The following is a 236,619-nucleotide window of genomic DNA, read 5'->3' as shown; positions in this document are numbered from 1 at the left end:
AGAAATCATTTGATTTCTTTGATGAAACTGTGTGATCTCCTCTCCTTTAATATAGCGACACTTCGCAGGATTGATAGTGGGTTTTAGTTTTTGTATAGTGAGCCAAGGCATAGATCATGGACTTGGGGAAGAAGATAGTTCATTGTTTTACTGAATGAAGAAGGTCACAGGTTAGTTTATATTAAACATGTTACATTCAATAGTCACGTGGGGATGTCCCACAGACACTGGGTGTAGCGCTTAATTGATTTGGCCATTAGTGTTAATAGTATTCACTATTTTAGTTTATTCATAGCTAGTAAAGTAAGTACTTTAGTGTAGTTGAATCGTCTTTACATTGCCGTTTTGACACCTGGTGCGATGTCACACATGCGTAGTGACTGGGCGTGGAGTGATATAACTTGTATATACTACCTCCTATTCTCATTAATGCATTCCAAGCATTCTCAGAAATCATTTGATTTCTTTGATGAAACTGTGTGATCTCCTCTCTCCTTTAATATAGTGACACTTCACAGGATCGATAGTGGGTTTTAGTTTTTGTATAGTGAGCCAAGGCATAGATCATGGACTTGGGGAAGAAGATAGCTCATTGTTTTACTGAATGAAGAAGGTCACAGGTTAGTTTATATTAAACATGTTACATTCAATAGTCACGTGGGGATGTCCCACAGACACTGGGTGTAGCGCTTAATTGATTTGGCCATTAGTGTTAATAGTATTCACTACTTTAGTTTATTCATGGCTAGTAAAGTAAGTACTTTAGTGTAGTTGAATCGTCTTTACATTGCCGTTTTGACACCTGGTGCGATGTCACACACGCGTAGTGACTGGGCGTGGCGCTTAATTGGCTAGGCCATTATAGCGCTGTAAACTTATTCACTGCTTTAGTTTATTCATGGCTAGTATAGTAAGTACTTTGTAGTGCACTTAAGGGTGCTCGCGGCTATTTGAAGCCATACAACATGCAATTGTTGCTTATACTCACATAATGTATAAAATGAATCCATATGCTACTTACGTTGGAAGTGCTTCTCTTTCTCTTCAACACAAACCAAACAGAATTCTTCTAGCCTATACCATTTTATAACTATGCGTAGTTCTTTATGAAGCGCTTAAATCGAAACTAGTTCTCCATTTTTCACAGTAGCGCACTGGAAACCACGTTGAACAAACTTCAGCTTATAACTCACAACTCTATGTTTAGTATTAGTACACAGTGTACATAGAACTTAAGTTAGTACTAAAAGTGTGCTACACCATTCAAAACCTCATGTTCTCAGTGCCGTAACTCATGAAGCCATAACGCTACGGACAAAATCTAAACATAGACCTCTGGAGAATTTATCAGCGAATCTCCCTACAAAATTTGAAGCCTTCACGGCTATCACTCAAAAACTAGTTTTATTTTTAGTAAACATGTGCAAAGATTGCGTGCGCCCAACATTATTGATACAATAACCACACAAATTCCTATTGACCGCAATCACCAATTTTTCAAAATAACATGTCATAAACGCTGTTCTAAACACAAAAAGCTCTGTTTTCTCTTCTTCACACGCAGGAACAGCTTCTTGCTCCGCCTGGAATCTCCAAGTCGCTCTTGCCTTGTGATTCCAGCTGGTAACATTGTCCCCTACATAAGCAGCTTACAATTACAATACTAACTACCAGCATACCCTGTCACTCGAGAAAACAAGGCATGAACGCATGTTGCCTACAAGTGAAAAGTGCGTTCACACTTGTTGCCTTAAATAACACTTACTTTTAGATTAATTCATGTAAGTGTAACTGTTGATCCATCAGACAATCATTTGCTAACACTTCAGTGACGATTCTGAAGCGAAAAAACATGCTATTCTTCCTTCGTGTTCTCTGGCGCAAAACATGTCCGCTTAACATGGATACTACAAGTATGCCAATTATGATGCAATAGCAGCATGTGGTTTCTGAGCTGGCACTTAAACGGCTTCAAATATCAGCGAGCACCCTTAAGCTTCATTATGAGCTGTTCAGCTCGTATTTGGGCTTCCTGTGTTTAATTGCGTACCCACAATCGAAGCGATCTGCATGCTCGTGACGATACACTTACGTTCGGCCTCTCAGCAGTGCCTTGTCGTTGCTCTTACGACGTTGCCCACAATCGAAAGTCACATGGTCCCATATAAATACACTCGCAAAGCATTCCAGCAGTTTCCATGTACACTTGCAGGTGATTCACCCAAGTGGAATATATTAGTTGTAACATGGGCACTTGTGATTTGCCTGAAATATACACACTCGCACTTGGGCTGCGCCCTCGTGCTCGTGTGTATATTTCAGGCAAATCACTCGTGCCCATGTTACAACTACTACATATCATTCACTTCTACTAGTTGCACCGAGCTGATGACAAACTCATCGGTGTGAAAATCACACCTCCATTTATCAGGGTAAAGACAACTGAAACTGAAGTAATGTGCAACCACAATCCTCACATTTGCAATACTAGCATGGTAACATCTTCAAGAATGTGATGTGGTACTGACATATAAAGTTAAGTGCAAAAAGCTTACATACTTTATGGAAATTTATGGACACTTTTGATGTTAAGATTACAATGTCACCTACGAATTTTGCAGCACGTTATGGACTACTTTTCATGCATTACAGTTGATTGCATGTGCGTTTGAACATTGTGTAACTATGGCAAAAATTGTTCCGTTTCGTGCACAGGTGTAACAGAAATGTTATGGAACACTTGCTATTTTTTCTGTTATGAATTTGAACTTGTTTAGTGCTGTTTGCATGACTACGTAGATATTGACTGTAACCAGTTGTAGCCCTTTGGGAGTGGTCACCATTCAGGTCTGCAACTCTGAAAAATCCTGTATGGGATTTCAAATCTGCGATATGGCAAGATTTCAAGTAATTTATGCCAAGATTTCGAAGCATTTAAACTCTATCCGGAATAGTAGCACCACGTGATACGTAGTATACGGAAGTGCTTGCAATGAGCCTTATCCACAATGACGATTTATGACATCATGAGAATAAAGATGGCTGTGATAGTTGGGGGACTGTTATACAGGCGCCTATGGAGAAAATTTTTTTAATTGTTCATATGTCAGCCAGAAAAGAAGATATCGAGCTCTAAACAACAGGTACAGTTGGTTTTACATTACGATAAACAAGTTTTGTCACGTTTCAAAATTTTTTTCTAAATTGCATATGTTTACAATAGCTTTTGTTACTTCATAACCATACCTGTCGTTAATGCCTAACTGAAATATGAGTGATCGAAAATTTATCTCCATAGGCGCCTGTATAACAGTCCCCCAACTATCGCGGCCATTTTTATTCTCGTGATGTCATAAAACATCATTGTGGATAAGGCTCATACTTTCTCGAGTTCATGGTGTTGCTGGACGTGTGGCATACGTGACGCTGCAAACACGGAGCTATACAGGAAACATACGGAACTTTACAACAATTTTCAGAGGGACCCTCGGTCACCATACGCAACTTTTTAGGGTTACCCTTTCCCTCCCCACACAAAGAAAACGGTCTGGACACAAGACTACCTTTGAGGTGAAACGGCCCCCACCCGGGTACCATTCCGCAATATACACCATCCCGCCTTTAATAGACACGTATAAAATATGACAAGGTTCATTTGGTACCTTCCGTGATAACGAGAAGTAGAATCTTCCAAGAGAGAAAGGCTCTGATCATCTTCACAATTCTCAGTCAAGAAGATCCTCGAAGACCCTAATCGTAAGTCTCACGTGATTAAATTAGACTATCCTTAATATTTTTGTCAAAAGACATGGCTTACAGACTGCAAACGTGCTCCCCACACACACATAAATACAACATACACACAGGACAAGTAACCATGCAGTTGCAAAATACAAAACAGAGGCCCAGTTTTGGGAAGTTTCCAAAATTGTGAGTGACAAATAGTAACACAAATATAAAGCTAACTCGCCATCATCTGTACATTTTAAACGTTTGGAGAAGCTTCATTCTGGCTTCATGGAAAAATGGACGATCTTTATTATGACCACATGGCGAGATCATTCTGAAGGTTGCTGGAGTTACTGTGTTGTATATACAAACATGGAAGGAGGTTGGTAGGAGACCATGCTAGATTGCAAAGGGTCCAAGTTACTGAGTCACAGTTTACCGATGATCTTGCACTGTATGCTGCATCCCGGTCTGCCTTTGAATCTGCTGGTGAGAACTTTGTTGCAGGAGCAAGTCACTTTGGGTTGACTATTTAGTCTTCCCAAAACTAATGGTATGGCTATGGGGGTTGGTGTTGGTGAAGATGATGTTACTCCACTGCATGTGAAATAGAGATGGTGACTGAATTTGGGTTTATGTCTGTGTAACGATGGAGAGGTTACATGTAGAATTGTGAAAGCCTCTAAGGAATTTGGTAGCTTGCATGATGCTATTTTTATGAATAGGATTTTTTCTGTGTCTACCAAAAGGAATGTACATAAAGCAGTTGTGTTGTCTATTTTACTTTATGGTGCAGAAACTTGGATGATAAAGGCTTCTGATATACGATGACTTACCACCTTTCATAACCATTGTGTTGGGCTATCTTGGGTGTGTCTCGTTATCAGCAGTGGAGAGAACATATTACAACTAACAATTTGTTAGAAGCATTTGGTATACACTGATTTTATTATGCCTCCGTTGGCTTGGTCACCTTGGTTGTATGGCTGATGATAGACTGCTCAAGCAGCTACTGTTTGGAGAATTACAGAGTAAGTGGCCTTTTCATGGGACCAAGAAACGATGGCATGATGGGGTGGTGTCTGATCTGAAAGCCATCACTATTGATGATTGCTGGTATACTCTATGCCAAGATAGGACTCAGTGGACTAAATTATGTAATGCTCAAGTATGTAAAGTGGCACAGTCAAGGAGGCAGAACACCTGTGCTGTAAACTTGTTCCCACAAGACAATGGTTGACAGTTCCACCGTCAGGGTGATTTGTTGCGACATGTGGTCTGTGTGAAGACAACAGCTTGTCACTGGTCCTTACCTAGGGCCCCACTATTGCTGAGCAATTTCAGTGGGCAGCATCAAGATGTCAAGAGAGATGTAGTAAAATTAATTATTGTATGTATGTATGTATGTATGTTAAGGGCACTGCCAAAAAAGTTTATACTGAAGCAGTCTTCTTTTAAACAAACAAACAAACAAAGTTATCTATCTTTGAGGAACAGACGGATAGACTTTGTAATAGGTGTCAGCTACACCAATATCCTTGACACATTTGTAGCTAGATTCTGTAGTCACGGTACATATACTAGCAGCTGTATGCATTGTTATTCCTATTGTTATACAGATTGCTTTAGCTCTGAATGCTCTTAAGTAATCATGATTGTTCTATAAGAGTAGTAAGCAGTAGGATTGTAATGACTGCTCTGCCTATTAGAATATGATTTTATAATGGTCACATCAAACATGTCCTCAGATAAATGATGTAATTTCAGACAGTTTAATATCCCAAGTTAAAAGTGTTTAGCTAGCTACACAATTTTAATGCCCTCTACCCCACACATCTATTTTGGCTGCCACATCAATATTTATTATGGATTTTATAATTTGAAATGTATTGTAATTATATTAATAGGGGCTGTGAGCATAATGTTGGATAAAGATCAAGATACTTTAATAGAACAGTGAGCCAATATGCAGTCATTCCAACTTCACTGCATGCTACTAACAGAATAATCATGATTATTTATGAGCATTCAGAATTATAATAATGTGTATATAATATGGTACAGCTAGCTATGTACCATGACTATAGAATCTAGCTAAGGATTTTGGTGTAGCTAACACCCATTAAAAAGCCTATGTTTCTGTTCCCCAAAGACAGATAGCTTTATATTTACTGTGAACAGTGTAACTATAATAATATAGCAAACTCCTACTGTGAACAATATCTCTTGCAACTATACCATCTATACTATTTTGACATTTTATACAAATGTTTGTACAATAATCGATAATTAAACAGTAATATTGACCTCCTACCCTCACCAGTTCAGAGGTATTTAGGGGACAGGAAACAAGGTATTGGCCTAAGCTTAAGCTTGTTTTCAAAACACCACACTCTTTTTGACTGAACCTTGCTATGCGGTCTATAGTTCACAAAATATTTCTCCATACTAATGGAGTACTCAAAACCACATGCACCTGCTGGACCTCTGTCAGCATTAGGCAAGTTAGGATATTAACCTAATATTTGGGTCATTCTATGTCAAATTAAAATGTTGATTTGCTCTATTCAAATTTCTTCAAAGTTGGCACAAGGACAATGTGTGTATCATAAGACAAAATCATCATACACCAATTAAGTTTCATATTCTTTTGCTTTAATGTAGGAATTTTACTGCATTTGTGATATTTTGCTATTCAACAAGACAGTGAAACATGTTTAAGCAGATCACTTGCACTGTATAATAAGGTCACCTGACTATACTGACTGCATTATTTATGCACAAAATAATTCTGTTTAATGCAGTCTCCTCCTTAATAAGGTCAGGAAATTTTTACCCAAAAGTGTAATTATTTTAGACCAAACCTTTAACTTTTAGTTTATAGCCCTGAATGATGCAGTCGCTGTGCCATGCATCCTTTTCACAGCTTGACTATTATGGATACAGTGTATATTCTAGGATTTCTTCTTTAATGGGGGTAGGCCTGAGCCTATTATGTTTTGAAATTGCCTATTATGCTTTTAAGCAATGCTCCAAAATTTCCCCTATATATTCTCAAATTATACCCAGTTGTGTCCCATTATGCTCCAAATATGCTCATATAAAAAATTGTGTCTTGACTGCTCTATTAGAGTATCTAATACATCTGTGAATGTTCTATTAGGATATTTCAACATGCGGTGACTGTTCTATTAGAGTAGCTATATCAATCTTTAACTAATCTGTTCTTCACGTCAACATAGCTTTAAATCTTATTTTTACCAGTTTGCACACTATCCCATTCTGCATTATGCATAGGGCTGAGGTAATTATGCTCATGATCCTTTGAATTATTCTATTCAGAATCTCCTGGAAAAAACTTGCATTATGCTCCAAAATTTATGCATTAGCTATCCAATAAATTGAAATAGAAATGTAGAATTGACGGTTTATTTAAAGTTCTATGGTTAATTATTGCACATAAACAAGATATTTCATTGATCTAAGAGAGTAATATAGGATTGATCGATTTATTAGAGTATATATAGGTGAATGTTCTATTAGAGTATCTCGATGAGTGTTCAATTAGAATATCTCAATCTGGTGACTGTTCTGTTAGAGTATATCGATTGTCCATTCTTTCAAAATGCAATATATAACATAATGATTTCTGGCATTATGCTGAAAATTATTCAGGCATAATTACCGCACCCCTAATTATGCAAAATAGGCAGATTTTTAGCTTCTCTTATAACCAATGCACAAAAATTGTGCCTATTATGATGGCGTTATATACATGCTCAATGCTTTTGAGGGTGAGGGGGTCAGGAATTTGGGGGTGAAGTTTCAAAGTTCATTATAATAGTTGATAAATTTGTTACTCAAGGCTGTCTCACAAGTGTTGATTTTTGTTATTAGCATTTGTCAAGATTAAATCATGGAGTATATATATGTGGATTGTGCATGTTATAAGTAAACTGCACAGCTTAAGCAGTCTGAGTTTGAATTTAAGGACAATTTTGAGGATTGAGTGTATTTTGAAAACAAGCTGGGTATATACTTGGGCTCTCAGATATTGAATAGCCTTTAATTCTCCTGTCCTTTGTGTGTTGTCCATTCATTGTCCAATTGTCCAATTGTCCACTGTTGCTGTTGTACATGTGCACTTGTGAACCTAAAAGTTAACATAAATGAACAATTCTGGACCACTTACATAATTGTTTGCTTGTTTTTACTACATTATAATTCACAGATATAATTAGTAAAGTTCTTGCAAAAAAAAATCCAGACGTGAGTAGATGGTTCTAGGGACCCGCCGATTATGCTGGCATAATTTTGAGCATAATAGGTACCTAAAAGCATTGAGCATAATGCCAGCATAATAGGTTAAATATTTATACGATAGTATAAATTCTTGCTGGAAAAATGACAATTGCAAAATAAGATCGATATACTCTAATAGAGCAGTCAGTAACTCTAATAGAACAATCATCAAACTGGCTGTTCTATTAGAGTATATTGATCTTTTCTCTTACATGCAGCAAGAATTTATTATTTGTATTCCAGCCACTCATTTTTTTCTTTCTATACAGTGTTAAACTAGTAGCAAAGCATATGAACTAAGGCATGAACATTGAGCATAATCGAGCATAATAGGTAAATATTCACTGTGAAAAAAGGGGGATATAAGATGGTATTTCCAGTGGCTTATTGAATACAAAAAAGCTTGGTATAACCTGTATAATACTAACAATCCCACGTAAGGCTTTAGTTAATGTGTTAAACATACTGAAACCATATATGTGATGGTATAGTGTGGACATTTTATCAGATATAAGCTATTTCAAGTATTGTGGTAAATAAACTGAAACTATACATGCAATAGTATAGTATGCATTATACTAAAGTATAAGATGAGTATAATACAGGATTTATATTAAGGCTTATTTGTATTCAATAAGCCACTGGAAATACCATATTATATCCCACCTTTTTCACAGTGATTGAGCATTAATTTAAGCATAATAGGTGAATTTTTGAGCAGTGCAGCATAGCATTATAGGTAAAATTATGAGCATAATCGGCGGGTCCCTAGTTCCAAATCTTATCACAAAAGGGAAAAAAAGAAAGAAATACAAGTCAGTGTTAGTCAGTAAGAAATGGCTGTGATGGTAACGTAGTGACAAAAATTTTAATAACGACAATTCAGATAAATTTTGTGTCAAATCCTTGACATCAAGACACACGGTAGTGTGTCGTGCGGCCCAAGAAGCCGGCGCGCCACACCGTGAGTATATTGACAGGAAGAACGAAAACGTCATTTTCACACTTTTGTATCTCGGTGATCACTTATCTGATTGGAACCAAATTTGCTACACAGTTGCCAGCCAGCCAAGGGAGTCTACATTCCAAATTTGAAGGAAATCGCTCCAGCCATTTCCGAGATACGAGCTGCCAAAGTTTCGTGTTTTTTTCTTCGTTTTTTTTTTTTCTTCTTCTTCTTCTTCGTCTTTTCGCACACTTGCAAAAAATTGCTATAACAAGCAAACGCGTACTCCGATCGCCTTGAAATTTGGCACACAGAAAGGGAGTCCAAAGGCGAATCCTAGCATCAACTTTGGTACAAATCCGATGAATGGTTCAGGAGTTATGACCGATTATTCGCGTAAAACAAGATCGATTTGTTGTCACGCCTACAGGGTAAACCGCTTCATGGAATGAGTTGAAAATTGCTATGTAGATGGAGTAAACATCGTAGTAGTGCCTTTTGGTGGTTTGAAAGGAATCGAGATAAAGACCACGGAGATATGACACAAAACCCAACCTGTGTCACAATTACGCGATCGATTTTTATGAATAAAAAAGTATTAGTTTTCAAGCCTACTAGGCAAACCGCTTAGAGCAATGAGCTGAAAATCGGTGTATAGCTGGAATAATCTTCATAGAAAGTCCTTGCAGTAGTACAGAAGAATCGGATTACAAACCACTGAGTTATGATTCGAAAGCCAACTCCGTGTAGCAAATGCGAGATCGAGATACTCTAATAGAACAGTCACCCTAATAGAGCATTCGGCTAATTTATTTACTCCATTATAGAATTTTATTACATCACAAGTTATTCTGTAGGGAGTTCAGCTGCAAACAGTTAATCTTATAGACAGTTCAGCAAGAAGACAGTCACAATGTGGAGAGTTAAACAAATATACCACTATAGAGATTCAGAACATTACAAGTCACACTGAAGAAAGTTCAGCTATAAACAAGTCATGCACTGTGTAGAGAATTCAGCTACAATTAAGTCACTCTCTAGAGAATTCAGTTACACAGAATTCTGCTACACACAAGTCACTGTGGAGAGAGTTCAGCTACAAACAAATTACCCTTTAGAGTGATCAGCTACAAACAAAACACTTTGCAGGGTGTTCAACTGCAACAAATCAATTACCTTTAGAGCGATCAGCAATGAACAAATCAACACAAATCTACCTGTAGAGAGATCAGCTAGAAACAAATCACCCTGAAGAGAGTTCAGCTACAAAAAATCACCCTGTAGAGACATCAGCTAGAAACTAGACACAATGTAAGGAGTTCAGCTACAAGCAATCACCCTGTAGAGAGTTCAGCTAAAACAAATCAACCTGCAGAGAGATCAGCCACAAACAAATCACCTTATAGAGAGTTCAGCTACAAACAGATCACCTGTAGAGAGATCGGCTACAAACAAATCAACCTGCAGAGAGATCATCTATATACACACAAATCAACTTGTAGAGAGATCAGCTACAAACAAATCACTCTGTAGAGAGATCAGCTAGAAACTACACACAATGTAAGGAGTTCAGCTACAAACAAATCACCCTGTAGAGAGATCAGCTACAAACTAGACACAAAGTAAGGAGTTCAGCTACAAGCAAATTACCCTGTAGAGAGTTCATCTACAAACAAATCAACCTGTAGAGCAATCAGCTAGAAACAAATCACCCTGAAGAGAGGTCAGCTACAAAAAATCACCCTGTAGAGAGATCAGCTAGAAACAAATCACCCTGAAGAGAGGTCAGCTACAAAAAAATCACTCTGTAGAGAGATCAGCTACAAACAAATTGCCCTGTAGAGAGATCGGCTACAAACAAATCAACCTGCAGAGAGATCAGCTACACACAAATCAACTTTTAGAGAGTTCAGCTACAAACAAATTATCCTGTAGAGAGATCGGCTACAAACAAATCAGCCTGTAGAGAGTTCAGCTAAAACAAATCAACCTGCAGAGAGATCAACTACAAACAAATCACCTTATAGAGAATTCAGCTACAAACAAATCTCCCTGTAGAGAGATCAGCTAGAAGAAGTTACCTTGTAGAGAGTTCAGCTTCAAACAAATCACCCTGTAGAAAGATCAGCTAGAAGAGGTCACCTTGTAGAGAGTTCAGTTACAAAAAAAACCACCATGTAGAGAGCTCAGCTACAAACTAGTGACCTTGTAGAGACATCAGCTAGAAGAAGTTACCTTGTAGAGAGTTCAGCTACAAAGAAACCATTCTTTAAAGAGCTCAGCTGCAAACAAACCACCTGTACAGAATTCAGCTACAAATAAATCACCCTGTAGAAAGATGAGCTAGAAAAAGTTACCTTGTAGAGAGTTCAGTTACAAAGAAACCACCATGTAGAGAATTCAGCTACAAACTAGTGACCCTGTAAAGACATCAGCTAGAAGAAGTTACCTTGAGAGAGTTCAACTACAAAGAAACCATCATGTAGAGAGTTCAGCTACAAACAAATCTACCTGTAGAGAGATCAGCTAGAAGAAGTTACCTTGTAGAGAGTTCAGCTTCAAACAAATCACCCTGTAGAAAGATCAGCTAGAAGAGGTCACCTTGTAGAGAGTTCAGTTACAAAAAAAACCACCATGTAGAGAGCTCAACTACAAACTAGTGACATTGTAGAGACATCAGCTAGAAGAAGTTACCTTGTAGAGAGTTCAGCTACAAAGAAACCATTCTTTAAAGAGCTCAGCTGCAAACAAACCACCTGTACAGAATTCAGCTACAAATAAATCACCCTGTAGAAAGATGAGCTAGAAAAAGTTACCTTGTAGAGAGTTCAGTTACAAAGAAACCACCATGTAGAGAATTCAGCTACAAACTAGTGACCCTGTAAAGACATCAGCTAGAAGAAGTTACCTTGAGAGAGTTCAGCTACAAAGAAACCATTATTTAAAGAGCTCAGCTGCAAACAAATCACCTATACAGAATTCAGCTACAAACAAATCACCATGTAGAGAGATCAGCTAGAAGAAGTTAACTTGTAGAGAGTTCAGCTACAAAGAAACCATCATTTAGAGAGTTCAGCTTCAAACAAATCACCTGTAGAGAGTTCAGCTACAAAAAAATCTCCCTGTAGAGAGATCAGCTAGAAGAAGTTACCTTGTAGATCGTTCAGCTACAAACAAATCACCCTGTAGAGAGATCAGCTAGAAGAAGTTACCTTGTAGAGAGTTCAGCAACAAAGAAACCACCATGTAGAGAGTTCAGCTGCAAAGAAATCACCCTGTATAAAATTCTGCCACGAACAAATTGCCCTGTAGAAAGATCAGTTAGAAGAAGTTACCTTGTAGATAGTTCAGCTACAAACAAATCACCATGTAGAGAGATCAGCTAGAAGAAGTTAACTTGTAGAGAGTTCAGCTACAAAGAAACGATCATTTAGAAACCATCATTTAGAGAGTTCAGCTTCAAACAAATCACCTGTAGAGAGTTCAGCTACAAACAAATCTCCCTGTAGAGAGATCAGCTAGAAGAAGTTACCTTGTAGATCGTTCAGCTACGAACAAGTCACCCTATAGAGAGATCAGCTAGAAGAAGTTACCTTGTAGAGAGTTCAGCTACAAAGAAAACACCATGTAGAGAGTTCAGCTGCAAAGAAATCACCCTGTAGAAAATTCTGCCAGAAACAAATTGCCCCGTAGAAAGATCAGTTAGAAGAAGTTACCTTGTAGAGAGTTCAGCTACAAAGAAACCATTCTGTAAAGAGCTCAGCTGCAAACAAATCACCTGTACAGAATTCAGCTACAAACAAATCACCCTGCAGAGAGATCAGCTAGAAGAAGTTAACTTGTAGAGTGTTCAGCTACAAAGAAACCATCATTTACAAAGTTCAGTTACAAACAAATCTCCCTGTAGAGAGATCAGCTAGAAGAAGTTACCTTGTAGAGAGTGAAGCTACAAACAAATCACCCTATTGAAAGATCAGCTAGAAGAAGTCACCTTGTAGAAAGTTCTGTTACAAAGAAACCACCATGTAGAGAGTTCAGCTACAAACTAGCTACCTTGTAGAGACATCAGCTAGAAAAGTTACCTTGTAGAGAGTTCAGCTACAAAGAAACCATTCTGTAAAGAGCTCAGCTGCAAACAAATCACCTGTACAGAATTCAGCTACGAACAAATCATCCTGTAGAGAGATCAGCTAGAAGAAGTTACCTTGTAGATAGTTCAGCTACAAACAAATCACCCTGTAGAGAGATCAGTTAGAAGAAATTACCTTGTAGAGTGTTCAGCTACAAAGAAACCATCATGTAGAGAGTTCAGCTGCAAAGAAATCACCCTGTAGAAAATTCTGCAAGAAACAAATTGCCCTGTAGAAAGATCAGTTAGAAGAAGTTACCTTTTAGAGAGTTCAGCTACAAAGAAACCACCTGTACAGAATTCAGCTACAAACAAATCACCTGTAGAGAGTTCAGCTACAAACAAATCTCCCTGTAGAGAGATCAGCTAGAAGAAGTTACTTTGTAGATAGTTCAGCTACAAACAAATCACCCTGTAGAAAGATCAGTTAGAAGAAGTTACTTTGTAGAGAGTTCAGCTACAAAGAAACCATTCTGTAAAGAGCTCAGCTGCAAACAAATCACCTGTAAAGAATTCAGCTACAAACAAATCACCCTGTAGAGAGATCAGCTAGAAGAAGTTACCTTGTAGATAGTTCAGCTACAAAAAATCTCCCTGTAGAGAGATCAGCTAGAAGAAATTACCTTGTAGAGAGTTCAGCTACAAAGAAACTATCATGTAGAGAGTTCAGCTGCAAAGAAATCACCACTGTCCAAATTTCAAGGCAATAGCTCTTTCCAATCTGAAGTTATCAATTGTCAAAGTTGGCAAATTGGATGTGTGTGGAAGACCCCTTTTCGCAAATCCGATCACATATGTATTATATATATAATTTGTACATTTACTGATAAAATATTTAAAGTACATCTACTTCATGTTTTCGTCTTCCTGTAGTAAAGAAAAAAAACATAGGTTAAAAAAGTCCCAAAGCTGGCCATAGGCCGGCTTTGGGGTATACAAATACAAAAAGAAATGAAATCTAATCCAAAACAGCCAAGCTGTAAAAAAAGTGTGCGGCCCTCAGAAAGGCTATGGTGAAAAAAGATGTGAAATCCAAGGTGGCGGCCAAGAAATGGCTGTGATGGTAGGTTAATGGTAAAAATTTTAATAACGACAATTCAGGTGAATTTTTGTGCTGCTTCACAAAATTTACCTGAATTGTCATTATTAAAATTTTTACCATTAACCTACCATCACAGCCATTTCTTGGCCGCCACCTTGGATTTCACATCTTTTTTCACCATAGCCTTTCTGAGGGCCGCACACTTTTTTTACAGCTTGGCTGTTTTGGATTAGATATAATACAAATCAAAGTTCAGATACATTACAAGTCTCTTTGTAGAAAATTCAGCAACGAAGGAATATATAAGGGACCCCAAACTCTTATTTATACCAAAGAGTTTACAAGTATGTTATTGATAAATTGTATCACACACTTCTTTCTTGCAAACACACCCTTATCTATAAAGTAAAATTCCTATAATATGCCTATGAAAAAAAACTAGTTCTAAAAATCCTAAAGATATTTACTAAAGTTAAATTTGATTGTCAAAGTTGGAATATGTGTCCAGACGGTCCATGGTCTCCTTGAGGGTTTTGTGGATGAACTCATACTGAGCCTAAAAATTAAAGAATAAAATGCAGCATATGATATACACATGGTGAGGTCTTACAGTGTTCTCCACCATTCCTGGACGTTGGGTACGCATGGTCTTAATGGCATAGAACACATCAGCCATGTGTTCAGTCTTGAACCGATCATGACACAACATAAGAGCACAGAAACTTCCAGTACGTCCCAAGCCATCACTAACAACAAAAGATTCAAATTTCAGGATGTGTATTACTCTCTTGTTATTAAGCAGTCAAAGTTACTGACAGTATGACCCATTTAAAATGTCTTTAAATTTTTTTTATTTGAAGGTGCTAGATTTAATCCTATACACACATTCTCAGTAATAGGAATCTCACATTTGCCCTCAGGGTTTTCTATATCACAGCTATATACAATAGGTTGTAGTTAGTGGTGTGTTCATATGTACCTGCAGTGGACAGTGATTGGCCCATTTTTACTTCTGCGTTGCACAGTCTCAACCATCTCAACCATATCCATGATGGAGGAGGCCTCTGATGGACAGGAGTGATCTGGCCAGCACAAGTACTGGAAGTGGTTAATGGTCCGAGGAGTTGACTCCTAAGAATTACAAAGGTGTAATGTAATGCTACACAACTGTGATGTCATTAATTAATTACACTACAAAATAGATTATGGTACTCACTTTGGCATGTGTAACTTGCATAATGCGTCGCACAAAGTACTTATCAGCTTTAGACTCAGTGGTTGTTTCAATAACAAAATGTCCAATTTTCATTGTTTCTCCTTTATCAGGCCAGTACTTGGCAGAAACCTCCTATAGTCAATGTGCAAATGCAGTGATAAAGTGTTATGGTATTAATACTTTTCCATTCTCCTCCAGCAAGTTCAACATGACAATTGCATGAGATCTCCTCTCCCACACCATTGTCCAAAAATCAATCATGGTTGAATTCATTGGTCCTTCAGCAGCCAAAAATGCCTTATGATGACGATATCCCTAATGTATTAATGGTATGTTAGTGCAGCTACTAGTTGTGTACTCACATCAATGTAGCTAGCACAGATATAATCAGAATTGTATCCAGAAGTGTTGATAAATACTCGTGAATTGTCAGCTATCAAGATATTAATTTTGTCACTAATATTTAGACACAATAACTTACGTGGTAAACGTTTCATAGATCGATTCTTATGTCTATTCTCAGGAAGATTAGCACTGATGTATTGGAAGTCTGACTCATTAGGACTGGATGCTTGTAGTTTCTAATACACATGTAACACTGACAAATACCTGACTGTTCTATTAGAGTAAACCAGTTACCCTGAATTGAGACTCGTATCCTGATAGCTTGGTAGCAGGGTTCACCTTAGCCAATTCCTCTAGCCTCAACTTTGCACTCTTAGCAGGAGCTGCAATAGAGTTATCTCCACACATGATGGATTCCATCAGAGCATCAAATATAAAAACATATTGAGCCTGTGAGAGCAATGTGTGATATTATCAGAATGACATGTTAATTTGTGTATTGGCTGTTACCAGTGTCTGAACTGTGAAGTTCCTCCTAAACCTCAGCTTGTGTACAGTGTTGTACACATCCACAATTCCCTCATGTTTGATACGTTGCAACTCCGTATCAATAGTAATGAATGTCCCAGTCCGTCCTACCCCAGCACTACACAAAACAGGCATGTCATAAAACATACAAGATGACCACTTGTAGTACCTGCAGTGAACAACAAGGGGGCTACCACGTTTACGTTTGTGGTGTTTATTAACTCTCTTCTGAAACGAGAGAAGTGCTGTGGGATACTTGGGCACACCATGATCTGGCCAGACTGTAAAGTGGAAATGTTGAACTTCAAGGTTGACAGATTTTGCCTCAGAACTAGCCTCAATCTAAAAAAATAGAAAAATTTTTTACATTGGCTATACTATGACAATGTTCTCCATACCATTTTCACAGCCAGTGTCCTGATGGAGTATTCAGCTAGTACTTCCTCCTGCTGCAAAGTCACTGAGATGTTGCCATAAGAACATGAGCCATTCACAGCATCTGGCCAGTACTGCTGACATTTTGGCTGTAGTATTACAGTAACACAATCACTCCATAACACGTACATGTTATAATACAATATTCATGTACTCATTAGACAGTTGGATGGTGTACTATAAGGGGTGAAATCATGCAAAAACACTTTATTTGTAAACTATAACCATACTTCATAAATTACTGCCATATCCATTAAAATGGTCATACATAGAGAAGCTGCTTTAGTCTTGCCCAGGTATGTATAGGTAGTGTTATAACAACTTTACCTTGATGTTACACAAACTGTACTTACTTTCCCTTCTTCAACAATGTTAGTAACCATGACAATGGCTGTCACATTCTGTTCCCAGATCATCCTCCAAAACTCAGCCATAGTGGAGGCCATGGGACCTTGACATGCTATGTAAGCCTTCCTCTCATTGTAACCCTGTGGAAAATGCAATATATTCTAGCTGTATATGATGTGTTTCTACTGACATCAATGAAAGAAGCATTGATGTAGTCTGTTCCAGCAAGCTTGTCTTGTAAGTTCAATACCACTCTGGAGTGATCATCTGGGGACCAAAACATTAAGTATACATCACCACTCAACTTTTACACATACATGGCAGAATGTTCTTGTAGCGGTTCTTCATCATATTGACTACCAACTTGCATGTATGAAACGAGAAGTCATTTTCCATCACAAGAGAACTGTAATCAGTAGTAAATTGTTGGTTCATTGATGAGTGTAACATGGCAATATGCTCAGCAAAGTTCTCCACTTTAATTGGCTTGTACGTATTAGCTACAGGAAGATAACTCACGCACTAACACATTAAATACAACACATCACATTACACAATACACACAACACAACACATTACATAATACATTACACTACACTACACAACACATTACTCCCAACATACCAGTGACTTACAAGGCACATGTTGTGGATTAAGAACCAACAGTTTAATGGCTTCACTGGTTGACCCCTCATCACCAGTGGCAGTTACAGTGTAGGTTCCCTGGTCACTGTGAGTGGTACTGTGTATGTATAGTGAACCATTCTGTAGTAGTAGTGAGTCATTGACTGGTAATCCATTCTTAGTCCAACTGATCTCTGGTGGAGGATTACCATGTGCCTCAATGTATAGTGTGGTTGGTTGTCCAACTGATGTCTTCACTTCTTGTTCCTTGATATTAACAACTGGTACTGGGGATAAATGTGGCATAACATATCTATATTAATGTGTATGTCTGTGTTCATGTGTATTACAAGTATAGACACCACCTATAATGCTAGTGCATAACAGATATAGTGCTAGTGCAATAGGTAGAATTACTTATATCCTATCTGTAAAAATGCATGTCAGAATGATGGCTGATGTTTTCTATTATTAAAATAGTCAATCTGTAACTCTATAATAGAGCAGTCAGGTAGCCATCATAGTTTGCTTTGTTTTTCTTAACACTAGCTATATACAATTTCATGAATTTCCAAGAATACAAAGAATATTTTATGATTTGTTATTATGACTAGTTGAGTATTCTTTATTCAATGGGTATGCCAGAAATGTGTGAAAACAAAGTCCCAAAGTCAGAAGCACTGATTTGGCAAGGACCCAAGAGCAGAACTCAGATTTATGATACTTATGTACTCCATAATTTTATATAGTTGAGCGGCATAGCACCAAAAATGGGCATTTTGTGCACTTTGTGATAAAATTATGAAACTTTCTACGCAAATTGTGCTCCTCGTGATATATGTTTTTTGATATAGAGCCATCACAGATTTGACCTTTGGTGACCTTTAGAGCCATGTTTTCACTGAAAATTAATCATTTTGTCTTTATCTCCCTGAGGCATTATTTTACACTATTAAAACATGGTATCAAATTAAAGGTGTTGATCTAAGAACCATATTGACTTTTGTTTGAAGTTTGCATCACATTCCACTACAAAGTTATGATCATTCTTGTAAGTCATGAAATTCTTTGCCCTTGGGGTATAAATTACTAATGGGTAGTAATTCATAGAATTTCATGGTTAATATAAATGAACATAACTTTGGAATGCAATCACATATTTACTTCAAATAATAGCCGAGTAGTTTGTTTTAGCAGTACCTTTAATTTGAAACTGTGCAAAATGATGCCTCAGGGAGATAAAGACAAAAACAAAGAATTTTCAATACAAAAATGGCTGTAAAGGTCACCAAAGGTCAAATATGCAATTGCTCTATATCCAAAAAATTATGTCACAAGGAGTAAAACTTATATGGAAAGTTACATAATTGTAACAAAAATTGCACAACTATTGCACTATGCCACTCTACTAATACAATCTTTATCTTAATTGTACTATTGTAGCTAACTCTACAGGTCATGATCACATGGGTATATACTGTATACCACAAAATGATTTATCATTTGGAGATTATTTATAGTGTCTGCTTTGAAAGCTATACACTATAACAGCCTTAATAACTATTCCAGCATCTTCACTGAAGTGCACAGGATCCTTTGACAAGTTAAGTGGCTGCAAGCAATGACTTGTTGATATTCACTAACACCATCCATGTAGTTGGAGTTGTGAATAACAAGTAACCTTTGTGGACCAGCTGCCAGTACAATTAGCTAAGACCCTTTTGTGTAGTACATTGATAGCCACTGTGACAGAGAAAAGTGGTTTATCCATGCGATTATGATCTGTGGAGTTATAGTAAAGAATGTAAAGAACAAAATATCATTTAAAATTAATTTTTAAGAAAAAGTTGGGTCTCCAATCCCTGGTCTCTAGGTACACTGTTACACCTACCATTGATTTGTTGGTTACCTAAACACAGACACTGGTCCAGGAGCATAATATTGAACATAATCATATGAGCAAATGGTTGAAACTTTTAGCATTGCAGCATGGCTAAAATTATTTATGTAAATTAATTCACAACAGATTAATACATAGTGTGGTATGTTGTATGGAGTTTAACTAGTTAAACTAGGTTAATGTTGCAGTCGAGCATGCATGAGTGTATTATGATAGTGACTAACCCAAAGCTCCACCATGACTGGAGGGAAGATTGAGAAGGCACACACGTGAGAAGGGTTGGCAATAATTGGACAATAACATTGCGCATGCGTTACAAGAAAAAGGCGCGTGGAGAGGTATTAGAACACATGGTGCTATATGGCATAGTGAATCTTGTCATTTCGTTAACATACCGCCTTTACGGCAAAAATGTAACAGTCTTGGAACTATACCGGAAGTTCAATGCGGCCAACTCAATGAGACATTCATCGTTTCGTCGATATGCCGCCAGAAGGACACACAGGAGGGGCATCACAGAAGAGTCATAGAACTAGACTGGGCGTTACTACCAGTACATTCGTCGATATTCCGCCTAAAAGATGCCGAGAAGAGATGCAGTAAGGCATTACAGCCGGAGATAACGGAAAAGTCAGGGAACTTAATGGAAGCTACTGCTAATACAGGGACCAACGGAGGCTATTAAATGGCTCCCCTAACATGGAATAACTTCCCCACAATCATCCAGGAGATTACGAGATTGCTCCGTACTTAACAGCTAAACCTATGTATCAATGATGCCAAGCAAGTTCTAATTAGCTACAATACATTTGTCTTCATAGGCGACTCCCCTTCCATAGATGCCATTGAGATCTTACTATTAGGGACATTCCTTGGTCTCAGGGTCCGCAGTGCCCCGGCATGGACCACTGGGTGAATGTGTGTGCCTCTGTACTGCCTTACCACATGCCTCCTTAGCATACAAACTGCAATCCAGTAATTTGGCAAAGGGTAATTTGCAACAAGCAATCAGTGTTGACTGGTAACAAAGAGCGTTCACCTGGGCAGATTAAGGTACTACCCCCACACCCTCCCCTAAAAGAATAGAACACTGATACATACTAATATGGGTGTGTGTGTGTATGTATATATATATATATATAGTGTATGTTAGATGTTAGTATTTTCATTTTATTTACAACTAATAAGTGTGTTTAAGGTAATAGTACAGACAATATGCGACCCCCTCCTCTCCTCCATAGATGCCGTTGGGACCTTAATATAATGAACACTCCTTGGTCTCAGGGTCCGCAGTGCCCCAGCGCGGACCGCTGGGTGAATGTGCGCGCCTCCATAGTGCCTCCTTATATGTGACCCTATTTTAGAAAACCATACATCTGGGCACATGCAAAATTTGTGGGAATTCTCAATTGAAAATTTCAGTGATTTTTTAAAATTAATTTTTTTTGCATATTCTGATAAAGCAACTATTAAGCCTTCTTGCTGTGAAATTTCACACCCATAGCTTCTTTTATCCAGGAGATATACTGAATTATATCAGACCATGTAGTAGTTTCACAATGCGTGGGACAACAATTAACTTACAAATTGGGTGATTTTTTCATTCCCAAAACCAAACATTTTCTTGTCTTTACACAATATTACAAGTGATTTAATTGAGAAAAAGCACAAAGAACACATGATTAAACTCTCAAGAATCTCTTTTCATTAATTTTAGATTGTAAGAATGGTGATCTTTGTCAACAAAGTGATTTGTCATCAATTTGTCACATCTGATCACTATTCAGTTCTATAAGGGTCATTCCATGTCAAATCAACAAGGAATTTAGGGTCACCTCTTGGATTGTGACGAAACTTGGTGTGTTTGTAGTACCTGTGGTGCTTATCACTCATGCAAATTTTAGCTCCATACATTCCATAATTTCTGATTTATGACCACAAATATTTTGAATATCTCATGAAAATTTGGTCCATCTCTAGTTACAAAATCAACTACACCTTTGTACTGTGTAAATATTTTTAAACACAATTTTCACTGATGGAAGACTGTTGATTTACCTTTCCAGTGATCCCTAAATTATGGGATATCTACTTAATTATGGTTCAAAAGCACTTCATTGAAAACTTTAATCCTTTATATTTTGAAAAATGCTGCTTGAAATTTTTCAAATTCTTTTGTGAATAATGATTGGGTCATAGGCTATGTTTGACAAAATTTTTGTGGTGGGACCACAATGGGCTCAAGAGATATAATGAATTATGTTGTGGTATACGGTGGAATTTGCAGGCTATTATTGCTGTATTGGAGTGTACACCTCCAATAATCACTCACAACAAGGCCATGCCAAGTTTGTCTTACAGAGCGAAGGTGTCTAGGTACATTACAACCTGTATTAGTAACCACCTGTATCGAAAGGCCATCTATGTGCTGCAGTTACTTTATACTTCTTTAATTGGATATTAATGTATAGCACCAAAGCATCAATCTTTTCTAGCCCAGGGAAAAGAAGAGTTACACTATATGTGACTGGATTTTGGAAAACGATCCAAATCGCACATTAGAAGTTTCCAGATAAACGGTTTTAAAGAATTGAAGCCAGCATAACTCTCCAAGGATAGGAAGCACGCGTATGAAATTTACACAAAAGATGCATCAATCTGTTACCTTTCAAGCCACTTCCAGTACTTGTAGTTGCTTGTACAGTTTCCCGCCAAATAAGATAGAAAATCTGAGCAGTTGGACGGCGAAGTAGTATCACGAGTGCTCACAAAGGGGTGGAGGCTGGGGGGTGGCGGGGAGGGCAAAAGATAGGTCTCAAAATGGAGGCAGACCACAATTGGAGTCCAGACACGAGATTACAGGGCTGTGCTGGCTCCTTAGTGGCTGATGTGTAGCAAAATCTACAGAGAACACGTCTGGCCAACATTATAAGGCTGTCCACCAGTAAACCACTGATTCTTGCCAAGCCAGGTCCTTCACAAGGCCTGAAACCGCCATTTGGGCACTCCACACCACCCAGAAAAGACGTCTATTAAAACCAGCCTCGTGTAGTTTGAGTAGTGCTGAGGGTCAAAACTTGTAGTACGATAGTGTAGCTATCCACTGGTGGTGTTAGTTTGATTTTGCCTGATGTGCGATTTGGTTCGGTTCTGTAAAATCTGGTCACATATACAGTTATTACAGTAGATGCATTACTTGTACCAAGAGTTTTTATATTATTAACACTTGCTTGCACCTCAATGTGTGATTTATAGTACTGTAATTACTAAAATTAATGGTTTTTGAAAGTATTTTGTGTTCACGTTTTGAAGATCAGTACAGGTAAAAGATTAAATAAGTGGTTAACATGTTTACTTCCTACGTGAATATGTGTATGAATTTATGACTTGATCTTCAAAGTGGTCGTGAATGTAAAGTAATGTAGTAATTAATTTCACATATTGAGGTACAAGTAATGCATGTATATGGTAAAACCCCTCCATTGCTAGGACCATAATAAAGTGCTCATATTACAGAAGCCACAGAAGTATCTTGGTCTAAATGTATGTGCACCACTAGAGTGGGAGTACAGTGTATAAACAGGTGTCCTGGTTATCAAGGTATCCAGGTATCCCTTCTGAGGAGTTCTGTTGTATGTACCTATGCAGCCACATACGGAACTTAAATATGGCTAAGTCCACTACAGTGGGATCAACTTATAAAGAAGGTACTTGTGAAGAGATGGTACAACATTTACATGATGTTTAGGGACACATGGTGGTCAGATCTATAATTTATAGTCAACCTGTCTAATAAGGACCATTTTTGGATTTGCTAGAAAGGGTTGATGCTTTGGTGCTATACATTAAAGAACATAGACTATGACCCAATCATTATTCACAAAATGATTTGAAAAATTTCAAGAAGCATTTTTCAAAATACAAAGGATCAAAGTTTTCAATGAAGTGCTATTGAACCATAATTAAATAGATATTCCATAATTTAGGGATCACTGGAAAGGTCATCAACAGTCATTCATCACTGAAAATTGTGTTTAAAAATATTTACACAGTGCAAAGTTACGGTCAATTTTGTAACTAGAGATGGACCAAATTTTCATGAAATATTCAAAATATTTGTGGTCATAAATCAGAAACTATGGAATGTATGGAGCTAAAAATTTGCATGAGTGATAAGCACCACAGGTACTACAAACACACCAAGTTTCATCAAAATCTGAGAGGTGACCCTAAATTCCTTGTTGATTTGACATGGAATGACCCATAAACTGATAATGAAAAGTTAGTTTGTAATGTATTAGACAGTAAATTGGCCATATCTTTGGAATGCTTCAATGTATCGTCACAAATTTTTCACACAAGGTAGATAACCACTCAGTGCTTCATTGTAGCTATAAAAAATAAAATTGGTCAATGTGCCCAGATGTATGGTTTTCCAAAATAGGGTCACATATTAGCATACAAACTGCAATAATTGGCAGAGGGTAACTTGCAACAGTGATGATTGAGTTTAAGTGGCAATCAGTGTTGACTGGTGACAGAGTTTTCATTTGTGCAGAAAAGGTCTCAGGGTCTGCAGTGCCCCAGCACGGACCGCTGGGTGAATGTGTGCGCCTCTGTAATGCCTCCTTATTAGCATACAAACTGCAATAATTGGCATAGGGTAACTTGCAACAGTGATAATTGAGTTTAAATGGTTGACTGGTGACAGAGTTTTCATTTGTGCAAAAAGGTATTGCCCCCACACCCCCTCCCCTAAAGGGATAGAACACCGTTTATATATGTGTGTGTGTATATATATATGTATCATGAAACCACATAACTTCAAAGCCAAATTCCAGGGTACATATCTTATAAACCCTGGCTGGCCATGGTACATTTAAGTTAAACCATGGCTGGCTATGGTACATTTAAAATAAACCATGGCTGGCCATGATACATTTAAATGTACCATGGCCTTGATATATCTGATGAGGTAACATTGTTTGTTTTTATAAGAATCCTGGCAGTATTCGATTGTGGGAGTTTATTATTACTCACGTGATGAAAACCATGAACCCGATTTTGCATTCTACAGCACTCATACGAAGGCGATTCGACACCCTTACCACCCTATGAGTTGACAAATGGAAGTTTAAGGTGAGAACTAGTGTCATGGTTAATTTACAATCGCGTGTCCGCGTGTTTGATTACGTACCATGCCCACTTTTCGTATATCACGAGGTAACCACTCTACAGCGAAGCTTACCCCTCTGGATGTTTAGAAAACATTGTAAACAGTGGTTAAACGATGTAGCAATCACGTGCCCTCGTGATTTGCCTGATATGTACACCCATGCTCTCGGGCACCCATGCTCTCGGGCCTAACAGACCTCGAGCTTGGATGTACATATCAGGCAAATCACTCGGGTACATGATACAACTATTACATATGGGTATAATGTACATGTATATATATATATCTAATCAAAAACAGCCAAGCTGTAAAAAAAGGTGCGGCCCCCAAAAAGGCCATGGTGAAAAAAGATGTGAAATCCAAGGTGACATCCAAGAAATGGCTGTGATGGTAGGTTAATGGTAAAAATTTTAATAACGACAATTCAGGTGAATTTGATGCCAAGACCAAGTGGCACAAAATTCACCTGAATTGTCGTTATTAAAATTTTTACCATTAACCTACCATCACAGCCATTTCTTGGCCGCCACCTTGGATTTCACATCTTTTTTCACCATGGCCTTTTTGGGGGCCGCACCTTTTTTTACAGCTTGGCTGTTTTTGATTAGATATCACTTCTTTTTGTATTTGCATACTGCAAAGCCGGCCTATGGCTGGCTTTGGGGCTTTTTTACCCATGTGTTTTTTTATTTATCACAGGAAGAAGAAAAGAACTTATAGAAGATTTTTAATACTTCAATTATTTTTGATTTTATTAGTAATTATATACATATATTTATTACATGCCCATTATTCCCCACAGGATATTTTTTAGCAGCTGATCTCTCTACTAGGTGACTTAAAATATAGCTGAACTATATACAGGATGGTTTCTTTGTAGCTGAACTCTCTACAAGATAAATTCTTCTAGCTGATTTCTCTACAGGGTGATTTGTTTCTAGCTGAACTCTCTACAGGTTATTTGTTTGCAGCTAAACTTTCTAGATCCATGGTGGTTTCTTTGTAGCTGAACTCTCTACATGATGGTTTCTTTGTAGCTGAACTCTCTACAAGGTAACTTCTTCTAGCTGATCCCTCTACAGGGCGACTTGTTTGTTGTTGAATTCTCTACACGGTAATTTGTTTGAGGCTGAACTCTCTACATGGCAGTTTCTTTGTAGCTGAACTCTCTACAAGGTGACTTTTTCTAGCTGAACTCTATACAGAGTGATTTGATTGCAGCTGAACTCTCTACATGATGGTTTCTTTGTAGCTGAACTCTCTACAAGGTGACTTCTTCTAGCTAAACTCTCTACAGGGTGATTTTTTTGTAGCTGAACTCTTTAGGTGGTGATTTCTTTGTAGCTGAACTCTCTCCAAGGTGACCTCTTCTAGCTGATCTCTCTACAGGGTGATTTGTTTCTAGCTGAACTCTCTACAGGTGATTTGTTTGCAGCTAAACTCTCTACATGATGGTTTCTTTGTAGCTGAACTCTCTACAAGGTAACTTCTTCTAGCTGATCCCTCTACAGGGCGATTTGTTTGTTGTTGAATTATCTACACGGTAATTTGTTTGAGGCTGAACTCTCTACATGGCAGTTTCTTTGTAGCTGAACTCTCTACAAGGTGACTTTTTCTAGCTGAACTCTATACAGAGTGATTTGTTTGCAGCTGAACTCTCTACATGATGGTTTCTTTGTAGCTGAACTCTCTATAAGATGACCTCTTCTATAGCTGAACTCTTTACATGGTGTCTAGTTTCTAGCTGATCTCTCTACAGTGTGATTTGTTTGCAGCTGAAATCTCTACAGGGTGATTTGTGTGTAGCTGATCTCTCTGCAGGTTGATTTGTTTGTAACTGATCTCTCTACAGGGCAATTTGTTTGTAGCTGAATTGTCTATAAGGTGATTTGATCTCTCTGCAGGCTGATTTGCTTGTAGCTGAACTCCTTACATTGTGTCTAGTTTCTAGCTGATCTCCACAGTGTGATTTGTTTGTAGCTGATCTCTCTACAAGTTGATTTGTGTGTAGCTGATCTCTCTGCAGGTTGATTTGTTTGTAACTGATCTCTCTACAGGGCAATTTGTTTGTAGCTGAACTGTCTATAAGGTGATTTGATCTCTCTGCAGGCTGATTTGCTTGTAGCTGAACTCCTTACATTGTGTCTAGTCTCTAGCTGATCTCTCTGCAGGTTAATTTATTTGTAGCTGAAGTCTCTACAGGGTGATTTGTTTCTAGCTGATCTCTCTACAGGGTGATTTTTTGTAGCTGATCTCTCTGCAAGTTGATTTGTTTGTAGTCGATCTCTCTACAGGGTAATCTGTTTGTAGCTGAACTGTTTATAAGGTGATTTGTTTGTAGCTGATCTCTCTGCAGGTTGATTTGTTTTAGCTGAACTCTCTACAGGGCGATTTGTTTGTAGCTGATCTCTCTGCAGGTTGATTTGTTTGTAGCTGAAGTCTCTACAGGGTGATTTGTTTCGAGCTGATCTCTCTACAGGGTGATTTTTTGTAGCTGACCTCTCTTCAGGGTGATTTGTTTCTAGCCGATCGCTCTACAGGTGGATTTGTTTGTAGCTTAAATCTCAACAGGGTGTATTGCTTGTAGCTGAACTCCTTACATTGTGTCTAGTTCCTAGATGATCTCTCTACAGGGTGATTTGTTTGTAGTTGATCTCTCTGCACATTGATTTGTTTGTAGCTGATCATGAACTCTCTACAGGGTGATTTGTTTCTAGCTGATCTCTCTACAAGTTGATTTGTGTGTAGCTGATCTCTCTGCAAGTTGATTTGTTTGTAGTCGATCTCTCTACAGGTTAATTTGTTTGTAGCTGAACTGTCTATAAGGTGATATGTTTATAGCTGATCTCTCTGCAAGTTGATTTGTTTTAGCTGAACTCTCTACAGGGTGATTTGTTTCTAGCTGATCTCTCTACAAGTTGATTTGTGTGTAGCTGATCTCTCTGCAAGTTGATTTGTTTGTAGTCGATCTCTCTACGGGGTAATTTGTTTGTAGCTGAACTGTCTATAAGGTGATATGTTTGTAGCTGATCTCTCTGCAGGTTGATTTGTTTTAGCTGAACTCTCTACAGGGTGATTTGTTTCTAGCTTATCTCTCTACAGGTTGATTTGTGTGTAACTGATCTCTTTACAAGCTGATTGTTTGTAGCTGATCTCTCTGCAGGTTGATTTGTTTCTAGCTGATCTCTCTACAAGTTGATTTGTTTGTTGCTGATCACTCTAAAGATTGATTTGTTTGTAGCTGAACTCTCTGCAAAGTGTTTTGTTTGTAGCTGATCTCTCTACAGGATAATTTGTTTGTAGCTGAACTCTCTGCACAGTGATTTGTGTGTAGCTGAATTCTCTAGAGAGTGATTTAATTGTAGGTGAACTCTCTACAGGGTGCATGACTTGTTTATAGCTGAACTCTCTTCAGTGTGACTTGTAATGTTCTGAATCTCTACAGTGATATAATTGTAGCTTAATTCTCCACAGGGTGACTTGCTTCTTGCTGAATTGTCTATACGATTAACTGTTTGCAGCTGAAGTCCCTACAGAATAACTTGTAATGTAATAGAATTCTATAATGGAGTAAATAAATTTGCTGAATGCTCTATTAGGGTGACTGTTCTATTAGAATATCTCGATCTCGCATTTGCTACACAGAGTTGGCTTTCGAATCATAACTCAGTGGTTTGTAATCCAATATTGTTCTATACTACTGCAAGGACTTTCTATGAAGATTATTCCAGCTATACACTGATTTTCAGTTCATTGCTCTTAGCGGTTTGCCTAGTAGGCTTAAAAACTAATACTTTTTTATTACTAAAAATCGATCGCGTGATTGTGACACAGGTTGGGTTTTGTATCATATCTCCGTGGTCTTAATCTCGATTCCTTTCAAACCACCAAAAGACACTCCTACGATGGTTACTCCATCTACATAGCAATTTTCAGCTCATGCCATGAAGCGGTTTACCCTGTAGGCGTGACAACAAATCGATCTTGTTTTACGCGAATAATCGGTCATAACGCCTGAACCATTCATCGGATTTGCACCAAATATGATGCTAGGATGCGCCTTTGGACTCCCTTTTTGTGTGCCAAATTTCAAGGCGATCGGAGCACGCGTTTGCGTTTTATAGCAATTTTTGCAAGCGTGCGAAAAGACGAAGAAGAAAAAAAACGAAGAAAAAAAAAACGAAACTTTGGCCGCTCATATCTCGGAAATGGCTTGAGTGATTTCCTTCAAATTTGGAATGTAGACTCCCCTAGCTGGCGGGCAACTCTGCAGCAAATTTGGTTTCAATCAGATAAGCTATCACCGAGATACAAAAGTGTGAAAATGACGTTTCTTTCTTCCTGTCAATATACTCACGGTGTGGCGCGCCGGCTTCTTGGGCCGCACGACACACTATCGTGTGTCTTGATATATATATATATGCATGTAGGGGGTATATGTTTGTGTGTGTATCTGTACATGTACCACTCTGCGTGGGCAGTTCAAAGGCACCACCAGTGCCATAATTTGTATATTGCACTGCTGCAGACCGCAGCGAGTGCATTATAACTTATAACGCACTGTAGACCACAACGATTGCATTATAAGTTATAATGCACCGACCGCAGTGCAATATACAGATATTGCACTGGCTGTGGTTTTGTGCAACATAGCACAAGTGCCGGTGGCGAAGACCACTACGACACCTCACCTAATAGGTGGAAAGACACTTCACAGATCACTCGAATTCTTTTATAACCTGACATGTAAAGGTCGATTGTGGGCCATAACGTCACCAATACGTATAATGTTTACAAGCAGCCAATGGCGATCGCAAAAGCCAACGTGGGTGGCCACAACTCTAGTCTACATATATATAAACGTACTTATACACCTTACTAGCTGGTGCCATCTTAGCCCAGATTAAACTGTAGTCCACTTCGACAATGACTCAATAAAACAAATATATTCTAAATAATACTAACCTTTACGTTCGATTGTGGTAACCAGTTTTGTCATGCCACCAGATTCGAGTTTAGCCAGTGTGAATAGTAAGAATTATATTAGTATCGTTTAGTAGTTAGGTTTTGTTTACTTAAACCGTCTATTTAGCTGCTTATTTTCGCTCGAGAGAATCACTATGGAGATTAGTCTGGTGCTTAGTCTATATGGGACACTGAGCACTACATGATGAGAGTCGAACAGCGAATGCAGGTTAGTGATATAACCCATAGCGTACTATCTTTCAATATCTCAGGTGGCTGCAGTACTGCAAGGGGAACGTCATCGCAACATCCAGCTTGGTTACCCACAATCGATGTTAGAAACCTGGCCTTTATAAGTGTTACAGCTGTCTTGTGAGACTCTCCCCACCTATTAGGTGAGTGGTACATAACAGTTATACAACGTGCACTCGTACTCTGCCTGTATAAACGCACTTGCCTTCGGGCCTAACGGCCCTCAGGCTCGTGCGTTTATATCAGGCAGAGCACTCGTGGCCGTTGTATAACTATATAATATACCACTTTCACACCTCACTTCAAAGGGAAGAGAAGGTGTATAAGTGGTATAATAGCACTGCTAGCAGTGCTCAGGAATGCAGTAACGAGAATAGGAGGTAGTATATACAAGTTATATCCCTCCTAGGAGTGATATAACTTGTATATACTACCTCCTATTCTTATTAATGCATTCCAAGCATTTTCAGAAATCATTTGATTTCTTTGATGAAACTGTGTGATCTCCTCTCCTTTAATATAGCGACACTTCACAGGATCAATAGTGGGTTTTAGTTTTTGTAAAGTGAGCCAAAGCATAGATCATGGACTTGGGGAAGAAGATAGTTCATTGTTTTACTGAATGAAGAAGGTCACAGGTTAGTTTATATTAAACATGTTACATTCAATAGTCACGTGGGGATGTCCCACAGACACTGGGTGTAGCGCTTAATTGATTTGGCCATTAGTGTTAATAGTATTCACTACTTTAGTTTATTCATGGCTAGTAAAGTAAGTACTTTAGTGTAGTTGAATCGTCTTTACATTGCCGTTTTGACACCTGGTGCGATGTCACACACGCGTAGTGACTGGGCGTGGCGCTTAATTGGCTAGGCCATTATAGTGCTGTAAACATATTCACTGCTTTAGTTTATTCATGGCTAGTATAGTAAGTACTTTATAGTGCACTTAAGCTTCATTATGAGCTGTTCAGCTCGTATTTGGGCTTCCTGTGTTTAATTGCGTACCCACAATCGAAGCGATCTGCTTGCTCGTGACGATACACTTACGCTCGGCCTCTCAGCAGTGCCTTGTTGTTGCTCTTACGACGTTACCCACAATCAAAAGTCACATGGTTCCATATAAATACACTCGCAAAGCATTCCAGCAATTTCCATGTACACTTGCAGGTGATTCACCCAAGTGGAATATATAAGTTGTAACATGGGCACTTGTGATTTGCCTGAAATATACACACTTGCACTCGGGCTGCGCTCTCGTGCTCGTGTGTATATTTCAGGCAAATCACTTGTGCCCATGTTACAACTACTACATATATATCTAATCCAAAACAGCCAAGCTGTAAAAAAAGTGTGCGGCCCTCAAAAAGGCTATGGTGAAAAAAAGATGTGAAATCCAAGGTGGCGGCCAAGAAATGGCTGTGATGGTAGGTTAATGGTAAAATTTTTAATAACAACAATTCAGATGAATTTTGGTGCTGCTTGGTCTTGGCATAAAATTCACCTGAATGGTCATTATTAAAATTTTTACCATTAACCTACCATCACAGCCATTTCTTGGCCGCCACCTTGGATTTCACATGTTTCTTCACCATAGCCTTATTGAGGGCCGCACACTTTTTTTACAGCTTGGCTGTTTTGAATTAGATTTCATTTCTTTTTGTATTTGTATACCCCAAAGCCAGCCTATGGCCGGCTTTGGGACTTTTTAAACCTATTTTTCTTTACCACAGGAAGAAGAAAAGATGAAGTAGATGTACTTTAAATATTTTATCAGTAAATGTACAAATTATATATATATATATATAATACATATATTGATTACAGAAATCTCCATGGTGGTTTCTATGTAATTGAACACTCTACAAGGTGACTTCTAATTGCTCTCTCTACAGGGTGAATTGTTTGTAGCTGAACGATCTACAAGGTAACTTCTTCTAGCTGATCTCTCTATAGGGTGATTTGTTTGTAGCTGAATTCTGTACAGGTGATTTGTTTGCAGCTGAGCTCTTTACAGAATGGTTTCTTTGTAGATGAACTCTCTACAAGGTAACTTCTTCTAACTGATCTTTCTATAGGGCAATTTGTTTGTGGCAGAATTTTATGCAGGGTGATTTCTCTGCAGCTGAATTCTCTACATGGTGGTTTCTTTGTAGCTGAACTCCCTACGAGGTAACTTCTTCTAGCTGATCTCCCTACAGGGTGATTTGTTTGTAGCTAAACGATCTACAAGGTAACTTCTTCTAGCTGATCTCTCTACAGGGTGATTTGTTTGTAGCTGAATTCTGTACAGGTGATTTGTTTGCAGCTGAGCTCTTTACAGAATGGTTTCTTTGTAGCTGAACTCTCTAAAAGGTAACTTCTTCTAGCTAAGCTCTCTACAGGGAGATTTGTTTGTAGCTGAGCTCTCTACATGGTTGTTTCTTTGTAACTGAACTCTCTACAAGGTAGCTGATCTTTCTACAGGGTGATTTGTTTGAAGCTGAAATCTCTACAAGGTAACTTCTTCAAGCTGATCTCTCTACAGGGAGATTTGTTTGTAGCTGAACTATCTACATTATGGTTTCTTTGTAGCTGAACTCTCTACAAGGTAACTTCTTCTAGCTAAGCTCTCTACAGGGAGATTTGTTTGTAGCTGAACTCTCTACATGATGGTTTCTTTGTAGCTGAACTCTCTGCAAGGTGATTTCTTCTAGTTGAACTATCTCTTGCATGAACTCCCTACAAGGTAACTTCTTCTAGCTGATCTCTCTACAGGGTGACTTGTGTGTAGCTGAAATCTCTACATGGTGGTTTCTTTGTAGCTGAACTCTACAAGGTGATTTCTTCTAGTTGAACTATCTCTTGCATGAATTCCCTACAAGGTAACTTCTTCTAGCTGATCTCTCTACAGGGTGACTTGTGTGTAGCTGATCTCTATACAGGTTTCTTGTTTCTAGCTGATCTCTTGAATTCTCTTCAGGGTGACTGCTCTATTAGGATGACTGCTCTATTAGAGTATCTCGATCTCGCACTTGCTGCACCAAGTTGGATTTCGTGTTATAACTCCGTGGCTTTAAGTCTGATTCTTCTACACTATTGATGAGCCTTTCTAAGATGATTACTCCATCTGTACAACGATTTTCAAAGCATTACCCCAAGCGGTTTATCTGGTAGGCGTGGTAAGCAGTCGTTTTTTTATTAGCTAATCTCGATTGCGTAATTGTTACACAGTGTTGGTTTTTTCGTTGTATCTTCCTGGTTTTTAGCTCGATTTCTTTCAAACCACAAAAGGTTTGAGGTTCAATAGTTAACTTATCCACCCACCGATTGTCAGCTTCTTCCCATACGCGGTTTAACCTGTAGGCGTGACAACATATTGGTGTTATTTTTCCTGAATACTCGCTCATAACTCTTTGCCTGTTTATCGTATTCCAGCCAAAGTTGGTACCGAGATGCGCCTTTATACCACCCTTCTGTGTGCCAAATTTCAAGGCAATCGGATATGGCGTTCGCGTTTTATAGCAGTTTTTGTAAGTGTGCGGCGACAAGAGGAATAAAAATAAGAAAAAAAAAACGAAGAAACTAAGCCAATTTTTGAAGTCGCATATCTCGGGAACGCGTATGCGATTTCGCTCAAATTTGGAATGTGGAGTGCTGAAGTTGGAGGGAGTGTTCACAGCAAAAATCGTCTTGTTTCATCAAGGCAGCACAGAGCTATGAGGTGCGAAAATTGTGTTTTCTTTCTTCCTGTTAATATACTCACGGGTGTTGCACGCCGGCTTCTTGGGCCACACGACACACTACCATGTGTCTTGATATATATTATATGTGTGTATGTATATGTATAAGCAGCGTGTATATATATGCATGCATGTGTGCAGATATAATTGCACGTGTTGGTAGTTTCATATGCAGTGGAGATAGTCATTCTTGTACATGTAGACATTCATAGTAACATAATGTATTTGTGTGTTACTAAGGTGACAATACAGACAATATGTTTTGCGATTTGTTACACTTAAATAATTTAAGGAAATAAATGTTTTTAAATGGCATGGCACGGGTTGCCCAATCACATGATGATATTTGGTTAAGAAAAGCTTATGTGAGGTACCTAATTATCAATTCTCTAACCTGTCGGCCATGTCAAGGATCCCGACCCTATAGATATTGTTCATACCAAAGATACAACGGAGACTATGACCAGTGCCAGCCAAGCTAATTAAGAGGATATAAGAGGAAAAATTGACAAAGACAAAACCGAGCATGTTGCACCTGGCCAGCAAGCTTATAGCCATTCCAAGCAACAGCCAGTGAGTTTGATCACTCAAATGACCCCGATGTTTTACCATCTATCTTGCAACTTGTAAACAAGCTCAACCAAAAAAAATAAAATAAAATTCAGCCTTCTGGGTATGAACTATCTGGTCTTGGAAACACACTATATCGATAAATTGTTTATGACTGTTGCTTCCACTAGATTGCTGCTTTTTTCCCACACACCACCTCGACCCATTAAAGATATAGTTTAACTTGGCTATGGTACTTTGCTGACATTTTTGAATTTACAATATATATATATCACCTCATATCAAATATTTTTAGGTATATGCTTGTCATGCCCCCAATTTTCAATATTCTATCAAACTTCTTGCCTTGGACTGTCTAGAGCAGCTCTAATGGGCAGCACAACTTGTATACAGTTATTCTAATCTGCAACTATTAAGGCATTCCAGGGGCATCGAATTGTACTTATATACTATGGCTAGGATGTAGGACAGATTATGTGGGAAAGCAAGCCATGGAGGTTGTTGGTTGTGCCAAATTATTCATGTTCTGCATGTATGCACAGCAGCCAACATTAAATATGCTTCTGAATGATAAAGTTTCATTCTGATTTGTGCTGGTGGCAAACCTGAGTTGTTGTGTGTTTTGGCAGGCAAAACAAACAAAAAAAGAAAAGAAAAAAAGAAAGGCATCTACTACCACATGGGGTCAAATATAACATCATAGTAATTTTAAAAAGAAAAATCCAATTGTTTGGGCTTTGTGGAAGAAGTCAGGTACAATTTCAGTTTGACCATTCCAGAGTTGTCACTGCTGTGAATAGACACTATAAAGCTGCCATGTACTTGTAATGCAGCCTGTGGTTCTTTGTTTTTACTAATTCCGAGATTGATCTAGCCTGTAGACACTTAGCAGTGGTACAATAATAACACAGCTGACCACATCTCCCATGGTAACCTGCATTCGTTCTTTTGTTTATGTCCACCAGCCACCTGGCTGCCAGCTCCACTACCTCATCCGTGACTATAGATTCCGAGGGATAAATGGGATGGACACACACACACACACACACATTCCAGGCAGCTGTGCAGTACTCTACATGAATGGTTTAGTGTCTCCTACTCGATAGATGCTATAATGCTGAGCAGCACTGATGTTTACTATTCCTCACACAGACTATATAACCCAACACCAGTCTCCATTTTTAATCACAATGGCGCAATGCTTCAAGTCCACTTATTCTCCAATGGCAACCTATAGCTTCATTCATCCTGCAGTCAGTGTAATGGATAGTACAAGCCTCCTTACACCACACTTTGAGCAGATTCTTTGAAGCATTTATAGAGCTAGCCAGTACGCACAGACAATGAATCCACCTTCCAGGTATACCTATAGTTGATCCAATATCAGTTATGTATTAATTGTGTTCAACTACTCCCTGCTGAGGCATAGCTATAGTGTAGGCAGGTGAGGCAGCTGCCTCATCAGGTATTTGTATCTGAACTCACTGAACTGGGAGTTATGTTGGACCTTTAGATGCATTAAAAGCATGTATTAACAGGGTTTGTATGCTGTTTAGTTCAACTTATAGTGTACATAGTAAGAGTCCATCCAGGTTCAGCTCTAAGTGGATAGCTACTGAGGTTTACTTTTCAGAAACTGGTCAAGCAAGATCGATATACTTTAGTGGAGCAGTCACCCTAACATAGAACACTCACTCTGATACAACATGCAGTCAAGCAAATTTTTAATACAATACTTTGATAGAATTTAACAACTTAAATTGCTCTCACAACCAATCTCAGATGGTCTAAGTTTACCAGGGGAGCATAACCTGACCCCTGTTGACCCCCTGTTATCAGTGCTTATAATTATACTACTTGGGTCAAAGAGTGAGCAACATGCACAGGAGAACTCATGCTCGCCTCATTTTATCATTACAGTCACCATATGCATTTTAGCTGTATTTTTTTTCACATCTTATTCTGTTTATTAGAACTAAGTTGAATTGCAAGGTCAGAACTGTTTATATTGGGTATGTAGAACTAGATCGAACCATCCCTAGCAGGTCCACTCCAGAGCGGTTCAACATGGTTCAGTTTGATACAAGCAGTTCAACATGGTTCAGTTCAATATGGCAAACATTCACACCAACCTGGAAATCGTTTTGATTTGAGGACATTCTTTGTGGTGGGTGTGCAGGGAATATCCCAGAGGTTTTACGGTTCCTATGGCTTGGAGGGAAAGGCAGTTGCCTTTCTTTGGCATGCGGAAATTCTTGTGGCTTCAGAGAATGTTAGAATCGCCAAGCATTCCTACCTCCAAGCCTTTGTAGTAAAACATGCTGTATACATCATGTAAAATTGTTGAAAAGGGGCCTATTTGAAAATTAATAGGAGAATCCATGGAACCCTGCACACCTACCAAAACAACCACCATCTGTTGATGGTGGCAACCTGTTCACAACAGGGTAAGTCCTGCTGACCGGGTTAAATTGACAAGCAACATTAAATGGAGTTTAACTAGTTAAACTAAGTTAATGTTGCAGTCGAGCATGCATGAGTGTATTATGATAGTGACTAACACAAAGCTCCACCATGACTGGAGGGAAGATTGGGAAGGCACACACATGAGAAGGGTTGGCAATAATTGGACAATAACATTGCACATGCGTTACAAGAAAAAGGCGCGTGGAGAGGTGTTAGAACACATGGTGCTATATGGCATAGTGAATCTTGTCCCTCCCATACCACTCCCCTCTACCAACTATCTCATATTAGTATTTTAGAAGACGATAATCACAAAGGGATTGTTGGGTGGGGTTTAATGTAATGTATTGCCCCAAAAAATAAATAAAATTAATAACGGGGGTGTGGGGAGGTGAAGCATGCACCACAGACAGTCCCAGCAGGGAGCTTAGTAAATCCCCCATTTTTTCCCTTATCTTTTCCATCTTGAGGCTAGCTCAGGGTGTGATAGTGCAGGGTTTCTATTAGGAAAGTTGTGGCATGCAGAAAGTCTTGTGGCTTCAGAGAATGTTAGAATCCCCAAGCATTTCTACCTCCAAGCCTTTGTAGTAAAACATGCTGTATACATCATGTAAAATTGTTGAAAAGGGGCCTATTTGAGAATTAATAGGAGAATCCATGGAACCCTGCACACCTACCAAAACAACCACCATCTGTTGACGGTGGCAACCTGTTCACAACAGGGTAAGTCCTGCTGACCGGGTTAAACTGACAAGCAACATTAAACAACATTAAATGGTATTTCTTACATGATTTAGTTTCTGTTGGGCCCAACATAACAGAACTCTTCTCCTTTAGTGGAATATGTTCTTTAGTAATAGGATTTGTGACTGCAGCTAGAGCTGGGTCTTTCTTGTTATATTTCTTCCTATACCACCTGTTAGTAGTCATCACCACGGTAACATCATACAGGTGATCACTTACAGCAGTGCAATGATGACAATGATGATGGCTATCATGATGATGATCAGGACAACAACAACTCCTATTATAGCAGCTCCTCCTCCTGAACTACCTCCACCACCAGAAGATGAGACAGGAAGTGCTACATGTGATAAACAATAGCAACATACAGATTGTAATGTTGCGTATATATACACTTCATTATAGAAGGGTGGCTCTGCATACTTGTAAACTGTCAGTTGTTAATAGATCAGGAACTAATCAATGCCATTTAGTACACCCATAATATTTTAAGTATACACTAGTACAACAAACATTTACGTATATATACAAAAAATGCGACCAGATTTTGGAAAATCAGCATGCATAAAACAATAGCAATGTTACAAATCACTGTGTTGCCATTAAGACAATTACGCACTTATTGGATAATTTCACTAAATTTTAATACTTTGAGGTAGTGACTAAAATGTTTTGATAACATGAAATGCCTTGTTTTATAAACATTGCCAAAATCTGGTCACAAATATAAACTAACTCAAAGTATTCATTTCTCCCAATTTAACTAACCAATTGGCTGTGAGTAGCCACTAGATGCATATCTTGGATTCTGTAATGTTCACAATTAAATTCCATTTCAGTCAATTGCTACACTTACTGAATCATTGTGATCATAAGCATATGCTCTGACAAATGTGAAGTAAGTCTTTTCTCTATCAAGTGGAGCATTATGGTAACTTGAACCATCAACTGACATAGTAACATTTCCAGCCCCCAGTACTATCATCTTCTCCCACTGGTCTCCACTCATATTATGTAAAACCATTGCAATATACATTGTATCCCTTAATGGGTCATTGAAATCAACAAGATCACTGTCTGGTATTTGAGATGGTTCAGTGCTATTGTCTGTTGTCACAACAACAAACAGGTGTCTGCGGAGAATGGAATATAAATTCTGTACATAGTATATGTGACCAAGCATGCAAAACCAAACACATAGGGACACCTACACCTGATGACTTACAGGTTGTATGTGTATACCCAAATTGGATATTTGTAATCTAATAATATACCAGCCAATGAACTTGAAGACATGAAAAAGCATTGCTGAATATTACATAGTATAGCACCAAAATGCAAGAAGCTATGAATCCTGAAACTTTTAAAAGTAGGTACACGTATTTGGTTTTCAATTGCCTAGTCACATGCTAATGTACCCGATTGGTCCATAGGAATCACGTAATGTATCCAGTGAGGGGAGCTCAACATTGGAAGTGAATAATGATCCATTAATACTGTTCCTTTTGTCACTTAAAACTGATGAATCCTTGAAGGTTTTAGAAACTATATTAACAACAATAAAATTTATTGAAGTCAACCTGCTGGCTTACTTTCTACAATTACTGTAGTGTTTGTAAATTCAGAGTCAGTTATTTCATTATTATATGCTCCACAAGAATAGTTTCCATTATGCTTTCTAGGATCCAAGTACTCTATGAATAGTCTGTGGTCTGGCATACTAATTTGTAACTCCATACTACTAGCACTATCAATTAATTTATCATCTTTGAACCAAACAAATGTTATGTCATTTGGAGAATCATTATCATTAGTGGCTGAACATTCTAGCATAAATTGCTGTCCAATTATATGATAATATGCTGAATGAAATGGATCAGATATTTTTGGTGGACCTGCAGAACAACACAACAGTCATCTGTCAACTGCTGTTAACTAGTATCATACATACATGTAACACTTACCTATAATCAATGTGTAACTTTCTACAGTTATTTTTAAAATATTTACATATTGGCTATTAGTCTACCAATTCCACTTGATACATAAGAATGATAAATTACTGGATAGCGGGAAAGTTTAGTGGGGATAAAGTTTGGCAAATTTGGTGAATGACCAGCTATTCGCCAAACTAAAACCATCCAAACTTTGCCACTTGTCCACTTTTAATATCATGTGAATTGGAATAAACACGCATCTTGGGAATCTTGAAGTATGAGTTGTTAAGAACTAGGGGAAACTGAGCAGTCAGTCAACTCCATCAAGAGAATTTAACCTACTGGATTATTATTATTCAAGTCTACCAGTTGGGCACTGGAAGGTTTGCACAGAAGGCAGGCAGCCTATACGACAGATGCTTCAGATCCCAATGGACCATTATGTAAGGTGATAGCTACCGTCGCCCACCATTGCTGCAGTAAATGAAAAACTTGATGAAAAGGTCAGCACTGCAAGCGTCTGCTGTAATTCTCCATGGAGGGCTTTCACTACAGCTACTGCTAGCGGGTCATGTCCATTTCCATGCAGTTTCTAGCTCTCTCAGTGCCAACTCTTTACCAAGAATGATCATCTTGTATAATATTAAATCCACGGATCACATCATCTGTACAACAAAGCTATGTCTGCTCATGCATCTTCACGACGTACTAGTCCACACTGAGGTCCACACAGTGGCGTCACCATGATGAAGAATGCTGGTATGCGGCTCAAGAAATGAAAAATAAAATTAATTAGTGAAGTGGCGCCGATTCTCATCAATTCGCCAAACTTTTTTCGCCATTTACTTTTGATGGAGAGATTCGCCAAACTTTATTCCCACCAAACATTCCCACTATACGGTATTAAGTGTATAAATGTGTATACAAAATACATGCAAACTCATACCAAACACAACCACTGCTGCTCTCTCTGACTCAGCTACATGACTTGTCCCATTCACATATACACCATAACTAGCAGTACAGTAATACTCATCCTCATCATCTTGTGTAACTGATGGTATAGTTAGTGCAGGTGTGTAGACTCCTATGGCTTTACTACTAATCATTCTTCTACTACTTCTCCCCCATTGATATGTGATGGGACCACTAGCTGTGGCATTACAGGATAAAGTGATGTCATCATTCTCATATACATCAGTGAAGTTATCAGGATGCTCTGTGATTGAGGCAATTACTACAATAAAACAATACAATGACAAATAAACCTTGCATGATAAGTGTTTATATCTGAGCCAATCATATTATTTTGCAAAGAAGCTAAAGTGTGTATACATTGTTCTTACCAGTAGAATCTATAATAATTCCTTCAGCAGAACTATTATCACCTACTTCAATATGAAGTTTAAGGAAAGGTGGTAGGGATAGGACAATATCAAACATTTCATTGTATTCAACCATGTCATCTCTATACACTGGTATTTTAAATGATGTAGCATTATCTCCAGCACTAAACGTTGCATTGAAAACTATAGAGTTGTAATCAGAGAGACCTAGTGTGTATATGAAATATACCATAAACAGTAATAACACTAATACGCATACTACTTGCAGACATTGGTGGCTGTGCTAACGGAGTAACAGTGACATTAAATGGTCTACTGGATGTTCCTCCAACTAGTTCCAATGTTACTAGTACAAATCCTGTATCTTCTGAACCAGTGTATTGTGTTTGTGTGAACCTTACTATTATATCTGTGATTAATATGACAGTTAATATGTGGCATATCATTATATGAAGCTCCTTACCACTAGAGTCTAGTATTATTCCAGTTGCAGTAGTAACAGAGCCAGCTATTATTTTAGGACTTAGGTTTTTTGATACAGTTAAGTTCATACTAAATATCTCATCTCCCTCAACAATATTATCACTCATCACTGGTACTCTCACTGTAGTGGTAGTGGCTCCAGCAGGAATTGTAGCAGTGAGACGAGATAAGTCAACATCACTTTCTATAAAGGAGCATATGTTTACATTGTGGAGGCTATGCAACTTGATAGCTGACCTTGTGCAGTCACTCCACTTAAATATATTTGTATCTTGATTCTTCGTTTTATTGTTCCTCCTCTTATAACAAGACCAACAAGCACATGTTTAGAAGTTTCTGATCCATTGAAAGTTAGTCTTGAGAATTCAACTTTTAAAACTGGATAAAATAAAATACAGATCAAATAATACAGAGATTGCATTCTTTTGTTAACTCATACCTATACACAAGCATGAGGCTTTTGTCAAACAGAAAATAATGCATAGTTAACAGGGGTAAATCTGCATTTACAAAACTTTCAAGATATAAATTGATAAATTATACTATGGACAGAGGGAAACTTTGGCTGGGTGGAGCTTCAGCAATGATCAAAACATAAAAAAAAAATTTTTTTTCTTGATATTTGTGACCAGATTTTACAGAACCGATCCAAATCGCACATCAGGCAAAATCAAACTAACACCACCAGTGGATAGCTACACTATCGTACTACAAGTTTTGACCCTCAGCACTACTCAAACTACACGAGGCTGGTTTTTACACACGTCTTTTCTGGGTGGTGTGGAGTGCTCAAATGGCGGTTTCAGGCCTTGTGAAGGACCTGGCTTGGCAAGAGTCAGTGGTTTACTGGTGGACAGCCTTATAATGTTGGCCAGATGTGTTCTCTGCTGATTTTGCTACATATCAGCCACTAAGGAGCCAGCACAGCCCTGTAATCTCGTGTCTGGACTCCAATCGTGGTCTGCCTCCATTTTGAGGTCTAACTTTTGCCCTCCCCGCCACCCCCCAGCCTCCACCCCTTTGTGAGCACTCGTGATACTACTTCGCTCGTCCAACTGCTCAGATTTTCTATCTTATTTGGCAGGAAACTGTACAAGCAGCTACAAGTACTGGAAGTGGCTTGAAAGGTAACAGATTGATGCATCTTTTGTGTAAATTTCATACGCGTGCTTGCTATCCTTGGAGAGTTATGCTGGCTTCAATTCTTTAAAACCATTTATCTCGGAACTTCTAATGTGCGATTTGGATCGTTTTTCCAAAATCCAGTCACATTTAATGCTTAGCAGGTTCAATTGAGTAATTCAACACATCAACTTGTGTTCATAACTATGTATGTGCAGTTTTCAATTAGACTTGAAAATCAGTCTAGTACAGTGAGACCCCCAGAAGAAGGAGCTTGCTGCACTGCTGAGTATGCCTGGCTTACAAAGTAGTAACTGTTTGTGTATGAAGAGCTACATCAGGTACTTCAAGCATTGCTAGTAATATTAACTCAACCTAGAAAGACACTTAAAGAAGCTGGGGTTCTCTATATGGTATGTGCACTTGTTGATTGCATGTAGTTTTAGATTTGATCAATACATTTTGGTAGCACATACACCAACAAGTGTTGGTAAGTTGATCTAAAGCACAACATTCAGTGCATTGCCAACAGCACAAAAAACATTATCTTACTTGTGTTTTCTTATTTTACAATATTTATCTAATCTAAAACAGCCAAGCTGTAAAAAAACGATGTGGTCCCCAAAAAGTAATGATGAAAAAGATGTAAATCCAAGTTGGCAGCCATGAAGTGGCTATGATTAATGGCAAAAAAAAAACTACGACAATCCAGGTGAATTTGTGTTACCTTCTCCGAGTTTCACTAGGAATTCAGTACCAAATTCATCAGAAGTTTTGTAATTAAAAATTTTGCCATTAACCTACCATCACAGCCACTTCTTGGCCACCACCTTGGATTCACATTTTTTTCACCATGGCTTTTTGGGGGCCGCACCCTTTTCTACAGCTTGGCTGTTTTGTATTAGATATCACTTGTTTTTGTAACTACATCATTTGGAGCTGATGCTACCTGTGTTTTTTCTTTACTTCCTAAAAAGGAAGATACCTAGAACAAACATACCATTTGTGGATAATGCTTTTTGCTATTTCTGCTGTGTTAAATTAATGCCTGAACTTTCATTCACAGGTTCACTTGCTTTTGGCAGCTGCATTCTCTACCAAGTGATTCATTGCAGCTGAATTTTCTGCAGGGTGACAAGAAGCTGAATTCTCCACTGTTTGTAGCTGCAAGGTGACTTGTTTGTAGCTGAATTCTCTACCAGGTAACTAACATGTAGCTGTACACTCCACAGAGTGACTTGTTTGTAGCTGAACTCTCTAATGTGTGGCTTATTTGTTGAACTTTTTAAAGGCTGACTTGTTTGTAGGTAAGCACTCTACCTGGTGGCCTTTTTGTAGCTGAGCTCTCTACAGATGAGTTTTTGTGCAGTTGAATTCTATATCAGGTGGTTTGTAGCTGAACTCTCTACTGGGTGTTGGATTTTTTACAGGGTAACTTGTTTGTAGCTGTATTCTCTAAAGGGTCAGTTGCTAGTGACTGAATTCTCTACCGGGTTACCTGTTTGTAGCTGAGCTATCTATGTATAGTGTGACTTTTTTGTGGTTGAACTCTCTCGGGTGACTTGTTTGTGTAACTGAATTCTCTACTGGGTGACTTGCTTTTAACTAGAGCTGGGCAATAGTAAAATATATCGTGATATTAACTTTCATATCGTATCATGATATTTAGCCTTTACACTATTGTTTTGGATGTAACACTTCTAAATGACTATTAAGTAGTTCTATTCATAATTTTTTTCTTTTCACAAGAAAGGAGCAATTATTAGGTGTAAGCAATATATAAATCAGCAAGTTTGTTCACAAAATTCTCATTTGTACAAGCAGCTAACTATTGATCTGTCATTTAGATACTATCATGATACATAGCCTTATCATGATATTTTCATTACTATCAATCGTCGTGAAATTTTACTATCGCCCACCACTACTTGTAACTGAACTTTCCACAGGATGAATTGTGTAGTTGAGCTCTTTACAGAGTGACTTGTTTGTAGCAGCACTCTCTACAGGATGACTTGTTTTGTAGCTAAACGGTGACTTGTTTGCAGATGAACTCTCTATTAGGTGGTTTTTTTTGCTGCTGAACTCTTTGCCAGGTGACTTGTTTCTAGCTGAAGTTTCCACTGTGTGATTAGTGTGTAGCTAAACTCTCTACAGTGTGACTTTATTTGTAGCTGAACTCTCCACTAGGGTGACTAATATGTAGTTGAATTCTTTACAAGGTGACTAAATTCTCCACAGGGTAATTTATTTGAGCTGAACTCTCTACTGGGTAACTCTTTAGTGGCTGAACTCTCTACTGGCTGATTTGTTTGTAGCTGAACTCTCTACTGAGTAACTTGTTTGTAGCTGAATTCACTAAAGGCTTACTTTTTTGTAGCTAAACTCTCTACACGGTGATTTGTTTTTGTAGCTTAATCCTCTACTGCATGACTTGTTTGTAAGTGAACTCTCTACAAGGTGATTTTTTATAACTGAACTATTTACTGGATGACCTGTTTGTAGTGAACTCTCTACAGGGAAATTTTTCGTGGCTGAACTCTCTACTGGATGACATGTTTGCAGCTGAACTATCTACAGGATGATTTTTTTTGTAGCTGAACTCTGTACAGATGATTGGTTTGCAGCAAAATTTTCCACTGGGTGACTTGTTTGTGTGTCTTAACTCTCTACAGGGTGATTTGTAGCTGAATTTTCTACAGGTGTTGCTGAATTCTCTACCATATGGCTTGTTCATTGCTAAACCTTCTACAGGGTGATTTGTTTGTAGCTGAACTTTCTACAACATGACTGTTTTGTAGCTGAATTCTCTACTGGGTGATTTATATGTGGTTGAGCTCTTTACACAGTGACCTTTTTTGTAGCTGAACTCTCCGCAGGATAATTATTTGTAGCTGAACTCTCTACTGGGTGACACTTTTGTGGCTGAACTGTCTACTGGCTGATTTGTTTGTAGCTGAACTCTCTATTGAATAACTTGTGTAGCTGAACCAGGGGTGGTGGAGCAGGCCAAAGAGTGAGGAGGCCAGGCCAACTGTAAGCTGAATACAAAAATGGTAACTACCTGCTGAGGATAGCTGCCTTCCACCAACTATACTCCTTACTTATAACTACACAAATGTAGCTTGCTACACTGTTCTCTGAATGCTGTGCTGCTCTATTAGAGTATCTAGATGTTTTCTTACACACATTGTCCCATAAAAGTGTGTGTGTGGGGGGCATGCCCCCCCCCCCCCCCCCATCTCCACTGCCTATGAGGTGAACTCACTAAAGGGTGACTTGTTTGTAGCTGAACTCTCTACAAATGACTTGCTTGTTGCTGAATTCTCTACTGGGTGACTTGTTTGTAGCTGGACTCTCCACTAGTGTTGTGAACCTGCAGAGTTTACTAAAACCGGTTATTGGAAGGTGAATAATTGGATATTGACCAGTTATTGTCTGATTGTAAATTTGCAGACATTATGCTACTAAACATGCCTGTTGGAAGCCTTAGGGTGGTACCAAAGTGACCATCAACATCCTGCCTTACAATAACAGCTATTACAATCACATGTTTACACATTCTTTGGGGTTATGTTATGATGTTAACACTTGTCAGCAGGGGTAATTTATGGTTTACCAAGTGGGTGGGCAAAACCAGTTTAAAGGCTTCTTAGCCAATAATTGGCTTGACCTAGACAATACCGGTTAATAACCGGTTTTTTTCCATACCAGTTCGCAACGCTACTCTCCACAGGATGATTTATTTGTAGCTGAACTCTACACTATATAGGTAATTGGTTTGTAGCTGAACTCTTCATTCTTTGTAGCTAAACTGATTAAAGGGTTATTCGTTTGTAGCTGAACTATCCATAGGGGGATCTGCTTGTAGCTGAGCTCTCTACAGAGTGACTTTTTGTAGTTTAACTCTCTACTGGGTGACTTTTTCACAACTGAACTCTCTTCTGGGTGACTTTTTGTAGCTGAACTCTCTAATGGATGATCTTTTTGTAGCTGAACTCTCTACAGGTGACTTGTTTGTAACTGAATTCTCTATTATACTAGGTGGATAGGTGAACTTTTTTACACTTCATAGTCTTTAGCTAACTACAAACAAAATCATCTTATGGAGAGTTCAGCTACAAACAAGCCACCACTGGTGACTTGTTTGTAGCTGAACTCTCTACAGATTGACTTATTTGTAGCTGAACTGCCTACAGGCTGACTTGAACTGCCTACAGGCTGACTTGAAATGCTTACAGGGTGATTTGTTTGCAACTGATTTCTTCTCTACAGGGTGACCTGTTAGTACCTGAACTCTCCACAGGGTGATTTTGCTTGTAGCTGAACTCTTTATAGGGTGACAGTTTTGTGATGAATTCTCCACCAAGTGACTTTTTCATTGCTAAACTCTCTATAGGGTGACTTATTGCAAAGCAGGGCTCTCTACACAGTGACTTGCTACATAGCTGAATGCTCTAATAGAGTAAATAATTACTATGCAATAGTGCTAAATGCTCTAATAGGGTGACTGTACTGACATATTTTTCTATGATGATTAATCCATCTATACACCAATTCTCAGCTCATTTCCTTAAGTGATTTACCTGGTAGGAATAAAACTTATGCTTTTTCAATTGTGCATTTGTTAAACACCTTTAGTTTTGCTTTATATCTCCATGGTCTTTTTCTCGGTGCATTTCAAACCACTAAAAGGCACTCCTGTAGTACTTAATCTACCTTCAAACCAATTTTAGTTCATTCCATTAAGCAGTTTATCCTATAGGCATGACAACAATTTTCTGCGAATAATTGGTCATAATTCTTAAAGTTTTCACTGGATTCATACCAAACTAGATGCTAACATTTGCTTTTGGACCCCCTTTAGGGGTGCCAATTTCATTGCGATTGGATAATGTGTTTATGTTTTATAACAGTCTTTGAAAAGTGTGCAAAAAGACAAAGAAGAATAAGAAGAAAAAACGAAACTTTGGCCACTTGTATCTCTGAGGTAATTTTTCTTTCAATATTGGTATGTGATGTTCCCTACCAGAAAGGTGTCTCTACTGTAAAGTTTGTTGCAATCGGATAAGAGATCACGGAGCTAGATACGTGTGAAAATCGTGTTTACTTTCTTACTGTCTATATACTCATGGTTTGGTGTGCTGGCTTCTTGGGTCGCACAACACACTACTGTGTGTCTTGATTTCTTTGCAAAAACAGTTTGGCTGAAATATAAGAGTGCACTCATGAATGTAAGAGTAATGAGCAACTGAAAGAGCTAATGTATAGATGAATGTTAAAAAGGATTCAAAATTACCAGCTAATTAAATTAATATGGAATGCAGCAAAGGTGAATATAGAACATAAGTGAATGATAAAGAAACCTTGGTGAAGGTATCAACATTCATTTGGTTGCTTCAGATACCAGCTCTTTCAGTTGCCTGTTACTTTTACTTTCATGTTGTTGCACCCTGTTTACAGCTTTGCTAATGCTATTTTTACATTGACCATATCAGAATCAAATGCAATGCTCTTTGCCTGCAGTAAACGATGTTTTCTTGGATCCTAAAGATTCAGATTTTCATATCTCAGTTAATGTTGTTACGGACAGTTCTGACTCACACTGTAACAGTTTCAGAGGGCTAAGAAAGAAAGGAAAACTGCTTAGAGTTGCTTGATGAGGTCATTGCCACTGTGCTGTGGAGCAGAGGGTGGGACAAGATCAGCACCCTTGGTGATCTCTTTGTTACTGAAAAATGGCTTTAGAGTCTAGTGGAACATCATTTAAAATATTCAAGTGCATATTTTGTACTTTCTGGTAATCAAGTTCATCATCACCCAATGAAATCCCTAAATTAACATATATATCAGCGCGGGTATTGCCAGCCACTATAAACTTTCAGACATGATATCTCCTAGAAGAGCAATAAGACTCAATCATTTATGGCACTATTATGAAGACCTATGATTATAACCAAATATGAAAGGATTTGGTTATATCAAGTGACTGCAGTGACCACTGATAGCTGCTGTCCAAACATGTTGATATTCAGACAATGTCATGTGCATTTGGATGCCAACTTCTGTATTCTTTCCGTGCAACTTATAAACTATTGTGTGGTAGTGATTTATAGAACAAACCTTGAGTTATCCAAGGATATAAACAGATTAGATCATTATCAGCCGGTAAAGTATATAGCCATTTTCAACAATGTGATCAAACACTGGATGCCAAAAGCGATTTTATGTGCAGATCTATCTTGATTATTTTGTAAGTTTTAATAAGGTACTAGCATAAACATGTTTAAAGCAGCAATTACTGGTATAAGGTGTTTTTCTTCAATTGGACGTAATAGCAGGAGTGGCCAGCTTATACTTGCAATGTAGTATTCCTAAAACTAGCTGTGTAAAGCTACTCCTCATAATAATTTAATGTTGTTGATCCTGCAAAGGTAGGGTAGCAATGATGTGCAAAACCTTGCTACAGATTAGTTGTCTGACTGTTCTGTTGGAGTAGTCAATGTCAATGCATTTGCATGTTAACTTTGTACAGCTTTTAGTACAGAATACTGGTATGGAATGTACAAATGTCACAAATATTCGTAGATGATCATACGGTGATTATATAACTATTGTTTTAAACTATAAACCTGTACAAAAAAATGTAGCTAGATTAGTTAGTTGCTCATTACACATAGCAATAATCAACAAAGCTTTTAACTATGTCTTTCTAGAATCTGTCCTCTAACATTTCATATATGTTGGGTATTTACTGTATCTAGCCACTGCCTCTTGAAAAAGCTAACATGCAAATAAATTCAATGTATACTATGCTATCAGACAGCTAAGCAGTAGTAAGTTTTTGCACCCTGCTGCAGTTTATTGTATCTCATATTATTAAGAGGATTGTAATTTAATTATTTTTATTTATCAGGATAGTGTGTCGTGCAGCCAAGAAAAGCCAATGCATCCAGGTGTGCAACAGAGAAGTGTTAATTTTGCAGGAACCAACCCCCCTGATTTTCATGCATCTGTACCTCAGTAAGAGCTGAACAGAAATAGCCAATTTTTCTGTGCAACATCCCTCAGAGCGGGACATCTTCCATACCAAATTTGAGCTAAATCAATCCTGAGATATGCTTTTTGAAAGTTTCTCTTATTTTATATCTATTTTTCTTCATCTTCCTCTATTTTGCTGTAAATAAATCATGAGTGCATTGTTCTGCTACAAAATCTTTTATTTTTCATTTAGTTATTGTTTAACAAGTACAACACTACTAATGTAGTTAGTTATATAGACTTACTACAATGTAGCTGTAATGTAGCTACCTACTTCCACATAGAATTGATGAAAAGGTTAGCTCTATAAATCAATACCACACAATAGCTCGTAAGTTGCATGGGATGGGTACAGAAGGGGGCATCTAAATGTACACAACATTGTCCAAGTATTGATGTTTTTGGACAGTGGTTTTCTAAGGTCACTGCAGCTACATGATATAAACAAATTGTTTTATATTTTACACATGGAAGTTTTAGTCATAGGTCTTCATAAATAGTGTACTGAATGATTGAGCCTCACTGCACTTCTAGGAGATGTTGCATCTGATCTTTATGGTGGCCAACAATACATGAGCTAATCTAGCAGAGTGACTTGGCAAAAAGTCATTTAAAACATTTACTTGATCCATATTAGAATGGTTAATAAATATTAACCAATAAAACCACAGAAAATATGTGGAAGCCAGTACTCAGTGGTGTATAAGCTCAAACTTTACACCTTTAGTAAAAACAAAAGATGATCATATCCAGAAGGTGATTAAGGAAAGTGCATTTCCATACAGATCAGCAGGTTGTAACCTCAAAAAGTACAGACAACTGTGCTGGTAAAGCCATAGATGTGAAACAAAGCTATTTCTATCAAATTGACCCTTTACACCGAAATATTGACACCAAACAGTTTATTTCACTAAACTTTAAAAGATTTTCTGAATGGTTGGAATAAATTTACACCAGCACAGTAAAACTATATATGTACTTGCATGACCAATTAAAATTGGTCTAATTGTTCATTTAAAAGTTCTAATTTTTATGTGGCACTGTATTCCCGAAATAATATTTAGTACACATTACACAAATTTCACAAAAAAATGGTGCTTTTATCACAAAGTAAGAAATTCTGTAAAAATTGATGCAATTGTCGCTTAGCTGCTTTACTAATAACAAGAGTGAATAAGAATGACAGTTGTTTTGTTGAGATTTCCCAATTAACCAAATGCCACCTGTACAATTCCTGAACTATATCACCACTGCTGGAATGGTTCCATTTAATAAATAAAAAAAACTACGCTTCCATGCAGTAACTATCAGTAATCACACCTCCCTGTCCCTTACCACCATGTATTCACCCTTCCACAACACACCCATTGTCAAACTCCCCATTTGACTGTAGCTAACTAGATTAATGCTTTAGAGAATCAATAATAGATATAAGTTGATGGGATCAGCTTAGATTATCAAACATATCACACAATAAGAATCAGCATGTGTAACTTCAATGGTGCATTTTCTACTGGTGCATATTTATGTACAGTCCCACTCAAATGCAATGTCACGCTTGCACTATTTTCTCAAGTTATGAGTACACTCAAGAAATTGATGAGTGAAGCAGTGCTCGCATCTCACAAAATTGCAAGTAGATTTTGCTTGTGAGAATTCTACTCATGAGTTATGTGCAAGGGATGAGCAAGTATGTGGTAAAGTTCTCTAGTTATTGTACATATACACTGTTTCTAATTAGCCCATGTATGCCTGTATATTTTACCTAAAGTCTCAGCTGGCTAGTTGAGTTCATTGCAGTGGCAACCTTGATCACAACAAAACAGACTTTCACCAATGATTTCATTTCCATGTAGTTAATATTCTCAATCCTGGTTTTAGACAGTTGATATGAAACCTACCTTGTGACCACATCCATGCCATTATACTTAGGAATCCAATGTCAAATCAACTACTGTTTAATAATATGACATTCTGAGGCTATACATAAACTAGTGATTATAAACCAGTATGACCAAATGTCCACTATTCACACTTCACAGCGTGGTAGATCATGTGTTCCTTCAATAGATGATATGGATACTAATTATTCCAAAGAACAATGATAAATTACGCTTGCACAGCGCCATGTGTCAATGGTGACTGATCCATACAAAATATGGGCAGTGAAATGTGGCTCAGACAATAACTTACCACTAGAGCTACGGGTTCAGATTCTTAATTGTAACACATTACCTTCGAGTTAGAGAAATTTGTTGCTGTTGAAGAATTATCTATAGCTGGTTACCTGTAGGCACAATGAAACAATTCGCACTTTTTCTCATAGACCACAATACATCCAGTCACTGTTGTGATGTGGTAAAGAATCACATGTTTATTAGAAAATTTACGGTATGCATATCGTTTATTACTCCAAAGAGCGATTCATCATCACACACGGAGGTTAGCCCACTATATCTGAACAATCATTTATAAACACATGTAGAGTATCTGGTTATTCTATGGACACCATCGTTACATCACCCACACCAAGTTACTAGCTGAGAATGAAACTGCATTACATTGAAGTGCTTATACTGCTTGTTCTTGCAATAGAATTGTAGGAGCATAGCAGAACAACTATGGATTGGAGAGCTGCACTTTTTGAGGACTTTTGGACCATCAATTAATGTTGCAGTGATACATATACTAGACAGGAAAGATATTGCTTTGACATTGCAAAGAAGCATTACTGCTTACTATTTAGCTGCAAGTCAATCCATGCCTATCACGCTACATAGTCAGCTCCTAACTGTGGCTGGCAAGCAGTAATCAACCTTCCCCCCTTCATTCATAGAATTCTGCCATGGTGACAATTAGCTAACCCTCAATATACAAACTATATACCTTGGCCACCAATGCACAAATTCTAGTGTATTGCTTTAGAAAACAGCTTACTTATGGCATTTCAAGTCAGCTTTAGCAATAACATATTATAATAAGATGGATCTCACACAACATAATATTATGTAGCTAGCTGTTATATTGCAGTGAAAATTTGTGGCCGTTTGGTCAGTGCTAGACTGGCATAACTAACTAAACATTTTACATGGAACTAACTTAAGTAAAGCTGACTCTAGATAGAGCTATATATGAAACACTGCAGCCCCTTTACACACTGAAATTCTTACATGAGTTATGCTTGTCAACATCATAATTATCATGCTTCAACATGTGTGATTATTCAGCTAGACAATCGGTCATCACCTCCTGTGACCATACCACTCCCACTGCAAATAAATATGAGCACAGCTATGGTGCATGCATAGTTAGTGTCCAGAATTAGATGTAGTCCATTGTTGTGTGGCATTTGAATTTGAAAAATACTCTAAATCTATGTGTGAGTATGTATGCATGGAGGCATCGGCAACAGCAGCAGCAGCAGCAGCAATATTCATGCAGGAGCACCCTCAGTGCAATGGCAGCAGCAATAGCAATATTTATGCAGCAGCACCCTCAGTGCAATAGCAGCAGCAATAGCAATATTCATGCAGCAGCAGCAGCAGCAGCAGCAGCAGCAGCAGCAGCAGCAGCGGCGGCAGCAGCAGCAGCGGCGGCAGCAGCAGCAGCGGCGGCAGCAGCAGCAGCAATATTCATGCAGGAGCACCCTCAGTGAACCACCATCAGTGCAATAGCAGCAGCAATAGCAATATTCATGCAGCAGCACCCTCAGTGCAATGGCAGCAGCAATAGCAATATTTATGCAGCAGCACCCTCAGTGCAATAGCAGCAGCAATAGCAATATTCATGCAGCAGCAGCAGCAGCAGCAGCAGCAGCAGCAGCGGCGGCAGCAGCAGCAGCGGCGGCAGCAGCAGCAGCGGCGGCAGCAGCAGCAGCAGCAGCAGCAGCGGCGGCAGCAGCAGCAGCGGCGGCAGCAGCAGCAGCGGCGGCAGCAGCAGCAGCGGCGGCAGCAGCAATATTCATGCAGGAGCACCCTCAGTGAACCACCATCAGTGCAATAGCAGCAGCAATAGCAATATTCATGCAGCAGCACCCTCAGTGCAATAGCAGCAGCAGCAGCAGCAGCAGCAGCAGCAGCAGCAGCAGCAGCAGCAGCAGCAGCAGCAGCAGCAGCAGCAGCAGCAGCAGCAGCAGCAGCAGCAGCAGCAGCAGCAGCAGCAGCAGCAGCAGCAGCAGCAGCAGCAGCAGCAGCAGCAGCAGCAGCAGCAGCAGCAGCAGCAGCAGCAGCAGCAGCAGCAGCAGCAGCAGCAGCAGCAGCAGCAGCAGCAGCAGCAGCAGCAGCAGCAGCAGCAGCAGCAGCAGCAGCAGCAGCAGCAGCAGCAGCAGCAGCAGCAGCAGCAGCAGCAGCAGCAGCAGCAGCAGCAGCAGCAGCAGCAGCAGCAGCAGCAGCAGCAGCAGCAGCAGCAGCAGCAGCAGCAGCAATATTCATGCAGGAGCACCCTCAGTGCACCACCATCAGTGCAATAGCAGCAGCAATAGCAATATTCATGCAGCAGCACCCTCAGTGCAATAGCAGCAGCAGCAGCAGCAGCAGCAGCAGCAGCAGCAGCAGCAGCAGCAGCAATATTCATGCAGGAGCACCCTCTCTTAGTGCATCATGCAGCAGTATTCTCAGTACATCACACAACAGCCATCATGCAGCAGCTGTCATGCAATAGTGATGTTAGTGTGCCACCGACAAGGCAACAATAGTAGCAATTACCTTGATGTAATAGTATTAGGCAATAGCAACATACTTTGCATAACGTAAAAACATAATAGCCTGATAGACTTGCAACAACTGTTAATGAAATCCATGCACATAAGCACGAGTAAGCAGCCATCATGCAAGATCAAGCATGCAAAGCTGTTAGCAATATGTAGAACATGTTACCGGAGAAAGCTTGTCTAGTAAATACTTGCCTATTGGCTGTGGTCCCATCCTCATCCCTCAGCTACCACCAAACTATATGGAACAGTGCACAAATGCAGTGTAAATAAAATGTGTATGGGTTACTTAGTATGGGAGGGAATGTTTTTACCAGAGATAATATCACACTTTAATGGCGTGTTGGTAAACGAGACACACTATAGCACATGAGCTTCCAGAACTTGTATTATTGCCTCAACTTTTATTATTGAAATTTTTGCTGCATGCTACATTAATGCAGCAGCACTCTCAGCCAATCATGCAACAGCAGCATATCATGCAACAGCACTCTCAGCCAATCATGCCATGGCAGCATATCATGCAGCAGCATTCTCAGTGCAATAGTGTTAAGCCCTTATGAGTTTTTGATTTTGCTTTTACTAGCAGTATATGTATCTGATAACACCATCTGTGACCCTTAGCCTGCACCTAGCCAGTGTCTGTATGTATCAGACATAAGTAGTGCCTAGTGTGAGTGACCTAACAGAAACTGAATAGTAGGAGCATTTACAAATGGCAAATTGTTGACATAACACATTGTTATTAGAACACAATGTACACATTGTTATTCATGCAGCATCATCATGCAGCAGTACCTTATGCAATAGCAGCATGCAGCACAAACACTTAACTAAGGCATGAGCAACAGTAGTGAAATACATAGCATATAGAATAAACACAGCAAGAGCTCATGCAAGATCAAGGCATGTGTTAGCTGTGCATATAAACATGCTAATGGCAAAAGCTTATTACACCCTGATTAGGGATCCACCAATTATACTCATTATTTTACCTATTATGCTATGCTGCACTGCTCAAAATTTTGCCTATTATGCTTAAATTAATGCTCAGTATTTGTGACTGAATTTGACAAAACAAGGCTTTGACGCACAAAGCTTTGTTAGGAGATGTGGCGATTTTAAGGAATCATTGTGTAATAACTTCCCAGTGCCTACAGCTGTGCAAACAAAATTTGCACCAATTATTCATCTGTTTACTAGCTATCACTGAGTGGGTGTATACATTTCTGATACCCAAAATTTGCCCTGTTATGGGCAGCTTTTTTCGAGCGGGTAATAATATCACAGCTGGTAGTAATAGGGTGGGAGGGTGGGGGTGGATGGTGGTCTTAATATAGGGGTATAAAATGAAGCAAGAAGACGACTGGAATCCAGCGGCCAAGCTGCTACAGAAACCAGACTTGCCAGTGCTGAAGGAAGTACAGTGTGAAATATGATAGTGTATTAGACCAGCAATCCATTTCTGGTAAAATCGTAAGTTTGATTTTGTGTGTGTGGAAGCCTTGTTATATGAAATCCGGTCACATTTTACCCAGTATGCTGAAATTTTGCTCAGTATTTATACCTCAGTTCCCTTGTTTTTCTAGTAAAATTGCACTTTATGGGAAAACAGTAAGTTGCTGAAGCACAAACTCCAAATCCTTGCTTGTCAAAATACATGCAACAGAAAAGATCAATATACTCTAATAGAGCAGTCAGCTGTCCTATTATTCTCTGATTGTTCTATTAGAGTATATCGATCTTTTTTCTGATGCATATTTTGATAAGCAAGAATTTATGGTAATGCACAAGTGTTCTGCCTATTATGCTAGAATTATGCTCAATGCTTTCAGGCACCTATTATACTCATTATTATGCCAGCATAATCGGCAGGTCCCTAACCCTGATACAATTAAACAACTCAAACAAACAAGTGTAACAGCTGACAACTCTTGAATAGACAAGCCCAGAGGTTTATGAACAGACAAGCCCATAGGTTTATGACAAAATTGATGCCAATATTATTGTTCATGACATAGCTTTGTCTGTCATTTTGGTTGCTAGTGATCAATTGCTGCAATTTGATCTGTCTTAGCAGTTTGCTATCATCACTTGCAAATGCTATGTTCATTCATCTACCCTATTTATGGAAGAGCTTACTACCCGCCCTATGATTTCCTCAGTTGCCTTTTAATCATCCAAACTCATTCTCTCTATATCATATATTATATGATCTATATATTATCATGTCATGCATGATCTCATGTACATTATAGTCTCATTTGCTATTATGGTGTTATTGTATTCTTGTTGCATGATTGTTGAACTTGTGTATTGTCACGTACACTATTGGCTTTGTGGAAAAATGTTATGTGACTAGCATTAGGAAAAAGAGTAGGCAATGTAGAGCTTGGTGCGGTGGAAGGGTGGATAGCTAGGTAAATAAATGTATGTATATATGAGCACATATGTGTAATTTAATCCTCAAAAAAATGTGGCAGTTGTCACTATTCCCAGGGGTGGGCCCCAGCAACCAGCACTTGTGCTGTAAAGCATTAATAAATAAACTAGTTTCCATTTGGTTCTACTTGGGGTACTTAGAGATAATGAGTTACTCTCTAGAATTCCTGTGGATATAATTACTTGAAAATAACAAGGAGAAAACATCCTGACCACCTGGTAGACTCCTGTAAGCATTTGAGTGTAAATCGGATGGCTGCAGGTTCGAGGCTACCTAGGTCCAGTCATGGATTTTTTTTCTCCTTTCTCCAACTTTTCAAACACACCTTCTGTAGCTAAAGTCTTTGAGCAGGCTGTAGGACCAGGTGTCCTACAGACCTTCAGCACTTGTGCTGTAAAGCATTAATAAATAAAAAAAAAATAAAAAAACATGTTAACTGGGTGGCCTGCAGATCAATTCATGATGGGTTGACCTTTTTCAGCCCTTCTAGGTATTTGTCCCATTTCACTTTAGGATACTTTACTCAAAGATTTTTGCTTAGGTTCCTAGGCTAGTGGCAAACACCTCGTACAGGCTCTGCCTTCTGTGTTTGCCCTCCAGTGCCTAAGTGGTAAAATAATAAGTAAATAAATAAATATATAAATCAAAACGGAAAATGGTGCCATTTATGCCATATAAGTGACTGAAACCTGGCTTTGGTGAACAAAGCTTCATTCAGAGCTGTAACTAGAGAGTCGTTCAGACAAACCCTTTTTTTGGAATGGAGTGAAACGTAGGTCAGCAGTAAGTTTGATTTTGCTGAAGCTGGGTTATCATGCAGTAAAGTAGTACTGTATATTAGAGATGCAGCAATTCACAAAAAAAATATCTACCAGAAATCAGCTTCACAACAGCTTCATGGCACCTTGGCAGTGATGGTTAGGTAGAGTCAAGCTCAATAGTGTTTCCAGGATGGCAAAAACACTACAGATAGGTTGCTACAGAATTAATTTTTTTTATTCAGTGGAATTTTCTGCTGACTGAGTGACTAATGTCTTCAGACAAGCGTAACTTGATAACAACTAAGGCTCCAGGTTTGATTTTTTCACTGTTTGACATTTACAGCTTGACAGGTGCCTTTTGGCATACCGCAGTACATACAGTGCATCAATTATGGACTTACCGTTGTCATGCTTTGTGTTCCATTCATTTTGTTGACAGCCCAAGGTCTCGATTCGAGGTAGCTCAATGGTTTTCCTACATTTGTAAATGGGAATCATCCGTATTTCTGTGGTGACTGGATTGATTGCAGAGGCGTTTCGCCTACTGTAATTCGTTAGTATTGCTGTGTAACAGGCTGAACATAGCTGAAAGTGAAGCATAATGACCACTTTACTTTTGAGTCAGTAATTTGTAAGAGTCAATTCTTGTCATTGGTATCATAAATCTTTTATTGTGTCCTCTGGTGTGGTAGATGTCAGGATTAGGAATAAGGAGATTGTCAGCATTTATATCAACCTGGCAGTTTATGATCTTATATAACATTATAGCCTTTTGTTCATTTCTACAACTGGTTAACATGGGCCCGCTCAGGTTGGATAACACTTCCATGATGTATCCCATCAGTGTCCAGTAAGAATGTTTCTATTTGATATATTTAGAATAGCTTTACACATTAAACTCATCTATATTTTGTTTATAGACCACGCTTTAAACGGCATACCTTTTGTATTGCACTCATGGCAAAAATAAAGTATGTGTACTGGGTATTGCTAAAACTGTACCATACGCACCTTCATCATCAATGATAGTCACATTACTAGTATTATACTTCATGGATGTTGGTAAACAAGTTGATATTAGTCTAATGGTAATGAAGAACATCTTATTTCCATCTTGTATTGTGTTATTAATAATATCCACATCAAATGATGATGATGTCATTCCACTACTAATAGTCACATTAAACACTAGTGGAGCTCCTGATCTATCATAGTCAATACCAGCTGTAGTAGAATATCTCTCAACTTTACATCAACAATTAATAACTACTACCTTTGGCTGATCCATCATTCACACTAACTTCTACTATAACATCTTCAGAGGTTGTCCTGTTTAGTATTAGACTAACTGATAATGGAGTCACGTTCTCTTCAATAGAATATTGTGATTGGTTAAATGATAACATTACACCTGTTGGTCAGTAATAACACAACATAATCACTAACACTTCTCCTACCATCATCATCTATAATCATCACTTCACTAGTATTAACACTTCCACTAACAACTCCGCAAGGTGATGATGAAACAGTAAGTGTTAGTGTAAATGTTTCATCACATTCTGAGATATTGTTATTAAAGATGTCTATAGTGAATGATGTTGACGTGTAATTAGCCAATATACTAACAGTGATAGTTCTTGGACTGCTGTAATCATTTCCACCTAAATGGATAGAGGATTACAGTCCAGAAATTCAATATGCAATACACAATAATACTCACTTTGGGTATTTCCATCCATTAAACTGATTGTCACTTCAAATGGATTGGACGATAATTGATTTAGTACTATCATTATCATCACTTCATTACTGTTTTCCCTTACTTCATATGATGACTTGTCAAAGTTCACCTCAACTGTATGATATTATCACCTATATACGCTACTTTATTACTGACCTGTACTATCTGTGATCCTTACTGTAGATGTTTGTCTGTTTTTTCTTAGAGTCACTTGAGGATTGTTATTTGGTAGCAATAATGCAATATCAAACCTTTCCTCTCCTTCCACCTCCTCATCACAACTCACTGATATGTTAATTCTTTTACTCACTTCTCCAACACCAAATATTATAGTAATTGGATTAGAGTCAAAGTCTACACCTGATCCTATCACAGTACAGTAATCACTAGTTCATATATTGTGTTGCTTGTTAATGTATCCCTCACCTCTTGCTGACACTGGTGATTGTTCAGAAGGAGTTACCACTACTTCAATAGGTATGATAGATGATCCTCCTGATATTATCACTACAACTTCTACATGTCCTGATGACTCTGAATCAACAAATCTTCTAGATCCAAACTCCACTTTCAACACTACACAACACATTACTCATATTCTAATAACACTTATACACTCACTGGTAGTATCAATGATAACTCCTATTGCTGTATCTCTACCAGCTGCTGTTATTGCTGGACTAAGTGATGATGGTACACTTAACATCAAATCAAATGTTTCATTCCTTCCTTCTGCTAACATATCATCTACTACTGGCACACTAACACTACTCATTCTCATCTCACTACCAAATGTAGCAGTTTGTGGAGTATTGTTAAAGTCATCACCACCTGTGAGTCCAATTAACACATTATCATACAGTGGAACTTCAGTTATCCGGACCCCACTTATCTGGATTCTCGGTTAACCGAACCACGAAAATGACTGCTCTATTAGAGTAGTGACTGTTCTATTAGAGTAGTTGAAAATACAGATATTTAAAAAAATTTTCTTCGTGCTATTTTAAAGTTATTTATACATAGTTTCAGAGATACAGACTTTTCAGACTTATGGACCACCCCTGGTCCCAGGGGGTTTGGATAACTGAGGTTCCACTGTAGATAGCAACAGACCAAAATGAAGGTTTTGTGTGAACAAGTTGACCAAACAGCCAAGTACAATATGCTGTTAACCAAAGTGGCTTCAGTAAGCACTATGAATTTTACTTCGTGGTAAATCTTGTACTGACCAACTGACCTATGTACATGTACTACTTGAGTGACAGACTGACTTATATTTTCAAACAAGTGTCAGTGAAGTTTGCTAGCACTACTAATCATTGGTTAATTGTGATCAAGTCATGCACTAAAAACCATAGTATTCTTCTTTGTGCCTACTTTTTGTCTTGGCTAAAGGTTTTGATTGGCTAGTTGTATAGGTTTTGATTGGCTAGTTGTATGTCAACTACCTCATCACTGTTTCATGCTATTGCCATGTAACTGCATGCATATCAGATTTATAACCAAACATCTAACACTGAATCTACATATATTTAGTTGTGCCAATATGTGTGGTTTAACAGTGGGGTTAAAGCTTATATATAATCAGCTGCATGCTAGCTAGGTTTCCTGAACTTGGTTTGAAATCTTGTGTTTCTGTATCCAGTTGACCATACAGTAACACCAATGTTGTATTGATACTTGGAATAAGTACATTGATGTATGCTGTATTAAGGTTTTAGCAACATAGCTTCGTAAAGGCTTTTTATGCATGAAGCCTATCCCTTGTAGCTAACTCCACTTGATCTACCACTGCATGTATACACACTACAAGGTATACTACCTTTAACAGACACTGGTGACCGTTGTAATGGAGTAACAATGACATCAAATGGTATACTGGATGTTCCTCCAACTAGTTCCAATGTAACCTCCACAAATCCTGTATCTTCTGAACCAGTGTATTGTTTCTGTGCAAATCTCACTCTAATTTCTATAATAACATTAATTCACTTTAAATTATTAGTGCACATGTGTACCACTTTCACACCTCAGACAAAGGAACCAGTCCATAATCACATATTGCACTGTTTCAGGAAGGTTATCAAAATTATACACACTGTAAACAGTGTGTATTCACTGTAAACAGTGTGTATTTGTAATAGTTATCTAATCAAAAACAGCCAAGCTGTAAAAAAAGGAGTGCGGCCCTTGAAAAGGCTATGGTGAAAAAAGATGTGAAATCCAAGGTGGCGGCCAAGAAATGGCTGTGATGGTAGGTTAATGGTAAAAATTTTAATAACGACAATTCAGGTGAATTTTGTGCCAATTGACCAAGCGGCACCAAATTCACCTGAATTGTCGTTATTAAAATTTTTACCATTAACCTACCATCACAGCCATTTCTTGGCTGCCACCTTGGATTTCACATCTTTTTTCACCATAGCCTTTTCAAGGGCCACACTCCTTTTTTTACAGCTTGGCTGTTTTTGATTAGATTTCACTTCTTTTTGTATTTGTATACCCCAAAACCGGCCTATGGCCAGCTTTGGGGCTTTTTAACCTATATATTTTTCTTTACCACAGGAAAAAGAAAAAGATGAAGCAGATTTTATAAATACTTTAACTCATTCTGATTTTATCAGTAAATGTACACATTATATATATAATGCATATATCAAGAGTTCATTATATTATGAACTCTTGCATATATTTATTACATGTCAATTAATCCTCACAGGATAATTTGCAGCTGATCTCTCTACTGGGTGACTTGAAATGTAGCTGAACTCTCTACAGGGTGATCTGCTTGTAAGTAGATGAACTCTTTACAGGATTCTCTCTACAGGGTGATTTGACTCTAGCTGAACTCTCTGCAGGGTTATCTGTTTGTAGTTGAATTCTCTACAGGGTGATTTGTTTGCAGCTGATGAACTCTCTACAAGGTAACTTCTTCTAGCTGATCTGTCTACAGGGTGACTTGTTTCTAGCTGGTCTCTCTACAGGGCGATTTGTTTGTAGCTGAATTCTCTACAGGGTGATGTGTTTGCAGCTGAACTCTCTACATGGTGGTTGCTTTGTAGCTGAACTCTCTAAAAAGTGACTTCTTCTAGCTGAACTCTCTACAGGGTGATCTTTTCATAGCTGAACTCTCTACAGGATGATTTGTTTGCAGCTGAACTCTCTACATGATGACTTCTTTGTAGCTGAACTCTCTACAGGGTGATTTGTTTGTAGCTGAAATCCCTACAAGGTAACTTCTTCTAGCTGATCTTTCTACAGGGCGATTTGTTTGTAGCTGAGTTCTCTACAGGATGTTTGTTTGCAGCTGAATTCTCTACGTGGTGGTTTCTTTATAGCTGAACTCTCTACAAGGTGACTTCTTCTAGCTGATCTCTCTACAGGGTGATTTGTTTGTAGCTGAACTCTCTACAGGTGATTTGTTTGTAGCTGAACTCTCTACAAGGTGATACTTCTAGGTGATCTCTTTACAGGATGACTTCTTTCTAACTGAACTCTCAACAGGGTGATCTGTTCATAGCTGAACTTTCTACTGGGTGATTTGTTTGCAGCTGAACTCTCTACATGGTGGTTTCTTTGTAGCTGAACTCTCTACAATGTGACTTCTTCTAGCTGATCTCTCTACAGGGTGACTTGTTTCTAGCTGAACTCTCTACAGGTGATTTGTTTGTAGCTGAACTCTCTACAAGGTGATACTTCTAGCTGAACTCTCTACAGGGTGACTTGTTTCTAGCTGATCTCTCTGCAGGGTGATCTGTTCATAGCTGAACTTTCTACAGGGTTATTTGTTTGCAGCTGAACTCTCTACATGGTAGTGTCTTTGTAGCTGAATTCTCTACAATGTGACTTCTTCTAGCTGATCTCTCTACAGGGTGACTTGTTTCTAGCTGAACTCTCTACAGGTAATTTGTTTGTAGCTGAACTCTCTACATGATGGTTTTTTTGTAGCTGAACTCTCTGCAAGGTAACTTCTTCTAGCTGATCTTTTTACAGGGCATATTTGTTTGTAGCTGAGTTCTCTACAGGGTGATTTGTTTGCAGCTGAACTCTCTACATGGGAGTTTCATTGTAACTGAATTCTCTACAATGTGACTTCTTCTAGCTGAACTCTCTACAGGTGATTTGTTTGTAGCTGAACTCTCTACATGGTGGTTTCTTTGTAGCTGAACTCTCTACAAGGTAACTTCTTCTAGCAGATCTTTCTACAGGGTGATTTTTTTGTAGCTGAATTCTCTACAGGGTGATTTATTTGCAGCTGAACTCTCTACAAGGTGACTTCTTCTAGCTGAACTCTCTACAGAGTGATTGATTTTTTTTGCAGCTGAACTCTCTACATGGTGGTAGCTTTGTAGCTGAACTCTCTAAAAGGTGACTTATTCTAGCTGAACTCTCTACAGGGTGATCGTTTCATAGCTGAACTCTCTACAGGATGATTTGTTTGCAGCTGAACTCTCTACATGATGATTTCATTGTAGCTGAACTCTCTATTAGGTACCTTCTTCTAGCTGATCTGACTACAGGGTGACTTGTTTGTAACTGAATTCCCTACAGAATAATTTGCAATGCAATATAATTGAGTAAATTATAAATGCAGCTGAATGCTTTATTAGGGTGACTGTTCTATTAGAGTATCTCGATCTCGCATTTGCTACACGTAGTTGCCTTTCGAATCATAACTCAGTGGTTTGTAATCCGATTCTTCTGTACTACTGCAAGGACTTTCTATGATGATTATTCCAGCTACATACTGACTTTCAGCTCATTGCTCTAAGCGGTTTGCCTGATAGACACGAAAACTAATTGTTTTTTATTCGTAAAAATCGATCGCGTAATTTTGACACAGGTCGGGTTTTGTGTCATATCTCCGTGGTCTTTATCTCGATTCCTTTCAAACCACAAAAAGGCACTCCTACGATGGTTGCTCCATCTACATAGCAATTTTCAACTGATTCCTCAAAGGAGTTTACCCTGTAGGCGTGACAGACCTTCGACCTTATTTTACGAAAATCATCGGTCATAACTCCGTGAATGTTCATCGGATTCCTACCAAAGTTGGTACACAGATCCGCCTTAATGAGCCCTTTAAGTGTGCCAAATTTCAGCCCGATCCGAGCATGCATTCGTGTTTTATGGCGGATTTTGCGAAGTGTGCGAAATGAAGAAGTAGAAGAAGAAAAAAACGAAGAAATTAAAACGAAATTTAGTTCGCTCGTATCTCGGAAATGGCTGGAGCGATTTTCTTCAAATTTGGTGTGTAGACTCCCCTTACTGGCCAGCACCTCTCTAGCTAATTTGGTTCCAATCGGATAAGGGATCACAGAGCTACATAGGTGTGAAAATTGTGTTTTCTTTCTTCCTGTTAATATACTCACGGGTGGCACGCCGGCTTCTTGGGCCGCATGACACACTACCGTGTGTCTTGATACCACATCTGTGAGGGATTTCGCTGATATATACACCCAAAGCCCGAGGGCTGCAGGTGTATGTATCAACAAAATCTCAAGCACCCACCTGATAGGTGAAAGAACTACAAATCACTCACCCTATTTGTTTATACTCTAGCATCTGATGATCGATTGTGGCTTTAATTGAATGGGCAAATAGCTATCAGAACGTCATTACATTTCAACACATGCCAGGAACTTTTGATTGTGGGATTGAGTTTTGGGGTGTAAAGTTTTAATGTAGGTTAGAGACCTAGCACAAAGATCCAAGGACATGGTCTCTAACCGACATAGAAAATATATCCATTTTATATATGGGCACATAAGTAGAGTCATTGTGGGATTGGGATATATATCATACTGAAATTGTCACACAATGTTAAAATAATCATGGAAGACTGAATGTGCTTTTGTCGAAGTGTTGAAAAAAATCGAAGCTTGCACTACTTCCTTTCACAAGCTAGATTTGGATCTGGCACAGCTGGGTGAAACGGCAGTGATCGATAATGTTTAGCCAGGTTAGTGGTAGCCAGTGCCTATGGCGTCACAGCAGTGTAAAGAACACGTGTGTTGAAGAAGCAGCTTGTGTAGATATATATGATGGGAACAAGTTGTCACAAGTTGTGCCTTCAGTAGCATGAAAACAGGCTTGGTTTCGAATATGGACCACACCCACATTACACGTAGTGCAAAATAATGTTTCTACAAGGAAGCTTACCTATTTAGGCCTTAGTAAAGTCCATCCATAGTTTAATTAGAAATCTTTGATTTCACGGACACCAAGGGCAACCACACCACAATGGTCTCGGCCAACCAAATAGTCAATGTAACAGAAGATGAAAGCAGACTTAAAAATACTCTAGAAACAGATGGGCACTAAACACCTGATATTTCTGGGCTTCTCCGTTCATCATAATAAACGTATGTATAACATTAGCTTTCATAATTGAACTCTTTTAGGTATGCCTATAAAATGAATAGATTGGTTAACAACATGTTGGCCTGGGTGACTGGTCACCCACTGCAGGCTATCAACCTGAATATGCTTGGAGGGAGCATTGTAGATAAATGTTTGAAAGTGAGATCTGTGATGTTTGAGGTGGTCTTTCTGTTAGCAGGTTTCTAACCATTTTAAGAACCTGCTAGCAGGTCTCTCAGTGGATTTTAAAGACCTCATTATCCTCCAAAGATCAAAGCACATTATGCATACCATTTTCTAAATACTATATTAAACCTTTGCTATTATGTCAGTAAGTATGTTAATACTTAGACTCTATTTACGCTGTTTTGGGTGGGTAATAAATCTCATATACTCCACCTTGTTTTCTAATATACTCCACGCCTTCACGCACAATATAACATATGCTCAAAATCCGGTTTGTCCAATCGCTATGCGTTGTTCACGTGTAGTGATTTAACGAGCGCAATTATTTTGTCACGTGAGGACGTATAGTTGCCATGGCGCTAGTATTATCGTAAGAAAACCAGCCGCTTTTGCCAAGCCTACAGCAGAAACAGCCGTGGATGAGGTAAGTAATCTGAGTGTAATGTGAAATAGAGTCTAAAGCAGTTATACGGGCACAATGTGGAGTCTATGAAATTTATAAACCCTCAGGCCCTTAGTAGCGCCCTCGCTTCGCTCGTGCGCTACAGCCCGGGCCTTCGGGTTTATAAATTTCATAGACTCCACATTGTGCCCGTATAACTATTATATAAGTTAAGTACTTAGGACTATAAGCTACTCACCTAGTTGTCATGTTCTTCTTGTTTTGGAATCTGTTTAATGGCTGACACGCCCCTTTGCAGTGGGTAAAAATATGCATCCACGCACCTCCTGAGCAATCATTTTAATGATCATTCATCTTAGAATATAGTTTAGTTAGTGTCAAATAATCTAAACTTAGCAACTACACTGAGCCTAGCCTAACTTGTAAACCCAAACCCATAATTAAACACTCTATGTTGTTCAATATAACGAGTCAAAGCACATTGTATCTTTGAACTGGTTGGGCATCTAAGCCATGAGCAAACCGTGTTCCCATGATTTGTGACCAGATCTGCCAGAACCCCATATGTAAGCATAGTTTTTGAGTTTTATTTTATTACATTTTCTTTATCTAGATAGCCAAAGGGATGTTCAACTGAAGTTTCATCTTTAAAAGCCAAGCATTTTCAAAGTTACAGAGATACAAAGTGGCAACAACAGAAAAATTGATTTGTATAGTGACAATATGGAAAATAAACAACAGGTGCATAATTAAACCATCACAACTTATGAACGCAGTCCTCTACCAAGTCGCAACTTACACCATTGGGTTCTCCATGAACAGGCAAATCTATTGCTGGGTAAGTTAGGGTGAAGGCAAAAATGTGAGAAAAATAAACAATAGTGAACCGTTTATTCAGTGCGAGGCAGACTAACGCACAAATTGTCCATCTCCTTAGAAGTACTGACATGAAACAAAGATTTTCGAACTCCACTTGTTTGGGAATCACGATGCTACCAAGGTTTATGCCTTTATTGCCTTCTTTCACTGTGAAAAAAGTGCTTAGAAATTTACAGATTTTCTTATGATTTCGTAAATACTCCACCCATTGCGTTTATTGCATTTCACTGTAAAATTAGGCTTGTGTGAACAAATGGGATTCTTGCAGATTTGGTCACATATTATTTCCCGGGTAATATTTAGGTATTGTTTGGTGAATATGCCAGTTAAACCTTGAGCAGCACTTTTGAATGCCCACGCTAAAGTGGTATATAATTATCTTGCAACTTAATCTAATCCAAAACAGCCAAGCTGTAAAAGAGTGCGGCCCTCAAAAAGGCTATGGTGAAAAAAGATGTGAAATCCAAGGTGGTGGCCAAGAAATGGCTATGATGGTAGCTTAATGGTAAAAATTTTACTAATGACAATTCAGGTGATTTTGTGCCAAGACCAAGTGGCACCAAATTCACCCGAATTGTCGTTATAACATTTTTACCATTAACCTACTATCAAAGCCATTTCTTGGCCACCACCTTGGATTTCACATCTTTTTTACAATAGGGCCGCACTCTTTTTTTTACAGCTTGGCTGTTTTGGATTAGATTTCAGTTCTTTTTGTATTTGTATACCCCAAAGCCAGCCTATGGCCAGGATTGGGGCTTTTTAAGCCTATATTTTTTCTTTACCACAGGAAGAAGAAAAAGATGAAGCAGATATTAAATACTTTAATTATTTCTGATTTTATCAGTAAATATACAAATTATATATGTATATATATTTAATAGTTATACCATAGCTGTGAGGGATTTTGCTGACATATACACCCGCAGCCCTCAGGCCACTACACCCAAAACCCGAGGGCCGCAGGCCCGAGGGTTTCGGGTGTATATGTCAGCAAAATCCCAAGCAGCCGTGGTATAAGTGATATATATCACTTTAGGTGCACTCACCTAATAGGTGAAAGAACTAATGAGAACTCATCCCGTTTGTTTTATACAGTAGCATCTGAAGATGGATCATGGTTTTAAAAGCATGGGCTAATAGCCATCAAAATGTTGTCCATATGTTAAAACGTCATTAATATGTTATTATGCTTCAACACGCTATGTTAGAAAACTTGCGACTGTGGGATTGAGTTTATATTGTTATCATTTTTGTACTAATTTAAGCCAACTAACTTCGCTATTGGGACAGTAAGTAAGTTATTATATTAAGTTAAGTACTTAGGACTGTAAGTTACTAACCTATTTCAGCGTAGCAGTAGTAGTTTTTCTATTCTGTGGTCTGTTCAAAGGTTGATACGCAGTGGGTAGAAATAGGCATCCACAATTGCCCAAACAATTATTTTGTGCCTTCATTATCCTTTACTAACAACCAACTAGTTCATCTTAGAGAATATACTCAGTTTAGCAGCCACTACAAAATCGAGTCCCACAATGCAAAGCTCTATGTCGCTCAATATAATGAGTCGAAGCGTACCGTTTCTGTGAACTGGCTGGGCATCAAAGTCATTGGCAAACCGCTTTCCCATGATATTGCCCGGGCAATATGCGAGTTAAATACCAAGCAGCGCCTTTGAATGCCCACACTAAAGTGGTATATATATATATATATATATATATAATGCATATATTTATTACATGCCAATTATTCCCTACAGATAACTTGTTTGTAACTGAACTCTCTACAGGGTGATTTATTTCTAGCTGATCTCTCTTCAGGGTGACTTGTTTCTGGTTGATCTCTCCTTTTCTTCTAGCTGATCTCTCTACAGGGTAACTTGTTTACAAAGCAGCTGAACTCTCTACAGGGTGGTTTCTTTGTAGCTGAACTCTCCACAGGGTGATTTGTTTCTATCTGAACTCTCTACAGGGTTACTTTGTCTGGCTTATCACTCTCTAAAGGGTGATTTGTTTTTGTAGCTGAACTCTCTACAGGTCGCTGGTTACTAGCTGATCTCTCTATAGGGTGACTTGTTTGTAGTTGAACTATCTGCAGGGTGATTTGCTCCTAGCTGAACTCTCTACAGGGTGATCCTTCTAGCTGATCTCTCTACAGAATGACTTGTTTGTAGCTGAACTATCTGTAGGGTGTTTTTTTTTTGTCGCTGAACTCTCTACAAGGTGATCCTTCTAGCCGATCTCTCTACAGGATGACTTGTTCCTAGCTGAACTCTCTACAGGATGATTTGTTTTGTAGTTGAACTCCCTACAAGGTGGTTTGTTTCTAGCTGATCTTTCCTTTTTTCTAGCCGATCTCTCTACAGGATAACTTGTTTACACAGTAGCTGAACTCTCTACAGGGTGATCAAGACACACAGTGTTGTGCGGCCCAAGAAGCTGGCGCCACACTGTGAGTATGTTAACAGGTAGAAGAGAACTCGATTTTCACACTTTTGTAGCTCCGTGATCCCTTATCCGATTGAAACTAAATTTGCTACAGAACTGCCGGCTAGGTAGGGTAGTCCACATTACAAATTTGAAGAAAATCGCTCTAGCCATTTCTGAGATACAACCGGCCAAATTTTTTTTTTCTTTTTTTTTCTTCTACTTCTTTTTGCACACTTTACAAAATTTGCCATAAAATGACAATGTGTACACCAATCAAGCAAAAATTTGGTATATTTAAAGGGCTCATTACGGCAAATCTCAGTGCCAAGTTTGGTAGGAATCCGATGAACATTCATGGAGTTATGATCAATTATTTGCGTAAAATAAGGTTGAAGGTCTGTCACGCCTATAGGGTAAACCCCTTGAAGGAATGAGCTGAAAATTGCTATGTAGATGGAGTAACCATCATAGGAGTGTCTTTTTGTGGTTTGAAAGGAATCCAGATAAAGGTCATAGAGATAATGACACAAAATTCAACCTGTGTCACAATTACGTGATCAATTTTTATGAATAGAAAAAACTATTGGTTTTCACGCCTACCAGGCAAACCACTCATAGCAATGAGCTGAAAATCAGTGTGTAGCTGGAATAATTATCATAGAAAGTCCTTGCAAGTAGTACAGAAGAATCGGATTACAAACCACTGAGTTATGATCCGAAAGCCAACTACGTGTAGCAAATGCGAGATCAAGATACTCTAATAGAACAGTCACCCTCTGGATTGGATATAACTTACTCCAATATTACATTGCAAGTTATTCTGTAGGAAGTTCAGCTACAAACGGTTAATCTTATAGACAATTCAGCTACAAGCAAGTCACCCTGTAGAGAGTTCAGCTACAAAACTAATATTATTGCTGTAGAGATTCAGAACATTACAAGTCACACTAAAGAGAGTTCAGCTACAACATTACAAGTCACTGTGTATAGAATTCAGCTACAAAGAAACTACCCAGTAGAGATTTCATCTATATAAACAAGTTAGCTATCCAATAGAGATCAGCTACACACCAGTCACTCTATACAATGTTCAGCTACAAGTAAGTCACTCTGTAGAGAGTTTAGCTACAAACAAGTCACTCTGTAGTACAAACAAATCACCACGTAGAGAGTTCAACAACCAATCAAAATCCACCCTGTAAAGAGTTCAGCTACCGTAAGCATAGAAATTTTCGTGGTGTATAAATTTTCATGGATTTTGTGGTTTGCAGCTGATCCACAAAAATTAGTCCACATAAAGCTGATTCACGAAAAAATTAATCCACGAAAATAATCTATTTAGAAACTCATGTCTCAGCTCAAGCAGAGCTATTAACCGTTGCCACCAATAATATATTAATTCTATGTAGCTAACATTGGCGGATCCAGGATGGGCATTTGGGGAAAATCCCCCCCATCTTGTGGAGGAGCCATACTTCTGACTAAAATACTAAACTTTATGTCAGGCCAAGATCAGCTTATATAACTCACTAAAACACATTTTATTACAAATATTCCTGAAACCAAAGCAAACCAAAGTCAGTGGGGTCTATTCTACGGAACGGAACGAAATGGAATGATGGACTAAACCATGGAACGGAACGCTTTCTCAAATTGAAGCTTGCAACTCATTATTGCTGAAACTGCCATCAGTAGCACCTACGGCTGTGATAGTATAGTGGTAAGTACTTTGCGTTATGATAGATAGGTAAATTTTCTCGGAGACTCAGTAAATACTCCTCCCTCCAAACCTTCCAAACAAATCCAGATACTTCTGGCCTTTCTTCCAAGTCGTAAACAATTGTGTTGCAGTATCTCTCTTAGGTTGATAATCCTCATCTGTATGATAACTATCTTCTGTGGATGGAAGACCCAGTTTCCTGTTTGTAACCAAAAAATGTGACGGTGTCAATGTAAAGCCCGCCTGAAAGTCTTCATACACATATGTTAGTGGCCTCGAATTAAGTACTGCCTCGATCTCTGTCAGCAAGGTAGCTAGTTGATCCAAAGTAAAATGTTTTCTTCCCAAAGCTTTCCGTAAACATCGCTTAACCATCCCAACTAACCGTTCATAAAGGCCACCCTGCCAAGGGGCCAAAGTTGTAGTAAAGCTCCATCTGATACCCTCACTAGAAACATAACTTAACAAATCCTTGTCTGTAAAAACTCTCCTCCACTGTTGATTTATCACCGTATTTGTAAGCTTGAATTGAGGAGCATTATCTGAAATAATGGAATCAGGCTTTCCTCATCGTGAAATGAATCTCCTCAAACAATTTAGAAACTGCTCATCCGTCAAACCCAATACCCACTCCAAATGTACAGCTCTAACAGTTAGGCATGTGAATAAACACACCCAAACCTTATGTAACTGACTTCCCTCCTTAACATACACTGGCCCCAAGTAATCAAGTCCAGTAAATTGAAAAAGATCAGATCTAGCCACTCTCTCACGGGGCCAAGGGGACATCAGTGGCAATGGAAAAGGGGCACCTTCGTGTCTACGACTGATCATACAACATGATAAAACACTTCTTACTGCTACTCGACCCTGAGGTATCCAATACTCCTCACGGATTTGTGAAAGCGTATGTGCAACTCCAGCACGAATCAAGCGTTCATGCACTTCTTTAATCAATAACCGTGTAAGTATTTCATGCCGTGGTAGCAACTTTGGACATTTGGAACTGTCAGTAGTTTCAGCATTTAGAAATCGTCCATAACATCGTAACACTCCATAGACATCTAACTTCAAACCAAGCTGGTGTATCAAACAGTGTTTTATATCTTTCTCAATAGCAGTCAGTACATCAGCAAACCTTCGTTTCTGAACAACAGACACCCACAACAATGTTGCTACCTGTAAATCACTTGCACAAACTGACTGTCCATCAGACAATGAACTCAACACAAAGTACAGTAACTTACACCTCCTTTCAATTGATTCTCTAATCGACTGTGTCAAAGTAAGCCAGATTCTTCTCCTAATAAACTTTAAACAATAAACAGTAACTCTCAAAAGTCTTCTCAAGGAGGAAAACTTCTTTTCATCAATTCCACAAATTGAGTTTACATTGTCAACATCATGACTAATGACTGAAGTCATTTCATACAAAGCTCTTGGAACCCCACATTCCAATCCTTGTAAAATCTCGGGTGTCAATTGAGGTATACACCATTCTGGCCAGATGTTCTCTGCATCTTTAAGCCACGTAGGCCCATTCCACCATAATTTGGCTTCCTTAACTTCAGACACTAGCAATCCTCTAGTAGGAAAATCAGCAGGGTTCTGGTCAGATGGTACATATCGAAAAATAACATCAGATTCCTTTAACACTTCTTTCACTCTATTCTCAACAAAGGTGGGCAACGGCTTGTTGGTTTTTAACCAATGTAAAACACATGTTGAATCTGTCCACAAAATCCATCTCAATGATGGTAATTTCAACTCCCTAGCAACAAAATTTGTTGCTTGTATTCCAATGTTAACAGCAAATAACTTCAGTCTAGGAAGTGTAATATTTCCTTTCATCTTATGGGTACCCTTTGAAACCAATCTCATCTTTGAAAAGACAAGGTTTACCTTGACAGAACCCTGTTTCTCTACACGAAGATACACTGCAGCTGCATAAGATTTCATTGATGCATCACAAAACACAAGCAGCTTATACCGTTCAGTAGTGTCCACATTGGCAACACATCTCTTTATCTTAAGAGTAGACAACAGTCTCAATTCAGTAAATATTTCATTCCATCTCTTACATAACTCTTCTGACAAAGGCTCATTCCATGACACACTCTCCATCCACAGTACTTGAAGAAACACCTTCCCATAAAATGTCACCGGAGTAACAAGACCCAATGGATCAAAAACCTTAGCCACTACTTTCAATACCTCCCTTTTTGTAGGGATGACATCCGAATTACTAAAATTAACTCCTCCAACTTGTAGATTATCTTCTTTGTAATTCCATGGCATGCCAAAGGTCTTAACAACACTTCCTTTGACAACTTCAGTCTCCGGTAACAAACCAAGGAATTCAGATGAATTGGAGATCCACTCCCTTAGATTCATAGATGCCTTTCTAAAAATGTTCTTTGACTCGAAATAAATCTTGTGAGCTTCTTTCACAGTACCAGCTCCAAGTAGGACATTATCAACATAGATGTTCTCACTAATCTGTGAAGCAACAGGTGTGCCAATCTTTTTCAAATGATACTTGATTGTTCCTCTCAACAAAAAGGGACTACAAATAATTCCAAATGGAACTCGACAAAATCGGTAAACATCCAGATTTTCTTCAACCACTTCTAAGCTTTGTAAGTTCTTAAACCAGAGGAACCTTGTTACATCTCTGTCCATCTCCTGGATACCAACCTGCAAAAAGGCTTTCTCGATGTCAGCAAGCATGACAATTGGCTGGATCCTAAAACGAAGCAGGATACCACACAAGTCTGGTAATAACACAGGGCCTCTGTGAAGACACTCATTTAAACTCTTCTCTCCCCTCTTTGCTTTGGCTGAAGCATCATACACAATACGCAGTTTGGTTGTACTCTTAGCTGGTGTCATCACTGGACGATGAGGAAGATAATGGCATTGTTGACTTGTCCTTGTATCAGTAGTGACCTTCTCCACTATTCCTTGCTTAACTTGACTAGAAATAACTTTGTCATATTTCTCAAGTAGATTTCTATCCTTCTGAAAACGTCTTGCCAAAGATCTAAGTCTACCAACTGCAATATCCAAGTTTTCAGGAATATCCAAGTTCTCATATTTCCATGGCCACTGTATCTGATACCTACCATCCTCAAAACAAATTGAGGAATTAAATCTTTCAAGAGCTTTATCATCATCAGTTATGTCCAATGGATCACTGATTCCAATTGTTTCCAACCTCCAAAATTCTTCAATACAAGTAACTGAATCATCAGAACATGAAACCATAGTAACATCTTATTAACCTCTGTCATCACAAGACAACCTGAAACATGTCATTGACAACTTCTGATACTGTACTTTCCTGTAAGAATATATCCTATCTTTGAGGATATCAAAAACAATCCTGATGGAAGTGTCAACTTCTCAGTACCCAAGATGGTCCAAAAATAATCAGATCCTATTAAGAGGTCGACATTCACTGGCTCTACATCCTTGGGAACAGTGTCAGCCATTTTCTCTGGAGAAATTGATAGCAAAAACTCTAGATCTGATGGCTGTATTGGGCCCCTTTGTATTGGGCCTGTAATCTTATTTATCACATTAGCATGAAGCAGTAAACAAGAATTGTTTTTAGTTATCACATTAAAGTGGACAACAAAGGTGTTTACCTGCTGAGGTGTCCTTGCAGCAAAGGTCGATACAGACAGTAACTCCTCACAATCACAAGTTAACTTCAACTTCCTAGCCAGCTGGTCAGTTATGAAGGTACGATGACTTGCACTATCTAACAAAACTTTTGCCATAATAGTTGCTGATCCATCTGCTGTCCGAATAGGAACAACTGCTGTCTGTAACAAGACCTTTTCTCCAGAAGCAATTAAAGCTTGATCAGTGCCTACACTTGCATTAAGAGTTTCAGTAGGTTTATCTTGACTCCCCTCTGTTACTACATTACCAACATCATGTTCAGGAACAACATTCTTTCTCACTTCACCATCACCAAATCTTTGTGGGCATATAGTTCGATTATGGTGTTGTTTTTTCCCACAATAATAACAACCATATCTCTGAGGTGATGAACAATCAGTAAATGTGTGTCCAACCTTAAAACAAAGAAAACAATGACCCTGAGTTATCAGTCTCCGCTTACGTTCAGCAAGTGTTTTAACTCTGTCACATTCATCATTAAAGTGGTCACCTCTGCAGAACACACAACTAGGACTTCTACCTCTTCTCTGTACATTAGTAGTAAAAGTGTCAACAGATGCCTGATTCAATAACTGCTTACCACCTCCGGACAAGGATTGACTCTCCTTTTGTCCTCCTTCATGTCTTACAGGTCGATAATCATAATTCCTTCCTTTGGCATTAGCCACTCTTCGATAAGCATTCTCTTGAACAATCACATATCGACTCAATAACTTTCTCAATAATTCCATTGTCCATTCTTCATCACATTGTTTTGTGCTTTCCAACTTTAAAATGACTTCCAAAGGGAACTTGCTCAAAATCTGGTAAACCAGCATCCTCTGATTGTCAACTGTCTCACCTTGTGACTCCAACTGTCTCAATATTCTCTCAATATTATTGTGAGTGTACTGAATGTCACTGAACTTGCACGAAGAGGTTGGAAGATTCTGTAATTTGGCATAAAGCACTTCAACTATTGATTCCTTTTTTCCAAATCTCTCCTTTAAAAGTTTGAGTGCTATGTCATAGTTCTCCTCAGTTACAGAGATGCCTGAAATTGCAACAGAGGCAACACCTTGGAGAGTTCCTTTGAGATAACTGAACTTTGACACATTTGGTATCTTCTGCTTATGAATGGATGAATGAAAAATATCCCAAAATTCTGGCCACTTTAACAAATTTCCATCAAATATCGGTAAATGCAACTTTGGAAGATGTACTGATAATTGTGGATTGTTTACTGTAAAGGTATCACCTGATGAAGAAGAGGTCAAGGTCGCAGCTTGTACTTCCCGTGTAGCTTGTACAGTTGCATGGTCAATTATAGGTTGAAGGTTAGTTTGTGTTGAGGTGAGCATTTTCTGGTAGTTGGCTGGTTCTCTCTTCCTTGAGATTAATGTTACTCTTGCTTTCAATCTGCATATCACTTCATTGGTGGCAAACATGAGTTCAATAAATCCAGTTTCGCTATCTGTCGCTCGAGAATACTCTTTCTCTTCAGTAGCCTTCGCGTCACCTTTCGCTTCCTTAAGAACGTTCGACCAGTCTTTGTTGCATTTTTCTAGCAACGAAACGTTAGTCGTGAGCCTGTTCAGAAAATCTTCCACTTCACTCTCGTATTCGTCCAGTTCCTGTTCCTTGGGTTTATTCTCCAACAAACCGTTCGCTGACTCAATGTACTGCTGTAGACAGGCCTTAGTGGGTCCTATTATCTTCCTTATTGGTCCGGACATCGCCCAGCATCCTGGTCACAGCACCAACTGTTACGAAGACAGAAGGATGCCAAGGCTCAATCGTTTCGGAGGGATAACTCACTTCGTTTTAGCTCACATAAGACTGGTAATAATTTAAACAGAGTGTACACTTTTATACATTATATCACGTGCACATAATGATGACATCATAATAATAGCACACATTACAAGTGTTCAAGTCCTGCTTGCAATATAATTTAGACAATCACTCTCAGTCTCGACAACCTACAGTGGGTGATTACACATAAGATAAAAAGAATTAAAGGATCAATTGTGGGTTCTTGTTGGTTGTCATTAGTAACGAAGTATTAATTGTGGGATGAGCTGTATCAGTGATGTTCATCCATGGTTCATCTACGGATATATGAAGAAGCGCACTTGTTCTTACCAACGTTAATAGTATGTGAGCTGTTTTGTTGCTTATTTTGACTTTAGAAAACAGTCCCGGTTGGCTTTTTCAAGTCATAAGTCAGTGTACAAATAAAGCAAGCAGGAAGACACTGGTAACAGGAAAGAGCCAGCTGAATTAAAATTGACAAATTTTTTGCAGTATGTGAGGAGCAAATATTTTGGCACACCACGAGGAGGCTATATTCTGCAAACATCATTGAAGTGTATGTATGGAGTTATTAAACAGCCAGTGCAGTGGACTAATGCCAGATGTATTCAATAGTGAGCTAATTTTTTTCTGTTGCACAAACTCAAGGATGAATCTGACTGCTAGCCTTGAATCAGGCTAAATGCCAACACTCCGATCAACCAGATCTCAATTATAAACATTCTATGCATGTGAAACCATGTCCATAACCACCAGACAAACGTGATCGGGCCAAGATGTGTGTACAATTTCAATTTATCTAGTCAGACCTGCTCACATTAATTACATACCACCTAAGAATCCTTCAGTGTAATATTTCACATACTTCACTTCAAACAAAACAGGTTAAATTTGTTTGTCTATTTTCAAGTGATTTCCATTCCAGCTGGTCAATGAATTACAGTGGGATCACATGTATTTGTTACAATGTGGGCTGCTCTGTGTTGGATCTACTCTAGAGTTGAGATTTCAAGGTAGACTGGCAATGTACCGACACTGCTGTAGCATATTTAAGTGGAGGACAAATGAATACAGTAATACTATGCATACAAATTTTTCATAATGAAATTGATATCTCATTTTGATTTGTACGTACCTCCACTTTGCAACATATTCAAGAACAAGAAATTACCACCCTTTAAATCTCCAACCAATGTTTTCAATTAACCAAAATCTCACCAGTCTTTGTTTTTTCCATCTATAATTTTGCTTTGGAACAATAATTATCTAAAGGTTGTAATTCATATCAAGTATTTAAATCTATAATTTACCTTATTGTAGTTGTACTAATTTTATTGATTTGTCTGTATTTTTCTTCATTTACTTTTGGAGTTGTACAGTATAGGTACACAAAAATAAGTTTTCTCTCCCATGTTATTGATTTCTATTGACTAAGAAAAATTTAGCTATTTGTATACAGGCTCAAAATTGAGAAAAGATAAAGAAAGTGAATTAACATTATACAGTCAATTTGCTTTTGGATATTTAATGTCTCCAACCGTAACAAAAATTCAATGAATCCATGCATCTCATCGCTAGTCGTCTGAAAGTGGAAAGTGATACGTCACTTAATCAACCATACATTCTATTTACTAGACTGAATCAAGCCATGATCAACTAGCCTTTTCCTGTCACCAGTAACTTTCTAGTTAATTTCTCTGTGGATACTGTGCTCTGAAACTGAAGAAATTGAGTGGTCTTCTAAACTATTTATCTTGTCAGATCAGCAGAAACAACCGACATCCACTGAATCAGCTACTGTATTGTAGTATCAAAACTTGTCTTGGTCATGCAATAAATGAATTGGAGAGACATGCTTGATAGATCAGGTAATAGAACAATGGCTGAATGAGACAGCTATTAATATTTTATTATTACATTTTCCTGAGGCTCCACTGATAAAATGCAATTTCAGCAATGATAGCAGCTAGCCAAGCTGCAAGTTTTGATTCAGAAAGCATTCCATTCTGTAGAATAGACCCCATCCTGGATTCAACTCACTACTCAGGCTGAGATATCTGGCATTACTCCACTACACTGTTAATGAATCATTGATGTTCACACAATATAGCCTCCTTGAGGTATCTGAATGGTTGCTCCTCACACACTGCACAAAATTCTTTTAGATTCTGCTAAGTAGACTGAGTTGATTCAGCTTGTCACCATACTTGTTTCCTTTGTAGTGTAGCTAGCTGCATACTGATTTATGCCAAGAAATCCCCAGATTGTACATTCTAAAGTCAAAGTAAGCAAAAACAACTCACATACTAGTAAAAACAAGTCATGCATTAAGTTCTCTACTTGATACATCCGAAGATGAATACACTGAGTCGGGTATTCCCACAATTAGTACTTCGTTACTAATGACAACTAACAAGAACCTGCAATCGATCCTTAAATAGGTTTTATCTTTTTTGGGGTACGTTTGATTGCCTGCTGGAGGTGCCACCAATAACTTGTACAGCAATGGTAAGCTGCAAGCTCCAATTTGAGAAAGCATTCCGTTCCATAGTTTAGTCCATCATTCCATTCTGTCCTTTTCTGTAGAATTAGACCCCACCACCAAAGTCAAACTAGCTATAAAATTGTCACTTTGCACCTCCGTGCGTACTAAGCACCTCTAAAAATAATTATTGTTTGCTGTTGTTTAAGGTATTCAGAGCCTTTAAACAGCTTTTAAGACTTCGCAACCATCTGCAAAGGCCAAAATGGTAAAAATCAACAATGAGATACTACTAAAAAGTGTATTATTTGCTGCTTCAAAAATGCAGCAACTAGCTAACAGGAGAATCTGCAGCTGGCTCTCTGGCCTCTCCCCAACCACCTATACAACTTGTCCTGTTTGTGCCCCTCCCCTTGCCAGGTCCTGGATCCGTCCCTGGCTAATGCGCTACATACGACCTGACGACGACATGTGATACTGATGGTATTGTTCAAGACCCATTTCCTCTGATTCCAGCATGCAAGATTCTTTTGTGGTGAGTAAACCCCACAAAATAGTTTGCTTAGCTACTTAGGGTCCCAGATAAGTACGCCAGCGTAAATGGAGTAGCCAACCAAAGCTGTTAGCTAAGCTGTAGCTAAACCTTAAACGCAACCTTTAAATCACGAATTTTGCTCCATGCTGCTCCTCGAGAAAATAAACTGGCTCAAGATTAAACCACGAAAATTATACCCACGAAGTTTAGTACACTTGCAAATCTGTCTTTTTGGCAAACCACGAAAATTTCATCCACAAAATTTAATATGCTTACGGTATACAAACAGGTTATAACTCCATAGAGAGATCAGCTAGAAACAAGAGAGAGTTCAGCTACTAACTTAACAGATCACACTGTAGAGAGTTTGGCTAGAAAAAAGTAAACCTGTAGAGAGATCAGCTAGAAACAATTCATGCAGTAGAGAGATCAGCTAGAAGACATCACCTTGTAGAGAGTTCAGCTCAAACAAATCACCCTGTACAGAGACCAGCTAGAAGAAGTCACATTGTATGTAGAGAGTCCAGCTACAAAAAACCACCCTGTAGAGAGTTCAGCTGCAAACAAACCACCCTGTAGAGAGTTCAGCTGCAAACAAATCACCCTGTAGAGAGATCAGCTAGAAGAAGTCAACTTGTAGAGAGTTAAGCTAAAAAGAAACCATCATGTAGAGAGTTCAGCTGCAAACAAATCACCTGTAGATAGTTCAGCTAGAAACAAGTCACCCTGTAGAGAGATCAACTAGAGGAAGTTACCTTGTAGAGAGTTCAGCTACAAAGAAACCATCATGTAGACTGCAAACTTAACCCTGTAGAAAGTTCAGCTACAGACAGATCACCCTGTATAGTCCGGTAGAATAAGTGGCTTTTATGGCTGAACCTTACAATATGGTCTATAGTTCATTTTATGCAACAAAATATTTCTCCTTACAATGGACTACTCAAAACCACCTGCTGGACCTCCGCCAGTATTGGGAAAATTGGGATATTAACTCAGGAAATTCTAGTATTTTGGTCATTCCATGCTAAATTATCAAAGAAATTAAAATGTTAACCACTCTTTCAAATTTCTTCAAAATTGGCACAAAGACAGTGCAGCATGCGTCACAGTCATACACCAAGTTTTATTTGATTCCTTTGATCCCATTCCGTGTTATGCCTGTTTCCTTTAGTGGTATTTTACTGCATTTGTGATTGTGCAATACTTCTAATATTCAACTATACAATGAAACCTGTCCAACTGGATCACTCTATAATAAAGTCAACTAATTTAAACTGACCATTGTAACAGTCTCTTAATTGTGTCATTTGTGTACACAGTGACTTTAATATGTTTATGGCAACCACCTCCTTAATAAGGCAGGTCTGGCAGAGGTGACCGTAATGAACAAGTTGATGCACTATTACTTTTATGCTGAGCGATTAAGTAAATTAATTATACTAGTTAAATTAATGTAATCTCATTAACTAAATGGTTTTAGATATAAGCAAATTGTTTAAGCTCTGTTTTCAACATCAGCTTGACTTCCTGCCTTGAATAGAGCACATGTAAAGTAGTAAATGATGGGATCCATGCCAAAATAGCCAAGCTGCAGACAGAATAGCCGAACGGTGAAGTAAATCACCAAAAAATTGCTCCAATTATTAAAATTTCAGCTAGACCAATACTTTTTACTTTTAGTTTGTAGTTAATTCTGAATGATGCAGTTGTAGTACCACTACACCCTTTGCACAGCTTGACTGTAATGGATTTGTTGTAACCGAGCACTGTCCCTGTCTACCACTGCATTTCATAGAACACTAGCTGTATATGTAGATACATGTGTGCATTCAGCATGATTATTATGAATTATTTGTAAAACCAAATTTGTATCGCATATGTATGCCACACACATACATGTGGCAGGTTGTTGCTAACACCACTATATGCTGTTGATAAATGCCAATTGAGGAAATCATTAGTGGAGCAAATAGGTGGCAGCATGAAAGACTTTTAAGTCTAATTTTGTTTGTGCAATATAATGCAATGGACGCTCTTAAGGGCAGGATTTGTGTCTTCCACATGTAATTGCCAATTGTATGAATAACTTTGTTTCTGAAAATTTTCTTCCTCCAATGCTCTATGTTATGGCTTACAGCTGACAAAATTTCAATCAATAACTTATTTCAAATCTAAATTAAGTTATGAATCCTTAAAGTGGTAAAAGTTGGTGTGTGGAAGACCTTTCTTGCAAATTTGGTCACAAAATGACTAGTACATTGAGCACTTTTATATCATTGAAAGTTCTCTCTTGCATGCCAAATTGTAAGGTTACCGAAATTCTCATGCAAGAGGAGCAGCATGCAAGTGAAAGAGAATAGCACACATTAAAGAATTTGATTTGATGGCCATTTCAGTGAAAATAGCAAAAGGTAGACAGAAGTGACTGAGAACAGAAATATCAATGTGCTATAGCTTTGAAAATTTAAGCAGGTATTAAGCAATACAAGTAGCAAAATGTAAATATTTTACTCCATTACTGAGATACGTACTGTTGTGTGACAGGGTGTAGTTGTGCCCTCAGGGCCTATGACAGTTATTGAGACATACGTAACTACGGTATGCATAACGATGCCTTCAGGGGTTTATGGGACTATTTAATTATTCAGTTTTTTTTCTGAAATTAACTGTAATACCTCCGATTTGTTAAATGTTCAGGTTATCAAACAATTTTGGGTAAAAAGGAAACCCACAGAAGCTATTTTGTGAAATTTGTATGGTTGCTATGCAGCTAATTAATCTTTGGTTACTATGGCGAAATGCTCAAGGCTGACATCTGTCCAGCAGGTGGAATATTGTTTTAGGTATACAGGACTATCCAAAAGTGCATTAAAATAAACTATAGACCATTTTGCAAACTTCACTCTGCTGTCTGCCAGACTAGTACAGAGTTCAGCTAGAAACAAGTCAACCTGTAGAAAGATCAGCTAGAAGGATTACCTTGTAGATAGTTCAGCTACAAATAAATCACTCTGCAAATAGTTCAGCTACAAACAAGTCACCCCGTAGAGAGATCAGCTAGAAGAAGTTACCTAATGGCTTGTAGAGAGTTCAACTACAAAGAAACCATCATGTAGAGAGTTCAGCTACAAACAATTCACCCTGTAGAGAAAGCAGCTAGAAGAAATTACCTTGTAGAGAGTTCAGCTACAAAGAAACCAACATGTAGAGAGTTCAACTGCAAACAAATCACCCTGCAGAGAGTTCAGCTGCAAACAAATCATCCTGAGAAGAGTTCAGCTACAAACAATGAGAGTTTCAGCTATAGTTCGGTGATGTAAGAAGTCACTTTATCAACTACAGTATGTGATAATCATTCAGTGTTAAATATACAGATAATTAATCAGACAAAAGCTATACACACAATTACTTCCTTTGTTGCACAATTTCTGCAGTAAAGAAAAAAAACAATTTAAAAGGAAGCACCAAAGTCAGTTTATGGTCGGCTTTGTGGCTTGCAATACAAAAAGAAGTGATATCTAAACCAAAATAGCCAAGCTGTAAAAAAAGAGTGTGGCCCTTAAAAAGGCCAAGGTGAATAAAGATGTGAAATCCAAGGTGGCGGCCAAGAAATGGCTGTGATGGTAGGTTAATGGCAAAAATTTTAATTACGACAATTCTGGTGAATTTGGTGCCAAATTCTAGTGCAGGAGGCAACGCAAATTCATTTGAATTGTCACAATTAAAATTTTTGCCATTAACCTACCATCACAGCCATTTCTTGGCCACCACCTTGGATTTCACATTTCATCCTGGCCTTTTTGGGGACCGCACTCTTTTTTACAGCTTGGCTGTTTTGGTTTAGATTTGTTCTATCTGATCTCTCTACAGGGTTACTTTGTCTGGCTTATCTCAATAAAGGGTGATTTGTTTTTGTAGCTGAACTCTCTACAGGTCACTGGTTACTAGTTGATCTCTCTACAGTGTGACTTGTTTGTAGCTGAACTATCTACAGGGTGATTTGTTCGTAGCTGAACTCTCTACACGGTGACCGTTCTAGCTGATCTCTCTACAGGATGACTTGTTTGTAGCTGAACTATCTGCAGGGTGATTTGTTTGTAGCTGAGCTCTCTACAAGGTGATCCTTTTAGCTGATCTCTCTACAGGATGACTTGTTTCCAGTTGAACTCTCTACAGGGTGATTTGTTTGTAACTGAACTCTCTACAGAGTGATTTGCTTGTAGCTGAACTCTACATGGTGGTTTCTTTGTAGCTGAACTCTCTACAAGGTGACTTCTTCTAACTGAACTCTCTACAGGGTGATCTTTTTGTAGCTGAACTCTCTACAGGGTGATTTGCTTGCAGCTAAACTCTCTACATGATGGTTTCTTTGTAGCTGAACTCTCTACAAGGTAACTTCTTCTAGCTGATCTTTCTACAGGGTTACTTGTCTGTAGCCGAATGCTCTACATTATGACTTGTTTCTAGCTGAACTCTCTACAGGGTGATTTGTTTGTAGCTGAACTCTGTACAGGGTGATCTGTTTGTAGCTGAATTCTCTACAGGGTGATTTGTTTGCAACTGAGCTCTCTACATGATGCTTTCTTTGTAGCTGAACTCTCTACAAGGTGACTTCTTCTATAGCTGATCTCTCTACAGAGTGGTTTGTTTGTAGCTGAAGTCTCTACAGGATGACTTGTTTCTACAGGCAGGCAGTTAGTCAGTAGAAAATTCCATTGAATAATTTTTTTAAAATTTTAAACTTATTTATTGGAAGCTTTTAGGATCATACTGAAGGCACTTTTGGGCTTGGTTATACCTAACCAATACTGCCAAGGTGCTAAGATGGAGTTTTAAAGCTGGTTTTTGGGTGAAATTTTTGGCTAGGAAAATCCAAATCTCCATGATCCCTAATATACAGTACCGCCGTACTGTATGATACAGTAAGTAGTAGTGTTTCACTTGCATGGACTATTTGAAAGCTGTTTTGATAAAGTCATGAAATAGATGTTTGAAACCTAGCTATTATTACAATGCGAAGAGGTGGTCTTTGTAAAGAGGGTGGTCTCTATAAAGAGGGTGGTCTCTATAAAAGGTGTGGTATTATATAGCCATCTTTGAATTTAATTACAGTGTGGTCTTTGTATGAAAGTGGGGTCTTTATAAGAAGGTGGTCTTAAAGAGGTGGCCACTAAACAAGGGTTTTACTGTAGGGTACATTTACATGATATGACTATTTCCGTTTTCCATTTCCACTTTCCATTTCCGGTTTCCATTTACACTGTTTCCAATTGCCCACCCTGTAGAAGAAGTCACAGGGTGACTTATTTCTAGCTGATGTCTCTACATCTACAGAGCGATTTATTTCTAGCTGAATGCTCTACAGGGTGACTTGAAAAGTAATTGAACTCTCCATGTGGTGACTAGTCTTTAGCTTATCATTCTACAGGGTGATAGCTGATCTCCCTAAAAGGTGATTTGTTTCTAGCTGATCTCTGTACAGAGTCATTCATTTCTAACTGAACTCTTTATAGGGTGAATTGAAATGTAGTTTAACTTTCTACAGGGTGACTTGGTTTTAGCTGATCTCTCTACATGGTGACTTGTTTTCAGCTGAACTATCTATAGGTTGATTTTTTCTAGCTGATCTCTCTATATACAGGGCAGCATTGAAACCGGGTCACTACTGCTGACCCAGGTGACCCACTGACCCGGATAGTAATCCGGATCAGACCTGGATTTGACCCAGATATGACTCAGATTAATTAAAGTTGAGGTGTACGCTAAGAGCTGTGTTTTGGGTAGTCTTGAGTGAGTGAGGCTATGTTTTGAGCATTTGATTAATGTGTTGAGTAAACGAGTAGTTATGCGATAACTAAGCCAGTAAATTTATAGTTTACAATCAGTAAGTGGGTTTGGTTCCATGTAGTCACTGTGAGTTAACAGACAGCAATTGGGTGTGGCTTTGTGCATACCTAGTATTAGACTTTGTCAATATATTTAAAGTGGGTATGGCTCACAAAAGTACCTATCCTGCTGCAAGACTAGACTATATACAACTCGTACAACAACAATAATTGATTAGTGGGCGTGGCTCCACGTAAGCTTGCAGACAGCAATAGACATGCTTTTGTGCTACAGACTGCACCTACTAATAGATTGGCGTGGCTGAGCATATGTTTGTTATGCGATAAGTGGGCGTGTCTCATGAAAGAGTTACGTGATTAAGTTTCCACGTCGTCAAACTAACAATATTGTTTCTTGCGTGATCCAATTCAGGTCAGACCCAGATAATCTGTAAACTAAGTCAGACCCGGATGACCCAGACAAAATGTGATCTGGTTGACCCAGCCCAGTTTCAACGCTGATACAGGGTAATTTGATTCTAGTTGATCTTTCTACAGGGTGACTTGTAGGGTAACTACAGGGTGATCTTTCTACAGGGTGACTCTATAGGGTGACTTGACCCTAGCTGGTCTCTATACAGAGTGACTTGTTTCTAGCTGAATTCTCTATGCTGTGACTTGAAAATGTAGTTGAACTCTCTGCAGGATGACTTGTTTCTAGCTGATCTCCTGATGGCCCTGTGTTGTGGTGCCTTCGCTTCGCTCAGGCACTGTTATGGGCCTGAGGGTTACTAGATTACCTAGACCCCTGTGGTCTGAAGTCCAACTTATTTAGACCCTTTATGTAGTTGTTGTACCTTAACACTGTTGACAGCTGCTTGTAACAGAGAAATGCACTGTTACTTATACAAGTTTGAGGGAAAATTATGAATTTTATGTTCGATTAGGGATCATAGAAAAAACAGTAAGGAAACAAGGGAGGTCGCCTACACCTGCAGATATACTAGTGAACATTTAATCCCTAATTCAGTCTATACCCCAAGACCAAGACTGAATTAGGGATTAAATGTTCACTAGTATATCTGCAAGTGTGGGTGACCTCCCTTGTTTCCCTTTTTATTCTATGATTCCTAATCGAACTTAAAATTCCTAATTTTTCCTTAAACTTGTTTGTTTACTTTTTTTGCATTATTATGACTGGTGAACCCACGCATACCACATCAAAAGAAAGGATGGTGCCAGAATTAATGTTTTCGTCTGAACATGTGCCCCAGCTATCAAATACTGCTTCAAAAGTGCAGTGGCCATTACATTTCGCTTTCAACTATGTTCAGCCCCTTACATAGTGCTACAGATGAAAAACAGTAGAAGAAGTGCTTTTGCAACAATCCAGTTATCACAAAAATAATAATTATGATGATTTGCGTGCCCCTCACTATCAAAAGAACTATCAATTACTGCCTCGAAAGTGCAGTGGCCATTATGCTTCGCTTTCAGCTATGTTCAGCCCGTTACACAGTGTTACAAATGAAGAACAGTGTTAAAATCGTCTCTGCAATCAATCCAGTAAAAAATGAAAATATGGATGATTTCCATTTATAGTGTAGAGAAACCATTGTGCTAACGTGTACCATTGTGCTAACGTGAATCAACACCTTGGACTGTCAGCAAAAAGAAATGGGACACAAAGAGGACAAAGGTAAGTCCATGATGCATGCATTGTACATGCTGCGGTATGCCAAAAGGCACTACTCGGGACGAAGTGACATTGAACATTGAAAAAATCGAGCCCATAGCCTTAGCCGTTATTGAGTTATGCTTGCCTGAAGGCATCAGGCAGGCAGGCTGGCAGGCAGACAGTTAGTCAGTACACCCAGTTATCAACCCAGACATCCCCATAGGCTAAGTGAACAGTAGCATCAAAGCCTGAGTCACTTGGAACTACTTACTGTACCCTGAATTGATTGCCGCCACTGCCCCAGCATTGTTGCAATGACACACAACCCTGTTGCCCCTTCACTTACAGCCCCAAAATGGAGCAAGCCAGTACCACTGGTAGCAATTCCTTAAAGGTGATACTCTCACCGGAATGAGGGACCCCCTATGGCTGTAGCTGCTTCTGACCATGGTATCTAGCCATTCCAAGGTGTCCCTGCATACCACCTCACAACCCCAAGAACCAGAGGAATCAGATCAAATCTAAAAAACCTCCTCCCCATACCAGGGATTATTGAAATGTCATTCCAAGACAAAATGAATGAGCTCCACCAGAGGAGGTCTGCCCGAGCTTCAACATTCAAATGAATAAGGTTCCAGGGCTTGCAGTGATGCCAACTGGCCAGAAGCTCAAACAAGCTTCTCATAAAAGTTTTTCCTGGTTGAATCACCTGGCTGGCGTGAGCTAATCTCCCAACGAGAGACTCAAAGTCTTTCTTGGTGCATGACCTATCACTAGGCAAGAGCGTATTGACTCTGTCTACCTCCTGCTTCAGTTCTATCAGCTTCGAAGAATTAAGGTGCACTGCCATTGCTACCAAGTCCACTTCAAAGCAAGGAAGGTAAGGCATGTGGAAGGGCCTTCCAATTTATCTAAAGCAATGGGAAACCCCAGCCTGTCAAATGATTGCAGTAGACATTGCAAGCTGGCAGAGCATTCAGTGATTCCTGGCCTGTCAACCAGTAAGAAATCATCCAGGTAGTGAATCAAGAATAGAATGCCCTGTTGCTTCACCATCCACTCCGCAGCATCTGTAAGAGCTGTGAAAATCTTAGGCACCAAGCTAAGAGTGAAGGGGAGCACCGTATCAACATATACGGCTCATCTCCACTTCATTTCCAACAACCACCTACCATCCGGGTGGATTGACACATTCCTATGGCCACTTTCTCCATGAGTGAGCCATGCCTGAATCTTCGTATTGCCTGAGCAGCATCCTGCATGCTGACGTATGACAGTGAGCACCAGGCCTCAAGAATTCCGTCATTCACACTCTCACCATGAGTGGAAGAGAGATCCACAATTAGATGCCAATTCCCGGATCTGCCTTTGGAGATGACGCCATATGGGCTAATTTGGACCTGAGGGAAATCATGTGGATTAAAAGGGCCAAGTACTCTACACTTAGCTTTCAGGTATTCATCGATCACTACCGGGTGGTCCCCTGCTGATCTCAGGTTTTATGATGAGGGCTGAAGCCAATTCGGAAGCCATAGAGAACACTGCTCACAACGTAGTTCCAGACCCGCCTGTCCAGGTGACCTGCTAGCCATAAATCCCACACTTGCCACTGAAGAGGAGAGACAATATACCTCAACTGAATTGGTAGAAATACTGGCGATGGAGCCAGGTCCCGCATGTAACAGTAACCTATAAGTAGGGAGAACGGAAGCCATGGTCAGAACACAATGTAGTACAAACCAGTCTTTCCTCTGGGAATAGTCCCCTACAGCACGCCTGCTAACAATGTTACCACCGGATGGACAACAACGCCCACCCCAGATGTAGTACCGTTTAACTGCCGTAAGGCTGTGACCTCCGACTATACAGATATGCTATTGGGAATCCATACGAGGGCCACTGCATGACCCAATGGCACCAAGTGAGGTACTGCCCCCGCCAAGCCACCATGGTTTACAGTCATTCTTGTATATCATTGCATCATACTAACAGTGTGGTCCCTAAAGAAATTAAACAAAAGAAAAATATACAAATGCAACAGATAGCTGAGGTTTAAGTCAAAGTCCAACAGAGACTACTTGCTATCTAGTACAAGCGGGCCTAGAATTCCTTCCCTTGATTTCCAGGTGGCCTATTCTGACCTGGCTGGCCTCCCTTTCTGGGGCAGACAATAGCTGGGTGCTTTCCTCTGCAAAGTTCACACAGGTGAGTGTGACAGCAACTGTGGAATCTACACATCCCACTGTTCCACAGCCTGCAGATCTCCCCCAATGGTTGAATCACTGGAGGTGGGTGACGGCTTGATGCAGAAGTCCCATTCAAAAGTGACAGCATCACTGACTCCACTGCTCTGAGCTGGTCAGGTAACCCAGGATCCAGATCTCCCTGTTGGGCACACTCCTGGTCCGAGTGGGATGTCACGAAATACAGCTTGCAACAGGAAGTTTCAGTCCTTTCAGCTCTTGTGAAGCATGTAGTGTACAAAGTTGGATTTACCACTGACCATTTGTTGATCCCAGTTGCTGCTGCCTGCTGATGGTACACCACACCATAGCAAACTCAGGCCAACCCAGCATAGTCCTGACTGACTCGCACAATATTGGCCATGTAGCCATCAGTTCAAGTATTCTCCATGGTTGTTGGAGTGCCAGCACACTGACATAAGTCGTAAAGCACTGGATCCAAGTGAAGATGTCAGTCACCTTCCTGGATCTCCATGGTTTAGCCTCCTGTTTTGGATCTTCCTCACGGGGGGCGACCAAAACTCCATCAACAGCTCTCCCATGTCAGTGAACTCCCCTTGCCGTATTTTTGCTGCCAATTTCATTGACACTGGAGGAGTAACCTCCCAAACATACACCCTTTCAGCAGAGTGAGCTATTGATGATGTCCAATTATGAGATGGTAGAGCTGATTGCTGGGTTGAAAGTGGGTTGAATACAATCGGGAGGTTACTCCTGGTCTCCAACTGAGGCATTGTTCCAATGGGATTGCCCCTGACTGACACCAAACCTGCGTAAGGACACAAGTAGACGAAACGTAATGCCCGGCATATTGGTTACCCCACCTATCCAAGAGATGACCTAAAAGCTACTCAACCCCCCAAAAGACCTTAGCCCTACCCTATGCATGACCAAACAGCCTTCCTGGGGCAACAACCATGAGTAGCCAAGCTGACTACTTCCATTATTAGTTGCCAATGCACCTCCACTTAACCTAATTACCAAAGACCAACCCCAGACTATGAATTATCTGAAGGGAACCACCATAGTACCAGCATGAAGAAAGGACACCGCTGATCACTCTCCCACCGTGCCGGTTCAACACAGTATGCTGGTAGGGCGGCCATGACTACTGGCAAGCCCCCACTCATCCTGGTCCCTGAAAGAACAGGGGACACACCAGACGAATTAGTACAATTCCCAGCCGCCCTTGTGCCCCAAATCACTGTGGCCTGGTGAAAGGCGGCCTGCAGCACCACCAGAGAGAGTTGGGAAGCTTACGGCTGTACCAGGCTGTACCACTGCAGAACAAGTCAGGCTACTGGTAGGAGTGGAGCCGGTAGAGATTACGGTGTCACCAAGATTGCTTGCGTCATCAGCCATAATGAAGCACCACCAACACAACGCACATAAACGAATAATCTTCTATCAGCACACACATGCGCCAAGCCATTGTGTGCTTCCGCCATGCCTTACTCTATATCCCACTCATGTGGATTCTGGAAGCTTCAATTAACCTACGTAAATTACTGCATAATTAACCTTCACAAATTCACATAGCCCAATATAAACACACTCGTGAAGCATACCAACAGCTTCCCACATGTGTACGTGATTAAACAACATAACATTAGCAATACCACAGGCACTCGTACTTGCCTGGTATATACACACATGCCCTCGTGCAGCCCTTGGGCAAGTGCATAACACCAGGCAAAGCACAAGTGCCTGTGGTATAACTGCTACACATATATGAAACTATTAGCTGCAACCTCAGCAAAGAAATTGTAATAGTGTTTGACTAAAGTCGGCCTGGAAAGGTATTCTCTACCAATTTCAAATCCACACATTACTTTTATTTAGGCTTTATAAAGAGCACAGAAAGCAAATGGTATAACAACAAGTGAAGATTAAGTAATAATGAATGGTGCGCAAGTGTAACTAACAAGTGGATGAGTGTTAGCTAGTGTAGTGAGTTTCTAATATAAAACACATATTGCTTACTAGAAGTGTCCACAATTATTCCAGTTGTTCTATTAATAGCACCAGCTACTATTCCAGGACCAAGTGATGATGGTACATTTAAGCTCATACTAAACACCTCATCTCCCTCAACAATATTATCACTCATCACTGGTACTCTCACTGTAGTGTTAGTGGCTCCAACAGGAATCACAGCAGTAAGGGGGGTTGGCATAAAGTCATAAAATGCTACACAATCATTACTCTATCCTACAAAGCACTAGAAACACTATAGTAGCTAACCTGTTGCAGTAATACTATTAAATGTAAAAGTAATTGTAACATTATCACTTTCAGGAACTCCTCCTAATATTACGACATTCATGTTAACAGTCAATGATGATTCTTTCCCAAGGAATGTTTTTGATGAAAACTGCACTCTTAAAACTAAAACGGAAAACAAGCAACTAATTAATTTGTTTATTAAATGATTACAATATAAATACACTGTACACCAAGATGTAGATAAGTTATATCCACACAAAAACAGCCAAGCTGTGAAAAAAGGGTGCTACCCTCAAAAGCCTAGATGACAAGTTGTGAAATTAATGGTGGTGGCCAAGGAATAGCTGCAATGATGTTAATGCTGATAAATGTTAACAAGTATGAGGAACCCATGACTAAATTAGGGTAGACCTACCTTGTTTCCCTACATTTTTCTATGATCCCTAATTGAACTTACAGGTTTTTGTAATTAAATTCATCACCTTTGCAATTGACTTTGCCCCATTTGCAGTAGAGTTCATTGCTTTTGCAGCATAAGTTGTCCTGTTTGCAATTTCGCTTTTGCATTAGAATTCATTGCATTTGCACAAGAATTCATCATAATTATATTGACCACAATAAACCAGCTGCTCATCACAAGGTGGATCATTTTTGCCATGGAGAACACTACTTGAGACACTACAGGAACGGGGCTCATATTGAGCTGGTTATATGCAAAGCCATTTGAGTTAATTAACTTGTTCGTGAGTGGCCATACCCATTGCCAATGGTGAAGCACAATTGCGAATGCTGTTGAAGAAGCTGTAGCAGAAGAATTATTACATTTTAAAGAGTTGTTTACAAAAGGTGGACTTCAACAAGATCACGAAGCAGCTGCCACATCTTGCTTTTGTGTTTACTGCAGCTGCCAATCTTGTTACAGACAAATTCTTGTGCAAATGGGATAAATTCTAATGCAAAAGTGACAAATTCAATTGCAAACAGGATGAATTCTACTGCAAAAGCGACTAACTCTACTGCAAACGTGACAAAGTAAATTGCAAAGGTGACAAATTCAATTGCAAAAACCTGTAAAATTCCCAAATTTTTCCTTATACTTGTTCGTTTACTTTTTGTAGCACAGAAAATACAGTGCTACTGTACTGCATGATAATGTAACCCAGTTTTTAATGCTGCACCCTTCTTCAAAGATTGGCTGTGTTTGTGTGGATTTTAGTTCCTTTATGGCCCCAAGGCTGGTATTTTACTCACATTTCTTATTTACAGACACAGTGATGATTACTGAAGGCAAAATTAATGTTAATTGTGTTGTATTGCAGATTTATTTTAATGATTGTTGTTATAATTGGGGAAAGCCTTAGCAAGTCCCACCATATGAGAATAGCTGCAATGGATTTATGTTGCTTGATTGCTAATACATTTATCTTCCTTGTAAGGGATAAAGGCAATCAACATGTAGACTAAACATTTCAACCAACAACCCACATAAGTGCAGTAGTTATTTGGCTATATCTGTCATATGGGTCATAGGAATTTAGGGTCACCTCTTGGATTTTTACGAAACTTGGTGTGTTTGTAGTACTTGTGGTGCTTACAATTCATGCAAACTTTTAGCTCCATAGCGTAACTCATTGGTTATCGACCACTACCTATTATCAAACAGGATACCACACCTATTATCGACCAGTCAGTATACGAATAAATATGCAATTATATGGGAAGGTTATCTATAGACCAACTTCAAGACCTTTGTTGCTGTCTAGTCTGGCGTAATCCAATGCCTAAGTGTAAGCGAACATCTACTGCTAAGAAAGAATGGAAGTCAAGAAATAAAATATCCGAAGTACAGTATCTTGGTGCTGTTAAACGCCGCAAACTGTGGGACCCTGAATCTATGGCTAAAGCAATGAATGTGGTTATTTCAAAGGAGATGGGGGTGAATAAAGCTGCAGAACAATTTGACGTGCCACGAACTACACTAAAGGACAGAATTTCTGGACGAGTGAAGCATGGAGCGAAGCCTGGTCCACCAGGCTGGACCAGGCTTCCTAACACCAGAGGAAGACCAAGAATTGGTCGATTCCTAGTAGAGTGCTGCAAAATGGGGAATGGAAAAACAAAGAGGGAAGTAATAGGGTGACTCACCTTCAAGTGTGGGAAACTATAGAAATGCTTCATGAGTGCATTATATGGGACCAGATGAATTCTATTGTGGATAGCATACATAAGAATGACAAGGCCAAATTGACATGACCATGCAGATAGCACAATTAAATACAGAAAGCCATAATGTGAGCTCATTATGTTTTAAATACTTACTTTACCAGCTATGAATAAATTAAAGTATTGAATATGTTTACAGTGTTAATGGCCAAATCAATTAAGCACCACACCAAGAGTTAATCATAGTGGAGGGAGAGTGTATAACACTGCATAGGCCTGTAAAAAATGATCCTGAGAAATTCAAAGGAATTCTTTCTGTAAAACTCTGTAATTTGTAGTATTCTCCATAGGTGAAGATCGTTTCAATCATCATATTTCTTTATTCTCTCAGTGTGCAATCATCACATTTCCATGTTCTGCCTGAGTAAACATTTTACACATCTGAAGGAATCCCTTTGAATTTCTCAGGATCATTTTTTACAAGCCCATGCAGTATTAGACACTCTCCCTCCACTATTATTAACCCTTGACCACACCCAGTGCTATAATGCATAAGTGACATCATGCCAAGTGTCTATAAAACAACAACGAATATAAAATGAGTATATACTCTGAAGTACTTACTTTATTAGTCATGAATATACTGAAGTGGTACTCTAATGGAATACTACATCATTATGACAATAGCCATTGTTAAAATTTATTAGCATTAACATCATTGCAGCCATTTCTTGGCCACCACCTTTGATTTCACAACTTTTTTTTCACCCAGGCTTTTAAGGTCACACTGTTTTTTCATAGCTTGCCTGTTTTTTTTGTTTGTGTGGATTTCACTTCTTTTTGTACTTTATAAGGCCCCAAAAATCAGCCAATGGCTGACTTTGTGGCTTGTTTTTATTCACATTTCTTCTTTTATATACAGACACAATGATGATTATTGAAGACAGACTTATACATGCATTGTATTCATCAATATTAATTTTGGTATATTATTGTAATACTTTATTATAGTGCTTATAACTAATAGAACATACATAGAATGATTTAGAACAATCTAGTACTTCTATTGGTAGATTTATGAAATTACAAACGTTTATTAATAAGCAGATTTAAAATAGAATTTTCATCTATAACGATAAGTGAGGTGATCAGCCAAGATAGCAGTGGTTCATTGGTTAAGGATGCAGGTGTTAGGTATGGAGGTCCCTGGTTTGAATACTGGTAAGTTTTTTCTGATATTTTTTGTGCACCTTTTTACCCCATGGTGACTGCTCTATTAGAGTGTCCTGATCACACAATTTTACACTTGTTTGGTTTTTGCTTTATAACTTTGTAGCTGTAACTCTATTGCTAATCAAACTATCAAAAGGCACTGTTACGATGATTAGTCTATAATTATGTACACACAAATTTTCAAGTAATTCTTATACTCCGTTTACCTTGTATCCATGACAGAAGTTTGATCTTTTTTACATGAATAAATAAATGCTCAAAACTCCTTGCATATTCATCACATTTGGTATGTGAATTTGCCTTTATATGCTCTTCATTTGTGCAAAACATCAAGGTAATCAAATTACATGCTTACATTTTATAACAATTGTGACCAGATCTGCCAGAACCTGACACAATTGTGCAAGCTAAATACTTGCATATTGGTAAAACAATTCTGTAATTTTTCTGAACACTTTGTTTTTAGTGAACAAAGGCTCTAACAATAAAAACCTGGTATCATCTTATTTGTTTACTCCAGAGAAGCTTGAAAAATTTGTTTCGTTGCAGTGGACCTAAGGATACGCAAGGTATGGGCATTCGTTTATGTCACATTAAAACGATATTGTAGTATGCGATCGATTTTTCTTCAGTGACTTCGCCTTTGTATGTAGTGAAGAAAGGTGCTACAAGAAAAACTTAACCAGTCACTGATTCCCTTATTCATGGTGAACACAATGTCACTTCCGTACAGCATTCTGTTTGCACAGTTACTGTCATTTTAGTAAGTGCCTGTAATTTATTTTCCCTATACTTGCTGTACTAATTGACCGTTATGTTGTTGCCACTTTGTAGGACTATAACTCTCAAAGTAATTGGCACATGAGGCTGAAACGTTGTCAGAACATACATTTGGTAAGTAAATTATAAATATTTAATAAACAAGAATTTGAAAAATGTGTGATTGTGTTGGGTTTTTCTGGTCACAATTTTTGCAGAGTGTGTGAAAAGAAATTGAAGCTCCTGTAGAAAAAAACAAAAAGTAAATCAGAGCTTTGAATGCCCTATTTCGCAAAAGTTGTTGCAAAATCAAATTTGCTGTGTGGCTTACCCTAACTGGTGGACAGCAAAAAGGGTGTGCTTTGGAGAAGGGACCATGGAGCTATGCACACATGAAAACGCTGTTTCTTTCTTCCTGTCAAAATACTCATGGTGTGGCTCTTGGCCGCATGACACACTACTGTATGTCTTGATATGTACTTGGATGCAAAGGCATATAACCAGGAATTACTACTTTTTGTGGGGTAGTCTAACTTTTATGGTAGTTCAACAAACAAGCATTGGTTTGTTGCAGATTTTATCAGATCGTTTGGGCTATGACATAAAAATAGATTAGCTTGCAAGTTACATATACTATTTAGTAAAGTGCTAAACAAACTGCCCATAAGGTTTTCTACTAGGTAGATGGGACCCCCACACACTTACCTCAACCATTGATAATGGTGGGTAATAAGGCACTACATACAGTGCTGAAGACAGAATGCTATGGTGTGCTACTATTTGTACAAGTCAGTGAGTACATTGATTGTGTTTACCTTCATCATCAATGATAGTCACACTGATAGTATCAGACCTGATGGTTATTGGTAAACAAGTTGATATTAGTCTAATAGTGATGAAGAAATTCTTATTTCCATCTTTATCAAAATTATCAATGATATTCACATCAAATGATGATGTCATTCCACTACTAATAGTCACATTAAACACTAGTGGAGCTCCTGGTCTATCATAGTCAATACCAGCTGTAGTAGAATATCTCTCAATTTTTACATCAACAATAATAACTAATACCTTTGGCTGATCCATTATTCACACTAACTTCTACTATAACATCTTCAGAGGTTGTCCTGTTTAGTATTAGACCAACTGATAATGGAGTTGTGTTCTCTTCAATAGAATATTGCGATCGGTCAAATAACAACATTACACCTGTTGGTCAGTAATAACACAACATAATCACTAACACTTCTCCTACCATCATCATCTCTTATCATCACTTCACTAGTATCAACACTTCCACTAATAACTCCACAAGGTGAGGATGGAACACTAAGTGTTAGTGTAAATGTTTCATCACATTCTCCAATGTTGTCATCAGTGATGTTTATAGTGAATGATGTTGACATCTCATTAGCTGGTACATTAACAGTGATAGTTCTTGAGATGTTGTAATCCCTTTCTCCTACATGGAAAGACAATTACAGTCCAGAAATTCAATATACATTACACAATAACACTTACTTTCAGTAGTCTCATCCATTACACTAATCATCACATCAAATGGTTTGGATGATGGTCGATTCAGCACTAACATTATCGTAACTTCATCATTGTTTTCCCTTACTTCATATGACGACTTGCTAAAGTTCACTTCAACTGTATAATATTATCACCTACACTAACTATAGTATAGCAGTTTCATTACTGACCGGTACTATCTATGATCCTTCCTATAGAACTGCCTCTCCCTGTATTCACTAAAGAATTATTATTACTTTTTAGTGATAATGTAATATCAAATTCTTCATCATTTTCCAATAAGCTATCACAAGTAACTGATACATTAACTCTTTTTGTACTCATGTCTCTAACACCAAACAATACATTGACCGGTTTTGTGTTAAAGTCATCATGTGATCCAGATCCTATTACAGACACTAGGTCATACATTGTGTTAAATGTTAACATATCCTTCACCTTTTGCTGACATTTTTCTAAGCATTGGATTAACGTTTAGTTCTATTGGTGTGATAGATGATCCTCCTGATATTATTACTACAACTTCTACATGTCTTGATGACTCTGAACCAACAAACTCCTCTGATCCAAACTCCACTACCAACACTACACAACACATTACTCATATTCTAATAACACTTTATACACTCACTGGTAGTATCAATGATAACTCCTATTGCTCTATCTCTACCACCTGCTGTTATTGCTGGACCAAGTGGTGATGATACACTTAACATCAAATCAAATGTTTCATTTCTTCCTTCTGCTAACATATCATCCACTACTGGTACACTAACATTACTAGTTGTCATCCCACTACCAAATGTAGCAGTTAGTGGAGTATTGTTAAAGTCAACACCACCTGTTAGTCAAACACTCTTCAATCAACACATTATCATACACACTATTACCTTCAGCTGACACTGGTGACTGTTCTAATGGAGTAACAGTGACATTAAATGGTCTGCTGGATGTTCCTCCAACTAATTCCAATTTTACCAGTGTAAATCCTGAACCCTCTGAAGCAGTGAATTCTTCTTGTAAGAACATCACTTTTATACCTGCAAAATAATCTGTATAATATTATTTGTGAATGATTGAAATGTCACAAACCAGTAGTAGAGTCTATTATTATTCCAGTTGCATTAGTAACAGAACCAGCTACTATTCCAGGACCAAGTGATGATGGTACATTTAAGCTCATACTAAATATCTCATCTCCCTCAACAATGTTATCACTCATCACTGGTACTCTCACTGTAGTGGTAGTGGCTCCAGCAGGAATTGTAGCAATGAGAGGAGTAGAGGTGAAATCATTATCCTCTAAAAGGCATGGTAATTAAGTGTTTATATAATATAAGGTTTACCTGTTCCATTTATTCCATTCAAATTGATATTTATGGTTATTTTTGTATCAGCTATTCCTCCTGACATAATGATTGTAGCTAACACTTCTTCAGATAATTCTGATCCATTAAAATTGGTAGATGAAAACTGTACTACCAGCACTGCAACAAAACATTATAGTGACAACGTAGTTGATCATGATAATTGGCTATTATTTGCAATAGCTATTAAAAAATTAACAACAGTGGTAGATCCAGAGGGAGCACAGGGGCATGTTTCCCTCACCCCCACACACAAAATTAATTATACGAAAGATCAAGATGCTTTAATAGAGTAATCAGTCAAATACTCTAATAGAACAGACACCACGTGTAACCATTAAGAATGATCCTCCACAGTTATTGCTGACTATGATAACTTGCGTCTGCAGCACTAACCCTTGGGTGTACTTAGCTATATGGCCTGCTAGGACTTTTTACTGATTAAATGTACTTGGTCATTTGTATGCCATTTTATATGACAATTTATTTTACAATCATGCATAACTAAACACTGATCCTTACATGCAGCTCTTCATCAATGCAGACTACTAGAAAATAGTAGATTATAAAGAAAGTAGATTTATTACTATAATTATTTTTGCATAAAGCTACTCCACATCAACAATTTCATATAAATACCTTTAGTTTCTGCACTTTTTTGCTGACAGCCCAAGCTGTTGATTCGCAGTAGTACAATGGTTTCCCTATGTTTTTAAAAGGAAATTGTATGTACTTTCTGTTGTGACTGGATTTATTGCAGAGGCACTTCACCCACTGTTCTTCATTTGTAACACTGCTGAACATAGCTGAAAGTGAAGCATAATGGCCACTTCTGTTTTTAGTCAGTAACTGATAGTTGGGAAGTGTATTCACTTGAAAATATTGCCATCTTATCTTTGACGTGGCATGCACAGGTTCACCAGTCACAATAATGTTACAAAAAAGGTAAATAAACAAGTGTAAGAAAATAAGGATATAAATTTGATTAGAAATCATAGAAAAAAGTAGGGAAACAAGGGAGGTAACCTACACCAGCAGACATGTATACTACCATAGAGTCTGGTGGTTAGATGCATGCGCCTACTAAAAGTTCGCAAAAAAAATATTGTGATTAACATACAATTGTTAAGCGCATGCACCTAATAAATAAACCTCATTGTGATTACTATGCTCTTGGGGTGGTGTGAATGGTGGTCATTACATGTACCAATATTTTGAGTCCAGTATTTGTGCACTGAATCCTTCATGTGGAGCATACTACAGAAGACTGCTTTGTTTGGTAAGTATAGTAAAGGCACGTATTTTGGCTTTGCACTTCATGAAATTTCGTGCTATACACTATTTGCAAATCTCTAGCATTTTTCTCTTGTATAACGTTGTCTCATGTTGGAGTTTCACGTTTGTCCACATGCGCTTATCAACAATGACTAAGTATGAGAAACAGTTATGTGTTTAATAGGTAATATGCGCTTAAATATATATATATGTGCGCTTACTGAATGGATTAAATATCCACTAGTATATCTGCAGGTGTAGGTGACCTCCCTTGTTTCCATACTTTTTTCTATGATCCTTATTTGAAATTAACATTCTTATATTAAATATTTTAATAAAGTTTGTAGCAACTTATTGGAAGCATTTAGGGCCGTACCAAAGACACCTTTGGGTTTGGTTGTACCTAACCATACTATCAAGGCAATATAAAGGTATTATGAGGCTGGTTTCTGGCCAATTTCTTTTGTGAGAAAGTGCAAACATTCATGATCCCTTATAATAATACAGTTACTACCATACTGTATGGTAAGTGTTTGCAGAAGGCAGGGCCTATACAAGATACAGTAATAAGACAACCCTAGGAGTTTAAAAAAAAACACCTCAATAAAGCATCATCATGGTTGGCTTTACTTCCAAATTATCCAGAAGCATGAGTAATGACTGGTGGACTATTTACAGAACTATTTTCAACTTATTCTCATAAGCAGTTTGCCCTGCAGGCATGACAGCCAGTTTAGGCAACTGTCCAGCCAATTTTAATTTGCCAGGAGGACAACAAAAATTCTAATCATAGTATCCATTGCCACTGTACCTATCAATACTTTAGCCACCCAAAAATGTTAAACAGGAAGGAATTCACTAAAGCTTTCAAGCTAGTTGTGTACCTGTATATGTTTGAGTGTTATGTTAGGGTATTTTGGCTGCTATAAATAGAATCTTCTACTGACTAACTGACCTATTTTCTTACTTATTAAATTAAATAAATGCTTTCAGACAAACATAACTCAATAATGGCTAAGACTATGGGTTTTCCACCTTTTGATGTTGCTTTAGCCTGACAGGCATACCACAGTATGTACAATGCACCACGGACTTACCTGTGCCCTCCTTTATATCCCATTTATCTTTGCTGACAGCACAAGGTGTTGATTCATGGTAGTTAGCATGTGATGGGTTCCCCATATTTGGACTAGTAATAGAAATAGTCCATATTTTCTATAGTGACTAGATTTATTGCAAAGGCGGTTCTTAAAGTGTTCTACATTTGTAAAATGATATGTAATGTCCTCACATGATAACAGTAATTTTGCCACAATTCTTTCGTCTGAGATGGTATTCATGGGTTTACTAGTCGTAGTTAATGTTAAATTAAACAAACAAATACAAGGAACTACTAGAATTTAAATTTTGATTAAGGATCGTAGTGAAAAAGTAGGAAAGCAAGAAAGGTTGCCTACACCTGCAGGTATACTAACGGACATTTAATCACTAATTTAGTCGTGGTAATAGATGAATTAGGGATTCAATATCCACCTGCAGGTGTAAGCAACCTCCTTTTTTTCACTACCTTTTTGCTATGATCTCTAATCAAACTTAAAATCCTAATTTCTCCTTATTCGTATGGATAAATCAAAAAAACACTTCACAACTTTCCCTGGTCTGACAACCCTACATGGCATATCTGGATTGGTTGTGGAGTTAAAATGGGCTGTATTTCCAGACATTTGTTTTGTCTTACGTCACTTTCTTATAGGATTTTAGGTTGTGTTAAACTATAGGTATACAACTATACACAATTCTTAATAGGGATTGGAAACAGGGTCGCATGCCCAATACACTATCTGTACAATTGATGTCACTACTTAGATGAGGTGCATCTTAATTGTGACTGCTTTGAAGAGCATGAAAAGGCTAAAATTTCTTTGTACTGTAGACTATTACTGTAGGTGTTATATAATATGAAAGTTCTCTAATGTCAAGCGATGCAAGCTGCTTACTACGGTTAGCTGACCAGCTTACTTAATTTCTACCTTACCAATGAAAATTCTAGTTTATCTTTCATATACCTAACAATGGAAAATCTTGATTGTACACTATGTGTGTGTTCTATTAAAAGTCCTCAAAAATGTGCACTCTATTAGAGCATTTTAACAAATAATCAAATAAAGTCTGCAGTGCAATACTATTGTAACTTATGCCTTCCATAACCATCATCGTTATCTGTAAATAAGAAGAAATTGCAGGTTCAAGTCAGTTTATGACTGGTTATGGGGCATTTAAAATGAGAAAGTCATGCAAAACAGCCAAGCTTTAAAAAGGATGTGGATTTCAAAAGCCTGGATGAAAACAGTTGTTAAGTAAAGTTGTGAAATCAAAGGTGACAGTCAAGCAATTGCTGCAAAGATGTTAATGTCAATACATTTCAATAATACACACAGCCATTATTAGCATTAACATCATTGCAGCCATTTCTTGGTTGGTACCGTTGCTTTCACAACTTTGGCTTTTGAAAGCCGCACCCATTTTATGGCTTGGACTATATAGATTATACATACTGTCATTATCCACTATGGTGACTTCAGTTTGATATTTCTGTTTACCAACAGTAACCCGTCTGGGTAGGGAATCATTTATAATTAATAAGAACTTTTCATTTCCTTCTAGTATACTGTCGCCATTGATTGTAACATTAAATGGAACCCTTCTTTCTCCAGTAGGAAACATGATGGTGTATGGTCCAGAATCATAATCAATACCTCCTGCAAAACAGTGATACACATGTGATAAGTATAACATAATAACTCACTAGTAGCATCATGGTTGTCCTTATCACTAACTTGTACAGTAATATCAGTTGATGATGGGTTACTGAGAATTAGTACAGGTTGTACTAATCCATCATCTTCATTAACACTGTATTTTGACAGAATGAAGGTGACAGTGATATCTAAATACAATTAGTACTTAAACAAACCAGTGCATCAATATGACCCACCATCATTATCTGTAATGGTTACTATGGTATTACTGTAATCAGTAACAATGACACGATCAGGTAGTGAGTTAGAAATAATACTAAGTTGAAATTTTTCATTACTCTCCATTATTTTATCATCCATTATAGGAACAGCAAATGATGCTTTCTTCTTTCCAGCTGGAAATGACACATTATACGGCCCAGCCTCATAATCCAAAGTTTCTATAGTACATAATATAGTTGCTACATATATTATAGTCTTTAAAGTATGAAATTCTTACCAAATGCAGTTATATTATTGTTTTGAACTAGTATGGTAATATTGTCTGATGATGAGCTACTGAGGAGAAGATCTACAGAGATCTCGTTTTGTCTACTTTTCTCTCTGATTTCAAACATTGGCTTTCTAAACCAAACTCTTATAACTGTTAAATGTGAACAAAATACATACAAACAGATATTATTAGTAATGTGAACAAACAAACGTACGAAAATTCATTTATTCATTCAAGAGTATTCAAATTCAAAATCAAAACCTTCAAAAGTTGTTGGCAGGCACCCAATGTCTATAATCAGGTCACAGAGTATGACACGTGTCAGGTGTAAAGTTGTTTACAGGGATAAACCTGTACTTCACTATTATTTACAATTACTTTATACCCTTATGTCTATAGTCAGGCATATGTAAGCCAGAAGAGCTACATGTGCCAGGTGTAAATTTGTTGATAATAATATTATCCTTTACTATCTGTAATGAGCAGTATTTCAACAGTAAGTGCTTATGATTCCCAAAAGATAGCTAAGTGTTTACTTATTACAATAAAGTAAAAACTTTGGTTGTGAGTTTAATTATTTGAAACATTCGCATTGTTTTGGGTTTTTCATTTCAATATTTGGATCCTCAATTTTAGCATTCATTTATATATTAATTAATCACATAGTAATTTAGTTTACCATATATACATTTGCACCAATAAAAGGAGTGCAATTAATCCCAAATCACATGGTTTATTTTTGTAATTGCACTGTAAAACAGCTCAGCATCACAGAAGCCTTTTAAGTACAATAATAAAGTGATATTATAAATTGCCAATCAATTAAACTGACAATACTAGGCAACAAAAAATAATACCATAAGTATCTAATCAGATCAAGGAGCCTTTTTAAGTGCCAACAGAATAACACAACAACCAGTAAGAGGTTAATGGCCACACAGAACTGAATAGATGTTCACAACAAAGCATGGAGGGTCATCAATATGTGTTAGAAGGCACATTTGAGGGAATAATTGTACGAGTAACAGTCAAAATTGCACGAGGCAAACCTATACAGTACCAATTGTTTTGTTCACCTCACTCACCATCCTGGTCCAGTATAGTTACAGTAACATTATTACTACTAGTAACACCATTGGGTAGTGATGATGGATCAATAATAAGATTAAATGTTTCTGACATTTCACGAATATTATCATTAGTTATTGTAACACTAAATGTAAAGTCCCTCATAGCAGCCCCAGCAAGAATTGTAACAGTGTTTGGTCCAGGATTGTAGTCATTACCTACATAATTGTACAATAACTGATAGAAGTAGTTAGTTACTTACTATCAGCAGTAACACTATTACTATTCACAATTAATGTAATGTTAATTGATGATGGATTACTGTGATGTAGTGTAATGTCAATGTTTCCATCACTTTCATTAACACTGTATGCTGACTGAGTGAAAGTCACAGTAGAAGCTGGGAACAAAAATCATAAAATAATAAATAATTTAGTTATGGAACGGTTACAGTGACTTACTAGTGGTGTCTATTATAGTTACATTAGCCTGATCATGACCACCATGTTTAACAGTTACTCCTTTCGGTAATAAACTGTTTGTAATAGTTATTGTGAATGATTCATTTCCTTCTAATAAAGTATCATTAGTTATTGGAATATCGAATGGAACACTGATCACTCCAACAGGAAATGTGACAGCATATGGTCCAGCTTCATAATCAGTGCCTACTTATCAACAATCAGTTATACATTTTCATTAAATAATTAAATACTCAAATACTCACCATTAGCTGATCCATTAGTGGTGGACACTTGTACAGTAATATTAGTTGATGATGGGTTACTGAGAACTAGTACAGGTTGTGCTGGTCCATCACCTTCATTAACACTGTATATTGACTGATTGAAGGTGATAGTGATAGCTTGAAAAGAAAACATTTACTTGTAAACAACTTTATCTTTATACAACATTTACTTGTAAACAACTTTATACATTTTCACATGTTACACATCAGGTGTGCACTTGCAATGCAGCAGCCCTGCAATGCAGCAGCTATGGGTATCCCGAAATAAAGAAATTTACTGTAAGCATAAAATTTGTTACTTCATTAACTAAGTGTGAATACAATCACTGTTTAATGTCTCAAATATCTCCTCTAGTTTCTGTATACCAAAAGATGTATGTCTGCGATCATTCATTTCCCATTGGTCTTTGTATAATTATTGACAAGGTAACCATGCATAGAGTACACTACATTTATCCAAAACATACTGATGGTTGTTGGCAGTATATATCAAGACACACGGTAGTGTGTGTGTGGCCCAAGAAGCCGGCGCACCACACCGTGAGTATATTAACAGAAAAAAAGAAAATGCGATTTTCACACCATTTTAGCTCCGTGATCCCTTATCCGATTGAAACCAAATTTGCTACAGAAGTGCCAGCTAGGTAAGGGAGTCCACATTCCAACTTTGAAGAAAATTGCTTCAGCCATTTCCGAAATACGAGCGGCCAAAGTTTGGGTTGTTTTTCTTTGTTTTTTTTTCTTCTACTTCTTTTCATACACTTTACAAAATCTGCCATAAAATGCAAACTCATATTCTGATCAAGCTGAAATTCGGTATACTTAAAGGGCTCATTAAGGCGAATCTCAGTACCAAGTTTGGGTATTATCAGCCCCATCAAAATGTGTGCCTTTGAGTTTTCTGCCTCCAATAAACTTACCAAGCCTTTGCAATCAATTCTATTATCTCAGACTGGTACCTCCTCCAATGACATTTGAGGTGAACAATTTTTCGTCAAAAAAGAAACTTATCGCTTGAAATTCTCTGCAACGTCTTCCAACAAAGCAAGTTTATTATATGGAGCCAGTTCTAGGTTGAAGAAATCTATTGAATTGGCATCTGAAAAAGGAGCTTCGAACTGGCTAACTGTTCTGCCATTGCAGGAACACAAGTTCAGCCTACACAAAACCGGATGCAGTTGCTCTCAGATATGGCTGGGATTCAGGCTCTCTCAACATTGTGCCTGTGGCACAAAGTTTTCTGTTGAACATTCTTTTACATGCCCCAAGGGTGGCTTTCCATCAATTCGCCATAATGAAATTTGGGATTTGACAGCTAGTTTACTTACAGAGGTCTGTCATGAGGTTGAAGTGGAGCCCAACCAGTCACTGATAAGCAGTTTATTTTAGCTTCTTCAGACACCGAAGATGGAGCTTGTCTTGACATTTCAGCAAACGGTTTTTGGGGTGGTTGCTGTGAGAAAATCTACATTGACGTAAAAGTTTTCAATCCTCACGTTCCAAGTAATCAAACCACCAATGCCAAGAGCATTTACAGAAAACATGAATTGAGTAAGAAACGTCTGTATGAAGCTCGTATCTGTGAAGTTGAACACAGTTCCTTTACTCCTTTAATTTTCTCAGCCACAGGAGGAATGGCTGCTGAAGCAACAGCTTTTTACAAGCACCTTGCATCCCTGCTATCTGACAAGTGGGACACAAATTATGCAGCTTAATGGGATGGGTGCGGTGCTGCTTGTCCTTCTCACTTCTTAGGTCTGCAATCAGATGTTTAAGGGGATCTAGGTCCTCAAAGGGCCGCTTTGGTCATTCGTTAGGAGAAACAACACCAATTGATCTTATCCAGGTTGAGACTAAATTGCCAGCTTTCTAAATGGTGACTGTCATATAGTGTTTGTTCTTGTTTTTCACTTTGTATTTATTCATTAGTCATTCAAAAAAAAGTACTAAGTTTGGTAGGAATCCAATGAACATTCACGGAGTTATGACCGATTATTAGTGTAAAATAAGGTCGAAGGTCTGTCACGCCAACAGGGTAAACCCCTTGAAGGAACGAGCTGAAAATTAAATTTTTTTTCCTCTGGCCCTAATGGCACTCCCTTCCACCTACACGTCTCTATGGAAAACAAACTAGAAGAAAAACATAAAAAGGAAAAGAAATAATTTACCTACAGAAAAGACACCTAAAAGAACCTACAGAAGCCCAGGGAATGTTAGTGAACTGGTAGATGCCACTCTGCAACGATGAGATCTATAGCCAGGGGCACACCAGGATGCTTAGAGCGTGATTGAGAACCACGTATGCACATGATGGAGGAGCGAAGCAAGGAGAACCCCAAACTGCAATGGATCCAGCCCATCACCACTGAATATGGGGTCTCACTGAGTAATTGAGCCAGATGCTTATAGGTGGTAGTGGCTGCTTTCCCCATTCCACCGGAGGAGGAAAAACTAATGGGGTAAAGCTGCCATGCTCCATCATGGCACACTTCTGTCATCAAATTAGCAGTCAAATCTCGTACTTCATTATGCCGGATAATTGGAAAGGCACCATGTGGGCAGCTAAGGGCTGAGACAAGGTAAAATCCTTACCACACACACAGTGCAATGATAACAATGATGGTGTAAAGCCATAACGTAAACAGACAGCATCAATGAATTCACCTTTATGAAGGGTGAAACCATACTGCTCCAATGGAAGTGCAGACAGCCAGGAAGAGGCCCCCCTCTCCATGCAGCACTCAATAGCCCAGCGCAAAGGTGGTATTATCATCAAGCACAGCTGAACAGTGATGGATAACCTCACCAGACAGGGCATGTAAGTGAGGCTCCATCTGGAGGGGGACAATTAGAGATGGTTGATTGCAGCTGGGCAGACAAAGACTGTTCTCTAAGGATAGAAAGATGGCGAAAGAGGTCATTCTGATGATGGATCACATCTGGACACAAGGCTGATTTTTGGGATAAGACTAAATCAACAAAGCCCTGTAAAAGTGCTCTGGAAAAACCATACTGTTCCTCAGAAGTTGACACAGGGTTACAGATCCCAAGTACACCAAAGCGCACAGGAAAGGAAAACAACTCTCGTTCTATGTCACTAACAGCATGGGGAACCAACTTTGAAAGTAGATGATTATGCACAGCTGATTCAAGTGGAGAAAGCAAGGCTGAGATACCTGAATTGGTGCGAAAATAGTAGTTCCACTTAGAAACGTATCCATGAGTGAATTCAGAATATGAGGCATGAGGCTGGGTGTTAGCAAAATATGACAAACGTGATACCCCAGCAATCCATTCACTGACACGTTGTTGACTATAGTCATTGATAAAGGAGATGGAACCTAAAGCTGCTCCCAAATAAGGATGACCTACTGAAGTGATCTGAACACCAGTCCCTGCAAAAACAATCCAAGCTGACTGCAAAGATCCTTCCTTAACAACCAGCCAGCTCGTTGTTGCATTAACATTGTAACCAAAGGGACAGTAAACAGAGCAAAGCTTATCCCACCAGTTCTTAAGCTGACAAAGATGACACTCTGCAGCAGCATTGTCTGCATACCACACCTGCTTGGCAATACCCCTCAAGTGCTGAATTACTGGAATTAAATTTATGGCATACAATGGCATTGCCAGGGGATTGCCCTGGGTGCTCCCTTCATGTGACAACAAGGAAGTTCCATCAATAAATAAGTTGGATGCCATACGATATAATTATATTGGTCAAAATGGTAGCAAAAGATGGACACAACTCAAACATGTTAAGAAGGGCAGAGCGACGATTCAGCAAATTGAATGTATTAGATGCATCGACTAGAAAGGCCCCTTCAGACTCAGCATCATCAAATAATTCTTTCATAGCATGAACGGCAACCTCACAGCCACCACGCTGGCCAGCACACAGCCAGAAGTGTTCAGAATGACCTGTCTCAACACAGCAAGAATGGCATTAGCTATTAAGCATCTAGAAGTCTCCCCAGTACCAATAGGCCTTACCCCTGGATTTTTGTCAAGAGCATTCAGACGACTATTCAGGAGAGGTTGAAGAGCAATGGGATCAATAGAAGAGGTGGAAATACGTAAGCCAGAGAACGGCATAGGTCTGTAGATGCTGCTCGGAAAGAAGTACATAAATGGCACCAACCCAAAGCATCCACTCCAGATGGTCCAGCGGCACCATCCAGGTGAAGTGCGGTTCGGCGTACGACATGCTCATTAAGTTGTTCAAAGATGACAGGATGACAACTACTGTAGTTGGTGGCATCAGTGACTATCAAGCTGGCAGGAGTGGCAGGTAATGGACAGGGATGTTTCTTGACAAGTTCTTCCAAAACAGTAGAATCCCTAAACAGACACAGATATCGATAGAAAAGAGCCACGGGACTGGTCAGATAGAAAGCGTAGAGCTGCCTTCACTTTTCCTTGAAACATGAGTCTGGCAAAAACCCGAGCAGTATCCTCAGAACTAGATGAATTACTCCCTTCACGCGAAAGTAAATGTTGCTGTATGATGTTACCCTACTTTAACAAAGTTAGTATATTACCATCATTCCACAAAGGAAGACGACGTTCCAAGCAAGCAAGATGGTCATGTGATTTAGAATGACGATAAGGGTGCTGGAGCAACAAGACAGGCATCACCAAGCAGCTTTCAGAGCAATGCACTCCAGAGCAGAAGCATTTCCACGAGCTGAAAATTGCTATGTAGATGGAGTAACTATCATAGGAGTGCCTTTTTGTGGTTTGAAAGGAATCCAGATAAAGGTCATCGAGATACGACACAAAACCCAACCTGTGTCACAATTAAGCGATCGATTTTTATGAATAAAAAAAACTAATTAGTTTTCACGCCTACCAGGCAAACCGCTTAGAGCAAAGAGCTGAAAATCGGTGTGTAGCTGGAATAAGTATCATACAAAGTCCTTGTAGTAGTACAGAAGAATCGGATTACAAACCACTGAGGTATGATTCGAAAGCCAACTATGTGTAGCAAATGCGAGATCGAGATACTCTAATAGAACAGTCACCCTAATAAATTGGGTTCCACGACATTTTCAAATTAATTTGCTAACTGTTGTTACGTGTTGAACTAGCTCTCACTTGAATACAGCTGCAGTGGCGGTAAATTCTATTGCCTCCTTGGGGTGTAAATCGATCAAAATGTCTGCAAATCACGAGATTACGAGCTGTAACTCCCGGAAACGATGATCTTTTATCGCAATACTGCACTTCAACCTTCCTCTGTGAGCAAACCTTCACCAAAAAGTATTGGTGGTTTGATTGGTGAAGTACGATTGCCGTAGCTGCATCATTTAGATAGGATTTTAAATTTTTTTTCCCGGGCTTGATGGACTGCCCTTGCCTACCACCCCCAGCACATAAATGGCCTGTGCTGGACAAACCGGGACTTTCTTAGTCCACGGCAAACTGAGACTCTGCCCGAATCAGCTCCACAATTGGGGGAGTCTTAACATAGTGACCGATGGATGAGCGGGCTCCGTGGATGCATTGGATGTAGGACCGCAAGAGAGAGAAAGATAGACAGCACCTTAACCACCCCATGACAACAGAGTAATCATTGCCCCACTTATTTGAAAGTTGACGAGCCAAGCGTTGATAAAAAACAGAAGCCTCATGAGCCAGACCACCAGAGGCAGACATTACCAGGGGAGTAAAAGAGGCATGCTCCTCCTCACGAATTCTCTGAGCATACGCGCGTTTCTTAATGTTCTCGTGCCTCCAATAACAGGAGGCCAGTGATGAGGACGCATTAGAAGCAGCCAGAGGGTTAAACATCCGTACATCCACAAAACATCTTTCACTTCTTCCACCCCAAAAACCATTCATGGCGATGTCAAGACGGGCACCATCTTGGATATTGGCAGAAGCAGGGTAGTCCTGCTGTGAAACCGGCTGGAGCTCTGGTTCAACAGCTACCTGAGAGCATACTTCAGTCAACAGGGTAGCAGTTAGATCTCTGATCTCATTGTGTCGGATAGAAGGCAAGCCACCCTTGGGACAGGATAAAGCATGCTCCACTGAAAAGGAAGTCCCACATGCACAGTGAGCAGGAGTCCGCTGAGGAGACCACCCATAACGTAGTGCCACGGCATCATGAAACGCGGAATTATGCAGTGCAAAGCCATGTTCCTGTAGGGGCCGGGTGGCAAGCCAGTTGGAGGCCCCTTTGGCTGAGGCTAGATCTAAAGCGCATTGAGAGGAGGGATCCAAGTGGGTACGCAAACTGGAAGATCTATCCGAATAGTTAGAAGATATGGAATTGCGGATTGCGGACTTGCGAGATAGCTGCTCTGTTTTAACAATAGCCGAATTGGTACCCCGGTCCAGAATGAATTGTGAAAGAGGCTCAGTAATGTGACACGAGGCTGAGTACGCCTCAGCTGCAATAAGAGTTGGGTTTATGATACCCAAACCACCATATCGAGGTGGAAGGGCAAATAATTTATGGATTGTATCATTTGGTGGAGAGCATCCCGTCAAAGAAGGGATAAGTACCAGCCAGATGTTGTCTTCAAGGGGTTGTAAAACCTCTGATATGTTTGGAGTAGTGCGACAAAGGTAGAGCCAATGGCTTGACAAGCCATGAGTGAGAGCGGAATAAGCAGCATGCGGCTGAACTTGTGGGAACTTGGCAAGTCGTGTAATCTCTGCTGACCAACCAACAACCTTGTCCCTCACAAATTCCTGGACATAAGCGTTTGAACCAATGGCAGCCCCAAGGTAGGAATGGACCGCGGAAGTAATTTGAACATCAGTGTCTGAGAACAGAGTAGTAGCAATTGAATGGAACCTTTCCTTAGAAACTAACCAAGTTTTACGAGCATTCACAAAATAGCCAAAAGCAGGTCCCTTAATACAGAGCTGGTTCCACCAGATGAGCAAGTCCTGTATACTGCCACAAGCACAAGCATCATCAGCATACCAGACCTGGTCCACTGTCCCATGAAGTTGATTGATTAAAGGCACTGTAGCAAGGGCATACATAGGCATAGCTAGTGGGTCTCCCTGTGTAGTACCCTCCTCTGATAAAATAACTTCCCCAGAAACAAGCAAAGAGGCTGGAGACCTATAAATATTGATCAGAATAGTGGAAAGTGGCGGGCACAGTTGTCTGATGTTGTGTAGAGCCACCAAACGGTTCAGCGAGTTAAAGGCATTGGAGGCGTCCACCAGCAACACAGCCTCAGTGCTTCCTTCCTCAAAAACCTTTCGGACAGCATGAACCGCAGCCTCCGCCCCAGAAAGTTGCCCCGCACAAAGTTGGTGTGAACCAGCTGCCTCCTGAATGTCATCCCGCAGGATGACCAGCACAGCCTTAGCAACAATACGTCTCATAACCTCGCACACACCAATAGGCCGCACCCCAGGACTTTTATCCAAAGCAATGAGTCGACACACCAAAAAAGGCGAAAGCAAATCTGGGGAGAGGAAAACAGTACATAAATGACGAGCAAATGAAGACATTGCAACACACAATTCACCTGAAGCAGAGTGAAATGAGGTACAAAGTCGACGCCAACCACGAGCGTCGATCCCAGAGGGTCCAGCCGCACCAGATGTTCGCAAAGCAGCAGACCTGATAACAGCAGCATTAAGAGAAGAGAATATAACAGGGTGTACGGATGGTGGGTCAGCCCAATGCTGTAGAAGACACTTAGGATCCAAAGGCTGAGCTGGAGGATGTTTAGCCCGCAGAACATTGCGAACACAATGCCCAGGAGAAGCAGAATCAGCTATCTCATCCAAGATAGGATTTTGGGGTCCAAAATTAGGTTTCCGTCCACAAAGACCAAACGAATGATTGCCAAAACATCTTCACACCGCGCCTTTATACCCCCTTCTGTGTGCCAAATTTTAAGGCAATCGGATATGGCGTTCGCGCTTTATAGCAGTTTTTGTAAGTGTGCGACAAGAGGAAGAAAAATAAGGAAAAACAAACTAAGAAACTATGCCTATTATTGAAGTCGCATATCTTGGGAACGCGCGAAGCGATCTCGCTCAACTTTGGAATGTGGAGTACTGAAGTTGGAGGGAGTGTCCACAGCAAAAATCGTCTTGTTTCGTCAAGGAAGCACAGAGCTACGGAGGTGCGAAAATTGCGTTTTCTTTCTTCCTGTCAATATACTCACGGGTGTTGCGCGCCGGCTTCTTGGGCCGCATGACACACTACCGTGTGTCTTGATCCTAGAGATATCTTACGAGGCAAAAATCACCTTTACGGAATAGTACTAGTCCATATAATACATAAAACAGCATTAAATACAACAAAACACTTACAGGTGGCCAGATACAGAATTTTAAAAATCGCCAAAACTTAGAATTTTAGACTGACTGCCTGACTGCCTGACTGATCACAGTCCCAAGCCTAGAGGCCAAACGAAGCTGTGCACGGCCACCATTTTACGCAACAATAACAAACTCACCAGTGGGATGTGCCTTTTGGGGTTCCGACGATTGTGTGCCCTCTGCGCCTTGTCTTTTCTTTTATCTTCAATCAGGCTGCTTGTCTTCCTCTTCAACCATATCGAGGCGTTAATTTTCCGTATCAACACTTTCTTTAAGCAGCATAATAGACGCCACAAGATTATTTAAGGCGCTAAGACTACGCTACTGTACAGAGGAATAAATTATATTCCTTACTGATATCAAGACACACGATAGTGTGTCGTGCGGCCCAAGAAGTCGGCGCGCCACACCGTGAGTATATTAACAGGAAGAAAGAAAACGCAATTTTCACACCTATGTAGCTCTGTGATCCCTTATCCGATTGGAACCAAATTTGCTGGAAACGTGCCGCCCAGTTAGGGGAGTCTACATACCAAATTTAAAGACAATCGCTCCAGCCATTTCCGAGATACGAGCGAACAAAATTTCGTTTTAATTTCTTCGTTTTTTTCTTCTTCTTCATCTTCTTCATTTCGCACACTTCGCAAAATTCGCCATAAAACACGAATGCGTGCTCGGATTGGGCTGAAATTTGGCACACTTAAAGGGCTCATTAAGACGGATCTCCGTACCAACTTTGGAAGGAATCCGATGAACATTCACGGAGTTATGACCGATTATTTGCGTAAAATAAGGTCGAAGGTCTGTCACGCTTACAGGGTAAACCCCTTGGAGGAATCAGTTGAAAATTGATATGTAGATGGAGCAACAACCGTAGGAGTGCCTTTTTGTGGTTTGAAAGGAATCGGGATAACGACCATGGAGATATGACACGAAACCCAACCTGTGTCAAAATTACGCAATCGATTTTTATGAATAAAAATACTATTAGTTTTCGTATCTACCAGGCAAACCGCTTAGAGCAACGAGCTGAAAATCAGTATGTAGCTGGCATAATCATCATAGAAAGTCCTTGCAATAGTACAGAAGAATCGGATTACAAATCACTGAGTTATGATTCGAAAGACAACTACGTGCAGCAAATGCGAGATCGAGATACTCTAATAGAACAGTCACCCTAATAAAGCATTCAGCTACATTTATAATTTACTCAGTTATATTACATTTTAAGTTATTCTGTAGGGAATTCAGCTACAAACAAGTCACCCTGTAGTCAGATCAGCTAGAAGAAGGTACCTAATAGAGAGTTCAGCTACAAAGAAGCCATCATGTAGAGAGTTCAGCTCAAATAAATCACCCTGTAGAGAATTCAGCTACAAATTGCCCTGTAGAGAGATCAGCTATAGAAGAAGTTACCTTGTAGAGAGTTCAGCTACAAAGAAACAATCATGCAAAGAGTTTAGCTGCAAAAAAATCACCCAGTAAAAAGTTCCGCTATGACCAGATCACACTGTAGAGAGATCAGTTAGAAACAAGTCATCCTGTAGAGAGATCAGCTAGAAGAAGTCACTTTGTAGAGAGTTCAACTACAAAGAAACCACCATGTAAAATAGTTCAGCTGCAAACAAATCACCTGTAGAGAATTCAGCTACAAACAAATCACCCTGTATGAAAGATCAGCTAGAAGAAGTTACCTTGTAGAGAGTTCAGCTACAAACAAATCACCCTGTAGAGAGTTCAAATACAAACAAGTCACCATGTAGAGAGTTCAGCTAGAAGTTACATTGTAGAGAGTTCAGCTACAAAGAAACTACCATATAGAGAGTTCAGCTGCAAACAAATCGCCCTGTAGAGAATTCAGCTACAAACAAATTAACCTGTGGAAAGATTAGCTAGAAGAAGTTACCTTGTAGAGAGTTCAGCTACAAACAAATCACCCTGTAAAGAGATCAGCTAGAAACAAGTCATCCTGTAGAGAGTTCAGCTAGAAGAAGTTACATTGTAAAGAGTTCAGCTACAAAGAAACTACCATGTAGAGAGTTCAGTTGCAAACAAATTGCCCTGTAGAGAATTCAGCTACAAACAAATTACCCTGTAGAAAGATCAGCTAGAAGAAGTTACCTTGTAGAGAGTTCAGCTACAAACAAATCACCCTGTAGAGAGTTCAGCTACAAATAAGTCACCATGTAGAGAGTTCACTTAGAGAGTTCAGCTACAAAGAAACTACTATGTAGAGAGTTCAGCTGCAAACAAATCGCCCTGTAGAGAATTCAGCTACAAACAAATTACCCTATAGAAAGATTAGCTAGAAGAAGTTACCTTGTAGAGAGTTCAGCTACAAACAAATCACCCTGTAGAGAGTTCAGCTAGAAACAAGTCACCCTGTAGAGAGATCAGCTAGAAACAAGCCACCCGTAGAGAGTTCAGCTAGAAGAAGTTACACTGTAGAAAGTTTGGCTACAAAGAAACTACCATGTAGAGAGTTCAGCAAAAAAAATCGCTCTGTAGAGAATTCAGCTACAAACAAATCACCCTGCCGAAAGATCAACTAGAAGAAGGTACCTTGTAGAGAGTTCAGCTACAAACAAGTCATCCTGTAGAGAGTTCAGCTAGAAGAAGTTACATTGTAGAGAGTTCAGCTACAAAGAAACTACTATGTAGAGAGTTCAGCTGCAAATAAATCGCCTTGTAGAGAATTCAGATACAAACAAATTACCCTGTAGAAAGATCAGCTAGAAGAAGTTACCTTGTAGAGAGTTCAGCTACAAACAAATCATCCTGTAGAGAATTGAACTACAAACAAATCACCCTGTAGAAAGATCAGCTAGAAGAAGTTACCTTGTAGAGAGTTCAGCTACAAACAAATCACCCTGTAGAGAGTTCAGCTACAAACAAGTCACCATGTAGAGAGATCAGCTAGAAACAAGTCATCCTGTAGAGAGTTCAGCTAGAAGAAGTTACATTGTAGAGAGTTCAGCTACAAAGAAACTACCATGCATGTAGAGAGTTCAGCTGCAAATAAATTGCCCTGTAGAGAATTCAGCTACAAACAAATTACCCTGTAGAAAGATCAACTAGAATAAGTTACCTTGTAGAGAGTTCCGCTACAAACAAATCACCCTGTAGAGAGTTCAACTACAAACAAGTCACCCTGTAGAGAGATCAGTTAGAAACAAGCCACCCTTAGAGAGTTAAGTTAGAAGAAGTTACATTATAGAGAGTTCAGCAGTTTAGCTGCAAACAAATCGCCCTGTAGAGAATTCAGCTACAAACAAATCACCCTGTAGAGAGTTCAGCTAAAAACAAGTCACCCTGTAGAGAGATCAGCTAGAAACAAGTCACCCGTAGAGAATTCAGCTAGAAGAAGTTACATTGGAGAGAGTTCAGCAGTTTAGCTGCAAACAAATCGCCCTGTAGCGAATTCAGCTACAAACAAATCACCCTGTGGAAAGATCAGCTAGAAGAAGTTACCTTGTAGAGAATTCAGCTACAAATAAATCACCCTGTAGAAAGTTCAGCTACAAACAAATCATCCGGTAGAGAGATCAGCTAGAAGGATCACCTTGCAGAGAGGTCAGCTACAAAGAAATCACCCTGCTTCATCTTTTCTTCTTCCTGTAGTAAAGAAAAAAATGACAGGTTAAAAAGCCCTAAAGCCGACCATAGGCCGGCTTTGGGGTATACAAATACAAAAAGAAGTGAAATCTAATCCAAAACAGCCAAGCTGTAAAAAAAGAGTGCGGCCCTGAGAAAGGCTATGGTGAAAAAAGATGTGAAATCCAAGGTGGCGGCCAAGAAATGGCTGTGATGGTAGGTTAATGGTAAAAATTTTAATAACAACAATTCAGTGAATTTGGTGCCGCTTGGTCTTGGCACAAAATTCACCTGAGTTGTCGTTATTAAAATTTTTACCATTAACCTACCATCACAGCCATTTCTTGGCCGCCACCTTGGATTTCACATCTTTTTTCACCATAGCCTTTCTCAGGGCCGCACTCTTTTTTTACAGCTTGGCTGTTTTGGATTAGATTAGCTATACATGTAAACTGCAATTTGATATCATTGCACAGATTGAAGCCAACTGCAGGATATACACATACATCATAGATTAAAAATCCCACAAACATATCAATAGGCACTGGTATAAATGGTACACATAGGCTGTTGCAATGAAGTCAGTCTATTTAGCAAAACAGTATAAGTGTGACCAGATCTGCGAAAGGGTCTTATTGCCTTTCCAATTGTGTGTACTTGGCAACCCATAACTTGAATTGGGAATACGGTACCACCCTAAAATTTGATCACGTTACACTCCTAACATAGCACTAGTTTGTAGTGTAATATGAAAGTGATAGGATAAAAACTCAAGGAGTTATGAGTAGTCAAACTTAGGAATTTGGAAAGGCTATAAGACCCCTTTTTGCATATATATCCAGTCACATATAGTGCAAATTACCTGATCTATATACTATTATATTGACATTAAGCAGTTAATTAATATGATGCTGTTCTACATGTTGTGCAGACATAATAACAACCACTCTAAACAAGTAGCTGTAGTGTCTCATGATCAGGTCCCCACCGGGGAAAGTAAGGTGGTTAATTCCACGCGAGGTCCTAAAATGGCAATCGATCAACCGAGCAATCATGAGCATATCATGATGTCTTTCTCAAGTTGCGTAGCTTTACTAAAGTCTTACTTAAGCTAGCTACTGCTGAACTGTTAAATGATCTATTGTGGCTTTCATCTCAAGGTTGGCAGCCATGCCATGCATGCATACAATTCAGTATTAAGAATATATAAAATGAGTGGGCGGAACAAATTACAAAACCTGCTTTAACCCAAGCAGGGGTAAATAATTTCAACAACTGTGTTGTGTTAGCAATACAACTAATTGTGCTTGTTTGTTTTTACTACAGAACAACGACTGTTCTTGGGTGTGTGGTCTACAATAGCCTGGAGAGCGATGTTTTATAAAACCGCGCCGCCAAAAACCAGACTAACAGATTACTGAATCCTTATAATTTCACCACAAGTGATTAAACAACTAAAATATCTAGGTCCTGTGGAAGCGATTTTTTAAGTTACTGGTTGTATAGACGTTTTATTGAAGTTTTAGTAGTTTTTTCGAGTCATGAAACAAGCTCCATGAAGGCTTGTATCTGAGTCACTGGGAAGCGAGCTGGGAAGAAACAAGCCAAAAACGCTTCCACAGGACCTAATAAATTTAATATACAGTATCACTATGCCCTAGAAATGCCGATACAGCCTACAGCTTTTGCTGTATTTGGCGGCGAAAAAACATGGTCACACAGCTGGAACTGAGCAATGTACCGCAGTGTACGGGCTGGCTTGTGTTACTACAACAACTTGTAGTGTTCCACCTGCCTCAAACTACACTGTAGCTACATAAAAACATTAAATATGAAGGGCTTCACCTTCATTTGAAATTTTTCACGCTGCTAGACTGGTTTTATGGTCTTCTCAAAAAGAATCGATAGGCATTCAAAATTTTGAATGATTGCCGGTGACTCAGTATACCGTAACCTTAAGCACACTTATTGACTTAAGTCTGTATGCATCACAGTATCTGCAAAAAGTACATTACTTGAAATTAGATACTTTTCCAATTAAATTATTACAAAGTAATTACTGTCATTGTTGCAGCTGTAGCTGCCAGATGAGCTCCTGCCTGTTTGCAGCTGCTTCTACATGCATGTAATTTGCTATTAGGGCTGCTACTTGCTGTGAACAAGCAATAACAGCCAGGGTCAGATCAAGAAGCTGAGAGTGACATTCCCAAACCAAGATGCAGGTTACCTGGGAGATAAGTTTTCTAGCTCTAGTGTTAATGCACTGATAATTGAATGCTGTTACTGCATCTGAGTGGCTGAGTCCAAATGGGTTAGTGCCAATGTTGATTCTAAAAGTTTACTTGAATATGTAGTAGCTGACTCAAATTCAAGCAAACTGTATTGGTATGACCAAGAGTAAATAATAAAAGAAAGAGTGCCTAACTCCAGTATGGGTCATCATAAATGGCAGTCACAAGTCTCCCTGAATATTATAGTAGATTCACACTTATAATATAAGTGCTATATGGCCCATTAGACACTCTCTCTTTTATTATGTATGATTCATTACTAGAGATATTCACTACTCTTGAGTATCTTAATTTTTTGTTGCTACCCATTAAGGCCATGAGGAGAATGCCCTAAATGTGGTACCTCTGGCTTTCCTATGCATATACTTTGTATAGTACATAATAGCACATATGTAATGTAATGTAATTCAGGTAATATATACTTGTAACTTATGACCATTGCTAGAATCAGCTGATGTATAGCAACAAGCAAGCGGGCAGCTAGCAGCAGTAGCTGCAGCTAGCAAACATCAGTAGTATAAGGGCTATATACTCCAGATATTATACTCAGTGTTGAGTTAACATGGTTTGGAGAAAAAGTGAGCTTAAAGCTTGAGTGACTATATCACTGTCACTTTAACAATTAAGCTGAATCACTGTGTACAGTATCAAGACACACGATAGTGTGTCGTGCGGCCCAAGAAGCCGGCGCGCCACACCGTGAGTATATTAACAGGAAGAAAGAAAACGCAATTTTCACACCTATGTAGCTCTGTGATCCCTTATCCGATTGGAACCAAATTTTCTGGATACGTGCCGCCCAGTTAGGGTAGTCTACATACCAATTTTGAAGAAAATCGTTCAAGCCATTTCAGAGATACGAGCGAACAAAATTTCGTTTTAATTTCTTCGTTTTTTTTCTTCTTCTTCATCTTCTTCATTTCGCACACTTCGCAAAATTCGCCATAAAACACGAATGCGTGCTCGGATTTGGCTGAAATTGGGCACACTTAAAGGGCTCATTAAGGCGGATCTCCGTACCAACTTTGGTAGGAATCCGATGAACATTCACGGAGTTATTATCGATTATTTGCGTAACATAAGGTCGAAGGTCTGTCACGCCTACAGGGTAAACCCCTTGGAGGAATCAGTTGAAAATTGATATGTAGATGGCGCAACCATCGTAGGAGTGCCTTTTAGTGGTTTGAAACGAATCGGGATAAAGACCACGGAGATATGACACGAAACCCGACCTGTGTCAAAATTACGCGATCGATTTTTATGAATAAAAAAACTATTAGTTTTCGTGTCTACCAGGCAAACCGCTTAGAGCAACGAGCTGAAAATCAGTATGTAGCTGGAATAATCATCATAGAAAGTCCTTGCAGTAGTACAGAAGAATCAGATTACAAATCACTGAGTTATGATTCGAAAGGCAACTACGTGCAGCAAATGCGAGATCGAGATACTCTAATAGAACAGTCACCCTAATAAAGCATTCAGCTGCATTTATAATTTACTCAGTTATATTACATTGTAAGTTATTCTGTAGGGAATTCAGCTACAAACAAGTCACCCTGTAGTCAGATCAGCTAGAAGAAGGTACCTAATAGAGAGTTCAGCTACAAATAAGCCATCATGTAGAGAGTCCAGCTCAAATAAATCATCCTGTAGAGAATTCAGCTACAAACAAATTGCCCTGTAGAGAGATCAGCTAGAAGAAGTTACCTTGTAGAGAGTTCAGTTACAAAGAAACAATCATGCAAAGAGTTTAGCTACAAACAAATCACCCAGTAAAAGTTCCGCTATGAACAGATCACACTGTAGAGAGTTCAGTTAGAAACAAGTAATCCTGTAGAGAGATCAGCTAGAAGAAGTCACCTTGTAGAGAGTTCAGTTACAAAGAAACAATCATGCAAAGAGTTTAGCTGCAAACAAATCACCCAGTAGAAAGTTCCGCTATTAACAGATCACACGGTAGAGAGTTCAGTTAGAAACAAGTCATCCTGTAGATAGATCAGCTAGAAGAAGTCACTTTGTAGAGAGTTCAGCTACAAAGAAACCACCATGTAAAAGAGTTCAGCTGCAAACAAATCACCTGTAGAGAATTCAAATACAAACAAATCACCCTGTAGAAAGATCAGCTAGAAGAAGTTACCTTGTAGAGAGTTCAGCTACAAACAAATCACCCTGTAGAGAGTTCAGCTACAAACAAGTCACCCTGTAGAGAGATCAGTTAGAAACAAGTCATCCTGTAGAGAGTTCAGCTAGAAGAAGTTACATTGTAGAGAATTCAGCTACAAAGAAACTACCATGTAGAGAGTTCAGCTGCAAACAAATCGCCCTGTAGAGAATTCAGCTACAAACAAATCACCCTGTAGAAAGTTCAGCTACAAACAAGTCACCCTGTAGAGAGATCAGCTAGAAACAAGTCATCATGTAGAGAGTTCAGCTAGAAGAAGTTACGTTGTAGAAAGTTCAGCTAAAAAGAAACTACCATGTAGAGAGTTCAGCTGCAAATAAATCACCCTGTAGAGAATTCAGCTACAAACAAATCACCCTGTAGAGAGTTCAGCTACAAACAAGTCACCCTGTAGAGAGATCAGCTAGAAACAAGTCATCCTGTAGAGAGTTCAGCTAGAAGGAGTTACATTGTAGAGAGTTCAGCTACAAAGAAACTACCATGTAGAGAATTCAGCTACAAACAAATCACCCTGTAGAAAGGTCAGCTAGAAGAAGTTACCTTGTAGAGAGTTCAGCTACAAACAAATCACCCTGTAGAGAGTTCAGCTAGAAACAAGTCACCCTGTAGAGAGATCAGCTAGAAACAAGCCACCCGTAGAGAGTTCAGCTAGAAGAAGTTACATTGTAGAGAGTTCAGCTACAAAGAAGCTACCATGTAGAGAGTTCAGCTGCAAGCAAGTCGCCCTGTAGAGAATTCAGCTACAAACAAATCACCCTGTAGAAAGGTCAGCTAGAAGAAGTTACCTTGTAGAGAGTTCAGCTACAAACAAATCACCCTGTAGAGAGTTCAGCTACAAACAAGTCACCATGTAGAGAGTTCAGCTAGAAGAAGTTACATTGTAGAGAGTTCAGCTACAAAGAAACTACCATGTAGAGAGTTCAGCTGCAAACAAATCACCCTGTAGAGAATTCAGCTACAAACAAATCACCCTGTAGAAAGGTCAGCTAGAAGAAGTTACCTTGTAGAGAGTTCAGCTACAAACAAATCACCCTGTAGAGAGTTCAGCTACAAACAAGTCACCATGTAGAGAGTTCAGCTAGAAGAAGTTACATTGTAGAGAGTTCAGCTACAAAGAAACTACCATGTAGAGAGTTCAGCTGCAAACAAATCGCCCTGTAGAGAGTTCAGCTACAAACAAATTACCCTGTGAAAAGATCAGCTAGAAGAAGTTACCTTGTAGAGAGTTCAGCTACAAACAAATCACCCTGTAGAGAGTTCAGCTAGAAACAAGTCACCCTGTAGAGAGTTCAGCTACAAACAAGTCACCATGTAGAGAGTTCAGCTAGAAGAAGTTACATTGTAGAGAGTTCAGCTACAAAGAAACTACCATGTAGAGAGTTCAGCTGCAAACAAATCGCCCTGTAGAGAGTTCAGCTACAAACAAATTACCCTGTGAAAAGATCAGCTAGAAGAAGTTACCTTGTAGAGAGTTCAGCTACAAACAAATCACCCTGTAGAGAGTTCAGCTAGAAACAAGTCACCCTGTAGAGAGATCAACTAGAAACAAGCCACCCGTAGAGAGTTCAGCTAGAATAAGTTACACTGTAGAGAGTTCGGCTACAAAGTAACTACCATGTAGAGAGTTCAGCTGCAAACAAATTGCCCTGTAGAGAATTCAGCTACAAACAAATCACCCTGTAGAGAGTTCAGCTAGAAACAAGTCACCCTGTAGAGAGATCAACTAGAAACAAGCCACCCGTAGAGAGTTCAGCTAGAATAAGTTACACTGTAGAGAGTTCGGCTACAAACAAATTGCCCTGTAGAGAATTCAGCTACAAACAAATCACCCTGTAGAAAGATCAGCTAGAAGAAGTTACCTTGTAGAGAGTTCAGCTACAAACAAATCACCCTGTAGAGAGTTCAGCTACAAACAAGTCACCTTGTAGAGAGATCAGCTAGAAACAAGTCATCCTGTAGAGAGTTCAGCTAGAAGAAGTTACATTGTAGAGAGTTCAGCTACAAAGAAACTACCATGTAGAGAGTTTAGCTGCAAACAAATCGCCCTGTAGAGAATTCAGCTACAAACAAATCACCCTGTAGAAAGATCAGCTAGAAGAAGTTACCTTGTAGAGAGTTCAGCTACAAACAAATCACCTTGTAGAGAGTTAAGCTACAAACAAGTCACCCTGTAGAGAGATCAGCTAGAAACAAGCCACCCGTAGAGAGTTTAGCTAGAAGAAGTTACATTGTAGAGAGTTCAGCAGTTTAGCTGCAAACAAATTGCCCTGTAGAGAATTCAGCTACAAACAAATCACCCTGTAGAAAGATCAGCTAGAAGAAGTTACCTTGTAGAGAGTTCAGCTACAAACAAATCACCTTGTAGAGAGTTCAGCTACAAACAAGTCACCCTGTAGAGAGATCAGCTAGAAACAAGCCACCCGTAGAGAGTTTAGCTAGAAGAAGTTACATTGTAGAGAGTTCAGCAGTTTAGCTGCAAACAAATTGCCCTGTAGAGAATTCAGCTACAAACAAATCACCCTGTAGAAAGATCAGCTAGAAGAAGTTACCTTGTAGAGAGTTCAGCTACAAACAAATCACCCTGTAGAGAGTTCAGCTACAAACAAGTCATCCAGTAGAGGGATCAGCTAGAAGGATCACCTTGCAGAGAGGTCAGCTACAAAGAAATCACCCTGCTTCATCTTTTCTTCTTCCTGTAGTAAAGAAAAAAATGACAGGTTAAAAAGCCCTAAAGCCGGCCATAGGCCGGCTTTGGGGTATACAAATACAAAAAGAAGTGAAATCTAATCCAAAACAGCCAAGCTGTAAAAAAAGAGTGCGGCCCTGAGAAAGGCTATGGTGAAAAAAGATGTGAAATCCAAGGTGGCGGCCAAGAAATGGCTGTGATGGTAGGTTAATGGTAAAAATTTTAATAACAACAATTCAGTGAATTTGGTGCCGCTTGGTCTTGGCACAAAATTCACTTGAATTGTCATTGTTAAAATTTTTACCATTAACCTACCATCACAGCCATTTCTTGGCCGCCACCTTGGATTTCACATCTTTTTTCACCATAGCCTTTCTCAGGGCCGCACTCTTTTTTTACAGCTTGGCTGTTTTGGATTAGATAATCTATGACGGAGGATACTGTACGGAGGTACTGGTACTAGATAGCTTCATGATAAGTCACAAGATCGCGCCCATTCTTCATTCTACGCATTATCGATCTATCGATTGAAACCATGATGACACACCCCTTTTGCACTAGCTGTATTTCAGTGACCACACACCTTCAATTTGGAAGGCTGACTCGACATACTCTATAATCAATCAAAACCACGCCCCTTTTGGGCAAGTGCACATCTTGCAGGCTGCCTCGAGATACTCTAACACAGCAGTCACCCTAATAGAACAGTCACATGTTTATAGCTAGCTGTACGCCTTAACAAAAAACCAAACAAACTAGTACATTAAAAATTATAAATTTAAAAATAAAGTAGGAATCCAAACAATAAAAAGTAGTGAAACAAGAGAAGAACGATGGTAGCTATTACAGCATAGCTCGGTGGGAAATTCCTACTTTGGCATTGAACACAAAATAATGGCTATATCATGCCAAAGTAGGGATTTCCCACTGAGCTATGCTGTAATAGCTACCATCGTTCTTCTCTTGTTTCACAACTTTTTATTGCTTGGATTCCTACTTTATTTTTAAATTATAATTTTTAATATACTAGTTAGTATATTTTAGAAGACGATAATCGCAAAGGGATTGTTGGGTGGGGTTTAATGTAATATATTGCCCAAAAAAATTAATAACGGGGGTGTGGGGAGGCGAAGCATGCACCACAGACAGTCCGAGAAGGGAGCTTAGTAACCATTTTTTTCCCTGTCCTTTCCATCTTGAGGCTTGCTCAGGGTGTGACAGTGCAGGGTTTCTCATAGGAACATTGTGGCATGCAAAAATTCTTGAGGCTTCAGAGAATGTTAGAATCCCCAAGCATTCCTACCTCCAAGCCTTTGTAGTAAAACATGCTGTATACATCATGTAAAATTGTTGAAAAGGGGCCTATTTGAGAATCAATAGGAGAATCCATGGAACCCTGCATACCTACCAAAACAACCACCATCTGTTGACGGTGGCAACCCACTCACAACAGGGTAAGCCCTTCTGACTGGGTTAAACTGACAAGCAACATTGACATAAATTAAATACTCGGTATACTGTGGATAGTGACTCAAATGAATGTCTTAGAGATTTGTGCTGCTTCAATATTTGAAAACCATAGCATATTATGCCATGGCTGCAGAAAAGTGTAAAGATTCCTGGTGTTAAGACAGGATAACTTGACAAAACTTTTTTGCAGGAGGGAGTTCCATTCCTTGTATGACTATATAGATCTGCTGCATAGTGTGACTTTCTTACCAATGGTAGTCAGGAGAGTAACAGTGTTCGTCCTATAAATGTTATGAAACCATAATACAAGCTTTTGTTATCAATACTATTTGCTTGCATTCAACTGGTATAATATGCTTAATGCTACTGTTATTAAGCATAGCTCTCACATTGATTTTTACACATAGACTGTGGAAATGAAGGGGGAGGCATTTGTTGGACTACACTTGTAAAGGTAGCTACCTAAAATTTATTTGGAGAAATGCAGTGAAAATGCTCTCTCATAGTTTTCTGATTCTCCTATACTGCAGAGAGAGGAATGCCCTCAAAATCCTTCTTAAAATGAAGAATCCAAATTTGGATGCATGATATTTTATGACAAAATTATGATCCAAAAGTGGAAGACTAGAACAATCTAAATTTGGATGATTATAGCTCATTTTGCTCACTATAATAGAAATGTTTCACTTCCTTCCATTATCGGACTAAAATTATATGCTAGCAAAAAACCTTCCAAAAGTGGATGAAATTGGTCCACCATTTCCTTCCATTTTTGGAAGCGGAACATATATGAGATAGGACATAATGCATACCACTTAGTTAAATTGCATAAGGAATTTCATGTGTGTCTTAATAGTTGCACTACTAGGGCTCAGTAGATTTTTAGATAGCACTTTGTGTAAGCTTCAACAAAATGTACTTTGTTTTGAAAGAGCCCATGTTAGGCACGTAAAGCAGTAATTTTTAAGCTATTTTGCCAAGAAATCCAGGGCCCTTATAAATCAAAGTGTATATCTCTTCAAAGTTCATGTGAAGTGTTATCTAAACATCTATTGAGCCTCAGTGAATCCTACTGTTGGCTAGTTTTACTGCGATCATCAAAACTCACATGATAGTAATATGTAATTAAAGCAAGCAGCGTACAACATATGTCCCACCTCCTCTGGACCTTTAATAGCCTTGCTAAAAATCAAAGATGCTGGCTAAGAAATGGTTGCAATGACTTTAAAGCTGCATAGGCTGATATACGTATCAACCACTACATGCGGTTGTAGGTATACCAAATTTGAATTGAAAGCCATCACTGAGATGTGCACCTTCAAAGTTCACTTTCCTTTTCTTTGTATTTTTCTTCTTACGTAAATGTTCTTTTCACACACTTTAGAAATATTGCACACTGTTGGCAAGGATAACAAGACAACAAATCAGCAATGATGTGCATTTCCAGGACAATGGCAACTAGTAAAATGATAGTCTTGCAGCTTCTCTAGCCATCTTGCAATTTGTCCTTCAGGCTCCTAAAATCATTGCAACCATGTTAAGGCACAATGATCAGTTCGAATTGTAAATGGGGTAATGAGCAAATATTGACTAAAATGCTGTAGAAAGGTAGCTATGGCTAGCAGTGCTTTTCAAGTAATGCAGTAATTATGTTCTGACTTTGTAAGAACTCAGCTTGCATAACATAATCACATGCTCAGTCCCATCTGGGTGACACTGATAAAACAACACCAATCCCTGGAATGTGCATCTAAAATAAATGGCAGAGACTAGTCTAGTAATGCCAGCATTGGTGCAGAGGTCGGAAGATCTCGCACACCAGAACATCTCATTTCCACCATCTCAACTAGTGGGCTAACATGTGGCTACTCGATGCGAGAGGTACGGACCATCCAGCTGAATGATACATAGCTGCATCAGTCATAGGCAGTGGAGACGGGGGGCCATGCCACCCCCTCCCACTTTTATGGGGCACTGTTTGCAAGAAAAGATTGAGATACTCTAATAGAACAGTCAGGATCTAGATGTTCTAATAGAGCAGTCACAGTATTCAGAGAAGCAGTGTAGCAATGTACTTAGCTACGTATGCGTAGTTATAAATAAGGAGATATGGTTGGTGGAGGGTAGCTATTGTTTTTAGGTAGTTACCTTTTTTTGTCTTCAACTTACAGCTGGCCTGGCCCCCTCACTCTTTGGCCTGATCCACATCAGTGCATTGTTCAAAGCAAAGCAAAGCAACCAACAACCTAAGATGAAGTTACAGGCCTGAGTATAGAATTCCGTCACCTTCTTCACAGTGGAAACAGCTTGTCATCCATGACGGTATTCTTTGGCGATGTGCACCCACCCTGTGTGTGATTCATATTGGCTAAAGCTTGTAGTTCCCAGTAGTATTTGTACTTAACTCCTACATGAGATTCACCAAGGAGCATGTGGTGGTCATCTAGGCCAAGAAAAATCCCTAAGAAAGCTTAAAGAAAATTTTACTGGTCCGGGCACTTCATAATTGGTGTTGGACATGTTCCATGTGTGCCTCTAGAAAAACTCCATTACTAAAACAGAGGGCCTCTCTAGGGGCAATCTCTGCTGGGTACCCCACCCAATAATGGTTGTAGACATACTAGGGCCACTACCAGAAAGTGACACAGGATATTCATATGTCATGGTGGTTGAAGATTACTAGTAGGGATGCAGGAATTATGTCTAAATAATTTTGAAAAATAATGATTGGGTAAAAGAATTGAGCATTATTCCAGCATTTTGGTGTAGTTTTAGAGCATAATTGGCATGAAAATAAATCAAGATTGAGCTATTCTAATAGAGCAGTCACTTACTCTAATAGAACAATTGGCACAGAATAGTTCATTACAGCTAATACTAATCACTAAGCATCTTGCGAGTAAAAACAGCTTAATAGAGCTAGATTTAACAGTTTTTGCTGAATCAAGTCTTGCTGTGCAATTTAATTACAAAAGTGAAGAGAAATGTATAAAAGATGGGAATAATTTTGAGAATAATCAGTACATTTTGGAAATAATAAAAACATAATGATAACTTATTTGGAGAAATTTAGAATAGAATATTTTGAACATAATTCCCGCAAGCCTAGAAGTTAGTTTATTTGCTGGATGAAGGCATTTGCCACCCCCAACCAGGAGGCAACTACTGTCGAAGAAAAATTGCTACTGTCGAAGAAAAATTGGTAGAAGAAGTCTTTATGAGAATTTTCATCCCCAAGCAATTGCACTCAGACCAGGGTTCCCAGTTTCAAATTAAGCTTTTAACTGAAATATACTGTATGTGTGGAAATTTTCATGGTACGTAATTTTACACAGTAACCATGAAAAAAAAAATCTGCGAAAATTTCATAGTGTGTAATGACTTTGATAATGACCAGTACTTTAACTAACCCTTGAACTACCCATCAGTAGTTGCATTTATGGGCTACCATAATATATGTAATAACTTTAGTTGATTGACTTCAGGCAGTAAAAACACATTAATTTTACAGCCCAAGTTTCATACAGATCAAACTAAGAATAACAGAATTATGCATGATTTTGAAAATTGTACAAGCAATTTGTTGTCACACCTACAGGGTAATCCGCTTGATGAGAATCGGCCTATACATGTGTTGTAATGAATGATTATGTAATTATATTATCTATTGTGTAATTAATTAATAAACATAGTTATAACATTGTATATCAGATATAGGAATTTCTAGAGCAATCTATTTCTGTACCTATAAATTGAACTTTATTCTTCCTATAATAAGTCAGTTCTGTCAGTGAAGTTGTTGCTGTGTCGTTCCTACGTTGTTGTTTTTTAACAGGTTATGGGCCCAGTTACTGAGTAGGACAGGCGAGAGCCGACGGCATCAACGAAAAACTTCACTGTGCTTATGAGCCAGATATTAAAATGCTGTGGTATCATGGCATAAGAAGTCTACTAGTGGTACTCTACAAGGCAAGCAAGTTTTCACGTCTGGTCTGTTGTTGTTGGTTGTTTTCAGTTACAGTTCTACTGAGACTCGCATCATTTTACTAAGCTTGGACTGTGACCACCCCTGCAAAGAAAAAGCATACTGTGCATAAAGTATGTACATCTGACTGGAGTGAACCATGGCTACATCCCTTCGAGAAGATATTCATTAATATTCCACAGCTGACCAACGAAAGGGACTGACTGGTGTGGAAGTTTCAAGTCCAGCACATGCTGAAGGTGTCAGAACAAAGGTAATTTATAACTGGAACTACTAATCAGGAGGCTGAAGGTTATGAGAACAAGAAACAAAAGACTTTCTACTCAGTAGTACAATGTATATTGGCCAGAGATTCATGCCAATGGTAATGGGATCTCAGACTCCTAAGGACATGTGGGATGTGCTCTGTCAGCATTTTGAACGAAAGACAGTGAGTAACAAGGTTTATACACTGATGCAATTGTATGGTATGTGTATGAAGAAAGACACACAAATTTAGGAGCATCTTCGTCGGTTGGACGAGCTGTTTGATTGTTTGGTAGCTACTGGTGAGGTAGTAAGTGATGTTCAGAAGGTAACTGTATTACTACAAAGTGTGCAAGATAGCTATTTAACTTTAGTGACAGCACTCATGGCTCAAGAAGATAATAAACCAACATTGGTGTTTGTTAAGCAAGCGCTACTGGATGAAGAATAAAGGAGAGGGAGGCTAAGTGACCCAAACAGTGGTGACACAGCACTGAGAAGTGCTTGTCAGTTTAGCAATAAGAAGTGGAGATGGGGTCCGAGCACATGTTTTAACTGTAGTCAAGCTGGACATTTTGTTCATGGTTGTCCAAAATCGATACAGAAGTCTGCTAAAGGATCTCATTGTGCCAAGAGGGCTGAAGATACTGACACTGACTCTGGAGGTAATGAGATGTTTGTTGCTACAATGGGACTGAAGGCAGACACACTAAGTAGTGATTTGATTATTGACTCTGGTGCCAGTTGACACATGACATTTAATATCAGTTTGCGATTAAGAGAAGTTTGAGAACCCAGAATCAGTAGGGCTTGGTGATGGCTATTCAGTATCAGCTATTGTATCTGGTAGGTCAAGGTTATTACATGCCAAAACCATGATGAGAGAGTTGTTTGTTGGATGACAGATGTGTTGTATGTAGGGACCCGCCGATTATGCTGGCATAATTATGAGCATAATAGGTGTCTAAAAGCATTGAGCATAATGCTAGCATAATAGGTAGAATATTTGTGTAATAGTATGAATTCTTGCTTATCAAAATAGCTATCACAAAAAGATTGATATACTCTAATAGAACAGTCAGTAACTCTAATAGAACAACCATATAACTGACTGTACTATTAGAGTATATCGATCTTTTCTGTGATAAACATTTTGACAAGTAAATTTGTGCTTCAGCCACTTATTATTTATCTATAAATTTGAAATTATTACTAGAGCATGGGAACTGAAGCATAAATAATTGGGCATAATTTGAGCATAATGGGTAAGTATTGAGCATACGTTTAAGCATAATAGGTAAAGTTTTGAGCAGTGTAGCATAGCATAATAGGTAAAATTATGAGCATAATCGGCGGATCCCTAGTTGTATGCTACCAAGCTTGCTAATAATTTGTTTAGTGTTCATGCAGCGACCTCTAAAGGGAACACAGAACTGTTTACAAATAAAGAATACTGCAACAGGAACACAAATGAGAAGGTCATTGGTACTGGGTCATCCCTTGGTTAGCTCTATTTTCTTGACTGTGAGGCACATCATATTGTATCCACTGAGAAGGCTATAATCCAGCATGTAGTAGTAGCAGCAAGATTGATCTGTGGCACCAGAGATTAGCTCATGTTAATTGCAAACAATTCTTTCAGCAAGTAGAGAGCTCAGAAGATGTTGACCTACGGCCACAAGGTACTCTGGCTTTCTGTGAAGCCTGTGTTCAAGGAAAGTGCCATCGACTACTGCACCATTCATTGAAGTATAGAAAGTCTACAGAGAAGCTTGAATTAGTACATACTGATATATGTGGTCCAATACACAATCTTTTGGCGGAGTCGCTACTTCAATACATTCACAGATGATTATTCTCATTATTGTAGAACCTACTTCTTAAGGAGAAAATCAGATACTTTTGAGAGGTTCAAAGAGTTTAAGGCTTCTGTGGAAACTGAGTCTGGAATGAAGATCAAGGATTTAAGAGCCGATAAAGGTGGTGAATATGTCAGATGATTTACAATCTTTCTGAAAAAGGTATGAAGACAATAGCTGTCTATTTTGATGATTTGATTCTCATTTCCAAAATCCTAGCTGAAATTGAGCAGATGAAAGAGGGTCTGTCTGAAACCTTTGAGATGAAAGACATGGGACAACTCTGTTATTGTCTAGGTATGTATCAACTTTGAAGTTCCCGAACAAATCATTTGTCTGTGGCTACACCAATGGATCCTAGCGTTAAACTTAGTCTCGTCCTCCCAGACCCATTCTCCGGGGTGGCGCTTATTGATTAGAGATTATAAGCGCCCCCTCCGAAAGGGTCTGGTGAAATTCTCATACCTTTTTTTGTCCGAGAAATCGCCAACTCTGGCGAGTGATAATTGGTGTTTAATAACTACACAAGAGGTGACAATTTGAGGTAAGCTTTGCTTTTGTAAAGTCTGTACTGCGCAGTCATAAAATGATAAAATTAATACTGTTTAATCGTCGCCTTTTGTAAAATCTTGTGTAAGTATTAAACACCAATTATCACTCGCCAGAGTTGGTGATTTCTCGGACAAAAAAGGTATGGGCATTTCACCAGACCCTTTCGGAAGGGGGCGCTTATAATCTCTAATCTATAAGCGCCACCCCCGAGAATGGGTCTGCGAGGACGAGACTATGTTAAACTAGTGAAGGTTGATGGTTAAAGCAAGAAAGTTGATCCAATTCAATATAAATCTATGGTAGGCAGCTTGTTACATGCAGCTAAAACTATATGTCCTGATAAAGCACATGCTGTTGGAAAAGTGTCAAAGTTTAGTGCTGCACCAAAGGCCCACCTATAGCAGTCAAAAGAATCTTCTGGTATCTCAAAGGTACTATTGAACTGAAGTAGCAATACAAACCAGTTGGTGAAAAGTTATTAGGATACTCTGATGCTGATTGGGCAAATGATTTGAATGATAGGCACCCAACAACCGGTAATGTGTTCACAATGTCAGGAGGAGCTGTTATGTGGTTAAGCCAAAAACAAGCAATGGTTGCCTTATCTACTGCTAAAGCAAAATACATTGCTTTGGGTTCTGCTACTCAAGAAGCCATATGGTTGAAGCAGCTTTTGGCTGATCTGAACACTGCTCCAAAGAAAATTGAGATACTAGAAGATAATCAGAGTGTAATTACAATGGCCAATAACTCAGCAGGACACAAGAGGACAAAGCATATTGATATCAAACATCATTTCATTAGAGAAGCAGTACAGACTGGAACAATTACTTCGTCTTACTGTCCAACAGCAAATATGCTTGCTGATATATTTACCAAGCAGTTACCGAGAATTCAGCTTGTGAATCTAAGAAGAAGACTGGGACTGAATTAAACAATTACCGCATTGAAGAGGAGTGTTGTAATGAATGATTACATAATCGTATTATTTATTGCATAATTAATATAAACGTAGTTATAAAGTTGCATATCAGAGCTAGAAATTTCTAGAACAATCTATTTCTGTACCTATAAATTGTGCTTGTACAGAATTTATTCTTCCTATAGTAAGTCAGTTCTGTCAGTGAAATTGTTGCTGTGGTGCTCCTGTGGTGTTGTTTTTCAACAACATGAAGTTACTATCGTAGTGAAATAAAAGTCACGTGCAAGAAATGTTGGAAAATATTTCTCCAGGTTTTGAACCAGGGACCTCCAAACTTATAATCTATACCTAAGCCCTTTACGACTCTGCCACTGCTGTCAGTTGCTCACCTCACTTAATTTCAACCTTATAAATTAAAGTTCTGGCTAGAATGAAAACTTGTAGTTCTATCAGTGGAAATTCTAGAACATTCTATCTGTGTTGCACTGAAATGCTCAGAAAAAATGTGCGTTCGATTAGAGTACTACAAAAATTATGAAATAATCTATATCAAGGGTGTCATGTGGCCAAGTACAGCTGGTGTGGGCATGACATACGTACTGGTTTTATGGAACCAGAAAATTCCGTTTTCATGTATCTGTAGTGATTGAACAGCATAATTAATCATTTCTGCTGTGGAAACTTCCTCAGGGTAGGCCATCTCCCATTCTTAATTTGAGTTAAATCTGCCCAGCTATCATTGGGATATACTAGATACAAAGCTACAGGGCTGTAGCCAGACTTTTATATGGGTAGGTCTTTTTAGAAGAAAAGTGGACCTTTTTATATGACATGATTCAGGTTATATTATGGTGTGTGTACCCAGCATGCAAAGCATGCTGAAACTAGGGGGGTCTGGGGGCATGCTCCCCAGGAAATTTTTGAAAATATATACTAAAAGGTTGGAATTTAGTGGCATTTCAGTCAATAAAAATAACAATTTTGTTAGGTAAGCCGAAGACCAGCTGTATGGATGATATCTGGAAAAATATCTGCTCCACTACTACTGTAATTATACCATCTGCACATGCATGTGTCTAAATATAATATATTGGAATGTCACAGTGAATAAGAATGAGAAAGATTGAGCACTCTGCCATGATCAACAGGGGCAGTGGAGCAGTACAAAGGGTGTCTTTAACAATGAAATTTACACATTGCATGGAGTTGAAGCATGGATGTTATTCATGGGCTCTACATGGAGGGGCTTGTCCACCAAAATCTTATATTTTAATGAAAACTTGGTTTAGACAATCTACATGTAACTTAAGTAGCTTTTAAAAGAAAATGTAATTGTGACTGTTCTATTAGAGTGATTGTTCTATTAGAGCGGTTGACTGCTCTATTAGAGCATGTCGATCTTGCAATGCATTTAATACAAGCACTGAAAGAGTTACTTGGAGCACTTAATTTAGCTTTTTATTAGTGGTATCTAGTAAACTGTAGCTAATGGACTTTTGCTCCTGAAAATTTGGACTTGTATACTAAAATTGTGGACCTTTTGGGTTAAATTATGGACCTTTTTGCTAAAATTGTGGACCTTTTTACTGAAATCATGGACCTTTTTTCCAAGAGGGCGGTTCTTCAGAACCCCCGAACCCCTACGGGCCTGTCATAATTCGTTTTATTTCAGTTCTCCGTAAATACATATAGCCACCAATTCCTGTAGTAAAGGGAAAATTTAAAAGGAAGTATCAAGGCCAACCATAGGCTGGCTTTGGAACTTGCACTTACAAAAAGAAATGGTATCCACACAAAACAGCCAAGTTGTGAAAAACTGTGTGACCTTAAAAATCCAGGGTGAAAAAGTTGTGAAATAATGTGGCAGCCAACAAATGGCTGCAATGATGTTAACAAATTTTAATATTGGCTGTGTGTAATGTTACAATTTATTAGCATTAACATCACTGCAGCCAGTTGCTGGCCACCACTTTGATTTCACAACTTTTTCACCCAGGCTTTTTAAGGTTGCACCTTTTTTCACAGCTTGGCTGCTTTTGTATAGATTACTATAGCCTGACAATCAGCACATTAAATTTGGAATAGTTTATCACTGAAGTTGCAATTAACATGCTAGTCACTTACGATCATTATCCAGTATGTTGACAGTAGTCCTTCCAGGAATACCACGAGTGACACCAACAGGTAATGGACCAGTCATAATAGTAACCATAAAGTCTTCATCATCTTCCAATATACTATCATTCTTTATTGGAACACTAACTGAAGCACTGATCACTCCAGCAAGAAATGTTACAGTGTATGGTCCAGAATCATAATCAACACCTCCTCCTGTAACATTATTACTACTATTTACATTTTGTGATGATGTTACTTCACTCACTAGTGGCAGTATTCTGATTATCTCTAACTTGTACAGTAATATTAGTTGATGATGGGTTACTGAGAACTAGTACAGGTTGTGCTGGTCCATCATCTTCATTAACACTGTATTTTGACTGACTGAAGGTGACAGTAATAGCTGTAAGTAGATAATGGATCTTAGTTAGCATAATTATTGCCCATAGCATTACCATTATATCACTACTACAACTCTTAATCTGAATGAGTTGTTATAAAATGGTATAGTCTTCAAATAATTGCTGTTACACACCCACGTGAGGAAAGTGGCTTATGCTAAAAAGCAGACTGTATGTGAGAAATGAAGGCTACACAGAACTAGTATAACCTTCCAGTAGGTAAGCTTTCTCTTTGAGGCAGTTTATTTGTGCCAGCTTGAAGTGAGTCCCTGAATATGTTATGAATGCCTTTCACAATGGGCTCACAATGGGCATAATACAACTGAAAAACAGCATATCTGTCTTTGTAGGTACAAGAAATAACAAATTCCATGGAAGAGAAAGGGGCATGTCCCATACTTACGTGAATGAAAATGAAGGGCAGCCTCAATTTTCCCTGAACAATTTGCATAAAAAAACACAAAAGACATACTATAAAACACTTCTGTGTGTAATTTGTGGTTTAAAGTGGTTTGCTAGAATTAGTAGTGCATAGCAACATAATTAAAAATCTTATTATCCAGCTGAATTAATAATAGCAATAGCATAAATATTAATTAAATTGTATACCCTAGAGTCAGGCTGTTAAGCACACATGTTTATTAAACACATAATATTATTATTAACATTTCTTGTGATTAACCATGGCTGATAAGTTCACATGGCCCAATGCGAGGCTTACATGTGACAAAGCCACACACGGGAAGAAAAGCTAGAAAAGTAACGTGTATTCACCTAACAGATAGTATTATCTAATCCAGAACAGCCAAACTGCAAAAAAGGGTGCGGCCCCCAAAATGCCATGTGAAATCCAAGTTGGCGGCCAAGAAATGGCTGTGATGGTATAGGGAAATGGTAATAATTTTACTAACAACAATTCAGGTGAATTTGCAGTGCCTCCTCCAAGTTTCACTAGGACTTGGCAACAAATTCACCTGAATTGTCATTATTAAATTTTCCCATACTATCACAGCCTTTTCTTGGCTGCCAACTTGGATTTCACATTTTTTTCACTATGGCTTTTTGGGGGCCTCACCTTTTTTTACAGCTTGGCTGTTTTGGATTAGATATCACTTTTTTTGTATTTGTATACTCCAAAGGTGGCCTATTACAAGCTTTGGGGCTTCTTTTTACCTCTCTGTTTTCTTTACTACAAGAAGGAGAAACAAGATGTAAAGCAGTCGTAGAGTTGAACATAAATTTATTTTTTTTATAATTGTACAATTTTTTTTATATAATGAACTTTTCTCAACAGGCCGACAGAATGTAACTATCCAACTTGTTACAATTTTGGACAGTTAATCCTTGTTACAAATTACTATGTAACTAGTTATTATTACTGTAGCTACTTTAATCTACTGCATAATTTAGTTACAGAAGTAGTTGAACTCTCTACTATATCACTTGTTTGTAACAGAACTCTCTGCCAGGTGACTAGCTAGCTTATAGCTGAATTTTCTACAGGGTAATTTGTTTGTAGCTGAACTCTAAACAGGGTGATTTGTTTGTAGCTGGACTCTCTACTGGGTGACTTGTTTTTAGCTGAACACTCTATTTGGAAACTTTTTTTTGTAAATGAACTCCATACAAGTGATTTGTTTGTAGTGCTCAACTTTTCACAAGATGATTTGTTCATAGCTGATCTCTCTACATGATGGTTTTTTTTTGTAGCTGAATTCTCCATAATTATATATAGGATGATTTGTTTGTAGGTGAACTCTTTACAGGGTGATTTGTTGGTAGTTGAACTTTCTAGAGGGTAACATGTTTGTAACTGAATATTCTACAGGTAACTTGTTTGTAGCCAAGTTCTCTACAGTGTGACTTGTTTGTAGCTGAATTCTTTACTGGGTGACTAGCTTGTAGCTGAACTCTCCACAGGGTGACTTGTTTGAAGCTGAACTTTCTACTGGGTGACCTGTTCGCAGCTGAGCTCTCTACATGTGACTTGTTTGTAGCTGAACTCTCTATAAGTAACATATTTCTAGCTGAATTCTCTATATACAAGATGCATGTGCTGAACTCTCTACAGGGTGGCTAATTTGTAATTGAACTCTCCACAGGGTGATTAGTTTGTAGCTAAACTTTCTACAGTGTGATGTTTTGTGGCTAAATTCTCTACTGGATGACTTGTCTGTAGCTGAACTCTATTGATTATAATATGTAGTTGAACTCTTTACAGGGTGATTTGTTTGTAGCTCAACTCTTCACTAAGTGACTTGTTTGTCTAACCAAATAACTGGTATGGAACTGAACTTTCATGTGTTAGATGAACTCCTGATAGTGTGACTTGTTTGTAGCTGAACTCTCTGTTCAGGCAGTAACCAGTTTATCTACAGTGTGCATGATATAGTTGCTGGTAGCTATGAAATCCTGTGCTTTTTTCTTCAACAACAAACACAGTATCACATGAATAAAAACTATCATTATTGTAATAATAGAACACAATAAAAGTAATTTATTGAACTACATACAAACTGAATGCTCTAATAGGGTGACTGTACTATTAGAGTAACTTGATCATGCACTCACTACATGTAGTTGGATCTCGCATTATAACTTGGTCTTTTACTCCGATTCTTCTATTCTACTCCATGGACTTTTTATGATGATTACTCCATCTACATACTGGTTATCAGCTCACTCTTCTAAGCGGTTTACCTGGTAGGCATGAAAATTATTCACGAAACTCGATTGTGTAATTGTGACATAAGTTGGTTTTTATGTCATATCTCCATGGTCTTTATCTTGATTCCTTTCAAGCCACAAAAAGCACTCCTACGATGGTTACTCCATCTACATAGGAATTTTCAACTCATTCCTCTAAGGGGTTTACCCTGTGGGCATGACAGAATTTTAATCTTATTTTATATGAATAATCGGTCATAACTCCATGAATGTTCATCGGATTCCTACTAAACTTGGTACTGAGATCCGATTTAATGAGCCCTTTACGAGTGCCAAATTTCAGCCTGATTGGAGCACACATTGGTGTTTTATGGAAATAAAGTAGAAGAAAAAAAATGGAGAAATGAAAATGAAAATTTGCAGCTTGTATCTTGGAAATTGCTGGTGCGATTTTCTTCACATTTGATGTGTAGATTTCCCTTCCTGGTGGGCACTTCTGTACCACATTTGGTTCCAATCAGATAAGGGATCACAGAACTACATATGTGTGAAAATTGCATTTTCTTTCTTCCTGTATATATACTCACCGTGTGGCGTGCCGGCTTTTTGGGCCGCATGACACACTACCATGTGTCTTAATTTTACAAACATTTTCTCCAAAAATTATAAGCGTATTTGCTTAACACTCTACAGTACATAGTTGATTAATTACTTATGTAGTTAGAATAGGATAGTATTAATTGCATAGGTGCCTGGTTTTTAGAAGTAGTATAACATCAACTTGTTTTCATTTATAAATTTCTTTTTTAAGATTAATACTGCCATACCATCTGGGCATTATAGCCTCTCTGTGGGCATGTTTCATAACATATTTAGAGGGTATCCAGACATGTGGATGTATTATTATACAGTATAGTAGTTCAGAGAGTTCAGTATTATAATGTGAGTACAGAAACAGGCTTGTCATGTCAACCTGTAAAGAGAGCTCATGTGATCAGTAAAAATATTAAATTTATATAAGTGCAAACAACAGCTAAATATAATCTACAAATAAGAAGTTTGCTCTGGATCTCTTCCTCCTTTCTGCAGTAAAGAGAAATGACAGGAAAAATCCCAAAGCTGGCCATAGGCTGGCTTTGGAGTATACAATTACAAAAAGAAGTGATATACCGTATAGTCTGGTTTTTAAGTGCACACATATATTAAGCGCATATTACGTGTTAAGTGCATACTCATTTCTCGTACTTAATAAGCACATGTGGATGAACACAAAGCTCCAACATGAGACGAAGCTATACAAGAGAAGAAATGCTAGAGGTTTGCTAATAGTGTATAGCACAAAATTTCACAAAGTACAAATCCAAGCTACGTGCCTTTACTGTACTTACCAAGCGAAGCGGTTTTCTGTATAGTATGCTCCACACAAAGGATTCAGTGCACAAAAGCTGGACTCAAAATATTGGTACATGTAATGACTGCAATTCAAACCACCCCAAGAGAGTGAATCCATGATAATTACGATGAGGTTTATTTGTTAGACGCATGCGCTTAACAACTATAATTATGTTAATCGCAATACTTTTTTATTAAGCATATGCACCTAACAACCAGACTCTATGGTATACATATCTATACTAAAACAGCCAAGCGGTAAAAAAAGGGTTCGGCCCCTAAAAAATCCATGGTGAAAAGTGATATGGAACCCAAGATGGTGGCCAAGAAATGACTGTGATGATAGATTAATGGCAAAAATGACAGTTCAGGTGAGTTTGGTGTGGAATGAATCCTAGTGAAACTGGGAGAAAGCATCACAAATTCACCTGAATTGTTGTAATTAAAAATTTTGTAATTAATCCACCACTTCTTGGCTACCACTTTGGATTTCACATTTTTTTACCACGGTTTTTTTTGGGGCTACGTCCTTTATAACAGCTTGGCTGCTTTGGTGTAGGTACTAGTATCCAGTGGACCTATATAGGGGTCTGGGGAATCCCATCCTTACACCAGAAAACATTTGAAAATTAGACTTTCAAAATCTAAATCTGAGAGTAAATTCAGCAGTCACCTTGTTATGTTTGTTGTTACTGTATTATTAGGGTGACTACTCTATTAGGGTATATTGATCTTTATGCATTTATTCTGTGACTGCTTTTTCACTAGGGACCTGTGAGAAGGCTTAAAGCCTGTGAGTACAGGGAGTCAGAAACAACTAAAACATGAATAATGCTGAAAAAAAAACAACAGACCCAGTGGTGACTTAATCCCCAGCAACATGCAATCTAGACATGTGCCAAAGGAATCACAACAGATGGGATCTGAGTTATAGTAGAATATCCAGCTGATTCACTGTAATTGCAGTAGCTAAGCATTGGTGTAATACAATCGGTACAATTGCTCGATGACAGCTAGAGATAATTTTAGAGGGGCTAAGCCCTTCCGTAATATCTTTGACAGGGGCTACAGCCCCCTTTCTCTACTCTCCCAGTAGGCCGCCACCTTGGATTTCACACTTTTTCATGGTGGCTATTTTGGAGACTGCACCCTTCTTTCATAGCTTGGTTGTTTTGGTTAGATTGTGCTTACCAGGCAAGCTATTTTATGAAACTGTATTTTGGTAAACTATCAAGGTACAACATGTAGGAGCTTAATTTAAAACGTGGAAACCAAATACATGTAACAAACTATTAGAGTAAGTGCATTCTAATGTAAAATTCAGTAAATATTATTGCAATAGATAATAATAAAAGTTTTATCACAGAATAAAATCATAATTTTACTCACCATCATTATCCTTAATAGTAACTGTGGTCTGATTGATATCACCAACAGTAACACGATCAGGTAGTGAGTTACAAATATTTAGATGAAAGTTTTCATCACTCTCTAATATCTTATCATCCACTACAGTAATATTAAGTGATACACTGGTCACTCCAGCAAGAAATGTGACATTGTATGGTCCAGAAACATAGTCCGCAACACCTGTGTAACAATATAAATTGTTAAATTTTGGTAGTTAATTTTATAACTACTAACCACCAGCAGTTCCATTCATGCTACACACTTGTACAGTAATACCAGTTGATGATGGATCACTGAGATTTAGTACAGGTTGTGCTTGTGTACTGTTTTCATTGAATGTGTATACTGACTTATTGAATCTGACTTTGATGGCTACAACAATTATATATTATACAGCTAAAGCAAACAAAAACTATGACTTACAGTCATTATCCAATATGGTTACATTGGTCTGACTAGGATCACCAAGAGTAACATTGTTAGGTAGAAAATGTGAAGCAATATTAAGTTGAAATTGTTCATCGCTCTCCAATATGTTATCATCCATTATTGTAATATTAAATGCCAACTTAGTTGTTCCAGCAAGAATTGTGATATTATATGGTCCAGAAAGATAGTCAACGCCTACTATAAAATTATTTGAATTTAGCACTCTATATTTCACAACAGACATACTTACCAGTAGCTGATTGATTAGTGGCAGACACTTGTACAGTAATATTAATTGACAGCGGATAACTGAGAACTAGTACAGGTTGTGCTGATCCAGCACCTTCACTAACATTGTATGTTGACTGGTTGAAGCTGATGGTGACAACTAAAGGTGACATACAGTGTAAAACATGACTGTAAATAAATACAATAATGAAATCCTCCTAAATTAGCAATTACAAATTAGCAATTTCAAAAAAAATTGTGAAAAGATTACCAAAGAGTATATCACCAATTTGTTGCAGTGATTGAAATAACATTCGACATCCAGTACAATTACTGTTAATGCTGTATTTACTGGTCAACTGTATTGTTGTCCAGACACTGTGTCTAGATGGTAGTGATGCACCAATACCGATAATAGTACTGGTAACAGTCCTATTTTAGTGATACTATCCAGTGGTGGATACAGGGCGGCTGCAATGGCTTCAGCGGAAACCCCCACTGAAAATAAGATGCGTGCCTGAAATCAAGTTTAACAAGTTGATATTGTGCTACTTCTAAAAACCAGGTACCATGCAGCTAGAATTAACCAACTATATGTATTACTATTTTATTATTTTAATCAATAAGTTTTTGGTTGTGCAATAGTACATAATTAATTTATTGTAATTCTCGAATTTCATGCACTGCTAAGGTGAAACAACATATTATGCACAGAAATATCTTCTAAAATATTTTATAGTTTGACTATTATGTTTTTTTCCCACAAATTCTCTCGACAAAACCTCAAAGTGGCTCTTCAGTATGTAGTGCATATGCACCCTTTCCAACTTGAAGGGATAGGCTATTCCTGGTAGCCTACGAGGCCTGCACAGTTGTTCATTAGTTGTTAAACACCTCTAAAACCCGAAGGGACAAAGTCTGAGGAGAGTTGCCACATCCGTATTTCAGACTGCTGAAAAGAAACCACCTCAGAGCAAAGTTTACCTGTGCAGAAGTTCAATACAGACCTCTGCTTTTACCATTTAATGATTTTGCTCACATGGGTATGTACAGACAAATATAGGTAGATAATTATGTAGATAAGTATAATTATAGGTACACACACTTACACTTTTACAAAAACAATTTCAGTAAATTGGGTGCACATCATGAGTGCGCCTGGTTTAAAAGAAACACATAGTTTGTATACCAGCAGCTAAGTATGTAATTCATTTTCAATTTAGTCCATTTTCATTAAGCAACCAAGGTATACAATTAAGCTGATGGCTTCTGTGGGGTTCCTGCTTTTAACCACGAAACCATGATTTCCAATGGCTACAATGTATTTTAGCCTTCTCTTTCTGTGCACAGTACTCAAGCATACTGGGTTGTGTTGGAGGCTGCAATAAAACTTTTTACTCTTTTAACACTGCTCTTTAAAACAGTCCACGTTGGTAGTTCGTACCATGAAACATGACATAAATAGCAGCAGTAGAAATAATTGCTCACATATGACATCACTTGTGCATGTAATCTAGAAAGCACAGAAGACAAAGGCTAGAAAAGTAAGGAACCCTACTAGAAACAACAGTACAAAGAAAACATCAATTACAACAATTAAACTTTAATACTTGATGGTTAGATTTAGTAAAACACCACTATCATACTATCGCACGTGAAAACTAGGTTTACTTAGATGGTAAAGCAACACAGTGCTTGTTAATGGCTACAGGGCCAGAAATCATTTTAAAACTTCACCAAAAAGTGCCTATCTCACAAAAGAGCTCTAATTTTAGCTGTTTTAACACCTCAGACAACTCGTGTACAAATGATGTCATAAATGACAGGTCATCAATATCACTGTATATTAACTTCATTAGAGGTCACAGCACTATTCATTTTTAATTTATTTATTTATTTATTAATGCTTTACAGTACAAGTGCTGAGGGTCTGTAGGAAAACTGGTCCTACAACCTGCTCAAAGACGTTAGTTACATAAAGTGTGTTTGAAAAGTTGGAGAAAGGAGAAAAAATCCATGACTGGACCTAGGTAGCCTCGAAACTGCAGCCATCTGATTTACGCTCGAACGCTTACAGGAGTCTACCAGGTGGTCAGGATGTTTTCTCCTTGTTATTTTCATGTAATTATATCCATAGGAATTCTAGAGAGTAACTCATTATCTAATCCAAAACAGCCAAGCTGTAAAAAAAAGAGTGCGGCCCTCAAAAAGGCTATGGTGAATAAAGATGCGAAATCCAAGGTGGCGGCCAAGAAATGGCTGTGATGGTAGGTTAATGGTAAAAATTTCAATAACAACAATTCAGGTGAATTTTGGTGCCGCTTGGTCAATTGGCACAAAATTCACCTGAATTGTCGTTATTAAAATTTTTACCATTAACCTACCATCACAGTCATTTCTTGGCTACCACCTTGGATTTCACATCTTTTTTCACCATAGCCTTTTTGAGGGCCGCACTCTTTTTTTACAGCTTGGCTGTTTTGGATTAGATTTCACTTCTTTTTGTATTTGTATAGCCGGCTTTGGGACTTTTTTAACATATCTTTTTTTATTTACCACAGGAAGAAGAAAAGATGAAGTAGATGTACTTTAAATATTTCTGATTTTATCAGTAAATGCACAAATTATATATATGTAATACATATATTTATTACAGAACTCACCATGGTGGTTTCTTTGTAACTGAACACTCTACAACGTGACTTCTTCTAGCTTCTCTCTCTACAGGGTGAATTGTTTGTAGCTGAACGATCTACAAGGTAACTTCTTCTAGCTGATCTTTCTACAGGATGATTTGTTTGTAGCTGAACTATCTACAAGGTAACTTCTTCTAGCTGATTTCTCTACAGGATAATTTGTTTGTAGCTGAATTCTGTACAGGTGATTTGTTTGCAGCTGAGCTCTTTACAGAATGGTTTCTTTGTAGCTGAACTATCTACAAGGTAACTTCTTCTAACTGATCTTTCTACAGGGCAATTTGTTTGTGGCTGAATTTTCTGCAGGGTGATTTCTTTGCAGCTGAACTCTCTACAAGGTGGTTTCTTTGTAACTGAACTCTCTACAAGGTAATTTCTTCTAGCTGATCTCTCTACTAGGTGGTTTGTTTGTAGCGGAACTCTCTACAAGGTGACTTCTTCTAGCCGATTTTTCTACAGGGTTATACAAGGTAACATCTTCTAACTGATCTCTCTACAGGGCGATTTGTTTGTAGCTGAACTCTCTACAAGGAAACTTCTTCTAGCTGATCTCTCTACAGGGAAATTTGTTTGTAGCTGAACTCTCTACAGGTGATTTGTTTGCAGCTGAACTGTCTACACGATGGTTTCTTTGTAGCTGAACTCTCTACAAGGTAACTTCTTCTAGCTGATCTCTCTACAGGGTGATTTGTTTGTAGCTGAATTCTGTATATTGGTGATTTTTTTGCAGCTGAGCTCTTTACAGAATGGTTTCTTTGTAGCTGAACTCTCTACAAGGTAACTTCTTCAAGCTGATGTCTCTACAGGGTCATTAGTTTGTAGCTGAATTCTCTACATGGTGGTTTCTTTGTAACTGAACTCTCTACAAGGTAACTCCTTCTAGCTGATCTTTCTACAGGGTGATTTGTTTGTAGCTGAATTCTGTACAGGTTATTTATTGTTTGTAGCTGAATTCTGTACAGGTTATTTGTTTGCAGCTGAGCTTTTTACAGAATGGTTTCTTTGTAGCTGAACTCTCTACAAGGTAACTTCTTCTAGCTGATGTCTCTACATGGTGGTTTCTTTGTAACTGAACTCTCTACAAGGTGACCTCTTCTATAGCTGATCTTTCCACACGGTGATTTGTTTGTAGCTGAACTCTCTAAGAGGATACGTCTTCTAGCTGATCTCTCTACAGGGAGATTTGTTTGTAGCTGAACTCTCTAGATGTGGTTTGTTTGCAGCTAAACTCTCTACATGCTGGTTTCTTTGTATCTGAACTCTCTGCAAGGTAACTTCTTCTAGCTGATCTCTCTACAGGGCGATTTGTTTTGTAGCTGAACTCTCTACATGGTGGTTTCTTTGTAGCTGATCTCTATACAGGTTACTTGTTTCTAGCTGATCTCTTGAATTCTCTTCAGGGTGACTGCTCTATTAGGATGACTGCTCTATAAGAGTATCTCGATCTCGCATTTGCTACACCAAGTTGGATTTCGTGTTATAACTCCGTGGCTTTATGTCTGATTCTTCTACACCATTGATGAACCTTTCTAAGATGATTACTCCATCTATACAGCGATTTTCAAAGCATTACCCCAAGCGGTTTATCTGGTAGGCGTGGCAAGCAGTCATTTTTTATTAGCTAATCTCGATTGCGTAGTTGTTACACACTGTTGGTTTCTTCGTTGTATCTTCCTGGTTTTTAGCTCGGTTTCTTTCAAACCACAAAAGGTTTGAGGTTCAATAGTTAACTTATTCACCCACCGATTTTCAGCTTCTTCCCATACGCGGTTTACCCTGTAGGCGTGACAACATATTGGTGTTATTTTTCGTGAATAATCCCTCATAACTCTTTGCCTGTTTATCGTGTTCCTGCCAAAGTTGGTACCGAGATGCGCCTTCTATGTGCCAAATTTCAAGGAAATCGGATATGGCGTTCGCGTTTTATAGCAGTTTTTGTAAGTGTGCGAAAAGAGGAAGAAAAAAAAAACGAAGAAACTAAGCCAATTTTTTAAGTCGCATATCTCGGGAACGCTTGAAGCGATTTCACTCAAATTTGGAATGTGGAGTGCTGACGTTGGAGGGAGTGTCCACAGCAAAAATCGTCTTGTTTCATTAAGGTAGCACAGAGGTACAGAGGTGCAAAAATTGCGTTTTCTTTCTTCCTGTCAATATACTCACTGGTGTTGCGCGCCGGCTTCTTGGGCCACACGACACACTACCGTGTGTCTTGATCTCTAAGTACCCCAAGTAGAACCAAATGGACACTAGTTTATTTATTAATGCTTTGCAGTACAAGTGCTGAGGGTCTGTAGGGAACCTGGTCCTACAGCCTGCTCAAAGACTATTCAACCAGGATCAATTAATAGAGTAGTTCCAGAAACTTCTGAAAATCTGTATTACTAATTGCTACACCAAAGTATACAGGATCAACAGCTCATCAAAAATGATGTCAAATACATTGGAACCTATGGAAAACAGACTTTCACGATTAATTTAAGGTAAAGCCATACAAGAAGCCAAACGTGCATTGTATACTTTAGCCTTATTGAAATGGGCTATTAACACTAAAGACCTAATTAATTTTTCATTTGATGCCATCCCAGCATCACCCCTATCAGGGGTTGACAGGCGGGATTTTCAACACAACAAACACCTCTAAAAATATATATCATTTTAATGAGTTGAGGTGGATTTTAAAAAGCTTCATTTGCATAATTTTTCTAAAGGTAAGATATTTAACAGTGACACATTGCTGGAGAGCAATAATACTTTTTACTAGCTTAGCTGCTCAGTAGCTACTACTGAGGTAGCTATAGCTAAAACTACCCCAGCAATTACCATCCAGAGTGAAATCCCTGTTTTTGAAAGTCTGAATCTGCCCCTGGTAACTATTCTGAAAAATTCTCCAAAACTTATCTCTATCAGTATAGGCCTAGAAGAACCTATGCTTATAAACTCAGTCATTCCTCTGAAGTGGAGTGAAATCACGATTTTTCTGGATGCGTTAAACCATACTTTCATTTTATGTTGTGTCCCTTGCATTGTATATCATGCAGTCCTGGAATTGAATAATGAGCTGTTTTTCAACATAATCATTTACAGTGTTTATTCCTGTAAAAGTTCAGCACCAAAAAGGCTACAATGTCTGAATTTTTCCTTTGGGGGGCATTCAGTTGGTTTGCTTTGCCCTATGAATGTCAGCATTTAGAATTACTACTGCTAGAGTTGGATAATAAAATAACAGTAATTTGTGTGTTTATTCAATCAAAAGTGGTACCAAATTCAATCTCAGAATGCAATTTTTTCAAAATTTTCCTCTGGGGGCATCTCCCAGTGTGCTTCTCACTGTTGTTGAATGACTTCCACTAGCTAATGCTATGTAAGAATATCCCAGATGTCTAAACCTGAAACCCCCTCTGAGAATCTCTAGATCTGCCACTGGTATCAGACTTGTATTGGTAAGCTATAAATTCTCGATATCAACCAATACTTAGTAAGATATCACTTAATTGTTTATTCAAAATGGCAGCATATGTATAGTACATTAAACGGAGTTGAATAAGGGCTGATATAAACCAACAGTTCTTTGAAAGAATCCAGGCACTAAACAATGGAATGGCATACGGTAAGAAGATTCATTAAAGCCATAAACAATCATTATCTATAAAATTGATGGCCACAAAACCAGCAAACTGAAGTTGATGAGATTACTAATGCCTCTGTGGCAAAGTATTAGTATCGGATCAGTATTGGCCATTTCCACCTAAATGTATTAGTATTGGATCAGTAGTGAAAAAGTGGCATCAGTGCATCACTACAGTAGATAATCACTACAGATTCCCAGGTCCTCAGTCTTCAGGTCCACTGTTTATTGCTACCCTGTTGTGCTGATTGCCGGTAGCTCAAACAGCAACAGATGCTTACAAATTAAAGGCTGTGGATTTTAGATTTGTCATGTGATTGATGGCATGACAAAGCCATTCACAAATTAAAGTATTCCAAGAAGCTGAATGAATTTAGAATTTGAGTGTTTCTGCTGATTGACGTTTAAACAGATTTTTGGACTTTTTTGTAACAGTCGTGTAAAGTTAATGTCATTCAATAGTACATATGTCATCAGATATTAGGTAAGATAGAGAAAAATGCTGGTGATGCCACAAAAAGTTTTTTATTTATTTTTTTTTCACAGAGAACCACATAATTATGGAATCATGCACACAGACGAATATGAATTGAAGTGCATATTAATATTTAGTACAAGTAATACACTCAGATAATAACCAACTATGTACTGTAGTTGCATTACCTATACAGTTGGGATCAGAACCACTCCAGCGTTTATTACGCCTACAGGTCCTTATGACATCACCACTTAACACATAACCAGTGTTACATGTGTAACTACAAGTGTCTCCATTAGTAGCAACTCCATCATCTCCCAGTGAACAACTGATAATTCCATTAGTAAGATTAGTGAGAAAAGCACAACTATCTAATAAAGAAACCACTTGTAGTATAATTGAGTGTGGTAATATCATATAATATGATAGTATAAAATGACATCCCTAATATTGCCATTAATAAAAAAATGCCAAAAATCTTCACAGAAGAGTTCAGTGTACCTAAAATAAAATCTAACATTTAAAATACAAGACTTATATATGTGACCCAGTCTGGGAAAACCAAGCTTATCGCCTATTTAAAAGTATCGAGAAACGCCGGTTTTAAATATTTAGTGTGTTGTAGCTCGCCAATGGTTGAAGCTATGTGTACCAAATTTTCACACGTTTTACACCAATTCCATACCTTCCAGAGCATCCACTGTGCAAGTAGCCAACAACTAAGTTTCCCGCCATTTTAGATAGTTTTTAAACTGAGGTTGACTGTATCAGGCGAACTGCAAATTGGGTGGGAGGCGGGGGGCCCTGGAAGGCGGGTAAGATGGTGTTCAAACATTGACAGAAAAGGAAGACCAAGGGATAAATTAGGCCAAGTTTTGGGCCAGTGAGGTCTCAAAACTGGCTAAAATGAAAGGAAATTCACAGCAGATGTACTTATTCAACACCACAGAGCTGTATAGCCACATAAAGTCATCCCCAGGTTGATCATAGCTCCATTAAGGCCCCACGCCATACGAACGGATCACCACTGGGATGAATTAGGCCAAGTTTTGGGCCAGTGAGGTCTCAAAACTGGCTAAAATGAAAGGAAATTCACAGCAGAACTACTTATTCAACACCACAGAGCTGTACAGCCACATACAGTAATCCCCAGGCTGACCATAGCTCCATTAAGGCCCCATGCCACACATACGGATCACCACTGGGACGAATTAGGCCAAGTTTTGGGCCAGTGAGGTCTCAAAACTGGCTAAAATGAAAGGAAATTCACAGCAGAACTACTTATTCAACACCACAGAGCTGTACAGCCACATACAGTCATCCCCAGGCTGACCATAGCTCCATTAAGGCCCCACACCACACGTACGGATCGCCACTGGGATGAATTAGGCCAAGTTTTGGGCCAGTGAGGTCTCAAAACTGGCTAAAATGGAAGGAAATTCACAGCAGAACTACTTATTCAATATCACAGAGCTGTACAGCCACATACAGTCATCCCCAGGCTGACCAGAGCTCCATTAAGGCCCCACACCGCATGTACGTATCACCACTGGGCTTGGGAAAAGCAGCCAGCAAAACCAGACCACTCAAGTCTAACTGATTTTGATTGCGGAATTAGATAGTTTATTCATGTAGTTTGTGTCCTGGGTGAAAAATCGAATTTGCTGACATGGGCAATAAGACCGGTTTTCTCAGACTGGGTCACATATACATATTATAATGTTGAATTTTAAATACAGCATTTGGTCTGCCTGCCAGCCTACTATGTTTGATCTATTTAGCTTTAAAACTGCTCATTATGTTTTTGGAAATGCTCCAAAATTAAGTACAGTTATGCTCAATGATGCTTCAGTAAAATGTAAACTTTATCATGAACCACGGTAGTGATTCATAATAGGAGAGTCGGTGCTACTAGATTCGAATTTCTCGTTCTCAATTCATCTTCAACATTACACTTTTAAGCTATTGTACCATGGCGATTTTGCTTGATAATGGTACCTCAAGAACCAAGCCAATTTATTGCTCATCTGTTCTGTGGTTGTTGTTTCTCTTGCGTGTGGAGTGCTATTTAGAGATGGCATCGAAACAACCAGTTCCTGAACATGACACACCACCGAAGGATAAATCTTCCTCTAGAAATAAGAAACATAAGAGAAACCAACATTTGGCTGACATCATTGACTGCCGTCATGTGTGCAATGAGATAATCATTGTAATGACCACAACAAAGGTGAACCTGGAGATGATGTGAAGGTAAATGTGATGCTTGGATTCGCCAAAAATGTGCTGGCCTCAGTAAACAGCAATATGAAGTGCTAACTGAAGAGGATGCCCCCTAAATATTCCCTCATTATATGTTAGGTAATCAAGCCCTTGTAATAAAGGAGTTGAAGGATTTAGTCAATACATTATCTGCTGATATACTCAGCCTAAAAAGTCAAGTTGCTGATCAGAAAACCAACTAGGTTCAACCTTTAATGCTGCAGAATGACATTGCTGACCAACAGTACAACAATGAGCCAGACACTGGTGACAAAACTAGACAAAACTAGAGATTGTCTATGTGTTTTTTTGCAAAAATCCTAATAGAACACACACCTAAACACCACTTTAGGAAGCTCCCCCAACCACAAAAGAAGCTTTAGAAGTTAATTTGGAAGAACTATAGGTCCACTGGTAAATATGAAGTCAAAAGAAACCAATAAAAGCATTTTTTAAATAACTGAAATATGCCCTTCTTTATTTTATTACATAACTTTCCTTCCTCTGTGTTTTTCTTCATGTCCATAACCTATTTTTAAATGCATATTACAATGATAACACCCATTCTCAAGCAAATTTGCTTATTGTAGGTTCACTTTGCCATTGATCTTCCGACTTAGTTTCTGCAAGGGTAACCAATGCGTAAATCGTGTTAACAAGTATCCAATCTATTCATGTTAACATGTTCATTTGGAAACCCTATATCATAACCTATATTTAACCACAGTATACTAAGTTCATACCAGAACAACAATGTTGTTGTGTACCACTATGTATGTACTTGACTTACTGTGATCACATAGCTGCACAAGTGTGCATGCCTATATGATGAATCAGAAGCCATACTACTGTGACCACAGCATGCTATACACTGCCTATAGTTGGATATGTCAAAGCTGTATAGTACAAAGTACATTCAATAGTAAGGAAACAATACAATGGTGTTTGCTAACTCTGATAATAACAACTGACTACTTAACAGCTACTGTACATGATGACTGGCTTTGATATACATGTTTAGTACTGTGTAATATCAAGCAACACCAGAACCTCTTGTTATCATGTTAGCTATCAATAAATGGATTTATAAAAAGTAAACAAACTAGTGTAAAAATAATTTATAAAATTAAAACATGGGAATAGAGGTCGCTGAAAAAGTAAAGAAACAAGAGTCAAGCAAGCCATGACTGTTCTATAGACCATTTCAATTCCACTATTTTACAATTGTCACTCAATTTTCTATGTGCTACCAAAAGTCACTGCTATGAAAGAAAATCTCTAATGTATAAAATTATCTTCTCAAGTTACTGTATAAGCAATTCACTCTGTAGTTATGATAAAATGGTGTGAACATTTATTGGATTGTGAACTTGAAATGTGAGTTCAATTTTATTCACCCTTTATGTCAGTCAAATTTTGAGGTGGCTAAGTTATTTATGTGTTTGTATTTTATAGCAATTGCATCAGTGTGTGAAAAGAAGGAGAACAATCTAGGCCTCTACCCGAAAATGAAACTTTTTGGTTGAATAGATCTCAAGAATGGCTAAAGCAATTTTATAACATTTTTTGTCTGGTCAAACTGCAGGGTTGAAGAGTCATGCATATCCATTGCTGATTTATTAAAACGCAAACAAGTTGAAATTACGGATTCATGCACGAAACAAGTGACGGCAATTATTACATGCACTCAGATAATACAAAATTTTAATTACATTACCTATACACTTGGGTTTAGAACCAGTCCACCTCCCATCACTCCCACAGGTCCTCATGACATCACCTCTTAACACATAATCAGTGTTACATGTGTAATTACAAGTGTCTCCATCAGTAGGAACTTTATCTTCTCTCAGTGAACAACTGACTTTTCCGTTAGTAGGATTAGTGAGAACATTACAAGTACCTAATACAGAATACATGTAATGTATCAAAAGTACACTAGTGCTTAATAGTAGTGATCATGAACATTTAGGTTTATGCTTTTTTCCACTGAAAAATATTGAGACATACTTCCTTAAAATTAGTGAAGTTTAAGGAGCACTTAAGTTATCACATAATTTTTACATACTTTGATCTTCCCAGTGACAGAGATATTGGCCTTGATAAAGATTGTTCCACTTGAGATAGGTACTACAAGTCTAATAAAAGGTCTTTACTAACAGTAAATTTCACTTCTGAATCACTGGTAAGTAAACTGACATTCTAATGGATATACCCTGGGCAACATCGTGTTTGCCTGTTTATAAGGAGTTCAAAAATCCTTGTTTCGTCTCTGTATACACAAGGGTTTCTAAGTTGCAGACACATGTTTATGTTGCATTGATGACATAATCTGATGATCTTTCTTCAGTGAATTTGCCTCCCTTCTTGAACACAGAAGCATACTGTGCGAAACTACTATACCTTGGTGGATTTACAAATTTATAGCAAACACAATGGGTTAAAATTCAACTCCACATGCTGTTGTATCAGTAAGTTATGATGGTTTATGTAAATGCCTGTAGATTATTTTCTCGATGGTTTCTGTACATATCAATTGATTAGCTTGTCCAGCTGTCTCATGCTGCAGTTCTCACACTGCTAAGGTGACACTGAACTGATTAAGGAAAACCATACAAAGTTAATTGGACAGAATGCTTGTGGTAATGCATGAACAAATGTTGAAATCCACAGAGCACAGCAAAGTGTGTCAGTGGACTAACAGAACAAACTTTGTCAGACTGCCCAGCTATTGTTCTTGATACAACTAAGGTTATTCACATTTTAAAACTATCAGCTTGTCACAACTCTGATTAATTCACTGGTGAACAGCACCAGCTGCCATGCATGATTACTATTATACAGAGTGCTCCCTGACTATCCACACAGTCTCCTTTCTTGCTAAATTACTTCAAAATTAGGCACCACAGATCATAAAAATTTGGTATAGCCATCTGGTAAGTGTTGCTTTACAATAGTATGCTTCGAATTTTCAAGATTCAGGCTTGATGGTGTTGTTGGCCAAGGTTGCAGTCCACAGACTACTTTCCATGCTGTTATCAGTAAAAAGGAAAGCTCTGTAAGATGAGAAATGGTTGGTACTAAAGTGGCTTAGCGTTAGGTTGTTGATTAGTCAAATTATGTAAAAAAATTGGCTTGAAACTAATAATTATATAGGCATAAAACAAACCCGTGTTATTTCACAAAACTTTGTATGCTAAACTACGGCTATCACAACAGCATTTTAGACGTAGATTAAGTTGTACACTAGCAAAGTTTTTGAACCACCCTAAAATAGCTTGCTAAGCATGTGGGTTGAAACAGATGGTGTTGTGCGACTGGACTTAATCGGTTCAGTACCACCTTAAGCTGAAACTTATCCATTCCTCTATCCCTATAGACAACAAAGAACGAATAAAATGAATTTTTAAAAATATGTGGATATTGATGTTTTTCTAAAATTTGGTCACATTTCATGATAAAAATAAACAAGCACAAACAGTTGTATTACTAAAACAGCACAGTTGTTGAAATTATCCATCTCTATTTGCTTAAAAGAAGATTTGCAATTATTCATTCCCGTTCATTTTTAACACAATGTAACCATAACTAATAACAAAATTAAAGGAAACAAATAACTAGCAGCAGTGACCCTATTATTAAGAATGTGTGATCATCTGAGCAAAAACCCAACTTGTTTACATAATTCTGTTTTTTGAGATAAATGCCATTGAAATACATTGGGTAAAAAACGCATGCTACGTAAATAATTATATATATATATATAGCTTTAGTAAACAGTGAAGGAAGACACAAATTGAAATACAGTATCTAACATTTGCCTCTTCATGAGGAGTAAAAATATTTTTATTTCGTTTCTGTACTATAATGCAAACACGAGTTATCTTTGTTTGTTTACATTGGGGTAAAATGTAACTTGATTGTCACCATTTCTAAGCTTGAACAGCCTTCTTGTTTGATAGCATGGGTGTATTTAGGCTAAATACTATACCTTGATGAATACCCCAGTTCATGGTGAATAGAATGACACAAGTTCCAACTCCGAAGTCCATTGCATTCGAGACTTATGATCAATTAAATGAGCATCTGTAATTTTTTCTGTAATAGGCACTGTACAAATCAATTGTTTTGCTCTGCTTGTTGTCTATCATTATAACTCTGAAATTTCTTACTAGATAAGGCTAAAACTCGAACAGCCTATCTGTTTTTCATTCTAGACAACAAAATTTCATTAATGAAGCTCAAGGAAATTGCAAACAAGTCAGGTTTTTACTCAGCGGGTCACATATGAGAGTTAAATAAAGTATGGAGGTGTTCAGTGCAACTTTTTTGTTTCTGACATACACTTTATTGCTCATGGGTGATCATGACTATTCTATTAGACTATTTTGATTTCATTATTTTACAATAATTGTCACTCCATTTTCTTTAAGCCACCAAAAACAACTGCTATGATGGAAGTCTAATGTGTAGACTAATTTTCTCAAGTTGCAATTCACCCTGTAGTTATGACAAAATGGCGTGAACATTTATTGCATTGGATTTAAACCAAACTTCAAATGTGAGTTCACTTTTATTTTTATGTTTGCCAAACTTTGAGGTTACAAAATTATGCATTCACATTTTATAGTAATGGAGAACAATGTAGGTCCCTTGTAAAGAAGAAAAAATGAAGAAAAAAATGAAACTTTGGTTGCATAAATCTCAAGAATGGCTTTTTATAAGCATTGTGTGTGTGTGTGTGTGTGTGTGTGTGTGTGTGTGTGTGTGTGTGTGTGTGTGTGTGTGTGTGTGTGTGTGTGTGTGTGTGTGCGTGTGTGTGCGTGTGTGGTCAAAGTGTAGGGCTGGATTAAGAAGTAAACAAGTTAACATCAGTTTAAAGATCCATGCACTTAAATTAGTGAAACAAGCAACAGCAATTATCACATAATACAAAATTTTAATTACATTACCTATACATTTGAGTTTAGAACCAGTCCACCTCCCATCACTCCCACAGGTACTCATGACATCACCACTTAACAAATAACCAGTGTTACATGTGTAATTACAAGTGTCTCCATCAGTAGGAACTTTATCATCTCCCAGTGAACAATTGATCATTCCATTAGTAGGATTAGTGAGAATATTACAAGAAACTAATAAAGAAATACATGTAATGTATCAGTAGTACGTTAGTGCTTAACAGTAGTGATTATGAGCATTTTGGTTTGTTTTCCCATCAAGTAATATTGAACCAGAAACAACATAGATTATACCTACACTATAGGAAGAAATGAGTCTAAGAAATGAGTATAACTACCAAAGAGCATCATGAACCACAATATAGGCAACGGTCAGAAAATTCCAAACTTTATAATAGAATGCATGCCAAATGCAGCCTTCTAGGCATTTTTAAAACTTTCAAAAGCTTTTTGAAGTGTTATTAAGGCTGAACAATCAAGACAAATAGTAATGTGTTGTGCGGCCCAAGAAGCTGGCATACCACACCATGAGTATAATGACAGGAAGAAAGAAACACTATTTTTCATGCATTTGTAGTTCCATGTTTTCTTTACAAAATTAACCAAGACAACTTTTGCTATAGAGATTCCCTCCGCCTTCAGTAGTCCACATAGTAAAATTGCTTATAGCATTCTTGAGATATGAGACTTCATCAAAACTTGTGTAACACATTAGATTATATTCAGTTTTATAGTACATAGTGAACTATTAACACAAGGACTTGTGAATAATACACACAGTATAGGTCTTGCTCTTTTGTAGGAATGATTCTTTGTTGGATGTTGATGGTGGTGAGTACTTTGTTTACACTGGTGTAGCTGGCAGGATAGAGTTGTGGGAGTAGTCATACAAGTCATCGTTCCCTATCATTTTGAATCTCAGGTCCTCAAGGTGCAGTACTGTGGAAAGTCATGGATAATGGTACCAGAGTAGAAACCACCAGTGCCCTATTGTGCATGACATTTTTATGGAGAGATGTCACATTGTAACAATAGAGAACACAGTACACTGTGAGTGGATCAGCCACTTCGAGGATGTGGCAAAGTTAAACGGATGGATCATGAAAAGAAACTGGTGGAAGGTCTGGCTAATTAGCATAGATCATGTGTCATGTAACAATGTAGATCACATGGTACAATGATCATACTCATCAGATAAACATGAATGTTTCAAGCCAGGTAGCAAGCAACAGCTTTACAAAGTTGAATTGGAGAATTGGATAAAGAAAGCTGGGCAGATTATGAGGATGCTTTATCACAGTTTTCTAACAAGGCATTTCCTAAATTGCAGGAGGAATTCTCTCCCATGGAATCCTACCCGGTGAGACCTTTAACTAATCCTTCCAGTATACAGGAGACAACTGACCAAGAACAAAGAGAAAGAGACTGTACAGGTATTGCTATGCAGATGTAGTCAGGCATGCTGGAAGCACTGCAGAAACTACTAACCCAATTGGAAAAGGAGTTAAAAACAATCCAAACCACACATTCAAGAAAAGCCAAGCCAGTGGTATCTCTGGTATGATGTGTATGTGGTCAAGTTGGACTAGAGGTTGTGATGCTAAACATATACCAAGACCTGTCACTGAGCAACAGACTGTAGATGGCACATAATGCAAACATTACCAATCAACAACATGTCAATTTTTCCATTAATCATGTGAAGTGTTTGGCAAACCAGTGTGATATAGGAGCAGGAGTATGTCTACATAAAGATGAAGTGTGGAACAAAGTGAAACCTGAAGCTAGCAAACTGAAACCACTTAAATTGCATGGATTAGTGGGTGTTGATGGCATCCCAATTAAAGTACAACACTGCAAATTCAAGCAGGCATAAATGACCCAAATTTTTACCTGCAAATCAAACAAATGACCTTGTTTATTTTAATTTTGTAAGATATAGTCATATTACTCAGATGTCCCATGCTCTTTTCAACCTCTAGCCAAGGGCGTAGCTAGCCAGAAGGTGATGGAGGGGCAGGCATGCCCCCACGAAACGCTCAAAATAATTCATGATTGCAAAAAGGGCTAATGACCCAATGGTGGGCTAGCCAACATACGGTGTTGTATTACAGCTCACACAACTAGCTACGTAACTACTTTAGTATTGATTGCTTATCTTTTATCAATGATTCATTCGTCGAGCATCATCGCACGTGCCACAACTGTACTCCAACACATTCATCCAGTCCAGTAGAGCTATATTCATTTGTTAATATTTGAGTGCTAATACAAGTTACTTTACGTTTGCCACAGCTTGTGTTGCAGTCCTAGCACACTGCTGAAAGGATGACATGTTCACTCACTTCACTCGGCGAAATTCAAATGCCAAGTATTGCATGAAATCCCACCGGTCTTTCTTGCTAGCAGAACTTGTAAGCTTGTGACTGATCCAGGCCCGTAGCCAGGGGGTTCTGAAAAACCGTCCTCTTGGAATAGGCCGACTACACTGGCAGCACTGCCGTACAAAGATCTAGTGTGATCGACTCGGGAAAATAAACTTGGTACATTTAACACTTTATGACCTCATAGGCAGTAGGTTCTTAGCGTCATCTGGTTTCCTTTGTCACTTGTGAGTTGTGACTCCTGCCGCGGCAAGGTCCTTTGAGCGGGTCACTCTTTAGATTAGAAATGCTCTATCACGTGAGTAATCTAGGCTAAATATAGAAGTGTGTCTCTAATATTTTCGTTCGGTGGATTCACGAGCGAGTTGATGTCGTGTGTGCGCTTTCACTGGCAACCCCTGGTGGTACGGCGTAGTAGCGCACATAATTTATAGTAATTTGCGTGTCAGTTTAATATTGGTAAACTTGTGACGGAGGTTTAAAAAAAACCACTACGGTGATGGGGGGGCAAATGCCCCCTCTTGGCTACGCCTCTGCCTCTAGCTAAGTGTTTGAAATAACCTTACCATCATAGCCATTTTAACAATCCGTTGTAAAATTAACTCTCGTCACAAAATATTTGTTTCTTTGCTTGTCTGTTTGTTTACATTAACATGCTGATTGGTGTGGAAACACCCCGGGGCAGTGTGCACTCGGCATATTCGTGCAGTGCACACCCCCGGGGTGCAATCACCACTTACCATGTATTTAGTATGTGTGTATACAAAATAGACACGACTATATAATATTTTTCTAGCTATACACACCACCCTTCCACCACACCTAGCTCTATTGCCTAGTTTTTCCTAGTTCTAACCACAGTAACATTTTCCACAAAGCCATAAAGCGTATGCAACAACACCAAACAAACAAACACTTATGCAAATATCTACCACATAACATTGCACCATTGCCATAAATATACATAATGGCACAACAAAACACAAATAGCATTCATACAGATCAAGACACACGATAGTGTGTCGTGCGGCCCAAGAAGCCGGCGCGCCACACCGTGAGTATATTGACAGGAAGAACGAAAACGTCATTTTCACACCTTTGTATCTCGGTGATCACTTATCTGATTGGAACCAAATTTGCTACACAGTTGCCCGCCAGCCAAAGGAGTCTACATTCCCAATTTGAAAGAAATCGCTCCAGCCATTTCCGAGATACGAGCTGCCAAAGTTTCGTTTTTTTTTCTTCTTCTTCTTCGTCTTTTCGCACACTTGCAAAAATTGCTATAACCAGCAAACGCGTACTCCGATCGCCTTGAAATTTGGCACACAGAACGAGAGTCCAAAGGTGAATGCTAGCATCAAATTTGGTACAAATCCGATAAATGGTTCAGGAGTTATGACCGATTATTCGCGTAAAACAAGATCGATTTGCTGTCACGCCTACAGGGTAAACCGCTTCATGGAATGAGTTGAAAATTGCTATGTAGATGGAGTAACCATCGTAGGAGTGCCTTTTGGTAGTTTGAAAGGAATCGAGATAAAGACCACGGAGATATGACACAAAACCCAACCTGTGTCACAATTACGCAATCGATTTTATGAATAAAAAAGTATTAGTTTTCACGCCTACTAGGCAAACCGCTTAGAGCAATGAGCTGAAAATCGGTGTATAGCTGGAATAATCTTCATAGAAAGTCCTTGCAGTAGTACAGAAGAATCGGATTACAAACCACTGAGTTATGATTCGAAAGCCAACTCCGTGTAGCAAATGCGAGATCGAGATACTCTAATAGAACAGTCACCCTAATAGAGCATTCGGCTAATTTATTTACTCCATTATAGAATTTTATTACATCACAAGTTATTCTGTAGGGAGTTCAGCTGCAAACAGTTAATCTTATAGACAGTTCAGCAAGAAGACAGTCACCATGTGGAGAGTTAAGCAAATATATCACTATAGAGATCAGAACATTACAAGTCACACTGAAGAAAGTTCAGCTATAAACAAGTCATGCACTGTGTAGAGAATTCAGCTACAATTAAGTCACTCTCTAGAGAATTCAGTTACACAGAATTCAGCTACACACAAGTCACTGTGGAGAGAGTTCAGCTACAAACAAATTACCCTTTAGAGTGATCAGCTACAAACAAAACAGTTTGCAGGGTGCTCAGCTGCAACAAATCAACCTTTAGAGCGATCAGCAATGAACAAATCAACACAAATCTACCTGTAGAGAGATCAGCTAAAAACAAATCACCTTGAAGAGAGTTCAGCTACAAAAAATCAACATGTAGAGACATCAGCTAGAAACTAGACACAATGTAAGGAGTTCAGCTACAAGCAATCACCCTGTAGAGAGTTCAGCTAAAACAAATCAACCTGCAGAGAGATCAGCTACAAACAAATCACCTTATAGAGAGTTCAGCTACAAACAGATTACCTGTAGAGAGATCGGCTACAAACAAATCAACCTGCAGAGAGATCAGCTACACACAATTCAACTTGTAGAGAGATCAGCTACAAACAAATCACCCTGTAGAGAGATCAGCTACAAACAAACCAACCTGTAGAGCGATCAGCTAGAAACAAATCACCCTGAAGAGAGGTCAGCTACAAAAAATCACCCTGTAGAGATATCAGCTAGAAACAAATCACCCTGAAGAGAGGTCAGCTACAAAAAAATCACCCTGTAGAGAGATCAGCTAGAAACAAATCACCCTGAGGAGAGGTCAGCTACAAACAAAACACTTTGCAGGGAATTCAGCTACAAACAAATCAGCTTGTAGAGAGATCAGTTACACACAAATCAACCTGTAGAGAGATAAGCTAGAAACAAATCACCCTGTAGAGAGTAGCTACAAGCAAAACACCCTGTAGAGAGTTCAGCAACAAAGAAACCACCATGTAGAGAGTTCAGCTGCAAACAAATCACCTTATAGAGAGTTCAGCTACAAACAAATCACCCTGTAGAGAGATCAGCTAGAAACTAGACACAATGTAAGGAGTTCAGCTACAAGCAAATCACCCTGTAGAGATTTCAGCTGCAAACAAATCACCCTATAGAGAGATCAGCTAGAAACTAGACACCATGTAAAGGGTTCAGCTATAGAAGAGGTCACCTTATAGAGAGTTCAGCTACAAAGAAACCATCATGTAGAGAGTTCAGCTACAAACAAATTACTCTGTATAGAGTTCAGCTAGAAAAAGTCACCTTGTAGAGAGTTCAGCTACAAAGAAACTGCCATGTAGAGAGTTCAGCCTCAAACAAATTACCGTGTAGAGAATTCAACAACAAACAAATCGCCCGGTACAGGGATCAGCTAGAAGAAGTTACCTTGTAGAGAGTTCAGCTACAAAGAAACCATCATGTAGAGAGTTCAGCTACAAAGAAAGCACCATGTAGAGAGTTTAGCTGCAAACAAATAACCTGTAGAGAGTTCAGCTAGAAACAAATCACCCTGTAGAGAAATCAGCTAGAAGAGGTCACCTTATAGTGAGTTCAGCTACAAAGAAACCATCATGTAGAGAGTTCAGCTACAAAGAAAGCACCATGTAGAGAGTTCAGCTACAAAGAAACCATCGGGTGGAGAGTTCAGCTACAAAGAAATCACCCTGTAGAGAGTTCAGCTAGAAGAAGTTACCTTGTAGAGAGTTCAGCTACAAGAAACCACCATGGATGTAGAGAGTTTAGCTGCAAACAAATCACCTGTAGAGAGTTCAGCTAGAAGAAGTCACTTTGTAGAGTTCAGCTACAAAGAAACCATCATGTAGAGAGTTCAGCTACAAAGAAAGCACCATGTAGAGAGTTTAGCTGCAAACAAATCACCTGTATATAGAGAGTTCAGCTAGAAACAAATCACCCTGTAGAGAGACCAGCTAGAAGAGGTCACCTTGTAGAGAGTTCAGCTACAAAGAAACCATCATGTGGAGAGTTCAGCTACAAACAAATCACCCTGTAGAGGGTTCAGCTAGAAGAAGTCACCTTGTAGAGAGTTCAGCTACAAAGAAACCATTATGTAGAGAGTTCAGCTACAAAGAAACCACCATGGATGTAGAAAGTTTAGCTGCAAACAAATCACCTGTAGAGAGTTCAGCTAGAAACAAATCACCCTGTAGAGAAATCAGCTTAGAAGAATGTATCTTGTAGAGAGTTCAGCTACAAAGAAACCATCCTGTATATAGTTCAGCTATATTTTAAGTCACCCAGTAGAGAGATCAGCTGCTAAAAAATATCCTGTGTGGAATAATGGGCATGTAATAAATATTTGTATATAATTTGTATAATTACTAATAAAATTGAAGTATTAAAAATCTTCTATAAGTTCTTTTCTTCTTCCTGTGGTAAATAAAAAAACACATGGGTTAAAAAAGCCCCTAAGCCAGCCATAGGCCTGCTTTGCAGTATACAAATACAAAAAGAAGTGATATGTAATCAAAAACAGCCAAGCTGTAAAAAAAGGTGCGGCCCCCAAAAAGGCCATGGTGAAAAAAGATGTGAAATCCAAGGTGGCGGCCAAAAAATGGCTGTGATGGTAGGTTAATGGTAAAAATTTTAATAACGACAATTCAGGTGAATTTTGTGCCACTTGGTCTTAGCATCAAATTCACCTGAATTGTCGCTATTAAAATTTTTACCGTTAACCTACCATCACAGCCATTTCTTGGCCGCCACCTTGGATTTCACATCTTTTTTCACCATGGCCTTTTTGGGGGCCGCACCTTTTTTACAGCTTGGCTGTTTTTGATTAGATATAAGTTAAATTTAGCATAATTGGTTTAGTTTTGGCGATGCACAGATAATTAGCACTTCATTCACCTGCCCTTGGTCCTCAGTAGCCGTTTAACTATATATGTGTATCTAAGCTCAATATCAGTAATTGGATGCACAACAACCAAGCAAACAATGTAACTAAGATATACATACAAAGGTTCAATTTTTATTTTATTATTATTTTTTATGTATATATATATTATGTGGACAACTGTACAAAGCACATACAACATATGCACTGGTACATATACTAAATGCATGGTTTTGGGTGGGAGGGAGGGAAAAAAGTTTTTCTGTCCGCCAACACGCCACGCACTATGGCATGATCTCGTGATCTTAAACCCGTCAAACCAGTTTATTACAATGAATCATTATGACATCATTACGTTTCATGCATCCTACAAGATTGGTTCAACTTTTACCTGAAACAAGTGTTGATTTCAGTTTGTGGTGCTAGGACTACTAATATACAATGCCTCTCTAATGGACCTTACAGTCAGCTCAAGGATTCTGTGTTGCTGAATTTAATTACTTTACTCGAAAGGCTAGTTTATCACTAAAGGATGCTGGCTTCATTTACTATGGTATGGTACATAGATTTGCACTGTATCCATTCTACGCCCACATGAAGGCATGTTAACTTCAATTTATTGCATTGCAATAAATTATATTTAATTAATAAGTCAGTTAACATGTATTCATGATAATTGTTACATACTGCATTTAAACATACCTGATCTTATAGAATTTTCAAATTGTATATATACAAAACTTATGTTCTCCATGTTCACTTTGATTGTGGGATGTAAAGTTAGCTAAACCACAAATGTTACAATGAACAGTGTACCAATGAAAATGTAACCATGTAGCTGGTAGTACTAGAAGCTGGTTATCTAAACTTAACCATAGTGGACTTGACAATATACACTGAAATTACCAAAATATATTAATTCAACATCCTAAGTGAACAGTTATAGTGACTTCTCCTAGTTATTTTGACTGATTTAGTCAAATGCCTACCCAGTAAAAAAACTACCTTTAGATAGTTATTTTAACCAATTTTTTTGTAGTTTAAATTTACCCATGGAGGTCAAATTGATCCACTTGAGTTTACTGTGAAGGGTCTGCTACATTTAATCTGCTCAAAAACAGCCAAGCTATGAAAAAAGGTGCGGCCTTAAAAACCTGGGTAGAAAAGGTTGTGAAATCAAAGGTGGTAGCCATGAAATGGCTGAAATGATGTTAATGCTCATAAATTTTAACAATGCACACAGCCATTATTAAAATTTATTAGCATTAATTATTTCAGCTATTTGTTGGCCACACCTTTGATTTCATTTTTTTCACCAAGGCGTTTTCAGGTCACACATTATTCACAGCTTGGCTGTTTTGACCAAATATCGCTTCACTTTGTATTTGTAAGTTCCAAAGCCATTGGCCTTGATACTTCCATTTTTTTTTCTCTTTACTACAGTAAACGTTAAAGACTGTGTGGCTATAATTATGTATTTACTATTTACAAAGAACTGAAAGAAATGAATCTTGAAAGCACGTATACATCTCTATGATAGCTGGGAAGTTTCAACTCAGATTAGGAATGGGAGATGCTCTACCCTGAGAAAGCTTCCACAGTAGAAATGGTTAATTATACCCTTCAAGCCGAGGTTCAAGAACTATGGAGCTATGGATACGCAAAAACAGCATTTTCTGGTTCCATAAAATGAGTATGTCGTTGCCCGCACTGGCTGTACTTTTTTTCAAGTCAGTAATTGATAATATAACTACAGAAATATTACATAACAACATTAAGCTATAATAAGTCAAGTGGAAAGTGGGACAATGGGTATGGAGGGGAGAAGCAGATACAGGGTGGTCAGGGAGGAGGTAGCCACTGGAAGCACAGTTTGATGATTGAATGAAATCATTATTTTAGTGGATGTGTTGTTCCTGAATGGCTGAGGAGATGGTACTACATTCATCTCTGGCAAGACGCTCTCGGTAACTGAAGAAATTAGTTGATAGTGTCGAAAATCCTGAAGGTATGCAAATTGGTTTGGACGAGTTGAGGTGAAAGGAAAACATTGCTGATGTGCAGAGTAAAGTGATGTATCAAAGTTTGTTGTAGGTAGGGGGAATACGATCAATAAAACTGTTCTTAACCATAGGCTGATGACAAAGAGGTAAATCACACTGGCCCCAAAGAGGTACATTGGCTATACTTGGCAGCTTGACACACTTGATATAGGCTATTTTTGTAATTTTTGTAGTGCTTTAATAGAGCACACATTTTTTTTTCTGAGCACTTCAGTACAAGTGTTCCAGAATTTCCACTGATTAATCCATGAGTTATCATTCTAGTGTACTAAACCAGAACTTTCATGTATAAGGTAGAAATTAAGTGAGGTGAACAACTGACAACAGTGTCAGAGTGGTAAAGGGCTTGAGTATATAGGAGTGGAGGTCCCCTGGCTTGAAAGCTGTATAGAAAATTTTTTCCAACATTTTTGTACACGTTTTTTACTTCTCAGTGACTGTTCTATTACAGTATCTCGATTGCATTTTTTTCACACATTTGGTTTTGCTTTATATCTCCTTAGCTAATACTCTCAGTACTTTCAAACCACAAAAGGTTTGCACTACGATAGTAACTTCATGTACAGACCAATTTTCAAGTTATTTAATCAAACAGATTACCCGGTAGGCATGACAACAAATCACTATTGCAATTTTCAAAATTGTGCATATTTAAGTTGTTCTTAGTTCGATCTGTATGAAAATTGGGCTGTAAAAGTGCTGCATTATGCTCTTACTACCCTCTATATTTGATGTAAATCGAGTAAAGCATGTATGAATTATTGTAATTTGTTTTGAAGTGTGCAAAAAGAAGATTAACAAGAAAAATGCAAAGAAAATAAGATGAACTTGAATGCACATATCTCAGAGATGGCTGGGTGGATTCAACTCAAATTTGGAATAGGAGGTGCTCTACCCCTTGGGAATTTCTACAGCAAAGCTGGGTAATTTCTGTTGAGGAATTATTGAGCTACAAATGTGTAAAACAGCTTTTTCTTGGTTCTTGTAAAATAAACACTTGTCTGTCACACATCTGCATAGCTGCCCTTGGTTGCATGACACACTATTGTGTGTCCTGATGTATCAATTGCAGGTAAGACATTTAATCATGATTTCATTATTGCCAACCAAATAACAACCATTTGGCTTAGATTTTCTTGAATCACATTTTATAGTTGTAACATGGGAACGAGTGATCTGCCTGATATGTACACCTGAAGCCCATGGGCTGAGGGTGGACATATCAGGCAGACCACGAGTCCCCGTGTTACAACTATTCTGTAACACTTCTATTACAGGCTAACAACCTGTTAAGTGATTAACCACCCATGCCAATACGAGTGAAACCACTGGATTTATTTTATATACATGCCTGAAAGATTCGATTGTGGCTAGGCAGCAGGTAACATTGCAGCTACATTTGTTACAATAAATGGACACGTCCTAAAGATATCACGGAAAAGTTGAAGTTCTGTGAATTGCGGGGAATTTACAATGCTATTGAGTTGTTTAAAGACTAATTACAACATATACTAAAGGCTTAAAGGGGTAAACTTCATCATAGCATGGTTAACTCATGTTATCTGTAATGTGGGTATGATCCATATTCAAAAACGTGCTGAAACGCTAGTGCATGTGCAATAAGACTAGTCTCACCTTCAAGTAATGTTTCCCAATTTGTATAATGGCAAGGATACTGAAACACCTCCATCTGAGTGCTCCTTGTGGCCAAACTCCAACTTGTGAAGGGTATGTGGTTGGTGGAAGGTGATAAATCATACCTGCAGTCAGTGTGTGTGGCTAGAGCCTTAGTGACCACTGGTGCCCCTTAGAGTGGTTAACACAAATTTATCCCCTGTAGCTTTACACAAAGAAGGCAGAATTGCCATTGCTGAAAATCTTAGTGAAACAGCACACCACTGTAAATGGCTGAGTAGGCTCTGAAAATGTACATTATATAGAACTAGCTGAACACCTGCCCGATGATATCACAGATGCAAAAAACATTCTTTAGCGGTTTATCCTATTACTAGCTGCTAATTAGGAAGAACAAACATGTTACAACATCATATTAACACAGGAATCTCACCACCAATTCGCCAGCCAACACAGAGAGTACCACTACCTCAACAAGATACGGTTCACCAACTCCTGCAGGACATTCTCAAAGGAATGTAATTACACCATCTAATAGTTCCTGGGCATATTCTATTAGTTTGATTGTAAAAGAAAGACGGTACAATTCGTTTCTGAATAGAAGTAAACAGTGTAACAACAAGAGATGCCTATCCATTATGATACCCTGGATGTATGGTCTACAACTAAAAAAGTGGCTACTGGCAGGTTGAAATTGCACCTGAAGATTGTGCCTTTCTAGGGACAATCTCTACTGGGTACCCCACCCAAATAATGGTTGTAGACATACTGGGGCCACTATACCAGAAAGTAACACAGGATATTCATATGTCATGGTGGTTGGAGATTACTAGTAGGGATACAGGAATTATGTCTGAATAATTTTGGGAATAATGATTGGGTAAAAGAATGAGCATTATTCCAGCATTTTGATGCAGTTTTAGCGCACAATTGGCATGAAAATAAATCAAGATTGAGCTACTTTAATAGAGTGGTCACTTACTCTAATATAGCAGTTACTTACTTTAATAGAACGATCGGCACAGAATAGTTCATTACTCCCAATACTAATTATTACGCATCTTGCTAATAAAAACAGCTTTTCTGACAAATTAATAGAACTAGATTTAGCGATTTTTACTGTTACAAGTCTTGCTGTGCAATTTAATTACAAAAGTGAAGAGAAATTAATAAAAGATGGAAATAATTTTGAGAATAATCAGTACATTTTGGGAATAATAAAAACATAAGATAACTTATTTGGAGAAATTTGGTACATGAAAGTTTTGAGCATAATTCCCACAAGCTTAGAAGTTAGTTTACTTGCTGGATGAAGGAATTTGCCATCACCAACCAGGAAGAAACTACTGTCGCAGAAAAATTGGTAGAAGAAGTCTATATATGTGACCAGATTTTACAGAATCGAACCAAATCGCACATCAGGCAAAATCAAACTAACACCACCAGTGGATAGTTACACTATCGTACTACAAGTTATGACCCTTAGCACTACTCAAACTACACGAGGCTGGTTTTAATAGGCGTCTTTTCTGGGTGGTGTGGAGTGCCCAAATGGCGGTTTCAGGCCTTGTGAAGGACCTGGCTTGGCAAGAATCGGTGGTTTACTGGTGGACAGCCTTATAATGTTGGGCAGACGTGTTCTCTGTAGATTTTGCTACATATCAGCCACTAAGGAGCCAGCACAGCCCTGTAATCTCGTGTCTGGACTCCAATCGTGGTCTGCCTCCATTTTGAGGCCCATCTTTTGCCCTCCCCGCCACCCCCCAGCCTCCACCCCTTTGTGAGCACTCGTGATACTACTTCGCTCGTCCAACTGCTCAGATTTTCTATCTTATTTGGTGGGAAACTGTACAAGCAGCTACAAGTACTGGAAGTGGCTTGAAAGGTAACAGATTGATGCATCTTTTGTGTAAATTTCATACGCGTGCTTGCTATCCTTGGAGAGTTATGCTGGCTTCAATTCTTTAAAACCGTTTATCTCAAAACTTCTAATGTGCGATTTGGATCGTTTTTCCAAAATCCAGTCACATATTATTATTATATAACACTCATCTAGCTGTAAAGGAGCCAAACACACAAAAACATACTTTGGAATCACTCCATGACCAGTGCCAGCCACCACACACTGACCAGACTTCTTTCCACTGCTCCAGGATTCTTGGTAGGTCACGTGATCTCACGTGATGCTCCAGAAATAATTTATATGTGACCAGATTTTACAGAACCGAACCAAATCGCACATCAGGCAAAATCAAACTAACACCACCAGTGGATAGTTACACTATCGTACTACAAGTTATGACCCTCAGCACTACTCAAACTACACGAGGCTGGTTTTAATAGACGTCTTTTCTGGGTGGTGTGGAGTGCCCAAATGGCGGTTTCAGGCCTTGTGAAGGACCTGGCTTGGCAAGAATCGGTGGTTTACTGGTGGACAGCCTTATAATGTTGGGCAGACGTGTTCTCTGTAGATTTTGCTACATATCAGCCACTAAGGAGCCAGCACAGCCCTGTAATCTCGTGTCTGGACTCCAATCGTGGTCTGCCTCCATTTTGAGGCCCATCTTTTGCCCTCCCCGCCACCCCCCAGCCTCCACCCCTTTGTGAGCACTCGTGATACTACTTCGCTCGTCCAACTGCTCAGAATTTCTATCTTATTTGGCAGGGAACTGTACAAGCAGCTACAAGTACTGGAAGTGGCTTGAAAGGTAACAGATTGATGCATCTTTTGTGTAAATTTCATACGCGTGCTTGCTATCCTTGGAGAGTTATGCTGGCTTCAATTCTTTAAAACCGTTTATCTCGAAACTTCTAATGTGCGATTTGGATCGTTTTTCCAAAATCCAGTCACATATAAGAATTTTCATCCCCGAGCAATTGCACTCAGACCAGGGCTCCCAATTCAAATCCAAGCTTTAAACTGAAATATACTGTATGCACAGAAATTTTCATGGTATATAATTTTCATGGATTTCAAGGTCAACACAGTAACCATGAAAAAAAATCTATGAAAATTTCATAGTGTGTAATGACTTTGATAATGACCAGTACTTTAACTAACCCTCGACCTAACTATCAGTAAATGCATTCATGGGCTACCATAATATATGTGACCCAGTTTGAGAAAACCGGTCTTATCGCCCATGTCATCAGATTCGATTTTTCACCCAGGACGCACAGCTACATGAATAAACTATCTAATTCTACATTTAAAATCAGCTAGACTTGAGTGGTCTGGTTTTGCTGGCTGCTTTACCCAAGCCCAGTGGCGATCCGTACGTGTGGTGTGGGGCCTTAATGGAGCTCTGGTCAGCCTGGGAATGACTGTATGTGGGTGTACAGCTCTGTGGTGTTGAATAAGTACCTCTACTGTGAATTGACTTTCATTTTAGCCAATTTTGAGACCTCAATGGCTCAAAACTTGGCCTAATTCATCCCTTGGCCTTCCTTTCCAATTTTTGAACACCATTTTGCCCGCCTTCCAGGGCCCCCCGCCTCCCACCCAATTTTCAGCTCGCCTGGTACAGTCAACCTCGGTTTAAAAACTATCTAAAATGGCAGGAAACTTAGTTGTTGGCTAAGTGCACAGTGGATGCTCTGGAAGGTAAGGAATTGGTGTAAAACGTGTGAAAATTTGGTACACATAGCTTCAACCATTGGCGAGCTACAACACACTAAATACTTTAAAATGAGATTTCTCGATACTTTTAAATAGGCGATAAGCCCGGTTTTGTCAGACTGGGTCACATACAACTACAGATTTATAGCCAGATACTCCAGAACAGCTAACTTACCTATTTCAGCCATGAAAGACATCCAGAAGTAGTGCCAGCCACTTATAGAACAGCCACAGCAGCCAGTTTATAACTTTGTATTATTGGGTGGATCATATGATCTCACGTGACACAGTTGTAATATGTGACCCAGTCTGAGAAAACCAGTCTTATCGCCCATGTCAGCAGATTCGATTTTTCACCCAGGACACACAGCTACATGAATAAACTATCTAATTCTACATTTAAAATCAGCTAGACTTGAGTGGTCTGGTTTTGCTGGCTGCTTTTCCCAAGCCCAGTGGCGATCTGTACGTGTGGTGTGGGGCCTTAATGGAGCTCTGGTCAGCCTGGGAATGACTGTATGTGGCTGTACAGCTCTGTGGTGTTGAATAGGTACCTCTGCTGTGAATTTCCTTTCATTTTAGCCAGTTTTGAGACCTCAATGGCTCAAAACTTGGCCTAATTCATCCCTTGGCCTTCCTTTTCAAATTTTGAACACCATCTTGCCCGCCTTCGAGGGCCCCCACCTCCCACCCAATTTGCAGCTTGCCTGGTACAGTCAACCTCGGTTTGAAAACTGTCTAAAATGGTGGGAAACTTAGTTGTTGGCTACTTGCACAGTGGATGCTCTGGAAGATAAGGAATTGGTGTAAAACGTGTGAAAATTTGGTACACATAGCTTCAACCATTGGCGAGCTACAGCACACTAAATACTTAAAACCGGCATGTCTCGATACTTTTAAATAGGTGATAAGCCCGGTTTTGTCATACTGGGTCACATATTATATGGAATCCCTAGAGATGGTGAAGTGTGAGAGTAAATGTAACAGAAATGTGGGACCTTGTGTGGGACACTCCTTCACAGTAACGCTTCAAAACAGGATGGAATAGCTGGTGCCTACATGAGATCACTTTCAGCTCTCTGTTACCACTTGACTGTGACACGATGCTTGGCAAAATGCTGGCTTAAAGTTATGAGTTATATCGGTCTCATAGTCAGTATAATACCACTAACACCAGCTTGAATACAGACAACTCTGCAACCATGAAAAAACAATAAATTGAGGCATGTGATCCGTGAAAATAAAATCATGAACAATTCAGTAGGAACCGTGAAAATAAAATTGCAAAAATCCTGCAACCATGACAATTTCATACCACAAAAATTTCTGCTTGTATGGTATGTGCTATTATTATTATGTATTAAACACATAATACCATACCTGTTTCACTGCCCATACAAAAGTCTCAATAGTAGCAGTGAAATTTATCTCGTATTTCACTGGTAGCAGTGAAAAAGTTGTAATTGCAATTTCATTGGCTAGAATTTATGTTAACAATGTAGCGCCAATTAGTGTCGACGCGTGTTTAGTACATAGTGACAAATTGCATACAAAGCAACGCTAATGCACAGCATGCGTATATGCAGCGAGTATGGTATTAACTGTGAATAGCATGGGTAGCAGTGCAATTTGGGATAAATACCACGAGTGTTGTATTGGAAATGGTAAATTTCACTCGGCTTCGCCTCGTGAAATTTATCCCCATTTCCAATACAACACTCGTGGTATTTATCCCAAATTTCACTGCTACCCATGCTATTACTAGTACTAATACAACATCAATATCGTGTCCTGTACAAAAACTCCAATAGCAGCTTGTGGTATATTTTTGATATACTACAGCAAACTAGCCAATAGAATCAGTATATCACTTGTACATTTGATATACGCATCTGATTGGCTAAAAATTCTTGATAGTGTTTAGTTGTTTTACCAGTTAGGCATGTCCGACTTGACAACTAGTGGTACCATAGTAACCAATACCTGTTACCTAGCAACAATAATGTTGCCTAGCAACCGTTGCTAGGTAACCACTACTGATTTTTAGAAATGATTTTGACACCATAGCAATGGTTGCTAAGCAACTGCCAAAAGGCCTATAACTAGGTCAGCTTTAAATTTTGTTGCCTAGCAACAGTTGCTATGGATTGTTGGACCAATTTTCAAGTAGATTGTATTCTGCAACGCATGTGCATACTTCTTCAGCATGCTAATCACAAGGAATTACTTACCAGTACTAATAATGGTGTAAAACATTAGAAATTGCTGTTACTACTTCCAAGTAGGAGACGAGATGTTGTATTAACATATTACACTACAGATATCATGGTATTCGAAATATATACCAAAAGATATACATATTTAGGAAAGGATGCCATAGCACGAGGCTTCGCCTTGCACTATAACATCTTTTCTAAGTTTGTATATCTTTTGGTATATATTTCGAATACTATGATATCTGTAGTATAACATATATGTATACATAAAAAATGCAACTGGTAGCTATAAACTATTATTATTGTTATTATATTATCAATTTTACACAATGGAAGGCATACACAAAAGGCAAAGCCTGTACAATGTGCTGCCTGTTAAACATCAATAAAAGCATAACTACACCTTACTACTCACAAAGTGATGGCTTGGTTGAAAGATTTAACAGAATTTTACTAGATATGTTGGCAACCTGTACCAAGGATCACCCTTTTGACATGGAAAGCTACATTAGAAGTATGCACAGCCTATGATACTAGTGTGCAGTGTTACACAAGTTACATATCTTTCTGCCTCATGTTTGGGAAGCAAGCATGTATACCAGTAGACATTATGTATGAGACACTGTTAATGCTACTACATCACCTCAAAGCATATGCCACAGCATCTTAAAGGCTAATGTACATCAACAACAGAAGGACTTTTATAATAAGAAGGTGCATGGTGAACCTTACAAATTGAAGACCTAGTAGTGCTGCCCTCAACTGTAGCAGGGAAGGGGAAACATAAGCTACATCACCAGTGGACAGGACCATATAAAGTGACCAAGAAATGACTTATCAAATCCAACATGCTCAGAAAAGAAACCAGAGAAAAGTGGTGGTGCATTTTAAATGGCTTAAATCATGCATGAGATTTGATTCAGAAGCAACATCAATTCCACCTCAGCCACACGGAGATACACTTACTACAAACAACACCAAGTATATTGTGGGAAGACAGTTAGAAATGATGATGAATCATAACCAGCCCTGTTGACCAACCTACTGCCACTCCTCATCAACTACCTCCTAGAAGAGAAAGAAGAGAGCCAGTTAGGTACCAGGACTATGTAAAACATTAATGTCAAGACTGAGGACAGTATTCTCAAAGGAGGGAAGTAGTGTAACAGATTGTTATATAGAGAGATTATAATTAGCTTTGTAAGAAGTGATTAGTACATAGTGAATTATTAACACAAGGACTTGTAAATAATACACAAGGTTAGACTAAATGACTCTTTGTTGAATAACACGTGTTGATGGTGTTGAGTACTTTGCTTACATTTTTACTAGCACAAATCTGTAGTGTGGATCAGTATACTCTAATAGAACAATCAGTAATCCATAAAAATACTCTAATTGAGCAGTCACTTCATTGTTGCGGAATTCACCCTGCCTGTATCTGAAACTGAATTTCATGAGATAAGAATATATTATCACTGTGGTCATAATAAAGCTCATAGATGTTTTTAAATGATTTGATTAAAGCTACATGTGATCCTAGTGTTATGGGAGGTTCAATGAATTACAATGGGAATCACTTCTGCTCTGAAATATCACAATATCAACAAACCACACGTTCCAACTATCAGTACAAACTATATCTAGTCACATGTTCCAACTACAGTAGCTGAAATGTTATAATACAGATAGCAACAGGAATTCCTTCTGAAATCATTGTCTGGAACTCTTTACCTTGCCATATTGTCAAACGTAATTCAGTAGAATCCTTCAAGCTAGCACTATGAAAGTATACTATGCACTTCATAGTTAGCTTGTTTAATTACCTGTCATCATTGCAGTTTCAGAGTATTCATATAGTGCAGGTTACCATAAACTTCCAAATGAATCAGTGTTTATAAGTCTGTGGTACTTGATTGAATAAAAGTGTTATTGACAAGATTGAATTCAGTGCATTTTTCTGAACAAGATGATACTAATTTGTGGTCAAATAGGCACAAGCAGTAAATTACATCATTTATTTCCATGAAATCGATCATTCTTTTGCTTCAATGAGGGCAGAAAACCATCTGTAAGTTGATTTGTAAACAGTAGTTATAAATGATAAGTAAAGCATGTGGAGTAGTGAAAGTTCTTGTTCATCACATTTAAGCTGGTCTTCTAATTACTGTACTTTGAATTATATTCACTTGCTTCTAACCTTTTTCACTGTTTACTTTCGGTTTAACATAGTTTCTATAGTATGCCTGATATTATTTTACGAATAGTGGATTATATTACTTAATGCAAGAACAGTTTGAATATTGAAGAATGTGTACCTTTCTTCATTAATTAGCTATTCGTATCACCTTAAGACTGCTGAGGGATGTATTTTTTTGTGTGTGTGCTGTATAACAATAATTGTACAGTCATGAATCCTTAAATGTCTCTTTGAATACAGCCATGCAAAAACAAAGATTTCAATACAAATCTTGACAGAAGCAATTTTCTAAAAATCTGGTAAACGTTTTTGTAGCGCAGGTCAAAATGATGTTGTGCATGAAATTACAAGACCTTGTGATAAAATAAGCAGCAGAAATGTCTATTTAAGTAAAATCACTAAATTTCAGTACAAAGCCATACAACAAAGTGCATATGATGCATTTGAATGGCTTCACAATTGATTGTTAGTACCATACATTCATCATCTGCAATATCAAGTGGGAGTTATGCATTGTGTTGGATTAGTGCAGTTTTAAAAATATACTGTAAATATGGAAGTTTATGGTGTCCCGCACTATATAAATAATAATAAATGCTAAATAATGAACGCTAAATCATTATGAGTTGAGGACGAAACAAACTTCACAAAAGTTTGTTACTTGTAGTAATTGCATGGAGCTTATTATTTGAAGTAGTTCGTCAGCTAAAGTTTTCAATGATGTACTTTTGCTTTCTGTGGTACATTAAATTAAAATACAACCATTAAAATTAATTTCACCAGTTTAAGGGCAAGCCAGTGGTAAATGCATCACACTGCACTTCATCAGATGATGGGCACACTAGTTTCATTTGTAGCATTTGGCTAGAAGCCATCAGCAAGATGTCATGATGAATCCATTTCCATTGTACAATACATATTATATAGATTATGACCAATTGCACAGACATTTTCATGCCACACTGACCTACACATTGTCTTTGCTTTGTATAAATGCATTGCACTTTCACATTGTTATCAGCAGTTGTCAAAGCCATTATAATAACAAAACCCTTTGCTGAACCTCCAGGCCATAACACCCATCACCTACAATTGGCAAGCCTAGTCTTCTCTTATCCAAAAAAGAATAATATACTTAACTCAGCACACACGTACTAAACGATGCTTTATTGGTTGAGTTTCAATCTGCTTGGAGCTTTGATTGGTAATTACCTTTAAACATAATTTTATAGGTATAATTCATTTTAAAACTGTACTTTTTATTGTGCAAGCAGAATTTAGAAGAAATATAGAAGTTATATGTGCAAGAACCTCACACATTTGCACATTTTTGAATTCCGTTTTATTTATCTACATAGCAAAAGGAATGGTTAACTAAAGTTTCAGCCCTAGAAGTCAAGAGCTTTAAACATTACAGTGGTAACAACAGAAAATAAACCTCAGGCTCTTAATAAAAGGCTATAACTTATAAAAGCAGTTTTGTACAGAGATGTAACTTTACCAAATTGCAATGGTTTAGAAACAGTCTGTGTTGATTTTGGAGATCTGGCAATCAGTCCCAGCAATCATTGAATAGTAAAGTCCAACTTCTTTTGATAACCTCTGGCTCCTCTGTTCCATCTCTGACTAATGCTGTACACTTGCCAGTATTTTCAGCCCTTGCACACCACGCAACATCACTCCACCAACTCCAGACAAAGGAATATCATACTTGGACACTGCTGCTCTGTTAAATCATCCATTTTTACTTTACAGCCTGCATACGGTGTCTCCCTAGTAGCTATGAAGCTAAATCTCAACAGAATTCAGGTGAAATTGCATCTATATCACTGATTTCACCCTCGTAATGGGATAGCAGTAACAGTGACAACTTTGCTGTAACAAGTGCACACACTGGCATTTTATTAACAACTAGTTATAAGCTCAGGGACTTGAGCATGATTTGTTACATTTTTGTAAGCCGTGAGTTGCTATACGGTGGTAATCTACATTTTAGACTAATACATCCCAGTCCTTTTGTGACCATTCTCCAGTCTGTACCATGTTTTAGCAACATCCATAAGCATGTTTAATGCAAGTGAAATAATGGTTTATTTACATACACCTTGCCTGTGAGAAATACACAACATAAACTCACATGGTTGGATATCCCAAATAATAGTTAAAAAACATGGTTTATAACCTCAACTATATAGCCTAAATACTTACCAACAACAGTGATGTTCAAATTATCACTTCCAATAGGGTTAGTCACGATGCAAGTGTATGTTCCACTATCACTTGTAGTAACACTATTAATGAAGTAGTTAGCACGGAACACTGCACTAGTACTAGTATGAGTAACATTAGTGATATTAGTGGACTGTACTATTGGACCACCATCCTTCCTCCATGTGAATTTGTCTGGGGGAGAACCTCGTGAGGTACAGGACAATGTGAGAAGAGAACCAACAACAACTGTTACATTAGATAATGATGGAGGGTCTATCATTGGAGGAGCTGTATAGAGAGATGAAAGATGGTTAACAATGAAGTGATGGGGTACATATTATTTCACTTACTTCTACTACGTAAGTACACACCCACTCTAGTGGTCTCATTCATCATTGAACTGTTCTTCATGATACATGAGTAAACACCTTCTTCACTAGTAGTGAACATATTCATATTGCACAGGTATAAGTTGATTACTCCTGGATAGCTCTTAGGACTTGCTTGGCGTACTTCAAATACAGGACCATTACAACCTTGCCTGACAGGTATTTGAACTCCATTAAAGTACCATCCACCAAGTACAGTATTTTGATCTTTACCAGAAGGTCCCAGTCCAGAAGCACAACGTAAAATTGCTTTATGTGTATCAAGTTTAAAGGGTTCAATAACAAACGAGTAGTCAACCATTTGATTACTGCTAACGAAATCTGCAGTAACATTATCAGATACTCCAGTCACTGCAATACCTAACACAAGCACAGAGGGGTACTCAATACTTACACAATTACAATCAACCACTATTATGTTTACAGTACTACAATGATCAATTTATTGTTTGAATTGTTGAATTTACAGTAGTATAGTGTACATAATAGAATTTGTATTCAAAGTATCAATAAACTAAGTACTGAAACAAGTGAATAACAACATGTAAGAAAACTATACTGATACATTAACATATCATTAAAGCAGAGACTGTCCCACATCCTTGTTACTAATAGCAAGAAAATAATAAGATTTCTAAATACTAACAGGGATCATAGCAACAGAAGGTACCAAAAGAGTATTGTAACTTGAAACCAAGCACTTGAAAATCCTGGCTATATTATTCTTTTGAAGTTATACATGCATCCAGTTCACACTTTTTGTATAATTTCAGCATTAGCATGGCAGAATATTTCACCAATACTATGAGAATGTAGCAGAGACTGGTCTTCCAATATATGCTATCAACATGATTCTACAAGTAGTATTGCATAGTTGTAACATTCCCACAAGAGTACTGTATAGGGGGAAAGTTTTGATGGATTAAACTTTTGTGGATTTCACAGGTTTGTGAAAACCACAGGAGTTTCCTCATAGCTACCTGTGATGAGTATCTGTCAGGTACCTAGTCCTGCAGCAGTCTAGTTTCTTTTGTGAACCACACCCACTTACCAGAATTGTGTGTCACTCTCTGTAGCCACACACAAATTGGATTGCTAAAGGATTGAGGCCGACCAGGTCCAATCATGGATTTTTCTCTTTTCTGTAACTTTTCAAACATACTTTATATAACATCTTTAAACAGGCCATAGGACAAAGTGACTTGCAGACCTTCACCACATGTGTTGTAAAGTCTTAATAAATAAAACCATTTATAAGTAAGGTGTATTGCAGCAATCTCATGTCCATTGCTTTGTGTATGTTTATGTGGAGCCACACCCATAGTACCAATTGATCATTACGTGTATGTAAACATCATAATCTAGCCTTGCACTAAAGTCATATATAGTCACTGACATGGAGCAGTTCAGCTTCTTTCATGAGCCATGCCCAACAATAATTATCAGGAATGTGCCTTTTATGTAAATGGCTAAGCACTGACAGTGGGTTAGGGATGAACCTATTTTGCTCTTTTCTCTACCTATTTTTCTTTCTACCAATTTTTTTCTTAATACCTAATTTGCTCAATCTTTTGCTCGAAATTTCTCTATTTTGCTGAACATCAATAAAAATTAATTCGTACGTAGTGAACGCTTTATTATTAGAGTATCTCAGTCTCTAGTCGCCATTCCTATGATGATATGTTGTCCTAATATTATATGTGACTGCTCTACTAGAGTATCTTGATACAAATGTGCTAAGTTGCCATTCCTTGGTGCCCATTTTTCCACCTATTTTTCCAGCATTTTGCTTTTTCTTTTACCAACGCATTTTCCAAATACTTTGTCAGCAAAATTGGCACATCCCTAAAGTGGGTGCCTCTGCAAAAGTTTAATTATGAATTAATTTGCTTGCCCTCTACCATGAAAAACTGGAACGGTGTTAACATTCGAAATCAACATTCAAAAAGTCCCATGACGAATCTCAGGGGCAAGTATATGTTGTCACTACTGAAACAACAAGAAAATAATAATACTAGCAGGGATCACAGCAACAGAAAGCACCAAAAAAGTAGGGAAACAAGGGAGGTCACCTACACCTGCAGATATACTAGTGTCATTTAATCCCTGATTTAGTATATACCCATGACTGAATTAGGGATTAAATGTCCACTAGTATATCTGCAGGTGTAGGTGACCTCCCTTGCTTTTTTCTATGATAACTAATCAAACTTAAAATTTATAATTTTCCTTATACTTGTTTGTTTACTTTTTTGTAACATTATTATGACTGGTGAACCCATGCATACTGCATCGAAAGAAAGGATGGCACCAGAGATAATGTTTTCAACTGAACACACGCCCCAACTATCAATTACTGACCCAAAAGTTAAGTGGCCATGCAATACGTTTCACTTTCAGCTATGTTCAGCCTGTTTCACAGTATTACAAATAAAGAAGCACTTCTGTTTCATAGTGTTACAAGTAAAGAAGCGCCTCTGCAATTAATCCAGTCACCATGGAAAATAAAGATGATCCCTGTTTACAAATGTAGGGAAGCCATTGAGCTACTGTAAATCAACACCTTGGGCTGTCAGCAAAAAGAAATGGGACACAAAGGAGGACAAAGGTAAGTCCATGATGTGTGCATTGCACGTACCGCGGTATGCCAAAAGGCACCTGTTGTGCTGAAGCAACGTCGAACAGTGAAAAAATCAAGCCTGTGCTATCAAGCTATTCTTGTCTGAAGACATCAGGCAGGCAGGCAGGCAGGCAGGCAGGCAGGCAGGCAGGCAGGCAGGCAGGCAGGCAGGCAGGCAGGCAGGCAGGCAGGCAGGCAGGCAGGCAGGCAGGCAGGCAGGCAGGCAGGCAGGCAGGCAGGCAGGCAGGCAGGCAGGCAGGCAGGCAGGCAGGCAGGCAGGCAGGCAGGCAGGCAGGCAGGCAGGCAGGCAGGCAGGCAGGCAGGCAGGCAGGCAGGCAGGCAGGCAGGCAGGCAGGCAGGCAGGCAGTCAGTCAGTAGAAAATTCCATTGGACATATGTTTTTAATTTCAATCCATCGGAGGCATTTAGGGTCATACTTAATGCACTTTTGGGCTTGGTTATACCTAACCAATACTGTGAAGGTGTCAGGATGGTATTGTAAAACTGGTTTTTGGGTGATTTTATTGGCCAGAAAAACCCATATCCCCATGACCATTAATAATATATGCATCCAGTATTTATAAAGTACACATTGTTTATAGTTTCAGTGTTAACATGGTAGAATATTTAATCAATAGAGTAAGAATGTAGCAGAGGTTGGTCTTCCCATATACGCTATCAACCCGATTCTACAAGTACGGCAAAATTGTAACATTTCCACAAGAGTACTGTATATAGGGGGAAGCTTTCATGTTCTTAGCATAAATTTTTAGGCTGTTTCCAAGCCTTCCAATTGAAAAAAACCCTGCAGCTTGCAACCCCCAGACCCCCCTGAAATTCTACAGCCATACAACTGTAGTCAAGCTGTGGCCTACTTGGCCCCTCCTGTAGTTCAGGTCTAGAATTTCCACTGATGGGGGGGGAGTTTCGATTGATGAAACTTTGTGGATTTCAGTTTTGTGAGCTACCTGTGATGAGTATCTGTCAGGTTCCTAGTCCTGCAGGTGCCCAGTTTCTTTTGTGAGCCATGCCCACTTACCAGAATTGTGTGTCACTGTCTGTAGCCATACACAAATTGGATTGCTGCAGGATCAATGCTGCTCAGGTCCAATCATGGATTTTTCTCTTTTCTGTAACTTATATCTTAAACAGGCTATAGGACCAAGTAACCTACAGACCTTCAACACTTGAATGTGTTGTAAGGCCTTAGCAAAATGAAACATTCCATTTATCTGTATGGTATGTTGCAGCAGTCTGTAGGTATGCATGAAGCCATGTCCATTGTTTTGTGTACATTTATGTGGAGCAACGCCACTGTATCAATTGATCATTAGGTTCTAACCTTGCACTGTAGTCTATGCCCCGTAGCAGTCTAACTTCTTTTGTGAGCATTGCCCAACAATAATTATCAGAAATATACCTTTTTATGGAAATGGCTAAGTGCTAACAGTGTGGGCGCCCACATACATACTTTGCTTTATCGCAAACGTTTAACCATGAATATGTTTACTTGCCCCCCCCCATGAAAGACTGTTGAAATTACATTTGCATAATGATATCCATGAATGTGTGAATTTGTCACTTCCAAGCTACATCCAACATTCCACACGAGCCACAAGGGGCAGTCACTTAATTCATTCAGCCATCTACCAGGGATTGACAAGTACAAATTTAGTTTCTATCGTAATGTCATACAGCTATGGAATAATTTACCTGATTATGTAGTCTCAGCACAATTGCACTAAGAAATTTTATCAACGTTATGTGACTGGGCCTGCAAAAATAGGGGCAAGTGATGTGATAGTGTTTACATGTGATGTGATAGTGTATTATTGACAGACGCGCACCCCAGTGTGGGGCATGGCACTAATTAGAGTAACCGAAGTGACATGTTGTATAGTGTACAGTCAGGTCTGTAATATATTTGGGAGCTTGTCCTGGAACTACCAGACACTCACTACCAGATAAAGAAGATAAAGTCTAAGCTGTTTCACCAGTAATTGTTAGCCTATGTGGCGTGATTAAGAATCCACGGAAGGATTCCTGTGCATTTTTTGTAACCCATCACTTGTATTCCTTGGTGCTGGGTATGAATAGGCACCTGTAAAGGTGAACAGTCAGTGTTGTATGACTTTTCTGTTGTTCTTTTTCCTTTTTTTCAGTAGAATTTGTTGCATTGATCTCCCTCATGTATACTGTTGTCGAATAAAATGGACAATTTCTACATGGAACTGAAATTGGAAATTTTTAACTTGTTAAAGAGGAAAGAACTAAGTGAGATAGCAGTTCATTATGGATTAGAAGTGCCTGAGAATGCAGTGATTAAGAAGTTAATGCTTGATTATTTGGTGGAGGAAGAACCGATTGCTGAATCTGAATAGTCAGCAGCGTTGAAACCGGGTTGGGTTATCCGGGTCATCCGGGTCAACCGGGTCACATTTTCTCCGGGTCATCCGGGTCTGACCCGGTTTACAAATTATCCGGGTCTGACCCGGATTGGATCACGTGAGAAACGAAATTGATCGTTTAACGACGTGGAACCTATAAACGCTAGTCGCGTAGCTCTTTCGTGAGCCACGCCCACTTATCGAGTTACAAACATACGCTCAGCCACGCCCATTTATTAGTAAGTGCAGTCTGTAGCATGAAACTGTGTCTGTTTCTGTCTGCAAGCTTACGTGGAGCCACGCCCACTAATCGATTAATGTATGAGTTGTATATAGTCTAGGTCTAGTCTTGCAGCAGGATAAGTGCTTTTGTGAGCCACACCCATTTTAATATATTGGGAAATTGCAATACTAAGTATGTATGAAGCCACACCCAATTGCTGTCTGTAAACTCACAATAGCTACGTGGAACCAAACCCGCTGACTGATTTTAAATTATAAACTTACCGGCTTAGTTATCACATAACTACTCGTTTACTCAACACGAATCGAACACTCAAAACGTAGTCTCGCTCACTCGAGAATACCCGAAACATAGCTCTTATCGCGCGCCTCGGCTTAATTTAATCCGGGTCAATCCGGGTCACATCCGGGTCAAATCTGGGTCTGACCCGGATTGCTATCCGGGTCAGTGGGTCATCCGGGTCAGCAGTAGTGACCCGGTTTCAACGCTGATAGTCAGACACTATGAAAGGTCATCAGTTATTAGAACTGAAGTGTCTTGAGTTCCAAGAACGCGAACGTGAGAGAGAGACACAGCTGAAATTAATAAATAAACTAGTGTCCATTTGGTTCTACTTGGGGTACTTAGAGATAATGAGTTATTCTCTAGAATTCCTATGGATATAATTACATGAAAATAACAAGGAGAAAACATCCTGACCACCTGGTAGACTTCTGTAAGCATTCGAGCATAAATCGGATGGCTGCAAGTTCAAGGCTACATAGGTCCAGTCATGGATTTTTTTCTCCTTTCTCCAGCTTTTCAAACACACCTTAAGTAGCTAAAGTCTTTGAGCATATCTTTGAGCAGGCTGTAGGACCAGGTGCCCTACAAACCTTCAGCACTTGTGCTGTAAAGCATTAATAAATAATAATAATAAATAATAAAAGAACTTGAGCTGAAAAAGAAGTAGATTGCTATGCAATTATATAGCTGCGAGAATTGGAAGCCTGTGTAACTGTTCCAGAACCCACTCCCACTACTGCAAACTCAACAGGCTTTGATGGCAGCAAGCACATCAGACTAGTCCCTCCCTTTCAGGAGAATAAAGTAGATAAATATTTTACTCATTTTGAGAAGATCACTACTAACCTGGAATGGCCACAAGAGGTTTGGACTTTGTTACTGCAGAGTACATTGGTGGGAAAGGCTCAGGAAATTTATTCAGCTTTACCTATGAGTTGAAGAGTACCAAATATGATGAAGTGAGGAAGGCTATCCTTAAAGCCTACGAGTTGGTCCCAGAAGCTTACCACCAGAAGTTCAGAGATTCCATGGCCAAACTTACGTTGAATTGCTAGAGAGAAGGAGGCTCTTTTCAACCACTGGTGTATGGCTAAACAAGCAGACAATGAATACCACAAACAGACAGTTGCTCCTTGTTGAAGAGTTTAAGAAGTGTCTTCAGAACATGTCAAGATGTATTTAGATAAACAGAAGACAAACAGCCTGCATCAAGCTGCTGTACTAGCAGATGACTACTTTTTGACTCACAAGGCTACATTTCCATCAAAATCTGAGCAGTCCGGAACTGCATCCGATCATAGGAATTCTGAGGCAGGAAGGCAATCTCCACCAATTTCTAGAAGCAGAAACCACAATCAAGGTAGAGGCCATTTTGACAATTTTCGTGAGCTTGCAGGAGGATCTGTCTGTTATTGTTGTAAGAAGCGTGGTCATGTGATGGCTGAATGTCAGGCTCTTGAGAAGAAGAATGTTAAGAAGTCCAATGCCCTTGTGATCCCTCAAGACCCAGGTACACCTGCTGTTCAACCTGCAAGTAGCAGAGACCAATACAATCCCTTCATTTCTAAAGGCTTTGTTTCCTTATCTGAATGTGCTGAGAAGATAAGACACGGGTTAAACCCACTCAGTCTTTGTTAATGAATGGCATTTGCTGCTCCACTTCATGTTGTTTACCTCAATTCTAATTTGGTGAATGAAGCAGCAACTGTTAGACTAAGGCCCACCCTTCCTGTTGAAGGAATTTCACTCATTATTGGCAACGACTTGGCAGGAAGCAAGGTGATGCCAGATTTGCAGGTAATGAAAAACCCTGATCCTTAACAAATGGTGGATGATTGTGATGACATTATCCCAGAGTGAGCTGTTACTAGAGCAGCGGCCAGGAGAGCAAGGACAGATGACAATCAACAGAATGACCAGATGCCTGATGTTGCAGCTAAGGATGGGACAGATGACAACATAGATAATGTATGTATTCCTAATGGTTTGGAAATGCCTGTTAAATTATTTTCCTATCCTACATGTAGTTACGGTGCGTCAATACATTAGGAAATGTACTGAGTGGCTGTTTGGCTTTCTCTGGCTTCTTTGAAGGCCAGTTTGAAGGCGTGGATATTCCTTTTACATTGTTTATTGTGTTGAGTTGTGTACTGAACAAGAACACAGCGTGTCTGTGGACATCGGAAGAAATATTGTTTGCGACAGGTGACAATGGCAGGTACGCACCAGCTAATATTTCAGCAGCAGTACTATTAGCCAACTTTTCGTCACCGCATTTACACAACCAAAGAAAAGTGTGATACATTGAAATAGATTTTATGCTACAGTACTGCTCAGCTTGAGCTAAACAATTGCACAAAACAGTACCTGTTTTTTGAAGTTTTGTCAAAACAGTGGAAATATACAGCGAAGCAGTGAATATTTAACTAGCCTACTACACTCTACCTGCTACAAGTGGTGTAAACAGTAGCAGAGACAAAGCAGCACTTTCTGCTTTTTTAAAAAGGAAATTTGCACAACCGTTTTGAAACACCATATTTCACCTCTGAGCCTGAATTTTCTTACGCTGTTGTTTGCTACTGTCCAGCATCCCTACCCAGTCCAGCCTCCAATTAGTGTAGGTGTAACTAACCCAGCTGTAAATAACAAACACTAATTTGTTGGTTACAAGAACAGTGAAATCTTCCACCTGTCAAGGCCATAAAGTTTACACGCAGCAAAACGAGTATGGCCAATGATGTCACTATGTAAATAATACGGGCATTTCTAACCCATATGAAATACATTATCTATGATGACAATGACAATCAACAGAATGACCAGATGCCTGATGTTGCAGCTAAGGATAATGTCACCTCCACGAGTAGTTTACCAACACATTGGCTGGAAGACTGTCTCTCAATGATTCGAGAACAGCTTATTAAGGAACAGCAGGATGATGCAGACCTGTGCCGTCTGATGGAGGAAGCTGTTAATGAGGAGGAAGCAACCAGGTATGCTAATTGCATAGGCGGCTCCAGGATTTTTGGTGACTGGTTTCCAAACTTCCTGCTGCAAGCACACTCATAGCATGCTAAATCTAGGGGAATCTGGGGGAATGCTCCCACAGGAAATTTTAAATATTATTATTTAGTCTGTAATTGAATCTGGTAGCAATTTTCTAGAAAAAAATTGTAATAGCTGACATTTTCTATAAGAACTATTGAAATAGTACAGAGTTATAAGACTGCTTGAGGTTGCTTCTGCTGGCACGATATCAAGGGTGATGGCACTGATGGAGCAGGCCAAAGAGTTAAGGGGTGGGGTAATGTGAAGTTTGAAGCATCAGGAAAATTTTCAAATTTTAAACACTCTGAGATAGGATTTTAGACTACTTTTACTATGGTGCTACAGGTAAATTGAGTAGCTACTTACAGTTATAAAATGCGACTGTTCTATTAGACTGGTTGACTGCTCTATTAGAGTATGTTGATCTGTACCTTTGCAAATCTATATTAAAATTGTTTTACTTGCCTGAATATACTTGACCAGTTTCTGGAAACCTCAGAAACCCCCCTGGAGCCACCCCTGAATTGTTTCTACATTAAGTCAGGTGTGTTGATGAGAAAGTGGAGACCTCCTGAAGTTCCAGCATCAGATGAATGGCGAGTGGTGCACCAGATAGTATTCCCTCACTGTTGTCAACATGGTGTTATTAGTGTGGCTCATGATCCCCCACTGGTGGACATTTAGGTGTGAATAAGACATACCACAAGGTATTAGCACATTTTTATTGGCCAAAGATGAAACGAGACTTTGCTCAGTTTTGTAAGACATGTCAATGCCATACATGCCAGGTGGTTGAAAAGCCAAACCAACTTATTCCAGTGGCTCCACTTAAACCTATTCCTGCTTGTGGAGAGCCTTTTGTGATGTAATTATAGACTGTGTTGGTCTTTTACCCAAAATGAAGTCAGGTAACCAGTACCTGTTTACCATTATGTGTACAGCTACACACTTTCCTGAGGCTGGGCTGCTTAGAAATATTAAGGCTCCAAAGATTGTAGGTGAGTTAGTTAAACTCTTCACTTTTGTTGGCTTGCCATGTACTGTCCAATCTGACCAAGGGTCAAATTTTATGTTTGGACTTGTGCAGCAAACAATGTACCAACTTGGTGTGAAATAATACAAATCAAATCAAAAATGCTAACAGTGCAGGTGTCCCCATACATATTTTATTGCAAAAGTTTAACCATGAATACGTTTGCTTGCTCCCCCCCCCATGAAATACTGGAACAATGTTGAAATTACATTTGCATAATGATATCCATGAACGTGTGAATTTGTCACTTCCAAGCTACATCCAACTTTCCACACGAGCCACAAGGGGCAGTCACTTAATTCATTCAGCCCCCAGGGATTGACGAGTACAAATTTAGTTTCTATCATTCCATCACTCTGGAGTGTTTCCACCAAACTTTTAAGAACATGCTGCGTGCATACTGTATAAAGAACAACCATGATTGGGACCAAGGGGTGCACTTGCTTCTGTTTGCTGCAAGAGAGAGTATTCAGGAGTCATTATAGGGTTTAGTCCTTCCGAATTGGTTGTTGGCTGTACAGTTAGAGGTCCACTTAAGTTGCTGAAAGAGGCGTGGCTGGCTGAGGACTCTCCAATTAATCTTTTAGACCAGGTGGCTGACCTGCGTTACAGACTTACACATGCTAGACACTTTGTTCAGAAGAATTTGATGGTTTCCCAACAGAAGGTGAAGACTTGGTATGACAAGAGAGCCAAGAGTAGAAGTTTTAAAGTTGGTGAAAAAGTATTAGTTTTGCTTCCTATCCCCCAGCAACATTTACAACCAAGATAATTTGGTCCTTACACAGTAGTAAGGAAGGTCAGTGACGTTGATTATATTGTTGATATTCCAGACAAATGTAACTCTCAAAGGTTGTGCCACATCAATATGTTGAAGAAGCACCAGTGTAGAGAATCAGCTTCTATTGTTGCTACTCCTTGTTTGGTGCAGAGAGTGCACCAAGATGACCAAGAGACTGATATGATACTGTGGTGAGCAACTGAAGGGGCTAGTGGCAAAAGGGTACAAGTGCCATTTGAAAGATTATGTGACCACATAATGGGCGTTAAACAGAATTTTGGGACATAATTGAAACTGCACAGTGTAGATGTTAGTGATGCAGTCTCTATTAAACAGAACCCCCTATTGTGTCTACCCACAGAAACTGGAGGAGAGAAGTTGATTATATGTTAAAGCATGGGATCATAGAACCGAATCAGAGCAATTGGAGCTTGCCATCTCTGTTAGTTCCTAAGAATGATGGATCCCATCACTTTCGCACTGATTACAGGAAGGTGAATGCAGTCACCAAGTCAGATTTTATGCCCAATTCCAAGGGTTAAAGACTTTATTGATAGGATTGGTTGTGCCAAGTACGTTACTAAGCTGGACCTTTTGAAGAGCTACTGGAAAGTGCCTTTGACTCCTGCTGCAAAAGAGATTTCAGCATTTGTGACCCCAGAAGGATTCTTCCAGTACCAGGTTATGTTGTTTGGCATGAAGAATGCTCAAGCCACATTCCAATGCAGGATTAACAAGATAATAAGGGACCTGGAGGGTTGCGAGGATTATATCGATGATATTGTTGTATTTGGTGGTACTTAGGAAGAACAACTGCTAAGAGTCAAGGAAATGTTTTGCCGACTGAGAGCATAAAATCTTTCTGTGAACCTCGTGAAGAGTGAGTTTGGTCATGTTTATGTGATTTGTCTAGGGAATATTGTGGGCCAAGGTCAAGTGAGACCAGTAACTGCCAAGGTGGATGCAATAGTCAATTATCCTGTCCCAACTACTAAGAGAGAAGTAATGAGGTTTTTAGGAATGGCAGGATATTACCAAAAGTTTTGTAGAGACTTTGCTACATTGTGTAAGCCACTCACTAATCTTTTTAAGAAGAACACTGCCTTTGTGTGGAATGGTACTACCCAGAAGGCTTTTGATATTGTTGAGACATTACTAATGTCAGCACCCATCCTGACCATTCCCGACTTTAGGAAACTTATACTAACAATCAGTGCTAGTGATTTTGGTACAGGTGCTGTGCTGCTGCAAGAGGATGCAAAAGGGATGCACCACCCCATTGGTTATTACTCTCACAAGTTTAATACGAGCCAGAAGAATTATTCAACTAGCGAATTGGAAACCCTGGCTTTAGTGATGGCTTTGCAACACTTTGACTTTTACCTCACACCTGCCCAATTTCCAGTACAAGTATACACTGATCATAATCCTTTAGTATTTTTAAACAAGATGAAAGATAAGAACCTTGAGATGGAGCTTAGCACTGCAGTCATATGATCTTTGTATTAAGCATATTCCTGGTAAAGGGAATGTTTTGGCAGACGTTCTCTCTAGAGAATAAACATTTGTACTCTGTACTTTGGACTTGAACTTTTATTTTCTTATAATTTAGTTATCCACACAAAACAGCCAAGCTGTGAAAACATGGTGCGGCCTTAAAAAGCCTGGGTGAAAAAAGTTGTGAAATCAAAGGTGGCGGCCAACAAATGACTGTAATAATGTTAAATTAAATGCTAATAAACACAGTCATTATTAAAATCTTTTAGCATTAACATCATTGCAACCATTTCTTGGCCGCCACCTTTGATTTCACAACATTTTTCACCCAGGATTTTTAAGGCCACACCATTTTTTAGATCGGATGGCTGCAGGTTCAAAGCTACCTCATGGATTTTTTCTCCTTTCTCCAACTTTTCAAACACACCTTATGTAGCTGCAGGCTGTAGGTCCAGGTGTCCTACAGACCTTCAGCACTTGTGCTGTAAAGCATTAATAATTTTCTTCACAGCTTAGCTGTTTTTGTGCAGATTTTACTTCTTTTTGTACTTTTTAAGACCCCAAAACCAGCCTATGGCTGGCTTTGAGGTTTGTTTTTACTCACATTTCTTCTTTTCTATGCAGATACAATGATGATTATTGAACACAGACTTATAAATGTATTTCATTGCATGATTTGATTCAATATTTGATAATATTATTGTAATACTCTAATAGAGTGCACATTTCTTTGAAGACTTCTAATAGAACATACATAGAATGTTCCAGAACAATCTAGTACTTCTATTGGTAGATCTATGAAATTACAAACATTTGATTATAAGCAGATTTCAACTAAAGCAGAAATTAAGTGAGGTGACCGGCCAAGGTAGCAGTGATTCAGTGGTTATGGATGCAGGTATTAGGTATGGAGGTCCCTGGTTTGAACTCTGGTAGCATAAGTCGCCAATTATCGGCAGGTACCAATTATCAGCATTTGTAAACTATAGAGGCCACAGGGTACACGAAGGCTACCAAGTTCCACAATGGGCTGTTATATGTGACTGAATCTATGAAAACCGTTCTTATCACCCAAGACAGGAAGTTTGATTTTTTCACACAAACACAAAGCTTAATGAATGCACTATCAAGTTTCACTGCCACAGTCGACCAGAGTAAAGTGGTCTGCTTTTGCTGGCTGCTTTTTAGAGCACAGTGGTGAGCCGTACGAGTGGTCTGGGGTCTTGATGGAGCCCTGGCCAACTAGGAGATGGCTGTGTGTGGCTGTACAGCTCCGTGGTGTTGGACAATGACCTGTGCTGTAAATTTCCTTTCATTTTAGCCAGTTCTGAGCCCTGAATGGCCTATAACTTGGCCTAATTCATCCAAGCACGTTTCTTTTCAATTTTTGAACACCATCTTGCCCGCCTTCCAGGGCCCCCGCCTCCCACCCTTCTGGAGCTCGCCTGATACAGACAACCTCGGTTTAAAAACTATCTAAAATGGCGGGAAACTTAGCTGTTGACTACTTCTTCAGTGGATGATCAGGAAGGTAAGAAAGTGTTGTGAAACGTGTGAAAATTTGGTATGCGTATCTACCACCATTGGCCAGCTACAACACACTGAATATTTAAAACCGATGTTTCTCAATACTTTTAAATGGGCGATAAGACTGGTTTTCCCAGAGACAGTCACATATCCTCTAAAACATTTCTTAGGATCGTTTTCATTTGGTGATTATTGTTGTTAAAGTGCTATACAAGCCATTGTGGTTAAGCATGGAATTGCATAAAATAATTTTATATTGGAAACTAGCATGCTTTAGTCTAATCTGAATATGTCTTGAACAGCTGGCCTCATCTTTGTAAAACTTCTGTGAAACGGAGTTATCCAAGGACTGCACCTCCCAAAAAAATTTCATAAAGAACCAACGAGTAGGCCTGTGGAAATTACACTCTAAATTTCCATCATTATTCTATTCTGAATTTCTCCTAAAATTTCATCAATATGCTCATTTTTATTCTTTTTATGCTTCTGACTTTATCCAATTACAGTTAGTTAGTGAATTCCATTTAATACACTAAAGCACACAGCACTGCCCAAGTACAATGTCGCACTTGCTCAAACATGCAACTTTGTTAGAGATTTAAAAAATTGCTAATTAAGGGGCGTGGCAACTGTTTCGCTCGTGACTCTCATGAGCAAAACAGCTGCCATGCTGTCTCAAGAGCGAAACAGTTGCCACACCCATTAATTAGTGATTTTTTAAATCTCAAGCAAAGTTTCACGTGCGAGCGAGTGCAACACTGTGTTTGGGCAGTACAGTAGCAAAACAATATAACACATGCAAAAAAAAGTCTAGCAAAACACTACACACAATAATTTCTTAAGTAACTGTCAATAACTGCATTATAATACATATAATTTTGCTCATAGGCGAAGTTCAACAACTATTATACTGCAGCATTAAGGACACTTCTACGTAGCCTTGTAATGAACTTTGCTGCAGGGAGTTAAAAGAAAGACATCAATAGTGAAAAGACCTGCTCAGATGCTGCTTACAAGTAATATTTTACGGGCAGCTGCTGCCTAGCACGGTAAATCAGACTCATTACGATGCCACCATTGGAGAATATCAATTGCAGCATCCAGGTCAACCACTTTGGCTAGATAAGCAGGAAGCTCCTGTTTAAGTCCATCCAGGACCACCTGTGAATCTAAAATGGGAAAGCTTTAACAGAATTAATAGCCTCAGCATCAAGTTGAATGTCCTTCAACTGCTGCGGAGAAAAATATCTGCTGCTTTAAATGCTAAAAGTGAGTCTTTTAGGTTGGAATCAAACATTTTGTTAAAGTAATCAAGTGCAGGTTGTACACATACGGTCGCATAGTAGATAGTGTTTTGATGTAAAGCTTGATTAGTACTTGTGGATCCTCTTGAGTGCAATGCACAGAAAACTCCTTGCAGTAAACTCTTATCACTACTGCTACACAATCTCCAGCATTGACATTAGGAATGTGCCCAGTATGAATTGTGGTCCTGACAGTTTCTATTTTCTCATAGGCCTAATGACAAAAGGATCATAAGTAGCAGTCACAAATGGCTTTCCCCAGTCCATTATGGCAGCAAGCTCCACTTCAAGCTGGGCCTTTTTGAGGAAAGTTCAACAACTTTGCAGCAGTGGTAGCTGAACCAAGATTATCACGTCGTAAAAATGGCAAAACATCTCCAAATTGTACTGATACTTACTCAATAACTTACCAACGGCTCCACTAGCATGTTGGACTATAAGTTGCCATTGATTTCCTGTCTGTTCAAGCCACAAAAACCTTGTTTTAGGGCTATGTGAAAACAGGCTAATCCACTTGTGATAAATTTAGAAAGATTTGAATGTTCTCCTACGTGGTCAATGGTATGAGAAAAGCAGCCAATGCTCAAAAGGTTAGGGTAAACAACTTTGAGAGTATGAAAAGCTGTTTCATTTACAGCTGCCCTGTCTTCCATGGCAGCTAACAAAAGTTGGGTTGAAATACCATAATTCACTGATAGAACCGAAATTAGTTCTCTAGCTAGTTCCTCACTAGTAAAACTCTTCACCAACATTAAAGACGAACTAGATGTTGTACAATCTTCCACTCAGAATTTACATAGCCAATGACAATGGCCAATGCTTCCCCTAACCGGGTAGTACCATCAAAATAACTGATCGATACATCTTTACCATTGATCTCTCGTCAAATTCTTTCAAATTCTTCCTTATGAATAAACAATATCAAGTCATGCATGTTTCTTCTGTCTGTGAGATGATATCCAGTCTCCTCAAAAAGCTCTCTAAAAACTCCAACTTATTAAGAGGGACTCCAGCATGAAGGAAAGCTGAACAATTTCAACACGAAACACCTGTGTGCTCTCTGCTATGTTCTCACCAACCACATGAGTATCTTCATTGTAATTAGTTAGTTTATTCACAATATCTCTCTCCCTAGCTTCTTTCTTTTTTAGTCGTTCCTTACCCTCTTTATGCTCTGCGATTTTAAACGATTTGCAAGACTTGAACTTTTCACACTCAACTCTTCCCTACAAGCTGTACAAAACAGTTTGAAATGTAAAACACTAAGGCTATCATTAGGATATTTCCCTACACGGTCCTGTGGTTTAACACCCTTTAGCTCAGAATTAACTGAGAAAGGAGGTTTAGTTTTCTTACGCTTTCCAGGATTGCACTGCAGTTTTCTTTTTCTAGTTAGATCAGATGGTCTAGGAGCTCTAAGAATATTCAGTAGACTTATGGCACTGGTTGAACTCATAGAACTACCCATTTTAGCTTCAGTAACATTCTCATTACCTGTCCCTAAATCTGCTTGGGGTGTTGGTTCACCTTGTTCATTCTTACATTCCAGCACCACACTCTGCTCAGTATTGCTATCAGTGTTTTGGTCGCTTACTTCAGAATCACTAATGTTCACTGCATCTAACACAGTGCTAGACAACAACATCAATAAAAAACACTCAATTGAGGCTGCTTTCCTGCTGATGTAGCCATAGCACATGCCACCACGTGAATTCTTATATATTCAGGTGGAAGCTCACGTGATTCACAAAGGAAACACGATTTGCATTGTAAGTAGCTACAGTGTATTGTTTTCTGTTGCTTGGTTTGTCTTGTGCTTGTTGAATGTGATGATTATTTGTGTACACATTCTCATTTATTTGTAGTATTCCCAAATTATGCTGGAATAATCCCAGCATAGCTTCTGCAATCAAAATTCCAAAAATATTCCAATATAATTCCCGCAGGCCTACCAACGAGCCATCAAGGAGTTACACACAAAATTGCACACTGTGCTGATAATTGGTCAATCACAGAAGTGCAGTTGCTGGTAATAGGTACCCCATGCCGATAATTGGCACACGGTAGGTATTGCGATTTTCCTCATACCAAGATGTTCACTCACGTGAGGTACTTAAAATTTAGTGCAATAAGAGATGAAGGACTGCTCTGTTAAATGGTTCAAACCGGACTTTCATACGCCATTGAATTAAGGAATTACAATTGTGTGACGAAAAGGTGCTGATAATTGGAGACTTACACTAAAGGTTTTTTCGAAATTTTTTGTACACCTTTTTTACCATGTGGCAACTGCTCTATTAGAGTATCTTGATCCTGCAGTTTTACATTTATTTGTTTTTGCTTTATAACTTTGTCACTGTAACTCTATTGCTGTTTAAACTATCAAAAGGCACTGCTACGATGATCAGCCTATCTACACACCAATTTTCAAGGTACTCCTATACTCGGTTTACCCTGTAGCTGTGACAGAAGTTTGATCTTTTTTAATGTGAATAAATGCTCATAACTCCTTGGATATTCTTCAGATCCATGGCAAACTTGGTACATGAATCCATCATTACACGCTCTTCAGTTGTGCGAAAGAGCGAGGAAATCGAGTTACACATTTGCATTTTAAAGCAATTTTTGCAAAGTGTGCAAAAAGAAATTGAAGGCCCTGTAGCCCTTGTACGGCATAAGAAGAAAAAAACAAAGATATTAAAATAAAACTTTGAACGCCCATATCTTACAAATGGCTTTTGCGAATTTAATCAAATTTGGTGTGGCATACACTACCTGGCAGACAGCTATATTGCAAAAATGGTGTGCTTTGGAGAAGGGGCCATGAAGCTATGCACGCATGAAAAAGCTGTTTTCTTTCCTCCTGTCAATATACTTACGGTGTGGTGCACTGGCTTTCTTGGCTGCACACTACTGTGTGTCTTGATTAGGTTTTTTGTTGCAGGGTTCTTATTGTGCATGCGTCTTTCTTTATGGGGGTGTGTGATAGTGTATTATTGATATTATAAGAGAGGTGCACCCCAATGTGGGGCACGGCACTAATTAGAGTAACTGAAGTGACACGTTATATGGTGTACAGTCAGGTCCATAACAGTGGGCACATATTTGTCTACTTTTTAAAACTTTCAACTTTTTATGACATCATGCTATGGCCAAGCAATTTTCAGCCCTTATTAAGACATTTACTTGGTCATGATACAAGTTACAGAATGCAAATTCTGTTCCAGTATTGAGATATGACCAGTTGTGTGGTGGGGTGTAGGTTTAGCCCACATGCTCTATTTTTGCAGGCCCAGTCACATTATACTCATGCATATGAGGTTTACAGTTACACAATAATAAAAGTTTTGCACATTAAATCTTCCATCCTATATGGTACATTAACTTGATATGCTACAGCCAAAGTTTGACATTCCAGTGGCCCATCTAGGACTTTTAAAAGGGGGTTTCTGAAAATTTGATGTTACAGTATACAAATAATTATAGCTAAGGGATAAAAAGAATAGGTTTAAGGTCATGTTCCCAGAAAATTTATCCCGCTTTTGCTGAATATACAGTTTTTGCTTTGTTGAATAGAGTCAAAATGTAGTGATGATATTGTAATTGAGGTTACTGGGCTTTGGCTGCTAGCTATTAAATGAGTTAAATTTAAAAAGGGGTTCTACTGAAAACTCAGAAACCTAGCTAGTTCCACCACTGCATTATACACATTACTACATGTACATTCAAACACACTATGTGCATACCTGATACACGAAGTGTTAATGGTGTACTGGTATAATTATCATCACCAATGGTTACAGTACAAGTGATGGTACCAGCATCCTCTGCAAGTAGATTATTAACAGTTATATTTTTTCCTGTTCGGTCAGTATTGAAACACGTTGGATTATTATGCATTGTGTTATTAAAACATTCTGTAGTGTTCCACTGGTAGTTAATCATTGTAGGTATTGGCCCATTGCTTGATATCACCATACATGTTAGAATAACATTACTCAATATGGGGTAGTCATATGTAGATCCACTGACTAATGTACCGGCTGGACTTTGCAATATGGTAACTGTGACTTGACCATCAACACCTACAGTATGGGTGGATAGTGTATACGCATGACTTAGCTAATTTTCATGTATACATACACATATGTAAACAAATAGATATGGCATTTAGCATCATAAAGATATAATAGTAACCTTGACTAACTGGTTTTATGATCAAACATCAAAAGAGATTTCTAGCCTTCCTTATTATCCCATTCATGGCCAAATTCTCAGGGACTACTGGTCGAATTGCCAAATCACATCATATACCAGCCATTAAATTCACAGAACTACTTAGTAACCATACACTGTATATCTAAATACTCGCTATAACTAAGTTGTTTTTGTTTACATAACAGATACACAACAAAGTTATCAAACAACAAAGTCTAAACTTTGGTAAAAACCAGCCCAAACAAACAACAGAATCCCAACTAAATATTTACAAAGGTGTATTACATTCCATTTTATACAGCTTAGTTACAGTGCGATCCCGGTTTCTTTGTGATTTGTCTTATTTTTGCTTTTGCGCATGCATATCTGCACTTGTGTCCACCATGCGACATCCGTCAACTTTACCTGTCTCCAACGATGTATAACACCTTCTTCGGTTATCAAATCATAGTTTTCAACTTGAAGAAAAATTTAACTTGCCTATTATGAAAGGTTACACTTTTCACTATTACATAACAAACACATACTAGTCTGGGAAGGAGCCCAAAATGGGGCCTCTATGGGTGTGTCCATTTCAGTACTAGGGCATCTTGTTATGAAACACGTGTTACAAGTTATAGCGTGGCTAAAGTTTATTCTTTGAGTGAGTTATGATGCCATATGCATACTAGCCTGGGAAGGAACCCAAAATGGGACCTCTATGGGTGTGTCTGTTTCAGTACTAGGGCATCTTGTTATGAAATGCGTATTACAAGTTATAGCGTGGCTAAAGTTTATTCTTTGAGTGAGTTATAATGCCATGCTGCCATATGGCGGCAGTAACCATTAATTGCACTGAACACTTTATGTGGACAAGCATGCATTCTCCAATGTTGCAGCATGGGCTGCTATTAATGGTGCTTGTCAACAGAGCAATAACAGCACAACCAACTATATTTTTGTGTCTAAGTGGTAACTAAAACCCTAGGCCATGACAAAAACATCATCCTTGTGTACATAAATAGAGTGTAGCAATGTGGCACATCTGAATAGATTGTACAAACTTTTATTATGGGTATTATATTTTATCATTACTTATTAGCTTTTAATGCAGTTATCACATGAAAACACTACACATTGAGGTGAAGCCATGTGTAGGAAAATGGAACAGTAACTTTCAACCATAGATAGAGTAACTTAAGCAAACAACTATAAAGCAGACAGTAGCTAATAGCTAGCAATCAAAAACCAGTAGTAGATAGTAGCCATTGGCACGAGCCATTAACACTATTGTGCATTGGCACCAGACATTGGCCAATAGCAAGCAGCCAGTTACCAACAAACACTGTAGCTAACAGCAACAGCAGCAGCAAACAACCAGTAAATAGTAACTAAGTTGAACAACTTAAAGCAGCATGCAGCTAAGGCTAACAGTATCTTTAGTACTAGCACTGGTAGTAGAAAGAAGTATCACCATATCCCACCTAATGTAACTGTTTCATATGATTGTTTATAAGTTGGTGAATACAGACAGTAACCATCTCAGCAAAATCTTGCATACTTCTCAAAAGCATACTTTAAAAACTAAATACGTAGGTGAAATTATATGCATGCTACAAAGAAAACATTACAAATTTTAATTGCAGGGAAGCAAGTCTTAAATTTATTAAACCTATACACCATTATATTCATCTGTTCATGGAGAATTTAAGTAATTTATTTTATTTCTGTAACCCCAATGATTGTGTGTCACATGCATTTATTTATGACGTGTAAATAAGATTGTCATTATTTCTTCATTTCAAACACCTTCATACTTACATGTGAAAGTGACTACAGGGCTAAAACTATACCTTGGTGGGTTTCATAATGAACATTTTAAGTTAAATCCCAACTCTGAAGACCAATGCAAATAAAAGTCATGGCTGCAAATTTATGTGTCTGTAGCTCCTTTTCAGCAGAGGTGCTGTGCAAATTGATCTTCCTCTTGTCTAGTGCTATAAATCCACAACTACTCACCATAATAGGCTGAAACATCAACCCATTCATTGGACACTGTAGATAATGAAGTGTATGCACATGTACACACTTATTAGCTTTACACCATCAATTATTGTATTAGTTATTCACACTATTGATTCTTAGCTGCAGCAGTTTTGTATAGGATTTTTTATCATTAGTGTAATAGGCTGCACCTTTTGTTCTTCTTTGTTGTACTTCAGTATTGTTACAGTAGCTGCTGTAGTTGTGTTGTGTTGCTGAAATCATTAAATAACCGACTTTGTTTTATACTTCTTGTTGTGTCTTCCTGACATATCTTGCTTGCATGTCAGCTAATCCTGCTAACAGGCTATGGGCATGCTAAGTGACATAATTATAAAGGGGGAGGGAGAGCTATGCTATACACTGTGAAAAATGAGCTTGTAAAGTCCCAAGGCATTGTTCAAATGACTTGGTGATTTGTGTTGATTATAAATATCAGTGGATGCACTTCGTGCACGCCCGTACATGTGAAGAAACTCAAGCTGATGAGTGAAAGAATAGTGTACTTGTGAAAAATTATGGCACACCGCACAGAGGAACTGGTTACAAGAGAAAAACACAAGCAGCTAACCTGAAAAGCAAACATCACCAAGAACATTGATGCTGCCTTGGACGAATCCAGCTCCAGTTCCCACGTGCGCTGTACTCTTAGTCATCATGAATATCAACCTCGCATGTGACATCTCCATTCAAGATTTCATTAAGGTTGCCATACCCTGCCTCGACAGTTTTGCTAGCTAAATTGACACATCTATATGAAGCCCGGTTGGACCACCCACCTTGAACTAGTAACGTTTTAAATCTGGACAATCAAGGTTTACAAGAGGAAACGAAGGTATGCAGATTACTTTATGAGCTCATTTTTCACAGCTTATAGTACAGTTTGATGCTCTTCCTCCCCCACTAGACTCTTGGTACTGCTAAGGAGAGGACAACGCAGATGCTTCATTGCAAGGAGAGATCACACTCTCGCGATTATTGTGCTAGCTGTAGATTCGGTGCTATTATATCTACTGGGAGACCCAGAGGATCCAAAATCTGTCTGGAAGAAGCTAGAGGAGCAGTTTCAGCCCAAGATTTGGTCAAACAAACTGCAGCTCAGATGAAAGCTCTACGCCTTAAAGCTAAAGAAAGGTGAAACATTCAACAAACATAAAAAAGTCACGAGTGAGACTCGCTGTTATCAGTGATGCAGTATCCAAGGAAGACAGAGTTGTACACATACTTGCTAGTTGACTAGAATCATACAATGTATTAGTAACTACACAATCAAAAAATGGAACTTGTTACTTGAAGGCTACTGCACCAGGAGTCAGAGTTTAAAGAAAAGGCACTATGTTCTTGGAAGATGGTCTTAACTGCAGGCCAGAACAAGAATCTCAGGAAACCATTTACTTGTCATTACTGTCAAAAGCCTGGCCATTTTAAGAAATATTGTTGAAAGTATCTAGCACATCAAAAGAAACAAACCAGTGTGGCTGAGAAAAAAATACCCCAGGCAGTGATGGAAAAATGTTTGTAACTATCCACACACCTATTATTTTGCTTTCTAATGATACCAAAATCAGCTTTCTTCAAATTTTTTCTGGGTCCAACCTTAATTCTACCAGACTATATAACCTCCTGCATGACACCTGGTTTTTAGAAATAGCACAACATCAACTTGGTATTTATCAAAAATTGCTTCCGAATTCAACCTTGTCCCAGACCCCTGTAGATGGAGCATGCTACATGTACAAATACCGAATGTGACTTTATACACTTTTGGTCACCCTATAGTCATGCCTGCTCCTTGAAAACGTAAAACCTAGTTTTGGGATAGAGTTCTTGCTAACTAGTTTTATTTGGAGCTTAAAAAAAACTTGAGATAATTCAAACTCTTGTTCCAAAAACTAAGTATAGACTTTTGTAACCTCACAAAGTGATTATGATGTCAGGTGCTATCCATATAATTGCATGTTGATTAGACAGCTGGTGATAGATGAAACCACAAAATTATATAGAGATGCATGCTTTGTTTCCTGGTGACTGATTACTACAGTGCAAGCTAATGAGCCTGAAAAATCAGCAATGTGTTAACTATCAATTAAAAATGGTGTAGCACGTAACATATGCTAGCTACACTCGTGATAACCTAGCAGCTGTACAAATTAACCTTCATTTTGTTTAACAGTCGCTCTAGGTTACTAGACGACCATTGCTAGAGATGATCGTTGTGGGAAACAGCTGGGGAAAGATTATTTTATTATTTATCAATACTGTGAAAACTTCAAAAATGAAGATCATACACAGATATAGCTAAGTCCATAGTAGTAGTTTCATAAAGATTCTGCTGTAGATGACGATGAAGAATTTGCCAGCAAAATTACTTCGCAACATTCAAGGTTCTGAGGTTTTACAAACATAGAAAGCTAGTAAACTGGTCAGCTAAACCGATGAACATGTCTAGTAGCCACATTTCCTTACATATTTCTAAGGAGCGAATATGTTGCAAGCCTTCAAAAGCTAGGCTAAATTAGTGGCCTGCTTAAGTTTGCGTCTACTGGGGACCAAAACTATAAAACAGGTTCAAAATATTATGCATGACAAAAGTTTTCACTGCTGTTACAGCCTCGAATTTATGTGGTTTAGATAGACCACATAAGGAAGGACTATTGTAAGGTCCGCAATCCAAAAAATCAACTTTTACAAATCAATCCCCTTACCATCGTGGAATGCTCATTGTAGTATCCCATTGCTAGATCCACCATGGCACCGGAGGCACGATTGTTGTCTTCGCAGAAATATTGTTTTTAGTATCTCACAAAAATGCAAAATTTATTTTTAAATTTTTTGTATTCCACACAAAGGACTGGATCAAACTTGCTTCTTAGCCAGATCATATCCAGAGTTGTTGTAGTTAAAAGTATGCACAGTAATAAGCAAATGATTTGCTGGGTGCCTGGCACAGGGTTGCTTTCTTTGAAAAAATCTAACAAAGAAATATGAATTTTTGATTTCAAACTGCCCTACCACCCAGAGCAAGAGACGTCAACCCTTCTTCATGGTGTTTCAATACAGTTTGATGCATGGTCTGTCTATGTTGTTAATCTGGAAAAGATCTAAGACTTCTCACCATCTGGGTGACAAGCGCCAAAATTTTCTGCAGCATTAAAGAATTTTATTGTGCAATTTTCAGTGCTTTTGCAGCCACAACAGTGGTCAATTATAGGCTAGAACTATGCTAAAAGATTTCCCTGGACATTTGGTAGCAGCGGTTATCAATTATTATTTCATCCACAGCTTCCACATGTCATTATGAGCTCTGCATCACAGGAGGCAGCTAATCATCATTTGACTTCATCTCTCATGCTCCACAGCAGCTTCAAATCACCCACCATCACCATCATGTTGCAAAACATCCCACAAAAACCTGAAATAGCACAAAACCTTTTATTTTTGATTCAAGCTGGGTGGAGTTCCTGGTGAGCTTCTGGTATGCTGCATCATATGAAATCACAGAAGCACCAACTGCTACTACAGTGGAAACTGTCTAAGCCGGTCACCTTCAGGCCAAGATTTCTTGGCCTTAATAGGCAGGTGGCTGCTTTAGACAGGTAAATTAGTGTATAAACTTCTCACTAGGGGGATTTAAAGCTGGTCTTTTTAAAGAGGTGGCCTTTCTATACAGGTGGCCGCTAAGACAGGTTCCACTGTACTACCAAACATTTTGGACACAAAATTAGGTGACTAGTGTGGTATCAGAAGTACTGGAAGGGACTTTGGCACCATTGAGAGAATGCCATGGAATGATGCATGATAATCTTGACACGCTTCACCCGGATAGTGAGAAGTCTCAGATCCTTTCCAGACTAACAGCATAGATAGACTAAGATAAGTAAGGGGGTTTCCAGACAACTGGGTATTTCGGACACTTTGTTTTTAAACCACCACTGAAGGATGGAACAAAAACCAATCAGGCTATGGCTTAAGTACCTAAGTACCCTACTTGTGTACTAAAATTTTGTTTTGATAGCTTTAAGGATTGCCAAGATACATCACAATTTGCTTGCGTGTGTAGAATATTTTAGTGAAAAAAATGTTCACTGCACATGTTAACAGGAGATTGAGGGCACTGTTTGTAATTTTAAGAGACCATAGGCAGCACAAATGATCAGTCACACTATACAGTGAATGGATATATGATTCAGAGATAGTACAACTGGAACCCAAGCCCATTACCTGCAACATGTTAACTATCATGTGCAATCAACACAACCAGCATCCTGGAGAAGCCCCAAGCAGGGGCCACACTACTTTACTATGCTGTTTCACTCTTAAGGAAAGGACTGATACAGATTTCCAGGCAGTACATCAAATGTCAAATCCTTGAAAGCGCTGCAAGGCACTCACATAGTCCTGGCAAGGATTGCAGCAGTTCTGCTTCTTAAAAATTGCTGTCACCAACAAAGTAACCAGACAAACAGAATGCTATCAGTCTCTGCTTGGTCATGATACTCAATAGAGAGCATCATTTCCCATAACAATGGCAGGTATGCCATTTTTTAGTGGTGTCCGGAAACCCCAGCCACATAATTTTTTTGGAATTTTCTCAAACTGCAAATTTAAACTGCTCTTTCTCCTAGCACCCTATACTTTACCACCCACAATTTACAACACCAATAGCCTAGTTTATTAGCTACAATTCTGCATTAAGCATTTTAGAATCTGTTTCTCTCTCAAGGAGAAATAAACAATTTTCTAATGTGTGTGAAAACTTTGTTCAGAAACGCCCTCCCCTACCTTATGTATCCAACCTTATCACATCACTATTACAAAGAGTTGGCTTTTCTTGTCTTGGCAGCTTGAATTCGAAAATTCGTGTATCATTTTCTGGTTTAAAAGAAAGCAACCCTGTGCCGGGAACCCAGCGAATCATTTGCATATTACTGTATGTACTTTTTAACTCTAGATAATATCTAGCTAAGTAGAAAGTTTTATCCGGTCCTTGTGTGGAGCACAAAAGTTTAAAAGTACTGTTTGCATTTTGCAAGATACTAAAATTGATAAGGTAAGAGTGTGCCTAACTCCGGACAGTTTTTGTTTTCGATGCTGTATCTCCACCATGAAAGCAAATTATTTAAACCTTAAAATATAGTGATAAAGCCTATCCTATGGTGCATCAGTCCTGAAAGTTTTATCAAAATATCCCTATCCATCGAGGAGCTGTGCTCCAAATTTCAACTACATATGTGTAAATTTCGCGCATGCTCCTATCTCCGACACTTTTTATCTCGCCTGAAATGGCACTTCCAAAGTTGATGTAGAATTTTAAATACTGCCACGTTAAACCTGTATCTATTGCCCACTTCATACTCGATTTTGAGAGTCATAGTACCTTTCGTTGTCGAGTTATGGGTATTTCAAATATAGGTGTAATTCCGAAAATATCTATGCTGCGTCAATGGGACTGGTTCTTACAAAATCGTCCATAGCAAGTGTTTGGCTGATTGTTAGCAAATGAAACTTGGTACAGTGGTAAGTCATAGTTGTCCCTCTCAGTACACTGTATTCAGATAGCTCTTTGAGTTTGGGAATAAGCAGCAGAATTTTTGATAATTTTGTAACACATGGTAATAATCCCTTCGTTTGAAAAAATCAGCATGACTTTTAAGCTGAATTTAGGATCACAGCATCATCGTACATGAAGCATTAATCACCTAAAATTTCAAGTAAATGCTGTAGATAGTTTTGGAGATATGACGCCAAATATTTGAAGTGTTCGGACAAACTGTCCGGAATTAGCCGCACTTACCTTACTTCTGTGAAGACAACAAGGACAACAATCGTGCCTCCGGTTTTATGGCGGACGCTAACTAAGTAATTGCAATTTATCCGACATCATGATTAACATTACACGCGCACGTGTACAATATGACAGTGTTCAGTTGTACCTGCAGTAGCAAGGAGAAGTAGAATCCTCCAAGTGAGAAAGGCTCTGATCATCTTCACGGACGATCTTGATTTCCTAAGCCTCACGTGAGTGCCGTTTTTAATCTCAGTGTGGTTTTAATTAGACGACTTCAGAAGCATTACATGGTCTTCAGTCGACTAAATGCATGTACACTGTGACCAGTCATTGAAAAATGTAATAGCTAACTTAATTTGAGGGATATGCGGCAATCTTTTAGTGTGGCATGCACGCTAAATGTCCAGTCATACTAATAAGATGCTAGCTCAGTAGCAGTAGCACATTAGGTCACCAATTGTAGATTCCTTGTTTCCTGTCACCTACCCACATGGTAATTTTAAAACCGCATGCAAATTTATTATTGCATTTGATAGTCACTTGGCCTAAATATTACTACTGACAGGGAGTTGTGTAGTCATGTCATTGGGATGAAGACTAGTGTATGGTGTTATGTATAGGTGGACTCTGATGCGAGCTTCAGATGTTATGTTGCATGGCTCCGAATACTAGCAGTGATCTCTTCAAGTAGCCTTAGTGAAACTTGACATAGCTACATTAATGAACGTAAGTCCCATTCTCTATTAATGTGTGTGAAACGTTCGGAAAATTCCCACTGTTGAAGTTGATGGCACAGAGTCAGGCTAGTGCTATATAGCCGCATGTGTCACCACGAGCATGACAAATGCCTTTCTGGATGTACAGGAAGCATGAGAGGCCTGCACCACTTCGAATCTAACCTTCAGTTCTAGACGTTTGAATCTTGTTGAATCCCATGTCTTACAAATTACTGAATCTGAGAGAAAAAGCAATTAGGAGTTAATGGGCTCCCTTTGACATCCTTGATATTAAATAATAGATATTAACAGTATAATAAATAATAGCCGCCCGCCTGCATGGTGTGTTTTTTTGTCTGACTAGGACAGGAAACAAGGAATTTACAATTGTTGGCCTTATCTCTCCTATTAAAATCTGTACCAGAGTGGAATAATTTTTCTATGACATACGTTGTCACAGTGGAAGAAATCTTTACACAGATTTATACATAGCTATTTATTATTAGAAAAATGGCAGATCTCAGCTTTTAATTGTATAGGCCAAATCTTTGAAAACACCTTACAGCATGCAGCCAACAGAGTTTAACTCTTGGTACAACCAAAGAGGCCAGGCTTCTGAAAAAAAAGAGAAAAACAGCAAATGAAATTTCCAGTAGTTGATATTTACTCTTGCCAATACTATAATTATTAATTATTATAGTGTTAAATATGAATACTCTGTTATAATATTTGTTTATAGGTCAATAACTGTGTACAATGCTCCATTCATAATAAACAATGCATGCAGTAGTAGTTTATGAATACTATGCATTAAACGAAGAGACTAATGGTCCCAATCCCTGATTGTATCAATGCAATTTAATTAATAGTTTCTGTGTTGCTGTGTCACACAATGATACCTTTAAAATTTACTGTTTAAAACATTAACTTCTAAAGACTAAAGGTATATACAACTGTAGTAAGGTATAGCTATAACTACAAATGATCAGTGGTTTCCTTCAAACTGAGACTGCAAATTAAGAAGAATTGAGCATAGGTAATATACATGCTTGCTGCATCATCCACCCTTCCAGGTTACTAGACATGCATGGCCTTTGTGGTGATATAGAAAGACAGAACTGATCTTGGAGACGTCAACTTTCCTGTGCCTCGGAGCATATTGTTGGTGACTGTTAGTAGTAGGTTTTTATATACTTATTTGCACATTGCTCAGTCTCCCAAAGCCTACGATGAGTGCAACTGGTTAGGCCAGTACAAACACTTGATGGGGATCCAGGGAGTATATCTAGGAAATTCAGTATATATATAAATTAGCTGTGTGTTGAATTTAAACATTTTGTTGCTCGTAAACTTTAGAATGTTTCACAAAGTATTCATACTGACATATATAAACCAAAGCAAAAATAAAGCCTTCAAATGTTGAATAAATGATAATTCCTACTCAATTGACTTGGCCGTTATCAGGTGCTAAGAGTCAGAGCTGTAAATTTTCCAGGGGTAGGACTGGTACCCCATAGATGGCTGTACCATGTCACACAGGTGAAGGTGTGGGCACCCAAAGTCCTACCCAAACCTCACCCTGGAGACATGGATATCTGGCATTTGTTTCCCCAATTTTCCATTTATACAACTAGCGAAGCAGACTGCTTTGGTGAAGTGGCACATATAAAATGTGCATTGTTTTTCCTTTATCAGGTCTATCACTGATTACTTTGCTGAAGATCGTGCAACAAGCAATAGATAGTGACGTCATATTTTATAGATACCTTTCATTCTATTCCAACAAATAGGTTACTCCGCTCCCATGCTACTACATGTCCAGCAGTCAAGGTACAGTGTAGTTCAGAATACAGCTCTACTATTCACACAATTTACATGGCATATTTTGTGTCAAATCCCAGGAAAACTGCATAGCACAGCCACTGATACACTGGAAATCCACCGACTCTTTTACAACTTGCTTCTAAAGTGTATTATACAAAGAACACAATTATTTGACTGTTCTATCAGAGTAATCATAATAACCTATACTGAGTCTCACATCCTGATATTATGTGACTGGGCCTGTGAAAATAGGGTGACCACATAAAATTTGCCTACATTTTCAAACTTTCATGACTCAAAATCTTTTTTGCATCATGCCATTGCCATAAAATTTTCAATCCTTATTATATATTTAATTGGTTATATAATACAGGTTATGGCAGATTGCATGTTCTATTCTAATATTCAGATATGACCTGTTGTGTGGTGGGATGTAGTTTGTGCTCACATGCCCTATTATCACAGGCCCGGTCACACACACACACACACACACACACACACACACACACACACACACACACACACACACACACACACACACACACACACACACACACACACACACACACACACACACACACACACACACACACACACACACATATATATAACTTGGTAGAGAATTCACCTTAGCCAGTTACCTTATAACAAGAGTTGCTGTGGGAATAATCAGGTCACCCATGAGACTAAGATGTGTCCTCAATGACAGGGCAGACTTATTAATGAGGTAATGAAGTACAGTGTAGCTGCAGTTTGATGCTTTAACAAGTTGGTCTTATGAAAGAGGTGGACACTAAAGTAGGTTGCACTGTATCTCCCTCTCCATCAGAATTGTACTAATAATACAAGACAATGTGATAATTAAGGTACTGAGGCAGTCACAGCATCTGGACAGTAACTGCTGTTTTAATAGAGCAATTCAATCACTCCATATGAGGATAAAATACACAATATTCACATGGCACCACATATGTTTTTATAAACTGAATACTTACAGGATTAATTGAGAAGCCTTTTTTATTGTGGTCAGGTAGTCCTGGTTACTTTATTGAGTGTAAACGGTTAGTAGTTCAGACCATATATGGATATACAATATTGTAGTGGTTATTTGTGGTAGAACACTTTACTTTCCCTCCTCAACAAGATTTGTAACCATGACAATGGCAGTCACATTCTGCCGTCTGCAGTTGATGCTAATGAACCCCTGACACACTTTCCTTCCATTGCACTCCTGTACATAATGTAAGGACATACCAACAACAGGAACATTCATTAAGGAGGAATTGATTTAGCTAGTACACAACTCAGTGCCACTCTTATCTGAGAATGTTAACTACAGAAAACACCATAAAACATTGCATCATGGCTCAAATGGTAAAATAATTCATTGATTTTAGTTGCAGGGTGTACTCATTCTGTATCACAAGCATGAGTGCAAAATTGACAGGATGTTCATAAGACTGCAAAAATCATGATCATGTGATTGCCATGATACATGTTATAAATTTAAAAAGTACATCTTTCAGTTTATTACTGTATCAACATTAACAGTAGTCCAGCAGATCAGCACATGCTACAATTGTGAGAAAACTTCCACCAGTTCTGGCAGTACTGAAAAAGACCATTCCATTATTATATACCTGCCTTTAAAGTCATTGTCAACCACGGAGTTTGTGCATGTACAACTATTCTGTGGCAACATTATTTATATTGATTATATCATGATAACAGAACTTTTATTATCAACACTTATTGACATAATATAGGTTTTTCATTCTAGTGCTGTTCAACAAAGTTTATATATTTTAATCAGCTGGTATGTAATATGTACACGCAGATGTGCAACAAACAATTGTGGTTTGAGGACCAATAGTTTAATGGCTTCACTGGTTGACCCCTCAGCACTGGTAGCAGTTACAGTGTAGGTTCCCTGGTCACTGTGAGTGGTATTGTGTATATATAGTGAACCATTCTGTAGTAGTGGGTCATTGACTAATAATCCATTTTTAGTCCAACCGATCTCTGGTGAAGGATTACCATGTGCCTTAGTGTGGTTGGTTGTCCAATTGATGTCTTCATTTCTTGCTCCTTGATATTAACAGCTGGTACAGAGGTGTTTAAAATACATGGTTGGTATTGCAAAGTATTCAGTACTAATAACTGACAAGGCTTTTCTGGTTAAGTATTCTAATAAAGCGGTCAAGTGTCATAATAGAACAGTACAACTGTATCAATATAGTAATCTTGTGTATACCAAAAGGTATTATTGATCTTCCATGGCTCCTAATGTCTTCTTGTTATGCCCCAATGCATATAGGCATGATATCAGGAAACTTTGAGGAAAACAGTCATCATCATAATATTATATTGTTAAAGGTTTTGTGTACTTCTTCCTACACCATGGTATTATCACCTGTGGGTAATATTTCACATCACCATGGTAACATCATACAGGCAATCATTTACAGTAGTACAATGATGACAATGATGATGGCTATTCTGATGATGATCTGGACAACAACAACTTAAATTATAGTGGTAACTCCTCCTGAACTACCTCTATCACCAGAGAAAGGTGGAGGAAGTGCTGTGCAATGATAATGTAATCATCACTGAAAACCTTGTACTGCTGGTGATCTTGTATAGCAAGAATTGTGCAGGTAACTTTCAAAATAATGTTAACCCTAAGTTTTAGTTTTAAAAACTACAGAAAGAACTGACACCTTCTGAAGAATTATAGAAAGAGGAGCCTCATCCTCAAACTTGAAGTCACTATACCGGTGAATCAACTTAGGTTCTTCTCAAACACAAACTTGCTGAGTAGATGGTAGCAATAAACGATATTGCTCTTTTAAGTTAGAATATGGTTTTGACTAATTGCATGCATGCAGGAGCAATGATAAACTTCTAATGAAGTGCTTAGCTGTTCTGTGTCAATGAAATCATAGATGTAAAGTGATTCCTCCTCCCACAGGTTCTCTTCTCAGTTGTAGCACTATAGCTAACATTGCCAGCCTTGGGGATGCAATATGTGTAAAAGGAGGAATTAGTGCCAATGACAGCTACAGTAGATGCCTCCAACTGTGGCTGCGACACACCCCAAACAGGAGGCACGTCTGCCCTCAAATTAGGATCATAATTGCTCATATCATAATTGCTTTCCTCATAACAGGTCCATTCCTTTGTCACTGACATCAATGTACATATCACTTTGACAATCCCTCTGAATAATACATGCAGTGTAGAATAGAAATGGTCTAGCTAAATCTTATGTTGTGAAGTAAAATCAGGTGACCAGATGTAGAAGCCTTTGAAAAAACAACAAAATAATAAAGCAATGGGTAAACAAGAGGTCACAAAAAGGGAAATATAAAAGAAGTGAATTTAACCAGAAGACTCTCTTGAGCTAATTGAGCAGCTGGCTGAACCAACCATTAATTGAACAGACTTATTTTATTTTGTTACTGTCAACTGTCTATTGTTAAAGATTTGATCTAAGGTCTTCTGAACAAGATTAAGTAACAGAGCCGTGATGGTTGAAGAAGAGGACCTAATGACCTCGGAGGAAAACCAGAGAGATGTCCAGCAAAAGGCTGAAGAGAAGTAGAGAGAGAAAAGGAAATGGCAAAATCAGACTGTACAAAGTGTAGGCGTTGTTTATTAATACTAATACAGAGTGAGGAAGTTCCTTTAGAGCATATTAAACAGGTTTGTGAGGTATTAACTTTAAATAAGGCCATGAATGTAATGGTAAGGCTATCAGATAGTTATATAGCAAATAAAGATAGAATAAATATGGAGAAGATGGGCCACGAGATAGAGAAGATTGAAGCAGAATATAATGAAGTGCAAAATTGTGTGCAGGTAGCTTATGACAGGATAAGCAGTAGTCAAGTTGTGATGAAAATATGGGTCAATGATAATAATAGAATCCAGGCATCTAATGGAATAACTCTGGATGACACACACCATGCTTCAGTTCAGTAGTGGAGCAGATGGTATTGCTTCAAACAAGGTGACAAAATCATACGACCAACATCCTATGTATCCGCTTACTGAAATTGGCATTGGCTGTGAGGTAGAGCCAGTATTACCTGGCCAAGATACGCATGTGGGAACAACTAAAACATGTTACCATTCCTATACTTTTAGGTGACAAGAAAACTTACCAAAATTGGAAGGAAGCTTTCACAGCCTGAGTGGACCAGGCACCTGCCACAGCAGAATACAATTATGCCAATGTCTAATAGGAGAAGCTTTGAGAGCTATTTAGAATTTAGGACATGCATCCATTACACATGAAGCTGCAAAAGATAGATTGGAAAGGAAATTTGGTGGCCAAACGAGGCATACCTAGAAGAGATCAACAACCTCAAACCATTTTTTCTGAAAACTCAAGGATCTAGAGAGGTATGCTGATCTTTTAGATGCTACTATTGTGAATTTGAAGGGAGCTAACCGGTCAGAGTAATTGAAAGAAGGTATAATGTATATGAAACTGCAAAAGAAACTGCCAGCTTCTATGTTGGCTTTATATCATCGCTGTGTATATGAAAATCATAAGATTGAATGTGTAGAAGTCCTAAATGATTGGATAATACAAGAGGCCAAATTTCAGGTTAAAGCTCTTGAAACTGTTCAAGGAGTATTATATAGCAAATTAAATAAAACTGAGTTCAGTGCTGTAAGACAATCTTGAGAATGTCCAAGAACCATCTTTGGAAGATCAAATACTAATTCTGAGACTTCTGGTGGCTTTCATACCAACAGATCATGCCAAGTTTGTGGTGGATCTCATGGGACATGGGTGTGTGGAAACTTCAAGCAATTAGATGTCATAAAAGTGGGAATGTGCAAAACAATGTAAACTGTATTATAATTGTCTAGGTGATAGTCATCTGGGGCAGCACTGCAATCGTACAAGAGTGTGTGGAATCAATGGCTGCAAAGAAGTCTACCATTGGCTGCTGCATAAAGATAAAGCCCGGACTATACTGCTAAGGGCCTAAGAAGAAGGAAGAGCTCTGGTTGATTAGCTGGAAAGAAGAACATGCCATGACAAGCAGTTCCCCTAATAAGGTGGAGCAAGGTGATAAAGTACATCAGGATGGATCGTATACTATATATAGTGACACTGACTTCAGAAGATTATTATTATTATTATTAAAGCTTTACAGTAGCCAGCACTGAAGGTCTGACAGCAACATGTACTAAGTCAGGTGTGATTGCTCTCAGAACAATTCCTATGTACCTGAAAAATGGTGGTAGAAAGATAAAGGTTAGTGCATTACTAGATGACGCTAGTACAAAATCTTTTTTCAATTCTGATGTGGCAGCAGAACTTGACCTTCAGGGACATCTGAGAAGGGTAAATGCTAGTGTTCCCAATGGCCAAATTGAAACATTTCAAACTATACCAGTTGTGTGTGACATTGAGAGCTTAGATGAGAAGTCTAGATTAACTTTTATAGCCTTTACTGCAGAAAAGGTCACAAGTGATATGAAGGCCATAGATTGGGACCGCATTTAACTGTTGATGTTTTGGATTGTGCAGATATACACTATTGTGTAAGGGACATTAACGGTGCGCCTGAACAACTAATAGCACGATTGACACCATTAGGATGGACATGTATTGGTGTGATAGGGAGTGGTATACATGCTAATATCAGTACGAATTTTGCTTGCACTTGCCTTTCTCCAGGTGTTGGAGACACAGAAAAGGTCAATGTATTGCTTCAAAAATTCTGGGAAATAGATACCAGTGGCATGGTGTCAGTGTTGAGACCTGAGGATAAGAGTGCTCTTAGTGTAGCAGAAAGATCCATAACATACAAACAAGATCATTATGAAGTTGTTATATACCCTGTTCAGACAACATCCGGCCAGTAGCATTAGCCTGTAATGTATCTCAGAATTGAGATGCATCCAAAGGACAAGTCTCACTATAGATTTCTATGGAGACATATGAACTGCAAACAAGAGCCAGTTGAATATATGAATTTATCGATTGGCCATGGTGTTTATTTGGTGTAAACTCATCACCATTTTTGGCTCAGTTTGTGTCCCAATATCATGCCAGGCTTTATGAATGGAGTCATCTTGGGGCAGCTAGAGTGATTTTATAATCTACCTACATGGATGATAGCATGACTTCGGTATTGACAGATGATGAAGCAGTTGAACTTATAAAGAACTTTTTGAATTGTGGGGAAAAGCAGGAATGAAAACTCGGAAGAGGCTTTCAAATTTGACAAGGTGTTAGAAACTATTCCACCACAGAATAGAACTTCTCAGATGAATTTAGGGAATGGAGAATGTGCAGTAAAAACACTAGGGTTTTATGGAATGCTACTACAGATGTGTTTACCTTCAAGTCACAGTATAATTGTTGAAAAGTTTACTCTAACAAAAAGAATGTTTTTCAAAGGAATTGCAACATTATGACCCTTTAGGATTATTGTCTCCATTTGTTGTCAGGGCATAAATACTGATGCAAGAAGCTTGGGTTTGTGGTCATGATTCTTTACCAGAAGAATTATCAACTAAGATAATTCCATGGTGTGCTGAATTAAAAAGGTTGCCAGAAATTAGGTGTCTATAACTCAGAGAAGAAGAGGTGAAATCTATTTCTGTTCATGTGTTTGTGGATGCAATGAGGCTGTCATATATTTGAGAGTGGAATACAAAAATGAAAGAGTATCAATTGCAATATCTTTTGTAACATTAAAGACCAAAGTAGCTCTAGATTTACTGCAGTCCACTAGTATTCCATGTTTAGAGTTGATGGGGGCAAATTTGGGTAAAAGAATAGTTTTGACTGTAGTAGACATGTTGAACATTAGAAAAGAATTTATCACATTTCGGACAGATAGTACAAGTATTTTATGGTGGGTGAATTAGAATTAGAGAACTACAGGCAGCTATGAACCCTGAAAAATGGAGACATGTGCCAACAAAGGAAAACCCAGCTGACTATTTGACACGAGATGCTACATTAATAGAGTTGACTCAACTGAAGGAATAGTGGGAAGGACCTGCATTTCTCTCTGATAGCCAGGATCATTGGCCACCTCTTGGAATGGTATCATCACCTACATATTGGAGATCAAAGAACCACCATACCATGTTTGAGTGTATTTTCCTTGAAGAGTGAACTCCACTGTTTTGCTATAATGTTCTTTGATGTAGGAATCTGTTTCAACCTTCAAAACATCTCAAAAAAGAACTTAAAAAGGAACAATACGAAGGGCTCACAGATAAGTGTGGAAACTTTATTAGCATTTACAGCTGTTCTACTGTAGCTTTAAAAAAGTGTTGGAGGTTACAATCTGAGAGGTATTCAAGGCTAATTAGAGTAACAGCATGGACATTTTGATTCATCAATAATAATATAAGTGAGATAATAAGGTGATGGAAGCTGAATTAAGTTCAGAAGAAATGGCTGATGCAGAGAATTATCTAGTTTGAATAAGCCAAAAGGAAGCTTTCAAGGAAAAGGAGATTCCAAGCAATAGCAAGTTGATAGGTTTGTATTCTAGATTGGATGGTGATAGTGTGATGTGATCTGATGAGTAGCTGACTTATAAAGAGTTTCTACCTTATGATGTGAGGTGTCCAATAATCTTGCCAAGAAAGCATTGGGTGACTAAGTTAATTGTAAAGCACCATCATGAGCTTGGGAACCATAATTCTGGCACTAAACAAAACTTATATCCGTTGTCTACCAGATTTTGGATAATGGCTACAAGGGATCTCTTCAATGGCAGTGGTTCCATGATTTGTTGAACAGCTTTGGCCTTACATTGACAACACATCATATATTCTCTTTCCCATTCAATAATTTCCTGATTCTCCACTTCACTTAGAGCATTTAAAAAACTGCTGTAGATTTAGGTGGACAATTTATGACAAGACAAGGCCAAGGTAAACCGCAAAGAAAGAGATTTTTGCATTTATGTACATGTCTAGAAACAAGGGAAGGACATTTAGAAATGGCATATGAACTTAATGTAGATTCCTTTTTTAAATGCCTTACAGAGAATGATAAACAGATGAGGTGTATTAGATGAAAACTTATCTGATAAAAGAACAAATTTTGTTGCTGCCAATAAGTCATATATGCTGGGAAGTCTAGTTTGTAGCTAAGCATTTTTTGCATTTTAAAAGTACATACATTCAGCTAGTTACTGCATGTCATGGATTGTGTAGCAATTGATTACAACCTCCTGGAGTTGGTCCACTGGGCCCTGTTCCACCGCGCAATTTTAGATGACATGACAGAATGTCACATGAATAAACCATGTACAAGGCAACTCAAGATTCAAAAAGATGTATGCAGAAACATACGGAATATTTCAGATCTAGCTGGTTATAATGGAGTTATTTGAAATGCAAGCAGAAAACAAACTGAATTGTCAATGTGGCTACTTCAGAGCTTATGATCCTCCATGAAAACTAGTTTATACTACTGAACATTGCATCAAGGTAATCTATTCTAAAGTTGTGGTGGCTCTGTGGCTTAATATGCCACATAGCTAATAATACAGCATGCAGATATGCGTACCCAGGAAAGGTTTGCAGACCAATGCAAAGCAAATGCCATAGTCATCTTATTGTAGTATAGCATAGTGTCGCCACTGCTTCTAATGAGCTATGGCCAGTTGGTCTAATGAGCTATAGCCACTTGTGGCTCAAACATTGATAATAGAGTATTAGTTTGCTTAGACGCTGGTGCTGAACACATTTTTTATATTGAGGTAATTTTGAATAAAAGCCTATGTTACAGATTCTAATCCCAATATTACAACCTATCAAGGGAAAAAGCAAGAATGTATGTTTGGTGGCAAGTGTAGCTATAGTAGCCATCCAAGAAAGCTGTCTAAATTCTAGACAATTATATGCATTTCTCCCAGCATCTTTAAAGTTTCCAACATATGCAATGTGAAAGATTTAGTATTGTCTGTGAACATGCATCTTAAACATCAAGTAACTGCCACTAACTGGTTAAATGAATTAGGAAGTGGTAGTGTAAGTTAACTTTTACTTGTGTGATATTTGAGTTGTCTTCTTTGACATATTGAATGCAAAATATAATTCAATTAAAATAGTAAAACTATGTATGTACATTTCACTCCATATTCAAGTGTATGATATACTGTAAATTGAGGCCACTTGATGGCCATATTGTTTTCAGCCCACACATAAGTAGGTTTGGTGGGCACCCCTTCTAATATTGATCAACACAGTGTAAAGAACTTGTGTTACAAAAATGGTGCTTTTATATCCACCCTGTTAACAATGATTTTGCTAAACTGCCTTACTATAAAACCGAACCATTTCTTGCATGGTTAATGGGAAGTAACTTTGCACCTAAAGTGATTAATGAGATTGGTTATAACCCTAAAAGATAGTGGTGACAAATTCAGGAGTTGGTCCGACATTTCTGGCATCAATGGTTGAAAGATTGGATCCCAAGTTTAAGTCCTTGACAAAAATGGCTAAAAGGTAAAAAAAGATTTAAAGCCTGGATTTGTGTTTTAATGATTAAACCTATAGGCACGCTTAGGGAGAGTGCTAGAAGTCTATAAAGGAAAGGATGACCATGTACAATCTGTGAAACTACAAGTTGGCAATGAGCAATATTTGATCAAGACTTATTGTCAAAGTGTGTCCACTGGAATTATAGAGTAAACAACAAACAATAAAACAAAACAAGAGATCACAAAAAGGAGAACTGTAAAATAAGTAAATTTAACTATAGAAGACTCTCTTGAGCTTATTGAGAATAGTAGAAGATAGATCTTGAAGAAGAGCAACTGCCTGAACCAACTTTTAGTTATTTTGTTATTGTCAACTGTCTATTGTTAAATATTTGATCTATGGTCTTCTGAACATGCAGTGTGAAGGGATATAGCCGCTTTACAGGGAAGTAGGGATAAGGGGTTCCAGCAACCCCCCTGTAAAATTTAGAGAGTTTACAGCAGTACCCTAACAACACACCATTACAGAGGTATCACGAGCCCTCTTGAAAACTGTTAAAAGATTGATATACTCTAATAGAACAGTCAGGTATATACTCTAATAGAGCAGTCACAGGGAACTCCAGTAGTAGAGTTTTTCAGACATTTTTACATTAAATGCAAAATTGAGCATGACCTTATACTGCTATAGCTTTGGTGTGCAGTGTTTAAAGATATAGAACTCCAGTAATTTATCACTTGGGCATGCAAAGTGAATCCATGCTATGCATATTAATTTTGTAGATTCTGTTTGTACCAGTGGATTCATGGCTCCTATGCCACTGGTATAACTATCACTTACAGATGTCTCTATGTGTAACAGTTATGCTGTCTGTTTCCACTATGTAGCTTTATCTAGCACCACTTCATCCTAGGGGCACTTATATGCATTGTAATTAATGTACTATTCTTTGCATAAAATATAGCAATTTGCTGAGTTTTGATTCATTAAAATATTGAAAGTATCTCAGCAGCGGGGGGCACAGCTGTGCCCCCAGGTCCCTGCTGGTGGTAACTCAATACTGCTGTTGGAACCCCCTTCAAAAAATTCCCTGTTTTAGTTTTGATGATGCCTGAAACTTCACCACAATTGTCAATTGGTCTATGAGCATAGTTAAATAAGAATAGGTTTAACATCAACTCAAGAATTCATATTATGAACTCTTGGTTAACTTTATAACCTAAAACTTCACTACCAGTTAATCAGAATTAACTAGTTCAACTATCTGCAGCTTGACCATGCTAAGGTTAGTGAATGTATGGGCAAGAGGATAACTACTAAAACAATGGTATTTGCAATTGTGAGCTCCTGGTATAAAAAATTGCATTAGCAAGTCTAGCTATGTTTTTCTTGTTGTATTGGTATTATTGTGCATGTATATACCAAGTGGAACTGTGTGACTGCATTGAGGGTTAGTCATCTCCAACAGAAACAAGGATACATACATAGAACACAATAGATAGAATACTGTCTGTAACTTAGTATTATTATATTATATTTGATTAATGTACAACCTCTATCAGAGGAAAAATGTACACATTTTGATAAGAAAATAATATAGTCAGTTATAAAAATAACTGTTACAATTCTTTCTAAAATGTTCTAAGTTATTAGAAGTAACAACCTTCGCCAGCAGATTGTTCCATAATGAAGGGAAAAAGGAATCGTGGTAAGCGTTAATTCTGGTTGGCAATGTAACTAGTTTAAAGGGGTGCCCCCGGGTATGGTTAGTGTTGGATTCTAGGTTTTGGTCTATAAGTACAGAATTGTTCAGTATCTTGTACATCATTATCACTTTTGCTTCATTTCTTTGTTGTTTGAGCATTGGCAACCCTAGTTTTTCTATCATACTTGTGACCGATGAATATCTAGAAAAGTCATTCATTATAAATCTAACAGCTCTTCTTTGAACCATTTCTAGTTTCAGGATATTGAGTTCAGTAGAAGGAGACCATACTGGTGAGGCATATTCAAGAATAGGTCTTACCATTATCTTATAGCATGCTTCTTTGACTGTTATTGGGCATGAACTTATGTTTCGCTGAAGAAAGCCTCTGATTGAGCTGGCTTTATTTGAGATATTAGTAGTGTGTTGATTCCAGGTGAGGTGCTGGTCTATAGTTACACCTAGATAACTTGTTGATTCTTTTTGACTCTGTTATAGTAATGATTTGAATTCTGTTCAGAACTTATAATTTAGAGAAGTAAGCTGTACATTGAACACAGCTAGAAACCTTGGAGGGATAAAATTAATATACTACACCTTGAAATTTTATGATCAATATATTACAAAATATTGGAAGTATGTACATAACACACAAAGCTACTATTTTAAGGTATATAAAATTTGTGGTGTTCTTCTGAAGAGTTGTATGTATACCCCGAACCCCTTTCTCCAATCAACCACTACCTCTACCACTGCATGTCAGTCTGCATTCATCTAATATATTTTTTTGATAGGGAAGACTGCATAAGTAGAAAACTACTGCTTTTCAGCAGTGCCCTTTACATAACATACAATATCATTACATATACACATTAGCTAGCAATTATACTAAGTTACATACATACAAGTACGAATTAGCTAAAATAAGACTTATATAAATGTTTAAATTGTCCAAGAGTAGCTGCAGAATAAATTGAAACATTAGTGAATTCTAAATTTGTATACCTTTGTAATAAAAATTATTCTTGCCATGTGTAGTCCTGACTCTTGGTACGAAAAGGTGATGAGTGTTTCTTCCAATGTGGGAGGTAATACTTGTAGTGTATTTGAAAGTCTCTCTAAAATAAGCTGGTGAAAACTGGTAAAGAGTTCTATAAACAATGATGGCAGTATGAAATCTTCTACATTCAGCCAAAGTATGGCAAGAAAAACTTTGAGTAACCGGAATCAGTGAACAAAATTTAGAATGAATATATATGTTCAAACCTTCTAAAGCACTGCACAGATGAGGGTGACCGCACAACATCACAATAGTCGAGTATAGGAAGGACAAAAGTGTAATACAACTTGCCCAACAACTCATTAGATAAGGGACACAAATGATAGAGACAATGCAGCCTAGACTGCACCCTCTGACAAACTTATTGAGTATGCTTCTGCCAAGTCAAGTTCTCATCAATATAAACCCTGAGAGATGGTAACTTTGACGGTATGGTTATCACAATCAAAAGATTTAGATACATCCAAAAAGTAGGCTTGAGCCAATTATGTCTTGAAAATTGCCTATTGTGTTTTTGAGCAGTGCTCAAAAATCCAGCCTATTATGCTCAAAATTATACTCTCAAAATCAAGATTATGCTAGAGAACTGACTGTTTTGTTAGAATATATCTGCATTTTTCTGACTGCTGTATTAGAGTAAGTGACTGTTCTGTTAGAGTATCTTGATCTTATTATTATAGTGTGAACAATCAATCATGAAATAGTAAAATAATAACAATGCAAGGTTTGTTGGTATGAAATGCAATAATAATGTGCAGTATGTTCATGTTGTGTAGTATTATTGGCAGGTGCATTGATGCATTTTAATTAAAATTCTTGAAAATCGTCCTATTATGCTGGCATAATGCTTGATGCTTTTGCCAGCCTATTATGCTTGAAATTATTCTGGCATAATTGACACAAGCCTACCAAAAAGGCTGCAGCAGTAAATTTATTCTCATCAATGGCCTTGCACCAACAGTCAGTGACATACACTACAACATCCTGAGTAGAGTGTTGTGGATGAAAACCAGACTGTCTGTCTGACATTAAATTAAACTTCAACAAGTAAGAAACCAATTGATCATGAACAACTTGCTCCAAAACCTTTGAAGGCACTGGTAAAACTGAAATCGGTCAATAGTTTGTTAATTCCATACTATCTTTAGACTTTTTTATTGGAGTAACTATCGCGTATTTCCAAAGTTCAGGGAATGTTTCAGAGGTAACTGTGGTTTATATAACCCTAGTAACAAATCTTCCAAAAGAAAGCAGATGAATCTTAATAAACTTTACAGGAATATCATCAACACCAGATGCCTTTTTAGTATCCAAATCAGAAACAATTGAAATGGCTAGAGCTTCAGAGACAGTATTGAGCTGAAATGTTGATGCATGTGGCTATAGTAATGAATGAATGTGGGGAAACAGATGTAGGAGAGATTCCTTGTACAACCCTATCTGCAACAGATAGAAAATGTTGATTTAAATGATCAGTTGTAAAATTCATTTTCTCTGAAGAAGTTGACAACTGAGCCTTATGACATGACAAAGACAAAAATAGGACCAAAATGTAGAAGCTTGTCCCTGTGCCAAAGTAGGCTGAGACAAGTATGCACACCTTGAAGTCCTCAACAGTTTATTTACTCTGTTGCATAAAGTACAATACTGCTGCCAAATTGCTGGGTCACCAGTTAAAGCCTGAAAATGGAGCCTATCCCTCATCCCACTGACAACAGGCAGCAGTAACATCAACACCAGAAGCCAATGGACTGATGTTCTGCCTGACATGAAACTTGCATTCAGGTACTAAGAAATCTAATAATCCTTGCAGTACAGCAGTAAATCACTGCACAGTATCACTGACATCTGAAGCTTTATGCAGTAAATAAATCATAGAGTAAATTAGAACAAGCTTCTTATAACTTCTAGCAGAAATCACTTTGTGGGTACATGGCGGATGTGTCTTTTGAGCAAGGTAGGTCCCCTTATGATGATCACTAAATCCAATAGGTTTCACTAAAAGCAAATGAACAATTTGTCACAAACACATCTAAGTGAGAAGATGTAGATTCTGTAATTCTAGTAGGCCCCTTAAACATCTCACACAAATCAAAAGCATTAATAAAACCATCCAGCAGCTTACACTCTGGCAACATAGGAGACAAGATATTAGAGTTTAAGTCTCCTACTATCAAAACTTTTGAGGCATGTGAAAATCCTTTTTCACATTCCAAAGTGAGGTGCTCATAAAAATCCAACTTAGAAGGAGGCTTATAGGCACAACACAACAGTGGGATAAAGCTGCACCCACAATGATTCAATCACACCACTAGAAAAATCAAGTTTCTGACAGTGACAAAAGTGGTTAGAAATCAAAATAGCAACACCACCACCAATACGATTTCTATCCTGATGAATAAGTGAATAATCACATCCACCAGGAGGAATTTCACTATCTGGTATTGTGCCATTAAACCATGTTTCAGAAAGTGTTAAACATCAAGATGAAAATTACACAACAAATTAAATATTTTTTCTTTGTGTGGCAGAAGATTTCGATAATCTAAACGTGCAATACACAGCCCATGAGCAACTGGCATCAAACTCCTTTTGATTCCAGTGAACTGGCTGGTAGCAAAGGCTACAAGGATATTTTGTACCCAGACCTGGATTCTGTTTAACATCGCTGCACAACAACACAAGAAGGAAACAATACAGCAGGGCTTCATTCAACACGGCTATCTTTGAATGGAACAGGATTTTGTAGAGACTAAAAGTAAAATACATGTGTCTCACAGTGTGTTTACCAGCAGTTAATATTCCCTTTTACAAAGACACAAAGATAATGGTAATTTTTTTGGGTCACTAGCTTAGATATCATAGATCAAATCTTCATGCAACCAAATGTTCTTCCTATTGTACTTACCATGTGATTATACATGAACTACAGCTCAAATTAATAAATTATAGTATAGCTATAGTTTTTGTAAAACAAAGGATAAATAATAGTTTTTACAAATACAGTAAATGGAAAAAAAGAAAGTTTTTTCCTTGCTTAAACTGTGGGCAGAGAAGCAAATTCTGCCCAATCCTGTGATGATGGAATTGTTACCATTACTGATATAGCATTACCATGGTAATACTACATCAGTAATTAGCCACACAATTATAGCTACATGGTTAATTTGCATTGCCATGTAGCTATAGTTATTTCTCCTAATTTCAGCATTGAAGTTTCAGTAAACAGTGTTTATGGCATTTCTAACTGGCAATTTTCAGTCAAAATTAATCCAATTAAGATATTTCAAAAAATTTCTAGGGGATGCTTTAGACCCCAGAAAACTTATGCTTGCTTTTTGTAAAGTACGATGTGCATTGCACATGCAGTGATCTTCCACTTCTGAACCCATTAACAAAAACCTTGCTGTTACATACATCATGCATTATTTTGATTATAAATAGTGATAGTGAAACTCGTTATCTCTTCATAATTAATTAATAGGTAAATAGTAAGGCTGTACAGCCTGTTACACCTTATCAACAGGTAAAAAATGTATAAGAAAACTAACTGCATACATACATGTATACATAATGAATAATAGTCAATTTCTTAAACTCATTGGTTGATGCTATGCTGTACTAAATACATGTACTTTTTGGGTAAGTTATTCCATGGTTCAACAGCTTTCCTTGTAAAAGAAATACTTATTGACATCAGTTCTTGAATGGTAGTAGCTATATATTTGAATAATTTAAATGGGTGAACTTTGGTATGGGTAATGATTGAAAAGTAAAAGAAAAGTCTGAATAATCTATATTGTATCTGCATGTTGTGTAACATTTTGTAGACAATAATCATGACTCCTCTATAACATCTATAATTACAGTGATGGTAAGTCAATCGCTCCTCGTAGTCAAGATGTCTTATAGATAGTGGCTTTCTGCTGGATTTTCTTCTAGACTTGAGTATCTGTTTTGTAGTGAGGCCCCCACACCAAGTTACCAAAAGTCATGTTCCAAAATGAGTTGTACTAATGATTAATTTTATATAAACATGTAAATGTATCTGCAGAAATATTTAGAAAGTCTGTTTAATTAAGCCAAGAAGACTATTCACAACATCTGAACTTTGACTATGAAACATGAAGAAGGATTTAATGTAGAAACCTTATACCGTGTAGAACTTCGGGCGGCGTCAACTAGCATAAAACCTTCTCAGTCCGCCCTTCTGGTTCTCGCCACCCACAAATAGTCTGTACCTAGTCGATATTCTTATCAATATTTCTTAACAAATACTCAAAACAACAACTAAGCCTAGCCTACGTCGAGTTCTGTCAATAGTGGCAACGTGACCCATCACGTGCGTCCTCCAGCTCTCTCGGTTGCGTGATCCTGCCTTTACACCGTATTTAGTTTTCTTTTCATTGTAAAATAATTTTCGTATGCAAGATTTGTACAAAAATTCCTTGCACGAAAATATTTATACAAGATCGAACTACTCTAATAGAGCAGTCATTTGCATATTAAAATCATACGAAAATATATTTTACACGAAAATTTTTATCATGAAATTTTTTTGCACAAAAAATAAAGCGAAATATGGTACAAAACATTAACTAATTACAGTGAAACTAATGTTTATGTATATGTGTAAGTGTAATCATGCAACAGTATAATTATAGTATGATTCACTTTAAGTTAAAAGTCAAAAATAAAAGGGTACTACAGTAAGGAAGCCCAGTTTCAAAAGAATTCAAAGTTACACATTCACGCATCTTAAACAAGATTACAGTCAGACTAGTTTTTAGCTTTGGTATAGTGATTATTAACAGGAATGGACTCATAGTGATGATCTACTGAGCTCTCCTGTACACCAGTGACTGAGTATGCTGAATTCTCCATATTAACATCACTGGATTATCCATTACCTCATATGCTGGTGGCTCTTTAGCTGTTTGAGGTGCTGAATCCCTAACAGTTGCAATTTCTATTTAAGTGCAATAAGAAGTTTATACATCACTCACTGCTTTGATGTTTTAAGTTGTATAATTTTCTTGTTTAACTGAACATTCCAAATCACCAATCTCACAATACAGGCTATAGCCACTATCAATAAAACTGTGACAATAGTGATTCCAATTAAATGACTGGGGGATGAGCCTATTTTGCTTTTTTTTCCACCTATTTTTCTTTCCAGCAATTCTTTTATTTTTCACCTATTTTGCTCAATATTTTGATCGGATTTTTTTTCTATTTGCTGAGCATAAGTAAAATTATTTGCAGTATCTCAAGCTTGCAAGCATGTGTGACTGCTCTGTTAGAATATTTTGTACATAGTGACTGCTCTATTAGAGTATCTCGATCTTTTGTCACCATTTCCTGAGCTCATGTTATCCTAATTCCATGCGTGACTGTTCTATTAGAGTATCTCGATCTTTTTCATACAAAATGTGCTAAGCTGCCATTCCTTGGTGCCCAATTTTCCAATTTTTCACCTATTTTTCCAGCATTTTGCTCTTTGCTTTTACCAACGTATTTTTCCAAAAAATTTGCCGGCAAAATCGGCGCATCCCTAATAATATGACCACCACATTCACAGTTGTAGGAATCGTCAAGCTGATTTTTACCTAGAAACAGTTTCTTTTATTATTTTGTGAGGAATTTGTATTCCAATATATGATGGTCGTGTGAGCAGAAATTTTGGCGTGGAATTAAAATTGGCAATTTGGCAGATGCTTACAAAGTTGCCAAATTAGAATCTTGCCATGTTTTTTTATTAGTGTTTCAACCATTTTAACAGATTAAAGAGATTAAACTTCAGATCTAGCAAGGAGCAAGGTGCTGCATCTAGCAAGCTCATCTGAAGTATGGTGATGTTGAAGGTTGTATATAACCAAATGGAGTGCCGTTCAATCTGATAACATAACTACCTGTATGGGAAGCACACTCTGCACTACTGATTTTTTTTTTGCTATCGATGTAGCTACTGAACCTCAGCCAGTAGTTAATCAAACAATTCTACAATTATCTGTATTAAGTTGCTAGCTATACTCTTTCGCCAGAAGGAAGTGAAGTGCATGCAGTACAGATCTTGCATTAAATTGTTTGCCCTCTAGTGCCTAACTGGTAAAGCAGCAACTTTCTGCTACTTTGCTGGCCTCCCTAGTTTGACCACTGAGTGTGGCCCTTGGCTGATATGTGGATCAAAGTCAGGATTTTTTCATATCCCTTCTAGTTAGGTATTTGTCCTGTTTCACTTTAGTTAAAAATTTTTGCTTAGGTTCTCATGGTGGTTCCTTGGCTCATGGTTAATACCTTATACAGGCTTTGCCTCCAGTGTTCGCCCTCCAGTGCCTAACTGGTATAACAGATAATAAACAACGAAAAACATCAATCATTTCATTTTCTTTTCAGATGGCTGCTGCACTGCTTATGGATTAAATAAATCTCCGTCCTCATATATTGCCATCTCTCAAGTAGCTACGCAGTATAGGCAACAAAGTAAGCATCTATACATCTTTGTAAATGAAAACTAAGCCTGTGAGCTAGCTACACATGTACAATTTGCTACCACATGGAACCCCACTTCATCAGACATGCATTTTGTCAAAGTAAACTCTCACCAAATGCAAATTATTAAGCAAAACCAAATATTCTGCTCACCAAACTTTCTGTTTATGCGGACACTATTATATCACCCACTTTTGGCACTATAATAAAGTACACATTGAGCAAATCCTGACCAACACACCAGCTGAAGTTAGTAGTGACAGAGCACTTGATGTATACCTTGGGTTCTGTGTAGAAAGGAGTATTTGTATTTCACATTGCATATACCAACTACGTATGTCAAACTAGTAAAGGTATAACCACATTAAAAAATGTAATTACCTAACAGGCCCTAATATTATATTGGTTTGCTAACTCACTGAATTAAAATGCCTGGCAGCATAGGCCCTTATGAACATATAGTATGAACACACCTTTACTGAGTGGAGCATTGTAACAGGATTTTCCATTCCATGTGCTTGTATTTCCATTCCCCAATACTACAATTTTCTCCAACTGGTCTTCAATTGTGTTACCCACTACAACTACAACATACATGGTGTGGTTAGTTGATTCAGAATAACTGACAAGATCACTGTCTGGTATTTGGGAAGGAATCACAAATGCATCTGTGATCACAACAACAACCCAGTGGCTAGAGCAACATGAGATTGCATTGTAATCTATGTATGTAGCAATACATCTAAATACTGTGTGTACATCTATTGCAAGGGTGTAGCTAGAAATTTTAAATAGGTGAAGCAGACCTTGCAATGCTAATGTTGTACCACGAAATGATCCATGTACTCTAGTGTGTTAAGCACAACCAGCATGTGTAGCATGCTCCAGGTAGGGGGTTTGGGGGCATCCCCCCCCCCCCCAGAAAGTTTTTGAAACTTTGGTATATATTAGCTACAAGTTTGAATCTGGAGGTATTTCATTCATACTATTATCAAGACACATGCATGGTAGTGTGTCATATGGTGAAAGCTGACATGTCACACTGTGTGTATATATATTGACATGAAGAAAGAACTCGTGTTTTTCACACCTGCATAACTCCATTCCAAAGCACACTATTTTTGAATTATAGCTTAGCTGACAAAGCAAATTTGGTTAAATTCATGCCATTTGTAAGATATGAGCAGCCAAATTTTTTTTCTTTAGTACTTTTCTTCTTCTTAAGGGCTTAGATTCTTTTGCATCTTTGCAAAACGTATTTAAAAACACAAAATGCATAAATCAATTACCTTGAAATTTGGCACAGATAAAGAGTGTATAAAGGTGAATTTACGTACTACTATGTTTGCAAGGAATCTGATAAGTGTCCAACATTTATTCACATAAAACATCAAACTTCTGTCATGGATACAGGACAAACGCTTATGGGAATAACTTGAGCTTTGGTTTGTACATAGGCTAGTCATCATAGTAGTGCTTTTTGGTGATTAGAAAAGCAAAGAAGTAATAGCAAGGCAAAGACCAAACAACTGTAAATAAGAGTTGAGATACTCTAATAAAACAGTCACTGCTGTAAAAAAGTACATGAAATTTTTGAATTAAAAAATCACTTTTTATTTAATTTTTTTATTTACTTGGGGGTGCATTCAAACCAGGGGTGAACACTCAAATCCTTAACTACTAAACTGCTGCTGCTATCATGGCTGTTTAACTTTATAGATGAAAATTCTAGCTACAATTTACTGAATACCGTAAATAAGGAAAAGTTCATTGTCAAAAATTTTTGTTGCTAACTATATCGATGAAAATTAAAACGACAAATTATTTTTAACTATACGAAAATTTGCACATACTAATATTAATATGTAGTTATTCCGTCAAAATATTTTCATCGATTATGCCAGCGATGAAAATATGTTGAGTTGAAATTTTAATAGACGAAAAGTTTCTATGCCGAAATTTTCCTAGTAGAAGTTAACTGTGAAAAGGGTGCAGCCTTCAAAAGCTTAAAATCAAAGGTGGTGGCTAAGAAATGGCTGCCATGATGGTAGTGCTAATGAATGAGTAATGCACAAGGGTCATTCCATACCAAATCAACAAAAAAAAAATCCGGACCCTTTTCAATTTTCATGAAATTTGGCACAAACATGGACCCTATGAAGAAACGTTCACACACAAAAATTTGGCTCATTTCATTGGTCTCCCTTTAAGTTATGACCACTCAAAGTTTCTATTGAAAAATTTATTTTGCTTACATGTCTTCAATAAAATTACCATACCTTTGCATGTGATTGACGTAGTCACTTCTGGTTTAGATGTTTGAAATGCTTATTAAATTCTCTTTCAGGTGATATATAATGGTTTATAATTGCTCAAAGGAAAAGGTCAAACCACAAAAATGTAGCCTTTTCTTTGATCTTACTTTTCAAAAATATATATTCTTTAATTAATTTTATTTTTGGTTTATGTGTTGCTCTAATACCTATCATTCACCACTGTGAGTTTAAAGTTGGGACAAATAGTAGATCATGAGTTATAAGTGTTAATGTGTAGCCTTGTAATCACTGCTGTTTGAAGTATGCAAAGATGCAATACCAATTGCTAGTCACTATATAATACTATATCACAATCATTTTGTACATTGTTAGTTTGTAAGTAAGGTTAATTTGTTTATGTTTTCTAAGAAAACCCAGTAGAAGATTATACTTAAATACATATACTCAAGTAATTTAGCAGGTGAGGAAGCTTGTATATATATTTTTTCTGATTATGACGCCAAGTCTATAATATAGTAGTGAAATATTGAACTTGATGACATTTTCACTAGCTACAGTAACTTCTACTGCTACTGTTAGCATTTAATGCTGATTGTTGATATGCAACTACGTATTTTGATAGCTATAGTGGAAACTGTCTAAGCCAGTCAGGGCCAAATTGTTTTGGCCTTAATATGCAGGTGGCTATTTATACAGTTCAATGTGTATAAACATCTTACTAAAACAATTTAAAGTTGGCCCTTAATATAAAGGTGGCCTTTCATTACAGGTGGCTGCTAAGACAAGTTCCACTGTAATTTGGAACACTTACAAATAAAACATGATGTTATGTAGTTGCATTCTTTGGTGTTAACACAGGCATGAATGTTTCAAATATTGTAATCTACTAGAGCTTTTCTAACGAGTAGTAATGAATGACTGATGCAGTAGAATGGCTCTAAAGTCTTTTCAACTTACTCCTTCAAAGATTCAATTGTGTACTGATATCAATGCATCAAATTTCGTTGCATGTCAAAGTTACATGTGAATGATTATAGAGACCATTATGCAATATGCACCACTTCAGTTTCAACTTTTACTACAGCACTCTTCTTTATTATATGATTTAACTTTGAAGTTAATTGCCTTGACCCTTTCTTTAATCGATTGTTGATGTATTTCACTTAAAGCTATAGATATGTATCAGTGTGCAATTGCTGTAATCAATCTTTGTACAATGTCACACAATTTCTATGGAACATTTCTATGATTCTACAATTCTCAATTATAGAATCAAATTATGAGCTACATTGTTATATCTAAGTAGTTTCATCATGATACAGTTGATGTATGGAGTTTAAGCCAGTTACCTTAGGGCCAAAATTTCTGGGCCATAATGTGCAGGTATGTTGCTTAATACAGTTGCATAAGTGTATAGGCAGTTGCAATTTAAAATGGCCCTTATGGAGTGGTGGCCTTTCTATACAGGTGGTCACTAAGACAGGTCATGTGTTCCATTCTATTCCATCAAATTGTTGACAAGTAAGACAATGCGTAGTGGTTTTAGAAGTGTATATTTTATAGGTATAAACCTAAAAAGATGGCCTTTAAGTGGTCAGTAGTAGGCATGCCCTTTCAAAGCATGATTCAATAAGTGATATACAGTGGAACATATCTTAGCGGCCACCTTAAAGGCCACCTCTTTATAAGGGCCAACTTTAAATAGGACATTTCTACTCTATTGCAACTATATGAAGCAACCACCTAGGTATTAAGACCAAGAAGTTTTGGATACCACCAAGATATGGCATTTCGATTCAACAATTCCACAATATGTGTACATGCGTATAACTGTGTTGGTTGCATCCTGCAGTTACTATAATTTATTATACACACATATGAGATTAGAAACTATCGTCATAATCTGTGGCAGCGTATTATTATTATTATACAGTAAGATTGGAATATCATTAGTTTTACAGTAAATCCCCTATAAATACAGCTACCTCTATAATAAGACCACCTTGTTATAGTGGCCACCTCTATTATATAGGAATCAGTGATTCTTTATTAGGCAGCCTTATTATTGCACAAACTTTCTTAGCTTTAAAAATAGCTTTGTTAGTATGATTTCACTGTAGTGAGCCTTTGTCAATACAAACCCTAACTATTTCAATGCATAAAATGATTTGTGACATACTAATATAAGGTTACTTGCAATTTGTACTGGAAATTACTACATACACATAATTATTTATACCATGCAAACAGCAGTGATTGCAAGGCTACACATTAACACTTATAACTCATGATCTACTATTGACCCAACTTTAAACTCACAGTGGTGAACAATGGGTATTAGAGCAACTTGTAAACCAAAAATAAAATTAATTAAAGAATACATATTTTTGACATTAAGATAAAAGGAAAAGGCTACATTTTTGTGGTTTGAACTTTTCTTTTGAGTAATTATAAACATTATAATTATATCATCTGAACGAGAATTTAATAAGCATTTCAAAAATCTAAACCAGAAATGGCTATGTCAATCACACACAAAGTTATGGCCATTTTATTGAAGACATGTAAGCAAAATAAATTTTTCAACAGAAACTTTGAGTGGTCATAACTTAAAGGGAGACCAATGAAATAAGCCAAATTTTCATGTGAGAAAGTTTCTTAATAGGGTCCATGTTTGTGCTAAATTTCTTGAAAATTGAAAGGGGTCTGGATTTTTTTGTTTTGTTGTTGATTTGGTATGGAATGACCCACAGATATTATTAAAATTTATTAGCATTAGCATCATTACTTACCTGCTGCCTTTGATTTCTAACTTTTCACCCAGGGTATTGAAGGCCACACCCTTTTTTCACAGCTTGGTTGCTTTTGTGTGGCTAGAAATCGTGAATAATACACATATCATATTATATAGCTGTAGTTAAATTTCCTCACCTGCTTACATTGTAGCTACGCCTTGTATTTTGAAGTATTTAGGTACAGATACAATTATACATAATTAATATAATGAAATTTGTATAAAGGGTGTAATTAAATGTATTTTGTAATTCGGAACTATGTTGCTATGCACTGCTAATAAAACATAACTCAAACAAATACAAATTATGGACTGAAGTATCTTTTTAATTATAGTTTATCTATATTGTATTTATTCATGCAAATCATTTAGAGAAAGTCTCACATTTCATTTGCACATAGGTTCATGTAAATAAAATACACACCTTGAAAAAATCATTACTTCTGGTAGACTACAGATATTGATGTATGCCATATACAATTGTTTTACCCCATATATATATATATATATATATATATATAGCCCTTTGTGAATGAACTCACTTCACCCATTTTTCAAGCTGACGTGAGTAAACCACCTCAAGGTAAATGCTTACCTACTTGGAAGATTAATATTGGTTTTGTGGTTCTGTGAAGCCTTCATTTCTCACATACAGGATACTTTTAGCATAAGCCATTTTACTCAAGTGGATGCAGAAAAAGACAAAAAAATATGAACACACATACAAACACACACATTTCTGGAAACAAGTACACACCCACAGCTAGCCTTCAGCTGGTTTAAAGCATATCAAAGTATGCAATATAAAACATATCGACCAAATACATACTGCAGTTGTTTTAATACAGTTAGGTATGAGGCTATTGTGCACACAAATTGAGCAGCATTATGCTTTTGAGCAGTGCTCAAACACATCACCTATTATACTTTTGCCAGCATTCAAAAAATTATGCCACCATCTCTAGCCAGTATATCAGTTTATTGTTGTATTAGATCAATCACATTGATGTTTCAGTTTCAAATAGTTTTCTATTCTTACAACTCATTGCTATATTAGAGTATTTCATTCATTTCTAATCATTCCTTTTTATTTATAATTTGAAACACCAGCAATTCTAGCACATTGTATCCTATTATTCCTGAAATAATACTGACATTATTGCTGCATCCCTAATCCATAGCTACAGACCATAGCTAGGAGTTTCAGATTCAGAGGAGATTTCCAATAGTTATATTGAGAGCTGAAGGAGGAGGGGTGCACAGTGTTCATCCAGCCACTGAAACTGTATTAACTAGTAGTATAAAGTTTACATTCAGTATTTTTGCAAATCTAAGCAAAAAGCTGCCATACAAATGGTTAACTAAATAGGCTAGCTAGTATAAATATTTATTACTTATTACAAAATATACATGTAGCACATACCTGATTGGATCACTATAGAAATTTGGCAACACAAATCTGATGTTAACAGCACAACTTGTTCCATTAATAGTGAACGATTCTACTATGTTGGCCACTAGATTAGTAAAGTCTGCCACTGTGTATCGACAACTATTGAATCACAGTTGTTGTGCATGTATGCAAACTAATCTTCAATTATTATACTAGTAGATGTGTACACAGCATCAGATACCTCATTATACTCCACAAAAATATTGTCCACTATGTTGGTCAGGTGGTATAACTAGTTGCGATGTGGTGGAGTCCACCACTCCTACTTGTACAATATTTTCATTGATTAAGTTGTTGTCCTTAAACCAACAATTGTTGAATTGTTGGGTGACTCTACATCATTCATGGCAGAGCAGTTGAGAATAAATGATTGTCCAGCAATAGTATAATACACTGAGTCAAGTAGTTCTATTATTGGAGGACCTAAAAGATAAAGTGACACACGCATAATATTGCTGATACAATGATTATAAGCAATTTCTGAGGTGGAAATCCCTGACACCTTTCATTCCAAATTTGAGATAAAATTGTCCAGCCATTTCGGAGATATAAGCCTTCAAAGTTTTTCTTATTTTCTTGTAAATCTTAATTTTTGCAATGCTTCTGTAAAATTGCCAGAACTTCTGCATGCTTATTTAATTTTCTTTGAAGGATAGTAAGATCTTATTTTAATTACCTATCATTGATTTGATTAATAACTAACAAGTTACGTAGCCATTACCTATGGGAATTGGGAATTCAGTCAGTATGCAGGTTAACCATCACAGTGCAAACCTTGAAGGTATAACATGTGTAGTAAATATGCAACAGATATACTCTAATAGAACAGTCACTGACATTTTAAAAATGTTAGAAAGTTTTGCTGGATTCTGACAGCAGGTCTCTACACTCAATCAACCTATCTCTAACAAATTTTCCCCTTACTTTGGCCCCTTTTCTGTTACACCTTATCAGTCAGTAAGTCAAGTCACTAGGTCTAAGTCCTTGAAATTAGGTTAGGTAATCCTAAGGCTGCAGCACATGTTGCTGTCAGACCTTCAGTGCTGGTCACTGTAAAGTGCTAATAATAAATAATAATAATAATAAATGAGCTACTGCTGTCAGTTGTTCAAATGGCTCAATTTCTACCTTACTAGGCTAATGCATAGCATGCCTTGTTGAGATATTGATATTTGGTCTGCTTACTTGCATGGATAAGCCAGTTGTTAGTCATGCAAAGCGGAAATACTACACACATATAGCACTAAGATTGCTTATTGGTTGCAAATGGCTTGTATATCAGACAGAGTAAAAAGGAATGCATACTTAAGCCCATGTTAGTATTGCTTGGTTAGCATTTAGGTTTACATAGGTATAGCATATTGGTTGTGATATTGGGTCTACAATCCTTATATAAGGAGATGATGTATGGTCTAAGTAAACTATCAAGCAAGCAAAATATAGTTATTCTCAAAGGGTGGGGCAATGATCTTAAATTTGCCAAACTTGAGAAAAGTTTACAGCTCAACAGCTCTATATAGCAGTGATAACTTTGCTAATATAAATGTACAAAGAATAAGCGCTGTATTAGGGTGTATGTTTTTATTCATTTATTCATAAATAATGCAGTGAATGATCTCCTTTCTCCACTGAATAGTCACTCTTATGTCTGTAGAAATAACAAAACACAAAGAAAAGTTAGTCACAAAGCAAATCATAGGCTGGCTTAGGGGCTTGCAAATATAAAAAAATATCCATACTAAAAAAGTCAAGCTGTAAATTAGCTTTTATGATCTCTATTCTTTCTTTACTAAACTAGTAAACATTGTTCATGTTTATTGTATCCATAATAAAGCAGCCAAGCTGTGTAATAATGTGCAGTCTTTAAAATAACCTGTTGTGAAATCAAAGGTGGCAGCCAGGAAAAGGCTGCAATGATGCTAATGTCAATCAATTACAGCATTGCCATGTCATTAGTAAAATTGTTTGACATAATATCATTTCAGCTTTTTTTGGCCGCCACTTTTGATTTTACAACCTTTTTTAAACTGCTAGTTTAAAGGCTATACCAGCTTGTCTGTTTTGGTATGGATACAGTAAACATTAAGGATATCTACTAGTTTAGTATGTCCTATACACATGTATTCTTATCAAACATGACAGCTTTTGCTCTTTCTGATTCAGCTACATGACTTGTCCCATTCACATATACACCATAACTAGCAGTGTACAGTAATACTCTCCTCATCATCTTGTGTAACTGATGATATAGTTAGTGTAGGTGTGTTGACTCCATTAAATCTGTTGCCAGTTATCACTCCATGATTACTTCTCCTCCACTGATATGTGATGGAACCATTAGCTGTTGTCTCACATGATAAATTGACTGTTGTACCCTCATATACAGTTGTCAAATCAACAGGGTCTTTAGTGATAGTGACAATCACTAGTTGAAAAGAGCAAATGTGTAACTTGCCAGTTGCCGTCATGGCTAGTAATTGTAATGTGATTAAATTACTTGCATTTTCAGCTCTACTTTACTTCTTAATTATTTTATAGTTTGTCTATGGTATTGTTTAGCTAGCAAAATTCACAAAACCTTGAATCTGATTACCAAGTGATGATGATGCTACATGTGTATTCTGGCCATTAATTATTATTATTCTTGAAAAACATTCTTTCACAAAGTTCTTGTCTACTGCATGCTTGCATAGTTTGAATGAATGACCTCTTAACTGGGAAGTGGTAGCCCTAGTAAAAGTATCATGTTTCCCCTGGATTTTTTGTATGCTAATGTAGGCAAAGGAATGGTTAGAACCCAGCCATCAACAACTGTATGCTACTGCTACAAACATAAAAATCAAGATACTCTAATAGAACAGTCACTCTATCTAATACAACAGTCAGTAGCCATTCCCTTTATGTCTCCAACCCATACAAAACGAGCCACGAAAGTGGCTTGAAAGCCTAGCATTTTTTAAAAATACGCATGCAGCGATTTTGTGTGATATTTTTAGATTTCCTGGAAGTGGCTATATATGGTAACATCTAGAAATAGTAACCAGCTGCAGACTGATTCTAAATAGCGCTTGGATTGGAGAAGAGCTGTATTATAAACACGTCATGATTGGATTTTAGGACATTACGCGTGCCTCAAGAACATTATGGATGATTGATAGTGAAGGAGAAGAAGCGCTGCGCCGTATATCTGGAGTATTCACAGGCTAGTTTCTACTGGATTAAGTGCTTCTACATTATAACTATCTGTAGTAATGGGCTAGTTGTGGAACGATTTACTAACTCAATAGTGATAGATAAAAGGGTTGATGGTCTGTAGCTACTGTGTGTTGTAAGCATCCGCTGTTATATTGTAAAATCGTCATGTAAAGTGTTTTTAATATTGTACTATTTCCACTTGTTGACAACACCTTTCCGTTGCTCTGTTTCAAGTTTGGGAAAATCGGTTCAGGGGAAGTATTTTAAAAATAATTCCAAGTTTAGTGTACAATATCCATACTCAACACTTTCAAGCTTGCCATGAATTGGCAAAACACAGTATAGTCGGCTTTAAAATTAGAATATATGGTTGCTAGAGGCCTGATTAGAAGGCCAAACTAATCAAACAAGCACTAATGAAGTGGAGAGATCTCAGAGGTGGCAAATTCCATTGGTGAGTAGATTATTATGCAAACTCACATGCAATATTTGGGGCATAAAGGGCTAATAAACTGCTGAAATCAACCTCACATTCAATTCTAATAGAAAGAATTTCAGGTTGGCATGTATTTAGTAGAAAGCTTATATACCCTAATAGGCAGTAACTGAATAAATGGTAATTATGCTGATGATAAACTGCTGAAATAACATCTTAGAGGGTCCAATTTAAAAAAAATTTTTTTAGAGAACATGCCCCCAGGCCCCACACTAAGGTATGCTTTCTCAATATTACCTAAATATAGTGATATGTAGTCAGGCCCTGGCATCACCAAAATTCTGGCTATGCCCCTGAATGTAGGCAGCTATAAACAATGGAGTGTTTTGAGTAACTATAGTGATGAAAATCATTAAATACTTCTGGAACTCTGTGTTAAGTCTGTTCATACTCAGGGGAGGATTTAGGGAGGGGATTAAGAGGACTGTAGCCCCCTTCCCCCCTTTCTTTTTTAGTTAGTAGTTGCGGGCCAATAAAACCCTAAATCCTTTATGTGTATCAAAAGCAGAGGGACTATACATCACTATCAACACAAGTAATGTCTATGTAGCTATACCTATTGTTCAACTCTATTCCAGGAGAGTTTTCCTCAAGAGCTCTTCAAGAAAAGGTTTCGATTGTGGGTTGCATCTCCATAGTTACAAAAGATTTAATTGTGGGTTTTGTGTTTTCCACTATGGTTTTAGGAAGAGGTGATTCTTAATCAACTTGTGATTTGATTTAAGTTAGTTGGTTTATCTGGTTACAGTCAGTATATAGCTACCAACTCAGCCATTTAGCAAAACTGTAGTCTTGGTATTTAGCTAACAGTCTGATAAGGCAGCTAAGCAATAGCATATTCACCCACTGTCTACAAATGTTAAAAATAATCTGTATTAGTTACCTTCTGATATGGTGCTGGAATTTGTAGCTAGCTAGATCAGTCTTCATAACCTGGCAGATGTAGAAATAAGTTGACTATCACAACAGCAGATTAATTCAGAAAGCTCATCATAATGCAAGTATAGCTGCATGCACCTTGCTAAGGATTACTATAGTGGACTAATAGCTACTAGCTAACTGACTGCCTTCTTCTGTTTTTACACTTTATTTGGTGCTTAAGGCTAACAAAGCGGTGTCACTAAGCTAAGGAGCATGCACACTAATTGTGATCTTCAGTGTGTCATTATGCTCAACACTACTGCTACTTAGCTATACCTGTTTCCATA

At 38.2% G+C, this 236,619-nt stretch overlaps 2 protein-coding genes across 3 annotated transcripts; both read right to left on the bottom strand.

Moving 5' to 3' along the window:
* Window positions 1-14,522: 14,522 nt before the first annotated feature.
* Window positions 14,523-97,088, bottom strand: LOC136266168 (uncharacterized). 2 transcript variants are annotated; one of them, XM_066061158.1, is made up of 39 exons: window positions 96,890-97,088; window positions 96,706-96,843; window positions 96,447-96,656; window positions 91,495-91,638; window positions 91,234-91,440; window positions 60,846-60,995; window positions 59,645-59,854; window positions 59,450-59,599; window positions 59,180-59,389; window positions 59,003-59,137; window positions 58,737-58,943; window positions 58,553-58,690; window positions 58,291-58,503; window positions 41,442-41,582; window positions 41,185-41,388; window positions 40,981-41,130; window positions 40,722-40,928; window positions 40,322-40,612; window positions 39,031-39,333; window positions 38,857-38,983; window positions 38,295-38,571; window positions 38,207-38,246; window positions 37,658-37,778; window positions 37,483-37,610; window positions 17,656-17,931; window positions 17,338-17,520; window positions 17,211-17,287; window positions 17,026-17,160; window positions 16,636-16,761; window positions 16,407-16,579; window positions 16,220-16,355; window positions 16,004-16,159; window positions 15,846-15,945; window positions 15,727-15,797; window positions 15,545-15,679; window positions 15,365-15,496; window positions 15,128-15,279; window positions 14,759-14,894; window positions 14,523-14,704 (listed from the first exon to the last, which is right to left on the bottom strand). In XM_066061158.1, exons 1-39 carry the CDS (start codon window positions 97,038-97,040, stop codon window positions 14,621-14,623), a joined length of 6,324 nt encoding a protein of 2,107 aa, XP_065917230.1. In that variant the 5' UTR covers window positions 97,041-97,088; the 3' UTR covers window positions 14,523-14,620. The 2 variants fall into 2 exon arrangements, with proteins under 2 accessions (XP_065917230.1, XP_065917231.1); XM_066061159.1 differs by having other exon boundaries at window positions 40,984-41,130.
* LOC136267689 (adhesion G-protein coupled receptor V1-like) lies at window positions 97,057-204,146 on the bottom strand. Its single transcript, XM_066062837.1, has 29 exons — window positions 204,063-204,146; window positions 195,636-195,974; window positions 177,125-177,523; window positions 176,772-177,062; window positions 155,633-155,818; window positions 152,398-152,583; window positions 148,604-148,789; window positions 141,642-141,779; window positions 141,386-141,586; window positions 141,197-141,334; window positions 140,942-141,142; window positions 135,358-135,495; window positions 135,099-135,305; window positions 104,863-105,000; window positions 104,597-104,803; window positions 104,398-104,535; window positions 104,153-104,353; window positions 103,074-103,217; window positions 102,811-103,014; window positions 102,622-102,762; window positions 102,371-102,574; window positions 98,520-98,660; window positions 98,266-98,475; window positions 98,064-98,213; window positions 97,805-98,014; window positions 97,612-97,758; window positions 97,344-97,559; window positions 97,152-97,290; window positions 97,057-97,096 (listed from the first exon to the last, which is right to left on the bottom strand). Exons 1-29 carry the CDS (start codon window positions 204,112-204,114, stop codon window positions 97,057-97,059), a joined length of 5,292 nt encoding a protein of 1,763 aa, XP_065918909.1. The 5' UTR covers window positions 204,115-204,146.
* Window positions 204,147-236,619: the final 32,473 nt, after the last annotated feature.

This window comes from Dysidea avara, chromosome 9, assembly GCF_963678975.1.
Source record: "Dysidea avara chromosome 9, odDysAvar1.4, whole genome shotgun sequence".
Classification (NCBI taxonomy): Eukaryota; Metazoa; Porifera; class Demospongiae; order Dictyoceratida; family Dysideidae; genus Dysidea; species Dysidea avara.
Note: the sequence above shows the minus strand (reverse complement) of the source record. Positions and strands in the feature narration are given on the sequence as shown.

Excerpts from the sequence above, each read along its gene's own strand:
- LOC136266168 (XM_066061158.1), bottom strand. The coding sequence starts at position 97,040 with ATGTCAACATCATTCACTATAAACATCACTGATGACAACATTGGAGAA. Across the intron at positions 91,441-91,494 it reads TAATAGTATTACTGCAACAG|CATTTTATGACTTTATGCCA; the intron begins GTTAGCTACTAT and ends ATGATTGTGTAG. Across the intron at positions 38,984-39,030 it reads CACTACAGTAATTGTAGAAA|TTTCTAAAACCTTCAAGGAT; the intron begins GTAAGCCAGCAG and ends TTGTTAATATAG.
- LOC136267689 (XM_066062837.1), bottom strand. The coding sequence starts at position 204,114 with ATGATCAGAGCCTTTCTCACTTGGAGGATTCTACTTCTCCTTGCTACT. Across the intron at positions 155,819-176,771 it reads TTTGAACATCACTGTTGTTG|TTTCTTGTAATATTCTCACT; the intron begins GTAAGTATTTAG and ends TTTCTTTATTAG. Across the intron at positions 152,584-155,632 it reads TTCTAAACTCAAATGTATAG|GTACTTGTAATGTTCTCACT; the intron begins GTAATGTAATTA and ends ATTCTGTATTAG.